Source organism: Pseudochaenichthys georgianus, chromosome 10 (assembly GCF_902827115.2).
Source record: "Pseudochaenichthys georgianus chromosome 10, fPseGeo1.2, whole genome shotgun sequence".
Lineage (NCBI taxonomy): Eukaryota > Metazoa > Chordata > Actinopteri > Perciformes > Channichthyidae > Pseudochaenichthys > Pseudochaenichthys georgianus.
The window spans coordinates 7,628,223-7,913,032 of NC_047512.1; the positions used below are offsets into that span (position 1 = coordinate 7,628,223).

At 41.6% G+C, this 284,810-nt stretch overlaps 4 protein-coding genes and 2 long non-coding RNA genes across 12 annotated transcripts; 4 read left to right on the forward strand and 2 right to left on the reverse strand.

Moving 5' to 3' along the window:
• The first annotated feature begins 53,242 nt into the window (after positions 1-53,242).
• Positions 53,243-54,515, forward strand: LOC117454311 (uncharacterized). 2 transcript variants are annotated; one of them, XR_004552969.2, is made up of 3 exons: positions 53,243-53,297; positions 53,441-53,593; positions 54,487-54,515. It is a non-coding gene; the product is annotated as an uncharacterized lncRNA (long non-coding RNA). The 2 variants fall into 2 exon arrangements; XR_011643887.1 differs by lacking the exon at positions 54,487-54,515 and adding an exon at positions 53,675-53,754.
• On the forward strand, positions 54,511-55,724 carry LOC117453323 (uncharacterized). Of its 2 annotated transcripts, none has more exons than XR_004552886.2 (4): positions 54,511-54,623; positions 55,133-55,236; positions 55,398-55,511; positions 55,675-55,724. It is a non-coding gene; the product is annotated as an uncharacterized lncRNA (long non-coding RNA). The 2 variants fall into 2 exon arrangements; XR_004552887.2 differs by having other exon boundaries at positions 55,133-55,232.
• Positions 55,725-62,964: 7,240 nt separating this feature from the next.
• On the forward strand, positions 62,965-78,474 carry LOC139434731 (uncharacterized). Its single transcript, XM_071204715.1, has 4 exons — positions 62,965-65,468; positions 72,986-73,175; positions 73,401-73,684; positions 75,077-78,474. The coding sequence occupies exons 1-4, from the start codon at positions 62,965-62,967 to the stop codon at positions 78,156-78,158; spliced, it is 6,060 nt and encodes a 2,019-aa protein (XP_071060816.1). The 3' UTR covers positions 78,159-78,474.
• Positions 78,475-100,737: 22,263 nt separating this feature from the next.
• Positions 100,738-104,483, reverse strand: LOC117454198 (transmembrane O-methyltransferase homolog). The gene is made up of 4 exons (XM_034093333.1): positions 104,249-104,483; positions 103,033-103,327; positions 102,025-102,221; positions 100,738-101,270 (listed from the first exon to the last, which is right to left on the reverse strand). The coding sequence occupies exons 2-4, from the start codon at positions 103,286-103,288 to the stop codon at positions 100,941-100,943; spliced, it is 783 nt and encodes a 260-aa protein (XP_033949224.1). The 5' UTR covers positions 103,289-103,327; positions 104,249-104,483; the 3' UTR covers positions 100,738-100,940.
• Positions 104,484-107,225: 2,742 nt separating this feature from the next.
• On the forward strand, positions 107,226-229,650 carry LOC117453711 (LIM and calponin homology domains-containing protein 1-like). 5 transcript variants are annotated; one of them, XM_034092645.1, is made up of 28 exons: positions 107,226-107,506; positions 164,257-164,327; positions 170,546-170,615; positions 178,721-178,827; positions 184,582-184,612; positions 190,395-190,505; positions 192,238-192,436; positions 197,960-198,218; positions 203,036-203,380; positions 204,553-204,588; positions 207,500-207,626; positions 208,350-208,507; positions 208,921-209,377; positions 212,357-212,659; positions 212,943-213,042; positions 213,144-213,244; positions 213,323-213,428; positions 215,350-215,424; positions 217,147-217,175; positions 220,187-220,300; positions 222,185-222,277; positions 222,934-223,098; positions 223,265-223,359; positions 224,426-224,587; positions 225,347-225,442; positions 226,579-226,687; positions 228,091-228,193; positions 228,951-229,650. In XM_034092645.1, exons 1-28 carry the CDS (start codon positions 107,405-107,407, stop codon positions 228,974-228,976), a joined length of 3,750 nt encoding a protein of 1,249 aa, XP_033948536.1. In that variant the 5' UTR covers positions 107,226-107,404; the 3' UTR covers positions 228,977-229,650. The 5 variants fall into 5 exon arrangements, with proteins under 5 accessions (XP_033948536.1, XP_033948539.1, XP_033948540.1 ...); XM_034092648.1 differs by lacking the exon at positions 225,347-225,442; XM_034092649.1 differs by lacking the exon at positions 220,187-220,300.
• Positions 229,651-232,277: 2,627 nt separating this feature from the next.
• phox2bb (paired like homeobox 2Bb) lies at positions 232,278-235,350 on the reverse strand. The gene is made up of 3 exons (XM_034093412.1): positions 235,110-235,350; positions 234,298-234,485; positions 232,278-233,891 (listed from the first exon to the last, which is right to left on the reverse strand). The coding sequence occupies exons 1-3, from the start codon at positions 235,348-235,350 to the stop codon at positions 233,463-233,465; spliced, it is 858 nt and encodes a 285-aa protein (XP_033949303.1). The 3' UTR covers positions 232,278-233,462.
• Positions 235,351-284,810: the final 49,460 nt, after the last annotated feature.

The window sequence follows — 284,810 nt, forward strand, 5'->3', positions numbered from 1 at the left end:
CAGAGGCCTGGCAGTGCATGAATGGGGTCAGTTAGATTTCAAACCTCTCCCGATGAAAAGAGCCCGGCTGCGGCTGCAGACACTGGAGCAGCTCCCCAAGCTCCACAAAGGCTAGCTTTCAAAAAAGAAAATAAGACGAGGGAAGGGTTAAAAGGTTTCTTTCTTTCTTTTACCTCATCTTCCATACAACTGGGGATAGAAGAGATGTTGGAGTGTGGGAGATGGACAGTGGGGAGACTTAAAGTGTGAATGCGAGAGAGAGAGAGGCACAAAGGGGAGAGAGACGATCGGCGAATAGCTGGAAAAGGGATTGAAAGGAAAGAAACGTGAGGATAGATGTGTTTTCGATGTGAGGTAGAGACTTAAGCTGCAGTGAGCAACCATGAGCACTCACTGGTGGACAGCATGGCAGCTTTAAAGGTGAGGTTACCTTCATGACATGCTGGGAGTCTGCTATGGTGGAGGAAAGCTCCTCCAACAGATATATCAGGTTGGGTAGACGTGTTTTCATTGAGGAATAGCATCTACTGTAACTAAGCCAACCTCAGGGATAAACAGTCCATGTAGCTGCTTCACAATACTGGAGAACTGGAAAACCGTGAACGTGAAACAGGGGAAATAAATGTTTGGTTTGCATCACCAACTGCGATACAGAGATTCAGTTAGAGGCTACGAGTACTGAGCGTTTCAGTTCGATGCAAGACACAGCTTTGTGTTGGGAGAGGACATCGTTTCAGGCTGGATCAAGTCTGCCCTAGGACACAGTGGAAACACAAGTACATTGTCTTTATTAAACCCACGTATTTTTAACGGAAAGCATGCTTTGAAGGCTGTGTTTTGTTGCCAGATTGTATGCTTTCTATTACACAATACACCTCAACAAAAAACAGACGTTTGCAGTGATGACATATGTGACCGCTTCATTTAACGTTAGTGAAACGGTAGCGTGGCAGCAGCTTTAAACATGCCACGGCTAATCACCTTAAAGGACTCGGTTCGTTTAAGAAAAAGATTTACGTGACTGTTAATCACTGTTCACTTTAAAGTAAGGGATAGGGTTACAGACATGCTGGTTCAGGAACATATGTTTGGTTTTGATTCAAGTAAGTATGGGATGTAGGACATGCTCTCAAGTTGCATGAGTCGTTTGTTTGACTCTTCCATTAACTTAAATCAATGTCTGCTTTTTATAATACCACACAAGACATCATACTTTCCTCCTGTCTTTATGACTTTGTTCCCTTGAAGGCTCTTAAACTTAAATATGGTTTGTAATAAGCTGCTTGTAAAAACAATCACCAAGCTGATGGACAATGTTACAGTAACGTGATAAATACATGTTTTTATTTATTTTCTGCCAATGATTCCAATCTGCTCGCATCGAGACCATTTAATATGTCTGGGCAATCACAGCATTCTTAAAGTGAGAGTATGTTTTTTGGTCTGGTTTTACACAGAAAAAGTCCTCAGTGCCTTGACATGATTTTATATTAAAGGTGGGGTAGGTAAGTTTGAGAAACCGGCTCGAGAAACACTTTGTTATATTCCATGGAATGCTCTTAACATCCCGATAGCAATGAATATATTAAATGCTTTGACAAAAAATACATTAAAAAAATATCATCTGTGGAAGCCGTGGCGCTGTAAAAAGCACGACCAATCATCTGAGCCGGCCCGGCTAAAGTAACTGGATGGCCTACCTGCCTGTCAGCCTTCCATCTGGGCACAAACTTATCTCGTGCCCTCATTGGTCATGTGCGCGTTCGTGTGTTGGGGGGGGGGCTCTGTGAGGAAGTGGCAGATTTGTTCCGGCTGTGTATTTTCAAATTCTAGCGCACTCGAGCTGGTTTCTCCAAAATTGCCGACCCCACCTTTAATGTGTTTATTCAAATGTGCCAAAAACCACAATCTTTTTATTAACTTTACACAAAAGGGACTTTACTGTAATCATAGTTCTGCACACTCGTGTCCACATACTCTGATCTTGGGATGTTTTTCATTACCGTATATGAGATGGACACAAATGTATTTACAATTTAAAAAAAATAGATACTTTAGTCAAAAGCTTGTTTCCATGTTTGGGTAGCGTTCTAGCTGTAAATGTTTCATCAAATCAGCTTGAAAAGGAAGTAGTTTTCCCATTTTATAAGGAAGAAGAAGAAGACAGTGAGAAAGAGAGGAGATACATGAGATGATGTGTGAGTGTCAGACTGAGGTAAAAAGAAAATGAAATTGTAAAGAGGGTATAACAATGAAGAGGAAGATGAGGAAGATCCAGAGAGACGAGAAGTGAGTCAAGTATCAGTGTGAGAGTCATTAGTACACGTGAGGGTAAGGAAACGAGTAGAGGGTCCTGAAAGAGAAAATAAGGGTCTAAAAGAGACGAGGAGATGGGAAGAGGGGAGATCTGGTAAAAGGAGCTGGGGAGACAGAAGGGGAAGATGACAATGGCGAGTGAAAGGAGAAGAGGGGGAGGGGGGAGAGAAGGGGTGACGACATGTAAAAGGGAAGAGGGAGGGAGACGAGCGAGGGGAGAGGCATGTCGGAGAGACCCTGCTGTAAAATGCCAGCTCGCACAAAAGAACAGGTGTTTAAGGTTTAAGGTTTCAGGCAGAGGGAGCTGACGGGATAACAGCCATGTTGACATTCTCCCCCGACAAAGAAGGGCCTGTTCATGTTGTTTTAAGGAAATATGCATAAAAGATTAAGGCATGATGAGCTGCACGACGATGACAGCTATGAAATGTTATTCGCTGCATATCTCGGGGTAGATCTTTATTACACTCTGACAAATCAAAAGTCTTCTTTTTTTTCATCTCAAAAGTGCAGTTTCTGGCGTGACATTAAGCCGTCTTTAAAAAGGTATTGCTTTCTCTTGAGGTGATAGTTGAATAATCTTGGTTCCAGAGGGAAATGCAATACCTTGAGAGGTACAGCCCCGGGCAGAACAAGTTACTGTTTTAAGTGTCACATGTTGACAGGGGAGAGGCCCGGCCTTCACAGCTCATTCATTGCGGCTCTTTGTCAAATGGTATTGTCCGGCATCCGTGAGCTCTTGCTTCGTCTGCTGACGTTTGCTCGTGGATTCCTTGCATAATAATAATGTTACAATAAGACAGTTACAGTAAGTGCTTCACTGGACGGGGCGATGGCATTGATTTTTAAGCGTTTAACACTCGGAAATGCAAACTCACCACTGCCTCCATTACTGAGGTGAAGGCCAAGCTCATCGATAACAGAATGCATCCATTCATCTTCATACGTATCTCTTCTGTAACGTCTTCACGTTTAGTCTTCTCCTTCCGGCCTTCGTGTTTGTCTCCGCGTGTTAGCAGTGAGCTGAGACGGATCTTAATGTCAGCGAGCGGAGAAAAGGCTAAGGCCGAGGAATATAAACTTTGAAATATGATTCACGTCATTCCAGGTAATGATATATGCCACGGTAAATCATTGCATATGTTAAGGGGACAGATAAGCCGGAAGTGCTACAATGCATCACAGTCAGATTCAATTTAATTGCCCTTTTCAAAACACGAAGAGATTCGAAATAAGATATGCAACAAAAACCAACCTGTCTCCACCATACTGGCACCTGGACACAGACAGATGACACAATACCGGTACCTTATAGTGACAATTGATAGTCATCTATATCACCGTGTTGCACCAGATCTGTTCAATGAGACAAGATGGTGAATAATGACTCTTAGGTTATTGGTTGTTGTTGTTTTGATATTATCTGATGTATGTTGTTTTGTAAAATAACTGACAGCTTGCACATTTGCACACAAAAAAAAGGTTTTCTACGGAAACACAAATCAAGATTAAATCAGCTTATATTGGAGTGATGGCCATTTGAAAACACAACATCAAGGCAGTTTTATTATATTATCTATTTACATATTCTTTTGTTTTTCTAGAACTGACTGCCATCCATTTTAGAGGTAGAATGACACATGACTCAAGTGTCCAACAATAGCTTTTTAAATGTATTGTCTACCGGTTTTCTCCATTTTGTATCCTTCATGTAATATAAAACAACATTGGGCAGAGAAGACATGTTATTTAAATGTCACTTTGAATACTTTTCTGATCTTGATACATTAAACTGTCAAATAAAGATACACACCACCCTGATTTCCTCACACATTTTCCTCCACCGATTACTGGAATAAAACGTTCTGAATATAAATGACACGTTATCATGGTCCATGTTTAAGAGAAGCTCTTTTCCTTGAAGCCTCCTCTCCGGTGTGAAACATGTCATTCCTCCATGAAAGCATTACATTTGTGCAGCTTGTCCGAGGCTGTCTTCAAGTGCATCTAATTCATTATTCTGTGTGTCAGTCATGCTGCTTTTTCATATTCATCAGGAATGTACTTCCTCTGTAGCAACAAAGCCTCTCACTGAAATCATAGCATACTCATGTCGATCCAACTACTTCCTTTAAGGGCTGACTAACCTCAGGTTCAATCTGCAGGGGCCAGAAAATATGCTGGTGTGAAAATGACTAGTCCTACAATATAATCAGTAATATCCATGTCTCTGTACTGGAGGTGGCTGATTGGTCTAGACCACGGGTGCCCACACTTTTTCAGCTTGGGAGCTACTTTTAAAATGACCAAGTCAAAGTGTGGTGAGGCCCTGTGTGTCGCGAGCGGGGGGGGGGGGGGGGGGCTACTGGACTGCGAGCACCGGAACCTCGAAGCGGCAGAGAAACTGTGGCGCGCTTGCACTTACAGTATTGTGTCGCATTTGCGCTTCAGATGGGGAGGTGAGGCACCCCTTATACCCTTTCTTTAGTCTAATTGTATACATTGGAAGGCTAACTAGGTAATCAGCTCGCCGGTGATTTGCAGCTGGTGCGGTGAACTGCGTGTTAGAAAATATGAGATTTCAGACTGGCTTACCTGTACGGCAGTCAAGTGGCAAATGCCATAATAAGGATGGATGATAGGCTAACTTTTGTTTCAATGCCATGCGATCTACCCACACTACCTTCGCGATCGACGTATTGGGCACCCCTGGTCTAGACCTAAGATAACTGTTGGAGTTACACTGAAGAAATTAAGAAAACCTGTATTCATGGATTGTGTATTGACCAGTTGTGTTCGAGACAAATGAGAAATATATCTGTGAGTCGTCTGCATAAAGATGGAAGGTAATGTTGTATTCATTACATAACAGTCCATGACCAATGCTCTTCAGTAATGGTGGCGTGGAACAAAGACAATGTACTCAAGCTGTACTTGGGTACAAATTTGAAGTTGTTGTACTTTACTTTATACTTCTACTACACATTTTGGATACCAATATTGTACTTATTTCTCCACTACATTTATCTGACATCTTTAATATTACTTTGCATATATAAAGTAATTCAAATAAGTTGCACTTTTACCAGCTTATATGATTTTGAAATGGCCCATTACGCACAATGAGTACCTTTTACTTTTGGTCCATTAAGTTTATTTGGAGGCCAAGCATTAAGTCCTTTTTGAATGAAGGAATTCTACTTTTGTCACAAACTTGGAAACACAAGGATAAGGACTCAAATGCATGACCCAGGAGACAGAGGTAAAGTTTGAGTAATATACTTGTATTCCAAAATAGGTATACAAAAAAAAATCGACACTCTTAAAGGTGCGGTAGGTAAGTTTCAGAAACCGGCTCGAGATACACTTTTTGTTATATTCCATGGAATGCTCTGAACATCCCGATAGCAATGAATATCTGAAGTGCTTTGACAAAAAATCCATAAAAAAAATTCATCTGTGGAAGCCGTGGTACTGTAAAAAGTACACTTCCATCTCGTGCACGCACAAATGTATCTCGTGCCGTCATTGGGCGTGCCCTCATTGGGCGTGCCGTCATTGGGCGTGCCGTCATTGGGTGTGCCGTCATTGGGCGTGCATTGCAGCAGTACTTCAATGACTCGCCAGCAACAGGCGGCCACTTTCACCAGTCTGCTGACGTCATGTGCGCGTTCATGTGTGTTGGAGGAGGTGCTCTGGAAGGAAGTCTGAAGGAAGGGGCGGATTCTTTTCGGCTGTGTACTTTCAAATTTGAGTGCACTCGAGCCGGTTTCTGAAACTTACCTACCCCAGCTTTAACGAGGTGACAAAAAAGGCTCAAAAAAGGCAAAAAGAAAATCGCTCACTAAGTGAGGAACAAAACGTACAAAGAATTTCAGGAGCATGAATCAGGCTTGAGACAAGATATGTAATCGCTGGTAAGCAGTCTACTGGCATGGAGACAGGACAAGCGTAGACGAGCATAGGCAGGGAACATGGACACGAAGAGACGACAGTTAGCATGGACATGAAAAGACGCCAAACAGACATGGAGCACAGGGGGAAGACAAGACTAAATACACAGAAGGGTAATCACAGGATAAGACACAGCTGGGCAGGGGAGGAGAGACACAAGGGCAACAGGTGAACACAATCAGACAATCAGACACACCAGGGAAACTAAAGACAGGGGGGCAAACACAGGAAGTAGGACCGGACAAGACACAAGGAGGAAAACATTTCAAAATAAAAGGTGGAAAATTAAAACAACATAAATCCAAAACCATGACAATGAGTTATTTTTTACAATTTAGTGCTGCTAGTTATACCTAAATAGGTCTCAGCACTTCTTCCACAACTATTCTCAAGGAAGACTTTGTGACTTGGTTTCATTTCCATTTGGGCTTGGACTCAAACTCTCTGGATGGGCTCTTATTTCTGACTTGGCTAAGGTGGGGAAGTCGTCCCAGTTACATCCAAAGGTGGTGCTGCGGGTTTTACCCCATGGACTTTATCCCTGCAGTCCTAACTTTCCACCATCATGCGGTCTGGCCTAGATACACATGAAATGAATCAGGCCCCGGGCTCTTATTTTGTACCATTCTCTTCCCTAACCATATTTCAGGCTTATTCTCACAAGGGCAAGAAATGTCCCTCCCAGGCACAAAGCAGCAAAGTTGTGTAGACGGAGGGTACCCAGCAGAGTCGTCTGTCAGGTGCGACAAATTAATGGCAAATGTACCCCGGCGCTGCTGCCAGCAGACAGGGTAGCAGCTGTTCCACCAGAGACTCGCTCTCGCTGCTGCACACATTAATGTGGCATGGAAACTTGTTTCAGGCATCACTGAAACGATGTTTACGAGCTCTGATTTCTCCTGAAAGGTGAAGCATGGACGGGGGGGGCAGAGACCAGCTGTCGGTGAAGCCCAAAGGATTTGAGTCAGCAAAGAGGCTCTGCTGTTAATGATTGCTCTCAAAGATGGCTTTCACACCACGGAGGGTGAAAATCCATGGTAACAACATGTGACTGCAAGTTAAAAATACCGTTTCTGAGGGATCAGACATCGCTTTGTGTGCTTTTGAGTGTAAGAAAGTGCATTATCGAGTTTTAGACTTAGAAATTCAGTTTTTTTGTTACAACCATGGTGGAAAGTAAAAAAGTACATTTACTCAAGTGTTGTTTTTCTTATGAGTATTTCTATGTACTGCTACTTTACACTTCTTTTTTTTTTTTTCTTTTTTTTTTTTATAAACTTTGTTTATTGATTTTCGTACACAAATTAAACAGAGATGACAGAGCAGTTGTGATTGACAGTGTCACATTACAGTTGTGCAGATCACATAACACAAGACAGACAAAAACAAACAAACAAAACAAACAGTCGGCTTGGTCACACAACAAAGCACAACCTCATTCTCTTAATGATGATAATAGTACAAATACATTTAAAATGCTTCACATATACATGACGTTTAAACTGATTCCAAATCCTTAAGGAGGTTTTAACAACTATATTTTTAGCATAGAGGGAAACCGGGCTGTTGATGGGGGAGTGTACAAGTGATGTCAGTGACACAGGCTTAGAGGAAAAAGACTCCATAGCCAGCCAAGCCGGGCGAGGATGAAGTGTATTGGACCTAAGCCAATACTGTAAGATTCTTAGGTTGGAAGCCCAATAGTAAAATCTAAAGTTTGGCAAGGCCATTCCTCCAAGAAGCTTTGGCCTTTGTAGAGAGTCTTTACGAAGTCTAGGTTTCTTTTTGTTCCAAATAAATCAATTTTCTGAAAAAACGCTTGAGGAAGAAAAATAGGTATACACTGAAACAGATAGGCACATTTAGGGAGAGTATTCATTTTTACTGAGTTGATCCTCGCGGCCAAATTTAAAGGGAGCAGTGACCAGCGTTCAAAGTCTTGTTGCATACGTTCTAAACAGGGTGTAAAATTGGCCTTAAAGAGACTTTTAAATGTGCTAGTAACTTGTATTCCAAGATATGTAAAGCTTTGCAGAGATACTTTAAATGGGAAGTTATGTAAAGGACATTTACGTGCGGTTGAGTTTAGAGGAAATAATTCACTTTTACCAAGATTAAGTTTATATCCTGATATGAAACCAAATGAGTCCAGCGTGGCAAGTGTAGCAGGGATTGAAACAGACAAGTTCGAGAGGTACATAAGAAGGTCGTCCGCATAAAGAGAGACTCTCTGTTCTGCGCCATTTCTGGTTATCCCAGTAATAAGGGGGTTAGAGCGAAGCGCAATGGCGAGGGGCTCAATCGCGAGGGCGAAAAGCAAAGGACTCAAAGGGCAACCCTGTCTGGTGGACCTATGAAGAGGGAAATATTCCGATTGATTGTTATTAGTTCTAACAGAGGCCTGAGGCGAGGAGTAAAGCAGTTTAATCCAGGTCGTAAACTTTTTCCCAAAGCCAAATTTGTCTAAGGAGTAGAAGAGATAGCCCCACTCCACCCGGTCAAAAGCCTTCTCTGCGTCCAGGGATATTAATGCTTCTGGAGCACTAGAAGAAGATGGGTTATAAATTGTATTAAACAACCGTCTTAAATTAAAAAAAGAGTGTCTATTTTTAATGAAACCTGTTTGATCAGGGGAGATAACAGAGGGAAGTGTCGACTCAAGGCGTAAAGCTAAGAGTTTAGACAGTAGTTTGAAGTCTACATTCAGCAAGCTTATAGGACGAAACGAGGCACAGGACAAAGGGTCCTTATTCTTTTTCAAAATAAGGGAAATCGAGGCCTGAGTGAGAGTCTGGGGTAATTTAAGAGATTCAAATGAGTCATTAAACATGTCAATTAAAATAGGAGCCAATTTATGTAAAAATGCCTTATAGAATTCAGCAGTGTAGCCGTCTGGTCCTGGACACTTGCCGCATTGCATGGACTTGGCTGCAGTAGCCAGTTCCTCAATAGTAATATTTCTTTCCAAATCGTCAACACAGTCAGGGTGAACGGTGGGTATATGGAGTGAGTTAAAGAAACTATCCAAGTGTGAAGAGTCGGATGTGTTTTCAGAAGTATACAACGATACGTAAAAATCTTTAAACTCATCATTGATTTTCTTAGGATCAATCGTCGAGCCTGAAGAGGTCCTAATCTGGGGAATTTGGTGAGACGACAATGTCTGTCGCAATTGATAGGCTAGCAATCTACTAGCCTTATCCCCATGTTCATAATAAGTATGTCTAGATTTCAGTAACATTTCTGTTGTGTGATCCGTAGCTAAGACCTCAAACTCAGTTTGTAAAGAGAGGCGCTCCTTGTATAAATCTGGAGAAGGAGAAGCAGAATAAATTGCGTCCAGCTGTGCAATACGTTTCGTTAAATTATTAAGTCTTTCCCTCCTCACTTTCCTCTCATAGCCGCTGTAAGAAATTATTTCACCTCTGATGTATGCCTTTAAGGTCTCCCACAACAGTGACGCGGACACATCAGGAGTTTTGTTTATACTAAGAAAGAGATCTATTTGTCCGGAAACAAATTCCACAAAGTCTTCATTTGAAAGCAAACGATTATGGACGGCCTAGACGGCTTACAATTTCGGGTCGATGATCGGTCCAGTTGAGGATCCAGCCAGCAGTTGAAATCCCCTCCCAAAATAAGGAAATGTGAGGATATATCTGGTAGAATGGAAAATAAATGTGTAAAAAACACATCATCATCCCAGTTTGGTCCATATACATTGACAAGAAGCACTGGAGTAGAATTAATTTTACCACTAACAATTAAGTACCTCCCGTTTTGGTCTGCCATCACATTTGAACACACAAAAGGAATTGACTTGTGCAATAAAATAGCTACTCCCCTAGATTTCCCCGTGAAAGAAGAGTGGTAGGTATGGCCAATCCAACTGGCCTTTAATCTGCTCTGATCAGAGACCCTAAGATGAGTTTCTTGTAGAAAAAGTATCTGTGCACCCAGGTGCTTGAGATGGTGCAAAACTTTGCTGCGCTTAACAGGATTGTTAAGGCCCCTACAGTTCCAGGTACAAAATTGAAGCCCCTCTCCATCTTGTTGTATTAATTTAGGTGAAACCATAGAAGCATCTTAAGAAGCAAAGAGTGAAGCATAATATAACATATTTAGCAGAATGAGGTATAACGAATAACAGCATTTCAACATGTACAATGTTGATAGACCAAGCCGACACGAAAAACACAAAAAAGAAACAACCAAAAAAAAAAAACACACAATATAGAACAACCCGTTGTGGTAAAAGAACCACGTTACTCCCTCCCACCTTGGCAGAAGTGCCTCCCCATGCGAGACACGCCGATCAAACCTTATAGGAATTGCTAAACGCTCCGTCGTAGCTACCATCCTAGGCTACTACTAACACAGCCTAAGCTACCCAAAGAGAAAGGTGACTGGGTAAAACAAGAGTAAACACGCACAAAATAAAACAGAACATTAGTACGTTCGTCACACGTTTAGACATGTTGTCAGTGACTAATTATCATGGAAAGCTACAATGACTTACTGGGAGATGCAGTCCAAGTTGTCATGAACAAAAAAAAGAAGTGTGACAAGGAGCCGGCTCTGCTCCGTCACACAGCATTTGGAGTGACTGCTTTCTTGAGTTTTGTATTGACAAAGTCATTTGCAGCTGTAGGATCTTCAAACCGATGTGTGTCTCCGCTCGGCAGCGTGATTCGGAGCACCGCTGGGTAGAGAAGTCCAAACTTAATGCCCGGACATGAGTGCAGCTGACGCTTGACAGTTCCAAAAGCAGCTCGTTTTTTAGCGACGGTGGAGGTGTAGTCAGCAAAGATAGAAATCCTCTTACCCTGACAGAGGAGGGGAGACAGTTCCCCGGCCCGACGTAGGATCTCATTGCGAATGTGAAAGTAATGAACTCTTACGACGAATGGTCGGGGTGCATCTCCCTCTCTGGGCCTGTCCCGCAGTGTACGATGAGCTCGATCTAGCAGGGGCTTTTCATCCAGGCGAAGTATTTCCTGAAGTAGTTTGGCGATAAACTCAGTAGGACGAGGTCCCTCCAATCCCTCCGATATGCCCACCAGCCGAATATTATTCATTCTGGATCTCCCCTCCAGGTCCTCGCACCGATCATCAGCATGTTTAGCCTGAGCCGTTAGCCTGCTAACTGTAGCTTCCAGCTCCGTTATCCGGCCGCTATGGTCAGTAGCAGCTCGTTCAAGCTCAAGCACAGTTTGCCCGTGTTGCTCGACTTTAGCTTGTAATGGTCCTATTGACTCTTTTAGTTATTTTCGGACAGAGGTAATCTCGGAGCGTAGGCTGGAAGATAAAGAGTCAATTTTGCCAAAAATGTCGGCTTTCAGGGAGTCCATCATACTTTGTAAAAGTTCGGCGTCGAGTGCGTTAGCTTCAGCCACCCCTCAAGTAGCGTTAGCCGGGTCAGGCAAAGGCGAGGTTTTGCTGCGGCCTCCTTTCTGTGCTTCGGATTTTTGGCGAGCAGAAGACATTTCGGTTGTTTTGGTTAACAAAAGTCACGTACGACGAATCCTTAGTTTATGTTCTATTTAATTTCAACAATAAAATACCAAAATTGTGCAGGATTTATGAAATTAAGTCACATTCTCAGGAGCAGCGGAGAAACACGTCTTACATCCTCAGTGCCCGTGACTCCTCCCCACTTTACACTTCTTATAATACTTTGTACTCTACATGTATTTGTACACTCACAGTCCACATAATAACTCATATATGCTGATATGGTTTAATTAAGTACTGTACTACTACTGTAATACACACTATCTACCTTTGGTCCACATTGACAAACTACAACACATAAAAACAGAATAACAAAATAACCAAAATAATAAAATACTCTGAAAAGGTCTATTCTGCTTTACGAGTACTTTCATTGTTGATATTTGAAGTACATTTAGCTGATAATACGTGTGTACTTTACTGATATGGGTCACTGTGCAGAAGGAGTACTTTGTAGTATTTTAAAGCTATCACTTTTGTACTTTTGCTTGAGTAGAATTTTAAAATCACAACTTTTACTTGAAATGTAAGTGGAGTACTTTGAGACCATAGTATTTGCACTGAAGTAAAGGATCTGATTGGTTGTAACTTTCTAAAACCCCTCATGGTGTCAGGGTTTTCCCCTCCCCACCCTGTGCTCTCTGACTTTCATTAATCTGACCACAGTTGACTCAGACAAACCGCGGAAACAGTGAGCGCTGTCGTCATAAGTTCACTGAGTTTGAAATCGTACCGGACGCCCGCCCCTTCCCCTGTCTCTGCGCCACTGCCACTGAAATGTGTTTGTCTGATTGCTCCTGAAAGCCTGCACTGACCTGAACACAACTTTCAAAATTATAAATAAGCCCCCCTTCCCCTCCCTCCACCCCCTGCTTTAATCCAGTGGAGGCATGATGGGAAAGTGGCCCCCTCGTTCACACATCCAATCAAAGTCTTTAGAAAGATCAAAGGTGTCTCTGGACACTAATGCAAATCTCTGAAGATTAACACCGGATGAAACCACTGTGGAATTCTCAGCAACTCCAAGTTAAACCCTGAAACCCACCGACGAGAAGAAGAGGAGTCAATAGTAGCCGTCCACTGATAAACTAAATACATGCTGTTTCATGTTTCAAAGCCACTTTTATTCTGCGGTCTCTTCCTGTCTGCACATCCTGAAACACTCCCTGAAACACTTCCTTGATATCAGCAGTGGTGTCAAACCCATGTAAAAGGAGTGGTACTGAATTGTAAATACTAGTACAAGTTAAAGTCCTCCATCAAAATCTTAGTTAAGTAAAATATGACTTACAGTAAAGTATACCAAAAGTAAAAGTACTAATTTATGCCTAATTCAAAATAATGTATATTAAATTACTGGATGAAAATGATTCATGCATTTATGCGTTTATCAGAATTGTTATTTACGTTTATACCCTATTGTGTTATGACTTTGTTTATGTGTGGTACTTTTATAAAACATCAGTCACCACCAAAGAAATCACCTTAACGTCGCTGTTGTCAATCCAATAGTTTGCAATGAATAATAAAGCACCACTGAGCATACATAATGAGCTGCTCCCAGTCAACATTGATTTTCAGGTGGCAGGAAATTAATGAAAATCCAATCTTAATTCATCTAAAGATACCTCTGACATTATAACAGCAACTAAACATCAATGATACTGTGTAACACTCACATAATACCAACAAACTGTGACCAGCAAGATCTAAAGTCACATGTTACTCATCAATCAATCAATCAACAACTTTATTAATCCCGCAAGGGGCAATTGGTTACGAGCAGCAGCTTATGTCATGTACACAGGCAGGAACATACAAGAAGAAAACACACAGATACACCCGGGAGCACAGATGTGGATAATTATAATAATACACTATACATAGTTCAAAGCATCACAATAATACATAAATAAATAAATAATCAAGTTAAAAGCACCGCACCGTTGTGACCAAAAGGGAGCTGAGCCAGAAGGCAAAGCTCTCTGTCTACCGGGCCATTTTCGTTCCTACCCTCACCTATGGTCATGAAGGATGGGTCATGACCGAAAGAACGAGATCGCGGATACAAGCGGCCGAGATGGGTTTTCTCCGCAGGGTGTCTGGCGTCTCCCTTAGGGATAAGGTGAGAAGTTCGGTCATCAGGGAGGGACTCGGAGTTGAGCCGCTCCTCCTTCGCGTCGAAAGGAGCCAGTTCAGGTGGTTCGGGCACCTAGTTAGGATGCCACCTGGGCGCCTCCCTAGGGAGGTGTTCCAGGCACGTCCAGCTGGGAAGAGACCAAGGGGTAGACCTAGGACCAGGTGGAGGGATTATATCTCTTCGCTGGCCTGGGAGCGCCTTGGGACCCCCCAGTCAGAGCTGGTTGATGTCGCCAGGGAAAAGAAAGTTTGGGGCTCTCTGCTGGAACTGCTACCCCCGCGACCCGACCACGGATACGCGGGAGAAGATGGATGGATGGAAGTTAAAAGCCTTTTCAAGAATTTAAAAGTTTGAGTGCAGAAGGGATGAAGGATTTAGAAAAGCGATTAGTCCTTTGAGCAGGCAGAGCATATCTTCGCCCTGATGGCAACAGACGAAAATCATGTGAGAGTACACGACCTGGAGAGTTCAGAATGCTCTCGGCTTTCCGCAGAATCTGTGGGTTACAGAAGGAATTTAAGTCTCTCTGTTTCACGCCGATGATCTTAGAGCAGGTTTTAACAATGCCGTTCAGGCTGTTCCTGTCTTTCAGTGTGAGGCTATGGAACCAGCAGATAAAAGAAAACAAATAAGGCTCTCAATGAATGCTTGGTAAAAACGACAAAGAATGAAAGGCCTGACAGAGAAAGAGTTCAGTTTGCGAAGAAGCTGCATTCTCTGTTGACCCCGCTTCACAACACACTCAGTATTCACATCAAATTTGAGGTGGTCATCGAAAATGGTGCCCAAGTATTTGTATGATGTGACAATTTCTACCTTGTCATTGTGTATGATGCACTCCTTAGGAACATCCTTGTGACTAAAATCAATGATCAATTCCTGGATTTTAGAGACATTTAAATCCAGAAAACTGTCGTCACACCAGGAAATAAAATCGGCACCCTCGTGGCCTGATTCTGAGCCGCTAAGGAGGGACAAGAGGGCGGGATCATCAGAGAATTTAACCAAGTAGAAAGACTCAGACAGAAAGATAATAATTGTCTAATTGTTTTCTGCTTACAAAGATGTTAAAGTATCTTTGACATTATGGGAAATATGATATTCCCTTTCTTACAGAGAGTTTGATCCAGATCTAAATCTGAAGCTACCGCTAGCAGGGTTAGTTCAGCACACTAACATATTGTTGTATGGATTACTATAAAGTAAATAAAAAAAGAAGAAGTTTGGCAATGTTGAGGTCTGTCATTGGCGGATTAAACAAATGGGATATCATTTGTTAGTTAGTGAGCTTTAGAGGAACTTGTAGTTTCATATTTACAGTGCAGTTAGTGTGGGGGAAACAGGACTACCTCATTCACACCATCGCAACTCCGGTTCGAGCTCCGTGCTAGAGCTTCCAGGTTCAGAACCAGTTCTTCGGTTTAGCTCTGGCTCTTTTCACACCGCCCAGAGTCGGACTGGTAATGCGTCGTTGTGTCATCGTTTGCGTCATGACGTAACCGTTTGCGTGCCTGCTTCATAAAGCCAAACCGCGCGGATGAAATCAGTTGCATTCATTTCTTATGGCTCTATCTGCAGCTTTTCTGGAGTCATTTCTGTGGTTTAGTTATATTCTTATAAAAAACTGTACTCGTGTCAATAAAGGTTTTTTAAAACACAACTGCTTCCGAGGTCGGTCTTATTTCTTAAGGTGGACTGAACATGAGTGTGGAGTAACGTTGTATCTTTCATTTAAATGAACTGTAACCTTCACCCAGGTATGAAACAGCTGTTCTCAAATGAACACGTGAAGTAAAGTTTAATATTTATAGTTTTATAGATTTATAATGAGTTATATGGAGAGGTGAATGCTCAGGTTCTCAGCAGGCGGATCCGGACCCAGACGCCGACCTCTACGGACCCGGACCTATAATCAATACATTAATTAGGGATTTCAATTTTGACGGGGCGATTCTATTTGAACCGCCGCTGACAGGGGGCGAAAGAGACGAGTGAGCGATACAGGGAGAGAAACACAGAAGAAGAGACGAGAGCGCGGCAGAGAGAAGCGGAGAGGAAAGTGAGTGAAGAGAATAATTAGCGATACAGGGAGAGAAGCGGAGAGGAGAGTGAACAGGCGTGTTAGCGGCAGACAGGGAGAGACAAATAATTACACATGGCGCTCTCCAAGAAGAGGAAAGTGGACGGTGAGAACAGAGCTTTGAACCCTGAGTGGACTCAGCACGTTCATCCTGCCCACTGGGAGCACAGAACCAGTGAGTCTCATTTGCTCAGAGACCGTGGCGCTCATTAAAAGTGCCAAAACGCCACTATGAGACTAAACACAAAGTGTTTGACCAAACATTCCCTCTCCAGTCAGAACTGAGGTCACAAAAACTAAATATGGTTCCAGGGCAGGCTAACCGAGGCTAACCAATGAGCAGCTGCATGTGTGTGTGAGAATGGCCCTGACACCATTTCAGCCCAGATTTCAAGCTCAATTCTCGCACTGAATTAAAGTGAGTGAGGGACTGCAATATAAGAGGGAAGGAAAGAGAAAACGGTTCAATTGTTACGATGTGTAAAGACTGATAGTGTTCTATAATCGTCTGAAACTGTTAAGTCATGATGTGAAACGGTTATCAAAGAAAAAGGGAAACTCAAGCTGCTGCTGCTGCTACACTTTATTTTATTCATCTAAAATTAAGCACTTTTAAGATGCACACATTTTCAAAACCTATTTTATTTATTCTCTCTATTTTATTTTATAAATGCAGCCCGAGAGGAACATTACACATATCCACAGCATTTACTGTATATCTGTTTAGTTCAATGTTAATTGACAATAAATATTGTTGTTTTTGAATTGTACTTTCTTTATTTGATTGGCAGTCAGTTGTTGATGACAAGCAGACGTTGATAAAGCTACAGCTACTTTAATATCACACTAATTCATAAAGCAAGTTAGACAATTTGAAGTTCCGGACCTTTGCATGGGGAGATTTTCTCTAACTGGACCTCGTTGAATTTGAGTTGAATACCCCTGCCGTAGACCTATGCCATGGGAAAGGAGACAGTGAGAGGATAAAATGATGAACTGTGTCGAAGGTTGAATAGCAAACTATTCCCTAACAGTTAGGGGTGTCAACTTTTGTATAGAGAAAATACATCCAGCAAATCAAACTAATAGTAATAGTGATACAAAGCATGGGGTGAATGTTGTTTCTCATTCTCCAGAAATAACTTTTCTATTTTAAAGCAGTATTTTATTCTCTGCTTTGGTCCCCTGCAGGTATTGCAATCCATACAAGCCACAGCAGAATGGAACATTTTTCAAGCAGCACTGAGCTGTAGTTATGAGCAAAAATGAACCTTTTACTGTCTGTTGTGAACCGGGTAAACCTGTCGAATGTCCCATTTGATCAGGAATCTACTTCATAGTATCAAAAACAAACCAGAGAGGTATCCGTATGAATGCTTACTAATGCATGATGACTGGTGCATTGAAGACACGTTGTATAGACCGGCAGCACTAGAGTTCAAACATGTTTGGAGAAACTGAGTCAAAACTCAAGAGGTTTTAAAGGTTTGTTGCATTAACATCAATACATTTCCAACTTATACTGTGAAAACAGTCATTGGATTGTATATCTCGACTGATCTATGTAAGATTCTCCATCTAAACTGTGCAGAGGTTTAAATGTGGCTGTGCACATGTGACACTCAGTCAAATGTGTGTGGCAGTGATTCCCCTGATCAGAACCATTTCCAAAAAGGGCCCCGGCGAGAGAGCAGTGCACTCAGTCATCCGTTAAGCGAACACCCAATGGCGGGTCTGAACCGGTGCTCCAGCTAAGTTACAAGTTGTGACAAGCTCAGATGGCTCCCTGACTCTCAGGCCATGGTATTTATTAAAGTCTATTCAGCTCTGTGTCTTGCAAAAATAAACAGAGTGCCAGGAAAGTGCTGACAGTGAGCATACTTTATCCAGGTTGGAAAAGAATGGGGGCTGAGCCTTATAGCCCCTAGGATACGAAACATGTGAGGGGGGGGAGAGGGGAGAGCTACTCACTCTGAGCCCTACTGGTCCGACAGACCTCCTGCTTTCCAGTTGACTTCAGGTGCAGTCATTTGCAGAGTGAAATGGATGTGTTGCTGGAGAGAGAGAGAGAGCGAGTGGGAATGTGGGAGGGGAGGCAGAGTGAAAGGGGAGAAAGATTACAAGATAGAAAGGAGAAAGAAAGAGCTGAAGAGCGCGGCCCTCTCCTGCCAGAGGGGGTAATGAGGAGAGGCGCTGCAGTTACCGAGCGCTTCATTGACATGCTAAATGTCAAAGGTGATGAAAAAAGCCCTTGTTAAGCCTGTAGCTCGCCTTTTTACGCGCAGCGGTGTAATGATGTGAGCTCTCGCATCAAACCTGACTGCTGGTGCCTGAGCATCGGCCACGACTCGGGGAAATCCAAGAGGGAATATAGAGGATCAAGAGGAGCGCTGAAAAACAAACAGATAGTCTCTTTCACTTTTAAGTTCAAGATGAAAGAGCCTTCAGATATTCACTTCATCAAACAAAGAAAAGTCGTGTTCTTGACGATAACCAAGTGTCACACAGGCATTACTGCTTTTAACTTACGAGCATAAGGACACATACAGTTCTTTATGTCCTTCTTAGCTGATACAAACCAAGTTGGATTTCTTTGGAGGCAAATGACCCCTTTACTGGTTTGACTTAATGCCCAAATGTTTTTGCATCTGGCTTTTCAATTCAGTTCTATTCGGTTGTCTTTCAGCTTATTTCGGCTTCACTGATTTGGTTCAGTCATCAACATTGATTTTGGCATCAACCCAATAACAAAATAAAAGAATGGCTGCTATACCGTTCTGCTTATTACCGAACAGCAGACAGACACATGTTTGCAAGTAGCTGCTGAACATAGTGGAGCACTTACAGCTAGATATTGTCCTCGGGAGCTGTGAGGACCAGCACAGAGCTTAAAACAGTAAATAGGGGACTTACAGTCATCCGGTCACAATCAACATGACTCTAAACAAATGCTAATGTTGCTCTGAGGCTGTTAGCAACTGAACGGTAATTTCCGTTTAGAAATAGCACATTTGGTAATACATTAAATGTGTGTTTAGAACCCAAAGTTGCTAACAGATCACTTTCTGTATAGAAGTTTAGAGGGAAAAGATCCTGGTTTGGGTTTTATATGTGAAACAAAAAAGTCAATATGTCAGGTGTCATTCTTCAAGATAGCATAATCGCACTTTACATTTAAAACAAATACATCTTTATCTAACCAAATGGGATTCCCAAAGTGATCCAAAAAAGCATGCTTAACGCTTTGGTTGCTGACTCAATATTGTGAATAATGCAAATATGTTGAATTGTTTTTACATAATGGTGTTAGCAGTAACAAGGTGCCCTATGTTCCATATAGAAATAACTCCAGGCATTGTTGTATTGTAAAGGTAGGTACTGTTAACACTGACTGTATGTCATTGTATTTGTGAAAAACTGGATGACTGCATCTCGCCTTGCATCCCCTCCTCCGTCCATTAAAGAGTTTCAGTACGGGTCAAACTACGCTTGTGGCTCCTGCTTGCGGCGAACACTTCTGCTGCATCGGTTGTTCACGCATGTGGGTCCTCACGCTTGGCATCCGGTGTGTTTGTGGCTGTGGTGAGCACCACACTCCTGTACGCATGTCTCCACTCACTTCACTGCCTGGGCTCTCTCCTCTGGCAGATTTACCCAGAACACATCTGCCTCGCCCTCCCCGACGGGGAATGGCAGCCAGCAAATGTGTCGCTTTGTCTGCAGAGCACCTCAAGCTTCAAATCCAAAACCAGAATCTCAATTAGGCTCCAATTGGAGTTTGGCCGCTGCTGCTGGTCTCATCCTGGAAATTATTAAATTGCCTTTGAGCTTAAATTAAATTGCTTTTGTGCACAACTGAAGAAATGTACCAGAAACATTGACTTGCTGATGATAAGATATTTGATTGGCTGCTGGGTTTGTGTGTCTGCTGAGAATTACAGGCTATACGCATGTTTTCACTACAGTCAGTACTGTTGGTATCAAATAATCCATTTTCACAACTTTAAACCTTTACATTACATTCAATTTAGCTGATTCTTTCATCGGAAGTTACCAACAATAAGTGCATTCAACCATGAAGAGTCTACGGTGACCGACAGATGCAAACGTGCTACAACAGCCCAAAACATATCCATTAGAAATAAAAAAACGCATTTTAAAACATTCACCAGAAATGCACTGCCTGAATGTAAGTGTTTTGTCAGTATATATACTGACAACGTAACGTAGCTAACGTAGCTAACCTAGCTAACCTAGTCATTTAACATATGTTAAATGACTAGGTTAGCTACGTTAGCTAACTAGCTTACAGCAGATCTGCAATCATATTTGAAGGACTCATGCGATCAAGTTGTTAAAATAAGACGATACAATTTACATTTTAGGTAAGTTTCCAGTGACAGTTGGCCAACTTTATAATCCCCAAACGTCAACAAGTGCTTCGGTCCGCGTGTGTGCATCACTTTTAAGTGTACCCGTTCCTGTTGTATTTTAAGCTTCTGGCAGCGTTTCTGTATTTGTCGCCTTTTGTGTTTGCAGTGTTTTGTTTATCCTGTGCATGTTTTTTTCAAGTTGATGAATATTTCTTCATCTGCATGTGTTTAAGAACATTTGTGTTTTTTTTTATTTGCATTGTTTTAGAAACTGCAGCACATTTCTCCTTATGAAAAATATGTTGAGCCAACTCGTCAGCCGCCATAAGAAACAAACTCCTGTAAGTACATTACCCTTCTAGCAACCCACTGTAAGTGCTACGTACACAATTGAGATATTTTTGCTATTATTATTATTATTGGCCAAGGTGCATTTGAAAAAGGTAGGTTTAGCTACTTATCAGCCAACTAAAAAGTGTCCAATTTAGCCAGATGTCCATTTGCCGATGTTACCGAGGAGAGGAGGAAGCTGCAGTGGAGGTCTCCACGGTGTGTAGGTGAAGCCGCCCTGAGGGGAGAGGATCTACACAGGGGGAAACCAGAATCATCGGAATTCAATTTCAAGATCAAGGGGTGATGACCCCACTTTTAGGGAAAGCCTCAGGAGAAGGGCTTACAGATTGGCTGCCCACGCCCGACTCCCACTCACACACACAAACACACTCACACACGTGCATGTACACATCATCCTGTGGTATCTGAGGAGGGTTAATCACTTCCTGAGACCTTGGGCTTGGGGGGCCAAGATGGTGCTCGAGCAATCAGACCACTTCTCTTCGTGTCGATCTATTTGTCTATCTTTCTCCCTTTTTTTTGCAAGCCTCAACTCCCATTTATCACAATGAGCAGTCTTTTACATTTACTGTGTTGTACTCATGAACTACGAGAAACTCCAGCCAAAAGATAACAGCAGTGGCTGAATAAGCAGAGTGCAGATAGGGAGTTAAATGACCCGGCTCAATGCTCCACTGTGTTCCTGCACTGTGTTGTCTTCTTTCACTCTCACTTTCCTCCCTCTCCCCAGTGGCCTCCTCCACTCAGCTTGTGAATACTGATGCAGGCTGTGTGGGCATGATGGGAAATGTCAATAGGAGAAAAAAGCGGCTGCTTGTGGAGGCCTCTGCAGAGCGCACTGTGAGCACTGCCCTCAAGAGGCTCAACACGACTCTGCAGAGCAGCGTCCACACACAGGAGCAAAGGTCAGAGTCAGACACTGAAGGACTTCCTTTTCTACGAGGTTCAAGTTGTTAGGGTAAGCTGGCTCTAAAGACCTGAGGGGTCAAAAACATTTCTTTGAGATGTAAATAAGGGCAAAGAGAAACATTGAATTGTAAAAAAAAAGAAAAAAGTGTAAGACTTACAAAAGGAAAAGTTGGCATCTGTAGTTACCTCCACCAAGTAGATTATAGTTTAGTTTTTTTGTCTGTTGATTTGCTGGGTTATGGAAAAATAACTACTGGCCTGATTTTTAGGAAACTTGATTAAAAGGGTGTAGCTCTGAGCCAAGGAAGAAATGTAGTGTTGGAGCAGATCAAACAAAATCTGATAAAATATTCTAAATATTGTTGTGTTGCATGCTGTCTGTCTTTGGTTGTCTTACATACTTCCATGTGCCTGGTACACATTTTTCAGTGTCAGTTATCTTATGTACCACTTGTATTGGTTTGGAAAAGCACAATATTTCCAATCCTTTAAAGAGTCCCTACTCTGCTCACTTTCAGGTTCATAATTGTATTTAGTGTCTCTACTGCGACATGTTTCCATGCTTTAATGCTCAAAATGCTCTTTATTTTTCTCATACTGCCTGTGCTACAGCAACTCTTTTCACCCTCTGTCTAAAACCAGAGTCTGCTCTGATTGGTTAGCTGGACGGCTCTGTTGTGATTGGTCTTAAGGGGCCTACACACCAAACTGACACCAAAGAACACGTCCCGACGGACCCCGACTGTTGCGTTGCCTCGCGTCTCCTGCGTCTTAGCCATGTGTCGCACTGGAACACACCGCAAAGACTTCAGCCGACAGCCAAGAAGCACGTACGAACTATGCATGCGTGAGTGGCAATAACTCTCCTTACCAGCAGGCGGCGGTAGTGTGTATTCGTCATTCAAAAGAGGCAACAACCAGAAGACAGACTGCGTGATAACCGAGAGAAGAAGAACAGACTGCCTGATACAAACAAACAACAAATAGCGTGCGTTCCATTTTCACTCTACAGCGAGAAGCTCAAGGGGCTTTCCCGAACCTGAGTCGAGAGCTGGAGTTCAATGAAATCTCACATTTGCCTTCCTAATAGTTTGTTTGGGTCCCTCACTTCCGTTTAGTTTCTCATGCACTGATTCGCTAAGCTAACAGCCAATCAGAGTGATTTCTTTGGCCGACGGTCTTTAGCCGACAGCTAACATGTTGAATCGGCGGCCGAAAAGACACGACGGGGCGGGACACACCAATCTGAGTAGGGCGACAGGACGCTCATCGACGGCCAGATATCTATCGACATCTATCGACGGCCGAAATTGGCTTGATGTGTAAGGACCTTGAGATGTCAATCCGCAATTTTAATGTTTACATTTTTTATTCCAAACAACTTGTATTTGTATCTTGCCCACAATCAAGTAACACTTAAAGTAAAAACGTAAATTGTACTACACTAAACATGGCTTTGTGAGAAGTATCACAGCGTAATCGAAAGTGAAAGGTCCCTCGCTGCTTGTTAATAATGTTCAAGGATGTTTGTGCTGGCCAGAAATACTTCATGTCAGCTCCTTTGTACGGTTTTCTTTCTTAAATGTCATATCACGCTTCCTTATCTGTAACGCAGCAGCATCCGTCATTTCTTTAAATTACTAAAAGTGTCAAAGGGTATTATTAATGTTTAACTGACAGAGACTTCTAGCAGCCCTGTGAATTATGACTCTTTGATTTAAGAACAAAGGTGGAACTATCTTGACTTTGTGATGAAGCCACAACATGTTTCAGTGAGATGGAGGCTGGTGCCGATGGGTGGCTTTAGAAACAATCCTGCCGTTAGCTTCTCATTTCCTGTCAACAGTCGCCCTTTGGTGTTTGTTTCTGTGCCTTAAAAGAAAATGAACTCTTTGCCGTTGTGGCGTCAGGTGGCACAAACATGTTGAGGTTCTCTAATAAACCTTGGGACTGTGAACATTTGGGAAAGTTTTACCAATTTGACTACCGTCTGCAATATTTGAGAGACAATGACTAACAATGTATATTTGGAAGTTAACAAGAAGTGGTTATAGTGCATCCTTTTTTATCGTTGTTTGCCTTCTTTATAGCCTTTTTGTCGCTTTTCCAGCAAATGGACCAAACTATCTTCATTAACATCAGAATGATCCATAACTGGGACCCAATAATGCGTATTATTCCAGATATAATATGAAAGGACACTCACAGTTACAGAGAGACAAAGAGAACTGTTATATCATCATGTTTGAAGTTAAAGTGTCTTTAGGCGTTTCCATGTGCATGTCTTTACATCCACTGCAGCAAACCATGACAACCAAGTCACTGTGCGACCACATTTTAGGCGTAATTGTAAACGAGGAACAACATCAGTTACAATCCCCTATATCCACGTCTAAAGAAAGTGCTCCGGCCAAACCACACACAAACACACTGCAGAACAGAGAATGGATTTCATTGTGAAATTCCAAACATGAGCCCATCAGCGGCCGCATGGACTCTGGAGCGATTGAAGCTCATTCATTCATAAATCTTGAAAGGGAAGCATGCACACAACATATGGAAGTGTTTTTCCTGAACCAGGTCCACATGGTAGCGTTATTATCCACGGCAGCATGACAGGCCCAGAGCCGGGAGAGGCGGGAGGCTCCGAGTTATTTCTTAGACCCCGGTATCTGATGGAGGGAGAAGAACTGCATCTCAAGAGCCCCTCCACATATGGAGGCAATTATATCAAATGGTGTTCTCCGGCAGTTCCCTCAGTGGAAAAGACATCACTGAAATTCCTATCCAAGTCTCTTTTCTTCATCCGCTGTCAGCACAGCGTCTTCGTGTACAAATCATTATTTCCTCCTCTGCAGCAGCTGATGATCAGAGGCACTTTAAAGGTCACCTATTATGCAAAATCCACTTGTTCATGTCTTTTATACATCTGTGGAAAGAGATTCTGAAATTTCAGGAAAAAAGATTTGCTCACTTTTTGTCCTGATCCATAAAAACCTGTCTGAAAATACACTGCCCACCTTATCACCTGAATCTCCCTCTAGAGCTCCATTGTGATTTTTTTAACACATCTACAAAGGGGCGTGGCCTGCAGCAGCTCATTAGCATTTCAATATACAGAGCTGAAATAGAGGGGTTTATGGCATGCTAAAATGATATGTTTGGTATTTCAGCCAAACACTTCTTTGACATGTATGGTATGTATGAGACCTTTAATGTATTGTTGAACAAGAGTATAATAGGGGACCTTTAAAGGCAACAAGCCTGTGTGGTGGAGTATATCTGACAGGTTTTGACTTTCAGAGACCTTTGTCTGTCACTGTGGAATTAATCATCACGCTGCTTCTATTTACAAGTTTATTATTCGTATCAAGCCTTGATGAGTTATCAGTTAATTCTCATTAGCCTAATCTTATTTTCATTGAACTGATAAACACTGAGAGGATTTTCTGGCAACATCTTTAGCAAGGGTTTGTTGTTGTGGTGTCTCGCTTTGATTTTAATTGAGAAATCACTCGTCAGTCACAAGCAGTCAAACTCTGATGTCTTTCTTCAAGGACAAGGAGAATCTCTTGTAGTTGCACAACACAGATTTGTGCAACAACATGCAGTTATAGTCCCATTTGGTTCATAAAAAGGCGGAAAACTACTTTTCTCTATATGTTGTTGAGGTTTTGGTGATGGCACGCTAGGGGTGGGCGATATTGAAAAATATATTATCACGATATTTTTCAAGCAGATAGACGATATATATCACGATATTTTTTCATGTCGGTTATTATGGTTATTTTTCAAGTTACTTAACAGTACAAGCACCTACAAGGTAACAGAAACTAAAACAAAAAGGAGTAACAGACCAAAATAGCATTTCAAGCTGGTTTTATTTCTGAAATGAATCCCTGAATGAACAATTCAACATTTGATATGGCTTCAAGGCACAGTTTCTCAGGATAACAATGAACTTTCTGAGGTAGCACTAGCAGTGAACATCAATAAACATGAAAAGGAGGGTAAAACATAACTAAGTAAAACATAAAACATCAATGGTCTTTTTTTTTCAATTTTTTATCACGATAGATACGATATCTCTGAAAAAGCATATCGTGGAGATCTAATATCATCACGATGATATATATCGTCATATCGCCCACCCCTATGGCACGCTTTTCTTTGTTTGTTCGGTCATGGTTGCTGTTGCTTCTCCTGTGTAAATACGCACTTACTGGTCTTAGTTTCAATTTGTGTGAAGCAAAGGATTTCCGCCCACTAGTAGCCTACAAGCGTACTAAAGTGTCTACAGCAAGTCATATGGATCAAAGTACTACATGTATATGTTTTTAGTTATGTAATATATGCTAGCTACTTGTAAATAAACAAATTATTCTGTTTACTGCCTACTTGGGAACAACATGATCACCTCCTACTGTCAGCAAATATATCATCCATGCAGTCCACAGTCTTCAAAGATGAAGAATAACTTGGTTGTTTGTCAAGTCTAACTGTTAATATACAGAGGAAGTCCTGCAGGTTTGTTCAAACAATCCAGAGTTAATCAGGAGAAAAAGCCACAGAGCCGCAAGGAAAACAATATTTTTCAATGCTGGCGTTTTGGCTTTAAAAAGGAAAATCAATCAATCAATCAATCAATCAATCAATCAATCAATCAATCAATCAATCAATCAATCAATCAATGCTTATTTATAGCCCAATATCACAAATGTTACATTTGTCTCAGTGGACTTCAGAGTTTGTACAGAATATCAGTATGACAATACGACACCCTCTGTCCTTAGACCCTCTGTCCTTAGACCCTCTGTCCTTAGACCCTCTGTCCTTAAAGCCTCTGTCCTTAAAGCCTCTGTCCTTAGACCCTCTGTCCTTAGAGCCTCTGTCCTCAGACCCTCACATCGTACAAGGAAACACTTCCAGAGCAAACCCACAGTTTAAAGGGAACATGGGAGAAACCTCAGCGAGAGCAACAGAGGAGGGATCCCTCTCCCAGGACGGACAGACGTGCAATAGATGCCGTGTGTAAATTGAAAAGATAATAGGTCGTCCAAATGTTTGGAAATGCATGTGTGTATAATAGGAAGATAAATCCAGGAGGATGTCAAAGATCCTGTGGGAGCCATCAGGGAAGTATGATGAGAGTCAGGCAGGACCGCAGAGACGGGTTCAGCCACGACTCGAAGTCCAGGACTCAGATCAGGACTCAGGATAGAGGATCCAGGACAACATCTTGTTGCTTCCAAGAAAATACCCCCCAAGTTCTCACCAATAAAACATTACTTGTGTCATTAATTTGTAAGAGTCTATGTTACATTAGTATAAAAAAACTACTTTTCCTGTTCTTACAGCAGCAAAAAGTCCTGAAAATGAATCAATAATTGTCTTCACTATACAGTAGTAGTGATGATTTGTCAACAGCGTGTATACATATACATAGTGTTATTAAAGCATGGCAACATGAGAGGCACAAAAAACCTAAACACGAGCATAATAGGCACCTTTATATTATATTACATAATGTACTAATGATTAATGACAGATTCAAGCCATATAGATAACCTTTACTTTGCGCCTATGTGTCTATATAGATAAATAGATACTCCATAAAGGTATACATGTACATTCATTATCTTTATGAATGCATTCGCTGTTTTGTAATTAACCTGTTAATTGCATACATGTGTTTTAAGTAGAAGCCTGGAGACATGGTCCTAAGAGGATTGGCTGCTGAAAGAAAGGATGCATTTCCTTTACTGCAGTTGTATTCTCCTCATGTGCACATGCATTTATATTATTTATCAAGTTCAGTAAAAAAAAAATAAGAACAATGGGTGAATAACTAATTTGAAGGAGACTGTGTTCTAACGTGGAGACTGTAACTGAGAGCCATCAGCGTGAGAGAGAAATACTGAATCAAAGGAGATGTGATAGAAAATAAAATGGAGTCATGACTTCATGACCCCCTTTCAAAGAGATGCAGGCAGAACATAATACATCTGATTGAAATGATAGAGGTGTTGGAGTCAAATCCATCAGTGAGCTTCCCCTTCATCCCACGGCTCACACTGTACTGTGCCCGGTTAACAGAGGGTTAGTGGAGGGTACATGACATTTGACAAACTTAGTATTACGATCTAATACATGTTTATGTTATATAAGTCATCTCTTTAATACAATGTGTACAACCAGTGTTTAAACGTGAGGTTTTTCACTCTATTACGCTCATAATATGCTGCCAGTTTACCATAATCTGTCTCCAGTGTATAACTCCATAGGGATGCTGATAATAACACTCCGTTGTCACCATCACTGTTCAATGTTTGTATGATATCCTACAAAAAGCTGTTTCTCATTGGTTGTGTCTTGTACAAATGTCAAGCGCACATGTCGAATATTAGTGTATTCATATTTGTAATTTTAAAATGTGTATTTAAAGTATGACAGGCAAAGCAACTAACAGCTAATATTTCCCTCTTAAATGTTGTGTGAAAGTATTAAAGTATGAACTAAGAAAGGTGCTTTAGTATATGTACATCCCACCATTGATAGTAACTACCTGCTATAATGCACGCTACAGTACTCTAAGTCATACAGTACACATTTATTGTGTATAAATCCTACAAAAACGAGTAAACTTTACACTGCAAATGAAGTAAGTGCTATCCGTTACTTCCTTTACTCTCTCACATACAGGTTTAGTACTAGTTGAATACATCTGATAGATGATGTGCAGAGAAGCGAAATAGACCTCAGGTAAGGACAGGAGGTATTTCAAGATTCATTTAAGGTTGTTTTGGGTGATAACTTTAATAATACACCCGGTTCCGTCTCTCTTCATGCTGTCGTGACCATTTTGAGCCGCACAAAGCCAGACAATCGCAGTTCCTCCGGACATTAATATTCACCAGAATCTGCTTCAAAGAAAATCCCTTTACAAATCCAGGAATGTATCTCCTGTGGATTTCAAGCTTTGACATTTCACCAATGTGGATGTCTCCATGGCTTAAGAGCTTGAAAAGTGCATCTTCAGCGCTTCATAGTATGTATTATTCCCCCTTATTTTCCAAGTGAAGTCTGTATGCGTTATATATAATTCATTTTGGTTCCCCAGATGAAGCAAGGTCAAATCTATTTGGATAGCATTTCAACAGCAACCAATATAAATATGCATTATTGAGGTGAGCTTTTCAGGATTGCACTATTGGTTTTTACTGAATGGACGTGTCAATCATGGCAACTAGAAAAGAGCACTATGCACTTTTTGCATAATGTGTGTAATATATTACCTCTTGCATTGAGCCACATGGGTTCAACAATTTCATATATTTGAAAAATCGTAACTGGATTTGTTGAAATATCCTTTTAACCCCCACTGCAGATTAGATACTGTGGCATGGATGATGGGTAAAAGGCTCTGGATTTAGTTTGCATGTGATTACAATTAAGAAATAATTGGATCTATGTTGACTCACGGGTCAACCATTTACTAAAATAAGAGGTATATTTACATTTTGGTCTTTGACTCCCAGCAGCCTCTCTGGGTGTTCCACCACACAGAAATGTGTTGACAATGTTTCCATCCAAAATCCTTTGTGTAAAAAAGAAAATCGAAAACAAAGGCAGTAAAAACCTCATCATTATATTAACCCTTTTCCTTTTTTTATTTATTTTATGAACGACCCAAGTCCATGGCCCACTTTAGCTACCCTTCAGGGCTAGTAAAAAAAAAAAGCACTCCCATCGATCACCGGGCACACGTGTCAAGGTTGCCCTAATAAAAACGAGGTGTAAATAATGTAGGGGGCAGATATGGCGCAAAGCAACATTTGCTGTGAGGAGATATCGGCTATAAAAACACCGGAGCACTGTTTGTCTCAATCTGAGCCACCTCATTTTCCCATTGCCACCACAACACCAGCATTTCAGCTACATCTACCAGCCAGATGTGTCCTAACTAGATTTTGTGTTGGCTTTTTGGGCAAAGCGGCTGCACTTGTGTGAGTTATTCTTCTCCCAAAATGTTTAGGTGACTGTATGTTTTTGTGCACAAAATAATGTGTTTTAATTAGTGCTGTCAAAATTATCGCGTTAACGGCGGTAATTAATTTTTTGAATTAATTGCGTTAAAATATTTAGCGCATTTAACGCATGTGCAGAATGGCCCGCCCCATACTTGCCACCAGTGGCAGCGCCAGGGTATGGCTGGGGTAGGCTGCACCCATACCAAGAAATGGCTTAGCCCCACCATGAAAAATGATGTTAAAGTAACGGAGCGTCCACACTACAGCTTCAAAAATAGCTTGGAGCTGGGCGTGTCTGGAGCTTGGGGATTTTATTCAAGCAACACGGCCAACAACCAATCACATGAATCTCCCGCCCCCGACATACAAAGCAAAAACCCCCGGGGATTGTATGGGAGCAATATATATATATACTCCCCAAACAGGCGAAAACCTACCAGTTTCACCCACTGTCTCTGCCACCTCCCTCCATGCCTGGTTCCTCCGGTTTGTATCCCGGTAGGTGAAGAGGGTCTGGTCATACAAAACCGGGTGATTTGCTACGGCGATAGTTAGTTTAGAAATGAACGGCGGGATATCTCTCCCAGCTTAGACGCGGTTTGATTGGCTACGGCTTCAGCTGTCAGATTTTGGGAAACGGGATTTGATTGGCTGGCGCTGGCTACTCCGGCGTCTCCGGCGTCAGAAGTTGAACATTGTTCAACTTCTGTCGCCGGAGACGCCTGAGACGGACCGCTCTGCTACCCACAATTCAGTTCGGCGAAAAAGCGCGGCTACGTGACGTCACCCCATTGAAAGTGAATGGGCAGATTGGAGCTTTCGACGCTGTAGTGTAGACGGGCCGTAAGCAAAATAAAGTCTGCCAACTCGCGCGGAGTAAATTGCACAGACAGCAGTTAGTAAGATTGATTTCAGTAGCCACGGTTTTGAAAACTTTTGTCACGTAGTGATCGTCTTCTCAATAGAACATCTTTGATAACGGCGTGGTGTTGTTGCAGGAAGTCCCGACTGAGAATACTCTTGCTGTCGTACAGGGCAGAGCCATATACTAGTAATAGTATGGCTCTGGTACAGGGGTGCACATAACTGGTACGCAGGTTATGTGCGTAATCTGAAATGCGTACCATCACTTGTGTCACAAAGCGCATTTGCGTACCGAGTACTTGTGAAGCTTTTCCAGAAGGCGGTTAGATCACCGGACGACAGAGTCGGTCTCCGTGTGCACAGACAGGGCTGCTGTTAACGTCGGTCTGTACAACGGAACTGTGCCAAAACTACGCCAACCGGCTGCGGAGGGAGACTCCCCCCATCACTGGAGAACTGCGCTAAAACAGCTGATCACAACGTTCACACTCTGTGGTCACGAAGTACTCCACTAGCCCCCCCTCTGTCGACTTTCCTGAAGTAGCCTACTCCCCCGTTGATAGAAATCAACACGTAATGAATTAAGACCCCACGGTTTGATGATTGATAGGTGTGTGGGCTGTCTTTCATTTTGACATGCAGAAAAATGTTATAATAAACATACATACTGTATGTTAAATGGATATATCCGCCTGCTTTCATTTATCTTTCCATTCCCACAACAATATACATAAATAAATGGCATATTTTGGACATAGTTCGAATGGTGATTAATCATGATTAATTCATTTTTAAGCTGTGATTAATTTGATTAAAAATTGTAATCGTTTGACAGCCCTAGTTTTAATTATAATAATACTGGTCGCATTGTAGCCCCTTGGTGCTGCTGCTTCTGCAATAACTTTCCATTCTTGCTATGGACTGCTGTCGCTCTGACACAGACTCTAACACTCGAACACTGCCATGGTGTTCGGGACTGTTCCTCCTCACTAGTCACAATGGCATCATCTAGAACAGCAACATGACTTGTTAATTCCACAAACTACTGTAGCACAATACTAAATAGCAACAACAACTGTAGAAAAGAAGAACCTAAACAATGGCACATGTGGTGTTAGCAAACAATAGCTCTAGCTAATGCTATCTGCCTTAGCTAGCTATGTAGCTCCATAAAAGCATGGGTTGTCGAACATAAATCTAAGGATAAAATACTTGTTTGTTAGAAGTGAGCTTTAGAATAGATAGGGACACGACGCTTTCAAGCAAATAACAGAGCGTTAGCAAAGACTTACCATGCAGGGACTCCAGTAACGCGGTTGCAGAGTCCAAGCCTCCCTCCCTCCCAACGTTGGCCGGTCTATGGCCATAAATAGCGTCCAACTGGTCGAACCACTTCCAGCTTTTCCTATCGGAACCACTCCGGCCGTTGTGGTCCTTCACGGCTCTATACTCACTCTTAAGCTTTTTCAGTTTTTCCCTACACTGCTGGAAAGTCCTTGAGAATCCGCGTTCGGACAACAGTGCAGAGACCTCCTGAAAAACTTTTAGGTTGCGAGTTGTGCCGTCGAGCTCCTGCTGGATTTTATCATCTGCAATCAGCTGGAGGAACGTCGCAACTTCGTCAATCGACCACGGTATGCTTTTCTTTGTCATTTTCTTAGGTTTACAAAAATGCTGCAAGCGTCCCTTAATATATGCGACACTAGGGATTAAGTCGCGCGAGAATTGTGACGATTTTCTCTGACCAATCAGCAGTCGTCACTAGTTTAGCATATTCCGCCCGGTTGTTGGCCCCGCTTGTTGGCCTCGATAGAACCACGATTTAGTCGGGCCAGAAAAATGGTGAAAAAGTAGCCTCGGGCCAAAACTAGGCCAAGTGGAAACGCAACCAAAAACGGGCCCCGCACGGCTCGGCGCGCTTAAAGCGAGCTACCCGCTGCAGTGGAAACGCGCCATTACATATGCGAATCTCGGCCGGGTAAACTCTTGTTTCTTGAGTTGAACCGGTTTTTGGCGGCGAGTTCATACGTGGAGACACACTAGCATTCAGGCACCAGATCCCAAACAACGCTGGAAACACATCTCCGTAGAAAAGGGGAATCTGAGGCAATACTTGAGATTATAGTGGGATTTATATCTATGCTAACATACTTTTTAGTATGAGTAATGTTTAGCATGTTTAAAAAAAAAATTTATTTTTATTTTTATTTATCCTTTATTTATCCAGGAATGTCCCATTGAGATACAAGATCTCTTCTTCCAGGGAGTCCTGACCAACACGGCACACAACAAGTTTCAACATAAAACAAAGGCATTAAACAAAAAAAATGTATGGTGTGTTAGCATTCCAATGTTTGATAATTAGCATTGACCACAGAGGGGAACATGTATAAACTCTCACTAGTTCTGCAAATGTGTAATAAGACATTTTGACACGATGATGGCAATGTCATCAAATCACCAGTCTGCAGGATTTATCTTCCAAAACCCTATATTTTTTCAAATCTATAACAACATGCCGCCCAATGCATCTTCAGATATGAGGTGCATATTAAGACCTGCTGGTGGCACGACATGAAACATTAATGGATAGTCAAAGTCTTCAGGATTTATTCTCACTGAACCGTTTTTCATTGAACTCACAGTGAAATAAAGCATTTATTTTCCATTAGATATTTTTATATTGCATCCTTTGGTAATAAAATGTAATAAACTCCAGGTATCCATTCCTGCATATTTTAGAAATAGTTCTAATCCTTCAGGTAATAAAGGAGTTCATATGAAATGCATTGATGTCAAAGGTCAAATCAGGTTTAAGCAAATGCATGTTCTTGTGATGAGGGATCAGCTGTGGTTTAACGATCTTCATCTGTAGCATCTTGAACATTTCTGAGTAAATGTTTCATTCTTTTGTGCAATTTTATTATTATTTCGCGACATTGATCCAAGCAGCTAAGCAATAACATGGATCCCTGAGGCATTGCACCTCTGCAGAGCACAGGGCCTCTGCAACCTTTGACACAAATACTGCGTGACCTCATAAGTCAGTGAAAATCACCAACACTCAGGACATGCCTGTTACTTTCCGTCTCATTGTTTCTAACCAGTGAAGCTGGTGGGTGGGACGTTGTGATATGCAGAGGAGCTGCTTTGATATATGTCTCTCTGTCAAAATTCATACTCGTCAGAATGCTGTCTGCGGCGCGCTGCATGAGTGTTTTCACCCCGCACAATGGAGATGTCACACTGGGACATGTGGAAATCTACAGCCCCATTCTCCGCCCCTGGGGCCCCTGGAGAACACAGGAAGAAACCCCTCGCTGACAAAAAAAACAATACCTCGCCTTCCCCTCGACCACTGTGAAGTGCACTCGAGTGGGTGCCTACTGTATGTGATGATAATGAGGGCAGGAAGGAAGGCAATGACTTTGTAAGTGACTAGGGACTGATATACGAGGGCCCGGTTAATTGGTGCCTTTTACGAGGTGATGCATATCGTGTTGCTCTGTAGCTGGAGGTCTGGCTCCGTTCCAGTCGTCCCCCGTTTAAATTATGTATTTATGACTGAAAGCAATTTCCTTGATTAAATATTTATGATAGTAACTTTAGTTACTTAGTTCATGCACACAGGAGTCTGCAGTGTCCAGTTCCTGTGGGGTTTATGGTTCACAGTTAAGGGCATAAAGACGGCATTAATCACAGTGTGATGGCCAAGTAATTAAATCCATGTATAATTCTATTAATTCAAGAGTTAAATACCGTACTGGGATTTCCACCCCATTTAGAAGATGCTGTGTCAACCATTAAAGTAAGAATGCACCGATTGATTTTATTTTTTATTTATCAGTATTCTACAAATTAATACATTAAGAAATTACATGACAAATTATTTTTTGCTCAAAAACAACTTGGTTTTCCTTTTAGATAAATCAAAAAAAATCTTGGTAACAATGTCCAATGTGTAGGATTATCGTTTGGCTTCTCGTGTTTCTTCATCCAACTTTTCAAAACATAAAAAAGATGTTGCCATATCTCAGCGATTATCTTTATACAACAGAGTGCAATGCTCCTTCTTACCATTAGGAGTGAAGGCTCAACTTAAGACCTAAGTAGTACACTCGAACACTTACTGAAATACTTGAGAAGCAATGATGAAATACGCTCGAGTCACGATCAAGAGTTTCTTCTTTTAGTCAGAAATAAATCTATAGTGTATTTTACAATTATGAAGATACCCAGGGGGTCCGCGGGGTCTTAAAAAGTATTAAAAGTTGATAAATCAATTTAGCGAAAATGAAGGCTATTAAAAAATATTAAAGGGCATTTTCCAAGGTATTACATTTTGTATCTTGTTTGCAATAAGTATATGAATGGTCCAAAGAGGTTGTGTTCTACAGTCTGCCTGAATGTAATCATGGCGTAAGTGTGTCGTGTGATTCTCTGTAGTTTATTGATGGCATCCCGTTGGGTTTGACGTCATCTGAACAGGACATCGCGCGCTCACTGCTTGATAGTGTGTGAAGGTCCGTTTACGCCGGTTTTTAAACAACATCGTTATGGGGAAATGCAAGTTTGCATCTCTTGGGAACAATGCCTAAATCAAATACTACTTTCTAATGGTTTCTGTTTTCTAATAAACCTTGCATTGGGTTGGTCACACAATTCATTCTCTTGTGCTTTGTTGTATCTGAATTATGATAAGGAGTTATCACAAGCTGTTTAGTTGTGCTATCAATCAATCAATGTTTATTTATACAGCCCTATATCACAAATGTTACATTTGTCTCAGTGGTCTTCACAGTGTGTACAGAATATCAGTATGACAATACGACACCCTCTGTCCTTAGACCCTCTGTCCTTAGACCCTCTGTCCTTAGACCCTCTGTCCTTAGACCCTCACATCGTACAAGGAAACACTTCCGGAGAAAACCCACAGTTTAAAGGGAACATGGGAGAAACCTCAGGGAGAGCAGCAGAGGAGGGATCCCTCTCCCAGGACGGACAGACGTGCAATAGATGCCGTGTGTAAATTGAAAAGATAATACATTTGCAACATAGGTAGTCCAAATGTTTGGAAATGCATGTGTGTATAATAGGAAGATGAATCCACGAGGATATCCATCCAGGACCGATGATCCAGGACCACAGCCACGACTCGCGATCCAGGGCTCGCGATCCAGGACACAGGACCGCAGGATCATCCATGACTCCGGATCCCAGCGTATATAGACACCAAAAAGAAAGACATGTGGGGAAGCTGGGTTAATCGGAACATGAGAGGACACAGGTACAGACAGAGAGCAGGAAGAAGTAAGATGTCCCCCGACGACAAACTAAGCCAATAATCATCTTACAATCAATACTGTATAGTAAATGTGAGGTAAAGTGTGTCACCAATGTAACCGGTTAGAACTCCAAGTGGCGATGAGGTCTTAAAATGTATTACATTTGACTTCAGGATTCCTGCATATACCATACTCTCTTATTCAGTAAGTAAGCTGAGCTGAAACCAAAAATTGCTGACCAACTATATGCATTCAATGGATTGTCGATCAAATTAGCAAATTGGGCAACACCATTAACTGATTCCTGCTGATCTGATTGGACAATATATTTGGGAATCTGCATGTCAGCACCCAACAGAGGAAGCCTTGACTTCTCTCCGGCCCACCATTTTTTGGTGCCATGTTGCATCTTCTTAATGTAATGTGTTTAATCACAACCAGCTCATGTTTGATTACCTAGCATGTTCATCTTGCCACAGCTTTATGACATGAAATCCTCTCAAAGTGCGCTGCTTTCTCATTGTTTGACAAACAAGACAACATTGATATAATAATGTGTAAGTCAGTGTCGGCAGCAGCACAGTTACCTTTGGTGTAGAGGTCATGAATCCTGTAATATGGTGCTGTCAATCTTCATCTAATGTCCTGACAGGTCCCCTGCCGTGCACACCGAAGGTACAGAGTGTAATCAACACAAATACAAAAATGCCTGACATCCTTTTCTTGCCAGGAATCACAGAGCAAACTGAACCGGCTTTACAGAAACAGCCTCTCTATACGTTCATGCCAGAGAAAACACACATGGAACAAAATTCAAAGCATCACCTGGAGTAGCCGCTCTCTATCATCATTTAGGCGGTGAAGCAGCAGGATGAGTTGCAGCCAACACGATCTGTATGATGCCTTTGAGTGTTTCTGAATCTGCAGCTTTATACAGGGCCAACGAAAACTCCCGCTAACAGCCGGTAGATTGTGCCTTGACCTGGCGGAGGATATAACATGCACATTCATAACAGCCCGTACCTGACTGCAGACAAGAAGCTCTTTCACCTCGATGCTTGTTTCCTCCACCAGAAACTCCCTCTGCAGCTTTCGTCTGATGAAGGTCAACTTTAAGAGGAACGTGGAAAGTCACTTCGTTTATGTAGATTTTAATTTTACAACACTCAAATGTGTATTGATGTTGAATGAAAAACACATCAATCAATTTGGTCATTTTGACAATCTGAAGGGATACTTTAGAAGTTTAACTCTAGTTTCACCTTACACCACAGTCATCAGTCTTATTGGGAACATATGTACAGATTAGCAAAATGAAAGTATACTTAAATATGCACTTTAAAGACAGAGTACAGTCCACTAAACAACAACTAACAACAGTTGTTGACAGTGTTATGTCTGGCCCGCTGAATTTACTCTCTTTGTGTTGTTCACCATCTGCTCATAATGCTTTGATCACCAGTTAGTTTTGTTTTGTCTCCGTCTATCGCTCAGCAGATAGCATGGAGACGCTTATTTTTTACTCATTTTAATGGCTGAGAATAATACTGATGGCAATACAGAGTGAACAAAAACAGTATATCTCTACTAGAAAGGCTCCAAGGGCAGTGGTGCATTCATTGGCTGCTCGTATAATCTGATTTCCTGAGTCGGAAAGTCTTCCTTTCGACTTCGGCGTGTCCATGACCTTGGACACATGAAGACCCTAAAACAGAACCACTGTATTCCTCAGAGTGCTGAACATGAGGACATCTGTTTCCTGGTTGCTTTTCCAACTTGAGGAGGTTAATATTGCCAGTTGAGAACCCATTTATCCAAATAATGCAGCATGTAACTTGCAAGGTTAAAGAAAGTGTCGTTGTGTCCTTGGGCAAGACCTGAACTTGCTCCTGTGGGTATTGTCCACAGTGACCATTGCATATATCAAAAATGTGTGTAATGTGTAGTGTATCTGTAAAGCGCTTTGAGCACTGGAAAAAGCGCTATAATAAAAATGTAAAATAATAAATGTAAGGAATTATTAAAGTGAAATGTAAACTGTGTATTGAAGATTGAACTTATTGTCATTACGTAGTACAGGTTCTATGTATCGAAACGGTTTCTCCGCATTCGACCCATCGTAGTGGGTACATATATATAGTGTATAGTACACTTCGGTAGCACTTGGTCTTGCCGGGACTTGAACTGGTGACCTTCCAGTTGCCAAGCCAAGTCCCTATGGGCTTCGCCACCACCGCCCATATCCCTAACATACAGTAGTCTTTTGATGCAATGTGAATATAAAATTGATTGAAGCAGGTTAAGGAAATTGTTTTTACTTTGAAAAGCTCACAAAACTAACTCAGCTCAAACTAATCCAGTCCTACTGTAGACTGTAACATCAAATGACTTCAATGGTAAACTGTCCGCGTAGCAACAGCAAATATATCCTGTGATAGACAAAAAAGTGCAAAATAAACAGATCCAAAACCAGACTCATGTGAAATCAATGGTTCCCATCAAGACATCATTACAAATGAATTTGTTTTCTGAATGAACGTAAACAAGTGGGTTTTAAAAGCCCTCACAGACTCACAGTGCCTGGTCTGATGGAGCCCAGCAGAGATGTTGTAAAGAGTTCTGAGTTCAGGAGAGCAGCTGCTGCGGGAAACAAATTCTATCAACACTTCCCTGGCAACCTCGGAGGTTTACCCAATATGAGCGAGAATATTTTACAAATCTCTGCTGCCGCTGCTGGAAAGATCACATTAAGATATAAAGATCTCTCTCTCTCTTATGAGTGCATGCTGGGAAGTATTGAAAGCCTGTCAACAGGGAGCTAGCGAGAGGGAAACAAGAGGGACGTGAAAGCGGCATCGATTCATAAATCACTGTATTGAATACGTTGTGTTGTTGATCTGGTCTCTAACAGAAGCTACAAAAACGAGATAAGCTAGGGCTGTATGATTGAAAAAGGAACTAGTTGTGAATCGTTTGTCTTTCTGTATGTCGCAATATGATACACATGGATTGAAAAATAATTTTAAATCATAATTCTCATTATCATTGAATAATGTATCAAAAGAAACATGATGAGACTTTTTAAAATGGCTCTGTATCAAACGTCTCTTCTTAAACGGACCCTATTATGCTTTTTGGGGTTTTCCCTCTCCTGTAGTGTGTTATAGGTTTTTGAGCATGTCAATGTTCTGCAAACCACTCGGAACAGACTGGGCTCTGGTTTCAGACAGAGGGTGACAAGAGATGAATATGTCACAGTAGAAGCATAAAATACAAAATGTGAACCTGAAAATGAACATAACACGACCCCTTTAAGTCTGTAGAATACAATTGATAGGCTGCAACATCTCTGTAAACTTCATTCAAAATTTGATTTACACAGATTTACCCTTTAACAACTATTCTGCTACCTGCGCTTTAAGAATTGCCAAGCCAATATCGCATTTTGATAACGTTGTGGGTAATTGTGGAGCCCTATTCTATACTCAAATAGCCCAGCCTGCAGCAGCATACAAATCACCATGCGAAGGTAAACACAAGTTCACGACTTTGCTTTTACAAAGCACTGTAAGACATCTTTGTGAGGGGGAACTCTGCAACAACAGCGCCGTCAATCACAGGCTCAGTGTTTGACTGCAGTCCGCTGGTGGGCTTTGCCACCTCGTAGCAGGGAGGCTTCGGGGGGGGAACCGGCCCCTGCATGCACTCCAAAGACATCGGTGTCGAGCAGGCGCCAGCTGGTCGTGACTACTGTAATCTCTGCCATTGATTAAAAGGGTTCCCAAGTCTGAGAGGTCCCGTCCTCCTGATGGAGCCGGACCACAGCGGAGAACAGATGGATGCACACGCCCCGGGTTTCTGCTCTCTGATGGGCTGACGGGGTGAAAGAGCCCCAGAGAGATACTGCCTGCTGGGAGGGTCTATAGGACAGAGGGGGTTTCTAAAGACAGAGGCTGGATGGGTAGTGTGAATAGAGGTTTAGAGAAATACTCACAAAGCATAAGAACGAGCAGAGAGCGACTGCTGGGTGCCGCCTTTCTGCAGAGCCATTAACACATATTTCAAATACCTCTGAATGCCTTGACTTGTATTGACAGATGACGAGCAAAGATAACACGGAAACATAACCGCTGTCTAATTGTGTTTTCAATTCCAACAAGAAATATCTAAGTCTAAAAATATAAATTGTTACTTAGACCAATGGTTCCTTACCTGTGGGTCATAAGGCAAGGTACGTTTATTTATACAGCACATTTCAGCACAAGGCAATTCAAAGTGCTTTACACAAATGAAAGACCTTAAGAGCATTAAGAAACATATTATGAAATGGCATTTAAAAACACTCATTTAAAAGATAATAAAACATGAATAACAAAAGGTACATGAATAAAAGTCTGAAATATTTAGCTCTGATTCATCATTGATCACTTTTTAGCAGAAATAGTTTTCTATGACCTCCCTTTCTTTCTACTTTCTTGTTTAACTTATCCTTTAGTTGTTTCAAGTGTTTCACGCTAAACGAACCCCCCTTTGGAAAATTATAATCTGACCACCGTTTAGTTTTGGCCGAAACTATTCCTCTTTTTTAAAATGCACATTAGTTAAAGGTGGGGTAGGTAATTCACTTCAGAAACACTTTTTGTTGTATTCCATGGAATGCTCTCAACATCCCGATAGCAATGAATACATTAAATGCTTTGACAATAAATACAAAAATATCATCTGTGGAAGCCGTGGCGCTGTAAAAAGCACGACCAATCATCTGAGCCGGCCCGGCTAAAGTAACTGGATAACCTACCTGCCTGTCAGCCTTCCATCTCGTACACAGACTTATCTCGTGCCCTCATTGGTCATGTGTGCGTTCGTGTGTGTTGGAGGAGGGGCTCTGTGAGGAAGTCTGAAGGAAGGGGCAGATTTTTTTCGGCTGCGTACTTTCAAATTCTAGCGCACTCGAGCTGGTTTCTCCATTCTTACCTACCCTACCTTTAAGTGTATCTTTCTGGGACGTTCTAGGATAAGGGAAACCAAAGCGATTTGTGATGAAGAGAACGGAAAGGACATTTCAGCGGGAAAAATATATTTATATATGATCAGTTTTTGATAGGAAAGATCATGCTTTTATTTTCTTTTAGTTTCAGCATTTATTAAATGATAAGGAAGTTTAACTTCACTAAATACAAGGCAATATACAAATGCTGACCATGGGGTCACAATTACACAATATTGGAAATGTCTTACTTATGGCGCATTTCCACTGCAGCGGGTAGCCCCGTTTAAGCATCCTTAATCGTCCTCAAGCGGCCAGGCCAGTTTTTGGTGACCTTTCCATATAACGTAGCACCGGCTAGCGGGTACTTTTTCCCTCTTTTTACGGCCCCATAAAATCGTGGTTCCATCAGGCCAGGGCTGAACTAGTGACGTCAACACTCTCGACTGCTGATTGGTCAGAGAGAATCGTCACAAGATCGCGCGCGAGATCTCCCTAGCGTCGCTTATATATCTAGAAGCAAGCGAAGCTTGCAGCATTTTTATACACAGCATTTTTGTAAACGGAGGAGCTACAATAGCTGTAATAACTGCAGTTTGCCTCCCTGTCAGAATGACAAAGGTCCTCAGTGAAGCTCAAGCCCATGTCTCACTACATTGTAAGTACAACTTATTAAAAAGATCTGTTCAAAGCAACTAATGTCGTCTTAGTGTTATTGCATGATGTTAAAATGGTTTGCCATGAATTTAGTGATGGATTGTAAACATTTGAAATGTAGCATTTAAGTGTTTCTAATAAATCAGACACTGATGGTGCAGCGCTGTACTGTACCTCTTTATAGGCTTTCCCCCCCTAACAAATAGATGTTGCGCTGATCAGGGGGTATTTGGCTGAATATTTGTTTCAAAGGGGGTACATTATTGAAAAAAGAGAGAACCACTGATTTAGAGGATGTCTTTAATTCAAAAAGAAAGTCTTCAAATTGGTAAAGTATTATGATTTAGACACATGTATAATATGTTTTCATCTTCTCTTGGACATTTGAGTGGTAGTGAGATTCAGGTATGTACATTTTGCTCAAAAACCTCTCGACAGCTGTACATTTCTGATAAACAATCTCGCCCTGAAAGTACGTTTATAGACGACTAACTTGTAAATGCAATTACACTTAGAAAGTAACATAATACCACCTGGACTATGTTTTAAATAGCATAATGTGCACATGTTCTAATTAGTGTGTAGAGTATCCAGCAGGCAATACATTACATAAATCACCACAGATTTGGTTTTCCTTCAATATTCCATTTTGCAATATGAAATGCGCACTTAGCAACTACAGCATGCTTTTAATCAAACACAATATGTCTCTCAACTTAAACTAAATGCAGGTTTTACGACAGGCACCAGTCTGCAGTGTCAAAGTCTACACCCATCATTCACACTGACCTCCTCCATGATAAGAACATCACACTGGAAAATAGTGTTCCCACGTCTTAAGGTAACAGCAAAAGAGATTAGTGTATTAAAGGTAGGACAGGCATAAAGACAATTATTTCAACTCCAACACACATTATATCTTCCTAGTAAATACCAACCAAATGATCAGAGCTCCAGCACTTAACAGTAAACCTTGGCTGTAGAGGCAACCAAATTGTAAAAGTCATGACACTTCTGTAATCTACGCCCTCTGTCATATCCCAACAACAGACAGAAGATTAACACTCAGAGAATGTTTAACAGCCCCTCACACTCATTGCATACCCTTGAGCTATTATGGACTGTCATGTATAAAGTCATGCACATTATAAAGTCATATTTCCACAGCAGAGAGGGGTAAGCTATTACGAGCTGAAATCCAACATAAACGTCTTGTGAAAAGTGAATATGTCACCATGAATAATAGAGTAATAATAACGCAGCTGTATGATTTGACTTGAGGATGAGGCTGACATGTGTATCATTTAACAGCGTCTGAAATGGGAGCAGGAAGGGTTTAAATACAGAACAAGTTGAGCTGAGGGTGTAAAAATTAAATGTTGAGGCATCTTTATTGATCACAACAACCCCATCAAAGCAGATACATCGTCATTTCTTACCAGGAGCTGTAAAATATTACTTATTGCCTCCTTAAAAAAAACTGCGCCTCGACTCAGAGTATGGTTTGATGTCCTCATTTTCACAGATATGGCACTCAACAGCCTTACCATTCCTTCTGCAGAGCACACTGGTGAGAGCCAATACATCACACCAGCCCGCTGACTTGAAATTCGAGTGATGGCGAGGGCTGATGTGTGCTCGGGGGGCAGTTTTTCCTCAGGGCTTACCTGAGCTGTCAAAGGCAGTGGACGACAGGCTTGTCCATCCAACAGCCTCTCGCTCTAATAACTGCAAGTCCCATCTCAGAGAAAGCCCGCCGCGTGACTGATCAATGTCGACAGGTAGTTTCAAGGCCGCTGCTCATATTGCCCAGAACAGGGAGCAGCACATTTTCCCGAGGGCTCAGCTGCATCTGCCTGGTACATTATATAATGAACTTTATTTGTGTAGCAAATAAAAAAAAAAGGGAGAGATATGAGTAGAAAACACAGATGCATGCACTTTCTCTGGATACATTAATGCAGAACCAATATAGTAACACTGCCACAGCACTTTTGAAAATCATAAAACCAAACTGCGATTTCAGCTTGAAGTTACTGTTATTTAACGACATATTTAACGACAGCAGATACATATTTAGTTATAGCTCGGGTTGTATTTGCTATCTAAAGAAGCTCATGAACTGAAACCTGACGAGAGTAAAACACCAAACAGCCTGAGATAAGATAATCTCTCCTGATTCCTACTTCGCTTTTTTTTACAAAATGATTGAAAGGCACTCCAACAGCCAACGTCACTCCCGTCTCAACAGGCAGCTCGTCATACAGTCGGGAGAAAAACACCCGCCGTTGGCCAACTACAGTTTCCATGGAGACCGCAGCCCTCTTCTCCCTCCAGAGAAAGCGTAAACAGAGAGTGAACATGAGGCGATTCATATAAATTGTTTCCTAATCCTGTTATTTCTCATTTCCATGCTGAAATGGATATTGGATTACAAGTGTGCTGGGAATGGAGGGGAGGAAAGGTTGAGAAAAGAAAAAGAGAGGGACGTATTCATGGTTGGTAATTTCAGTGGAGGGCACAGCATGGTGCAGGGTGGACTGTGATCAGCTGCTGATTTACTGTGACATATTTACAGGGAGCAATCACACGTAGTTTAGTGACTATATTAATCTTAGAAAACCGACCATAACTGTTAGGTAACCTCCATTAATACCTTTTTAATCGTGTCGTTTTTATTTCAGCATCGTCAGTTTTTTTGTTTCTAACAAATCTACAAGAATAGAGGCTGTACTGAGCTAAAGCCATAATGTTAGCATGCTAACCTGCTAACAGTCACAATAGTACATTTCTGGTATATTGATTACCATATTGTCTGCCTTGTTTTAGCATTTTAGCCTGCTAACATGTGCTAGTTAGCAAGTACAGGTGAGCCTGATGGGAAGGTTGCTATAGATTTTCAGGAATTTGGACTTCAACTCAACCATTAAACAAACGATTGACCTCATGGGGGCGTTAGAAGACAAATCAATGGAGTCTAAATACCAGAGATATTTCAGCAGCTGTCAGAGTCGAGTGCTGTACTGAACTAAATTGGGGATGTCAGGATGCTAACAATGACAATGCTTACATGTAGGGATATTGCATTTTCACCAGCTTATCTTATAAGCATGCTAACATTTGCTAGTTAGCAAGTGCAGGTTAGTCTGATGGGAACATTGTTGTAGTTTCGCAGGCATTTGGATATAATGAATGACGATGATGAAAAGATGTGAAATTTGACCTCCTGGTAGTGTTTAAAGTAATAGTCGGTGAAGTTATGGAATTCAGTACACTTCATCTACTCTCAACCACAAATGTGTGTACCAAATTTCACGACAAAATGTCCAATAGTTGTTGCGGTATTTTAGTCTGGACAAAGTTGGTATTGTCATCTGTACACTTTGGTCAAACATGTGGAAGTATCTTCATCAAAGCACTTGAACTTTTGAAGTCATGGCAACCCTTTCTTCCCTCAGTGACCTCTTCTTTGTGCTGTTGGCTACTGTCACATCAATCACCTTAGTTTGCAGGAGGTTGAGGATGAGATATGGACACTCCCTTTTCTGTCAGGCAAGCTTGACCTGATTTGTACCGCTGTAATCTCGAACTCTTTTGTGCCGCTTTTGATGACACTTTATCTACAGCCCCCTTTTTTCTGAACTGTAACACAAGACGGAGAGGTTAGCCGCTTCACGGCTCCTGCGTTTGCTGGTCTGCTGAATTTCAAAAGGAAGAGCTATATTTGCACTCCAGAAGCGTAATGTCCCCAGGTCAGGGCTCTACATCATGTCCAGATATGAAAAGCCTGTCAGTAGGGGAAGGGGCCCGTGAAATAAACACCTCTTGACCACTGGCCCCCATTGAATTCATCACAATTCTGCAAAGGCTTATTCTGCCATCAGAGGAAAAATACTCACGGTATCAATTAACCTGTTAAGCCCCGAGCCTGTTTTTCAGGCTCGAAAATGACATTCCCAGAACAAATGACCATATCTTCCCTTCTAAAAGGGTTAAATTAATAATCTTTTTTCTCAAAGCAAGGTTACACCTGTGAGTTGGATGTAGAAGTGTCAGAATCAATATAGATGTTTTTATTTTAAAGTAAATTCAGATTGAACACAGTAAAAAACAAAAAAATGATTGTGTCTGTCCAAAAGAAAAAATTACTTATAGTGAAAATCACCCTTCAATGATGGGATGGTAGACAAAAAGCTTTAGGAATCCAAACTACAACATATAATAAGTACCCTGTATCAAGATTTATGCAAAACAAGTGAAATGTGACCTTTTTAGAAAAAAATGAGGGTTGTCATTTGGGTGGATTTGACCTATCTCTGCTCGATTTTGCTGATTGACATCTCTGTCTAACCGTTAGAGCCAATGGAATCGAGGGGAACTCCCACATACTCCTCATTTGGTAATGTGTGTGTGTGTGAGACTGACGCATAGCCAAAACCGGAAGCTGCGATAACTCTGGTGGCTACCATTAGCAGCTAACTTTTACTCTCCGATGTTTACATAAAAATGGAATTATGGATTATAAATCAAAAAAGTTATTCCACAGAAACATTATCAACCTATGGATTAACCGATTCAGGCGCGTTCTTTCTCGTTTTAATGCCATTGAGCAAGTATTTTGATCAGATTGACAGCTACAGTGAGACGATCTCCCGTAAAAGCTACGTAAAGGTACGTGTTGTGATGTCTGTGTTTGCTTTGTCGGGAATTCGGATCACTCAGTGATGATACTATACCTAAATAATCTGTGGAACCTCAGCTTTAATCGGATATCTTGTATGTGCTACGATAAGTAATAAGGGTATCTTTTATCTTGAGTTATGTGCCAAAGTGCGTTAGCATTTTTCGCTCAGGGGTCATTTAGATGCTTCTTATGAGACTTGTGTTTTGTTTTGGTAAAAATGGTTTGTATCGTCAGTTAGCTGAGATTATTCCCGTTAATCTGGTATAACATTAATAGGTTCTTAAATATTAAGATGCCCTGAGACACAGTGTCGTGAAAAAAAAAAAAAAAGTACCCGCCGAGGGGGACATTGGGGCTTAACAGTTAAAGGTCCCATGTCATGCTTTTCCGGTTATTACCCATCCCCTTGTGTTATGAAGGTTGTTCTGCATGTAAACGGTCTGCAGAGTCACAAACCCTCAAGGTACACCCAGTAGCGAGTAAAACTCTAACACAGAAAATACCTGTCTATTAGGGGTGTAACGGTTCACAAACATTTCGGTTCGGTACGTACCTCGGTTTTTAGGTCACGGTTCGGTTCGGTACGTTTTCGGTACTGCAGAAAAAATGATCACAAAACATAACATATTTTTTTTAAATTATTATTAAACTGTGAATAATGTATTCACTCAAATAAATACAAAATAAAATAAACATTAAGGTGCAGCATTTCGATGAACTGAAATAATCTGTATTTGAACTTTACTGTACTAGTACTCACAAAACATAAACTATTAGTTTTGGGTTTTTAATTATTATTAAACTATGAATATTCACTCAAATAAATATAAAATATAACATAAACATTAAGGTGCAGCTTTTCGATTAACTGAAATAATCTGTATTTGAACTGTACTAGCACCTAAGCAGCCAGTTTGACATAATGACTTGCTTGTCATTGTATTTTCATGTTGTTTAAAGAAAGATGAACTTGTCCACATTGCTTGCCGAAAGGGCAGATCTGCTGGCACTAGCAATGTCTCCTGCTGTGGAGAACACCCTCTCTAGGGACAGAGGTAGCAGATACAGCCAGGTAGCGCTTTGCTAACATGGCAACATAAGGATATTTGCCGTTTGTAATAGCTTTGGCTCGGTCTGAAGTTTTTGCGAGTGGTGGAGGCTACATGCTAGTGGGAGTTGGGTTTGCACTTCAGTCTTTTGGTACCGGTGATATTCACGTTCGGGTGATGCCTTTTCAAATGAGTGTGCAAGTTTGATGTATTGCCAGCCGCGTAACCAATGTTAGTTGAACAATGCCGACAAACAGCTTTGTTTCGGTCCACCTGTCTTTGTCCGTCATCCTTGTTCGTAACTGCGAAACCAAAATGTTCCCAAACCGGACACTTCAATGATGCTGGAGGATTTTCGAGCTCAACTTTATCTGCGTTCACCATTTCGACAGTTCCTCAAATTACTGACAACATTTGAAGGCATCCCTGTGACCAGCTCGTCCAATGAAATGACTTGCTCGCTCTATGACGCGTTGATCACAATGGGAGCAAATTACTCACACCTGAGAATGCTTCCAAGAAGTTGTTCACGTTCTCATTTTTTTACGTTTAACGTTATATGCGTTCGGTACACTTCGGTACACATGTGTACCGAACCGAAGGGCCCGTACCGAATAATTTCGGTACGGGTACGTGTACCGTTACACCCCTACTGTCTATGCTACCACATAGAACGCCTCGTTGGAGATTTCTCTTTTTCTTCCTGGGTACAGTGACGTGCCCTTACCCAAATGGACCCATTGGCCCAAATGGACCAATCCGTGGAGCTCCTCACACACAAACTCTCTCTCTAGTGGAGCCTCGCAGATGTGGGTGCTGCAGCCCCCTCAGCACCCACCCCCTTCCCGCGTCCATTCGCGATGTCTCGCTGTCTCGCAGACCCCACGCAGCAAGCAGGAAATGAACCCAGCTCACACTGTCCGCTCCTCACAGCAGCGAGCCGCGCAACGTCCCGCCAAACGGCACCCAGACCCCACGCAGCATTCTCATCTGTTTGTCCTTACTGGTGTCATTTTCTGGTTGCTAACGCCATGGTAACACATAATCACTGATGTTCCGCTGTAACGTGGTAGACTCATCAGAACAGAGTGGGCGAGCTGACCAATCAGAGCACAGTGGACTCACAGGGAGGGGGGGGGGGGGGGCAGGAGCTCCAACAGAGGACAGAGAGTGAATACACACACTAGATGCTGTATGAGAAACCAATGTGAGCTTGTAAAATTGCACAATATAAATCTATTCTAGTCGACCTCAACAATGGAATTATGATTAGTAGAAATGGCCATGACATGGGACCTTTAATAGAAAAACTAAATCTGGAGCCGCATCCTCCTGATGCTAAAGCTAATTTCCAAAGTGCTGGGCTAAGCTTGTTTTTCTGCTTATGCAGGCAGAGAAATGATGCCGTCTACGTGCTACAGTACCATTCATCATGCTTTGCACTCGAGTTCAGAACGGGGGTCTTCCTGCTGGGAGAAAGCAGAGGTTGCATTGGTGGTTCATGGTGTGCATTCACATAACACAGAAAGCCACTACAGCCCAGTGAACTAGAAACTATATTACCACTCCCACCGCATGCTCAGGTTTCCATTTGTTCCCTGATTTACTGTTGGTGCGGATTAAGCCTGTTAATCCTCGCCATTACATAATCTTGTTTGTGTTGAGAGTAATGTGTCTGAGTTGGTGAAGTGAATCCAATCTTTCCTGCTTCTGCAGAATAAAAAAAACAGCAGTGATGGATTTTACAAATCCAATTAGTAGTTTCTGCCTGGCTCACACTGCTGATTGTGAGAGCTCGCTATTGTATATTAATGCCACAAAGTAATTAGTGAAGTGAAGAGAGTCCATTACAATCATCATTGTTATCATCTAATCAGGGATATTGCTTATAGAGGAAAAGGGCTAACTGTTCCTGAAGGACGTGGATCATTATGAGTCAGGTTGTCCTTTATACTTTCAACAAGATCCACCGCTGAGGAAATTAAGTATCAAACTGAAATGTTAAATCTTATGACTACTTGGTGAAGAAATAGTTACCACAATGCTGGATTCATTTTATTTATTTTTTGCAGAGACATGTAGCTTTAGTAGTATTATATGATAGTTGATAGTAGAAACCTGCTTTTGTTTCTTACTGCCTGTCAAGGACCTTTTGTTTTGGAAATTACTCCACATGTTAAGGGGTAAAATCAGCTGTCATTATTGTGAACAATGGGCAAACAATTGTCTGGCTCTAGTGCCAGAAAGTTAAATTGAAAAGTATATATTTGAAATGGTGTACAGTCAACACTGCTCCGATGCTACAGTCAAAACGTCCTCTACAATTCAAGTGCCTCCTCACAAAGGTCTAGTATTAGCATCACATTAGCGATAAGATTAGCAGGAGGAATGCAGAGAAATGAAATGCAGCTTGCTCACACAACTCCTCCTTCAGTCTGTTTACACTTTTTTCTCTCCCCCCGTTCACTCCATCCACTCACAGTTAAATCCCAGTGCTCGTATCATTGATTTAGGGTTATAACATTAGTGGCTGCAGAGTGGAAGAGGTCTGGGATTAACAGGGCCAGAGATACGAGTGCAGCAGCAGTCATTTGTGTCACTCTATTCAATAGCTCCTGCAGAGGGGTGCTACAGCGTGTGGATCCTTTGGGATTTCATTACACAAAGACAAATGGAAGAGCGAGGTAACAGTGGAATGTTTGGGAGTAGGAGGGCAGGTTAGGGTTGGGCAGGCAATTAGCCTAATCAATGGTGGCATGTCTCAAGTGCCATGTAAGCATGCAATGAGGCGACCGAGTGAGAGGAGGTGAACCACTGAGGATATAGCCCATTTGTTATCTCCTGAATTCGCAAACAGTGGCAATGTATTAGAGCAGGAAATGCGGAAAATTATATTTTTGTCCACAATTGACCGCGAGGGAGAAAATACAAACACAATTGTCTCTTTTTTTTCTTCAGTTACAGATCATCTCTAGCATGGGGACAGACATACAGATGAGAGCTGACAGTGTGGAGGAACCACACTGTCCTTACCTCTCTTTTCTTTCACTCATCTGGATTTTCAGATTAAAGGGGTGCAGCCTCGCTGTGTGTGTGCTCATAAGGAGGTTTTAGAAATATGAAAATCGCTCCCACAAAAGTCTAACTTGGCATTCAAAGGAATTCAAACATTGAATTACTAATCGTAATTGAAGTAATGTAGTTAAACTAAATGGCTGGCAGAGCAAAGTGGAAACATTTCTACTTTTAGATTTTAAACATGTGGCGCACAGTCAAAACAACAGTTTTATAGAGGTATTTTATTTTGTATAAACACTATTACATGCAGGCATGTAAAAGACCAACACTTCCAATGCAAAGGATGTGTCTGATTTACCATTTATCAGCGCTAAAGAAACGACATAAAGGACAGAGTGAAGGCTTTGGAGAGAAAACATTTCTATATGGTTATACAAATTCACAGTCCACGGCTTGCTGGGCTCTCCTCCATTGCCTTGCCAAATTACATATCAGCCACATGCATGAGGAAACACAGCCAGGGGTCCTGTGAGCAAATCAAGTGCATATCAAACCGCTCAGGGTCCAATGACTGACTTCCAATCACTTCCTTTGTGTTCGCTGTGCAGCATGTGTAGCTCTCAGCTGTTCGCTCTCTCTGGAATTAAAATGTTGATTTCCTTGTTTCCACCACATGTTCTTTGATAACACAAAGACCAGACCGATAGTGTGCATTATGGAGAGGAAAAGCTGTTGTGATGGAGCGATGGCTGAAAACACATCTCACTGTGGTACATCTGAGCGCAGCTTTTGAAGTCATAAGTCTACTTATGCTTCCCGTTGGACCCGAGCTTCAAGAGCTTGTTTTAATTGCTCCCAGAGAAAGAGGTGAATGGTTAAGGGGTAACAGATTATATGTAAAGGGGGATTACAGTAATCTGAATACAAAATATTGGCAGCTGTTATTTGTTAGGGACTGTAACAAATTCTTTCTTTTCATCATCCTTCATGAGCTGTTTCAAGTAGATTTGCTTTGGGATCTGCAGGGAAATAATTCCAAGAAACACCATCAGATTATATCACGAGTTTATTTTCAGGGATTCAAAAGGATTCAAAGGCTTTATTCGTCATATGGACAAAAGATACAGTGTAGTTGTTGACAATGACAATCTTAAGTCTCAGGCTTCTCCAACAATGCAACATACAATAGTGCAATCGAGTCAGACCCAGGTGCCCCTCAACAAAAACACATCCTTCACTGTCCTGGCTCCAACATGATAGCTCCCCATTGATATCAGCGCAGTAGAGGGTCGACATATCTTCCGTTGCAGATTGAAAACCCGCCTGTTTGGCTTGTACCTTGGTCATTGCACTTATTGTAAGTCACTTTGGATACAGATATCAGCCAGATTGAATGTAAGAAATGTAAAAATATATACGTATAAAATACAATAAGCCTAAAACATACTGTGTCCCGTAGTGATATATAAACATGTGGCATGGACATGTGTACAAATGAACAGTGTATTGGAAGTAAGTTGAACACCCTTAACTTTAACCTTAAGAAGAACGCATGTTAAAATAACAAGTGGGAAATAAGTATTTTTTGTGTTTCTCCTATTATCCTACGATCAGTGGCGACTGGTCATTAGGGGCAGGTGGGGCACAGCCCCACCTAGTGTCAGCAGAAAGTATTAAAATAATGATTACAACAAAATGCAAAAAATAAATTAAAAAATATATAAAATATATGTTAAGATCATGTTTAATCATCTGATTTGTCTGTACATTGCTGTTTTAGTCTGTGCTCTTCTAATTAGTGTCTACAGTGTGTGCCTATTGAGCTGTTTAGAGCCATGTGGGACAAAACCCGATCCTGCCCCTCCCTCTGACTGTCTAAGTGAACGGTGACTGCAAAAACTACACTGCGCATGCTCAGAGTATTTTCCTATGTAATGTGTGTGGCAAAAAATAATGACCATAGGGGCAAAGTGCTGCCATCCCCACCATACGTCATCTCACATAATTCAGAGCTGATTGGCTGTAAGCAGAGCCCTAGAGAGATAAGAGTTACGACACTCCCATAGACCTCCGTTGTAAAAAATGGCGGCGCCTACTTCCGGGGTATGGACATCGAAATAGTTCAACATATTGTCATTTGGGCGTTGGACCTCATTCACTTACATTGCGTCGCGTCGATTAGTTCCAGAGGTAAGTTGCTGAAATATCGAACTCTTTTGAATTGTCAACTGTCTATATTGTATCAGAGGCCCTTTATGATGCTTATACTGGTCTTCATTTGTATATGCACAGCGTAATTATCTATATTTTATCTTGGTTGTCACAACCAATTTTGCTAGCATTGCCTGCTAGTTAGCTAGCGCGACTTCGTCAGCTTTGATTTGAAGGTAAGATTTCAGTAATGAATCGCTAGCAGCTTATATATCAATGATGCTGGGTAACTAACAAGCAGGATTTAGATTGATTATGTGTTTTTATTGTTATTTTGGTTTTTATCTGCTGAACCTGACCGTGTCAGCCATCCTTACTCGGCTTTTTCTGTATGATATGACTTAACTGCTAGCACTAGTAGAAATGAGGTGGCGTTTGTGATAAATATTTCATTGCATTTTGGGATATACTAACATTTCATTATGTGACATGTTGACTGTACTTAGTTTTTTTTTGTACTGTTCCGTGTTAACTCATCTGTACTGTACAACTAGCCTAGCTCTACTTTTTAATGCTTGATGGCATGCTAGGATAGATTCCTTTGTGTTGTAATATACACACTAGTTTAATGATTGTTCTTCAAAGGTATTATTCAGTCTTAAACAAATGATAGCCTACTGAATAGGCTACTCTACAGCAGTGAATGAAGGATGAGCCTAAAACATGGTCATGCATCCAAAATGTTTATTTTTAACAAAATAAACACTGTAAAAAAAATAATTAGCACTTTTTTTGTATTCAGCCTCATATGGCTGCTGCTGCTGGCGGAGGCTGCTGCTGCTGAAGGAAGAGGAGGCTGGAGGCTGCTGACGGAGGGCCGGGAATGGAGATGCCAAGTACATCGCCTAGATGTTATGACCTTCGGTGCAGAGGTCTGTTGGGTCTTCTTTGCCTTCTTACTCTGACTCTTGCTGCCAAGATACCCTTTATGTTTATCCTTCCTCTCAGCCCTGATGCACTCTCATGCAATCCTTAATCTCAGCCTGATGTATGTTGAGAGGATTTTTTTCTTCAGGTCATGGCATGAGGGCAGGTTGCTGTCCAGCAACATGGCTTCTTGTTCCAGCTGTGACACTGCATTTGAGGACTCCATGAGGGAATCGCTCGTCCTCACACGGAACAGCTGCTCCACGTTCTGAACAAGGGTGAAAACCTCATCTGATGGACGGTAAAGTGCACCCCTTTTAAATTCTTTTAATACCAGCAGACCAGCTCTCTCATTTTCACCATCACTGACATTTTTCACTAGGGCACACTGGCATTTGTCACAAAGTGAGAAGCTGATGACCCTTTTCGCGATGTATCCTGCAAGGTGGTATAGCACACAGGACTCGGTGTTAGTGATGTCAGGTGGTGTTGTCAGGTCTCCTAGCTGCTCCACTCTCAGAACGTCAGGAGGACTGCAGCTGCTGTTCTGCGTGTCCAGGAAGTCTGCCAAGTGGTCTGATCCATCCTCCACGTAACTGCGAGTATGCACTGGCGATAGGGACTGGCCCACGGTGAGTGGTAAGCCACAACCTGTTTCCACCGCGTAGTAGCACCAGCCAGCATGAAAATAAGGCATGAGTGGCCTGGCCTTTGTGGCCAGGTAGAGTTGTGTTCCCAAACAGCCTCCCTGTTCCCAGGTGCAGCTCCACGCTAGGGGTGATGGACATCTCATCCAAGGTGAGCACACATTTCTTCTCTATCTCACTCATGCCATCTGCCTTCAGCCTCAGCATATCAAACACCTCCCCCAACACTCCTGGCTCCAGTTTGACGTGCTGCATCCTCCTCTGAATGGTCCTGATGTCAGGCAGAGGCATATTCATGGCTTGGAGGGTTTTATATCCTGTAGTGCCACAACAGAACCTTAGTTGTTTTGCTTTTTTCACGGTGTCTTTCCCCCACCGTATCCCACCTTTTTTTGATTGCCCAAGTGCTCTAATTTGGTCTGTGTTGAAGATTCTTTGAAACTTTAGATTAATCAAATTGTGTTTTTGTTTTTAATGCCGAATGAATCCTCTTCTGGTTTACCAGAGCCCTCTCGGCTCTCTTTCTTAGTCATCTCTCCCTTCTCAGTTGCCTCATTAGATCCTCCACGTGAGCCCTGTCACAACTGGCCCTTGGCAGTCTGGTCCCTGGAGCACCTGACCCTGGCAAACTGGCCTCTTCATAGCTGACCCCTGACTGACTGGCTCCTGGCACACTGATCTCTGGTAAGGTGGCCTCTTGATTGTCGGCCCCTGACATACTGGCCCCTGGCAGTCTGCTGACACCGGTCTCACTCTCTCTGTCTGTTATGTCCCTTTCATTCCCTTGGAACTCCACCTCAATATCTCCCTGAATCTCTGTAACAATAACAAGGCAATTGCTATGTGTATGCTGCCTTTACATGTGCACCTATTGTCATTTAAGGGTACACTATACTCCTATAGTGACATTCATCTAAGTTCGTCTATTGGCAATGTTACAGTATGAAGAAATCTGTAGATTATGTACATGTGGTATATGAGTCTTCAGAGAATCCCTGAACCCTGGTATTTTTGAAGCTGTATAATCTGAAAGTTGCATTAGGAGTGTAGTCTATGCTTGAATTATATAACATGGGAAACATTGTTAGCTTCATATATCATACCAATGTTTGATGTGCAGTAATAGGTGTGGTCATTATTCCTGACAGCTGGAGGCATACTCCTTGACGTGAATTTTCTCCTTTTCGGTTTAGGCCGATGTATAAATACTGTTGGAACAGCATCTGGCCTCAACCTCAAATTTCCTCCTGATTTGTTGCCAATATATTGGTCGTCTTCAAAGTGTACCTGTGGGTAGGTAGGTTTGATCAGTTTCCACTGCACACTTCAAATGTCATTGAAGAGTCATAATTCTCTACACTTGGAAATATGATGCCCTTTAAAATGTTAATAAGTCATGTCACCTCTGTGAACATTACTTACATGACAGAGTTTTCTGCTGTTGTTGTCCTCTTTCAGACACAGGTTTTGTCTGTTGACCATTGCCATCCATCTCTTCCTTCGCTCTACGTCCTTAGGGAAGCCATACATCCGGAACCCCTTCTCGGATCGATTAGAGCACCCAAATGCTATGTATGACAACTGATCTATTAAAATGCAATATAAACGAAAGTGCCATAATATTTATTGTGCAAACATTTTAACATGAATATTGCTATGTCCTCTGTTCAGTCTGCTCCCAACTGTATTCTCTCCCATTATTCACCACTGTTCCTATTCTTGCTCTGCTTCTTAGGGCCCAGGAAACAGATGAAGAGGATGTCCCTTTCACAAAGAACCTTCTTGTTTTTTTCAAAATGATTAGGCCCCTGGATGCCCTAGAGTTCTGTATTGCTTTTTTGTAAATAGTTGTTTGTAAATATTTGTAAAACAATTGCTTTATTGTCTCGTCGCTGGATCACCTCCCCCTGGCAAAGTGGCCTCGTCATTTTAATTGTTATTGTTGACAAACCTGTTTTTGTTGCTTTGTTGAACCATGGTTCAACAGGAGCTTCTGTAAATAGTTTTGTAAATAGTTTGAATATTTATCATAGTAATCATTTTCAGTCTCCCACTCTCTCAATTTAATTTATCGTTTCTTTGCCCCACCATATATGTTGTTGTCCAAGGGCACTAATTTGGTCTGTGTTGAAGATTGTTTTACACTTTAGATTAATCAAAAGTGTGTTTTTTGGCTGAATTAATCTTTTTCTGTTGAACCCTAACCCTCTTTGTTCTCATTCATTTGACTTTGTTTTGTTCTAACACACATCACTTTTTCCATACACTGTTCTTAATACTTGTTCACACATTTGTTCGTCCCTTTTACTTTGTTCTTCCTGTTGTTCTTGTTCAAACACATATATCAATTGTTCATCCACTGTTGTGGTAAAATGATATTCATAGTCTTAACATGATCATGCTGTGTTTACCTCCAAAAATGTAAAACGTATCTAAGTAATAGGCTACCAAGCTTTCCGTTGTCACCCTGCCTCTCCAAATGCAATACTGTCAATAAAAAGTATGCAATTACAGCTGAAAAAGTACTTGGGTGTGTGTTTTTTATATATATATATATATTTACCATTCAATAACGCAATCGCTGCGGTCTGTCTGTCCCATATAAGAACATTACAGCGCAACTATACTACGGACGTGACTGCCCTGACAGTGACAGCAACATAGCCTGCTTGTGCTACCACACTTTCCCCTCAAAATATCGTTAAATAACGAAACTTGTAAATATTGCCAATCCATACAAAGTGTAACCACATCATGTAAATATGAAAGCAATCTTTAAAAAATAACAGCGTTGGTTTAATCTATGACTATTTTGACCATGTTTGTGCTGTTTTTGCCATAGAGAAGCATTGCCACCGAAGTGCGTTTTGAACTATCCCGGCATACATAAACCACGTGACCGGCTGGCGGCGACATCAAAGAGTGTCGTAACTCTTATCTCTCTATGGCTCTGGCTGTAAGTACGTGTGCCGCGAAAAGTGTGCTGTGTGAAGAGGAGACGAGAGAGAGCTGCAGTGAGGCGTCCTAAAACCAGGAAGTAAGCTGCGCATGGCTTCCCTCGACCTAAAAGCAACGAGATTTCTCCATAGGATTTTAGAAAACAGCTCAAAATAAGATCTGTGGGAAACGTAGCTGTTAGATAAATGTACGTTTTGTTCAGCCGGATAATATCCACATGTCTACCCTACTTTTATCATTTTCGAATCAAAAATCTATTGATTAGATTAGATTTATGATAGACTTTTGAAACTACAAGAAGATAAGGAGGACTTTTACAAAAAAGTAATAGAGATTTTTGTCCAGAAGGATAGGCAAATGGACTTAATCTTCAAGCAATTTTATTGAAAATGGGATCTTACTAAGAGAGAACAATTCAATATTTAAATGATAAAATTACATTTTTTTGGGTATCCTTCTGTTGAACTGTCTGTTTAAAAGTAATTGAAGCATCAGACAAAAAAAGCTTTTGAAAATAATATTATATTTTGATTTAATATATTTGTAAACCTGAAGAGTCAGTGCCAGTGCCTCACCAGCCATGAACCTCTCTGCAGAAGCTTATATATAGACATCTGAGTTTTTTGTGCCCCACCACTTTTGTACATATAGAAACGCCACTGCCTACGATAATGTTATGATTGGCTGTGAATACGAAATATGAAGGACAGACCATCTATTTCTATTTTTTTATTTATTTTTTAGAAAGGGGCAGGTAATATAAGATTATTTTCTTCTCCCTGCTCCTTTTCGGTCAATGGTGTGTTGACAGAGACATGTTTCCTTGACAATTATTATGAAGTTGTGCATACCATGAACGGAACAAAAACAAATGAAATGTTTCTACAAGTATCTAATGCGCAGGCAGCTGGAAAAACAACATGCGTTAAAGAGAAACTATCAAACTATCCTCACAAGTCACCTTTTTCCTCATTTTTGACCAGAAACATACAGTTATACACTTATACAGCTAAATTAATGTAAACAAAAAAGCCTGGCTGAACAAACACTATTATGTCCTGGAGTTTTTGTGTGCTTATTGAACACTTGAAACAAATCGATGCTACAATCAAAACATCAGCAGTGGTAAAATAATCCACCATTAAGAGGTTTTATGGAAATGCAAAGAGCAGCAGGCATATCATCAATCGGTAAACACATGCACTCCCTATGGGGAGTCATTAGGGACATCTGAAGCAAATTCCCTCACTTACGTCAAGCGTGCTGAAACACAATAGACTTTAAATCCTGTTTTTGAACGGCTGACTTGACATGGCGCGGCTTATTGCCATTGTGTTGACACAAATTTACTTCAACAATAGAGCGGAGGGGAGATCAAATGTGGCCCTTGACTAATCATTCGTTATCCTGCTGGTTTAATGACCTGTGTAACGTGACATTACGACCACGAATATAGCCGGCGAGGAGTCGTCTTAATCTCATTTCTCAGTCGCACACAAGCCAACGGGCGGCTGGTGTCGAGGAAATGTGTGATTGCACTTCCAGCAGAATAAAATATAATACTGCCTTCCAGTTTACAGCCTGCATCAATTGTGTTTTTAATTAAGATAAGGGAAATTATTGTTTACACACACTGAACACATGCAAATGTAGAACTTCACCAACTTGACAACACATGCGCAGCATCGAGAAAACATTCACCAACTTGAAGAAACATGCGCAGAGTTTAGAACCAAAATAAATCCAATGATTTATTATTATTATTATTATTATTAAATGCACTGCATAAACACAATGCTGCAAACACAAAACGCTTCAAATAAAAAACTGCTGCAAGAAGCTTGAAACTGAACCATTTCAAGCTTTATTCCTTCTGATATTGATGCAGATCTGCTGGGTTAGGGTTAGGGCTAGCTAACAGCTAACCTAGTCATTTCAAATATACCAGTACTGACAAAACACTTACAATTATGGAAACAGAGTAACTTTGCGACAGTTGGCCAATTTGAATATCCAGCCGTCACTTTTTAGAGTCCCTGTTACCGTAATGTTTTGATGCTGCGTGTGTGTTGTGAAGTTGGCGAGGACCTTTCTTCATTTGTATGTGTTTTGGAATATCTGTGTTTTTTTCATTTGCATCGTTTTTGAAAGTGCAGCGCGTTTCTTCTGATTTCAGTGTTTTGGGCCGGCCGGTTTTCAATCTGCAACAGAATGCGCTCTTTTCACATCGTTCTTTTATTGCGCTATTCAGAGCGATGAGGTGCAATATTTCCCTTAACTTTTACATGAATCTATCCGGGTGCACACAAAGCCAGAAGCTGGGTGAATAAATTACAGAGAATGCTCATAATGTAATTGCCGATTGGTAGGGAATAATGTAATTATGAAAAATGTCTCCACTTCCTAATGAAATGTTTCTTTCCAACGAGGAATCTCATTATGAGACAAATAAAAGCGTGACTGGACAGTTGCATCTTGTTAGTGCCTCCGCAACATGCGAAGTACCTAGATGTTAATTGGATAATCAATCTTTTCTAAATTGCAGTGGTCTCAGGCCCTGGTGTGGTGCTTTATCAATGTCACTGTGTCAGCAGCTCCCTGTCCTCACCTCCTCCCTTCAGTAAGCCCAAAGTTCAGGGCGTTACAGTGCAGGAAGTATCTGTTTGGATCTCTAAGCCTCGCAAAGGGAAGAAAAAGAAAAGATGGAAGGATACAAATAGACGGCTGCAGCTGTCCAGGTGATTTATACATCTTTACAGGGGGAATAATCCTGATACCTGCAGTCTCTGACCCTCAGACAAGCTTTTACAAGTTATCTTGTCACGGTTCCTGGGAGACTTTAATCCCGCCTTCTGTAGCCTGAACTCTAATGGCAGATGTTTATGGAAGGAGGCCGGTACCCCCCCCCCCCCACACACACACACACACACTTTACAGGCCTGATGGAATTCAGTTGGCAGGGGCTAACGACATATGGAAAGCCCATTAGAGACTGCATTAGAAACAACCTTTTAAGACCTGTGTCTGTGCCATATTTCATCACTTTGGACACAACGGGCTCGATTTGTTTGGACACGGCTCGAGTCTGAATGGATTAGGATGTCCATTGATGTCTGAATTTGGGAGAACTGACAAATGGTCTGTCCAGAGCTGAAAAGCAAAAGAGAAACTAGTATTGAATACAGTACGGTACACCAAAAATGTTGAGGTACTTTACCTGAATATTGTCATTTAATGCTTTTACTCTTGACATTTTGGAATCCAATATTGTACTTATTTGACAGCTTTAGTTACTAGTTACTAGTTACTTTACAGATTCAGATGATTTGAAAATATAAATCAACTAAAGAATAGTATATAATTATAGGTTAAGATCTTTCTGTGGGTCCGCCGCTAATTTCACGTCATATCGGCAGCAAATCTGGATCAGCTCCGTTGTAGCCCCGTTTTTAGAGATTTGGGTACGGAGGAAAAGAGAAAGGGTTTTATTTTCTGACGCTGCGTGAGTTCCCCGACGCACCGGGGACACATATTTATGTGTAAAAGACATCAAAAAGTGCATTTGTAAGGTCCCATTTAAAACTTGACTAAAAACAAAGAGAGACAGAAAAAACAAGAATCTACAAAAGGCAAGAATCATACATAAACATTTGGAAAATCTACAATAAAAACATGTACAAATATTTCAAAGTTTGAAAACTTGAAAAAATTATAAAATAAGATGAATTGTAGGAAACAATAATCATGCAATGTCCAAACGTTTGCAGTATAAAGTATTACGAATGTGTGTAAAGTACAGAGATAACAGACTGAAAGATAACACAGTGAGTCAGATATGGAGGCTTTACATTAATGTAGCATGTAGTGTAGTGAGGTTGAATAAAAACGAGTGACGGTGGAAGTCCTTATTGATGAGGAAGGGTATGTTCTCCTCTCTCAGTTTGTAGTCCTGAGTATGCAGGCTCAGGGACTGTGTTATATAAATGTTTGTGTATACAGTGTTATTTATTGATGTTGCATCGCAGTCCCAGAAACACTCTCTCATTCTGCCCTGCATACTGATGCAAGTTAAAACGATGATAAACTTGATTCGATTGAAATTGAAATTCTCCCAAAAAGTCTGTTCTACTTCATCAGGACTTTTTCTCAACATAAATCGACTGACCTCCTCAGAAGTGAAACTGTTACTGTTCAGATTGAATAAAACATGTTTGAATTATTAGATTTCTAAAAAAAACGTGAAGCAAAAAAAACGAACAAAGAATCTGCATTCCTCTGTTAGCACAAATCAAATTACCACTGCATGTGTTTCACTTTTGGACTCCTATACAGAGGCTCATTTGCATCTGCAGGCCCAACACAAATGTCAAACTGCACTCTCTGGCTCATTAATAATAACATGGAACATCTAGATCTCAAAGCTTGTGTGGCATTTTTGACAATTAACGGACTGACTGTTGTAATTTCCAATGCTGCCCTTAGGGGTCCAATATGCATATGATAAATATTTAAATGACACTGCAGTCAACAATCAGCCTGTGAGAGCCCGATTCAGGCAGCACTCTTTAGCTCGCGTCAGTCACGATGAATCTTTAACTGAATCTGCTTCTCCGTAGCCGAGCAGGATTCATGAATGTGTAGATGTTCTCTCATCAGCATATTCCTCCTCTGTAACTCATGCAAGATAACTAAAATGTAATTCAATTGCAGCTTTGGTTTTATTTCGAAAGTCTAACTGCACCCAATTGCAATTTATTTAATCTTTATTCATCTATGTGAAGTATTTTTAACATCATGCTTTCTTTAAAAGCCCCCTGAGCAAAGCATTTCCCATCCAGTTTGAAAATTAAAGAGGCCCTATTATGCTTTTGGAGTTTTCTCTTTCCTGTAGTGTGCATGTAAATGGTCTGCAGAGGCTAAAATCCCAAAGTCCACGACAGAGGGAACTGAAACGCCTCCATTGGACCCCTTTGTTTACTTTTGAACATAATGACATCACTATCTAAGGCTGGAGCCACACGAGGACGGTAACGCAAACGGACCGCAATCGTTATCAAAAAAGTCAAGCGTGTCCGTTCACACGAGAAAGCGCTGGAGACGCTGTAGTGCATATGCCAGGCCTGTAAGTGGCGCTGTACTCCTGTCACAAAAGCAGTGAAGAAGACTTCCCGCGCATGGTTGCCATGGTTGCCATGGTTGCCCTTCTGTTCTGTGGACGCTCTGGCTCTTTTTCTCCCTCCCCGAGGCAAGTGCTGTAAATCTCTCCGGTAGTCCATCAGCAGATGAAAAACACCCACCTCTCCGCCTCTTCCAAGGGACGAGGGGACCGTGCGGCAGAGTTTTCGCTGACATTTTTTTCCGCCGGTCAACATGTCCGTTAAAGTTTAAATCTTCCGGACAAAATTAGAAAAGTGCCGGTCAGAGGTCTTCTTTGTTATTTATTGAGCTTTCAAACAAATTGATAACGACTCTATATAAGAATATAAGACTAAAAAACGGAGCCTCTCTCTTCCTCCCCCTCTTCTGACAGCCCAGCAGCTGATCTCTGAGCAGGAGACGTGGGGAGAGGGAGGCGGGGCTATTATGTATCGGCGTGAGTGAGGACGCTGGCGTGTTTGTCGCCGCTTCACTTCGTAGCCAAAAATCGTGTTTTCTCTGCTGTTTTTTTTCGCGTGTTTCTGTGTTCTAACAACCACAAATCCACTGCAAATAGTCTGCTAAAAGCTATCATAACTGTCTGGATCTATCAACTGTGTACCTATTACACTTACACATTCTCCAACGATCAGCTGTCACTGCTAGCTGACGATCGGCTGTCACTGCTAGCCGCCGTTCAGCCGCTAGCTTCTGCGTAGCTAGCTACCAGCCATCCTCTTCAACCTGGGATCTCAGGAGCTTCATTTCCCTCTCCACATCCCCAGTCTGTCCCCTCAACTCAGCTGCTACCCAGTTTCTTGTTAGCATTTCATTGCTAGCCACTGCCGGCTTCTCAATATAGCTGCCGCCTAGCCCCTGCTTAGCAGCTCGTAGCTAGCCGCTGCTCCTCTGTGCCGCTGTGCCTGCTGACATGGCTCTCTGGAAATATTCCGCTCTGCAAATGTGGAATCTTGTCTGCCACAACACTCCTAACTGCCTCACCACAATTCGATCATTTGGACTCCTTCGCCGTCCCCGCTATGTGCATAGGGCTGCACGTCGCAAGTTTGTCAACTCTGACCATGACATCCCCACCACACAGACAGACAGGCGGTCCGTCGCACTTCGCCGACGTCATCAGAGCACACCCTACGTGCATAGCTGTAATCTGAGACCTCTCAGCTGTATCGACGTCATCATCCCATTCATCCCCTGTGCCTCAACAACTACAAACAACAATGCAACATTCATGCTGCAGAATGTTCGATCACTGAACAAAAAAGCACCTCTGATCAATGACATTATAACTGATCATAAACTTCATTTCCTCTGCTTAACCGAAACATGGCAAACTGGACAGGACTTCCTATTACTCAACCAAGCCACACCTCCTGGCTATGTCTACCTTCAAAAGCCCCGCTCCACTGGTCGGGGCGGTGGGCTGGCTGTAATATACAGGGCAGACATCTCGATCAAAGAGCTTCCTGTACCCAACACCACCTCACTTGAATGTCTTGCCTTCACTCTATCTGGATCTGCACAGCTCCAGGCTGTTCTTATATATCGCCCCCCCAAAGGCTCAGCCTCTGCCATCTTCCTGTCTGAACTATCTGAGCTACTCACCTCAATCTGCTCCATGTCCCAATCTACGCTCCTTCTTGGAGACTTTAACATTCATGTGGACTCACCCAGTTGCACATTTGCCTCTGACTTCCTGGCACTTCTGGACTGCTTCAATTTTGAACAGCATGTCCATGATCCCACCCATGCCAAAGGCCACACCCTGGATTTGGTATGTACCTCTGGCACAACTGCATCCCACCTGCAGTGCCTCAACCTGGCTGTCTCCGACCATCATGCCATCCTGTTCACTGTGCCTATCGCCCTCCCCAGACAGCTTGTACTGCGGACAATCACCTACAGGAGCCTAAAATCAGTGAGCGCACCAGCCATAACCAGCCTCATAGCTAGCCACCTGGCCTCCGATCCCCCTGACACCTCGGTTGACGGACTGGTAGCCCAGTACAACACTGCTCTTTCCCTGAGTCTCGACTCACTTGCCCCCCTCATTACTCGCACTGTCTCCTTCACCCACTCAGCCCCCTGGTTCACCACCAGTCTCCGTGCCATGAAAGCCTCTGGCCGCCAACTGGAGCGGCTCCACAAAAAATCTGGCCTCACTGTCCATCTGGAGGCGTATAGAGAACATGTAAAATCCTACAAGGACGCCCTCTCAAAAGCTAAGGCACAATACTACTCCTCACTCATCGGTGACCAGCAACACCACCCCCGTATGCTCTTCTCCACCATAAACCGCCTACTCCGCCCAATTGACCCTCCCAACCCAGCAGACGCCCCCGAGCTTTGCACCAGGTTCCTTGACTTCTTTGAGGACAAAGTCAACTCCATCCACCAGGAACTCCAGGCCTCTGCCCCATCCCATCCACATGCCACACCACCTCCAGTCACTGTTCGTTCAACTCAACACCTGCCTCAATGTTGTCTCTCCTCCTTTGCACCAGTGGATGCCACACAGGTTACCAAACTTGTCTCAAAAGCTAAGGCTACAACCTGCTCCCTCGACCCCATGCCCTCTGCTCTGGTCAAAACTTGCCTACCCATTCTCTGCCCCACCATTGTTAAAATCATCAACTCCTCCCTGGAATCAGGCAAGGTTCCCGCCGTCCTCAAGATAGCAGCTGTCACCCCCATCATCAAAAAACCTGGTCTGGACCCCGAGGACCCCAGCAACTTCCGGCCGATCTCCAACCTTCCTTTTCTTAGCAAGATCATGGAAAGAGCAGTTGCTGCCCAGCTCCACCATCATATGTCCGACCATGAGCTCTATGAACCCTTCCAATCAGGCTTCAGATCCAACCACAGCACAGAGACGGCCCTTATTATCATAGCTGCCGATTCAGGCCTCGTCAGCATCCTCATCCTCCTGGACATCTCCGCCGCATTCGACACAGTCTCCCACACTATCCTACTCAACCGCCTATCCGTCTACCTTGGCCTCTCTGGTACAGCCCTCTCCTGGTTCCATTCCTACCTCTCCAACAGGCAACAGTTTGTGACCATCGGAAAATCCAGCTCTCCCCCAGCCCCTGTGAACCAGGGTGTGCCGCAAGGTTCAGTGCTCGGCCCCCTTCTATTCAACATCTACATGCTCCCCCTCAGTACCAATCCATCATCCCAGCTACCCCCACTGTCACTTGTCAACTGCCTCAGCGACATCCAAGCCTGGATGTCAAAAAATCTACTTAAACTTAACAATAACAAAACAGAGCTCATGGTCGTGGCCCCAAAAACACTGCTCCGGAAGGTTGGAGATCTGCTCCTCACCATCGATGGCGGCTCCATCCACCCTTCCCCTGAGGTTCGCAGCCTGGGCGTCACTCTGGACTCTAGCCTCACCTTCAACTCCCACATCAGGTCTACCGTCAAAACTGCTTTCTTTCACCTACGAAACATCTCCAGACTCCGGCCCTCTCTCCCCGACCCCGTTGCAGAAACATTAATTCATACCTTCATCTCCTCTCGTCTGGACTACTGCAATGGAGTTCTGTTCGGGGTCACCAGCAAAGCCCTGGACAGGCTCCAGTACGTCCAGAACTCTGCAGCCAGGCTCCTCACCCACACTAAACCCTGGCAACACATCACCCCCACCCTCATCCACCTTCACTGGCTCCCGGTCAAGTCACGCATCCAGTACAAACTCCTCCTGCTAACCTACAAATCTCTCCACTCCCTAGCCCCTCCATACATCTCTGACCTCCTCCAGCCCTACACCCCCTCTCGTCACCTGCGGTCCTCTGACAAAGGGCTGCTCTCCATCCAGCGCTCCAAGCTAAAAACATTTGGCAACAGAGCCTTCAGTGTCGCAGCCCCCACCCTCTGGAATTCTCTGCCCTCTGCAATCAGGAATGCAGACACTCTGGACACCTTTAAAAAACACCTCAAACATCATCTGTTCACTCAGGACTTCGGCCTCACTTATTTCCTGCTATTGCTCTGTATGTCTATTATTACCTTTTGTTTTGTTACTTCTCACTGTAAAGCGTCCTTGGGTTTCGTGAAAGGCGCTATATAAATTTAAATTATTATTATTATTATTTCATCGTTATCAGGAAATTATCGTATAGGCGTAAACACGGAGCCGTTTGCCCCCGCAGAGCGTTTAGTCTACCTTATATATAAGGCTATTCTTGGCGCTCTTGCCCTTATCTAAGGATGTACATAAACAGAAAATGCACAGGATCTTATCGGCTTCGCTCCGAGAACTGTTTCCTTTTAACCGAACCAAAGGTCCGTACTGAACTGGGGGAAAGGGCGTTCAGTTACGCTGCCCCTCAAGCTTGGAACCTGCTTCAAACTGAGCTGAAACTCAGAGAGCTGGTCTCATTAGAAACACTCGAAGCAACTTTAACTGACCTTGAAGCAGGCCGCTGTGTCTGTAAATGCTTTGGCTAAACTTGGTGTATGACTGTGTTGTGATTGTGTGTTTTTTAATTGTCTGTAACTGTAAAACTGTCTGTAACTGTGCTGTTACCATTCTTGGGCCAGGACTCTCTTGAACAAGAGATGTTTAATCTCAATGAGACCTGTCCTGGTTAAATAAAGGTCAAATAAAATCTGATAGAGAACTCGAGCAGATACGACCGTTATCGCCCTCGTGTGGCCGGGGCCTAACACTCAAGCTTGCCTATAGCGCTCCAACCATAGGCTCCAACATATTGTTTGTGAAGGGGCGGGACATCTCTAAGTGGTGGACCAATCACAACAGAGCCGTCCAGCTAACCAATCAGAGCAGACGGGGCTCTGGTTTCAGACAGAGGGTGAAAAGAGGCGCTGCAGCACAGGCAGTATGAGAAAAAGAAAGAGATCTTGAACATTAAAGCATGGAGACAGGTCACAGTAGAGGCACAGCATACAAATACGAACTTGAAAATTAGAAGTATTGGGCCCCTTTAAACTAACAGTCTCCCACAGTGCATGTTATATATGACTATAGTTGTACACGATAATGTGCCCATCATCTAGCAGCAAATGTAAAAAGTCTTCTTTATTGCATTCCTCAATTGTAAATTATTCTTTATGACATTGGTATTGTATTTATTTATTTATTTGTGTTTATCGTGTAATTATGTTGCACCCGATTTACTACTGTGATGACTATTTGCCGTGCAGATCAGTAAATGTTTGTTTTAAGTTAGTATTTGCACTCTGCAATGGAAATGAAACGGCTGCTGCCCAAAATGTTAGCAGAGGGCAATTGGAACTCAAACTGCCTGCAAATCCTGTCACATGTTATTATCAGTAAAGTGCGTGCTCAAGTTGCACTAACTGTAACAAAAGGAGAGAAAAACAACCATTTACAGTGCAGTTTATTCTGCCTACAATTAGTGTTTTGGGACTGTACACCGAAATGTACCTTGTTGCAAATATAAGGAATATTCAACGACTTATTTTGGTTGGGAATACTGCTTGTCCTTATTGCAGCCCCTCTTTCAAAAATGAAGTTGTGGGTTTCTTGATGTGAATCTTGCCTGGTGCTACTTTGAATAAACAACAGAATGCCTTTCCCTCAACAAGAACCAACAGAGCGCTTAAGTAGTGATGTGTATGCAAGCATGTGTGTGTTTATCCCTGGATCCCAGCGGAGCTATTCCTGCAGGTTGCTGCTGCAAATCAGACTTAGTCAACCTGCCTGTAGAACAACAGCTTGAATGTAAGACACTGCGGTCTCTTTGTCTCAAATTAAACATCGAGACAGCATTATATATCCGAGTCTAAAGAACAACACTGCCTCTGGGTTACACTTTCTTTTACAATACCTTCACCACTTAGCGTCGGTACGCACTATAGAAACGCTTTGTAATGCACTGATAGGCAGTTGTTAATGTATATAAGGACATGTGTTCTCTGCTGATGTATGCATCTGGATTCAACCATAGCTGCCCCTGAGGCAGAGCTATAGCTGGTGCTATATATCCTTAAAAACACCATTTATTTATTATTTAAAGCAAATGTAAAAGATAACTTGGATAAACAGTTGAATGAATACTTAATGTCACACTCAATTTGTTGTTTGATGTCTTTTGATTAATTATTTACACATCTAGTGTGCACTCACTCAACATGTTTCCATCTCTTGCAGCTGGGAATCACTTTTACAGAAAGTGAAGTTGGACAATACATTTGTGTACAACGTCAGCGTTTATAATATTCATCATGTACACTTGTTCATATTCTCGATGAAAGTGTGCATTCAAATCAATGACGGCACTTATTCCCTGATGGTTTTGCAAATGTTTCTTAGGCAAGCAAACACACCTGGTTATTTAGAGATGTTTGATATTGATATTCCACTTAATAGAGCTGAGGTGAATGGACTAAATACATAGTTGTTATTAAGTGTTATCGGCGAAGAAATGACTCTGTTGACAGGAATTTTAAAGTTTAAGAAGGGTTAGAGAAGAGAGGTCAGTGTTTAGTTGCTGAAGTACATAATGTAGGTATTTATGTCAGAAGTTAGTGGAGAAAATTCTTACTGAAACTCCACCTTGAGAAAACATGTTAACACGTGTTAAACATGCACATTGTGTCCACATCTCTGAAGAAAGAAGTGAATATTTGTGTTCTCATGGTTTATACCAGGGGTCGGCAACAGGCGGGCCGCGGTCCGGACCCAGGCGCCAACCTATACGGACCCGGACCTACAATCAATACATTAATAAGGGATTTCAATTTTTTTTCACTTACATGCAGACGTTGATAAAGCTACAGCTACTTCAATATATATCACACTCATTCATAAGGCAAGTTAGACATTTTGAAGTTCCGGACCTTTGCATGGGGAGATTTTCTCTAACTGGACCTCGTCGAATTTTAGTTGAAGACCCCTATGACCTACTTCTACTGAGATACAATGAATGTCCAAAGGCCACAGAGCTTGTAGCACGATCAGCTTCCATACAGCCTGGTTAATTATCAGCTGAATTTACATCAACAGTATCTCAATGGATTTGTGTCCTCCCTGCTTGTTCTTCGTACCGCTTATTTGACTCTGATAAATGAAAATCAACCAAACTTTGGAGCAATTTCACCACAGTGCAACCGTATTCCCCAAATGTTACACCATCTGTTTGTGTCGCTCCCTGATCAGATCACCTGGCTGTCAACAAACTGAGCAGATATCTTGTTTCCTCTGCTGCAGTACAGCGAGGGCTGAGTGCAGCTTGTTATCGGTGGCAAGACAGCTTCAATCTATCCGAACTGTGTGCCTGTACCGCTGCCTGATGAAAAAAACATGACGATATTGCTTAGGAAATACGAAGGCTCATCCTCCCCTGGGTTAATGCGGTGTAGATACTATCCGTGTTTCCCTCGCCATCAATGCAACCCTCATTGTTTACCAAGAGAGCAGAACACAAAGCACAGTATGAGACAGTGTACCCGTTCAAAAGATGGGTGAGGAAGTCAGTACCAACTGTGCAGTGAATGCCAGTATCTACGGTCTGCATATTGAGAGGCACCAAGGGCATCAACAAGAGCGTGTTGTGTGCTTTGCCATGCTGTGAGCTGCCTTTCAACGCATTTCCAAGGGCAGCGTTGGAAAATGCGCTATAGGGGCCCGGAGATAGAAAACAATATTCTCAATAGGCCATCAGCTCATGTTCTGTCGTGGCGATGCAGAGAGAAAGAGAGGGAGGGAATGAAACTGCGTGACCTTTAAGATTCACAGAGGCGAGGCGCTCCCCTCGGGGCTCTCGGGATCCGTACGGCCTAAGGGCTCATGCAATTCCAGTGTAGTTTAACCATGTCAAGGGACGCCCTGAGTGCACGCTTTCTGGTACTACCCGTACTGAACTACTTTTCCGTCACAAACAGTGCACCCCCGAAGGTGTTTTTGTTTTTGCCCTGCAGTCTCGAGTCACTGTATTTGGATGCGAGGCATAAGCTGCACCAGGTAACATTTCAGTGTGATGTCTATCAGAGGTGTTATTCTGGTGTACACGATTCAAACACAAACAAGCACTTCCATCGATGTCACGTCATCCGCCCTGCCTCGTCCTCTCGAGACGGAGGCGTTGGTAAACATGAGCTTTCACTGTGTTGTGTTACATGATCTAAAGATTGTTAGGATGCTATTTTTTGGGGGGGGAAAGGCTTTTTGTAGTATGTGCGGCCAATGACCGGAAGCTGTACAGCTTTCCAGCCCACAATGAGACAATCCTCCTGAATGAGCGATGTTTACATTCGCTAACAAGGGACCTCTTGAAGTCGAGCACTCTCCTCTTCCAGAAGCAAAGCAATTGTTGTGCTTCTACAAATCTGGTGTGGGAAGACGTCGCTGTCTGCAGAGAGTCTACAACCGTACGTTATAGTGATCTTTTCTAACCTTAACTAAGGGGTTTTTGTTGTCATTGCATTCCTAAGCTAGTTGTGTAGCTTTGAGGATCTGCTGAAGAGAACAGAGCAGCTCCTCTGCCCTCACAGTGTGGGCAGGAGTACAGATCTACGGCAAACTACACACACATCACATAACGTTTAAAGACATTATTGGTCTTTGAAGTTTTTACTGGAAGCTGTAGATAGACTGACAAAATCTGTGTTGACAACAAACGTGATGAAACAGAGAAGAAAACAAACCATAAACAATAGTTAGACAAAATAAGTTGTATACAAGACTTAAAGTGGAGTAACAAGGAAACTGGGTTAGGGTTCGTAAAAGCATTTTATTTTAAGCGCCACATTAGAGAATGTGTACAGCCGACTGGAGAAAGAGATCTGAACGCTTTTTTTTAGATTGTTCCACTTTTTTGTTTGTGATCTAAGTTGTTATAAAAACAACATGGGTACTAGCGCAGTTGGCAAAAGCAACATTCTTGTCCCACAAAATATAGCGCCAGCAAGTTGTCAAAACATTTCCTGTCAAACAGATTTAGTAAAAGTAACAGATTGAGAAAAAGGGAGTTTAACCCACACTCTAAGGAAGAGTTTAGCATCTAGATCTCAGTTATGTTAACGTCATGTGAAGGGAACAATAATATAGATGACTTCTTTCTAGCAATGTTAGCTCGCTAAGCATGTCTCCATCTGATTGGACTCAACAACACTAACAAACAATAGGGTTAAATAGCATTGCCATTGATGCTGCCTGCTTGGTCCACAAGCAACTACGTGCAATCAGATTAGCTTCATTGCTCCTGTTAGCATTGCTTAGACATTTCTTAAAGTGTATTTATTGTTATCAGACAATGATACTACAGATTATTCAATTATTATTTAAATATTTCGTTTAGTTATTGCATTCATTTGTATAGTACTGTATCATGTCTGTATCATCTTTTGTTTCATTTGTATTTTCTTTGGTTTTACACGCTCGAAAAAAATTAATAAACTAAACTAACTAAACTAAACTAAACTAAATTAACTATTAGCAATACATTAGCCCCAGAGCTATTTAGCAGTCATTTACACAGTTTGGTTGATAAGTCAGTCACTAGTTGGCAAACAGTGCTTTTATGACACGAAGAAGCTTCAGACATTCACCAGTGGGGTATTTCAATGTATTTTATATCGTAGATTAAAACCAGAGGTGGTCAAATGTTAACACATTTTTCGGGTTTTAGGACTCATTCCTGCCATACTCTATTATGGGGGGGGGGGGTAGATAAAAGACGGCTGTTTGTTTTGTTTTAGATTTGACAATATGGTATGGAACTGTGACAGTAAAGGTTGCTATAGAAACAGAAAGTTCAGCTCAATGCTCAAACATCAATATTACAAGTGCTGGGTGGTGTTTTATTTTAGAGACAGCCTTTTAACTCTTGTATTAAATGGCTCAGAGTCAATGTGCTGACAGCCATCTGAGAGCTTAAAAAACATCTAATTCAATATTTCTACCGAAGCTTAAAATATGCAACCCTTGACTGACACGATGATGGATAGCATTAAGCAGAAATACCAGTGATTTCTGAATAACCGCGTCAATCAGTCATGTTGTAACTCAGCACCGTTGTTCTTCCCTTCAGAAAAAGCTGTTAGCTGCCATTCATTCTTGCAAAACTATGAAAAACAACTTCCACACGGTGAGGTGATTCATCACAGGAAACATCAAGCTGTAATTCAGTTTGATCAAGATCTCGCTTTTTGTTTTTATTCTATTATAAGTTATAACTGAGTTGAGTGTTTTCATGTGACTGCTGCATGCTATTGTTCACTTGCTGTCAATCATGAGCAGCATGCCTCATAAAGATTGAACTTTTCTCCAGGAAATCACCCCTCAGACAGAAACACGTGGTCTAATAAATCAAACCAAATGAACATGCTCAACTGTTACCATTTGAACATAGGGAGTATACCAAATAGAAAACAGAGACATGGATTCAGCTGCATGTGTGTATTGAGGTTTTGAGGAGAGCTGTTTTTGTCTCTGAAAACCATTGGATGTGACTGATTTGATTCCAGCCTGACCACATGTGCTGTATGAATGATAGATATCTGAAACTATTGCTTTTTAACAGAGGTGGATCCAAAGATGATCTATTACATTAGTTTAATGTAACGGAAAAAAAAGATCATCTCCAGCCTCAACGACTACCGTCCGGTAGCACTCACACCGCTCATCATGAAGTGTTTCGAGAGGCTGGTCCTGCAGCACATCAACACCATTCTCCCACCCGCCTTCGACCCAAATCAGTTTGCGTATAGAGAGGTCTACAGAGGATGCCATCGCCACTGTCCTTCACAGTGCACTGTCCCACCTTGAACACCAGGGGAGCTATGTGAGGATGCCCTTTGTTGATTACAGTTCTGCCTTTAATACAGTCATCCCGGGAAGATTGGTTTCCAAGCTATCTGACCTAGGATTTCCCCCAAACATCTGCCAATGGATTAAGGACTTCCTAACTAACAGTGAGAATAGGCCCTCACCTCTCCTCCAGCCTCACACTCAGCACCGGTTCACCACAAGGCTGTGTGCTGAGCCCCATGCTCGACTCCCTGTACACCTATGACTGTGCCCCCACTCACCCCACCAACACCATCGTCAAGTTGGCGGACGACACAACCGTGGTTGGACTGATCACAAGAGGAGAGGAGTCAGCCTACAGGGATGACATCCAGAGACTGGCAGTGTGGTGTTCAGATAATAACCTTGTTCTGAACTCCATAAAAACAAAAGAACTCAGACTTCAGGAAAAACAGCACAACACCAGATCCACTGTACATCAACGGCAACTGTGTGGAAAGGGTTCCCGCCTTCAGGTTCCTCAGCACACACATTGCTGAAGATCTATCCTGGTCTATCAACACCACAACATCTGTGAAAAAGGCCCAGCAGCGACTCCACTTCCTCAGGACAAACAACCTGGAGGAGAAGCTTCTGGTGTCTTTCTAGCGCTGCTCCATAGAGAGTGTGCTGGCATATTGCCTAACCAGTGGTGTGCCAGCTGCTCAGAAAAGGACAGGAAAGCCCTTCAGAGGGTCATAAACACAGCCCAGAGGGTCATCGGCTGCTCACTGCCTTCTCTGGAGGAACTCTTCAGCCAACGTTGCCTCAACAGAGCAGGCAAAATCATTGCAGACGCTTCACACCCTGGACACTTCCTGTTTGCTCTTCTGCCCTCCGGTAGACGCTACAGGTCAATTCAATCGAGGACAAACCGACTGAAAAACAGTTTCTACCCCAGAGCCATACGAGAACTGAACACAGTTACAACTGCACTACTTTTTAATAGTTGTATTAACTTATTAACTGGTCGACATCAGAGATGCAAAATATCATCCCTGTGTTTTTTATATTGTAAACTGTATTTAAATAATGTGCGGGCATGTATGCATGTTGGTATGGATGTGTGAGCATATGTTTGTGTGTATATGTTTATATAGATATATATTTATTCGTGTTATGTGGAAATGCACTGCGAGGATTGCTTTTTTAAATTTCGTTGTACCTGGTGCGATGACAATAAAGGAATTCTATTCTAATTCTATTAATAGGGTAGACATATCACAGTTTTTATTATATCCATCGTATGAAGTGCTGACAATAACACTTGTAAAAAGCAATGTTGATAATAACAAGATAGGCAGAATTATTGGCACTAGATGCAGTTAATTCATGTATTTTCTTTCTGATGAATTGCATATATTGTTTCACAGTAATTCATCATATTATAATATATATATATTTTTTTTTAAATTGTAATCTTTTAATTGGATCCTAGTTTTGTACATAATTTTTTCTATATTTGCTATTTCTGTACTACTTAATTCCTCTTACTCTGTTAATGTATACTACTGTATGCAGTATGCACCATTATACACTGAGGCAAAATCCTTCATCTCTAAACATACTTTGCATAAAACATGATTCTGATTTTAAACACATCGCAGCACAGTCAAGACCAAAGTTAGCCAATACCAGGCCTGTCATATTTAAAGTCAATAATATCTATTATGAATCTTTTGAAAGCAGCCATGTGGGAAACCACAGCACATGGATGAAACAGCAGATCAGATTATTTGAAAAGCATTACAATCGTCCAATGGCCAGATTATTGATCATGCACCCAAGTCAGGGCGTCATAAGCACTTTGAGCACTATATAAATGACATGTATTATTATTATCATTCCCCTATATGCATAAACTGGCATTTTCTCTATAATCTGTACCCTGTGTCCTTTTTTGTCCTTTTGTAGTCAACGTCCTGTTGTTTGTCTTGTCTTACCCCGGCTGATACTTCACTAAATCCACTGTTTTAATTTGTAAGGTAAAATTGTAAATGTAAATTGTAAATCTGTAACCCTGTAAGGTGTCCTTGGGTGTTTTGAAAGGCGCCCCCCAAAATAAATAAATAAACAATGTGGGCTTCGTAAATAATTGGACAGCCTTCTGGGGAAAACCTGGTCTGATTAAGAGAGACGGCATTCACCCTACTTTGAAAGGTGCAGATCTCATTTCGGCAAACATTTCAGGGCTTTGTGGACGTAATCCATGACAAACTGGAGTTGAGACCAGGAGGCAGAGTCGCAGTCTTACACGCTTCTCTGCGCTCTCTCCTAGGCAGTCACCCATAGGAATCCCGAACCCAATAAAATACCCAATATTAGCGGTGTGTGTGTCTGCCCAAGGACAATTTAAGGTAAAACCTAATAGAGGTGTTATACATAATAACCTAATAAAAGTAAATGTAACAACTACTACAGTGCAACAAAACAGGAAGATTAAATGTGGTCTCTTAAACATAAGATCTCTAGCATCTAAAGCAATATTGGTAAATGATTTAATATCAGATTATAATATTGATATATGCTGTCTCACTGAAACTTGGTTGAGACATGAAGAATATGTCAGCATAAATGAGGCCACTCCACCCAGCCATGTCAACACTCATATTGCTCGAGGCACGGGCCGAGGAGGTGGAGTTGCAGCAATCTTTGACTCAAGTTTACTTATCAATACTAAACCAAAATGTAATTATACCTCTTTTGAAAGCCTCGTTTTTAGTCTTACGCATCCGACCTGGAAAACTTTGCAGCCAATCTTATTTGTTACAGTGTATCGTGCACCAGGTCCTTATTCAGAATTCTTATCAGAATTCTCTGAGTTTTTATCAACTTTGGTTCTTAAAACAGACAAAGTAATTATCGTAGGTGACTTTAATATTCATGTTGACGATGATAAAAATAGCCTTACTGTTGCATTTAACTCTATATTAGATTCTGTTGGTTTCTGTCAGAGTGTAAATAAACCAACCCACTGTTATAATCACACTCTCGACCTTGTTCTGACTTATGGTATTGAAATTGAGCAACTATTAGTCGAACCGCATAATCCTGCTTTATCCGACCATTTCTTAGTAACTTTTGAAGTACTGTTACTAGACTACAAAGCATTAGTCAAAAGCTCTTGCAGCAGAAACCTATCTGTTAGTGCTATAGCCACATTTAAGGAAGAGATTCAACCAATACTTAACTCGATAGCATGTCTGCATGTAGGGGAGGAAACTTATACAAAATGTACACCACCCCAAATTGATCATGTTGTTGATAGTGCTATAGATGCGCTGCGAATAAAATTAGACTCTGTTGCTCCTTTGAAAAAGAAGAAAATAAAACAACATAGATTAGCTCCATGGCATAATGCCGAAACCCGCAAAATAAAGCAAAAGTCTAGACAACTTGAAAGGATATGGCGTTCCACTAAACTTGAAGAATCTCGTTTAATTTGGCATATTACTCTCAATGAATATAAGAAAGCACTGCGTAAAGCGAGAGCAGCCTACTACTCTTCATTAATAGATGAGAATAAGAATAATGCAAGATTTCTTTTCAGCACTGTAGCCAGGCTGACAGAGAGCCACAGCTCGATTGAGCCTTCTATTCCCATAGCACTCAGTAGTAATGATTTTATGTGCTTTTTTAACGATAAAATTGTTACTCTTAGAAACAAAATTAATGACCTCTTGCCTTCGACCAGTATAGTGTTATCATCAGCTCCCGGAATCGTAAGTTCTAATATTACACTAGATAGTAAACTAGAATGCTTTTCAGCCATTAACCTTGAACAATTACATTCAATGATTCTCTCTTCTAAACCATCAATGTGCATGTTAGACCCAATTCCAACTAAGCTGTTGAAGGAAGTTTTTCCATTAATTAGCACTTCTTTATTAAATATTATGAATATGTCTTTATTATCAGGCTATGTTCCCCAATCATTCAAAGTAGCAGTGATAAAACCGCTTCTTAAAAAGCACAACCTCGATCCAGAGGTTTTAGCCAACTATAGACCTATTTCTAATCTTCCGTTCCTCTCAAAAATTCTTGAGAAAGCGGTCGCAAAACAGTTGTGTGATTACTTAAAAAACAATGATTTATTTGAAGATTTTCAGTCTGGCTTTAGAACACATCATAGCACAGAGACAGCTCTGGTTAAAGTCACAAATGATATTCTAATAGCCTCAGACAAGGGACTTGTCTCTATTCTTGTTTTGCTCGATCTTAGTGCTGCATTTGATACTATCGACCATGATATCCTATTGCAAAGACTAGAGCACTTAGTTGGCATACAGGGAACTGCTTTAGGCTGGTTTAGGTCCTATCTATCTGAACGCTCTCAGTTTATACGTGTTAACGATGAATCTTCCACGCAAACCAAAGTTAGCCATGGAGTGCCACAGGGCTCAGTGCTCGGACCTATTTTGTTCACATTATATATGCTTCCGTTAGGCAATATTATAAGGAATCATTCTGTAAACTTTCATTGTTATGCGGATGATACTCAACTATATCTATCAATCAAGCCTGATGAAATTAATCATCTAAATAAAATTCAAGACTGCCTTAAGGACTTAAAAACGTGGATGACCTTAAACTTTTTGATGTTAAACACGACCAAAACTGAAGTTATTGTACTTGGCCCGAAGAATCTACGAAACAAATTATCTAAAGACATACTAACTATGGATGGCATTAATTTGGCCTCCAGTGAGACTGTAAGGAATCTTGGTGTTATATTTGATCAGGATTTATCCTTTAACGCCCACATAAAATCAATTTCAAGGACCGCCTACTTCCATCTACGTAACATTGCAAAAATCAGGCATATCTTGCCTCAAAACGATGCAGAGAAACTAGTCCATGCATTTGTTACTTCTAGGCTGGATTATTGTAACTCTTTATTATCAGGGAGTACCAAGAAGTCAATCAAGTCGCTTCAGCTGATTCAAAATGCTGCGGCTCGTGTACTAACCAGAGTTAGGAAAAGGGACCACATTACTCCTGTTCTGGCTGCCTTACACTGGCTCCCTATAGAACACAGGATAGAATTTAAAATTCTTCTTCTCGCCTACAAAGCCCTTAATGGGCAGGCGCCATCTTACCTTAAAGAACTCATTATACCCTACTGTCCTACTAGGGCATTGCGTTCCAAGAATGCAGGGTTGTTGGTTGTTCCTAGAATCTTTAAAAGTACAATGGGAGCCAGAGCCTTTTCTTATCAAGCTCCACATTTGTGGAATCAGCTTCCAGTTTGTGTTCGGGCGGCAGACACCCTATCCGTTTTTAAGAGTGCGCTTAAGACCTTCCTTTTTGATAAAGCTTATAGTTAGGGCTGATTAGATTCAGCCCCTAGTTTTGCTGATATAGGCTTAGTTTGTCGGGGGACATCTTACTTCTTCCTTCTCTCTGTCTATACCCGTGTACACTCATGTTCCGATTAACCCAGCTTCCCCAAATGTCTTTCTTTTTGGTGTCTATATACGCTGGGATCCGGAGTCATGGATGATCCTGCGGTCCTGTGTCCTGGATCGCGAGCGCTGGATCTTGAGTCGTGGCTGTGGTCCTGGATCATAGGTCCTGGATGGATATCCTCGTGGATTCATCTTCCTATTATACACACATGCATTTCCAAACATTTGGACTACCTATGTTGCAAATGTATTATCTTTTCAATTTACACACGGCATCTATTGCACGTCTGTCCGTCCTGGGAGAGGGATCCCTCCTCTGTTGCTCTCCCTGAGGTTTCTCCCATTTTTCCCTTTAAACTGGGTTTTCTTTGGAAGTTTTTCCTTGTACGATGTGAGGGTCTAAGGACAGAGGGTGTCGTATTGTCATACTGATATTCTGTACACACTGTGAAGACCACTGAGACAAATGTAACATTTGTGATATTGGGCTATATAAATAAACATTGATTGATTGATTGATTGATTGATTGATTGATTGATTGATTGATTGATTGATTGATTGATTGATTGATTGATTGAATAAATGTATTATTATTATAAAAGCGTATCTGGTGGCCCAATTCTAACCTGAACTCAGGGCTGAAATGCATAGTTGAAAGTGTGACATTTGACTTGATGTCATGCTCTAAATGTGTACTCAAATAACTGTGTGACCCTACACTCACAACACAACTCACCTTGGCTTCTTTCCATGTACGCGACACACTGCAAGGTCACCCTTAACTCAGCATTGGATATCTGGAAGTAATTATAAGCTGCACATCTAGCGGGGACTACACCGTGGAGACAAAGCGGTCCAACAGGGTGGTCAACATTATTAACGCTGCCCCCACATCTCATCATTATCCCAGTGCCAATCGGAAGCTCAATAAAATGCAAATCAAAAATCACTGCTGCTCTCTCTTTGGGAGATTTATACATTAAAGTGCAGCAATAAAAGGAATCCGCTGAGGCTTAAGGTCAAGTTGAAGGAGCGTAGACTAATGGAATAAAGAATGAGCAAGATGGCTGATTAAATTAGCTCTGTAAGCACTGTCCTGTTTGGTATCAGGAGTTTTAATCTGCTTACAGGCTGTGTGTTGCTGGTGATTTACACACGGAAAAAACATATATGTATCACTTACTGAGCCATGCTCATCTTTCACTGTTAGGGAGGGGATTTCTTGATGTTCTTATACAGTATGAGGCACAACAGGGGGGCACACATGCAGCATTTAGGAGGCAATCCGTTTCTAGAAAGCTATTTTCCACATATCTGAATTTTGGCATTCAAAGTGCTTAACAAATAGCAGAGATTACATTTAAATACATTTAAAGGGCCTTATGTTATTTGGGGTTGTCCCTTTCCTGGAATAGGTTTTTAATATGTTAATGGTCTCCAAAGGATAACATCTCTCCAGAGGGAGTTTCTCTCACACCGTCTGAAACGCCTCCCTTGGACTCCTTTGTTTACTTATGTAACAGACTTAACATCACTACGTAACACTCACGCTTCTATTGGCTAGCGCTCCCACACATTGGACGGGATAGGCTAAGTGGCAGGACATCACAACAGAGCCGGCCAGCTAACCAATCAGAGCAGACTGGCCTCTGGTTTCAGACAGAGGGTGAAAAGAGGTGATGCAGCACAGGCAGTATGAGAGAAGTAAAGAGCTGTTTGAACATTAAAGCATGGAGACATGTCCCAGTAGAAGCATAAGACACTAACGCAGCGTCCACACGGCGGGGTGCGTTGAAGCTTGCCGGCGGGCGTGTCTGAAGCTCGACCAACAACCAATCACATGAATCTCCCGCCCCGGACACACAAGCACGCGGTTTGATTGGCTAGAGCTTGTACTGGCATATGATTTGATTGGCTGGCACTTCCGTCGAAGCTTCAAAAGTAGAACATTGCTCAACTTTTGAAGCGAGCAACGCGAAGCGACGGAACCACAATGCAGTTCGGCAAAGCGTGACGTCACCCCGTTCAAAGTGGACGGGCAGAAGCGTTTCAACGCACGCCGCCGTGTGGACGGGCCGTTATATGAACCTAAAATTGAGCAGAAATTGTCCCCTTTAAGGATGTAGCATTGTTGGAGGAGCCTGGGAGTTTAGCTTCTCTTTGCTAAAATGAAACTGTTGTTAATGTGCACACGACAATAAGGCCTTTGAATCTTAGTAGGGAAATAGTTTTCTTATATCACTAATCTCAATTTGTTTTCAAACTGCATCTTTGATTCACTTCAGTGTTGAAACTGTACACACATTAGCATACCTCCCACCCCAACCAATCCCCCATTCACTCCCCACCAAATGCTGGCCTTTGACGAGCCATGCTTTCTTACTTTCACATTGAATCCAATTCATTATTGCGGCCCCCCCCCCCCCGCACACTCAGCTGTCAGGGGAGACAAAAGCTCTGCCAAATATGGATGCGTTTTTGTTCCCTCGGATTTGTGCTGCCCTCCCCTGGGGATACTGCTCCACCCTCCCCTCACCCCAATCTCCCCCAACACATACACTCACCCTCACCCCCTCCCCCCCGTTCAGGAGGGGTGAAGAAATACCTGGGGCTCTTCATTGTGTCACCTCTTGCATGGGGGGGAAATGGCATTCAGAGAGGATGAAACCGAATGCAGTCGCTGCAGAGCGCGTATTCTTGTGAGGCTCATGTTAATTGAATGTAGAAAAGTGTCTGAACTCAAAGGGAAGTTGAGATGTGAAGGAAGAACTGTTGATTAATGAATATGAGATGCGATGAAGCTCGGAGCAGCTCCATTATGATGGGGGAGTGCTTTTTGTTTTTGTTTATCTGAATGCTCTACTAATTCTTTGTGTGAGGGCGTTGATAGAGACAATACAAAACACACACACACACACACACACACACACACACACACACACACACACAAACACACTGTATTTGCTTATCGTCTCGTTATGTAGAATTATTTTGTACTCAAAGCTATTTTTTTGCATGTTAATTTGATTTCAAACTGCCTCCAATAAAATGCAATTGTATATTTAATATGTGTTGTTTGTTGAGGAAACACATTTGATAAAGGAACTGTATCCATTGTCTACTTCCTGTGAAGACAAGAAGAACAAGTGTTCATCGTAACCTTTACCTTATCCACTAATGTCTCCTCATTATTAACACCTATAGGAATTGATTGCACCAACTATCCCGTTACAAGCCAATAACCCTGCTCTCTGCTCGATGTAGAGTAAACCACAGGTTCTATTGTACAAGGAAAAGAAAACGAGGGAACAAGTCAGTGATTTCAGACACAGCCCATTCAGCTTCCTCTGATAAAGCGCTCACTTTGTAGAAAAAGAGGCCATATCCGACACCACAGTTGCATCTCGATATAGAGTGATATTGTCTCAAAGAATGAACATGAGAAACTCTTCCATTAGCACTTTGTGATTTCAGACGTGCCTGGCACTTCTCAAATGCACGTGATAAATGAAGACAAAATACTTGTTCACGAATACATTTAACAAAGTATCAGCTACATCCCTTCCGTCTTCATGAAACCACACAGAACCTATCAAAGAAACTCTGTCCGTCACAGCGTTTTAGTTCTTGTAGTTCGTAGCTTTCTGTGGCTGCAGTGCTACCAATTACCCAGCCTGACTGATAGGTGGTGGCGTGGAGGGCTTAGGCACACACCGGGTCACTGATGCTACGTCTCAATTAACCACACAGCTACACATGGGGTCGGCCGCGGCCCTTATCTCGTATTTATGGAATAACACAGAGACACACACAGCGAGCTGTCAAGAGGCGAGACCCGCCAGGTCAGCTGTATGTTTGCAGCTGCCGCACGGGGACACTAACCCGATGCAGGAGAAGTTGAAATGGAAAACAGTGAGACGGCTTTACAGCTGGGGTTCGGCTTCTTTGCTTGTTAGGTGTCTTTATTTAGGAAGAAACCACACCTACAGATGCGTTTCTTTGGTCCAAACTATCAATGACGAAGACATTAACTTTACTTTTTGGTATTGAGTTTGTTTCGTTTTTGAGTGCACAATTGGAAATAACAAAGACTTTACATTTCATAAGAATATTGTCATGTTTTTCATATAGTATTACCCACTGTGCTATATGTTAAAGGTGGGGTATGTAATTTATTTCAGAAACGTCCCGATAGCAATGAATACATTAAATGCTTTGACAATAAATACATAAAAAAATATCATCTATGGAAGCCGTGGCGCTGTAAAAAGCACGACCAATCATCTGAGCCAGCTAAAGTAACTGGATGGCCTACCTGCCTGTCAGCCTTCCATCTGTGCACAAACTTATCTCGTGCCCTCATTGGTCATGTGCGCGTTCGTGTGTGTTGGAGGAGGGGCTCTGTAAGGAAGTGGCAGATTTTTTCCCGTTGTGTATTTTCAAATTCTAGCGCACTCGAGCTGGTTTCTCCAACATTACCAACCCCACCTTTAAGTGAAATGTACTTATTTGCTTTCTGATTGAGATTAAGATAAGACGATAATATCAGTTTCCTGTCTGTTGAATATGAAGCTGGAGCAGAAGATGTTTAGCTTAGCTTAGCATAAAGAGCGTATAGGTCAGGAGGAGGTGACAGCTAGCATGGGAAAACATTAGGGATTAAAAAACCTGTCCAAAATGTTTAGAAATCAGCACTTCTAAAGCTCACTTATCGGTTGTTTCATCCAAGAAAAAAAGGGTTATCCTAAATTACACAAATGTAGAATAATTGGAATAAGCATCTTCTTTAAGCATCTTCCCATTCAGGTGTCAGTAACTCTTCCAGCATGCATTGGGATTCAGTCCATCACAAGGCTCATATTATAATATTATAATGACTTAATCCATTTTATATTTGGGGAATTGTTGCTCATCCACATTGTTTCTAAAGTGTATTGCACTAAACAAAAGACATTATCACTGTACCGCACAAACACATTTTGTAGTAAACAACAGATGTTACCTCCAACATAAAAAATAATACCACTATTTCTCCTCTGAATAATCTCCCTCAGGAGCCCAGACATAATGAGCTTCAGCTGATTCAAAATTGTAATCCATGTGCTAATGGCCATGGCATTTTGGTCTCGCTTCATTATGGAGATGTACTGCAGACAGAGGGGCTTTCAAATCACTTTTTATGACAAGTGAAACGCAATCAAAGCTTGCATTAAGAGGTGACTCTTAAGGCTTTGTGGGATCCAATTTGCATATCTAGTCCAAGAACTAACAGCGCAAAACACACAGCATGCATGCAGATTGGTCTAATTATAAGAGCCCCTGTTTTTCTGAATGTCCACAGATTATTATGGTGTCTGCATTTGACAAGAATAGCTACATAACGTATGATAATGCGCAGCAACGCGAATAATATGGAAAACAAGGTCGAGCCCCGTGTTCCACTGGTGGCGACAGGATAGGCAGTGTGATTCCAAAAGGCTTTGTGAATACTTAACGAGCTGCTGTGCAACGAGCACTTGATTGGATTCCCATAGCTGCTCTCTAACACTCACAATCTCTTTCAGGAGGAAAACATTATGTTAAAAGGTGAATCTGTACATCTGGAAAAGCTATTCTTCGCACATGGCAAAGCGTTTGTAACCCACATTATGTCAAGACGGGGCTGAATATGGTGTCAAATGTAAATGTTACCATCCGAAGTGACACAGAGGAACATATCTTTTGCATTCAGTCCATTGAGGTGAACTCGCCGCAGCAACACGGAAATATGAGCACATTTCCCCCATTTTGGCTTCCAATACATTTCAGGATTCCTTTCAAAATCCTTTTATTTGCTTTTAAATCCCAAAATGGCCTGACCCCACCATATCTTTCTGAGCTGCTACACCCTTACACACCCAACCGCCCTCTCAGGTCAGCGGATCAGCTGCTCCTGAACATGCCCAGAACCAAGTCAAAGCTCAGAGGGGGCCGTTGCTTCTCTGTAGCGGCTCCCACACTGTGGCACGATCTGCCCCTGCACATCAGACAGGCCTCCACACGGCCTGCTTTTAAATCGCTTCTTAAAACCCACCTCTTCTCCTTAAAGGTGGGGTAGGTAGGTTTGAGAAACCGGCTCGAGATCGCTAGAATTTGAAAATACACAACCGGAGAAAATCTGCCACTTCCTTATAGAGCCCCGCCTCCAACACACACGAACGATTGGTTGTACTTTTTACAGTATTACGGCTTCTACAGATGACATTTTTGTATGGATTTTTTGTCAAAGCACTTCAGATATTCATTGCTATCGGGATGTTAAGAGCATTCCATGGAATATAACAAAAAGTGTATCTCGAGCCGGTTTCTGAAACTTACCCACCCCACCTTTAAGATAAGATGGACTTTTATTCATCCCTCGTGGGGAAATTGTTTCTCTGCATTTGACCCATCCTAGTGTTAGGAGCAGTGTGCTGCCATTTTGAACGGCGCCCGGGGAGCAGTGTGGGGAACGGTGCCTTGCTCAGGGACACCTCGGTAGCACTTGATCTTGCCGGGACTTGAACTGGTGACCTTCCAGTTGCCAAGTCCCTATCGACTTCGCCACCACCGCCCACAACTTAGAGTATTAACATATTTTAGAGTGTTGCTTGTATTGCTTTTAAATTGTCTATTGTTTTTACTTGTACTTGTTTTATGGTGTAAAACCACGAAGCTGTGCTGTGTGATGTTTTGTTTTGTTTATTTGACGGTACAGCACTTTGCTCTGGAGGTTTAAAGTGCTCTATAAATAAAGCTGTATTGTATTGTAACTTGCTCAAATTGAATAGCAGTTTTACCTTAGTTTAGGTGATAATATGATTTTTTTTTTAAACAAGAAAAGACAGGTTGAATTTCAAGGCTTAATGTTTCAAATCTATTTTGCTGGAAAACTAATTCAATGAGAGTGACGACAGCTACAGTATCCAACACAGCAGTAACAATGAGAAGAAATATAAAACCCCTAAGGAGACCCTATTATGCTTTTTTGGGGGTTTTTCCCTTTCCGGTACTTTTTGTGCATCTAATCGAAATGGTCAAAGGCTAAAATCCAAAGTTCCCTCCAGACGGAGTTTCTAGAGGCATAAAATACGAATGTGAAACCTACAAATGATCATAATACGGCCCCTTAAAAGCTCAAAGGAATGCAGAGATATGTGATGGATTTCTGTGGCTTCATCTCTATTAGCAACTCATTGTGGTCGTGTTTATATAAGAATGTTGATTGGCTTCTTTGTGTTGATATTCTTCTCATATCTTCCCCTCGTGCTGCCCTGCGGCTTCACTGTTAATGACACGGTTCCTATAGTTGAAATAAAAACTAAATAAGGATCAGGAGAAAGTCAAGGTTTTGGTTGTAATAAAACGGCTTCCTTTGCCAACATTGAGCCTGTACTCACACATTTTAAAATGTCAAGTAACCATTCGCACTTTCCAAACAAAGAAATCCAAAGTGCTTTGCGACAACACAACCAGAAAGCATTTGTACGAAATGTGTCAATGGCTTTCAGAGCACAATGCAATGGGTATGGGTATAGATATGTCTCATAATTATTTGTGTGAACATAAAAATAATTTGTGTGTAAATATGTGATTTGTAAATGTAAAACAACATCCACAAATGCATTTAAAAGATTTGCAAACTCACAAATACATTTGCAAGTGTAAAACGGATCTGCAAATACGCTAAATATGTTCACAAATAAAAAAAAGATCTGTGAATATCTCTTTAACATTTACAACTTTCGATCAGGCATTTGTGAATCCATTTTGTATTTGTGGACCAAAAATGCGCTCGCGGATCTCAACTCTCTGTTCACGGATCTCAAATCTCTGTTCGCGGATCGTCTTTTTACACACACGGAATTTTGAGACATATTTTCCGCCGGTCTCGGCTAAAATCTACTCACTCGGTTATTTTCGGAAACCACGTGATGGCCCGCTGATGACTACATTTCCGCATGATTTCAAAGTAAGAGCATGATGGTTTGTTTAATGCTCTGTTTTTGTATTATAATGAACAGCGGAACGTTAGATGCATTCTTCATCACCATCACCCTCATCATCATGTTATAGTGATACAGTTAGTTTGTGTTATTGGTTCAATACAGCATATCTCGAGCACCTTCGTTGATGTTGAAGTGCAGGCGATACGCCACTTCCGGGTCCCGGGGGGGAGCAGCTGGCAGCGAAGCAGCCCAGATAAAACTCTTTCTTCATTGTTTGTTGTGTATTCAGTCAAGCGGGTCAAAGTTACAAAGCACTTCACATCTTATTAATCGGCCTAATTTTACTTTACCAGTGCAGTAATAAAGTAATCTGTAGAAAAGCACCGTATTTAGGTCAGCCTTCATAGTAACGCTACATTACATGTTATAATATTCATCGTGTCCTTTCTACTGATATATTCCTGTCTATTGCTTTCATTTGTATTTAATGTTATTGTGTTTATACTTGTTTCCACACATTTCACAAGTTGGGATGAATGAAGTATCTATCTATATCTGTCTGTCTGTCTATCTATCTGTCTGTCTGTCTGTCTGTCTGTCTATCTGTCTGCCTATACCTACCTACCTACCTACTAGTTGTTTTGTTTGGAAAGGTTTAGTCATTGTATTGCTCTTTACCAGCACCTGCAGAGTACAGGACTTTACATTGTAAATATTATATCAATACATTGGTTTCTAGCATATATCATTTGCAAGTGTTTAAAACAAATGTGGGATACTGATTTCATAAAAAGAAAGACATTCATGATTGTCATATTTTATTATGTAGGATACAGGACTGGAATTATTCTTACTATTTACTCCACTTCATTTATGCAACAACTTTATTTAATTTTATGATTAGATTGTTTTGCTTGTATCATCCTTTGCAAATACATAGTCACACTGCTGGGAACAGGGCTGTTTCTCTGAGAAACGTAGATGATCACTTATGAGAATATAATGCATTTGTGTATATTAAACTAGCCAACAGTATACAAAGCACTACAAACGTTTTGTCAATATTAACCATAAACATTTACATTAGTGAAATGACACATCAATCAATGTTTATTTTTATTTTATTTTTCACATACACAGCCTTCATAGTAAGGCTACATTAAATGTTATAAGTGGCGTATCGCCTGCACTTCAACATCAACGAAAGTGCTCGAGATATGCTGTATTGAACCAATAACACAAACTAACTGTATCACTATAACATGATGATGAGGGTGATGAAGAATGCATCTAACGTTCCGCTGTTCATTATAATACAAAAACAGAGCATTAAACAAACCATCATGCTCTTACTTTGAAATCATGCGGAAATGTAGTCATCAGCTGGCCATCACGTGGTTTCCGAAAATAACCGAGTGACACGAGTAGATTTTAGCCGAGACCGGCGGAAAATATGTCTCAAAATTCCGTGTGTAAAAAGACGATCCGTGAACAGAGAGTTGAGATCCGCGAGCGCATTTTTGGCCCACAAATACAAAATGGATTCACAAATGCCTGATCGAAAGTTGTAAATGTTAAAGAGATATTCACAGATCTTTTTTTTTATTTGTGAAAATATTTAGCGTATTTGCAGATCCGTTTTACACTTGCAAATGTATTTGTGAGTTTGAAAATCTTTTAAATGCATTTGTGGATGTTGTTTTACATTTACAAATCACATATTTACACACAAATTATTTTTATGTTCACACAAATAATTATGAGACATATCTATGCCCATAAATGGCTTTCAATTCAGTATACCAGTTATTATACTATGGTGAGTTTGACTATGTGGTCGTGAATGAGGGTTTTATTCTGAAGGCTTGACATGTACCCTTCAATGAGAAAGCTCACCTTATTAAGTGAAGAAAAGATACAAGGATAAACTGCAAATCCACCTTGGGAGCCGTTTTGTAATCCACAAAAACATAATCTTCTGGTAACACATTTGAAAACCATGCACAACATTTCACAAAGGATGACTTTTAGTTCCTAATTTGGCATTTATATAACAGCACATGTTTTTTCAGCAGGGTATAAGTGCATTGATTCATTAAAGCTTTTTTTTCAGATCTACTTTATTAAAGAGGAACCTTGGATACTGCAGCAGAGTGACCTTCTACCTCCTGCAGCACAGGCGAGAGGGGAAATAGTAGAAAAGATATTCGGTTTTAAACTGGCCTTGACAGGTCTGTGTTTTCAAAAGGGAGAAAAAGCACTTGGCTGATGAAATGCTTCAAGAGAGAAAAGAACAGAGCGTGTGGTGCTTTCTTTCATTCAAATCCATGTTTTACAAAAAGGGATTTATGGTAAGGACAACATATGAAAGAAAAATGTCACCCATGTTCCCCTTATCCTGACGAGCCAACAAAGTGAAATGCTCTCTTTTTACAGTTGCGCTCCCTCAAATCATATAAGTGCTATCAAGGATTTGTTTCGTACCTCGGCTTTCTTTGTTGCTATGAAGTGTGCCACAGTGCCGTTACACCCGCGGTGATATACAGACCTGACAGGAAAATCACCCAAATCAGGTCAGTTTTGCACTCAAGGCAAATGGACAGCTCTGGCCTAGACAGATTTAATCAGCAGCTGATTTACAACTTCTAACCACTTAATGTTTCTGTGCCACGTTAACATCATAAACTCATTTGTTTTCCAATCAAAGAACTACAAGTGGAAAAAAGGGAACATTTTGGATTGAAGGTTTTTTTTATTCTCTGCTCTCAACACGCTCAGAGGATAATGGCCATGAAATGGGGGAGAGAGTGGTAGTAAAAAGAAATCTAATATTATCGTAGTGCGACTTGGCGTAAAGCACAGCATTATGGGTGCATGGTATATGCACCTGTATGCTGACATGTGATAACCAGCAGTTACTTGTGCTTGAAAAGCCTTAAACTGCACAATTATCCAACAGCAGCCAATTTGGCAGGATAATATTCACAAAACAATTTGTTTGCATGCTCTCTTTGTTATTGGACACCGTGAACTAAAAAGAACAAATTCAACATTTTTAAACACACATTTTTAAATCAGAGAACATGTTGTAAAGGCCAGCAGGTGCCATCAAAGCTGTAGAAAAAAGCTACTAAATGGACCGTGTGGGGAGATTGTTTTTAAGGTCAATAATGAACTTTAAACGTCAGCTTTTCCGCCGACATGCACAAAAAGTACTTAAAATGGAAATGTGAATATTTCCAGTTCCATGACCACGAAGCAAATACCGTCTCTTGATGTAAAGTGATATGATTAAAAGCTCCAGAACAGCTTCTGAAACGAACTTGTGATCAGACCTTTTTTTGCAACAACATATTTATTTCATGATGTCCACTTACAGTAATGTTTGGTTATTTTTAACTGCTTATTTTCTTTCTTGAGCAAGAGTTTGATGAGAAGGATGATACTAAGCTCAGTAAATATACAGTTAAAGCCAGTTAGATTAGTTTAGCATTAAGCATATAAATTAAATTAAATTAAATTAAATTAAGCATATAAATTGGAACAGCAAGTTATCTTCCTGGTTCTGTCCAAAGGTAACAAAAATACACGTACCCTAACTAAAGTGTAAGTATGACAATTAAAGAGTTAACACAGAGTTACTGTACATACTGATGATGTGTTTCTTTCTGGAACTTTCCAAAAATGGGGCGAAGCCTGCGAGCGAGTTCAGGCAGTCAACTCGAGCACCAATGATGCATTAACACGTGACGCACTTCGTCCCTCTTACAACCAACCAATCACATTCTCCTAAACATGCCGCTCTATTTAAGCTGCCAGGTCTTCCTGCCTCTGCCTCGCTACGCTGCAGCTGCCACTGCGGTGTCCGCGTGCTATTGCTACGTTCATGTTCCTGCTGCTGTGTTTCATGTTGCTGCTGTTCGCCTGCCCCACCACCACCCCAGCTTCCACCTGTAGGCTCGGGGGATAGTTATCTAATAATCACTCAATGTTCTTTGTAAATCTGTGGAGTGATGAGGCCAGAGCCTAGACGCCAAACTCAAACTATATGCTGCTATAATAAACAAATTAAGAAACACGTGAGTTGTCTGACTGAACTGCAGATACTCATCACTGCCATGGAAGAAATTGTCATGACATTGCTTCACGTGAAATATATATTTTTATTTTATACAAATGTCCTTGTCCCAATTCATCAAATGTTTTGAAGATCAAACAAACAATATATAATATATCAATTACTTACTTTTTATAATTTGTTCTTATGTATTGCCCAATCATACCAGATATTATCACTTTGATAGTGGGCTGTAGAGATGCAGTTTGTGTTGCCTTTGTACAGTGCCACTGTTTACAGGCTTTATTTTAAACTGCCAAAAAAGGATATTTGATATAGCCTAGCTTATATCAAGCGAGCAGATTTAAGGTGTCTAATAAGGTTCTTATATAAATCCATTACACCTATTTTCAAAGTTTCGATTTCCCAACTCGGAGCCAAATAAATATCCTGCGTCCACCTTAATGAATTGATATATCTTGAGTTTACAAAATGTGTATTTAAACAATGCTTTGTGATGACAGGGGAAGTTTTTATTGGATGATCTTGACAAATCATCATACATGGTACAAAAACATCTTCACTAGTGTCATCATCAGGACCCTCTATCTATAATAATTAACTAATGGTCACAATTCACAGAGACATACTTAATGCCTCCGATCTGTTATACTATACAGATCCAACATTGGCAGACACACACACACACACACACACACATACACACACACACACACACACACACACACACACACACACACACACACACACACACACACACACACACACACCTGGACTCACATCAGCGACAAAGAAAACAGCCACTTAATGAAAGGAACATCCTCCAGGTCTGCAAGCTGCTCCATTGTTTGAGATTTGATCAGCTGTGACCCAAACCCACTCTGTGTCCTAATGAAAAGTTCATTCGGCCGACAAGCAATGTTGCCTCCTTTTCTCATGTGGGCTTATAAAATGAGAGTCAACACGGGGGGATTGAGGAACACTTGTCCTCCACTCTCAAACGAGATGAAAGGGACCAGGGCAATGCATCAGATTAGACATTCACAGCGGCCATTAGGGGCAGGGGAGTCTCCACTGAAATCAAACAAAATACCACGGCACGGACAGTGGGAAAAAACCAGCGAGGACCCTGGAAGTGAGTTCATGCCATTAGGGATTCTCAGAGACGGCCTCAATTCAAATGTGCTGGTCAGAAATGAAAAAAAATACAATTTACATTTCAAATAATGCTTTGGTTACTAACTATTATACAATACGGTCAAAGATCACATGATGCTTATTCTGCTGCGAGGCTTAATATATCCATGGCTACTTCAGCAGCAATAGACTCGTGGGAAATAAACTCAGTGGCTTCATAACCGCCTCCTCTCCACCCATGGCGCTTTGTTGGAATTACTCTCCATCTGGAAGTAAGCTCATTATGGGATGTTCTTGTAGGGGCAGCATGGAGCATATGTAGGGTATGAGGGGATGTATTAAATGTGGTAAATATTTGATCAACTGCTTTAAAGGGGCTCGCTTTCTGGGCATTCCCTTTCCGTGTCTTATATAGATTTGTGTGCATGTCAATAATCCGCAAAGGTTCAAATCCCTGTGTTCCCTTCAGAGGTCGTTTCTCTCACACACTCCCCCCCCCCCCCTGCCTGAAACACCTCCATTGGACTCCTTTGTTTACTTACATAGCATTGTGACATCACCATGTAACACTCAGGCAGGTTTCTATTGGGTAGAGCTCCAACACATTGTACGGGGGCGGGACATCTCTTAGCGGTTGACCAATCACAACAGAGCCGTCCAGCTAACCGATCAAAGGCTCTGGTTTCAGACAGAGGGTGAAAAGAGGTGCTGCAGCACAGGCAGTATGAGAGAAATAAAGAGCTTTTTGAACATTAAAGTGTAGAGACATGCACAAAATACAAATTTGAAACTCAAAATAAGCATAATACGGCCGCTTTAGCTTGATCTGGCACTCTTGAAGCTTTTACGTCCCGCCTAAAAACCCACCTATTTTCCCTCGCTTACCAGTCAGTCTGAGCTATGTCATACCTATTTGTATGCTTTCACTGTCTGTCCATAGCCTTTATGTGCCTTGTATTTATTCTTATGTGTGCTTTTTTTATCTATTCGTGTAATATTATATTTTATTATAATGTTATGTTCATTGTGAAGCACTTTGGCAAACCCTCTGTTTTTAAACTGTGCTATATAAATAAAGTGGATTGGATTTAGCCTGTGCTTGTAGTAGACTCAAAAGCCATTTAAGTACAACAATGCTTTGATGTAGTATATTAATAGGGCATCAATGTCAAATCTGTTTGTGAACAGATCCAGGCTTTAACATCACCCTACAATATAACAACCCTGACCGTTTTACCCATTATCTTGTTTGAAATACCTTAGAAAATGCACCAAGGTCTCCACATGTGTTCCATGTGTCCTCTTGATTGCACAATATCCGTTTTTATTAAAGAATCTACAATATCTCTCTGAGATTACTGACTTGATGGATCTACTGTATGTGTGATGGAGAATGTGCACTGTGCATTTCAATCAAACAATCCTTTGTTCTGCTCACCTGTGAGAACTTTTAGTGGCTGGCTATTCATTCCTCACTTCCCTTGTAATTTATAGATCAATGAATTCACATTTCTCCATCCCCCCTTTGTGTGCTTTGTGCTGAAATCGATGCACCCTCCGTGGGCTGTTGAATGGTTGATGATGCAGAAACACAATTGATCCATTCATAAAACAGTCAAGTCCAATCGATACTGAACAGGAGAACGAACATTTGGCTACATTCACACACACACACACACACACACACACACACACACACACACACACACACGTGTGCACGCACGCGCACACACACACACACACACACACACACACACACACACACACACACACACACACACACATACCATGTATACATCACTTCAGGGGACATTACATTACACATGCCTAACCCTGACCCTAACCCTTACCCTAACCCTAACGAAGTCTTCACCCTAAAATTAATGATCCCCCTTATGGGGACCTCCTATTTGTCCCCATAAGGGAGGTGAGTCCCCACACGTGACTATGTAAACAGATTTAGGTCCCCACAAGTATAGTAATGCTAGACCACACACACACACACACACACACACACACACACACACACACACACACACACACACACACACACACACACACACAAACACACACACACACACACACACACACACACACAATCTATTTTTGAATCTGTGGGCCTTGAATAATACATAAAAGGTCAAGGATAATAAGATGTCCTGTCGATGTACGTTTATTGAAGTAATTGCAGTTGTTCCATCTCTTCACGGAGACTGCTCCCCCTCCACCTCCCTCATCAACCCTCCATCTGTCCTGTGCCTCCATCTTTCTCTCCCTTGTAGGGTACAGAGGCTGAGCTCAATCCTTATATGCCAGGCTAACAACTGTTCCTACAATATTCAAACACCTGCAGCCAATTACTTTAAGGAATTTGGAAAGACATCATAAAGTATGAAACTAAAAGTATACATTTCCCCTTTGTGCCGTAAAAGCTGAAGTTGTAGCTGTTCGAGACGCTCAGAGCGAATTTGAGTCCAACCGTGTCTCTCAATTTGTTTTGTATGCAAATTAACAGCCGCTAAAAGTCGCTTTGCAATCTGTCTGAGAACACATTTGTCTCTGTATTTTGTCTATCAATTAGCAAGATGCTAATGCCCTTGAGCTGCATTAGCTAGCTAGCTTCAAGCTCACGTCCTAAAGAGCGTACTATCACTGTTCAGCTTATAGTGGCAAAACACGCTCAATATTTTAGTCATGTTTGCAAAGGCTGCATGATGCTAAGAGTATTAAGGTGGGATTTTCTTTCTTTTATCTGACAATTGTTAGAAAGGAAATGTGGTTTGGGGGGGGAGAAGAAATGCAACAGAGGTCCCTACTTGCAAACGAGCCAAGTGCTTTGCTCGGTTACATTATGAAATTATGTTGTCTGATTATGCAAATGTAAGGCAATTAGCAAAGTGTTGAGCAAGGTGATGTATAGCAAGCAAACTATCAAGCAGTCAAGCTTATTAGATCAGCTAGGTATGTCGCTAGCTTTCTTCTTAGAAGTCTTCTGCGCTTGAACAGATACTAAACCAATACAAATCATTTAGCATTGTAAATGTATTTTTGGAAAAAGTTTAATGGATTAGAAATAGTTCTGCAAGTGTCAATGTCAATAGATAAATACATTAGCAGTAATGAAGACTTAATACTGTTATGATGGGACATGTTAAATAAGCTGTAAACTGCACCACAAGATGCATTTGTGTTTCTAACTAAATTCTCACCATTTCATGTCATACTAAAAATGTCTGAGGACAGTTGTAGTGCTTGCCCAATCTTCCCTCGGCACCTCGTAAGTTCTCTTAATGTCTGAAGTATGAGACATGGACAGCATATCTTGCTCTCTCCCTGAAAATGAAATCTGAAGCGCAGGAGGTCTCTTCAACCTGCCGCAGAGAAAGTACATTCTGAGAGGCTTCAGCCCTCTTAAGACACCGCACAGTGGGAGGTCCATTTTCTCTCAATCTTCCCTCTCTCCACAGGGTGTGTGTATGGGTATGTGTGAGTGCATATGTGTGTGTGTTGAAGCAGGTTGAAGTCTGGATCAGAGGAGGGTGGTAAAGTCACTTCACATTGTCAGGTCCTCCCAGAGATTAAAAAGAAAACTTTTTCATTTATTTCAATAGACATGAAACAGAATAGTGTGCAAGAAAGAAACACGGCTTTTGAATTTAATCTCGGCTTGGTTGAAACTTGATCCATCAAGAAATGATTGTTACTTATAAAAACTAGAAGTGCCAAGACCTCCGCCAAGGCCCTTTTCTCACAAGTGAAACATAGGTTGTTTGTCTGCCTCCTGATTCAGATCTGATTGGTTGGCTCATGTTCCAAAGTAGGTAGTAGGTACTTAGATATAGAAATACTGTTAATGCACAGGCCAGACATAAACACAGATACATGCATATTTTCTCTTTTATGTAAAACTATAACATCTAAAAAATGTACTGTAGATAGTCTAAAAATGAGGCTGCATCCTCACATCTAAAATAGTTGAGAGGACGTGTTGAGAAAACAGATTTTAGTGTCAGCGGTTAAATGTGAGACATCTTTACACATCCCTGAAGTGAACATTATTACATGTGCTCTGTACTGTGTGTGTGTGTGTGTGTGTGTGTGTGTGTGTGTGTGTGTGTGTGTGTGTGTGTGTGTGCGTGTGCGTGTGCGTGTGCGTGTGCGTGCGCGTGTGCGTGTGCGTGTGTGTGTGTGTGTGTGTGTGTGTGTGTGTGTGTGTGTGTGTGTGTGTGTGTGTGTGTGTGTGTGTGTGTGTGTGTGGAAGGGGTGTCAGACTATCACAGGGTACCAAATATACAAGTCCCTCAGTGCCATCAAGTGTCTCTTTTGACTCTGCCCACTCTGCTGATGAACCAGGGGCTGAAGGGGAGACTTTGTTGCTTCACTGCCTGAGTGGAAACATGGCTTGAATTTAAAAAGATTGTACTGTAACCAACATCCATCTCATCCAACACATGATCACGACTGATAGTCAATTGCTGTGCTGCAGGAGTGTGGGCCAATTCAGTTACAACACAATACAAAAGTGTAGAATGAGGAATTGTACCTCATACAGATTGACATGCTGTGACAGGAGCTCCTCACAGATAGCATTTGTTTCCACTGCTCATACAACTAATCTTTTTGTGGTTGAAGATGATCAAACTGTCCTTCCCATTATATGTCCATGTGAATTCTGGGTATTTTCTGGGTTAAGTGTCATAATAAAGTATATTCCCTGAAGACTGTCCTTTAGCTGACGTTGTCCACTCCACTCAGTCTAATGGAACGTATGAGTGTAATTGGGTTATTCTCTCAGCCTACAATTGAACTGTTTTGCTTCAGTCTCCCCGCTCTCATCGCCATCCTAATAAGGCCAATTAGTCTCAATGTACTCACAGGAGGCAGGCAACAAATGAACAAGCGTTTATTCAAAGTAAATCACAGCATTGCTGCAGGTGATTTCCACCCACATAACATATTGCCAGGTGCACTATCTATCAAGTTGATGTTTTACTACTAAATACTTAAACACTGCGTTAAATATCTCAAACAACTTTAAAAGGTCAAAAACGTGCAGACTTCCAGCATCTTACAAGCACACCGTATAAAAAAACACTTCGGCCGTTTGCACTTAAGGCTGCGTTTGGGCACTGTCACCTGTCGTGAATAATTAACCAACGCACGTAACAAAAGAAGAATAGCAAACAGAAACATAGCCTTAGCATACTCCAAGTATCTCAAGAGGTATAGGTTGACTCAATCGCTCATCTCTCATGAAACAATTTGTATAACAAGACAGCCAGGGGCAAGTCAGATAGCATGCTAATTTCAGTATAGATATCTTTGCAACTTTAAGTGTCACGTCATTGAGGGTCAGGGGCGGACTGAGACTAAAAATCAGCCCGGGACTCTCGACCGGCCCACTTCGGTACCTCTACCGCTAGTAAATTGTCAACGGGCGGGGGCATGCTAGTGACTTATCCGACCGGCCCACATCGTCCGACCGGCCCACTTCAGTACCGGGATTCGCCCCGAACGTCCCGATGTCCTGTCCGCCACTGTTGACGGTATAACATGTACGTATATGAGTAGCATAACAATTTCTGCGTAACTTTGACGCTCACAGCCAATGTAGATGTTTATATCCGTTCCTAGCAGTGCCATATGGGGCATCGGGGTATGAAGGCTGACCGTTGTGCAGGGAGCCCAAGGGCAGTGGAGTGTTGCTCCTTTCCAGAGTTTGATTTATAATTGAAAGCTGTGTTTACATCAGCTCTCCAGCGTCCGTAGCACAGAGAGCAGTTCAAAGCCTGATGAAGTGGGATCCCCGAAATTGAACCCATTAAAGAAGGAATTTTTGGGGGAAATTGGAGAAAGGGGCGAAGGTTGGGGTGGTCATAGAGCTTGTTGTTTACATTTGATTGTAAATCATTGTGTACACTGCTCTAAAGGAGGGCAAGGAAATGTTAAATCACGTCTGACAGCTGAGAGACTGACCACGTCCTGCTCTGGTGTGTTGGCGAGCTTTGGCTAGTGAAAGCTGGCGGTCTACTTTGTGTAATTACAATAACATACTTGCTGTTTGGGGACATTCTGTGTGCAGTGAGAAAGTATTGTAATTCTGGTATTGTCTCTAAATGCCTGACAGGATCAAAGAGTCATCTCTAAGTGTATTTGCTGTAAGGAAATACAGACAAATATGTAAAATAAAACAACATGATAAACAGCATGACACATGCTCCCGCTTTTCTTTTCACTTGTGCAAATTAGACTGTGATGTACACCATATTGTTTTTCTTTGATAACTGGAATATCAAATGCATAATTAAAAAAACTAGAACACTGATTCAGAAACTTTAATATCTACAAAGTCATCATCGTGCCAACACACATTGCAAACCTGCTGTTAGTGGATAAAAAGAAATGCACCGACAGTAACACCCACCCTGTATGTTGCTATTTCCTCAGTGAAATGCTCCAGATTGCTAATTAGCGATAATAACATTCAGTAGTTTGACTTTCATGAGTGGGCGTCACCTTTTTCCAAATGGCACGTGTCTAAAGTTAGAATGGAAGTTGCATCTTGATACTGATTCTGAAACTAGCTTTGCTTACAAATCAGTTGGAGGGTTATGCTTCTGCAGTTCTCTAAACAGGAGTATTACCAGTAGTAATGGAAAGTAACAAAGTACATTTACTCAATTATTTGACAGAAGTATTTTTCAGTATTCCATTTAATGCTTCTTTATCTTTATTATTCTACTTCTACTACTACAGTATATGTTTTTTGTAACCATTACTAGTCACTTTCCACACATAATAACACATGATATGCTGATATGGTATAATGCAATACTGTCTACTACTGCTAAGGGGGCGGTGGTGGCGAAGTCCATAGGGACTTGGCTTGGCAACTGGAAGGTCACCAGTTCAAGTCCCGGCAAGACCAAGTGCTACCGAGGTGTCCCTGAGCAAGGCACCGTTCCCTACACTGCTCCCCGGGCGCCATTCAAAATGGCAGCACATTGCTCCTAACACTAGGATGGGTCAAATGCAGAGAAAAAATTTCCCCACGGGGATTAATAAAGTATATCAAAAAAAAAAAAATAATAATAATCTAATAAGTATCTACATTTGGTCCAAATTGACCAACTGCAATACTAATATGCTCTTACAAGTATAAAAACAGGATACTATTATAATAATAAAATACTGTGATAAAGGTCCATTCTGCATAATGAGTACTTTCACTGTTGACATTTGAAGTACATTGATACTACTTTGAGTACTTTTACTTTGAGTATATTTTGATGCGAATACTTCCCTTCACTATAATTTTAAGGACTTTTACTTGTAGTGGAGTATAAGACCATAATATTTGTACTTAAAGGTCACCTATCATGCTATTTTTAGGCAATAGCATAGGTCTCAAATATACAAAAAACATGGCTATGAAGTGTTTTGCTCAAAATACCAAACAGATCATCCATTCTAGCCATGCCTCATATCCCTCCATTTCACTTCCTGTTTCAAAAGTGCTGATTTTGGGATAAATGATCTAAATAATAAAAAAGAGGAGGGGGCTGAGCTCACGCGGGACCCGGCAGCTACTGTCTAAACTAAATGCTGCCGTGATGAAATGCCATATCATGGGTTATCAAGGATTCTCTCTGAAACAGTCTGGAGCTCAAAGGCTTTCTCTCTTTCCGGTTATACCACAAGGTGAGTTCCTTTTTACTTCCTGCTTCTTCACACACATGCTCTCCAGTACAGGTTAGCTCTGAGTGTTAGCGATGCTAATGTGAACACAGACCATATTTCGTCCAAAACAGTTGGGCATTTTGCATGATAGGTCCCCTTTAAGTAAAGGATATGAGTACTTCCTAGACAACAATCCAATGCTTCCCTGTATAAATTGATAAATGTATGGGGTCATAAAGTATTCATGCAACTTATCAATTTCTTTCCGTCTCCATGACCTGTTTTGCTTTATAGAGATGTTTACAGTGAACAGTTAAACTAGATGGATTTACAAAGTTCTTAGCCCTGGTTATGTACTGCATAAACTCCATATCTAATGTATAGCATCTGATCACTTACACCACTTTCCCCCCACGTCTCTTTTTAACTGCAGTCAAGCTCTCTTTAACTTTTCATAGTTTTACATTCATCCTGCTGTTGTGTAACAATAAAGACTTCAAGTCTAGACCCACTCCTAGGCTCCTGGAAATATCGCATTTAATTAAATTGCATTTTCACAGCAATATTATTTATTTAAACGCTGCACTAAATTGTCTCTAAACCATGTAATGGCTTTCCAGCTGCTATAAGAGCCTCAGCAGTGCCATTAGAGGCGATATCAGGAAACTGGAGTTGTGCCCAAAGGATAACAGTGATTCTCCTCATTTAGTGGATGCTGAGACTCTGAGTCCAAGACATTATGGCCAGTTTGTGCAAGAATGCTGATGTGTGTCTAACGAGAAAGGAAAGGGTTAGGGACTCAGAGCAATCTCCCCGAGAAAGATTATTTTTGATTGTAAACACTGACATTGGGGACTGGGAGTACAAATCACATCATGCACAAGAAGGAGTGTGCATCAAAACAATCAGAACGCAAGCTGTTAATTTCCTGTTTGCATCAACACATAAATGTTTACTGGTTTTAACCGAGCTGTCCTTGAATGCAGGAATATTCAAGTTCCTAAAAAGGTTGACATTTCCCTTTACGGGATTTTCTATCAAACCCAATTCAAAGCCTCAGCTTGTATTGTTTTAAAAAGCAGAGAGCGCCATCCAGTGGTTACCAAGTGATCTACATCTAGTGGTGTTTTTCTTTGTTTCTTTTGTTGTGAGCAAAAGGGATGGGGCAAGCCCTTTGTGAATGTGCTGATATGATCGTGTTTTGTATCACCTGAAATAATAAGAGATCTGTAATATAATACTTTCCTTTTCTGCTTTAAATATGTCAAAAATCGAATGTCATTTATAATAATAATAATAGATTTAATTTGTTAGCGCTTTTACAGGCTCAAAGACGCTTTACAGATATAGTAAAGAGAAAATAAAATAAAGGAACAACAAATAAATATATAGTTAAAGTTAAAGTCAAATAATACAAAAACAATCTGTGGTGGTGCAGCAGGTCTGTGAGGTAGGGGGGGGGGGGGCCTGATTGTTGAGGGCTTTGTGAGTAATGAGTCTTTGACGGACGGGGAGCCAGTGGAGGTTCTGGAGGACGGGAGTGATGTGGTCTCGGGAGCGGGTGTGGGTGAGGAGGCGGGCAGCAGAGTTCTGGATATGTTGGAGCACGAATACTGTAAACATACAAATATTGTAATACACATCATATAAATAAAGCATTTTTAATTGTCAACCAACGAAAAACAACAACAGTTTGACAAATTCTAGAAAGTAGTTCATGTTTGTTCCTTTGATTATTTGACCGTATGCATTTTATGGTAATATAATGAAGTTTAACACTGTTGGTTGATCTAGTCCACACACACCAAAAGCCCTCACTTCCATATGTACATGTTGTATCACCTATCTAACCCTGTGCTCCCCTTCTGGCAGAAGATCTCCGTCACACCCTGGCGCTCTGATTTGATGCAGTAGCAGTCGGGCCTCGCTCCGATGTGATCCAGGATTTCTCTAAGATCTCTTTGCTTCCTGCGGATCAGGAGGACGGAGCAGCCGGAGGGGCGGAGGAGCTCCTCTCTCTCCAGAGACAGCAGGTCAGGGAGGTACTGCTGGGGGTCGTGGTCCATCAGCACCAGACTGAAGCCCTCACGGCTCCCTTCATCAAGATCAATGAGCAAAGAAGGCAACGTGTGTATGGCCTCAGCTGAGCTAGAAGTCAACACCTGGAACTGCAAAGAGAACAGGAAGATGGGTTAGCATCTCTCCTTTAAATGTTCTGTTAAGAGTAGCAAGTTTGTCACTTGACCTCTTTATTTATCCTTTATTTGATCAGGAGTAGAAGACTCATTGAGATTCAAAACACTCTTTTCAAGACAGACAGCAAAACAAATAAAACACACACAAAAAGACAAATCTAAACGAAAAACAAATTAGATATGAAAGACCTGCAGCTGTACCTGCTTCAAAGTGATTAAGAATCCCTTTCAGTGTGTCCCTTGAATAGGACAAGCTTTTGAATATGTATAGATTTGCAACGGATTCGAAAGAGAGGGAGAGACTTGGAAGGAGTAGAGTAAGTCCTGGGATGCAGACCAAGGATAGTATTGTATATAAGAATAGTCCAATGGTTAAATCCGGGTCACAAGGCAGACCATCCAGGCAGATAATACAGAGAGCATGTAGGGCTTTGATATTACTAATACATCTCAGTGCATCATGGAAGAGCGTATGCAGGGTTTGTAGGCATTGTGAAGATGCATGCATGTTTATCTCATTGGAAAAGTCCAGCACAGACATGATTACAGAATACATTCAAGCAAAAGCAATTACTTGTTTCTAAAATAAAACCCATTTGTAACAGTATTTCAGTCGTTGCTGAGTGTGAGGCTTAAACGAGAAAAAAGTCATCAACTGTGTTTCCAAAGCACTTGTATTATGTGATAAATGTGATAAATGGAAGAAGCGGATCCACCCTGTGTGTACCTGGGAGTGTTTGAAGCCAGACACCAGAATGATTTCCTCCCCCAGCTCTGCAGTGAGGGGGTCCAGCTCCACTGTGATCAGTCTGCCAGCAGGGGGCAGCAGACGCAGCAGGCGCACAGAGCTGTACCCACAGTGCATCCCCAGCTCCAACACCAGGGGGGGGCGGACCCTCTGCACCACCTCCTCCAACACCCCACCTGACAGAGAGGACAAGCTTCACGATGACTTCAGGAGCCACAGGTCCCCATTAGAGACACTCACTGCAATATACAATAAAAATACATCAAATATAAAATACGTGTGGTCAAAAACACGTATTTTTACTGCACATATTTAAAATTGTATTCCATTCGATTTCGATGTAAATACTTTTTTTTTATGTTATTATAGTGTTCTTAAAATTATTCGCTCTCCGTGTTTTTTTTTACTTTTATGTATGCACCACGACACCAAGTCAAATTCCTCGTACGTGTCAACCTGGTAATAAACCCGTTTCTGATTCGGATTGCTAAAGCCAAACGTATTCTAAATACAGCACACATTCAAACTGATATTGATTTGGGTGGGGCTTCTTTTAGGTGCCCTAAGTATGTTACCCCTTTCCACAGCTGTACTTGTTTTGCTCCTGTGCCATAGCATCTGTCTGCTTCTCGAAACTGGTCGATGCTTACTGTCATCTACTTAAGAGAATGCACTGATTATGGATAAGACTTCACACAACCACATTTAAAAACATCTGAACTATCCATTTGAGTGGTGTATTATAATGTGAAAAACGTATGACATAGATATTGAAATAGATGTAGGGTGATATAGAAAACAAATAAGGTGAGACAATCAAGTAAATCACAGAATTCCAAGTGTTACAGTTCACTTTGAAAGTTACAGAGACTGAAGTGTTTTTAAAGTAATGATCTGTTCGATTTTAATAGAAATTGTCTGCACTGATTTATAAAGACATTGCCTTGTAATGCACTGCCACATAAAGTAATTATTTAGCATACTGACTCATGTGTGGGCTGATGCAGAGTGAGGGGTGTGTGTCGGCGTAGAGGTCATAGGTCTGCAGGACGCTGTCAGCTTGGCCATGGGTGCATCTGGAGAAGACGAAGGCGTGGGTGCTCTTCACAGACACTCTCCCTCTCAGCAGCCTCAGAGCCCAGGCAAGGGCTCGGTGGCACAGCGCGGAAACTTTGACTCGAAAACGCCTGGACACCATGAAGATGGCGGGAAGCAGCGGGGCGGAGACAACCAGGAGCCACATTTTTAAAACTCAGGAGGAGACGGAAGGAAGCGCTGAAACCTGAAAGGAGATCAGCGGAAATCAACTCAGGAATGAGACTGAAGTGTCACATAGTTGTTGGAATTGCTATTTTTGGCTTAACGTTTTTGGTTCAATCACACCTCTTGTTATTTGTGCAAATGACCAGATCAAGAGTTCAAAGTTCACAAGAATTACAGATGTTGTAGAAATGTGCCCATTTACTTTGAATCTATTTAACGTTTCTACTTTATTGTTTTAGATCGCCTGTAGTCAATTATTTGTATTTGTGATGTTTCAAGTCGTTTTGCACCCAGGTTGTTTTGTTGTTTAGCTTCCCTTTATAGTCTTTTTATGTCTATTAATCGTCTTGAATCTTTGTTCTAATCTTGAGTCATTTGTAGTTGTTTTGTGTCCTTTTCAGTCTTATTTTGCAGTATCAGAAATGTTTGTTTGCCACTACATTTATTTTCTGTAATAATCTAAAATATTTTGTGAGGATGTGCGATGGGCAAAAAGCTTTCAAAAATTGGCGTTAAATATAATATTATTTTTTTGTTATAATTATTGGTTATTGATAACAAGTAAACAATAAAATAAAATCTAAAAAAGACAGAGCTCTGGCGCCCTCTGCAGACACTTCATGGTAATACATATAGCTATACAGTAGAATTCATAAGAGAGAGACATATTTAACTTCTTATCAAATACTGCAGGAAATGCTTTCACTGAATACATCTGCTGTTTATTAATAAGGAAGTAATGTCCTTGATTTATGAGCATCCTCTTCTAGAAATAAAAAACGACTGAATAAGAGGTATTTAACATTGTAAGAAAGTGGACACTGTAGTTCTAGTCACTTTTTAAAACAAAGAAATGTAACCTTTTTAGATTAATATTGAAGGAATTATTTAAACAGAAGTAATTAATGAGTAATATGTGCAGAAGAGGTGTACTACTTGCCAAGCTGCCCTTTGCCCGTCCAGATTTAAGAGTGTGTCCTGTCAAACACAGATGGTGTGTGACTCCTGGAAGTCAAGAGGGTGAGCAGCATAAAGGAAACAGCCGGCGGACTGAAAAACAAACCATGATTTCCTTTAAAGACAGATATTTTGGGAAAAAGACTGAATGAAAGAAAAACACTGAACTGTTTCTGGTATCCAGGAAATCAAAGCCTGAGGAAAGAGAAGTGGCGACTGAACACACACCTTCTTTACAACTGAACACACACACACACATTGCCTGAAGCTCCTCCTCCCTGTGTTCAGTAGTGCTGCATTATTCCACCAGAGGTCAGCAGAGATATTTACACAGAGCCTGTGGACAACTTTTGGCATGCTGCAGTTTCCAGAACAGTCTATGTGATTGTCATTTCACCGAGGATACAGTTTCCTAAACTAATAGCGTTGCTTTTTTCTATAGTGTTTTAAAATGGTGAAAGCATGCATGTGACTTTTCATTTTGAGATATAATAATAATAATAATAATAATAATAATGGTGTAGTTTGTTTTTCTAAATCATTTCATTGACCAAAGTGGGCTTATATTACACTTTAAGACTGAGTTAGAAATGTCATTAAAATACTTCTGGAGCGAAAGAGTTGGTTTTAATCCAAAGTTATTATACATTCACGTGGTTGTACACTCCAGTTAACACACATGATTATGTTTACAGGTCGGAAGCGGAAGAGATATCAAATTTAAATACAAGATGAAAGCTAATCAAACAATGTTTATGCGGGTTTGTTCTTGTTTTTGGTCAAATAGAGGATCCCTTTTATCTCCCAAAATAGCCTTAACAATAGCCCTGGCAACAAAAACAAAAAATCTAGCTGACTGAGGAATTTGTATTTGAATTGATAATTAAAACACATTATGGATTTTCTAATTCAACACAAAGTTTATATTAGGGCCTTCCGTATTATATGTCATTAGGCTTATTCATATTTTGGTATAAACCTGGTCGAGGTGAATTTAGTTTACCTGACTGTAAATTGCAAAAGGTAGTTAGTTCAATTACAGTTATATTGATTTTTTTCTTTTAGCTATGTTCCAGAATCAAACTGATGCAAGTGCTATGAGAGCAAACATACAGACATTTTCTAAAACAGTATAATTTAGTTGGAGAGATCAGAGTTGGCTCTTTGTTTTGAGTGTTTTTGCACTAAATCAGTGAACTCTCTGCTCTCTCGGTTGCCCCACATAGTGAAAGTGTGTGTGAGATCCCCTGTGTGTTGCTGCCCTCATTGGCTGCACTGCTCTGTGTATTTTTGTCCATTGGAGCGGATCATACTGCGGCGTGCAAGTAGTCCTGTCAGTCCAGCTGCGTCAAGTCAGCGAGAAACAACTACACTATACCGGAAGCAACGCGGCTTTGTTACCAACATAAGAGCCTTAACTAATGGCAGGTGGATTTCAAAAATAATAATACATCCATGAGACCAATGGGTGGTTGAAAGCTAAAAGGAAAAAAAGGTGTAATTTTTGGTAATTTGATCTGGTTAAGCAAACACAATACATAAATATAAATGTATTTCATAATGTATTTGCACCATTCAATGTTATTGCAAATTATTCTTGATTAATAAAGGTTTTTAAAAAATGGGTAGGAAGCTATATCACAATCAGAAAGGCATCAGCATTTAACGCTGTTTAATAATGACATTAGTTCTGAATAGTAAAAAAACATGACAGGAACACTTTGAGAAACACCCCCATTTAGAGACATTTCCAAATAAATTCCCTACACATCTGTCCAATAATAACATAAATATAAGGCTACACATTTTCAATACATATACAACATACAATTAATCACGTTTCTTGCTGTTTTGTTCTGCAAAAAAAGCATTTTGGACGTGTCAATCCCTACCATTGATGTGACGTTACCGCCAAAATAAAGACAGAAGATTCATTTCCGGTTGCCGTTGGAGTTGAGCTCGAGACGTGCAACTGGAAACACAGTTTAAATTGTGAAGCGGTTTAAATAGTATTTCCCTTCTTTGGATTAATGAATCTGAGGAACCTTGAAATGTCTTCAAAACAGCGGTAAATTAAGTGTTGTCTGGGAGAATAAAAACGGAAGTTAACATTACCTTGTCATATGTTTACATTATACATCTATAGATCTATAGTCTATACCAGCGCCATATAGACTGCGCTGGTCTATATGGTCTATACCAGGGTTTTCGAATTTCCAACCCCTCAATTTTTCCTTACCAGGCTTGTTTAGTACGTTGTCAAGGCTAATTTAACTTAATATTCTCTATGGCACATTATCCGAGTTCATGTACAGGAGCTAAACTGTAACATTGGTTAAGCTAATCAAGAAACTAACTATCTAGCTAGCTTACCTCAGTTGTTAGCTAACATTACGTTAACACATGTGAACGTGACAAAAGCAACTTCATTCGGAAAAAGTACAGTTGCCATGTTTGCTCAATACCAATTGGAATCCATTTCAGAGTAAGACATTTCTCGTTTTTAGCTTTAACAGGACAGAATAGCGCATGGAGAATATCTTATAGCTTTTGAAAACAGTAGTTTGACAGGACATTTGATATTTTAAATGGGCAGAAGCGAGATAAACAAATATATCTATTGTTGTTGCTTGGTTTAATAAAAAGTATTTATGTTGTATTTGAAGGCCGACAATTGTTCAGTATGTTCCTCGGCTAAAGCTTTTGTTTTGAAACAGTTTTTAGCTAGCTTTACGGCAATACATGTGTACCTGACAAACCACAAACTGAACAATTGCTCGTCTAAACTACAGTTACCGGTTGTTTAATAGCAATTTGAGTCCATTTAATACTTTAAAAACATTATTTGTGCTTTCCTCGGCTAAAACATTTATTTTGAAGGGTCACACCGGAAGCCCTGTGATTGACTGTGTGTGACTTGACGCTGGTTTTCTACTCAAAGACTCCACCAGGAGCGACACTGGAGAGCAGCAACTGGTCCGCTCGCCTCGCCGGTGCTGCTGCTGCTGCAACACCTACAACAGACTGAGGACAACCTGCTGACCAACCCAAAAGTCTGGTGGAATAACGCTGCATTGAGCTGCCTTCACACATTTGTAAAGGCTTTACTGTATACTTTGAGAGAAGAGCTTCCTCGCCAATGGCAAGTCCGGTTGCAGACATAGGACAGTCTCATCAGCATCCCCCTGTCAGCGAGGCAGCAGCAGACTCCGCGTTTCAGGAGGCGCAGACATGGATAGAGGTGAGTGACAAAACAGTCCAAATACTGTGTTAACTCCTCAGGACTTTGATTCCTTTTTCGCACAGGTGTTTTGTTGTCATTGTGTGGCCTTGGTTACTGGTTAGCAGCATGTATTTGCAGCGCCTTCTCCTTTAAACCGCAGTTTGATTTGATTGCTTCGTCACCTGTTGAAAGGTTACTCAAACTGCAATTATTTGACTCAGACTCTGCCGAAATCTTTCCAACAACATTCTTTAAGTTCTTCTGGGGGGTTTACTTTGTGGCTGTTGTCATTGTTTGTCAATATGTGGATTTTATTGGTATTTTCTGATCTTCTGCTATATTGAATTCCTATAATTACTTGAGTCTAAAACCCAATACTGAGTGAACATTATAACCCTTCAAAATAAAAAGTTACTTTCTTAATGTGTAATGATATAGCCCAAATACAAACATAACTAAAGAGTATATTGCACCTAGTTGTGCTGGACTCTCCTAATGTAGCAGCAGGCTCTCAGTTGTTTTTGGCCAGGGCCATTGTACAGTAGCTGTGACTGCTGTGGGGCTTGTTGCGTGTTTGGCTGCAAACAATGAATGCATCATGTGGAATGTATTTTTGCCTCATCGCGAGCCTGGTGAACAATAATCACACAATCAAGGTTTTGTTCTGGGAGAATTTCAATCACGACACTTGCCTGCCCTCATTGCATTTGACGTCATCCTGCAGTGAGCTGTGCTCTTGTCAGCCTTCAAACCCTGACGGCCGGCTGATTATCTACTGCATGTTGTTGTAATGCTGTCACAGCTCTGCAGGTTTACATAAAGGCTTACAAATTTGATCTCGAGCACACCGTTGCATAAAGTGAGTGATTTAATGTAGCAGGGGCGTTGGTAGGGATTATGGGGACTCGGCAAAGAGAAGAGGCCCCCCATACTCTTCAACAATTACATGTAACTGATAAATGTCATGGTGAGCGATAGCCTTAGTGATAACCTAAGAGTGTTGCTCATCTGATCGCAAGTTCTCAGCTCTAATGTTGCGTTTCCACCCCATGGTACAGATCTACTCTACTTCATTAGACTAACATTTAGTTAACATTGGCTTAATCTTTCACTGCAGATTGCATTACTCGAAGGCCTAATGCTAGTCATAGACTACAATGTGATGACTCATGAAATAATGCTGCCTACTGTCTTTGTGTGCCAACAGCTGTACTTTTATCCTGCAGGTATCAGTATTTCTTATGTTTTGGATTTTTGAGTACCTTTACTAATTTCACAGTAATTTTGTTTTATTTATGAAGGCTTGGCTAAGCCATATTGTTGAATCCTTGCATGTTTATTTCATCTTTATTGTCATCAGCAGCCACACTGCATCTGTATTGTCTCAACTGTTCCACCAATCTTTAGTGCTATATTCATTGCATTTCTCAATGCTGCCTCTAGGCTGACGGTAACAACTGTTTTTTGTATATTCTCAAGAGTGTCGAGAGCATGTTAATATACACATGTCTCATTTGAGAAATAGTGTTTTTGAGGGGGTTTTCAACTCTTGGTATCTTACATACCACCTGATATGTTTTCATGTGTAGCTCGCTATTACAATACCGTGTTTAAACAGATTCAAGTGTATCACATCTTAAAGCAGTAATGAAGATGACGGAGCTTCTTTAAATGTGTCAGGCACCATCACAGGCCTATTTAGCAGCACCAAACTCTTTGGAGGACTTTATCAAGTCTTTAAAAAGCCACTACTGACCCAGAATCTCTGAGGCAGGTCAGGAATGAAGGCTATAAAGGCGGGAGTGAACTGATACAACCACTCCTGTGTGTTGTTGTTGTTCTATCACCCTTACCCCGAAGGGCCTGATTTCATTACCCATACACACCTGGTGACGGTCCTCCAGTCACCTCAGGCAACCAGAAACAGGTCTCTGAATCCTGACTGAATAGACCAACACAAAGCCCCAGTCAGCATCCCATAGGCCTGGGTTTGATTTACTATATACAACTAGTGGTGCACGATAATTATCGGCCCGATATTAGGAATTATGACGTCATCCCGATAAACCCGATAAAAGTATTAATAGCCCCGATAATATACAATATATTTTTTGTGCAAAAAAAAAAGAAAAACCTACTGCGGTGTGGGTGGATTGGAATGAGGGGCGCTTGTTTTTCACTCGGCTCCTCCCGTTTTGCCAGTACTGTGGTATTAGTGGTTTAGGAAGAGGGGAGTTTTTCACAAATCCAGCGCTCCCTAACTCATGCCTGGCTGTGACGTAAATGGTGTGCGGCCGTGAAGCCAGGACAGCAAACAAACATGTCGTCGGTAGTATGGGACTATTTCAAAGTTTCAGAGTTGGATAGTTCGCTTGCTATTTGTATTAACAGATGCAGACGTTCCACGAGGAGGGAAAAAGGCAACGAGCTATAATACTTCCAACCTGATCAGTCACCTGAAACATCGCCATCGCTACGATGGTGTGTTAAAAGCGTACGAAGACGCCTGCGCTGCTAAACTAGCGGCGAATCCAAAGCCAGCTGCAAAGGCACCGGGGCTTTTACCTATCGACGAGGCTTTTGAAAAAGGCAAGAACTTTATTTGGGAAAATAGATATGGTCACTTTGAAGAGTCAAAACTGTTCTTGGCTTTGTTTTGTTCATAGTAGTAATGCTCATGTAATTTGCTCACTACTAGTCTTTTTTTTACCACCAGGTGTGCAAAAACTACAGGTACATTTAATATATATTATATTATTATCGGTATCGGTCTTGAGAAGCGGGAAGGTATCGGTTTCAAAAAACCAATATTGTGCATCCCTATATACAACTGCTGTGTCATATATGATGTCAGGACTTCAGGCTAGATGTTATAACAACGGCCCCCTGTTTGTCTCTAGACAGCGTCCTCAGAGGACTTATGTGCCCTGTGTTGTTCACTTTGTCATTCTTACATCTTTGGTTGTTAGCAGAACATTCACTTCCTTTGTCTGTTCTAGTCCTCTCTCTTACATTTTGGGTTTGTACTCTGAGCTGTTTTTATTCATTGCAATTGCAATATTGACGTCTTGATTGCAAAGCCATCTCAATCTTCTGACATTCCAAACGTTTGCCATTTCAAACAATGGCCCGACCATGTTAAATATATAAAAAGGCAATCATAACATCGACATGTCTCACAAAGGCATGTTTAATTACTTTGGTGTGTCGTTCTTGGCCCTATTCACAACAAATGGGTTTGGTATAATTTTCGTTGGAGCCCCTACTGGTTTGTTTTGGCAGGTGAGAATATTTGTAACCACACAGAAGCCCTTAAGACTTCTGTTGAAAGCCTGATTCAACTTCATCTTCTGGGGCCTCATTTATAAAGGGATATACTCCGGAAGGATTCCCCGATCATTTCTTACAGTTTCTCATCAGGGGGGGGGAGGGTCTCCTGTCCCCGGTACAAACACACTGCCTGAGGAAGGCTATGTGTATTTATTTTGTCATGAACCTTTTTCGGACCACTTATTTATCTATTTTGGTGACGATCCGACCTCCATGCTGCTACTGTGGTTCAAACAGCATCCACCAAACAATATGATTTATCTCGACCTCCCCAAAATAACCAAAATCTGAGACGGTGTGAGAAGTCTTTTTTAGCTGTTCTGTCGTCATTTCCTGCGATCTTCTTCATAAAGTCAGTCAGAATGAATGAATGGGCGTTTCTTTGACTATTTATAGGCAAATATGGGCGTTACGTGAAGCCCGCAAAAGCTGCACCGCATTTCGAGGCGATTGTGATTTATAAAGGGAAACCGGCGTAGGAAGTGTTGTACGCACTTTCCTCGCTGGTACGCAATGTTCGGTGAATCGGAAAATGTCGGAACATTTCTGTACCTATTTTTGGATTTCTACTACGTAAGCAACCTTCCCACGTGAATCCTACGCACGGCGTTATAAACGAGGCCCCTGGTGTTTTCTTACCATAGTTGCATCCTGAAACTGATAGTTATTGTGGGATTGTGTCCAAAAGGTTGCTGCAGCATCACAACATTATCCTGAACTGTCAAACCTGCATCATGTGTTATATTCCTTATTTAGTTATGGGACAAAATTAACTTTTCTGGCAACTGTAAAGCAGGATATTGACATTTCCTCACAAAGCAATTATATGTGTTTATATTTCATTCACAATGTGGTTTGCACCAGCGTTTCCGCCAGGGGGGCGTCTTGCCGTCATTTGACGCCCTTATTCAGCTTGGAACGCCCAAAACTCGAGCCGTCCAAAAAAAAAAAAAAATTCGAAAGAAGATCGAGTTTTTATAGCTTGAAAAGGAAAAAGGACAAGAACATCCCACTGTTGGAGTGGCAAAGGAGTCTGGTGGGATTATTTTCGCCGCCAGCAAAGCGTGTTCCTGTGATGGAAAGTGTCCTGCCGGCGAGCCTTGACGGGAGGGGGGGGGGCGCGCTAGTAGAGCACGCGCGTGAACTGCGAGCCTCGCAGCAGCGATACTGAGGCTCCGTGGGAAACTGTGGTAACATTAGGAGCCGAAAGAGCCGGCTCTTCTTAGTGAGCCGAGCCAAATGATCCGGCTCACTAAAAAGAGCCGGAATTCCCATCCCTAATACGTAAAAATATAGTATCTATAAAGGGACGTCTCAATTCAAAATTCAAGTCACGTGACACAACGTTTATGTCATATAGCCAAAGGGTGTTTGCATGAACTGGAACCCAATAACCCAGCTCACATCTCAGTGGTTTGAAGCATGTCTTTCCATTGAATGCCAGTTGAGTGAAGGACTACTACTTTGTTGTTGGCACATTTGCATCAAAGGGTAAATATGAGAGAATAACTTGAGTTGTGTAATTCCAGCCCTCATTATTATGATAAGAAGTATAAACATGAAGATTTTGCATTGGAACAAAAGGACAAAGTTTAAGCGATGTAACCGAAAACTTTGAAGTTTGGCAATTAATGGGTAATAAGATATCTTGCCCAGTTTTTAACAAGAGAGTAACTCACTGAATTATGTCATGGTGGTTTCCTAGTAGACACAATCATACTGAATAAAAGCAGACGGTGTTGAATAATGTCAGTAGAGCTGCGTTGCCAGAGAGCTATCTTGTACAGCTTGGAAAACACTTCATGATTTCAAACCTGCTTATAGCTGAGACTGTGCCATGACAGCAGAACCAACATTGCTGTTCGTACAAAAAAGCATCTTTGACAGCCTAAAGCCATTGATAGGATGTGCAAGAATAAGTCTGTTTGGGTCTAACGTTTTTACAATTTGAGTGCAACAAAAATCTGTGTTTCTGGTCAGTGTTCTTTGCATACATCTTCATGCCAAACGTGGTTCCTGTATTTATTTGATTGAATGCAGAAAAAGGCTGTTCACATTAGGGCTGCACGATTTTGGGAAAAAAAATCGAATTGCGATTTTTCTGACAAATATTGGGATTGCGATTCGAATTGCGATATTTGTTTTTAAGCGACCCAACGGAAGTTTATTGTAAAATGCGGCCATAACTCCGGCTAGGAAGGTCATATGAACGTGCTCCCGTCTCTAGCACCCCCGCAGCCCGAGCTACGAGTGAAAAAACTAAACTTACATGAAACTTCCGTTGGGTTGCTTTAAAGTCGAGCTTCAGTTTAAGATTCACCCTGTAATAGAAACACGTGATGGAGCATTGCTAACCTTACTCAGAAACCATCTAAAGCTCCATTGGAAGCCATTTGGAAAGGGCAGGCACATTAGGGCTGCACGATTTTGGGAAAAAATCTAATTGAAGACACATTCAGAAGCACATGGCAGGTGATTGGATCAATCTGTCTATCACCTTCTATCATGGGCTACTTCTGATTGATTAACAATGGCTGGTACATGTGGAGCACAGCACTTCTGATTGGTGTGGATGACTGAGACACCAGAAAAAAGAAAAAAAAATAGAAAAAAAATTGTAAAAAATAAATAATTTTTTTTTTTTAATCGCAGGTTTTGCGATTTGATAATCGCATCATTTCAAATCGCGATTTCGATTTTAAATCGATTAATCGTTCAGCCCTAGTTCACATGGTTGCTTGGCGATGGCTGTCATTGTCTTGTTAATGCTTGATAAACCTGCATCATGTGTCAATCATTTGTAATGTGAATAATTCTTCTTTCGTCAATATGTCTTTTTTCCAGATCTTGTCTCAACTTGTTCAGAATCTCTTCTCTATTAGCTCTGTATTGTCTGGGTTTCTCTTCATCATAGAACCCCCACCTCCTGTCCAAGTCATGGCATGTTTAGGGGGCTGTGAATGATAAGAAGTTCCATTGTGACATGCCTGGAAGGGAAAGAGATATCATCTACATGTCAATGGAGAGTATCATTTCAATGATATCATTGTACTGAACAGTCGAATCACCAGACTGGTCCATGTTATTAGATTCTCTTCAGAGTAGACAAATGTGACTCAAGCTTTCAAAATGTATACAAAGCTTTTATGTTTTTGGTATTAGTGCAGAATTGTAAGGTGTTTGGTAAAAGTCAACGCGTGGTGATCTGTTCGTGAAAATCTTAAATGAATCATAACAAATTCCCAAAGCCATATGTGCCTGCCTGTGCACTGCGTCAATACTAGCAGTTAACCAATAGACGCACTGCTTAGCAAACAGGTTTAAATCAATCACCGTGCAAGTGCAGTACTGACAGTTTAGACCGACATAATCCAACTGGAGTGAGATCCATGATATGAAGTTAAAGTGGCAGGCGATACTAGACTTGATAAAAGCTCCTATGACCTACTGTATGTTTGTCACGGAAATTAAAAGTTAGGGTGCCAGGAAACAATGAACTAAGCCGGCAAATTGGGAAAACAGGGTTACGGTATCCAAGAAGAAAAGTGATGATGATTCTGACGCATTGTAAGAATATGACATCTGGTGTAAGCAAATCCATAAACAGCCATTTTTCCGTCAAAATGTCTTCGACTGATGTGCTGAATAAGAGGATTAGCTTCACCAGCACTGTACATTTTACTCTTTTGAACCTGCCCTGCTAAAGGCTAGCTGGACGCCATGATAAGAACAGAACTTGAAATATCCAATGCAGTTCATCTTTCTGCTTTTGGCCCCAGGCAGCTCGAGCAGGCCGGCGCCGTGTGCTCAGAAAGAGCTGAATTCATCTATGATGTCATTCCCAGTTTAGGGGCGATTGTCATTCTTTCCAACACGATGGACTGATAAATGTTAAGTGCTGAGCTGTCTTGTCAGTTACCATCAAAGTACATGAGATGCACTGCTGTGACTCCGAGCCACTGAGGAGTGTAATTTTAGAAGTGTCTGTCAGAGGAGGCTTGAGGGTAGATTGAGGATGTCCCCTTCATCACTCACCTTAGTGCTCCGATGAACTGGAAGTCCGTGGTCTAACGGGCCCGCTCACTTTTACGCTTGAATGACTTGCTTACAGTACACCGTTTAGTGTATTATTCCAGGGTAAGAAGTCAGTTGAAACACGATGTATTTGAACTGAGTCTGTCCCTTGGTTTCTCTCTCATTCAGAGTAAGGCTGCTCGATTATGGCAAAAATTAGAGATCCCCCGATCGCCAATTTCGGGGCCGATCGCCGGGATCAGTATCGGCCGATACCGATCGCCGATCCGATCGAGTGGGCGGGGCCTAAATGGAAGATTTCAACATCACTTTAAATCTTCCATTTAAAGTGATGTGTAAAACTCAGTTAATGCTCATTCACTGGAGCTTCCACAAACAACAATCAACTTAATTAGTACATTCAAATGAAGTACATTATTCAAGTTTACATTCACTTTGGATAATAACACGGGAGAAATGAGCAGAAGCGCTCTCTTTACCTCTCTCTCTCCCCCCTCTCTCCCTCTCCTGACAGCCTGTCAGTATCTCATGCAGCTCACTGATCCAGTAATGAGTGACCCGACAGTGAAGAATAAATATATTTATAACTAGTTTAGCTTGTTCCAGAGGTAGATCAAATAGCTAAGTGTGTTAGGTCTAACTCTTGTGTCTTTCGCTCCGCTTACCGGTCCGGCGGGCGGAGCTGCAGGAGTTCTGCTTCACACACCGCTATTTTACTGTCTTTTTCGGACACCTTAAAATAATGCCAGACCGGTGAAGCCATTTTGGCGAGCTTGTTTTGCCGCACACAGAGAAAAGTGGCATGTATTTTACGTCATGCGATCGGTAGAGAGTGAGTATCGGCCGATCTCGATCGGTGATCTATCGATCGGAGCATCCCTAGCAAAAATCATAATCACGATTATTTTGGTCAATAATTAATATCACGATTATTAAAAACGATTATCCATTTACTTTGAAAACATCAATTTATTGAGAAAAACAACAATGAACAATGTTTTTAACAGTTGATTACCCTGAACTTTAAGTATAATTCAACTGAAAAACCAATAAAAAAATAAATAATAATAACCATTTGTTTTTTTTAATGAAAAATAACAATCGTTTTATTTAGATTGCGTTGTTTTCATAATTGTTGCAAGCCAAAATACGATTAATTGCACAGCCCTAATTCAGAGCTGAAGTTATCTGCTCTCATTGTCTTCTAAGTACAAGTCAAATTAATGCAATTTGGACTACGGGAAAATAAGTCCCAGTTAAGCTAATTTCATATGCAGAGTCAATTGTTTGTCTTTTATGGATCCATCAGCGGACAGTGAGGCTACCAAGATTACATTCTCAGCTGTGAAAAATACCACTAATCCCAAGCAATCCGTGTTGAATAAGCTTTATTTTCTTAGTTATGGCTGTTGGACATGTGTTTGTCGCCTATATTAAATCATCCATGGGACTATTGATTGAACATAACCATCTAAGTGCACTACAAAATTGGACGCTGTAATTTCTTACAAATTGATTGGAGCTCCTTATTTGCCAGTACAAATCAGATCCACGCAGCTTTAGTCACTCACACAAATGACAAATCCCTGAAAGTAAGATGCTAATCACTAATGCTGTGGTTATGATCTCCTTAATCTCAGCACAAGCCGTCTGTCCTCTCCCGGTGAAGCAGGGAGAGGCATTAGTGAGTTTGATGTTTCAGAGCAGCAAACCATGTCATTATTACACCTATGCCTATTATTGCAGCCACTTAATACCAATATCTTTCCAAATTATACCTTATCATGTATATCAGCGTGATGAGAGGCATCTCATGTGTTAGATATGAATGCATTCAAGTCTGATTTGGATAGTTTTTAAATACATATTCCATGACATACTTGGGATATCCACTTACTAAGACCATGATGTCAACAAATGGCTTCTACTTTGTCCAGATGGGTCTTTATGAACACATGCATGTTTGGGGTGAGGGATGATCGTGTGGTGGATTACCAGAGTAGATGGCAGATAAGCCCCCCTCCCTCCCTCCCTCTTTTCTATGTTCGCATTTCTGTACATTTGTTTTCATGCTATCACTGAGGCAACATGAAGTGAAGGAGTTCAAGTATCTCGGGGTCTTGTTCTCGAGTGAGGGAACAATGGAGCGTGAGATGAATCGGAGCAGCGGGAGCGGTACTGCAGTCGCTTTACCGCACCGTTGTGAGGAAAAGGGAGCTGAGCCAGAAAGCAAAGCTCTCTGTCTACCGGGCCATTTTCGTTCCTACCCTCACCTATGGTCATGAAGGATGGGTCATGACCGAAAGAACGAGATCGCGGATACAAGCGGCCGAGGTGGGTTTTCTCCGCAGGGTGGCTGGTGTCTCCCTTAGGGATAAGGTGAGAAGTTCGGTCATCAGGGAGGGACTCGGAGTTGAGCCGCTCCTCCTTCGCGTCGAAAGGAGCCAGTTGAGGTGGTTCGGGCACCTAGTTAGGATGCCACCTGGGCGCCTCCCTAGGGAGGTGTTCCAGGCACGTCCAGCTGGGAAGAGACCAAGGGGTAGACCTAGGACCAGGCGGAGGGATTATATCTCTTCGCTGGCCTGGGAGCGCCTTGGGATCCCCCAGTCAGAGCTGGTTGATGTCGCCAGGGAAAAGGAAGTTTGGGGCTCTCTGCTGGAACTGCTACCCCCGAGACCCGACCACGGATAAGCGGGAGAAGATGGATGGATGGAACATGAATACACTTTAGGTTATTTAATGATTCTTGAAATCCAGTGTCAGTGTCTTGACAAACAATGACCACAGTTGCTTTTATGTTTCATATTTTCTGTAGCTGATATTGAAGGAAAACATCGCTGATCACCAGCCATCCTGTTTTTCTGTGTCCTTCCTGGTGGTTTTGTGTAACGCCCTTTCTCTCAAGGAGCTTTCAAATAAAGCAGTGCATTAGTTGGCTGCTGTTCACTTCCAATAACAGCAAAGTGGATATCTGAAGGCTTTAGTAGACTAGCACAAGAATTTTATTATCTAGTAAAATCAGCAGGTTCTTCATTTCACGAGCAAATAATGCAAATAAACTAAGCTCCTAGGTAGGAGCACTTAGGTTGATGACAACTTATCACAAACACTATTCTCACAACGTGTTTGTTCTTACTCAGTGTAAACTTTACATTTCAAAATGGCTTTTTATTTCTTTTAAGGGTAAGTGTAAGGGTTGCCTAAGGTAAGCCTTTATTTAAACGTGTTTAAAGGCTTAAGAATAGGTTTAAGACCTACTCACAAACTGGCATAGCGTGGACGATTCTGGCGTCACATTCGTTGAGTTTGCAAAGAAGGCTATAAAACGTTGCCATAACAAATATTAAATAATTGCGTTAGTGCCTGATGTAGATATCCATCTTGTTCAGCTATCAGATTTCTGTGTTCATTCATTGGAAAAAGCATAGGAGCTTTTAAGGTGTAGAGAGCAAGGCGGACTGGCTCTCAAGCTGCAGTGCGACACACACACACACACACACACACACACACACACACACACACACACACACACACACCCTGAGCAGCAGAGAGAAGGAGGTACAAGCAGCTGTGTGCCAGGACCGCACAGCAATCCTTCCTCTACAGGGAAGCTGTTAACAATTGTTAATACTTGACACGTGCCAGTGCATATACTGTTCACTCTGAAAAGAAACATAACTGACGGCTGTTGAAAGCATAACACTGAGAGGACATGGAGGTTAGGCATTTTGAAGTATATTTCAAGCATGAAGAGAATGCCTTTATCCAAAATGACCAGTAGAATAGGCTGAAGTTTGCAATTTGATTTTTTGTTCATGTAACTACTGTCAGCAAAACACCCTTGTGTGTAAAGAGTTTGGCACAAGGATTAAACTTAAGAAACTCAAACGAAGTCCTTGTTTAATGATTAATTATCAAGAGGGAATATGAAAGCTAATGAGCCGGTGAAACATTCCTTCTGTTGGTTTCTGTTCTAACCACAGCTGTTTCAATTAAGACATTGACATTTTTAAAGAAGAGTCCCTCTTAAAGTAAAATATATCATGTTAACTTCCTGCTATTTGATGTGCTACTTCATCACGAAAGCCATAGCATGTCCAAAAAGCCCTGGAATTTGTTCAGTTATTATTATTCCTTTTGATGTTACAATCAAATTAAGCTTTTTAAGTCTAACATGAAGGATCTACTCTCCATTTTCATTAGGCAGCAGTCAGAAAGCAAAGATGACCTTGAACCAGACTCTCAGAACTCTGTAGAAAGGTTCTCTATCTTGTCCTCTTTAAATCATATCGCCACCCCCACACTGTAATGGTTAAAATACTTCACTTCCTCCAAACTGATGTTCTCATCTCACCATTTCAAAGCTTTCAGTCACAAGCGTGTTCTCTCTAATCTTTACCCATAATTACAGGCCGAATCTCCGCTCTCATGTAATCTGCCATCACTCTATTGATTGCCCTTATTCATTGCAGCCAATGTGGGTCACTTTGCATGTGTCCCATTCAACTCAGATGTATGGATTGTTTTTGTGGTTCTCAGCGATAAGTTACAGGCTCCACTACTTTTACCAGTTAGTAAAATGTCTGCAAATGTGTAAGACTCTTCCTCAGTCCCTCCAGCAAATATTGTTCAGTCAATAGTGTGCTGCAGCTTATTAGGTTGCTGACGTGTGTAGATCTATAGTGTTGGCTGTGTAAAAAGAGTGTAAACAATATACTTCACAATAGGGCTGTACCCGAATATCCAAATATTCGTTCGTTGGAGTACTATTCGGGTATCAATTTCGTTATTCGTTTTTTTCTTCTTTTTTTTCCTTTACATTTTTTTTTTTAATTTATTGAACACAACAACACACGTCACCAAGATGGCCATCACTATTGTCTTGCCAAACAATGGATTGACTACCCTCACTATCATCACAATGAAACACGTCCAGAAGAATGTCATGCAAAGCTGCCTTCGATTCTCCCTGAACTGCCTGATCTTTTTAATGTTCAATGTTAACCATTTGTGCAGATAGCATGAAGTAGAAAAGATCGCCGATGCTAATGTAGCGTTAGCCTGTCTCCCCGGGGGCATCCGGGCTTAAACGGTGTATTATAGAATGATCACACCGGTGTGACAGTACTCTTCAAAGGGTTCACGAAATATGACTACTACTCTTACTGTTTAACATTTTGGGTTACTTAATGTTACTTCATGTTAAGGCTAATACAAATGACAAGGCTAAGGCTGTAATGCTAACTAACGTGCTCACTTACGCGACTCTGGGATTTGTAGTCTTTCTAGTTGCGTATTTTTCATAGTCTTATATTTCAACAGTTTTACGACAAACTGACTTTTTTGACATGGAAATGATTTTTTAAGATTGACAAACATCATATGTGTAATTCGTGGCACAATTCAAACGGGATCGAAAGATACGTTTTCTCTCCCCATTGACTTCAATACATAATTTTTCCGAAATAAGGTCCCATGGTTCGGAAGTAGATGGGCGGGACTTCACCTCTCTATATATAGATATGACTTTTCTCTGTTAATCTCCGTCACATTGTTTCCATAGCAACAACAACTTCCTGTCAACAGCGTCTCCTTCAATATAAAAGCATGTCCATACAAAATAGGAAGCCAAGCCAAATTACACTTAAGACATATACAACTGCAACGAAAGTAACAAACACAATGCAATATCCTTTTCAATTTCAAAGAACACAAATTGGGTTGTATACATTAACAAATAACTATTAAACAACAATACTGTAGAATAACAAAATGAATGCCGTGAATACACGGAAATACACGTGTTGAAGCAGTTCGCTGCTGATTACTACCGAATATCCGGAGCCCGAAAAATGGTGTTCGGGACAGCCCTACTTCACAACATATTCCTCACACTTCTGCCTGTATCTTTTGGAGCTGCTCTTAGCTGGCATATACTGTTTGATGGATAGGACAGAAACTGAAGTTTGTCCATCATCCAGGGGACGTTTCTAATTGGGTCATGCAGGCTGATCTGGTTTCCTAGTTTTCTGAGATGCGGCACAGGGGAGCTGGACTTATTCTGACTGTCGAGGGAGCTAGTGCAACCTGCACAGTTTGGCAGCGCGACTGATATCCACACATGCATTATGTGACACTGTGTCTTTAAAAAAAGCTTCTCTGCCTTTTTCTCCCTGCCTTCTATCCTGCTGTCTCTCTACAAGAAATGTTTCTAGTGCCATAGATATATGAATGGCAATGCTGGTCCGTCTCGTAAAAAAGTATTTCCCATAAAACTGCATTTTCCCTTATGTTTTGAGGGTAAACATATTTGATCCCACCCAGACTACATTCCTATATGTGGTTAACCTTGTGAACCATAAACGGTTACTGTAAACACTTAGTGGATTTTCACATGAGAATAGCTGGTCTTGAGCTCGAGTCGTTGCTGTAGCTGCTAGCATTAGGGCCAGCTGCTAGTCTTGAGGAGTTTTTGTTTTAATCCATTGACAAATACACTTGAAACACACTGCACAGCTATGGTACTGCTGACTTCAGACCTGCTGCTGATAACCAGATGACTCAGGTCCTGGAGGCTTTTAGAACTGAGTGGGATGCCTTTCATTGTCTCACACACACACACACACACACACACACACACACACACACACACACACACACACACACACACACACACACTTGCAGAGCTCCCCAGCTGGTCGCCCCCCACCAACAATGCACCCTGTCACCACTCTCTGGATAATGACACAATCGGCCCTCAGCTGACTGGCATTTGTCTGGACGGGCCTGCATGATGCAGCATTGCTGTCACTTTATTTCTCTCATGAGGGGTATTTCTGTACAGCTATACCTTCAATAGGATTTATGACAATTCAGTTGAGGTCAACAAATCGATCTTCAGAAATGTTACTACTACTACAGGGCTCAACGCTAACTTTTAAAAGTGGTTGCCTGGCTGGCAACCAGGCATCAGCTTTTGGTTGCCAAAGCTGAAAATACGGTTGCCATTTTCAGTTACCATCCATCCATCCATCTTCTCCCGCTTATCCGTGGTCGGGTCGCGGGGGTAGCAGTTCCAGCATTTTCAGTCACCTTATATTTTAAATAATTAAGATACTATACAGTTATACATCAACTTAACGATGAACATGTGATACAAAATAATGTTCAAATGCTTTACAATAAGTATTTAACACAATTATTTGAAACTCAAGTGGTAGTAAACTTGTCCACCCTCAATTGCTGGTATACAAAATACTAGGGATGCACGATATTGGTTTTGGAAGTATTATACAGTAGCTCGTTGCCTTTTTCCCTCCTCGTGGAACTTCTGCATTGCATTTGTTAATACAAATAGCAAGTGAACTATCTAACTCTGAAACTTTGAAATAGTCCCATACTACCGACGACATGTTTGTTTACTGTCCTGGCTTCACGGCCGCACACCATTTACGTCACAGCCAGGCGTGAGTTAGGGAGCGCTGGATTTGTGAAGAACTCCCCTCTTCCTAAACCGCTAATACCATAGTACTGGCAAAACGGGAGGCGCCGAGTGAAAAACAAGCGCCCCTCATCCCAATCCACCCACATGTATGTTTTTCTTTTTTTTTACCCAAAAAATATATTGTATATTATCGGGGCTATTAATACTTTTATCGGGTTTATCGGGATGACGTCACTCATAATTCCTAATATCGGACCGATAAATATCGGACCGATAATTATCGGGCCGATAATTATCGTGCACCACTACAAAATACCAGTAGTGCAGCTGGTGTCATGTTCTTCACAGATCCCTCACAAATGAATTGAGCAAGTCACTAGTTTCTTGGTCATCCGTTGTCTCCCTTTCAAATGTGGGTTTTCTTGACCTTTGTGCTGACCCCCACCATAGATCCATTGGCCCTTCTGCATTGAAGTCTTGGATTGGCCAGACTAATACATTTTCACAGTTAAGAATTAGATATTAATTATTAATGCTGTAAATTACCTTTAATATGTCTAACTATATTTAAAATGTGTTACCTTTTTATAGAAGTGATTTTTCCTATGGTAAAGTTTCGTATTGCACTTTTTATTTTGGTAGTAATAAGATCGGGACTCTTATTTTGAAGGAACTTTTACCGGAAGCGAATGGACCACAGAGCAGAATGTACATATATATTTCGCCTCCCAAGACTTTACCCATATCCTCTTTGCTTTTCGTTGGGTTTACCTTGGGCTTTATCATCACTTTGAACATTCGTTTGAGATGTTGACGGGTTGGCCAAACCTTTTACCCCACAGTCAAACAACTTAATTTGCTTCGCCATTTTTTGTAAAACAAACACACGGCGCACCACGCACGCGAGTAAACGTGCATCGCTTTCTGGCTCCGTAATCACACCAATGCACGTGCAACTTAAGTATCAGGTTCCGACTGGTCACAACAATAATTGAATTTCACAAATAATTAACATTTATCTAGTTTGGGGTGCACATTATGCCGTTTGCTGTCCTTATTTCTTTATGTTAAAAACTGGTTGCCACTGATGGCAACCAAAGGCCAAGACTTCTTGGTGGTGGACATTTTTTCTGAATGGTTGCCAATGGCCTGGCAACCGTTACTGTCGAGCCCTGTTGTACTACTACTACTACTACTACTACTACTACTACTACTACTACTACTACTGAAGGCCTTCCATTAATACGTAATTTAGGGAGTACAAAATTGTTCAGGTATTTGGCTCTTTGGGCTGCAATAAACGGACATCAACATGTTTATATCACAATGGTGTGAATCTATTTACTATATTTTGTTATTTTCTGAAGCTTTTCTTTCAGTTTTTTACTCATTTAAAACCTTTTATGAGCAATAGGGGAGGTTCCTTCTCCCTGTGTTTCCACTCCTGACTCTTTTGTAATAGTATTCAGCTAAAACCATTAGCCATTATCATGACAATAAGCGTCTGCTTTTTATATTTTCTCACGTTTTTCATGCTTGCTCCGTGCCGCACTTGTATTTGTTTATATTTTGCACAACATTGGAATGAAGATAACATCACACTTGATATATTAGTTAGCTCTTGGGACTGATATGTCAACTGCAGAACCTATATTGCCTTGGAAGAAGGAATACGGCTTGAACATGTTTAGCTATCAGGACCTAAATGTGGATTCTCACCAATCAGTTTGTTTATTGGAAAACACTATAATAGAGATTTTCAATGTAATTCCCCGAAAGAGTGAACCTCAAATTAAACTCTAGGTGGTCCTGTCACCAGTTGCATGTTTTTAATATGTACAGTTATCAACTTGTCAAGATGTCGCCACATCACACAGGGTTTAAACCACATCCCTGTAAATGTACGTTCAGCAGATGTTAAGTAGTAAACCTGTCTTTTGATTTATTCTGACAGCGCCTGTTGCACCTACACTCTCTGCATGAACTCGTGTAAAATATAGGGAAGCTAAGACATTACATGACATACTCAATACTGTGGGCAATCCCCACAGGAGCATTTCGGGGTGAATTGTCTCGCCCAGGGACACAACGACATGCTGACTGCAGTGGGGTTTGAACCTGTGCTCCTTTGATCCGAACACCAACGCACTATTCCACTGCGCCACACGCCTCCCAAGCAAGGATGATGGGCCCTCCTTTCCTGCCTTGATTACTTACTCTTTTCTTGAGCATGGAAATTGGAAATGGCTGGTTAACTTTTTTTGCCAACGACATTACCAGCTGTACTTGGTGTGAAAGAAGAATTGTATGGGACAACAAGCCTTAGGCACAGTATGATTATTTGTTTTGATACTAGTCGCAGCAATAACAAGGAGGACAGAAGAATAATTGGGTAATCAGTAATGAAACCACCATGACTGAATCCATAGCTCCACCTGCTGTCCAACTCTAACCTCATTGACTGAACATCTGAAGCAATTGTGGGATTTACATTCATTCTAATGTTGACATAACACTTTTAAAAAGATTAAAACACAACCAAAAATATACAAGAAAAACATCTTATTACAAAAGAGGATCAAAATACATTTGTAGCGACGGTCAAACTTCTCTCCGTCACTTTGCTTTGCATGGTCCACAGGTGAAACTGACTTTGATCTTACAGTAACCATTAAAGTTAAGCGATAACCTATTGGGGTGTTATCGCTTAACAAGACGGTAGCAAAACTGAGACGGAAAACTTCAAAACAAAAGTTTTATGATAGCTGTTATGATCACCCTTGAGTATGAAGGTAGATATGGTGCAAAATGCGAGAGCTTGTAAAACCTGATGTGAGCACGTGCAGAAAATAAATCTGAGCTTGTGTGCATACATTTACACTTGTATAAAATATCCATGTATCTGCGAACCAAATTTGAAGTCACAGAAAGAAAAAAGTGCAAAAAAGTTTTGTAGCTCGTAGAAAAAAATGAACTTAGTATAAAATGTTCACTTGCAGAAAAATATATATTTTTAAAATATATTTTCCATTACAACTGCAACTTGGTTATTACAACCTCTCAAATCAGTAATTACAACTTCACGAATCTGCTCTGGCAGTATAAATCCACGAATTTGCGGCCTTGACTTTTGCTACACTTCTTGCGATGAATGTGTCGCTAAAGTAATTTTCACCTGTAGATGTGGGGGAGGGGGGGGGGTTGGAGCGAAGGGGCGGAGCTATCAGAACGACGAGGCGCAAACTCGGGCCAGTCACACACAAGTCACAGCCATAGTCAGGTTGAACCGGGCCCTTACTTTGACCATCCGTTCGCTGTTATCGATCATTGTGGAGAGCAGGCAGACGTTTTGTTTTGTATTATAGCAGCTATCGGATGGAATCAATACATGGGCTGCACAGGTTGCCATGTCCGACTATCACTCTGGAGAAAAGTATAAGGTTGGAGAAGTAGTTATTTAATTTAATCTGGCTTCGTATGATTAAAAGCAACACGATCATCGACCCGACGCAGTCCCCCATTGTTGTTGTTGTTGTGAACGCCGTCGTTCTGATAGCTCCGTCCCTTCGCTCAAACCCCCCTCCCCCAACATCTACAGGTGAAAATTACTTTAGTGACACATTCATCGCAAGAAGTGTAGCAAAAGTCAAGGCCGCAGATTTATACTGCCACAGAGCAGATTTGTGAAGTTGTAATGACTGATTTGAGAGGTTGTAATAACCAAGTTGCAGTTGTAATGGAAAATATATTTAAAAAATATATATTTTTCTGCAAGTGAACATTTCATCACTAAGTTTATTTTTTTTTTCTACAAGCTACAACAATTTTTTTTTTCTATGACTTCAAATTTGGTTCACAGATACGTGGATATTTTATACAAGTGTAAATGTATGCACACAAGCTCAGATTTTTTTCTGCAAGTGCTCACATCAGGTTTTACAAACTCTCGCATTTTGCACCATATCTACCTTCATACTTGAGGACACAAAGAAAATGTGTCCGCCTGTTAGAATTGACCAACTATTGTGTTATCTTGCACATTTGAATGTGCGTTTGTGGCAGACGTATAGAGAATGGGAAAGAACCAAAGAATACATTCATTAAAAATCTTTATTGTAACCACTTTTTACCCTTTTTATAAACTTTAAAAAATAATGCTACCCTTCTGTCAGCTTTGGCAACCCAAATCTGTTGGCTGGTTACAAGTCTGGCAACCAGATTTAACTTTCAGTTGTGAATTGTTTGTAGCTCAGTGGCTGCAGCCCGGCACTGCCAAGGCCAGGGTGAAGGGTTCAGATTTCCACTGGGCCACACCATGCTGGAAAGACAAGCAGTCGCTGTAGTGAGGGGATAAAGCTTCCTCTAAGTGACATATGTTTGACTTGTACAGTAAAAGCCCTGTTCTCTCTGACGGCAGCAGGTCTGCGTCTGTGTAGCGGCAGCAGCAGGCCGAAGGTCAACAGCCAGCATCAGGTCGGGACCACCATGCAAATCGGGGAGTCTAGTTGTCAATTCTTGGTAACAATTTAATTGTGATTGGCATTTAGCAATTCTCATTAGAGCACTATCCCAAGACACATTTTTTTTAAACGGTGATAATGTACCAACTTGTACGCCTAACATGCTGTCTAAAAGGACATTTTATTTATTTCGTTCTTGTTGCTGTTTCCTACCTTGAGTTGATTACATGGACTTTAAGATGGCCTACTAGTGACCATGCTTAACCAACAATATCTTGATCTATTGTAGTGGCCATTAAACAGTAAGTCCAGTGCTTGATCCAAACACTAGCAGTTAATTTATTGCAAGTTTCTTTACTTAAGAGTGTCAACTAAACCTACGATGGAATGGCTTATCTTACACTACTGGTCTCCTGAGTGCTGTTATCCCCATCATCGGTAGCAGGGGATAAACTCTAATCCTGAACTAATCTAGCCAGCTGCACCTCTTTTTGGGGCAAGTATCTCTTGGGTGGCCAGAGTCCAACTTTGACACCATCAGTAAATGTACCAGTCATTGTTAACCAATCAGAAGTGGCCCATGATAGTAGGTGATAGACAGATTGATCCAATCACCTGCCAAGTATTTTGGAAATACTTTTCCAAATGGCTTCCAATGGGGCTTTCCTAGATGCTTTGGTGAAACCAACCATCTGAGTCAGGTTAGTAATGCTCCATCACCTGTTTCTATTACAGGGTGAGTCTTAAACTGAAGCTTGACTTTAAAGCAACCCAACTCATGTAAGTTTAGTTATTTCACTCGTAGCTCGGGCTGCGGCGGTGCTAGAGACGGGAGCACGTTGATACGACCTTCCGAGCCGGAGATATGGCCGCATTTTACTATAAACTTCCGTTGGGTCGCTTAAAAACAAATCTCGCAAATCCAATCGCAATATCTGTCAAATCGCAATTACATTATTTCCCCAAATCGTGCAGCCCTAGTCCTTATGTGGCAGAACACAGCGAAATGTAGCATTAGCATGACAAGCTTGGCTACCTGTGAGACCTAATGAAATGGATGGAGGTGAAACCTGTAAACTCATTCATCTGTGGTACATCTTTTTCTCACTTGAACATGCCCATCTGATATTCTCTCTATAGTGTTGCTATCGCTGTTCCCATCTGTGCTGAAAGCATGAAGTCATGACCCATCGTTGGGGGTTGTTGAAAGGCTTTCTAGGAATTCACTAATCTTGAGTTGAAGTGAACAAGATGAGAGAGCACAGAAACAACACCAAGAATGCAATAGACATCACATATTGATACTGTAAGGATATCAATAGATTTTTTCTTTCTTTAAACTGTATCCGCTCTTGTAGAAAGTGTCTGTTGTTATGATTACGTTTACCACATAGATCAAAGTGGTCGTCAAAATGATTAAATCAAACGTTGAATTAAGTATTGTTTGTTGTATGTAGACCAACACATTCAGACTTTGTTCATTTTCCCATTGTGCACTAACTTGGCAATAGACTGGTAATGATCATCTCAGTGATATAATCAGTTATTCAAACAGCCACTAAGCAACTTGTGCAATGTGAGCAAAGCTTCAGTCAATGAACCCTCCAACATTTTAGCCGTACTAGATGTTGCGAAACTATTCAGACTTTGCTAAATAACTTAAGTAGATTCTCTTTTCCAAAGCTAATTCCAACAATAATGTTAATCCTTAGAGCCTGACTTGATCAGTCATCAGTCCATCTCAGATTTCTCACAGTATTTGTAAGTGTACAGGCGTATAGGCATCATGAGAAATATGACTAAGTGCTACTATGTAAAGGAGTGTGGGCTATTGGTTAACATCATCTTTCAATGCAAAGCAGACCTTAATCTTAGAAATAAATTCCTCTGCAAATCTGCTAAGAAGCTTGCTTACATTTCAACGCATTTTAACATTTTCAGGGTTTAGCTTCCAATCCCACAGTGCTATGTTCTTTGGTCATTATTTTTTGTTATATTACCATTTGATTTATGTCATCGATAAACAATCTGGCAGACACTTTTCAACTTTCATAATCTTTGTGCAGCTCACCTCTTTCTCAGTTAACATATTAAAATCTCTGAATTCCTTAACTAGTTGGTTGATTGATTGCAAATATGTTTTGATGCAATCCTAGTTTAAATAATCCAATTCTGAACCGGAATTATCTCAACATTACATCACAGAATTTGCCAATATAGAAAAACATTTGGTGGATAGAGAAAATGTTAGTGACATGGTTAACAACAACACAATCACCTCTACTGTAATTTCTGAAGAATTTCCACTTCAAAGTCTGGTTGGAAGATACTATATTAGTCCTGGAATTCTTTCTTAAAATCCCAAACCCCTGGGGAGAGGCACAATAGTCGGATTTCTGTGCATTTGTGGTCAGGAAAGCCTGGCTCCATACTTCCTTTTCCTAATGGGAGCTCAGTGATAACTTGGACTGACGGATGCTCATGTTCCCAGGGGGGGACAGAGGGGCTTAGCCTTGGGAAACTGTCAAGGAACAGGGATTCCTTTTTAAGGTCCACTTAAATATTAAATCATTTGAATCCTTAATATGGGATGGAGGGTGCATTTCCAAGCTTTACAGGACAAGTGATCATGTCAGACAAAAGCTATAATGACTTTAGTGTCCTCCAGTGACGGCATTCATCCAAGAGATCCACTTGCAATAATAACACACTTTAAACTGGCTAACTCATCCTATTGCGTTATGGTATTGATTCACTATTCCAAATAAAGTGGTTGTACGGTTACAGCTCACTCATTTGTCTTTAATTTAGTAATAAGGCTTACCATAGGCGCTTTCACACCGGAGTACTTTTCCCAGTATTGTTCCGATAGTTCTTGAAATGTTGTGTTCACACACAAAAAATCCGGAACTAGAACTTAGTTCATGAGAACCTTTTCACCCCCTTTTTAGTCCCTACTGGAGAGCAGGTACTTTCATGGGATAAAAAGGTTCCCATTTCTGATTGGCTGAGCGGATTGCAAACCGCGGCGCTTAAAACTCGGAACATTTTTGTGAAGCCGCCATTTTATTTGCTGGCATTAGCATTATTAGCATTAGCATTAGCCCAGCGCACCAACGGAGAGAGACTAACTTATGGCAACACATAAGAAAACATGGGAGCGGTGGAGATGATGAGGAGGTGTCGGCGTTCTGGCGATTTACTCGGAAGGCTTCAGTAGAAGCTGCTGGGAGCTTCGACTGAAGCCAGTCCCCAACTCCGGGGACTTCTGGCCGGGGACTTTGGGTGGCAGTATACGCCGTGAAGTTGTTTGCGCCCTTCCAGTAAACAAACTTCTCCAAAGCAGAAGAAGAAGTGACGTCAGCAGCTTCATTTGCCTAATCCTCCCTCAATATACCAATGATAATGTCTCATTGTGTACTTTTGGAATGCTAGGAAAATGTTTGTTGAAGATGTATTGGAAATCAAGTTGTAATGGAATCAGTGTTAATTAGTGATGTTATGTTCGCGAACGATCCGATTCTTTTGAATGTCTCTTTTAGTAAGAACGAAGGGAACCGAGTCGTACTTGATGAGAGCCGTTCTTTTCATCGCTGGTTCACTACCTGCCATAAATCCACTCGCCTTTACGTGAACAGTGAAAAAGCTTGATTTTGTTCCCCAAGCGTATTCCGTGAAGACCCTCCCCTACTCTGATTGGTTAGGTTTAGGAACGAGGAGTGAGATGTTGTGGGTTAGGGTTAGCCAATCAGAGGCAGAGTAGGAGTGGGTCTTAACCAAATACGCATGAGAGAGAGAAGTCATAACAAGTGGTACAGGTAAACAACAGGTTTTTCGGTGAAGAAATGAGCCAAGCGCGATATTGCAGCAGCATTTGGATGGACTTCAACAAAAACATAGGCAACGATAAAGCACAGTGCAACATTTATAAAGCCAAACTATCATTTAAAGCAGGGTCAACAAATAATCTCCACCGCCCAAAAAAAACGGCTCTCGGAAAGGAACGGAGCTATAAGATCCGGCTCCTTTCAAAGAGCAGTAATTCCCATCGCTAGTGTTGCATCTCAAGATGTTACAGCATGATTACACGACAGGCCCGAGAGTGTCCAACACCTGTGGACAGAGCTTTGTAATGAGGAGAGAGAGGAGGTCGAGGACAGAGCTTTGTAATGAGGAGAGAGAGGAGGTCGAGGACAGAGCTTTGTAATGAGGAGAGAGAGGAGGTCGAGGACAGAGCTTTGTAATGAGGAGAGGGAGGAGGTCGACGACAGAGCTTTGTAATGAGGAGAGAGAGGAGGTCGAGGACAGAGCTTTGTAATGAGGAGAGAGAGGAGGTCGAGGACAGAGCTTTGTAATGAGGAGAGAGAGGAGGTCGAGGACAGAGCTTTGTAATGAGGAGAGAGAGGAGGTCGAGGACAGAGCTTTGTAATGAGGAGAGAGAGGAGGTCGAGGACAGAGCTTTGTAATGAGGAGAGAGAGGAGGTCGAGGACAGAGCTTTGTAATGAGGAGAGAGAGAGGAAGTCGAGGACAGAGCTTTGTAATGAGGAGAGAGAGGAGGTCGAGGACAGAGCTTTGTAATGAGGAGAGAGAGAGGAGGTCGAGGACAGAGCTTTGTAATGAGGAGAGAGAGGAGGTCGAGGACAGAGCTTTGTAATGAGGAGAGAGAGAGGAGGTCGAGGATAGAGCTTTGTAATGAGGAGAGAGAGGAGGTCATGTCTGAACGTGTTCCTTACCAAGCATCTTATCAAACTGAAAGTTCAGAAACGTTGTTTGTTTTGGCTTGCATACAGTCCTCTCTGATGAATCCTTGTCTTATCATCCTTCTTGTATTGACTCAAATATAATATCCGTTGCCGGGATACTGTGCTGAGCGTTGAGCACGGTGCACTTCACACGCACACTGTGCCAAATGTTATTGCTCACCGCCAAGAAAAATCATACTTCACTAATTTCAATGAGCTTGGAGCTACAGCTGTGTTTCCATGGGACGTGATATTAACTGGGACATCCTGCGATTTAATATAATCGCAGCAATTGTCCATGATGCTAATCTGGTACCTGCAGTAATTGGTTGAAGACAGAAGTCTGGTGAGAGTACTAATCATGATACTAGTCCCAAACTCAACTGAAACTAAAAAGTAACATAAATCAGTGCAATCAATTGCTGTTACACTAATTAAAACAGCTAATTACACGGAGAACTAATTATATAGTTCTACACACAAAAAACACGTTTAAATTAGCTCTTTATGTGGACTTTAAAATTGCTCTTCTTAAAACATTATTGATCCAACACAGGTGTCGAAATGTCAATCCCAGCAGGTCAAGACCGGGGCGTCGGTCTGTCTGTCTGTCTGTCTGTCGGTCTGTCTGTCTGTCTGTCTGTCTGTCTGTCTGTAGGTCTGTCTGTCTGTTGGTCTGTCTGTCTGTAGGTCTGTCTGTAGGTCTGTAGTTCTATCTGTCTGTCTGTCTGTCTGTCTGTCTGTCTGTCTGTAGGTCTGTCTGTCTGTCGGTCTGTCTGTAGGTCTGTAGTTCTATCTGTCTGTCTGTCTGTCTGTCTGTAGGTCTGTCTGTCTGTCTGTCTGTAGGTCTGTCTGTCTGTCGGTCTGTCTGTAGGTCTGTAGTTCTATCTGTCTGTCTGTCTGTAGGTCTGTCTGTCTGTCTGTAGGTCTGTCTGTCTGTCTGTCTGTCTGTAGTTCTTATCTGTCGGTCTGTAGGTCTGTCTGTCTGTCCTGATGACTGTAGCTGCATCTGTTGCCGCTGGCTGGATGTTGCCCTCGGCCTCATGGAAACTGTAGCAGGCAGGATATTAGGGACTAGTGGAGGCCCCTGGAAAAGCCCCGCTGCTAAGGCAGCTTAGCTCGGAGAGCTGGTGTCAACACGGGGGCTCTTTGTTTCTGATCTTGCTCAGCTGTGGGGGGTTGTCACAGAAATCCTGGTTGGTATGGGTTATGCTATGGTAAGGTATTTCTCAGGGCTACATTGGTTGGTTATTGTGTTAAACCGGAAACCACCGCAGTTTGGATGTTTTTGATCTACGTTGACATACCCAGGGGCATTATCTTCTAAAATACCCACTGTCATACTACCTATTCATGACAGTAGATATTCATCGTGGGCCACTGTGATAAATGTAATCCTTACATTTACACTTCCTGTGTCCCATTTCACTAAAATGAAATTGTGCATGAGATGAGCTGGGTTAGTAGAGTGGGGATTTGTAACCTCACACTCAGAGTAATGGCTCAAACTAAAGAGGTGGCATTTGTGCCACTGAGGGAAGTTCAGCAGACCCTGGAGTGTGCACTGAGCATGTGTGTGTGTGTCTGTGCACACACACATCTCTTCAAGCCAGTGTGAGGCGACACAATGAAACCCCTGTGTGTCCCTGTCCCACCATACTTGTCTCCAGGTCCTCTAAAGGGACATTGTTGGTGAGATCAGACAGTTTCCTTCACCACAGTCCTTCCTTCGCAGCCTTTGGCCTGGTGGCAGTCAGCACTGCATAGAAAGCTGAGGGTTTCCAAACTGCATAGACCCAAACCATGGCATGTACACAATCATCTACATCTATCACACTGACATTGTAACTATTCAGTAATAATTAATTATTTAATACATTTTCCAAAAACCTTACTGTAATTTATTTCCTAGTGTAATCAAACTGACGTGTTTGTGGCTGCATCATTCAACCCCCCTTCCATCCTACTCGTACACACTTGCATGCAGAGATGGTAGATGACTACTTGGCAGACAAGTCACAACTGTCAGCATCACCTTGAAGCTGAAACAGGACAAAGTAATCAACTTCAGCCCGCCACTCATTCTGCACTTTTCACATTTGGCCATATTCAGTTGCCTTTCTCTTTCCTCGGCACAAATCACCCTCAGAGGTGTGTGCAAATATCGATACCTTTGAGTAACACTTCATTTAGTTCTGATTCACTGTATTTTTCCACAAAAAGACAGTGAATCAGATGGACACAAATAATGATATTTTATTTTTCAGCGAGGCACTGTCATAAATGCAAAGGCAGACCCACCTGCTCTGATGGCATACACAAATAAATATATTACACAGCCTTTTATTAACGTGGCACTGGCACCTTTCTCACAAAATCACAATGTATTAAACCCAAACCCCTGCATCATGTCAGGTATCGTATTGCCAGATTCTTTCAAATACATGGCCCTAGTTCCCTTCCCTCTATTATTTGAAACAACAGCCAGACCATCCAAATGCTAAATACTCCTTCATTTCCCCTCACGTGGGCTCTAGGCCCGCCAAACCGGGAAGAGAACGGGGTAGAAAAACATGGGAGAGAATGGGGGTGGAAGTGAGTAGCTCCAATAGGGGCCAGTCGTGGGGTTAATCCACAACCCAAACATTGTTCCATCATCTAATCAGCCTGGAAATGGGACGGACTGGCTGGAATACTAACATTTAGCTTAGGGCTAGGCCATTTTAGTCGCAGGAAATTTGGCTTGTATAATCAGAGCAGCTTATCAAGAGTGGAGGGGAACGGGGGGCATATAGGAGGGAACAGGGCGTCTGAATTCAGACCGTTTAAGCTCTTAGCAAAACAAGCAAGCTGTCTCCTCTGCTTGAATACCAGGTGAATTATTTGAATGCAAAGAGCGTTATACTCATACTATGAAGGCTAGCTTTTGTTAAGACAGAAACTACATTTCATTTAGAGCTTTTGGAGGTTTTCTGCACTACTTTGGTGCTTCTGGCAGTCCAACCTGTCCTTCTTCACTGAATGTAACAGCCCGGGGCAAGCCTTTGTGTAGATGGCACAGTCTGGCATGTGAACGGCTGCAGTGAGGGAGTGTGTGGCACATTGCTAAGCTGTTTTAGACTCATTGAGTCAATGACATAATGTGAAAGACACTGTTGTAAAGAAAACTTCTTATGCTGTGGGTTCAGTTGATCCAACTATTTGACAACAGCTAGAGGGATTATACATGTTTTATAAAAGTGGCAGTTGATCAAATGTTATCGTCGTTAATCGAGTGATAAAGTTTTATAGCTTGCCGCATGTTGTGAAAGTAAGACTCCCCTTTTTACAAATTGATTTGATCTCTGAATGTCTGAAGGAAAAGTCTTTAAAGTTAACTGCTTGATATTTCAAGACGGGTACTTCTCTTTAAACTTTGATAAATCACCTTTTAAAATATATGAAGCCTATATGCATCACTTACTACAGATGTGTCCCCTATTGTCCTTAGTTTTATTAAATACTTTAATCTGTAGAGCCATTACTTTCCCACCTGCACATTTATGTCCTAGCTTTTTCTTTAACGTTGAATACTGCATCTGTATTTTCCTATAAAGAGAGGATGATACAAATATACGTTTAGACATGAAACGGCTATGCTTAATTTGTGAGACATTCGAGAGTCAACTTCCTTGTTTAATTTTGAGCTTCCTCAAATGATGAGTTTGTGAACATTCGACTTTTGATCTTTCATGTGAAAGGAAGCAGACAGAAAGAACCAAACCTCAAAATCTAATGAAGGTCAGAAGCTGTTGTGAACTCCATTGAGAACCACTGAAACTTTGGTGGCTAAAATCAACATGTCACACACGATTTTATACATTGCATTTTTTTCTGTAGAATTAAAGCAATAATCTTCTTAGATTTTCCTACAGACATTCAGCTTTTTTCCTTTTGTGCTAATATTTTTAACCCCATTCGTAATTGTTTACTGTTAATGTGTAGGGATGAGTACCGAGCCCCGGTATTAAAGGGGCCCCGGGGCTGAATTGTTAAAGACCAATTATTAAAGACCGTGGTACCGTTAGACATTATCAGTCTTTTTATCGGTACTGGATCAAAAAGATATGTCATGTGTATTATTGCTAAATAAACATTATATTGCAGTCTTAGTGCAACTCCCTTTCTAACATTCAAAAAGACGAAAACAAATGAAATGAAAATTTCGATCTTTCCAATCCAGACGAGAGATATCTCTCTCTCTCCCGTCTGTGTGCGAGGGGGAAGGGCAGTTTACACACACGCAGCTGCTACATGCATGCGACACACACACACACACACACACACTAGGGGTGTAACGGTACACGTACACGTACCCGTACCGAAATTATTCGGTACGGGCCCTTCGGTTCGGTACACATGTGTACCGAAGTGTACCGAACGAATATAACGTTAAACGTAAAAAATTGAGAACGTGAACAACTTCTTGGAAGTAATCTCAGGTGCTGCGTCGCAGCATTCAGAGTAATTTGCTCCCATTGTGTTCAACGCGTCATAGAGCGAGCAAGTCATTTCATTGGACGAGCTGGTCAGAGGGATGCGTTCAAATGTAGTCAGTGATTTGAGGAACTGTCGAAATGGCGAACGCAGATAAAGTTGAGCTCGAAAATCCCCCAGCATCATTGAAGTCTCCGGTTTGGGAACATTTTGGTTTCGCAGTTACGTATAAGGATGACGGACAAAGACAGGTGGACCGAACCAAAGCTGTTTGTCAGCATTGTACAATTGGTTACGCGTCTGGCAATACATCAAGCTTGCACACTCATTTGAAAAGGCATCACCTGAACGTGAATATCACCGGTACCAAAAGACTGAAGTGCAAACCCAACTCCCACTAGCATGTAAGCCTCCACCACTCGCAAAAACATCAGACCGAGCCAAAGCTATTACAAACGGCAAATATCCTTATGTTGCCGTGTTAGCAAAGCGCTACCTGGCTGTATCTGCTACCTCTGTCCCTAGCGAGAGGGTGTTCTCTACAGCAGGAGACGTTGCTAGTGCCAGCAGATCTGCCCTTTCGGCAAGCAATGTGGACAAGTACATTTTTCTTTAAAAAAACATGAAAATACAATGACAAGCAAGTCCTAATGTCAAACTGGCTGCTTAGGTAGTACAGTTCAAATACAGATGATTTCAGTTAATCGAAAAGCTGCACCTTAATGTTTATTTTATTATATTTTATATTTATTTGAGTGAATATTCACAGTTTAATAATAATTAAAAACCCAAAACTAATAGTTTGTTTTGTGAGTACTAGTACAGTAAAGTTAAAATACAGATTATTTCAGTTCATCGAAATGCTGCACCTTAATGTTTGTTTTATTATATTTTGTATTTATTTGAGTGAATACATTATTCACAGTTTAATAATAATTAAAAAAAAATATGTTATGTTTTGTGATAATTTTCTGCTGTACCGAAAACGTACCGAACCGAACCGTGACCTAAAAACCGAGGTACGTACCGAACCGAAATGTTTGTGAACCGTTACACCCCTAACACACACACACACACACACACACACACACACACACACACACACAACACACACACACACACACACACACACACACACACACACACACACACACACACACACACACACACACACACACACACACACACACACACGGCGGAGATGGCAGAGAGATCTAAGCGCTCCGAGGTGTGGTTAAATGTTACCCGTCTCGATGTGGACAATGCTCATTACCAAAAGCGCAATAAGAGTTTAGCATGTCAGGGCGGTAGCACGAGTAATTTGTCTAAACATTTAGCAAAAGTGCTCCACATTCAGACGGAGGAATGCACCGGGTTCGACTGTCTTTCGAGTAGCTCTGTAGCCCCATCCACGAGTAACGTTTCCACGTCAGGTGTTATGTATGCTAGCAGCCACACACGGAGTTAACTCAATTATACAAACATGGGTTAATGATGGGAGGTAACTGAGTTATTTATTTTGATAAAGTTTCAGCTATTCTGTTTACAATTCCGTCATCAGATTATTTAATATATATAGAATTTGTATTGATTGGGATAAACCCCTTGAGATGCACCATCTCGTTTTCAAGGGGGTCCCGACAACAGCAACAACTTACAGACATACATAAACAAAAATACAAAATGCAAAACATGACACACAAGACAAACCACATACAGTATGTTAAGTAAAATTCAAGCAATGCATACAATCATTACAATTTGAGACAGTCAAGCAAATCAGTTTCATCAATATCAGTTTCATTAATAACAAGTACAGACCAGTTGAAAGTGAGATGATAATGCATGTTTAAACATACCCAATGATGCAAGAGATCTAATAGCAGCAGATAAAGTATTCCAGTCTGACGCTCTTCTGCCAATTTTTTTGCGGAGGGGACAGAGAAATAAATCTGAACAGAATGTCTAACTTGATGATTTGGTGAGTAAGGTACAAAATACTGCTTTAAATAAGAGGGATAGTTAAGATAAATGCATTTAAATATCAGCTGAAGCCAATGCATGTGTCTTCTTACATTTTAAAGAAGGCCATTTAAGTTGGTTATACATTGTGCAGTGATGTGTACGAAAAGGACAACCAAGAACAAATCTGCATAGTCTATTGTAGGCTATGTTGAGTGGAGCAAGATCTGATTTATGTGCATTTTGGTAGACAACATCACAATAGTCCATAATCGGAAGAATAAGTTGAGAAGCAATTCTCTTTCGGACACTGAGCGTAAAACAATTGCGAGAGCGGTGTAAAACACCGATTCCTTAATTGACTTTTTGTATTGCATGCTTTATATGTAGTTTAAATGAAAGTTCAGAGTAGCCATACACCAAGATATTTAAAGCTATCAACTTTATGCAGAGAAGTGCCATCCTTACATGTTATTACTACATTAGGTTTGGATTTGAGCTTCTGCCTGGTACCAAAGACCATGGTATAAGATTTTGTTTTGTTAAGCAGTAGTTTATTGTGTGATAGCCAGTCCTGTAAGATATTAAAATCCGATTGAAGAGAGATCTGAATTTGTGAAAAATCTGATTTGGATGTATATATAACAGTGTCATCAGCATAAAGGTGAGTACAACAATTAATGAGACAAGAAGATAAATCATTTATGTAAATAGAGAACAGAAGTGGGCCCAGAGTTGATCCTTGGGGTACACCCTTTTGTTGGACTAACAGGTCAGACTGTTTTCCATTAACAACCACACATTGCTTTCTACTGTGAAGGTACGAGTTAAACCATAACACTGTATTATTAGAAAGGCCAATGCCGTGAAGTTTATCCAAGAGCAGATATCGATCAACGAAATCAAAGGCTTTTGTCAAGTCAATAAAAATGGCACCTGTGAGTTCACCATCATCTGCAGCAGAGTACAAGTCATTCGTACATTTAAGTAGGGCAGTTGTTGTGGAGTGATTAGGCCTGAAACCAGATTGAACCGGAGATAAAATATTATAAGTAATGAGATAATGTGACAGTTGATTATAAATTATTTTCTCCAAAACTTTGGAAATTGAGCAGATTATAGAGATTGGTCTATAATTATTTGTATCAAGTAAATCACCACCTTTATGCAGTGGAATGATGCGTGCACATTTCCAAATAGTCGGCAACTCACAGGTGGACAAAGACGGGTTGAACAAATCAGCAAGTGGGTACATGAGAATATGGGACGCCAGTTTTATGAACCTGTTTTCTATACCATCGAGTCCTGCACTGCCATCCACTTTTTTAATTCTGTGATAGCATTATGAACTTCGTGTGGTAGAATTTTCTTAAAAGAAAAAGAACTGTTGCAGTATGAGTTACTATTAGAAATACCAGTCGTCAAATAGGAGTCAGATAGTAGTGTGGAACATACATTAGCGAAATGCTGATTAAATATTTGGGCAATGGATAATGGGTCATGAATTATTATATCAGCAGTTCTTATTTTATTAATAGAATGTTTACCTGATTTATTTAAAATAGATTTAATTTTAGTCCAAAATTGCTTGGGATTCTCAAAGTCCGATGTGAGAGATTCTTTATAGTACCGTAGTTGGATTTAGCATTTCGGGTTTTGGTTTTACTCAGATTTCGGAGATGCCTGTATACTTCCCAATCGGCTATAGTTCTTGAATGACGATATATCGACCATGCTTTATCCCTTTCCCTAAAGAGACTGATGAGTTCAAAATTGATCCAAGGGAGATGTTGACCTTTGACCTTAACCGTTCTCACAGGTGCATGTTTGTTCATGACATCAGTGAGCTCTTTATGCAGAAAATCCCAAGCATCTTGTACAAAAGGTATTAGTTGAAATCTGTCCCAATTAAGGGCAACAACATCATTAATAAATAAATCAACATTCAATTTTTTATATTGTCTGATTTTGACTAGTTTTGGAGGTAGTTTAATTAATTTGATTTTCCATACGCAATAAATGAATGATCGCTGAAGCAATCCGACATGACACCAGCTTTTAAGGCTGCGGCCACACTAGGACGAAAACGGTCGTTTGCGTTACTGTTTAGTGTCATATAGACCGTTCGGCCACACGAGGACGACCGAATACGGCACTAAACGACTGAGGAAACGATAACGGGTCCCAAGGTGGATAGAACGGCATACGCAACGCTCTGGGGGATCCAATGGCTCCGTGTGTACCCTATACAATCATTTTCTGATAATGATGAGGCAATAGCCCCGCCTCTCCCCACCTCTGCTGCTCACCCCCGCGTCAAAGTAAACTGCACACTGAATTCAGATTATTTATCTTTCTCTCGATATGGACCTAAACGCGAGTGAAGTCTAATCTGACAGGACGGAGACACGCAGCTCTGCTCACCTGCAGCTCCTCCCGCTGCAGCAAAACACACACTTCAAGTCAGATCATCACCCTTAGCTATTTTAATTACCTCTCAAACTACCTAAACTAGTTATAAATATGTTTATTTTTACTGTCGGCCGGGTCACTCATTACTGGATCAGCTGCTGCATGAGACAGACACTGACGCTGTCCGAAGAGAGGGAGGAAAAAGAGAGGCTCCGTGTATTTTATTATTATATTATATAGAGTCGTTATTCATTTGTTTTAAAGCTCAATAAATAACAAAGAAGACCTTTGACCGGCATTTTTATAATTTTGTCCGGAAGATTTAAACTTTAATACACGTTGACTGGCGAAAAACTCTGCCCGGTTCCCTCGGCCCCCACCACGGAGAATAAACAGAAGGGCAACCATGACAACCATGCTTCTTCGCTGCTTTTGTGGAGGAAGTTACAGCGCCACATACAGGCTCCTGCATATGTACTGCAGCTTCTCCAGCGGTTGGAGCTAAACGGAGCGGTCTCGTGTGGACAGACACTATCCGGATTAGGGTTGCCAGAAACTGACCATGATCAAAATCGATTATTCGGCAGCCCTGGCGAATAATAATCGATTATTCGACCGACCCCCCCCTCCCCCCGCGGGAGAGGAAAAAAAAAAAAAAAAGGAATTCCGTTGCTTTATTTTTTTTAATTTTTTTTATTTATCCTTTATTTGTCGGTGTGTAGCGTGCTGCAGCAGCAGTCTGCTCTGCACGCAGGCTTCCTCCAAGTTTACAGTAAAACAAACTGGTGGTGTGACCAATGACCATTTACAATTATTAATACTATTACTATTATTAGCATATATATATATATATATGTATATATACTTTGGTTGAAACTAAGCCAGAAAAAAAAAAAAAACATAAATAATAAAAATATATATATAAAATTAAAAACGATTTTTAAAAATAATATTCGATTATGGAGACTGTAGCGAATATTCGAATAATCGAATAATCGCTGGCATCCCTAATCCGGATAACTATTGCGTGTGGACGGAAGCTTTTTTGCGTTTGCGTTAATCCTATGCGTTTAGCCGTTTTCGTCCTCGTGTGGCCGCAGCCTAAGATTCTGTCAGGGTGTGACACCAGTATCCAGTCAAGCAGAGATTGGGTTCTAAGAGTGATACGAGTTGGCTCATTAATTAGCTGTTTAACATTTAGACTACTGAAACGTTTTTTCTCTCCATCAGATGATTTATCCAACCAATTTTTGTTGAAATCACCAAGCAAGATTATTTCATTTCCAAAGGAAATGGAGTTGATAGTGTCACTTATATGGTTAAAAGACTCTGCAGGTGAAGAAGCCTATAGATGCTACCAATAGTTAAGCATTTATTTTCATGAAAAATCATTTTAAGAAAAATGCATTCAAAATGTAGAGGCTCTATAGAAGTAGCAATTAGCTCAGTCACAAGGTCAGAGGAGACATAAATAGCCACACCTCCACCCCTGCTGCATCTATCGGATCTGTAAAGCAAATAATTTGTGATTTGTAGTTCACTATCGGAAATGCTACTATTAAGCCAAGTTTCAGAGAGTGTGATGATTTTAGGTTTATGTAGAACAACCCATATCCGAAGTAAATCAATTTTTGGCAATAGGCTCCTGATATTCAAATGAATGATTTGTATATCCTTTAATTCATCCAGTCTGGAAATAATAGCAAATAATGTTCCTGTCACTTGTTACGCATAGGCCTACATGCGATTCATGATTGTAAAGATTGCTAGATTCAACCATTAATGTAAAACAGACATACAAAACATTCAAACACAAAAAGAAAAATACAGAAAAACACAAAACAACCTTTAAGAAGGCCCAGCAGCCCTGGACACCAAATCCCAGAGCATTACCATGAATAAACTTAAACATAATAAATAATTACACAGAGCTCAGTCTGCATTACGAAGAGGATAAAGAAGTCATAGCTCAAAGAAATTCATCCGAACGAACACATACATTATTTAACAATAACAGCCACTCGGGGCAGTATTGCAATAGTAGTAGTGGGCTCTAACGTGCCAAAGAAGAAGAAGTGACGTCAACGTCACTGTAAAATGTAAACAAACAACACAACTGAAAGAGCCAGGCGGGTGCCCACCTGTTATAATAAACACAAAAGAGAGTGTCAACAACATCTCAGCAGTCATGACACGTCACGTGAACAGATCTCTGTTTTTAGAGAAGATGAGAAAAATAAAGAACAAGAGAAGAGAAGAGAGAAAACCGAGGAGAAAGTCACTTAGCTGCACCATCGAAGTGGATCAACATGCTACCATTAGCAGCAGCCTCATCTCTAGGAATGTTCGTCACCCAGGAGAGTTTGAGGTAGACATGAAGACTGCCTCCGCGTCTTTGTGGGTAGAGAAGCGTTGTTGTGTGCCATCAACAACAACGCAGAGGGTGCACGGGTAGAGGAGAAAGTACTTCAAGTTGAGTTCACGGATCTTGCGTTTGACTGGATCGAAGCTCCGGCGTCTTCTGGTAAGCTCGGGACTGAAATCGGGATAAATGCTGATGTGTTTCCCGTTGTAGTCCAGAGACTTTTTCTCCCTGGCAAGACGAAGGATTTTCACTTTGTCCTGGAAGTTCAGCAGCTCGGGCTGGCACGGGAGTTTTGCCTGGCAGTCGGTGAGCGGTGTTCCCTCTCAATGATCGGCAGGGTAGGGAAGGCATCTGGCCCCAGGAGCTGCGGGATGAGCCGAGACATGAAGCCGATAATGTCACTGCCTTCAGCGGACTCCTGGATTCCTACGAAGCGAAGGTTAGAACGTCGGCTCCGGTTCTCCAAGTCATCAACTTTAGATATTAGGAAGGAGTTGTCTTTCTCAATCTGCTTGACTCGAGCGACACACCCGTGTACATTGTCCTCATTAGCCCCGACACGCTGCTCTAACAAATTGACCTGGTCTCCCAGACTAGACAGGGAATTGTGTATCCTGCTCAAGCTACTTTGAATGGGATCCATTTTTGAGTCAATGTGAGTCAGCATGTCTGTCTTGATTTGCTGAATCGCGTCCCACAAAGTTTGCAGAGACATGTTTCCCTCCATAGTTGAAAATGCAAAAAATACAATAATCCAGAGACAGTAGTGAGCCACTTAGCTATGTTATTCAAATGATCATGGGTTCAGATCATGTGGATCAATGATATGAGCATTAAAGAGCTAATTTAACAGCAACAAACAGACGAGCTTGAGATGCGCTTACTCACGCTGCGACCATCTTGGATTTGTGACCAAAGGCAGGAGGAGGATTTGTTAAAACACTGTTTCTTTTTAATTTAAATAAAAAGCAATGTTCATTTTGTTTACAATTTGTTTTATCTCAAGAGTACCGTTTAAGCACCGGATCGATAAGCGGTATCGATAAAAGTAGTAGTACCGTTAAAACCTTAACGATATTAATGTGGTAGTAATTTGTTTAAATGCTCCTTACTGTAAGAATATAGTTTGCTGGCAAGATGGCAAAAGTTGAATTTGTATTACATGTGTCCTTGTCTTTCCAGCATCCGTGACATATACAAAGCTGTTTTATGCAAAGTTGACCCTGCTGTAGTGCAGGGTCTTTTCCGACCGCACTTCTCGCATAGTTTCTAATTGACATCATGGGTTTGATTGTCATGACAACCGCTGACACTGTGTGTTTAGGGTTTGATTGATGGTGGAAAGAGTAAGAATGCATCTTCACAAGGATGGTTTAAAAGTGATTCACAACATACTTGGATGACATGTATCAATGGCAAATTAGCAGAAGCTTGTTCATTACGTCTACGATCCCTGACTAAGACGCACACAGAGAAAGGATTGAAGAAAGCAGCCCCTGCAGCTCTGAACTTTGACCTCCTGGTGTCTGATTGAAGCATTGTTAATATTGATGGCTCACATTCCTCCCATTTCACTTAAAGTGTTTTTCTTCTTTCAGATTTGTTGCTTTATGACTGGAAAAATACCTGAATATAATGTAATCGTGATATGACACTAGATGCCCTCTTAGATTTGGAGGGAGCTGTAGCTCAGTGGGTTGGTGCATTGATCTTTGGATCAGGGGAGCACAGGTTCAATCCCCACTGCAGTCAGCATGTCGTTGTGTCCCTGGGCGAGACACTTCACCGCAAATTGCTCCTGTGGGGATTGTCCACAGTATCGAGTGAATGTAACTGACTTTGGGTAGAAGCCTCTAACAAGTGACATGCAATGGATGTCTTTTATATTGTAAAATGGCATGTGTGTTTGTTGTAAAAGTGATCTAATTCTGTATTATTTCTTAATATTTAGGGAACACACCAACAGTCAAACCTACAAAATCGTCATAGCATTGATATCTATAAGTAATTGGTCAAATATTTTTGTCATTTCATATTTTGTCGATGTGAGATGAAAGCTTAACTGGAAAACCTTTTGCACAAAGGGTGTAACTTGTCTTCTGGAATTACTGTCACAGAGTGTTTAGCTGAATATGACAGCTTCTGCGTGTGTGTGTGTTTAGCTTTCTGCTCAGTCTACAGTGCACATTTCCTTGTAACCATGAGCAGGTGTAGGGTTGCAAAATTCCGGGAATTTTCAAAGATGGAAACTTTCCATGGGAATAAACGGGAATTAACTGGGAATTTTCAAAATTGAAGGTTGGCTCTTCGTAGGGAACTTAAATATATAATTATATTTTAGCATCATCTATCTGACTAAAACAAACGGATGCCATTCAAGTACACTTGAATATCCATGCCATTCCTCCATCACATGCACATAGCACACTGCTTATGCATGGCTACTGAGACCACACCCCCTACAGGCAATGTGCATGCCTCCATCACATGCACAGATGATTTCTTAATATTTAACTCAACATTCATGTTTTTGTTCTTCAAAGAAACAAATGATTGTTCAATAATAATTAAAACTTGTTCTGTTCTACTTACTAGACCCTTCAGAAAAACGCGGGCAACAATCCTTGATTATGCGATTAAACATGTGGGGTTTTTATGTGATTTTATGCGGTGAAATTGCGGGAAGTTGCTAAATATGCTCAAAAAAAAAATTAAATATTGGGCTGTCTTATTTATTCTCCCCTTTTACTATTCAATTAAACGCATTCAATGTTTATTTATTGTAAAAGCAATTGTGCTATTTTAATCACACTCTCTCTCGCACGCGCACACACACACACACACACACACACACACTTCTCCGCCTCATTCTGTTTTCATTTACTTGTTCGTTATCTGACCAGCTTCAATCTTGTAGGCTTCTCACCTCGTTTCTTGTAGCCCTCGAAAGGGTTTTGGAGGTCGATGCCTCGGTGGACGCGAGTTGTTTGGCTTTCTTGTCCGCAGCAGCAGAAAGCATTTTCGAATGTTTGAATGAATCAAAGTGGGTCGTCACCATGGATTTTCTCTTATGCTCCAACACAGTTGCATATAGTTCGTAGTGCAGAATAGTTTCCCCCCACTTCCGTGCAAGACATCGGGGAACTGCTTTGCCGGTCTTTAGCAGAAATGTTCGTCGGTAAATGAGATGGATTCGATTTTTTCTTCTTGGGCCCTTTCTCATTTCTCTAACTCCCCTCCTCGACTCCTATCCTCGATACTTAGTCCCGGGGCCCAGTCCCGGGCCTAACCCCGAGAGAGGAGAGGAAGCAGCAGGCGGTTAGAGAAATGAGAACTCCTCTCCTCTGAGCGGTCATTTTAAAGAGACGTCCATTAATGATGACAGGAGGCACAGCAGCCCTCTGTCTGATGGACAGATGTGTTCATGATGACTTATATATTTACTTTGATTCATTCACAGTGCGGTGTAATGAGACAATAACAGGCTACAGATGCGGGGACACACATACACACACACACACACACACACACACACACATATATGCATATATTTATATAAATATATACAATTTCAGAATCAAACGGAGCACTCTCATAATAACGTAACGCTATCAGAGACTGGATATACCCCCCCCCCCCCCCCCTCTCTCTGGTCGCTACAATGAGGGAAATAAATTACAGGCCAAAAGTTGTATTTACAAGTATTAAAAGTAAGCAGAGGACACCAAACCAACTGAGACCTGTCTGTCCGCTGCATCTACACACATACCTACACACTGTACCACACACACCTACACCACACACACGCACATACAGTTCCTAAAACAGGCTACAACCGTTGTGTATTTTATTATGTGAAGCACTAAATGGTTTTAGAAAAATATCGACTCTTTGTTTGTAGATATCTACTAAACTAAAGCAAATAAAGAGAGTAGGCCTGTTCTACTGAGTGATATATATTATACACACTGCTCTGCCTTCTGCACGGACCTCACAGCTGTTCTCTCTGTAAACATCGGGTCGCGATAAAAGCAGTTAATAAAATAATATCCAGGAGATGCATGCAGAGCTGTCATTGGCTGAGATAAGTCCGGCCGTGCGTCACGACTCTTTGAAACATCTCTGTTCCCGGAAATGCATCCACGAAGGAGCCGTGGAGGACCGTGGAGGACCCATCAGTGTATCCTTGGTTAGAGCTCCTCCAGAGAGCCTCCTCGACGCTCGATCCTCGAAGTGCATTTAGAGAAATGAGATGTCCTTCAACATGGCGTGCTAAAATTCATTTCCGGGTCACTACCGGAGGACCGAGGAGTCGAGGAGGCGGATTTGATGAAATGAGAAAGGGCCTTGGTGTTTTCTCTCTCGTGTGAGTTCCACACGTTCACTCTACGGTAGAGCTGTGCAATTAATCGTATTTTAATTGCGATTATGGCTTGCGACGATTATGAAAATAGCATAATTGACAAAATACGATTATTTAGCTGGGTGCGCTTTCGCCCCTCCGTAAAAGCCCACTCGGCCACGTGGGAGTGACATGTGTTGTGAGTGTTCAGCGCGAGCGAAGATGTCAGAACAAGAGCAGCAACTCGTTAAAAAGAAGGGTAAAACAATTTCCACTATTTGCAAGTACTTTGTCATTACATTTCACATCGCTAAAGATATGTGCCCAGTTAGCACTGTTAGCAACCAGGCATAGGCGGCGCGTGAGGCTCAGGTTTGAGAAGGCTAAATCACTTTTTTTTACCCGACGCTGCCCGCCTCCGGCGTCTATAGAAAAGAGATCAACTCAGTGAAAGCACCGCCTGCTGAAAAATCAGAGCTCAGTGTGCGGAGTTTAAATCTATCAAGTCATATTACAGGATAAAGGAAATACAGTTTAAACTGCTGTATGCAGAGAAGACGCCGACGTGTCGCACTTATCGTTCATATCACATTCAATCAGATCATCGATCATATAATATCATAGCCTATATTATCTCCTTATCTGAGTCAGCTGAGCCGTATCTGGCCGTGCAACACTCACAGTGTCACATACTGTATGCAGAAGTATTATTTTAAGCAACACATTTGGTTGACGAAACACTCAACTCAAATGTAATTAAAGTCAGATCCACTCGTGTCTTAGATGGGGCAGTGATATCATAAAACTGTTACGCTTTCAAACACTCGGTAGTTTATTTTTATTTATTTTTTTCACATGTGGATGCATAGCAGTGCTAATGTCGAAGACACAAACATTATACATTATATTTTTATTTTACCAGGATGCAGTGACACAAATATTTGGGAAGGCTTAGCCTTCCCTAGCCTACAGCACCCGCCGCCCCTGGGCTTTAAGCAACTTGTCAACACGTTGGACAAGCGTTACGCGATGCCATCTCGGTATTATTTCAGCAGGTCTGCGCTGCCTGCAGTATATGACAAATGCCGTGGGGAAGTTGAGAGAGATGTGGCTTCAGCTGACTACTTTGCTACCACAACATACCTATGGTCTAGCCGAGGGGTGCCCAACCAGTCGATCGCGAGATGTGTCTAAAAATAGAACAACAATATTCTGTTTTATCGTTAATGTCCTGTAACATAATCTTCCTGTGCCAGAATAATGGCCTTGAACGCATCAAAGCTTTGTGATTGGCCGGCGTCACCCCATGTGTCGGGGCGTGGCTGAGGGTCTTCAGTACAGGTGGCTTGTCACCTGCCTGCGCTCATCTCTGAAACCAGACCATGTCAACAGGCTGGTGTTTCTGGCAAAACATCTTTAAGAGATGACATTAGCAGCCCTACCAGCATTTGCCATGGTGGCCTAAACATTTTTATTTGGTCTTAAATTGTAGTTCAACATTTATTTCCTGTTACTTCTGGACCATGACGGTTGGCCAGCCTTCAACGTTTAACTGAGTGGAATATGTTGAATATGTTTTACCAAAATGTTGGCTATATGTTAAGGAGTTGTCAGTAGGTTGTGACAGTGCACTGCAACATATTTGATTTAATTTATTTTTGGTCTAATTTATTTGTATTTATCATATTAATAATATATGTTTAGTATGGTTTTGGAAGTGCGCTCCAACATATTTGTTGATCTTGTTTATTGGTAAAATATTATTTGTTTTAAAGTTCAATAAATGGTCAATGAATAATCGTCAAAATAATCGTGATATCAATTATTGACCCAAATAATCGTGATTATGATTTTTGCCATAATCGCACAGCCCTACTCTACGGTGTTGTTTACCTTCTGTGATGCGCGAGGTGATGACGTTGCGTCATCATCACTACACGTCAAGACGGGTTCACCTTTCTTTTTTTTTTTCTCAACTTTGTGTGGAAAAATGCGGGGATTACGCGGCCTTTTCGGAAATATGCGGCCTTTTAAAAAATCTGCGCCATTTTGCTGATTATGCGGTAAATTCTGTGATCGCAGAATCGCGTTTTTCTGGAGGGTCTAACTTACAAATACATCTGTTGAAATATCATGTTTTTTAATGGTATCATTTTGCATGGATGTTTTCTTATGACAAAACAACATGTTTATATTTATGCTTGGATATGATACAATTCCCATAATTCTCATAATTCCCATGGAAATGTACCGGACATGTTCCGCCCCTTTGCAACCCTAAGCAGCTGACGCACTGTTTTGCTTGCAGCAGTGCATGTTTATCAGCAGGGGTCGATAAGAACAAGTGGTTGGTATGAATCTGCTCATACAAACTAATCGTGGTCCTGATCCAGTGTTGTGACGGTATCACTTATTCAAGAACAGAACATCGAAGATATCAGCAATGTGCAATATTCTTGAAAAACACTATGTGATACACAGCTGTCACCTTTAAGGCTGCCGGGCCTCATGTGGTGTTTTGGCTTTGAGAACTGTTAAAGGTAGGGTGGGTAAGAATGGAGAAACCAGCTCGAGTGCGCTAGAATTTGAAAATACACAACCGGAAAAAATCTGCCCCTTCCTTCAGACTTCCTTACAGAGCCCCTTCTCCAACACACACGAACGCGCACATGACCAATGAGGGTACGAGATAAGTGTGTGCAGGCAGGTAGGCCGTCCAGTTACTTTAGCCGGGCCGGCTCAGATGATTGGTCGTGCTTTTTACAGCGCCACAGCTTCCACAGATGATATTTTATTATGTATTTATTGTCAATGCATTTAATGTATTCATTGCTATCGGGATGTTAAGAGCATTCCATGGAATATAACAAGTGTTTCTGAAGTGAATTACCTACCCCACCTTTAGCTGAATAGGACAAATCATAATTGTCCGGCCCTCGCTTTGTATATACTGTACATTTGGAAAGATGCTGGCATCATTGAGATTGCAACACAGGTCTGTCAGCATGACACACCCCTGCGTTGCATAAAGGTTAGTGTTGTGACAACACATCAAGTCTTCATTACACTGTCAAAAGATGAATCACGGACCCAATAAGTGTTTGCAGAGATGTTTGTTTACTTCAAAGTTTGTATTTTCTAATGAACTATTTAGGTGTTTTCCATCCTCTTTCCATAGTTTAATTTTTAGAATTGTCCACATTGGCTCTCAGTTTGTGCAAAAATAGTGCCACATTGTCATCCATTAAATAAAGGTCTATCACGTCGAATTGAAGTAATGGGAATTCAGCCACATATGGAGCAAAGTTCTGGGTGGTCTCCAGATTCCCAGCGTGAACACAAACAGCAGACGGACACTCATTCAGAGCTCATCAAATGACAGACAGTGGGCGGCTCTCCAGAGACGAAGGTGTGACTTCGAAAGCAGCCTCGCTCTGGGGAAACAGCAGACCGACCAGCAGTCCCTGGAGTGCTGTTATTTCACAGCTTCTCATTAAGCATGTAACTAACCATGATTTATTTGTATTATTCCATATGTTTGTGTCATTACAGTGAGTTCTTTGCATATTTGAGTTATATTTAAATGTATTTTTGACTGCTACTGTTCCGCAGAACGTAATTATATTTTTGTTAAACTAAACGGTAAGACGCCTCAATGTTATCTCATAGGCAAACTTGATTGACAATAAGCTTTAATAATAATCAAATATGATGAAATACTAAAATGTAAAATACCTCTTTTTGCATAAACTTGGTCTTATGTCAAAATATGTTTGGGTATTTAGAATTTAGTGTATTTTTCTACATTCCCTGTATAGGATGTTCAATGTTAGTAAAACTGTCCTGTAACCTGGGGTCCATGGGTTTAATCCCAACACTTCCATCTATGTATCACTAACTTGGTCATATTAAAGCTAAAGTTTAACCAGCTTTCGGTGTGTGTCAGCTAACGGCTACGGTCTAACACGCAAATATAACGTAGCTTCTGACCAGATGAAAGCAGTGCATCTTGCTGAGTAGGAGCAACTCATGAGTAATCAGGGGTCGTGTAAGGTTTCCCACGCCAGATGACTATCACAGGACCCTCCATGTGCATGGGAACAGTTGTGCTTTTCCGAGTTGAAAATGAGAAAGCCACAATAGAAAAGTGTCCGTTTGTTTGTGTTTTAGATAACGGGAAATAGGGGGAGACAAAGAGCCGAGCTGTATCTCTTGACTTCAGTAAACTGTTGTAAACCGTGTTCACAGTATGAACTCAAACAGTCATTTGATAGCGTTCACTTATGTTCTACAAGCAACATTAGATTTTATAGTCCCATGAATTTCTTTTAAATGCATCTGGCTCAGAGGGATTGTTCTCCCATCTTGAACAGCACATTTATTTATGCCCTCCTTTCCTTTTATTGTGCTCTCCATGACTACCAATCAACATCATTCATTGCTGCTGCCTGCTGCGTGTGGTTGGCACATGTGAATAGTACACTTGTGATTATCCAAACACAAAGATCTTGCATAACATTCTGTCCCACGCATCATTTCATGAGAAAATGATGGGATAGTTTTGTTGCTGAATGCTTTTTAAATTAGTGTTTGGTCATTTAATCTTCAGAGGTCATAAATCATGTTCTTCCTGGTGGTCTTTTGATATTTAGCTATTATTTGTAGTCTATGAAACGTGGTCTCTCACAACAGATTGAGCCTGTCATCCTATCAGTCTGTTAAACATTCCCCTCAGAACGTGCGGTCAGACTCTGGAATTGGGCTGCTGCGGTCCACTGCAGATTCCTCTGTATAATACCAAGCCAATTATACTGTATTACCTCTCATTACCTGCGATGATCCCTGGTTCATAAAGCTCTTTTGTTCATTGTCTCTGGCCTGTGCAGCGGCTCCAGCTCAGCCCAAGTGGTTTCCAACTTCCGCTGCTTCTATTGAGCGGTCCGTCTCATCTCCCGCCAAAAAGAAACAAAGTGGTCAACCTCCTGTAAACACAAACTGACATCAAATGTCTATGCTGATGTGTTTATAGACCATGAATCTTTGACTAGCGATATTTGTATTAACTGATAGTCCTCCTACATTTTGCTCTGTGAATGTGCTTCCCTGTCTCCCACCATAAAGTATACTGGAGCGTATCTCCTGGCGTCAGTGTCTCAGCATCAGTCTGACATGATGGTGAGATCTGGGACTGATTGTGCTCATTTAGCAGTGATCTGCCACGCAGGCTTCAGAAGCAGGATCCAACATTAGCCCACATCTTCTAAAACCTCTGCTAATGCAGGAAACCACACGATGCGTGCAGCAATTAGTCATCAAGGGAAAAATACACATTTAGTTTTCCAGCCTTACATTTCCCCCAGATCCCTAAAGCAGCTCAGTGTGCTCTCTGAAAGGGAGTTGGTTTGTAATGTCATCTAGTAGAGATGTCCCGATACGATCACGTGGTCGGGGATCGGAGCCGATCACGTGATTTTCAAAAGATCGGAATCAGGAGAAAAAAATCGGGGATCGGGATTTTTTTTTTTTTTTTTATAAAATATTTTTTTTTTTATTTAATGTTACAAAACAAAAATAACCATGTTCACCTCTTAAAGTCATCCTGAGGACTTAGTTTTGGTTTAAAATTACACAACATCATGTATGTGTTGCTTCTTTTGGGCTTGTTTTCAGACCTGGTTGCTTATTTCTCTGAAATCTGGCAACAGAGTGGGCGCAGTGTCTATAGTAGCAGCAAGCTAACGAGAGGCTACGTCCAGCTGGTGACTCGGGAGTCGGGACGGAGAAAATGTCAGGAGTTTGGAAGTATTATAAAATTGAAAGCGAAGGCAGTGTAACAGCCAGATGCAATGTTTGCAAGAAGGAGGTTCCGTGTGGTGGAAAGAACAGAGCTACGTTCAACACGACCAATCTAATACGCTACCTGAGAAACAAACACCAACAACAACACGGCGAGTACACAGCGGCCACTCAGGTAACGGCACTGAAACAACCGACACTTTCAGAGACTTTTAAAAGGAAAGAGAAACTGCCCCAGAACAGTGAAAAGGCCAACACAATAACAGCCAAGATAGCTGAATTCATCGCGTTGGATGACCAGCCGTTATCTGTTACCTTTTTTTTCTCTTAATGCATTGCATAAAGATCGGATTGGGAAAAATCGGTATCGGCAGATTCTCAAAATCAACTAATCGGAATCGGATCGGGAGCAAAAACAGGTGATCGGGACATCCCTATCATCTAGTACTGTATGTCATTGTTGTACAGCGTATACCTTGTGGCATATACTTATTGATATGTGATGTCTTTGTCATATTCTGTAGATATATGTAGACATATTTTATTTCATTTTTATCCTTTCAGAGATTATTAGATTTTCTTTAGACACCTGGTTTTCAAACAACTAATGAATATTAGTCTGTGGAATAACTGTAATGATGCACTGAAATATTGTACAAGTCTATCTAAACTGAAAGTATTATTTAAGAGCCAAATCATTAATGGTTATGAACAGGACCTGTACAATCCCATTTGATGTTTCTTGTGATTGTTTTGTAAAAAAAATAAAAATAACCAGACAAACATGTCGCTGATGACGATGACCTAATATTTTATTTCTAAGGAACATGTATGCTGGAGGGGGTGGGACCAGAAAAGTTTGTTTTTTTAAGCTTCTTCTTGCCCCTATTGAACATGACGGAGACTATTTGAGAATTATTTTTTTATTATTTTATTTTTTTGTACTTTGTTATTATTATGAGTGAGAAAAAAAAGAATATATATTATTATTATTATTATTATTATTATTATTGTTGAATGTTTTGTTTCCGACATGTTCAATAAATTGACTAAAAAATAAATATTTGTGTCCGTCAAAAGTTTAGTCTACTAAATGATGAACAATGCTCATCATCACCCAAATATCCTACATTTTCAGAAATATGAATTAGACGATAGCAGCAAACCTTTACAATTAAGAAGTGGTTCCCAAATCATTTTCTGTTGGTTTTCCTGATTAACGAACTGATTACCAACTCAATGTTTCTGCCCGAAAGTTATGTTGCCATGGACCGTGGGCCTGTTGTTTAAGATGAACTCTCTCAAACTCTCTCCTACTCAATGTAGGAAAGTTCAAGTAGACTTCATTTGCGCTCAAACTTTTGTAGTATTCATCCAGTGTTTCCCATACATTAAATATCGTCCGCCACAAATGGATCTCATAAAATAATTAATAATAAGTCTTTTTTTAAATGTTGGTGGTCTAATGGATAGTGAGGTGGGCTGATGATCGGAAGGCTGCGAGTTAAAATCCCGCCTGGAACACCACCACTAGTGTGTCCTTGAATAAGGCACTTAGCCCTCAGCTACTCCAGGGAGAATGTCCCTGTAATCGATCATTGTAAGTCGCTTTGGAATAAGGCGTCTGCTAAAGGCCTAAATTGTAAATTATATTTTTGGGAGAATAAACCCCACAGATCCTCAACTCCGGTGTGTCTCACTCATTAACAACGCAACACAGAGCAACACGAACGTTGTCTACAGTAGCCATGAATTTGCATGTATTTTCTTATTTGAGGGGGGGGTGGATGCGTGTGCCACCCGAAAAGGTTAAGGGGCCTTTGGCTTTTCTTGCCGGGGGAGGGGTGCGGTGCCCCCACAAATAGAATCAAATTCTGTGGGAAACACTGTCATCTATTATTTTAATTGTGTTGAAGTACTATCTCACATCAGCCCCTTCACTCCCAACTCTCCCTCAGTCTGACGGACGACATGCCAGCACACTGAGCACAGAGCAGACAGTCCATAGTCACAATACTGGATCCCTGCGGTGGTTTCAGTGGTGGCATCTTATAAATAAGTCTGAGCGGTTGATCGTTGGCAGATAACACGCCAGACCTTTGGCTGAACTTGTTGAAACTCCATTAGTTTAGAGGACCCCCAGCCAGAGGCCAATAAAAACTCAGATGTTCCCAATTTTAATTCTGCTTGGAAAAAATCCTGTTCCTTTTTAAAAGCCAATGACAAGATCTAAATCTTTTTTATTGATGATAAAAACTTGGCGGTTGACTAAGAGTGTCTGTTCCAGGGCGGTGTTTTGTCTTGTCATGAAACTGTTGAATTAGTTTCTTCAATACTGAAAAAGTTGAATGGTTTCATTGTTCAGTCTAGAGACTACACAAATCATTCATCAGCAGCATTGTTTGTTTCTATTCCCCTAACTCGGGTCATAAAAGGTTGTATTACTAAATTACCATGGTGCACACTGTGGTTTTGTACTGTTGTTTGGAACCAGAAGCATTTACAGAATAAGCACTCTTGCCAAATTGAATTAACAAGATGATTGGCTGAAGGCCAGAATACGTGTTTACACGGGTTCTTGAACCCTGAGTTGGATTCAGTCAGGATTATGCAACACACTTAACAACATGTAAAGTAGAATGCTTTGACTACAAAGCAGGCGTGTGGCTTGGGAGCACATGTGTCTGTTTATGTTTACCAGCCATAGAGCTAGCAGCTGTCAAGTGTTTAACAGGCGGACATCACTCGCCCCGGGGTCTTAAAGTAGCTAGTCTTTTACTTCCTGAAGTCACAGAAACCAAGCTGTCTCAGACCTTGAATTATTGGTCGTTAATTTAGGACAGGTAGCCTTTCCCCCTAGGGCCCCTGAGACGACTGCTACAATGCAATATATCTGTTTTCATTGGATGGCCCCCAGGGTGGACGGATTGAAGTAAACTAGTTAAAATGGCAAGATGTGAGAGTCATGGACTTGATCACTGTTTGATGGAAAACTCTTGATGTGTGTGTTGCTTTGAGGAAAATTGCCTGACCAAATTTTCATTATTCTTCATCTGTTAAATTCTAATTTTCCTCGTGGTTTTATTTCACTAAATTGCCTTGACATTATTTGACTGTAGAGGAGTCTGCTCTCATCACATTGATGTTTTATCCCTCAGAACATGAAAGCAATGTCTCCCGGGAGTGTTCACGTTAAAACCTCTTTGGGTTTTATATTGTATATGTCATCAAAGCAAAAAAATAGCTTCACCCACTACTGCTTTCTCAGGGAAACCTGATTTGGCAAAAGCTAAATGTACTTCTATAAAGTTCATTCATGCCTTTTCTAAACAAATGTAGACTGCTGTAGACATCCTGTGTTTTTGGATATCAAAGTGATGGTGATGGCCACTACAGAAATACTTCAGTCTGGATATGAAGTGTTTCCAAAGGGAAGGAAGTGAAAAGAGGGATAAAAAGCAAATCAGCATTGTGTGATTGTTTGTGGAACAATGCGGGCGACGTTCCACCGAAAACAACAAAGGTGACACATTCCTCTCTTTAATTGAGTCCCCTCACATGACCCTGCGTGGTTTGAGTTCAGATCTAGACGTTTCCAGCATTTTCAGGATGCATCTTTCCATTCACGTGTTTGTGTCCAACTGTAATGACATTGCAGTGTATTGTCTGTTTCAGCATGCATGTGTGCTCTGCAATTCACTTGGCCAGTGTTCTGCTTTAAAGGTCCCTATTATACTGTTTTTCATCAATATATTAAAGGTCTCGGATATATACAGAACATGTCTCTGAAGTATTTTTCTGAAACACCAAACACATCATTGCAGCATTACCCATAATCCCCTCTGTTTCAGCCCTGTTTCCAAAGTGCTGATTCTCTGTCTGTTACTTTAGATAAAAATAAGGAGCCCCTCCCCACGCCCCTCTGAGAGACATTTGGTTACAAAGAACTCAATGATGCTCTAGGAGGAGATTCAGGTGATAAGGTGGGGGGGGGGGGGTTACCTTGTTGCTGATTGGCTAATGGTTACACAAGACAACACATCGTGATGACATCATAAAGTGGCCAAAATCTGATCAGCTCATTTTCAGTTTTTATAGAAATGGATCAAAAAGAGAGAGAATCTTTGTTCCTGAAACTTTCAGAGTCTCTTCACACAGAGGGGACACATGTTGATGAAGAAGAGACATGAAGAAGAGGGGACACATGTTGATGTAGAAGAGACATGAGGAAGAGGGGACACATGTTTATGTAGAAGAGACATGAAGAAGAGGGGACACATGTTGATGTAGAAGAGACATGAAGAAGAGGGGACACATGTTGATGTAGAGGAGACATGAAGAAGAGGGGACACATGTTGATGTAGAAGAGACATGAAGAAGAGGGGACACATGTTGATGTAGAAGAGACATGAAGAAGAGGGGACACATGTTGATGTAGAGGAGACATGAAGAAGAGGGGGACACATGTTGATGTAGAGGAGACATGAAGAAGAGGGGACACATGTTGATGTAGAAGAGACATGAAGAAGAGGGGACACATGTTGATGTAGAAGAGACATGAAGAAGAGGGGACACATGTTGATGTAGAGGAGACATGAAGAAGAGGGGACACATGTTGATGTAGAGGAGACATGAAGAAGAGGGGACACATGTTGATGTAGAAGAGACATGAAGAAGAGGGGACACATGTTGATGTAGAGGAGACATGAAGAAGAGGGGACACATGTTGATGTAGAAGAGACATGAAGAAGAGGGGACACATGTTGATGTAGAAGAGACATGAAGAAGAGGGGACACATGTTGATGCATAAGATACATGAAAAAGTGGATTTTGCATAATAGATGACCTTTAAGAAATATATATTTACTTATTGTCGCCACCTAGTTTTGCATTATATTGATAGAATTAGTGTTAGATGTAGATGGAATTGTTGCTTGAAGTAGAAACAATTCAAATAAGCTTTCCAGCTCTTAATCTAATTTTGAAACCTGAACAGGCATCTTCTCCTGCAACTTAGATTGTTGAAAAAGCAGTATGTTTTTTTTAAACACCTTTACTGCTGCTCGGTAGACAAAATAATGCTATAGAAATGCAGTCAATTTACCAATGTCAACTTCCATCCCTAGATGTAACCTCAACAAATCCTCTAGGAGGTGATTGTGTGAGTTAGGACGGTAATACTCTCCATCTGCCTCTTGATGTTGAGGTACCAGTGAGTAATAGTTCCGACTCGTATGGTGGTTACAGTATGTGTTCCCCTTTCACGCAGCATTTGCTAATAAAATACATTTTGATTCTCTATTACATAATAATAATAATAGCTTTGATTTATATAGCGCCTTTCAAGGGACCCAAGGTCGCTTACATGGTGCCTAATTGTCTCAAACGAAGGCCTCCGGTCAGTCAGGATGTTCAGGTGCACTTCAGCTCACTTGCGCCACCAATGGGAGCCGCAGATTAACATGATCCAAGGTCCTTAGCAGCTGTGCGGTCACTGCCAAACTGCACATCAAGATAATGCGAGAAAAGTCATCCCTGTCATTCCCTTGTCATAGCTAGAAGAGTAATATGTCATCTATGTTAATGTGCATGCACCCCAAAGGACAGACTATTAATTGACCTAACCATAAACCTATCCAGCTGGCGGTTCTGGTCCACCAGTGGCCCATAAAATAAAAATATTTGGGGATTTATTGAATATGGAAAAAACGTTTTAATACACATGCGGCTTTTATGCATCACGTCATTTATTTTGCTTGTTTTCATATTTGAAATTGAACAACACCATCTGTATCCTAATTTTTCCCAGATTTCGTTGTCTTTAAAAATGGTGATAGTTATACTGTGTCTGACCTTACTTGTTGTCCTGCACTTGGCTGCACTCTGTCCTCAAAGTATGAAGGTGGTGTCACTGTAATCTCTGTGTCAAGGGAGTGTGACACTTTAATCTTCCCGTGTACACTCATCTGCAAGGTCAGTGAACAGCTGACCTAGTTATCGGAGAGGCTGTTCAACCCCTGCAGCAACCAGCCCGCATCATTCCTTTTTAGTTAGTAACCCAAAACCAGGTGTGTATTGTTTGGCAAGAGACTGTTCAAAACAGTACAAGGTCATCCATCTGTAGAAGTAAGGACATTAACATTCATGTGAGACATTTATTGAGTGGCTCGTAAATTAAGGTCATCTTCTTGGCTGCAGATATTTTAAGCTTCAGATATAAAAGTATGTTGGCCATTTTATTTTTAGCAAAATCGGAATGTGAACAAAACCAGGGAACACTACTCTGTAATAACTCTGGGATTGCTTTGCATTCACAGTGAAGGCCTGGAAATGTTATTGACTACTCTACAATCATGTTATTATGACTTAAGATCTTAAGTAGAAAAATCTAAAATATCGATACAGAATGAGCTTTTTAATCTACGAACTTTTACGTGGCAGATCTTCAAGGAAGAGCAGGTCCATTAACTGTTTTCATAGAACATGGGTTTAGTGCAGGTGCTAGTGAATACTAGGGCTGTACCCGAATATCCGAATATTCGTTCGTTGAAGTACTATTCAGTTTCAATTTCGTTATTCGTTTTTTAAATTGAATTTATTGAAATCTCCAATATCAACGTAAGAGCTTGTCCGGGGAGGGCTAACACTTAACCATAAACGTTATCGTTTACTTTCTCCGTCTTTATATGTAGATATTACTTTTTTCCGTTAATCTCCGTCACGTTGTTTTCAAAGCTACAAGAACTTCCTGTCAACAGCGCTACCTCTCCTTCAAAATAAAAGCATGTCCATAAATCGGAAGCCAAGCCAAATTACACTTAAGACATATACAACTGCAACGAAAGTAACAAACACAATGCGATATCCTTTTCAATTTCAAAGAACCCAAATTGGGTTAATAACTATAAAACGACAATACTGGAGAATAACAAAATGAATGCTGTGAATACACCAAAATATGCGCGTTGAAGCGGTTCGCTGCTGATTACTACGCCCCCGCCCCGCGTGGGCCGAATATTCGCTGCCGATTACTACCGAATATCCGGAGCCCGAAAAATGGTATTCGGGACAGCCCTAGTGAATACATTTATTTATTTACATTTTCCGCACTCTCGCGGGAATATCTCCGCATGGAGCAAGCTTAAGTTTTGATTGCATGATTTAGCCAGGGCGCAACACCTTCGTCACACATGTTGCCACTTGTTTGTACCATTTTCAGGCGATTTGTAATCTGTTCTAGAAAAAAAAAGTGTTTTTTAGGATTTCGAGAAGCATATAAAACAAACAATGGATAAAAGTCTACAGTAAGTGGAGAAACGCTGCGCTACTGGATTGTCAACGGGGGGAGCCTCGCTGCGGGGAAATTCTACAGATGGCCAGTCCGCCCCTGAAAAATGTAATGTATTACATTTTTTATTTTTTTTATTTTGTAATCATCTTGCGACCCTCACTCGGGCTCGCGACCCCACTTTGGGAACCCCTGGTTGAAACTTATTGGCCTCACACTCAGACCGCACACATCACTTTGATACTGTCCACCCACGAAGCAAACCATTTCCTGCTGGTGTACAGTAGAAGGGAAAAGCAGCGATGAATACCTAAATGGCAGCATAAAGGGAACATATTTACCTCTCTCTTTTCTCTGTTTTTCTATCTTTATGTGCTTTCTTTCTGTCTAAGTCCCGAGTACCAAACACGACATATCTCTGTGCCCCCCCAGCACCCCCCAGCAGCAGAAATGAGGCCTACTGTCGACCTCCTTGCTTACACACAGCAGTCCATTCCTTTTGTAACGGCTCCAGGCTTCACAACGGGCCAAGAAGCTGACAGAAACAAAACACACAGCTGACCCAGACACTCTACATCTACACACTTTTTCTTCCACAGCTGTGCAAATACATGTAAAATAATCTTTCAGGAAATGTAATAATTGTTTTGGCTTCCAACCCAGCAGACAAAAGCCCCCCTCCCTTTTTCTATGACCAAACCTGTGACACTCTAAGAAGAAATGGATTGTAATGGCACGTTTCCATTGCAGGGCCTCGCACGGCTTAGTACGGTATAGTTAGGCCTTGGTAGGCCAGGCTCACTTCATGTTGCGTTTCCATAACAGTTTAGGAACTGGGGTAGTAACTATAGTAACGCAGTGTAGGCGGAGCCGTGACGTCATCTTCAATGCGAACCACAAAACCAACATCAGCCGTTAGCTGTTAGCACTCAGAGCTCACAGCTCCTCATATCTGTTCAGAAACTAGACAAAAGTTAAGCAAGTACAAACCACAGACTGTCTGTGTCATGGCTAATACAGTCGCTGGTTTATTTATGTCTATATAGGCCGTTGTTGTGAGTGTGGACAAGCATATACAACGTTAGCTTAGCGGATCTCCATTCAGAAAACACGCATTTTACATCACATTGCATTTAGCTGACGCTTTTATCCAAAGCGACTTACAATAAGTGCATTCGACCAGGAAGATACAAACTTTAAGACAACGGAATCATATAAGTACTTCAGGGCTAAAACATTTCAACTGCTACTCAACTGGCTTTAGATAAGCCAGTCCTTTATTAGTACTATCGCTCGAAGTGGAGTCGAAAGAGATGAGTTTTCAGTCTGCGTCGGAAGATGTGCAAGCTATCTGCTGTCCTGATGGGGGGCTCATTCCACCGGGGCACGATGGCGGTAATTAAAGTTTCAAAGTCTCAAAAATGCTGCAACTACTGTCACAAACTGGATGAATGTGAAGTATTTTGTTAAAGGAGGATGAAAGCGTAATTAAGGAGCACTATTGGAGTGTCTTTGATGGTTATTGGACTCGGGGTTAATTCATTTGGATGCCCGCTGTATGAAGAAATTAAACAATTCACAAAGGGATTAAACTGTTTAAAACACATGCTCAAAGTAAGCCGGATTTTGCCGATGTGTTTTATGTGGATTCAAAAGGCGTAAATAATCTACAAAATGGAACCGGCATGGACAATTATTATCCAGACAAGTTTGGTTTGGACACTTTACGGGCAGAAGAAACATTTCTATTAAAGAAACAAATATACATTTCTGTTTTTGTATGCCTTTTATTAGCTACTAACTTGAATTTTTATTAAAATTAATTAATCCATTTTTAAAGCGACAATCATGTATTGCGTTACAATTATATGTAAATTTAAAAAATATATATATTTGGCTTCAAATCATCTGAAGCCTGGCACACCCCGCGATATTTGGCGCGCCCCCCAGGTTGGGAACCACTGTTTTGAGGGGCCAGAAAAAGTGTGAAAAAGTACCCGTTAACCAAAACTACCCCTAGTGGAAACGCAACAAAAAACGGTCCGGCTTTGGCACGGCACACTTAAACCGTGCTACGCGCTGCAGTGGAAATACGCCATAAGTAGGCCTGGTCCTAAAAGTCCTGCAACAACCACTATTCTTGATTGGGACAGTTATATCTCTGTTGCACTTGTGATTTTTTTTTTGCATTTTCATGTGAGGCATTCACAGGGTTGGGAGGGTTACTTTGTAAATGTAATCAGTTACTGATTACTGAATACATGGCTCTGAAAGTAATCCGAATACAGTTACAGTTACGTGTCTTAAAAAAGTAATCAGATTACTTTTAGATTACTTTTGGATTACTTTCTTTTTCCATCACAGATAGATGGGTATGTTTTGGTGAACAGGAGACACAAAAAGCAAAAGGAAACTGAACGTGTTTTTACTGTTTTAATGGCTTATCAAGAGCACGACTGAAACATAACATCTGAAACGATGTAACAACATAAACTTTTTGGGAATGCAGCTTGGGACGTGAGGAGTGAGGGACACGGCTTAGAACGGGCGTGTCGCCTTCTGCAGGACATGAATTAAAATGTCGAACTCAGACTTTATTTTAAGGACATTTCGACCAGGGGTTTAGAGCTATATTTGTTTAAGCACCGGATTGGCAAAACAGGAGAGTGTGTGCACCAATCTGCCTTGATCTATGAATTCATGTCCGTGACTCTCACAGTATCTGCTGCCCACAGCTGTTTTATAGAAGGAACACCTCCTTCACTTCATGACATCTCTGCAGCGCCAGGAGGCAGCGGGAGGGTTCGCTGTGTTTACCTTCAGAATCATTAGAAAGGCTAAAGAGCGGTGTGGCTGATGTGTTTTAACCACACACACCTCTACAAACACACACACGATTTAAACGCATACTTTTGTTCCTCCATGTTTCGTTGTTATTATTTCACTGAGCGGACCCGAGCATTTTTTTATCCATCTGCGGCGGTAATAGGTTTTGTGCGCTGTGATGATTCGACTGTACCTTTAGTAATGAATATTAAATGGTGAGAGGAAATCTTTCTTTAAGTAATCCAAAATGTATTCATTTCAGGTTTACGAAAGTAACTGTAATCAGATTACTCGTTTTTTCAAATGTAACCCGAGCTGAATACAGTTACTTGATTTTTGTATTCTGATGACGTAACGCCGTTACATGTATTCCGGTACAACCCAACCCTGGGCATACACAATGAATAAGATGCCCTATTCGCTCACATACATAAAGGTGAAAGGTCAACATTTCAGCAGAAATGTATTTATTTAATTTTGAATTGTGAATTTTGAATGTCCATGTTTGTACTAGTGTTTTCCTTCTTAAAATGTTTTTTAAATATTTTTGAGATTTGGTTGAGCAGGGTATACTTGTACTTTTACTAGTCCTTTATTAGAGATGTGTCTGTTGTTTGTTTTTAGTGTCAGGATGGAACCCTTGTATTTTTCTCTGCAAACAGAATCTACCTACGGGTACAAATAAATAACCTGAACCTGAAGCTCATATGCAGAAAACGGCAATTTGGGTTCAATTTATTTCCAACATGTTGCTGTGACAGACCATTACACATGTTTGGGACCTGTTCAGATTCTCCACCATGTGTTTGTGTGCAAGTAAATGTTGTGCAACAAACAAGAAGCCTGCACTTGAGTTGCTATATTCGTCCACGGAAGCACACATGCCTGAAAATGTACTGTACGTCATGCAAATACATGCAAACAGGCAGCCTCACAGGATCTGAGTAACTATTGGCCATTAAATCCCCCTGTCACAACACATTAGCCCGCCACGGCCATTTGGTCAGGATGATTGCGGCTTATGTCAAGCTTGTTAGTGTTTAGTGCTGTTAACTAGAGAGGGACTTGATATACGGCTACGGCTCTTTGTGGACCATTCTCTGGATTTATCGTGAGGGAAACACGTGAAAGGAGTGTTCTATAAAGGTTGTTGGGCTTGTTTCTTGGTTTCTAAGTAGAGCGCTTGTGTTTAGACTTTAGAGTCAGACACTGACTTGTTTTTTAATGGTGTGTGTTTGGTTGTTTTTGTTATATTTTGCCAACTCACTCCGTTCTTCTCTCTTTCTAGGCTGTGACAGGAAGATGTTTTGGTGACAAGGACTTCAGAGGCGGTTTGGAGAATGGGATACTGCTGTGCGAGTAAGTTCTCACTATATCTTATTTGTTTGTATCTGACTGTCTTTAGCAATTAGGCTTCTGTACTAGCTGTCTCTTTTGCTTTTATCTTTGGTAATCATATTCTGGAAAGTTCGTTTTTGACACTTTCTGAGCGACGTATCGGCTTCTCAAATAATGTCTTTGTTTTTATTTACTTTTCATGGGTTAGAGATGATTGATTGTGTTCAAAGGTAAATTAAAATGGGTGACACCTTCATTAAAGCTCCAGTCTTGAGAGTGCAAAGGTCATAATCACAATGCTCTCTAGCAGGTCAAGTCACTGGCATTCTTGAATATATCTTTAAACTAAGTTAATAGTTATATCATTTGTATAGGATTGTGCTCGGCCTTTCTCTGCATTGGTAGGAAAAAAGCCCTAATAGTTAATCAAATGCAATATCTACGAATAACCAAACGCCCTCACTTGTTTCACTATGGTCCGGTGATCAGAGAGCCTGATACCCTTTACATGTTCCTCACATGAGACACGGTGAACTCTTTTCTGCTCATTATAAGGCGAGGTGCTAAAATGAGACTGAAAACACACACAGACACTTCCTCCACATTCCTATCTGACAAGTTCAGTTACACAACGCTGATGCTACACCCTGTTTGTTGTGAATACAGATGTCATATCCAATTTAAAAGTTTCCCCACTGGTTTTGGAATTTCTGGAACAAAGTCTTCACTTCTTGTGATTCACACATTATAAAATGATAACAGAATCTCATGCAGATAATGAATGAATCGCTATGTTTAGAACATTAATTGGCATCTTACTTGATAACTAATGAATCATTATTATTATTATGACTTTGTTGTTTCCAGTCTTCCAATTTAAGATCTGCTATTTGCTTCTGTTTGATATGATTGCAAATGCAGTATCTTTGGGTTTTATACTGTTGTTATTTAAAGTGGACCTATTATGCTATATTGGAGAAATATATTGTCGGGCCATACCATTACAAAACATGTCGGTGAAGTTTTTTGCTTAACATACCAAACCGATCAGCCATTGTAGCCTCATACTGCTCATACCCCTCTTTTGCAGCCCTATTAGACAAACGCAGATTTTGGGGTCCTTAGCTTGAAAAAAAGAGGAGGCGGAGCTAATGCCTGATCAGAAAGTTATATTCTGCTGTGATAAAACGCCATCCTGTTCTAAACCACATCAAGGTTCATTTCTGAAACATTATGGAGCTCAAATGCTTTTTCTCTTGCGGGTTTATCACAAGGTGAGTTCCTTTTTTTATTTCCTGCTTTTTAAACACATGTGCTCTCCAGTACAGGTTAGCTCTGAGTGTTAGCGAGGCTTGCTAATGTAAACAAAGACGAGATTATGTCCAAAACACGTTGTTTCTGATAGCAACTTTCTGTGGGTCGCCGCTGATTTGACGTCATGTCGGCAGCAAATCTGTATCCGCTCGTTGTACCCCGTTTTTAAAAGATTTGGGTACGGAGGAAAAGAGAGAGGGTTTTATTTTCTGACGCTGCGTGAGTTCCCCGACGCACCGGGGACACATATTTATGTATAAAAGACATCAACAAGTGCATTTTGCATGATAGGTCCCCTTTAATCATCAGCGTTTCCCCTACCATTGTTTTGGAGGGGCGCTGCGCCCTGCCAACGGAGCCCCCTCTGAAATTCAAGGTGTTTTTTATTTTAAATATATATATATAGCACCAAATTGCAACTAATCTATATCTACTGTCACTTTTCACATTGAACATGTGCTCTTTTATTAAGGCGAGACACGGCAGGCAAAAACATCGTTTTTCATGCACTGGTACATTTTGAGATGTTGTGCTATTTTGATGTTTTCTTTCAGGCTTTTGGAAGGAAAACGTACAAAATACACATTTAAGTGTTTATTTTACTATAGTCTGTCTATTTGCGTCGGTATATTTCTCCTAAATTCATCAAAAGTTAGCATTCTAACGTAACATAAAGTACAGCGACCGCTGTTTGCACCATGTCATCAGAGATATCGTTGGAAAGCTCCGTCTCTCCTGCACAATCTCATCGGATCCAAATATGGTCATTTCCTTTGTATCAGCAACCAATCGTGAAAGAAACTAAATCTTTCGTCACACGTGGTGTGCTAAAAGACTTCCTGGTTAGCTTACCGCTAGAAATTGAAATCTCAAAATGGCAAAAGAACGGCAAAAAAAACGTTCACAGAGAAGACTACAACAATTTTCACTTGCACAAAGCAAGATTATACAAAAAACAAATGACCCCGAACATGAAATACCTTCACGGAGTGCGTCGAGGCGCAAGCTGTCATCCAGAGAACAGGAGGGTTTAGCTAGCGCCTCACTGCAATCTTTAAAGGTCGTTTTCAAAAAATTTGTTTTTTCTCCTACTCCGAGTCCGAAATGTCCACTTCAGTTGCACGTAGAGACACCAAACCTTCCTGTTATATTCTTATCAATATTATGAGGGCTTTTACAGAAGGGTTTGTTCATATATCATTCATAGCCTGAATTATATAACATTTTATACCTAAAAACATGGCGAAAATTGATATTTTAGGGCTGTTGACAGTATTTTCTGATTTATCAATCAATCAATCAATCAATGTTTATTTATATAGCCCAATATCACAAATGTTACATTTGTCTCAGTGGTCTTCACAGTGTGTACAGAATATCAGTATGACAATACGACACCCTCTGTCCTTAGACCCTCACATCGTACAAGGAAAAACTTCCAAAGAAAACCCAGTTTAAAGGGAAAAATGGGAGAAACCTCAGGGAGAGCAACAGAGGAGGGATCCCTCTCCCAGGACGGACAGACGTGCAATAGATGCCGTGTGTAAATTGAAAAGATAATACATTTGCAACATAGGTAGTCCAAATGTTTGGAAATGCATGTGTGTATAATAGGAAGATGAATCCACGAGGATATCCATCCAGGACCTATGATCCAGGACCACAGCCACGACTCAAGATCCAGCGCTCGCGATCCAGGACACAGGACCGCAGGATCATCCATGACTCCGGATCCCAGCGTATATAGACACCAAAAAGAAAGACATTTGGGGAAGCTGGGTTAATCGGAACATGAGTGTACACGGGTATAGACAGAGAGAAGGAAGAAGTAAGATGTCCCCCGACAAACTAAGCCTATATCAGCAAAACTAGGGGCTGAATCTAATCAGCCCTAACTATAAGCTTTATCAAAAAGGAAGGTCTTAAGTGCACTCTTAAAAACGGATAGGGTGTCTGCCGCCCGAACACAAACTGGAAGCTGATTCCACAAATGTGGAGCTTGATAAGAAAGGCTCTGGCTCCCATTGTACTTTTAAAGATTCTAGGAACAACCAACAACCCTGCATTCTTGGAACGCAATGCCCTAGTAGGACAGTAGGGTATAATGAGTTCTTTAAGGTAAGATGGCGCCTGCCCATTAAGGGCTTTGTAGGCGAGAAGAAGAATTTTAAATTCTATCCTGTGTTCTATAGGGAGCCAGTGTAAGGCAGCCAGAACAGGAGTAATGTGGTCCCTTTTCCTAACTCTGGTTAGTACACGAGCCGCAGCATTTTGAATCAGCTGAAGCGACTTGATTGACTTCTTGGTACTCCCTGATAATAAAGAGTTACAATAATCCATCCTAGAAGTAACAAATGCATGGACTAGTTTCTCTGCATCGTTTTGAGGCAAGATATGCCTGATTTTTGCAATGTTACGTAGATGGAAGTAGGCGGTCCTTGAAATTGATTTTATGTGGGCGTTAAAGGATAAATCCTGATCAAATATAACTCCAAGATTCCTTACAGTCTCACTGGAGGCCAAATTAATGCCATCCATAGTTAGTATGTCTTTAGATAATTTGTTTCGTAGATTCTTCGGGCCAAGTACAATAACTTCAGTTTATGGAGTGATAAAAAGAGATATTCAAAATCAAAATCCCTTCTGTAAAAGCCTTAGATGCTAATATGACTACAAAATGAAACAAGAATTTTGAACCTGGCTTTATCCAAAGTTCAGATTTTGGTTCCTGAAATGTGTTAAAATATGCGCCTATTTAATGAGACAATGGCTCATTTGCATATTTAAACATGCTATTTCAGAAAACTTGTAATACAAGAAAAAAAAAATTACCCTATTCTCCTGGGGTGTCTCGCCTTAAATAAACAAAATGCTTTCATTTTAAGTTGTGAGTTTAGTGTTTTTCGACCCTAAGAAACACTGATGCATTAATCAATAACAATAATCCACAGCTCCTCTCTCTGCTCCAGAGGATTTAAAATATATATATCCCCATGCCCCCCCCCCCCCGCTCAGGCAGCTCCCCCCCAAAGCAGTAAACCTAGGGGAAACACTGATCATCATCCTTACATCCGCTTCTCGCAACGCTGCACAAGCAATTAGCCAACTAATGCATGTAAATGGTTTCCGTCCAGCGGTGGAGAGAGGTTTGTTTTGTATCTCACTGCTTCCAAAAGTGAAGTTCTTTACAACCTCGTTATCTTTCCGATAACCAAGGCGTCAGGAAATGTCTTTGTCCCTGACATACAAAAAGAGGATGTATTTATGTCGCCTGTACTATGTTTGTTTCGATTGTGTCTGTTTTTAAAAACAGGAAACACTCGTACAACAACACTTACAACTGGGACAGTCTTGAGTGGACACAAATGGGCCACACTCCCAAAAAGAGAATCTGGATTCATGTTTTGAAAAAGTCAATCTCAGGGGCAATAAACAAAGTCATCTGTACTGATGCTCCATGGCCATAGAGCAGGGGGGTCAAACTCAAATACACAGTGGGCCAAAATGAAAACATGGGTACTAGTCGAGGGCCGGACTGGTTCAATGTTTATTGCAGAACTTATTGAAATGAACTTATTGCACATATTAAACCTGGAACTAACAAAGCTTAAATGATTGCCTATAAAAACAACATTAAATGATCAGTTGCATTCATTTCTTATGGCTCTATCTGCAGCTTTTCCAGAGTCATTTCCTATCACATTTTTCCACAGGCCAACAACAGCTTCAAAACAACTATTTCCCTCAAAGAACAAACCAAACATGCCCTGTTGTCGTGAGAGAAAGTGCAGAAGGAAACATCCATTGAACTCAGGTTGCTGCTCTGATGCTAGTTCAGATACTTGGCGTCTCATCTCGGGTGCAAGGTCATCAATGTTTGGGCTCAGGCTCTGAGCGGAGGAGACCCTCAGGATGGAGTGAAGGTGTGCGTGCAATATACCGGCGGGCCAGATCTAATAGTAATTAGAAATTATCCTGCGTGCCAAAATGAAATCCACCACGGGCCCGATTTGGCCCCCGGGCCTTGAGTTTGACACACGTACAATAGAGGGTGAAATCCTCTATGGAGGCTAAATATAAAAGAATAAAGCAGACTGCAACATTATTCTGATAATGTCTTTCAAGAGTTGAAATATTGTCTCCACTGTTCGCATTGCCCACTCTCCCCACCTACACATAGTGTATGCGGCACTGAGAACACCCTTCTCTCTGGGTTGTTGGAAGTTATTCTGGGAAGCATGCAGTACAGCAGGAAGTCTGAGAGAAAGAGAGTTTACTAAAAGGTAAATTACAGCAGTTCATCACACAGTACCTGCTGGAATGCCATCAACATCACAGGGCCGCCGCCGGTGTCTAATACTGTAAGATTATCCCAGAGTGGGTTTTTAGTTTACAGTGCAGAATAATTACAGTGATGAAAACACACACAAAAGAGAGAAACTGGAGAGGGAGAGGGAGCGAAGAGGGGGGAACTGTGGCTGGTTCCTGACTGACATGCTGTCCAAGGCTGTAGAAATATACTGGAACAAAACTGTCTTGCAGTGAGATGTGACAGCAGAAGGACAAACCTCTTCCCGTGTTCCCAAGAGTCCTGGAACTATTTAACAGCTCCCAGCGGGGGAAGGAGACGCACCGATTCTCCACCGTGATTTAGTATCTCGGTCGTTATTAACCTTGGGCCAACGCCACCATGGGACCCTCAGAAAATGTTTCTCTCTCCCCCTTTTGTTCCCCCTCTTTACTCTAAAGACAAACACACAGCTTCACACACTCTATCTCTTTGACCTGCAGTTATTTCCTTCTGTATGAACTGGGTTTGAACTTTGCAGAGTTTCATTTCAAATATTACAAAGAAAAACAAATTGTTTTGTTTTTATTATTAAATGCAGCTTGTGATGTTTTCTTCCCTGTGTGTCTTCTGTTAGGTTGCTGAGCTCCATCAAACCCGGCCTGGTAAAGAAAATTAACAGACTTCCAACACCCATAGCTGGCCTGGTGAGTCCTCTTTCCTCCTGCAGCCTCACAACAACACTTCAGAGAGTACAATGATCTTTTTGGAAAATCATTTCTCTACATTTCTTTACTTTTCTTTTTCTGTTCACGTTGGTATATTTGCCTTAACCCATGGATGAAAAACGTTATGTATTTACATTTCAAATGGGCTGTCGTATGAGTGTGCTTCTCTCCAAAGCAATGAGGCGACCTAAACATTAACAACCCTGTCAAACACCTTTTTAAGTACATCAACATAGTTTGCCAGATTATTTCTCTACTTTTTAGCGATACATATCCATCCAAACTGGACCTTTAGTGAGTGCCAAGGAGGTGAGAAAGAAAGTAGTACTACACACATACACTGACAATAATCATGTGACATTATACAGTAGCAAGTGTGTTATGGGGGTTTGATTACAGATGGATGCAGTTCAAAGATCTCAGTTTCAGTCGTCACTAGGGTTGGATACCGAAATCCAGTTCCAGCTCTCTCTCTCTCTCTCTCTCTCTCTCTCTCTCTCTCTCTACACAACCTTTCTTATGTTCTTTCTCTAACACGTAGAATGTTATTAAGCGTTTTATCTCCTATGTTGTTAATATTGACGGCCATTTCCTTTATGAAGTGAACCCTCCCTGTCTGTGTCCTCACGCTGTCCTCACGCTGTCCTCACGCTGTCCTCACATCCCGGACTGTGAGACGGACTCGAAGGAGCACAGGGATGTCAGTATTGTTTATGAAGCAGGGTATAGAAAGTACATTATTGAAATGAAAATACTATTGATGTACTTTTACAAACGGTGAGTAGCTGGGCAGCTGCAGCATGTGTGTTGCAGGATGTGTTGGACACAGACTCTGTCTCACAGGCAGCAGGTTGCAGTGTAACATCAGAGGAGACTGGGCCAGTTGTACATGCTCAAACTGCACCACTTACAACTAACTAAACCATGCAGAGATTATTTTAATATAATTGTATTCAATAACCGATACAAAATGAAACAGTTAAGTGATTTGTAAATAGGAATACAGATATGACTTAATGTTTTCATAAATATATTTTTCTCCCAGTGAAATTGGCATGGGACTTATTTTTACCCTCTCAAAGAACCGGAATCGAAAAGCAGAACTGGAATAGTTCGAAAAATCCAAACGATACCCAACCCTAGTCGTCGCAGTAGACGTGTCCATCAGCAGCCGTGTGTGACACAGTTACATTCACAGTAGACTGTGTGACAATATCAGTTCCTGTCCTTTCATTGACTACATATTTTTATATTAGCAGGAAGAAATCCCTTCAAGGTCATCACACCTCAACTGAATAATGTTATTCAATAATTATTATATGAATGATTATATGAATTATTCAAGGTTAAGGTATTCATTTATATTGTATGTTAACGTATATTAAGATGTAAAAAAAAAAAAAAGTAAAAACTAAAGAGAGAAGGGGTCGGATTAAATAAGTGTAAACTTCTTCCGACCCCTTTTCGGACGTGTAATTAGCTAAAGTGTTGTTGTTTATTGTTATCAGACAATGATACTACAGATTATTCAATTATTATTTAAATATTTCGTTTAGTTATTGCATTCATTTGTATAGTACTGTATCATGTCTGTATCATCTTTTGTTTCATTTGTATTTTCTTTGGTTTTACACCCTTGAAAAAAATAAATTAATAAATAAATGTACGTTGTAGTCAGCAGTTTAAATAAAAAATGTATGTTTGCCCCCTGCTTTGAATTTCAGTAGACCTGAACACTGATACATTTAAACCAGAGTACAGTGCAATACACTGCAGCCCTTTCATGACACCTTAAGACCTTGATCTGGATGAAGTGACCTTTATGAACCAGGACCGGCACGTAAACAGAGACACACTGAAAGTCTATCGCTTAGTTCTTGTTAACTTACAGTAGCTCGCTGTTGTATTCCTGACTGCTGTCTTAAAGGCCGTTCGTGGAAAACATTGGGGGTATTTTGTTGGAAAGACCAGGTTACGGTACAAAAATGAAAGACCAATAATTAAAATGTTCAAACCCGTTAAGATTTCTTTCCTCTAAAATGTACATTTTCAAATATTTTCCAAGCAAATATGTATTGCTCATCCCGGATCCAATCTTAAATCACAACATGACAACAACATTGCTTAAGAAACAATATTAGATTTTGGCTTGGGACAAAATTAATAGTATGGACGATGAGACATTATTATGTATTTCATTACTGACCTTATCGGTGTGATTTAAACATATTCAACGACACTGACAGGTTGATTTGTCTCCGTCATGACAATCATAAAGTCAAAGTTGCATTTATGAGCTGTTGAGTCCCTATACACATTAGTGAGACACAAAGCAGGCTACAACATGGCGATGGTAACGAGTGTAAGGGGAGCCGGTAATCATTCAGATCACAGCAGGACACACGAGAACAGGAAGTCTGATTTGGGCTAAAACAGCTTTTCTAATCACACGGCGTCACTAATGGCTGCCAATCAGCCGTCTCTGGCTTTTTACAAGTGGCGATAATTACACCGACATTCTTTACAAGCCTTTTTCCCACTTTACAATCATTGCTAGAATAACACTTGATTATCCTGTTAGGGCTTACACTCTGGCGCTTCTGTGCTCACTCCCCGTGGTAGTGTTTGTCATCCTTGCATAACACATAAATGTGAAGTTCCTGTTGCACCTTGTTTTTGGTTGAGCTTTCTTTTTGCTTTCTTTCCCTCATCTGCCAACACCCTGCAGTCGTGCATGTACTTTATCACACATTCCTCTATATGTAGCCTGATGGCGAGTTATCAGTTAATCTGTGCTGCTGACAGCCACATGTTAAAGGGTTTGTAATGACTTTCAAAGATATATCAGGGTGCAGTGCCTCTTTTCTATAAGTCAACAAGTAACTGTAAAAACGATTAACTTCCTCGGGTTGTTAAATGGAGTGTTTAGCTGCCTAATTTCAATGAGATGAATCAAGGCTGTGGAAAACAAATGTGAAGATTTGATTTGCATTAGCAGTTTCTCTTCCAAAGTAAATAATAATAACATCAAGCATGTGGATACAGTAACGCTACATTTGTTTGTAATTCAATCTATAGAGAGGCGAAGTCCCTCCCTCTCCGGGGGACCTCCATGGGACCTTATTTTGGAAAAAGTATGTATTGAAGTCAATGGGGAGAGAAAGATTATCTTTCAATCCCGTTTGAATTGTGCCACGAATTGCACATATGATGTTTGTCAATTTCAAAGAGAATTTTGCAAGTCTTTGATTTGTAGTCTTTCTAGTTGCGTATTTTCCATAGTCTTATATTTCAACAGTTTTACGACAAACTGTGACTTTTTTTACATGGAAATTATTTTGTAAGATTGACAAACATCATGTGTTTAATTCGTGGCACAATTCAAACGGGATCGAAAGATACGTTTTCTCTCTCCATTGACTTCAATACATAATTTTTCCGAAATACGGTCCCATGGGTCGGAAGTAGATGGGCGGGACTTCGCCTCTCTATTGGACGAACACACACTTTCGAATGTTCCATTATGGAAAGTATCAATATGTTTCCAGAGTATGAATGCGGCTTTGATTCATTGTTGTTGTTGTGCTGGTGGATGCTTTTGCTGAAAACAACTAAACCTATTAGCCATAGGTGAGGCGCTGCAGTTTCAGGATGGATAAACATTGCATGGCCATTGGTAACTGGCCCATAGGGGCGGATGCATCATTCCCTGAACACAACATGTTTACAGTAGCCGTTTGAGGACAACATACTATAAGAAAAAGAAAAATCACACCTACTGGTTTGCAGTCTGTACAATAAAGCCTGTATACTCTGAACGTTGCATACTTTGACCTCTTGGCTTCCTGCGGCTTTGCAGGTATTTTTCCTCATGGCTGTGATTAAAGAGGCGAGAAACACATAAACAAGGCGTCTGCTGTTATCTGGACCATCGTAATAAAACACAGGCGACTCCCCCTTCCTCTTCCTGTTTGGGGGCTAATGGGAAAATGAGTCTCTGAGGAGCTCTGGCTGTTTTGTAATTAGAGCGGCGACCTCAGTGGTTTGGCAGCTCGGCCCTGTGTGTCTCAGTGTTGGTCTGAACAGGTTGGTTGTTGCGTTCTGGGTCCCCGGACGTCTCCGGGTCCACTGGTATGCTCATGTTTTACGGTGTGTAAACAGACGAGCAGTGGATAATGCCCTGCATGTTAAATGGTAGCAATGTTAGAAGAATGTGTTATTGCGTCAACGTTAGGGCAACAGTGACGTACACGGAGAACAACATGACTTCAGAGCGATATGTAAAACCTCCAGCTTGGGGGATTTTCATATTCATTTGAAGGATTGTATGCATTGTTAGTATTTCTGAGATAATTGAACTGCCCTTGGTGGAGTGAGAGATTTCAAAGTCCTGACAGTTGTGCATTTTTAGGAAATCTTATGCATCGAATAGTTAGAAGAATTTACTATGAAAATTAAACTATTTTGATTCGAATGAAACCACATCAGTGTGTAAGCATTATCCTAATATTGCATTTTCAAGACAATATTAGGAGTTTTATAAAAGTCACCTCTGTTGAAAGTACATTTTAAATAAAGACCCATTACTTAATACATCATTATTTATGTGTTTAAGATTGTGACTGCAACGTCTACCGAGCAGGAAATGCTCGCAATAAAAACAACTTGTTTCTCAAACTAAACTTATATTTAGCCTTCTTGCCCGACACTTGATGTTGCATCTAATCAGACATCAACACAGATACTGATTGATAATTACAAATAGCTTATATTGGCTGATGCATTGCGACAGCACATGAGACAGCAGGTGTTTTATATTAATACTGAAGACCATAAATAACACAGCGCAGTGCAGCATGCTGGCTTCACCTTGCTCTTAATTCTGGTTGTTATCCTTGGGAGGGAGAGAAAGGAATCAGGAACATACTGTCTCTTACTGACACCTAAGTGGCTCGGGCAGCTTTTCTCTGGATTCTGTCCAGGTCCAAAATCAAGGTTTGGGCACTGATCCTCTCCCTGAGAAACCTTGGTGGTCTAATCCTGGTAGTGAGATATAGATTACACGAGAGCTGTGTTCAAGGAAACCCAAGCTCTTTTGTCGGTATGTTACAGACACACGATACTAACCATCTTCCGGAATTTTCGGACTATAAGGCGCACCTGAATATAAGCCGCAGCAGCTCAATGGAATGATGTGTACATATATAAGCCGCACTGGACTATAAGCCGCAGGTGTTTTAATGTTTGATTACCATAATGTACGGGTTCGTGCACAGAGGGGATAGTCGGGAAAGAGATGGCTGTTTGAGGAAGCTCCCATTTAGTAACATTTCAACAAACAAGTTGCATATTTGCACAACGTATTCAAGTGTTACCATTTAGTGCAATAGTAGCTACAGAACATGTACTGTGCTGTGTAAACTGTACTGTATCACATAGCGTTTCAGACACACACACTTTTCAACTTTCAAACTTAAACGGTGCGCACGTACCGGCAGTGATCTACAGCAGTGGTCGTAATGTCCGTCTGTCTCGCTCTCGTTCTGTCTCTCGTTCTGTCTCTCGGTTCCACTTTTACTTTGGCGCGCTACCTGTCTCACTCTTTTCTGGCCTCCAGCTTTTCCTGCTGGAGCCCGCCGCTTAAAGGTGGCGGGCGCGGACCGGCCATAGAGCCCATAGTGTTAAAGGTGGTGGACGGTAACCTGTAAAATCCATAGATTTAGGAGGTCCCCTAGTGGCCGTTAGCTGTACAAATCCATAGATTAGCCGCACCGTTATATAAACCGCAGGGTCGAAAAATGGGGCAAAAAGGCGCGGCTTATAGTCCGAAAATTACGGGTAGTTATAAGGGTACTTGGAATATGTGGCCCTCGTTTCTACTGCTTACTCCAAATTACCTTATTTTGTAAACCAAGCATATATTAAGATGTGGTTCTAAATGCTGTGGTGACTTTTTTTTCTGTTTTTCTTAAACTCTTCTACATAGTTGGTATTTCCAAATTGTGTATATCCTTTGCCCAAATGTATTTTGACTACATTTTTTTACACAAGTGCTTTGTGCCAAAGTACATCCTTATGCAAACACATTCAGCTGTCAGTCATGTCTTTGCAGTAAACGCCCAGCTTCCTGTGGCACTGACCTGCAAGTCACCTCACAGCCATGGTCATCTTTTGACACATGCACTCCAAAGACACACTTAACTATTCGCCATTAAGCAAGGTGCTTCGAAATTAGCCTGTTTCGTTTTTTCCATTTGTATTTAAGATTTAAACCAAGTGAGACCAAATGGTTTAAATGTTAGTGGTAAAGTTGCTTTGTGAGAGCTGAGATTCGTATCAATGCCAGCTGATCCACATCTCGCCCCTGGCTAGACTTTTCAAGTGCTCCCTTGTTGTTTAACACTCTTAGAAATATGGTTTCCTTGCTGCTTCCTTATCAAACAGCTCCTGAGGGCCTGGGTCTGTTAACCTCCACACAAAGAGTCCCTGTGACATAACACCCCCACCCTAAGGGGTCTCTTATTGTTCCACAGGTCGTAACTTATTTCTGAAATATTATTAAATGGATATGAATTGGATGCAACAACACTGAAAGCCCTTTATTTTTAAGTCTGCTGTGTGTGTGTCCTCCCTGGGTTAACACTGTCAAAAGAAGAGATAGCTGCGTCTTTTTTCTTCAGGAAGTTGTTGTGTGTGACTGCGAGTGTGTGTGGGTGGGGTTCCCTCACCAGGAGCACAGAGATGGTGCTGTCCTAACAACACAGGAAGCTGCAGGGTGGGTTAGTTCAGAGGGTGTTCTGATACAAATGAGAAACGATCGTGAGAACAAGTTTTCCCAAGTGTGTTTGTAGCCAACTAGCCATGCATGTTTTCAGCGTGTGCAAACATAGTTGATTGTGTCTGAGCACACACAATGATGCACAGTCATAACAGCATTTAGCGTGGAGGTGTATGTGGTAGTGAGTGCATTGTATTTGTGTTTTGGTGTGTGAGAAAGAAAGCTATGAGTGGGTGCTTGGGACAATCAGGGTGGAGAGGAAATGGTGACACCCTGAGGGAGGGGAGCGGGGGATAGATAGAGAGAGAAGGGCTTTGGCCCTCTGCAGGAAAGAGAGGCATAGAAACAAAGAGAGAGAGAACCTGGGAACAGGAGAGGAGAGCTCGGCTCAGGTTGCATCCAACAAAGAGTTAGTCTGAGAGCAGAGGGGAGAGAGGAGGACAGCTGAGAAGATGGGGGGAGAGTGAAAGGTAAGGAAGAAGAGAGGGAAGGAATCAGCGAGGGACAGCAGGTGAAGGAGGGAAGATAGAAAAAGGACGCCACTTGGAGGAGGCAGAAAGTGAAAAGGGAAAATTGGAGTAATCTGAAAGGACCAAATCCGTCCACAAAACCGTCTGGTGTCACGTTTCTGTCGAGCAGGTATCCTTATGTTCATGTTGTGTAATCGTGTGTGTTTGTGGTGTGTGTGTTTGTGGTGTGTGTGTTGGCATGCTTGTACGCAGGGGGACACGGATGAGTTCAAATCAGTCAAATATCATTCTTGTCATCTCTTGTAAATACAGTTGTTCTTCACTTCGGCTGTGTGCTCGTGTGTCTGTGCGTGTTCGCTGGTCAGAGACCTCGAGAGAGCGGTTTCGAATAGAGACACTTAATGAGTGGTGAAACAGAAGCTCTGCAGTGCTTCTGTCTTTGTGGGGACGCTTTTCCATTTCACAACTAAAGACTGAGGACGCTTTTTAAATAATAGGACAGATTGTTCATCTGGTCTGTTAAGAGTTAAGACCTGGTTTAAAATGTAAGGGTAGCATCGGGTTTATTTCATGGATAAAGTGAGTATTGGGGAAGTCAAAAGTCCACGCTTAATGAACGTGGCCTCATAAAGCGATATCGTGATGATTCCAGAAGTGTGTTTTCTCATATAACTATGATCTTAAGTGAATCCGAGAGGGAGAGTGTGAGTCACTGGTGTGTTTGAGTCGAGACCTTGTGCAGACCGGACCTCCTTTTGCCAGCAGTGTATTTATCGTGTGTGTGTGTGTGTGTGTGTGTGTGTGTGTGTGTGTGTGTGTGTGTGTGTTCTGTGCAGGACAACCTGAGCGGGTTTCTTCGAGGCTGTGAGGAGTTGGGACTGAAAGGCTCCCAGCTGTTTGACCCTGGAGACCTGCAGGACACGTCAACACGCCCCACTGCCAAGTAAGTCTTTCAGCTGCTGAATGAACTTGTGTCAGCAGGTGTGTGTTTGCGGGTTGGGGTGTGTTTTATCATGTTCCTAAACATCATCAAATCAAAAATATCCAACACACACACACACACACACACACACACACACACACACACACACACACACCAAGTGTTTAAATCATATAAAGTGGATTTATTTGTGTTGTGCGTCTTTGATGTAAGGAGTCCATTATGCAATTGTCGAATACCTTTTAGTACAGCAAAACAAAGTACAGGGCATAAGACGGCTAAGTGTTTGTGACAAGACGCAAGGGGTTTTAGGAACATGTGGCCTTATTTTAATTTAGTGCTGTGATTAAAACATACAACTGATGATTTAACCATAATAAATCCAAGCAAACGGCAATACAAGACAGATTTGTAGTTATCAAAATGCTTATGACAACCACTTTACTGAGTATAAACTAGATGTAATCTCATCTCAAGGACGGTATATCAACATGTGGACGTTGAAGGAAGGCTTGTATTTCACTAAGTGGAAGGACTGAGTGTTAATTATGCACACATTCAGTGAGGGCTCGTCTGTATCACTGTGTGTGTGTGTGTGTATGTGTGTGTGTCACTCCCTGTCTGTCATTCTCTAAATCAGACAATCACCCAGTTCACTGCCAACATAAACAACTCGCTGAGAGTCAATGGAAGTTTGTTTCGCCTGTCAGTGGAGCAACAATACCATATCTGTCAGACACAAGTGGTCCCTGTCCAAACACAACACTCACTCACTCTGTGAACCATGACGACTCTGTTGCTTGGTAACACAGACCGAAAGAGCATGCCGTTCTTAAATATACAGTGTGTGTTTGTGTGGGTGTGTCAGTGTGTCCCCAGTGGGAGTCAGGTGATTGACACCAACCAAAGCTATAACATGTGTTTAGTCAATTTCCAATGAATCTAAACTAATATGCAATTTGTTAGAATACATTTGCAAATGACATTGTCTATCCTAAAATATGTTGACCGCAGTCACTCCGGATCATTCCCTGTTCTTCAATATGAGGAACAGGGCGAGACGTATTTACAGTTGCATATTGAACTCTGAATAGTGCAAAATCAATCCGACTGACGCGCAAAGACGCTATCCAATGTCCAACCAGTCAACGCGGGGGACGGATTTATGTCTAGTTCAAGAAACACTGATGCTTATATCTTTGTTTATATGTTTGGCACACCAGAGAAGGGGAGATGCTTCTTCGTGCTACAGTAAGTGCAAGGACATTGATTAAGGCGATAATGTCAAAAAAGTGTCTCGTAATCAGAAACATGTAGAATCATTTGTTGGATGTTGTAAGCAAGCGAACTACAGCTGCTACCACACTCAGGAATAATACCACCACTTGAGACCAAGGCACGGCCTGTAGCGCCTATACAAGTAATTATATGATTTGATATCATTTTGCGTGAACAGATGATACAGTTTGTAAGGTCTCTTACTCCGTCAAAGAGTAGTTTGAACTTGTGTGAAATTGACAGGCCCGATGTGATCGGTACAAATGGATAATACAACAATACAAAAACAAGAAGCAAAGCTTAATCTTAGCTTAAATGAAAAAAAAAAAAAAGCTTAAAACTCCTTATATCCGTTAGCGTAGCTCGCTAGCACCAGAAGCTAACAACAACGATCTCCGGTACCGGTGCGCTCTCTCTCTCGCGCACGCACACAAAATGGCTCGTTCCACACACACACAGAGAGCCGAGCTTTAATGAAACACAGAGACCCGAACGTAATAGTACTGTATCATATTATTTTCGAATCAATAATTTTTCAAAATATGATTTCTTTTTTTCTCCCTTTTTTTAATAACTATTTTTCCTCCTGGTCTCTTGCGCCCCCCCTGTCATGCCTCTGCACCCCCCACTTTGAGAACCACTGGCTTAAATGGATCGTCTCTCTCTCTCTCTTAAAGGATAGTTTACAAACTGAACCAATATTCACTCACTCTAAAGATATCATCAGGAACATTTGGGTAGTCTATAGTTAGTACAGAGTCATTGTTTTACAGGTCCTAAGCTGTTTCCAGTTGTTATGTAACCCTCTGTCGTACAGGATGCTATTTTCCTGCAGCTTGTACACATGACAGGAAGCAGCTACGGTGCTTCTCACCCTGAGTTTCTGGACAGGTGTTTACTCATCTAGGAAACGGCGTTTGACAGCGTGGCGTAAAAACGGACAGGTTATGATACACTATGAGCTCAGGCCTGAAATATCTCCTCTTCCTCCGTGTGAAGCAGATCGATTTCCAAGATAAGTGACCTTTTGCCAGGCATTCCACGATAGGAGAGGAGAGAGAAGCTGTGTTTCCATTCAGCTGTCCAACCGATGTTACGCAATCTTTTGAAATACTACGGGGGAAAAAAATATATTCTGTCAGTTTGGTAGAAAAAATCAGGCGAATCAATTAGGAATTCACGAAAACACGCTCTCCAGGATTTCATTCATCTTCAGCAAAATATAAATCTTCTTTCTTCATAAAAATCTCTCCATTTATTGTGTAAAAGTGTTATCAATTATTGCAATCTTTTCAAAATGTACACAGTTTCCTTGTTTAATTGTCATATTTTCCTGTTTAGACCATTAACTCACATCAAATATCAAATACTTATAGTTTTTAAGATGAGTTCATTAAAACAGATTTAGAAAATAATCCATATGTTTTCGATGTTATCTCCAAAAGATTTGTCAATCTTAAAAAATCATTTCCATGTCAAAAAAGTCACAGTTTGTCGTAAAACTGTTGAAATATAAGACTATGAAAAATACGCAACTAGAAAGACTACAAATCCCAGAATCCCGCATGCTAGCATTTTCACCTCATTTAAAGGTGGGGTAGGTAAGTTTGAGAAACCGGCTCGAGATACACTTTTTGTTATATTCCATGCTATGCTCTAAACATCCCGATAGCAATGAATACATTAAATGCTTTGACAATAAATACATTAAAAAAATATCATCTGTGGAAGCCGTGGCGCTGTAAAAAGCACGACCAATCATCTGAGCCGGCCCGGCTAAAGTAACTGGATGGCCTACCTGCCTGTCAGCCTTCCATCTGGGCACACACTTATCTCGTGCCCTCATTGGTCATGTGCGTGTTCGTGTGTGTTGGAGGAGGGGCTCTGTAAGGAAGTGGCAGATTTCTTCCGGCTGTGTATTTTCAAATTCTAGCGCACTCGAGCTGGTTTCTCCAACATTACCTACCCCACCTTTAATACGCCTCATTCTGAAAGAAAGAAGTGAAATGTGGAACGGGACGGGACGGCCTGCTTGGTGTTGGTGCGAGATGGGAGATGTTTGAGCGGTTTCACACAAAAAAAGTGTTACTTCACATTTTTACGACACATTTTTATTTTGTTTGACTTGCAAAATTATCTTTTAAATTGACAAACATCATATGTGTAATTCGTGGCACAATTCAAACGGGATCGAAAGATAACCTTTCTCTCTCCATTGACTTCAATACATAACTTTTCCGAAATAAGGTCCCATGGAGCTCCCCCGGAAGGGGAGGGACCTCGCCTCTCCATTGTGCTGATAACAAAGTGGTTTTGAAACTGTACATCTTAGACATTTTATTATTCTGTTATAAATCACACCGTTGGAATGAAATCATGGAAACTGACTCGGAGACAAAGAGAGAGACAGAAAAAAGGAAAGAGTATAATACGATGATCTAATACCTCGTGGAATCTGTCCTTCAGGTTTCTTTCTCCAAGGCAACGCAGAGCGAAGCAACCTGTCTCTGTGTTCGTTTAGTCGGCTGACAGAACGAGTTTACAGATCCTTCCCTCCAGCTACTTCCACCTTGCTCCCCTCCACCTCTTTCAACCCTCTCTCTCTCAGGTCATGGAAAACCCATGCAACTGCAATTTAGGTGTCACTTATGTGTTGAGAGATGTAAGCGCTGTGACCCTCAGGCCTTGGAAACTAGTTATCAGCAGTGTCATAATGTACCGTACTTTTCGGACTATAACGCGCACCTGCATATAAGCCGCAGCAGCGAAATTGTCCGTCTGTCTTGCTCTCGTTCTGTCTCTCGGTTCCACTTTTACTTTGGCGCGCTACCTGTCTCACTCTTTTCCGGCCTCCAGCTTTTCCTGCTGGAGCCCGCCGCTTAGAGGTGGCGGGCGCGGACCGGTCATAGAGCCCATAGAGTTAAAGGTGGTTAATTTTACCTGTAAAATCCATAGATTTAGGAGGTTCCCTAGTGGCCGTTAGCTGTACAAAAAAAATGGGGAAAAAAGTCGCGGCTTATAGTCCGAAAAGTACGGTACTATGAATTCAAAACCTAGGCAAAAAAACACTTGCTCATTATTTTCTCCTTTGTATGAATGCGTCTTACATTTCACGGTTGCTGCTGCTGTTGTGTCTTTTGTCCGACAACAATATTATGCAATCACGTAACGAAATCGGCTTTATAGCTAAAGATCTGTTTTGTTTTTCATACCGGGCCATACAGGTTCCAAATGAGGAGATGCACGACATCCTTCTTTTACTTTGTATCCTCATAAGATCATTTATTTTCAAAGATATGTGTGTATGTTAACTAGGATCCCCTGAAGCTACAAAGCAATATACACAGTGTCGTCTACACAGAGAAGGGTGTTATGGGTAATCGTATACGTAGCTCTTAAATCTTGATCAATGGTGTCATGTGCACTAACGGTCAAACAAGTTCATTGGTCAATTCAGCTCTGTTCGGAGGCGTGTTACTTACTGCTTACTTAAGTACAAAAGGTAACATGTTTACTCTAAAATATGATTTATTGTCCCATCAATATTCCATTCAAACAACCCTTCACCCATACATAGCAATAAGCTCCACAGAAAGGATGTTTCCTATACAAGTTGCTCTACTATTCAAGCAATTCGACATATCCGAAAAAATGATTTGTTGGCTAATGAGGGAATCGTTAAAACCAACATATTTTCCATCTGACCAAATCCTGCAAAAAGCTGCAACTAGCACCAGGAAGAGAAACAATTCCCCCCCCTAGGAATGTATTTTTCTCCTGTAAAAGGGACATTGGCCTGGGCTTAGTAAGCACAGAATGTAATTTACTTTATTTTGTGTGTTGTAACAGTTTCAATGTCTGACTATATATCTCTAGATAGAAGTCTGTTTCCACGACACTAGTGTGTATCAGGGTCTGTTTTACAACTGCTTCATTCCTCTTCCCATTTATAGCTTCAAGTGGTCATCCACATCTTTTCATGTTGGCAGCATCCACAGCGCTAAGTGTCCACTGCTGTGGTGTTTCTGCTCTGCAACTCCCAGAGTTCACTTGGCGGTCAAAACATGTGGCCGCCACTCTGACATCCATCTCCCCAGACGTACCGTTGCAGAATAATTTGTCTTTTGGAATGATGGCCACTGCTGCAAAGTGTTCGATCTAAGGGAGCCCTTGCCTTCTTACAGTATACACCGTTAGCTGAAGTCAAAACGGCAGCCAGTGACTAATACTGCTGGAAATGTCAAATAAATACGGCACCAAACAACAAGCTGGATCCAGGGATGCAAGTGTGGAGTCTGGCAGTGTGGGTTCACTGCAGATTCCTCCATGCTGTTTATTCAATGGTTTTGCTACTGTTTGCACATTGTGTGGGAGTTTGGTTGCTTTAAAAGCTGTGTGCTGTTATATTTATGCAAGATATTTCAGTAAATATTCAAAGTTGCTCTCGTGTCTCACTCCGTCTCTTTCTCTATCTCCCAGGGGAAGTGACTGCAGCCGAAAACTGAAGAATGTAAGTGATTCTTCTGCATTATAGCGGGATCCTTTGTTTGTGTGCTTTGGTTGTAAACTGTTATTATGGTCCAGTGTTTCTGTTTGTGCTGCGGTTGTCACTCTGCTTTTATCATTTCCAGTTATGCTCACTTTACAGTCAACTCCATGTAGTATTGTATCTTTCCACTTAAGTATGACCTGCTCTTAGTTGCTAGTCTGACTTAACCGTATAAAGCTTTTCTACTTGTATCTGTTCTTTCTGTTTTACTTTACTTTCCATCTATTCTAACTTTTAGTTGGTTGTCCATCCTTTTGATCTTTGTCTATCATTTCCGTTTGTTCTTACTCTACGTACTCCAGAACTTCAGATGTACCCATTATTTACTTTATTGTGTGTCTTTAAAGGTGGGGTAGGTAATTTTGGAGAAACCGGCTCGAGATCGCTAGAATTTGAAAATACCCAACCGGAGAAAATCTCCCACTTCCTTATAGAGCCCCTCCTCCAACACACACGAACGCGCACATGACCAATGAGGGCACGAGATAAGTTTGTGCCCCGATGGAAGGCTGACAGGCAGGTAGGCCATCCAATCCGTTTAGCCGGCCACGGATTGGTTGTACTTTTTACAGTATTACGGCTTCTACAGGTGAAATTTTTTTATAGATTTGTTGTCAAAGCACTTAAGATATTCATTGCTATCGGGATGTTAAGAGCATTCCATGGAATATAACAAAAAGTGTATCTCGAGCCGGTTTCTGAAACGTACCTACCTACCCCACCTTTAAATATTTTAAAACGGCTTTCTTTTTTGTGAATTGGATCCAGGTTAGTTATTTTTCTCTCTCTTTAATGTACACTGAACAAAAATATAAACGCAACACTTGTTTTTGCTCCCATTTTTCATGAGATGAACTCAAAGATCTAAAACATTTTCTATTTACACAAAATAACCATTTCTCTCAAATATTGTTCACAAATCTGAAAAGATCTGTGATAGTGAGCACTTCTCCTTTGCCGAGATAATCCATCCCACCTCACAGGTGTGGCATATCAAGATGCTGATTAGACAGCATGATTATTGCACAGGTGTGCCTTAGGCTGGCCACAATAAAAGGCCACTCTGAAACGTGCAGTTTTGCTTTATTGGGGGGGTCTGAGGGGGTCCGAAAACCAGTCAGTATCTGGTGTGGCCACCATTTGCCTCACGCAGTGCAACACATCTCCTTGGCATAGAGTTGATCAGGTTGTTGATTGTGGCCTGTGGAATGTTGGTCCACTCCTCTTCAATGGCTGCCAAGTTGCTGGATATTGGCAGGAACTGGAACACGCTGTCGTATACGCCGATCCAGAGCATCCCAAACATGCTCAATGGGTGACATGTCCGGTGAGTATGCTGGCCCTGCAAGAACTGGGATGTTTTCAGCCTCCAGGAATTGTGTACAGATCCTTGCAACATGGGGCCGTGCATTATCATGCTGCAACATGAGGGGATGGTCGTGGATGAATGGCACAACAATGGGCCTCAGGATCTCGTCACGGTATCTCTGTGTGTCACAATGCCATCAATAAAATGCACCTGTGTTCGTCGTCCATAACATACGCCTGCCCATACCATAACCCCACCACCACCATGGGCCACTCGATTCACAACATTGACATCAGAAAACCGCTCACCCACACGACGCCACACACGCCGTCTGCCATCTGCCCTGAACAGTGAAAACCGGGATTCATCCGTGAAGAGAACACCTCTCCAACGTGCCAGACGCCATCGAATGTGAGCATTTGCCCACTCAAGTCAGTTACGACGACGAACCGGAGTCAGGTCGAGACCCCGATGAGGACGACGAGCATGCAGATGAGCTTCCCTGAGATGGTTTCTGACAGTTTGTGCAGAAATTATTTGGTTATGCAAACCGATGTTGCAGCAGCTGTCCGAGTGGCTGGTCTCAGACGATCTTGGAGGTGAACATGCTGGATGTGGAGGTCCTGGGCTGGTGTGGTTACACGTGGTCTGCGGTTGTGAGGCCGGTTGGATGTACTGCCAAATTCTCTGAAACGCCTTTGGAGACGGCTTATGGTAGAGAAATGAACATTCAATTCACGGGCAACAGCTCTGGTGGACATTCCTGCTGTCAGCATGCCAATTGCACGCTCCCTCAAAACTTGCGACATCTGTGGCATTGTGCTGTGTGACAAAACTGAACATTTTAGAGTGGCCTTTTATTGTGGCCAGCCTAAGGCACACCTGTGCAATAATCATGCTGTCTAATCAGCATCTTGATATGCCACACCTGTGAGGTGGGATGGATTATCTCGGCAAAGGAGAAGTGCTCACTATCACAGATTGTTGAACAATATTTGAGAGAAATGGTTATGTTGTGTTTATAGAAAATATTTTAGATCTTTGAGTTCATCTCATGAAAAATGGGAGCAAAAACAAAAGTGTTGCGTTTATATTTATGTGCAGTGTATCTTTCTCTCTGTTGTTCCATCTTCCTTCTAATCATCACTTGTTATGCTCCAAGTGTTTTTATGTTCAAATGTAGTTCAACACAATCTTGTCCCTTCTCATAATGCTGCTTTAAGTAGAACACATATACTTCTAGCCCTGCCCACTCTGCAGTCTAAGCCCTTTTCTCCCCCCCCCCCCCCCCGATGCTGTTGTGCACTGTACAGAGCCGGCCTGCTAGCTCATTTAGCTGACGACACACTGGGACTCTCAGCCACATTAGCAGCGATAGCAAACGGCCCACAAACTCCCAGCAGCTGCAGGCTTCAGCCACGACCCGCTCACACACTATGGATCTCACACTGAGGACATAGCAGCTGGCACTGCAGCACGTCACGTATTGAGAGGTGAAGGACCTGCATTCAGAACAATATGCTGATTTAGCGATGAAGGTGTTGTTTAGCAGATTGGACGAAGTAAAAATAGGGCATTTGCATGGATGCGTGAAATATTGCTGAAGTCACAAGATGGCTGTGTAGAAGTGCAGGTGTGAGCAAGAAAGTGCTGGTAGTGCATGTGTTTGATGTCTAGTTTGGAGTATGTATGGATGTACACAGGTCTGTGGATCGCAGCATGCATGCACTTGTGTTTTTGTGTTTACATTGAAGTTGAAATCAAATCAAGTTTTATTTATATAGCACGATTTTTGGTCGAGCCAAAGTGCTGTACATATAATAAAAATAGCCTACAGTAGAGACACTTTACAGCAAATACAACAGCACAGATTGTTCAGAATATCAGGATGAGAAAAACTACACCCTCTGTCCTTAGACCCTCTGTCCTAGACCCTCTGTCCTTAGACCCTCTGTCCTTAGACCCTCACATCGTACAAGGAAACACTTCCAGAGAAAACCCACAGTTTAAAGGGAACATGGGAGAAACCTCAGGGAGAGCAACAGAGGAGGGATCCCTCTCCCAGGACGGACAGACGTGCAATAGATGCCGTGTGGAAATCGAAGAGATAATACATTTTGCAGCATATAGACCGAATGTTAGGAAATGCTTGCGTCTGTAAAGAAGATGAATCCACGAGGATGTCAGGATGCATCACCAATGCGTGTGTGCACATGAAACAAAGAGGGTATTGTTGTTTTTCTGACAAAACCTCTTTGACAGGTTTTTCCACATCTGCCAGGTGAGACTGTTGCTGAAAGTGAGGAGTGTGATGTGTGCATGACCTCACTGTCAGGCCCTATTCACAATTGTCTATCATTCAAACTCCCCTGACGTGTTCTCTTTGAACGATTGTATCCTAGTGCTTGTATCCAAGTGTTGGTTTCGGTACAGTTGTTTGTTTTAGGTTACGTGTTGCTTGTTTAAATCATGCAGGGCGGTGGTGGCATATTTCCGTTCAGTTTATGCTATTGGGATCATCGTGGATCCATTTGAAGCATGCTGGTCTGTGGCTGAAATACCTCTGGAGCCGACCTACTTTTACGGGAGCTGGCACAGATATTGTCATTATACTCGTGGTGACAAAGATGCAATAAAATAAGAGAGAGAGAGAGAAGGTGAAGTGTTGCTTGAGCACAGTTCTTGTAGATGAGTGGTGTTCTTCTACTGTGTGGTAGCGAGATCAAATACGATGTAATTCATATAAGCAGAATGCGATGTAGTTGGAAATGGTTTTGGTCCGATTCCCTGTGATCTGGTGTCCCTGATTTTGAAGTGATAAAACATTCAACCTCTCCCTCCTGCATCTTAGGGGTGGTTCAATACCACTTTGACATGACATCAGCCTTGAGTGTCTGCCTGTACTGATCCCTCTGCTCTCTTAAGCTGTTAATTATGCACTTGTTTTGATGCTCTTTGCTCAAACAAGCTCCCGCGCCACTAAACAAAGACATGCGAATACAGAGGCTTAGAGCTTTACAATATATATTTTATCGTTATTGCGATGACAACATATGTAATAAACGCATCGTGAAAGACCGCAATACACTCCACAATCAGCAGTCATTTCTCTATAGCCTCATGCCTACTAGTACTTCTTCCAAGACTGCTTGAATGGCGGCGGAGAGGTTTTACATTGACAGTGTGCCATGCTGAGTTCCCCTATCAAAGCAATCCCTGTGGAGTGCCGGTTGACATGGACACAGTAAATCTAGCTGGGTGCTAAAGGTGCAGCGCTGTGTGATCTCCCTGTGGGCACAGCGAATCTGTACATTCTGCATTAAGTGTTTCAGCTGACTCCAGAGAGTGTTACACGGAATGCAGCCAGGTTCACATTTAGCATTACTTTAGCTTACAAGAAAGAGTCAGAGCAAAGGAAGCCTCCTTCAGATCTGAGTTTACAGGGTTTCTGTGTTGGAAGGTGGTGAGATTGACCTGGAAGCTAACATGCAAATATGAATCACTGGGACTCGTGGAGGAGATGTGCCTGGGACTCGCTTCAGTGTCAGAACGATGGCTCAGTCTTGTCATGTTAGTGCAGGTTAGCTAACATGTAACATCTTTGCAATGAAATGGATTAAAATGACCAGACAACCTGCATTGTTACATATTTTTGTAGTTTAGTCAATTTATTGAACATGTCAGAAACAAAAAAATATAACAATAATATATATATATATTCTCTTTTTTTCACTCAGATTAATAATTATAACAAAGTACCAAAAAAACAAATAATAACAAACCAAAACAATTAAAAAAATAATAATAATTTTCAGATAGTCTCTGTTCATGTTCAACATATGACATTAAGAAGACTGGAACACATGTTACATGTTGGCCTAAATGGCTAGAGCACGGACTGAACGTCCACTTGATTGTTTTACACAATATATTTTAAAAATAACCACATTTTATGCAATTCAATTTATTTTGTGGCACTCATTGGTTTGGATTGGAACAGCTATCTCAACCAACTCGCTATATTCACTTTAAATAACTCCATTGCATCATTATGAAGACTTGAGCCTGCACTGAGGAACTTGAATTCAAGTTTGTCCTCAGCATCACTGGATCATGGGCTTAAACATGTCTATCTCTCTTTCTTTCTTTCTTTCTTTCTTTCAGTCTTTATTTCGAACAGATTAAAAAATAACAAATGTGAAAAACAGAATACCGTATTGTTATAATACAGTATTTATCCACATTCATGGTAATAATTTGTATATTCAACAAAAAAAAAAAAAATGTCTTCATATTAATAATAATAATATCTCTCTCTTTCATGCATAAGATAACATCTGACGGGTCATGATTTCAGTAGCATAGAATGCTTTGCACATTGTTTTCTTCACAGAGTATCTCACTATGATATCGGCATGTTTTTGTTCTTTGCAGGTTCTGATCACCATCTACTGGTTGGGTCGTGCTGCCAACGGCTGTACCTCCTACAACGGTCCCACGCTGGACCTGAAAGAGTTTGACGGCCTGCTGTCACAGATGCGAAAGGTTTGCTCAGTCATGTTTAGTTATTTTTAGCCTCAACAATATCCTGAACATCTGAACATAAACTACAGGTATCATTCAGTCACTCGTTGCTGCTGGGGGTGGATTAAAAATCTCCTAGCAACTGTAGCTGGTATAAGTAAAGAGAGGCTGTGCTGCAGAGATTCACAGACCTAATGTCCCGACCAATCGCACACATTACACCGGACAACTCCTTTTGGGGTGCATTAAATTAAATGATGTGTGTTTTCTAAATGGAAAATATATTTCTAAGAAATCATCTCGGGGAGTTTAAAACACCCCCCACCCATGGTCTCTGTCATGGCTCTTGTGTGAGTTATCTCAATCTGCGTCCACTCCTTTACTGACCCAAAGGGACAAAGCACAACGCACATACGGACACACTACGACACCCGCTCATAACCATGATGTCACCCCCGTACCATTTGTTTCCACAATATGACGCTTGCTGTTAAAACTGAGACATCTCTGCCAACTCAGCAGAATCACTTCCCCAGATGTTGCTCCTGACCAAAACACAGCCACGTTTCTATGAAACCCAAAAGAGATTAATAATAAAATCAAGGAAAACTCATCAGGTTCACACATTATAAACTGAATGCGTTCTTTTTTCTTATACTCATGCCATGGAAACTAGAGCTTTATTTAAAAAAGAAAATGATTATTGTAATGCAAGAAGCAGGTGCATTGTGGAACCAGCTGCACTTTTCTCTGCTCTATTTATTCAAGTGGTTATCTGCTTTTTTAAATGAATTTGAGTAAACAAACCTTTTAAGCTTTAATAGCATTATTTAGGTTAGAATAGAGGATGAAACCCTCGTTAATGGTCTCACATTCAGAGCACACACAGTGACATGTGTTCTCTGCTTTTAACCCATCATAGTACCAGGAGTCTAGTACTAGGAGCAGTGGGCAGCTATTGCACAGCGCCCGGGGAGCAATGGGAGTGAGGGGGGGGGGTGTCCGGTGCCTTGCTCAAGGGCACCACGGCAGAGCAGGAGGTGAACTGGGACCTCTCCAAGTAGCAGTCCACACTCCATAGTTTAGGTCTGGTCGGGGACTTGAACCGGCAACCCTACAGCTCCCAGTCCAATCCCCTACCGACTGAGCCACTGCCGGACAGGTTATAGGCATATGCAACAATTTGCATAAAGATGGGCTATTGATGGGCTAATGAACCTTGATCAGTGTTTTCTATGCAGCTTTACTGGACAATGGCATTGCTACATGAAAGAAAGTTGAATGTCTGTTTAAGAGATAAGTGAGACAACATGCTGGGTCAGCACAGCTGAGCTGAAAACATAACATGGAGTCTGAAAGAGGTTTGGGAGTTGCATAACCAACGTTCCAGGGTTCAGGAACAGGAAGTCTTTTGGTAGACAGGAAAGACCTTTCCCCAGCTTTCATTAGCTGCATTAGACATGTTTCAAGTGTAGACAGACAAAGGGAGAGGTCACTGAGGTGGAGAGAGAGTGATAGAGAGAGATCTCACCAGAACAAAAACAAAGTTGATCTAGGACTTAGTGATATGAGATATTTGGGACACAAACTAATTCTTCAGATGTTGTTTGAGCAGGTGAAAACTCAAATGTCCTCCCACAGCAGAAGTTACTCAATGTACTTTGCAAAAAATGTTGTTTACCTTTATTTCTATTAATGTTTTGTCAGCTAATTTGTGCATTTGTATGACATGGGCATGTTTCTAAATGTTCAGGAGGCGGAGGAGGCAGAGAGCCCGATACGCAGCATCCGGGACAGCGGCTACATCGACTGCTGGGACTCTGAGCGCAGCGACTCCCTCTCCCCGCCCCGCCACGGCCGCGAGGACTCCTTCGACAGTCTGGACTCCTTCGGCTCACGCTCACGACAGACCCCGTCGCCGGATGTCCTGGTCCCCCGCGGCAGCAGCGATGGTAGGGGAAAAAAAGGGTTCATTCCCATTTTGCCCCTTTCCCATTTCGCCCCATGCCCCATTCCACCCTCTTCCTGTTTCGCCCCTTATTCCCATTTTGCCCCTTTCCCATTTTGCCCCTTTCCCATTTCGCCCCATGCCCCATTCCGCTCCCTTCCTGTTTCGCCCCTTATTCCCATTTTGCCCCTTTCCCATTCCGCCCCCTTCCTGTTTTGCCCCCTTCCTGTTTTGCCCCCTTCCTGTTTCGCCCCTTATTCCCATTTTGCCCCTTTCCCATTTCACCCCTGCCCCATTCCGCCCCCTTCCTTTTTTTGCCCCCTTCCTGTTTCGCCCCTTATTCCCATTTTGTCCTTTTCCCATTTTTCCCCCTTCCCATTTCGCCCCTGCCCCTTTCGTCCCTTTCCCATTTTGCCCCCTCCTGTTTCGCCCCTTATTCCCATTTCGCCCCTTTCCCAATTCGCCCCTGCCCTGTTCCGCCCCCTTCCTGTTTCATCCCTTATTCCCATTTCGCCCCCTTCCCATTTTGCCCCTTATTCCCATTTCGTCCCTTTCCCATTTTGCCCCCTTCCTGTTCCGCCCCCTTCCTGTTTCGCCCCTTATTCCCATTTCGCCCCCTTCCCATTTTGCCCCTTTCCCATTTCGCCCCCTTCCTGTTTCGCCCCTTATTCCCATTTCGCCCATTTCACCCTCTTCTCATTTCGCCCCTTATTCCCATGTTGTCCTTTTCCCATCTCGCCCTGAAATGGAAGGGGCGAAATTGGAATAATTTAGGGGCAAATTGGAAAGGGCCGAAACGGGAAGACACCAAAAAAAGTCTACTCTAAATACCTTTTCCACTCTTCATATTCACACAGCGCACTTGTTTGAAATGATGGTGAACGTTAGTCTAGAAAGACCACCCTTCCTAAATAGTTGTAACTTAGATCAAAAACCATTGTGAAGCGTTAGCCACCACACATCTCCTGTGGAAGGAATCTGATTCAGTGCTGGCTGCTTGGTTTGGGTGAATGGTTGTGTTCTGATATAGCATATCGATAAATGAGGTGCATTGTCCTTGCAGTGGTGTTGTAATAAAGCATGTTGTTTTCCTCGCAGGACGACACCCAGTGCCAGTCAAAGGCTAGTTGAGATAATAAAGGGAATGATCTCAGTGCAAAGCCTGCTTGGAAGCTAAGCTATGGCCATTGTTTCATTCAGCTATATGTCCTGTGAAAGGGAGGACATTTAGTACAAGAGCTGCTGCTTTTTATTTTTATGTTGTCAATTCATCCAGAAAAAGCGACACCATGAATCTTCATTTTTGTCTCTGTGCGTCAGTATCAGTTTCCCAATCACACATATCTAATGTCAATCTGCGATGGGGGAAACCTGCATGGGCCTCGCTGCTGTGACATCTGTTTTGCTTTCAAACACATCTCAGTTGTGTAATGTTAACACTGGCTCCACCGACATGACAGGTGACGCAAAACAGAAGACATTTAATCAAATTGCCCTCAGGGAAACACTTTTCACTTCAACATTTTAAGTAGTTGTGAAAATAAAAGTGGCGAGAGGTTTGTGTCCTTGAGACGAATGGATTTAATGTGCTTTAAGTTTAGTTTGAGCATCAAATACAGTACTGTTAAAACTGAACAATACATTTGGGAGTGTTGATAAGAGGAGCTGGTCTTCAGATGCTTTTAGTTTTGTTTACTTTAAGAAGCGAACTGCCCACCCGCACCTGTACTTTTCTTCCATTGAAAAGTAACTGTGTGTGTGCGCGAATGCGAATGAATGCCTCCGCCATGGTGCGTGTCCAGCCGTGCAGCCTCATAGTGTTTATGACACGAGTGAGAGGAAGAGGTGAATCATGCTAGTATAATAGTGAGGCAAAGAAATGTGTTTTCAGGATCTAGTGCTCTTTTTTTGATCCGACACTTCGCTGACACATTCAATATAGGGATAGTTCCTCATCTTGGAAATATGCTGCCTTATTACACCTATTTATCTTGGCTGTTCGAGGCTGTGGGGACATTGCTTTAAATGACAGATGTCTGCCTCAATGCATTGTCCATAAGGATAGGATATCTGCATCCAGGTGCACATTGTTACACAGTGTCTGTAGAAGTGTGTGTTGCTTCTATAACGATATTGGCTTATCTAATTAAATGCATTCACAATTGCAGCCTCTCAATTTCCCATAATAAGTTGAGCCAAGACGGGCAGGAACTGCCAACAGCCGGCAATTAGTATTGTGCTGAAATCAAAAATGGAGTCAAAAATAGATTTTGGCTGCATTTAAAATGCCAAGACGACCATATGCCGTCATAGAAAGCTTTTCATTGCGACGCTTTATTTGAATTTGACCCTTTTTAAATTTTAATGACGGCCTATAACATTTTACAGAAGTCGTCACAAAGCTTAATGTACGTTTCATCTCTGAACTGTGGGAAAGCACAGAGTGAGGCAGAGCTTCCTGTCAGACTGTTTTTGTTTGGAGGGAAGCTCCAAAGTCTTAGTGTCTGTCACGAGCAGTCTAACTAAAAACCTTCTGGAAGTCGAAGTGTGCCTCTCTCGTGTTGTTATACGTCCGTGATCTGTAATTCAGAAAATTAGAGATATAAAGGGCTGGCAAGGCTTACCTAAAATAACTGAATGACAGCGTATGTTTAAGTGACTTCCGAAATGCTTTGAACACCACAGACATTCCTTCAGGCTTTTTCATATCTGCTGTCAGAAGGTCTTTGTGGTACGATATGGGAATAGGTTATGGAGAGGTTAGTATGTCAAGATCCATATTGTCAGACCCATGCTGTTATTGAGGGGTTTCATACGATCAGATCAGAGCCAGGAGGCACACACTGGAGAAGTGAGAACGGGACAACAATCATCCCATCCCAGGGTGCTCCAAGTGCTCCAGAACAAGAGCGTCCATTTATGAACGTGCACACAAACTCAACTTTTTTCCTGCTCTGACCTTTTTCAGACGAAGCCCTTTCACTATTCAGCTCTGTAAAGTCACTTCACTCGGACAGTAGTTAGGGGACAAGGAGAAGAGTTTAATTCGAACACTGAAAGAGATTCCATATTGCAGATGCTCTTTAGTTACAGTCGATGGATACAGCGTCGGTGGGCCAGACACTTTTTGCTTCTGGTGCTGCTGTAGTACAACCTGTCCTCCTCTTGTACACTTGTTGGAGGGCAACACCCATCACTAGTAAAAGACCGCTTGAAACAATAAAAATGTTATGCTTTTCAGGGTTGTCCTGCCCACATTCTGAAAATGTTCTCACACTACTGCCCTCACATCACACGCCTTGGGACTCACAGCCAACGATAAGATTAATTCACAGCAAGGTTTAAAATGCGCATGCACCGAATAACAATTAACATTTAAATATTGTTTCTTGAAGCTCAACGTGAATTCGACAATTCCTCTGTTGGGCTTTTTCTTGCTTTCATTTTCAATTTTTCTTCTTTACAAATATTATTATTACAAATATTATAAGGTGTCTGTTAAAGGTAGGGTAGGTAAGAATGGAGAAACCAGATCGAGTGCGCGAGAATTTGAAAGTACACAACCGGAAAAAATCTGCCCCTTCCTTCAGACTTCCTCACAGAGCCCCGCCTCCAACACACGAACGCGCACATGACCAATGAGGGCACGAGATAAGTTTGTGCCCAGATGGAAGGCTGACAGGCAGGTAGGCCAACCAGTTACTTTAGCCGGGCCGGCTCAGGTGATTGGTCGTGCTTTTTACAGCGCCACGGCTTCCACTGATGACATTTTGTTATGTATTTATTGTCAAAGCATTTCATGTATTCATTGCTATCGGGACGTTAAGAGCATTCCATGGAATATAACACGTGTTTCTGAAGTGAATGACCTACCCCACCTTTAGGGGAATAGAACATTGAATATGGTTTCCAATCCAAATGTTATAGACTTGAATCCTTTTTTGGCTGGGAAACATGTAGAGCAGGGATAAAAGATTGATTACCATCAGAGCTTAAGAAATCTGAGTATTTGGATACAATATTCTAAATGTAACCGGCTAGAGAACCAATTTCTTTGTTGACTCAGTATCATCCGTCCAAGATCACTCACTATTTTTAAAGTCTTTTATACTTTTGCTGTACATTCTGCCGGGAAAAATCTATGTCGCATAATGGGAGGAATTTGAAAAAGCGTGAATGCTTGCGCAGAGAAATTGTCGTCGTTTAAGATGTTAAGAGTATCACTATCACTCCTCCTCTTTTGTTACAGCCTTCTAGTCACTGCAGTGGATATGGAAGTGGACTCTGTGGCTTTTACACTTCCTGTAGTATTACTGCATGTTGATGTCAATAGGTTTCTGTGAGTCTCTGGTACCGTACTGACCCATGAAAACCTTCCCTCAAGCTTCAGTGTTACCAGATGTGCAGAGAAAGCAGATCACTCCCTACAGACATGTGTTGTTCCTTAAGGACGGATTGACTTGGATGGTAGAGTCACTCATGTTTCCAATTGATGGGCTAAGAGTCATGATTGAGCCGCTTATTGTTGAAAGTGCAGATACCCCAAGGCCTCTTTTGGACCTTGATCTGTCAATCTTTTAGAACCACATAAAAATGAATAAGTCTATGGATAGAAAGGGAGCTTTTTACAAGTGTAAAATGTCACGTTTGTTTCCACCGAGAGCTGCAGCTGCATCCACATGTATCTCTTCAGAACTCAGGGAAGATTTTACGGTTTGGATCTGCTATAAATTGTGGGTTGATGCATGGAAAATGTATATATAGAAATTCAGGAGTTTGCATGCATCCAAAGAGAGGGGGATTCCAGTAGCACATGTGCCGAGCATCTTGGAGAGGAATTTAGAGCGAGATTGGGTAAGCAAGGCTGCAGGTATACTTGTAGTTTTTGAAATGGGGTTAACATTTGTGAAAACGCCCTAATGACGTATTCCCATGTATGCTGTTGGCATGTCTATGGGATGTGTCCTCATTACTCGTTGCTGTCTGTACTCAGAGGATGAACATCTGCAGAGGGGTAGGGAAAGTCCTTGAGCGGTGCACTTGTGCAGCTCCAGGTGTTGCCGCTGATATGAAAAGCCCTAACGATATGTTTCAAATGGGATGCGGACAGACAAGTGGAATTCTTCCCAACTGTAGGCTAGAAGGTTGTGAGCAGGAGCTGCACATTATACATTTGGTGATGATTTATTATTATGTTACTTGCTTTGTTTCATAAAAGTCAATCCGCTTGGGGTGATTTATGTTCAGCCGCTGGAATGCACTGCATATAATAACCCTGGAACAGCACTTTAATGTTGTGCACGCCTTAATATGATGTAGTTAACGGCTTGGGGATAAATAAAGCAATATTAATATTCAGAGATTAGAAATCGCAATCAAATTATTGATTTGTCCCCGTCTCTTTTCTTTATTTACAATTGACACATTTTATTATTCAGAAAGTGAATAGATCATATCAGAGAGACACTTTACATGTATATGCTTCATCAGGAGTGCAGATATATTTCCTCCCATCTCCCCACCACAGGCCGCGGCAGCGACTCAGAGTCCGACGGCCCCCCCCACAGGAAGATGCCAGACGTGCGTAAGGACGACATGTCGACACGGCGGACGTCCATCAGCGAGCCGCGCACCGCCATGCCCTTCAACCAGTACCTGCCCAACAAGAGCAACCAGAGCGGATACGTGCCAACGCCCCTCCGCAAGAAGAAGAACGACAAAGAGGACGGGGCGCGCAAGAGCTGGAGTACTGCGACCTCACCTGTAGGGGGAGACAGACCGTTCAGGTGAGTCTAACTGCTGCAGTGATTGGAAGTGTACATAAATAGTCATTTATTTGGGTTACTTTAGATATTTAAATACAAGTCAAGTTTAATAAAGTGAGTATATACACCAAGTGTATTTTTTTATCTGATGGATAAAGTATTCTTGGCATTTCTGCTATAAGAATTCTTTTGACATAAGGGCCTTGTTATTTAAAGAGTGGTGCAGAGCATTTTACATTAGGTGTGTTCCTGGATGCTGCAGTTGGAGATCAAGGGCAGTGTAAGTGCATAATGAACTGATCAGTTGGTGACGGGTCCAACCATTACCTTGTTATAGCTTGAAATTGATTTGCTGCAGATAACAAATGTTTTAATTAAAAGTGTTCACAAATGTTCTGGTAGAGAATTCCACACATTTCTGCCTGCAGCTGAAAATGCAGTTTCAAGCAGACGATGCTTCCTTCATGTTTTGTGAGTTCACATTAGCGTGAGAAATTCTAACAAGAAATTGAATATGGTCCAAAGTTGACCATGAAGTTATTTATTTTAGAATGTGGGACATTTGTCTTTACAGTATTGATATAACTGATCACAAAGAAAGAATGTAGATGTTGGGGGGAAAAGCACGTTTATTATTTACGAAGTCTAATACCCACTAACATCTTTTTGAGTGTTGTTTATTGATATTGCAAGAGAACGTCTCATATGGGAGTGGCTAATGGAGGCCAGATGTGCTTTTTCATTGGCTCCGATTGAAGTGAAAGTGTGAAATCTACTACATAAAAAAGTAGATTACAATCTGACGGTCTTATTGGTATGCATTGGTTGGCATGTGTAGAGTGCTGGGATTTCATTTATATTCTTCTAATCATTTGTTGCCAGTGGCTCTCACTGTACAAGTGTCACATTTCTGCTGGTTTAGTGTATCAGTGAATGCGCTTTGATCTGTTTCAGTATCAGTGTGTTTGGTGTTAGTGGTCTGTGTGTCGTGGTAGAGAGTGTCAGATTGTGACTCAGTCGTTTTTGAAGGAAAACATTTGGAGGTTTGGGTTTGTGTGTGTGTGTGTGTGTGTGTGTGTGTGTGTGTGTGTGTGTGTGTGTGTGTGTGTGTGTGTGTGTGTGTGTGTGTGTGTGTGTGTGTGTGTGTGTGTGTGTGTGTGTGTGTGTGTGTGTGTGTGTGTGTGTGTGTGTGTGTGTGTGTGTGTGTGTGTGTGTGTGTGTGTGTGTGTGTGTGTGTGTGTGTGTGTGTGTGTGTGTGTGTGTGTGTGTGTGTGTGTGTGTGTGTGTGTGTGTGTGTGTGTGTGTGTGTGTGTGTGTGTGTGTGTGTGTGTGTGTGTGTGTGTGTGTGTGTGTGTGTGTGTGTGTGTGTGTGAACGGGTGATGTAACAGTCCAAATGAAGCCCCTAGTTTAGAGGACAGACCTGAAGAGTCCCCCTGCCCGACCCTTGACCCCCAGATACAGATTCAGAAGGTGAAGCAGACTAAAAAGGACGAGGATGAAGGGGAGCAGACTGCTTCCACCCCTCGTGTTGTGATCCATGTGAGGAGGAGCAGTGAGCCTCTGCCCTATAAGTATGATAAACTCACGCAGCGTCAGAAAATAAACCCCTCTCTCTTTTCCTCCGTACCCAAATCTCTAAAAACGGGGCTACAACGGAGCTGATCCAGATTTGCGTCCGATATGACGTAATATCTGAAATGTGGACCCACGGCCCAATCAGAAACGTTGCTATCAGAAACAATGCCCGGCTGTTTTGGACGTAATATGGTCGGTGTTTACATTAGCATCGCTAACACTCAGAGCTAACCTGTACTGGAGAGCATGTGTGTGAAGAAGCAGGAAGTAAAAAGGAACTCACCTTGTGGTATAACCGGCAAGAGAGAAAGCCTTTGAGCTCCAAACTGTTTCAGATACTTGATAATCCATGATATGGCGTTTCATCACGGCAGCATTTAGTTTAGACGGTAGCTGCCGGGTCCCGCGTGAACTCAGACCCCTCCTCTTTAAAGCTTTATACCCAAATCATCACTTTTGAAACAGGAAGTGAAATAGAGGGATATGAGGCATGGCTAGAATGGGTGATCTGTTTGGTATTTTGAGCAAAACACTTCATAGACATGTTTTTTATATATTTGTATACAGTAAAAAGTAAACAAATCTGACTATAAGCTGTTTTTTTTTTTCTTCGGAGTTGGAGGAGATGAAAACGGAGCAAAAAGAAAAGTGGATATTGGATTAACATTACTGTTGTTCTGTGTGTAGAATAGAATATACAGTTGCAAGAAAAAGTAAGTGAACCCTTTGGAATGACCTGGATTTCTGCATAAGTTGGTCATACAATGTGTTCTGATCTTCGTCTAAGTCACAACAATAGACAAACACAGTCTGCTTAAACTAATACCACACAAACAATGATATGTTTTCATGTTTTTATTGAACACACCATGTACACATTCACAGTGCAGGGTGGAAAAAGTATGTGAACCCCGAGGCTAAAGACTTCTCCAAGAGCTACTTGGAGTCAGGAGTCAGCCAGCCTGGAGTCCAATCAATGAGACGAGATTGGAGGTGTTGGTTAAAGCTGCCCTGCCCTATAAAAAATACACACCAGTTTTGAATTTGCTATTCTTAAGAAGCATTGCCAGATGTGAACCATGCCTCGCACAGAAGAGCTCTCAGAAGACCTACGATTAAGAATGGTTGACTTGCATAAAGCTGGAAAGGGTTCCAAAAGTATCTCTAAAGCCTTGATGGTCATCAGTCCACGGTGAGACAAGTTGTCTATGAATGGAGAAAGTTCAGCACTGTTGCTACTCTCCCTAGGAGTGGCCGTCCTGTAAAGATGACTGCAAGAGCACAGCGCAGAATGCTCAATGAGGTGAAGAAGAGTCCTAGAGTGTCAGCTAGAGACTTAAAGAAATCTCTGGCACATGCTAACATCTCTGTTGACGAATCTACGATACGTAAAACACTGAACAAGAATGGAGTTCCTGGGAGGACACCACGGAGGAAGCCACTGCTGTCCAGAGAAAACATTGCTGCACGTTTGAAGTTTGCAAAAGAGCACCTGGATGTTCCACAGCACTACCGGCAACATGTTCTGTGGACAGATGAAACCAAAGCTGAGTTGTTTGGAAGGAACGCTATGTGTGGAGAATCCAAAGGTTCACAGGTTTTTCTTGCAACTGTACATCTGAGACCTATGCTATTGCCTACAAATAGCAATCAGTGACTACGAGCATAACACAACAACATGAACTATCACCAGTCATGTTGCATTGTGGGTAATGTAGGAGCCAGGTTCAGACCAGGAAGAGGTATGCGTGGTATAGGAATATTTAAACGATTTCTCTGGTGCTTCTGCATCGTGTTTCAATACGACTGCAATGCTGAATATGTGAGGAATAATTTAAAAGAATGCAGTCAGCAGGCGACTCTCTTATTGCAGCTGTGCTTTTGTTTTAGTGACGGATCAGCTCACCTGTACTTTAGGCACATGTAGCCACACAGGTGATTTCAGCTTTGTGTGCAAGTCGGGAGACACACACCTGCATCCTCACACAGTGAAGGTGAACGGAATGTGTTCAACTGAAAACACTAAAGGGACCTCATCAGCAGCTCTTCTGTCCAAACACAATGCCCTCAGTTAATTGGGGTGATCTGCATGCCTCGCGACGAACAGTTTGTATCACGATTGTTTCTTTGGTACAAAATAGTTTCACATTCACAGCTTGTGTTTTCATCCAGCACTTATCATCTTTGGCTCTACCGTTACCGGACCGACATAACAGAGAGTCAGCACGAGTTTAACATCTGAAACAAAGCAGTTGAGGCTATTATGAGCTGCGAATATACAAGTATGCTATATGTCCCTGTGCTGACGGCAACTAAGATGCATGACTACAATGTTGCTGTCTTGCAGTTTAGGTCTGTTGTGTTTTGTTTTTTTAATCCCTTTTTTTTTAATGCCCTTTCCGCTGTTATTTCCTGGTCCAGCAGTTTCATTCTCCGTCCTGTTGGACAGTCGTTAGCCTCACTTCCCCAGTTGTTCCAGCTTTTCCTGGCAGGGATGATACGGCATTGATTTGGTTGTCAGCGAATCAGGGGAGTGAAATGAATGCTCAAAGGAAATCTGACATGTGTTTATCTGCAATCCAAGGAAAAAGGGGGGTTTCTGGATGTTTCAAAGGGCTTTGATATTGGCTTCTTTAGTTGGTAACAGCTCGTATTTTGTAGCTCGAAGAAAACTGACGCTGGAATGTATGTGTTTCAGTGTTGCCAGGAGGTTATATAACATCAACATATTTGTTTTGGTAGACGTCTATCAACGGTGAAAAAACACATGAGTAAGACTTCACACACCTTCAAATATAAACTCAGCAGGTTAACACAAACAGGTACTTTATGGTGTTCACACACACACACACACACACACACTCTCACAGGGAACATGCTACCCTCCCTCAGGATGTAAGGAAATTAGGCTTTCTTCCTTCCCTGACCCTGAGCAGGCTGGGGCTGAAGCTTGGCCTTTTCATAGCCTTTCTCCCCCTGCCATGCATGCTGGGAATTTATAGTCCAATAATAAGCCTCTCAGAAAGTGGCTGTTCATCACGGGATGACAGAAAAACAGTGTTGAGAGAATTATACGTTGGCTTTTTGACTCCAATTTGTTTGTCTGCTGAGAAGGGATTTGTGAGCATGCTATGCTATTGTCTCAGATTTATGTCTTTTAGAAAACCCCTCCATTTGAGCTCCTCCAGAGGAATGCTGTCTGGTGATGATATAGGATGACAACCAGGCAGCAGTGCATTTTAGTTTGCTTTGCTTTCTGCAGTACTCCAGCTCGCTCGTGCTCGGAGGAATTCTTCCACCATTCGACGACTCCGGTGGCTAAATCTGCCGCAGTGAGCCCCGTCGCCTCGGGGAAGCATCCACCTGTGAGCGAGCCGGAGGAAGCGGCTGTGGGGACGGGAGCCGCCGGTGTCCCGTTGGCCGAAGATGCAGAGAAACAGGTCGGCCAAACGCTCACCTCTCCCAACACCACGAATCCCCCGCACTTCCTTCCTGTGCCCGCTGCCATGGTAACAACCGATACAGGCCGGCGGAAGGGACGGGCGCTGAGCGAAAGTGGCGACCCAAAAGAAGGAAGCACTTTGTCGGAGAGCGGTCTTCCTGCAACGTGAGCCCCGTCCAGCAACTACACTACATTTCAATCATCTCCACTGAGTTGAACTTAAACTACTATATGCAACTTTCAAATCAAAAGGTCTTGTATTCAAATGACTGTTTTGAATACTCAATCTTAGCATGCGACCTCGACTGCACTGCTCCTTTCTGGATGACTACGGAAAGATTGCATGACTTTCTTTCAAATGCAAACTTCTAAAAAGCAACTGTTATTGTACAGAGAATGCATGGAAACTGTGAGCAATTCGGATTTTATTCTAATTGCATTGCTTATTTTTGGTTATTAAGGAATTTGGAGAGAAACATTTGAGAATGTTATTTTTCATGAATCTTTCTGGAGTCCCAAGAAGGAGTTCGAAACGGACTCAATTTGATCCAAAAATGATTTGGCCGTTCCTGAATGCTTAAATGTATTTCAATCAATTCCATAAATATCCCTCAAATACCATCTGTAAAGCAAACCCCACTTTATCACAGGCTTTCATCTTCCTACAAAACATATGGCGAGTGATCATTTTACTGCAACAAACCAAATGGCAGATAGCCATCTTAGAAGTATCTGGCCCTGATTTAGCAAAGCTTCTATTAATTTAGTCTCCTCGTTCTCTTGTGGCGAGAAACCACAGGTCACGCTTACTCTCACACCCCTCCAACATCACAGAGGCAGCTACATAAATAAAGCATGTGTGAAGACCTTTAGCGGTCGCAGCCCAACATACCGGTGGTAGTCACAGGCGGAGGATGTGCGCTGTCTGATGGAGGTTGCTTTTAGTTTTTAAAAGCTACGTGTCAGCTGCATTAGAGATCATTGCCATATGCATCTGTCTTATGCTAGCAGTGTGTTGGTATGCAGGGATGTGTCTGCTGCTCTGGCTGCGTTATGGTTAACACTGCCCCCTTGTGCCTGGTTTAAGGATCAGAGTTAAACCTGACACACCTCAGTGCTTGGTCACAAAACCAGAAGGGGCACTTTTTTGAAACATTTCTGAACAATTCTGTATGAAATCTGTCATAACTAACTCATTGTCAGTGCGATCACAGATATGTAACTCACTAGCGATTACATATCCCATCACTGTGTCTGATATCCACATGAGTGAATGCTGATTGTCTCTTTTGAGTGTACTTGTACTCATTTGTGATTGTGTTCTCTGCCTTCTGTAGATTCAGCCGCACACACAGTGTGTCAGAGGACCCACAGTAAGTTGTCCCGTTAGCACTCAGACACTCGGCTGTCTGGCCCAGCCCTGCTACGCACTGCAAAGCAAAGCCCGCTCAATAATCATTCTGTCGCCTATCGAGTGTTGCAATGTCCTTTATGCAAGTGGAAACAATCTGCCAAAAGTTTCTCAAAGCCAGTGAATGTTTTTCTGGTGGGGTGGTTTTAGTATCATTAAAGGTGACATTCGTGCAAATTCTTTATATTTTTATATTCAACCATCTTTTAAATGTAGAATTTCATTTCAAACCTTTATGTATACAGATAAATCCCATTGAGATCATTGATCTCTTTTCCAAGGGAGACCTGCTCAAGTAGTTCCACATGAAACATAAGAACATAAATAGAACATCAAAAGGACATCATCCAGCATCATTTACATAATTATTCACATAAACAGGTACCAATAGCTTCTGATTGAGTAGCATCCAACCGAGCTATAAAAACATTTAGTGGCACCAGATTGCTCAGTTTCCATTTAATTTGCAGACTGTTCCAAGACAGAGGAGCTGCGCATCTAAAAGCTGTCTTCCCTAAGACAGTCCTAGCAGTTGGCACATTTAATAAAACCACTGCATTCAATCTCAGGCATTAGCCACTTACAATTCTCCGTGAGATCAGGGAGCAGATATAAGATGGAAGTTTCCCTAACATGGCTTTGTATATAAAAATTTACCAGTGATTTACGAGATTGTAGTGCACTGCCACAGAAGTGTATCTTGCCAGGGTAGGAAATCCTCTTAAAATGGCCCTCATGTGATACTTCAATTCTCTACTGAATGTCATTAAGAAGTGCTTTCATTTATCTTAGCAGCTCAGCCAATAAGAGGCTCCAGTATATGATCAATGTATCTATACAACCCCACTGAAGAGTGAAATAACTAGACTGAAATACTTCTAGGCAAAGACTGTAATGTATACATGGAGGTGAAAATGGCAGTAAGTGCAGTCAGCCAGGGCTTACTGTATGTATCATAACATTAGTTAGGAGATGATCTGATTTGACTCGGGATAACTTTTTTTCTAATTGTCTTTACACGGAAAACAAAAGTCCTCAAATTAAGCAGATTTTTCCTTCTTGTAAGTCAAATAATAAGTTAAAAGACTCTATTATCGTGTCAAACAATGTCCATTTACCATAAACTTGATCTGAAATATCAAGAAATGTAGTTTTTACTAAATGTAGTCACATGTCTTTCCTGCTGGCAACAACCATGTCCTCTCGGATGTATTCAAAGCGCCTGCTGTAGTGTGTGTAGAGAGGACTACTAAACTGTGCTGCTCCGACATCATTAGTGCTTCTGCCAGCTGCATGTAACGCAATCATTTCAACCGCCCTCCTGACACCCTCTCCCTTACAGGATGAATTATCATGTGATCTCATTTGCTAATGTAAAAAGTGCAGCTTTTCATGTGGCAGAAGTGGTTCATAACATGGTGAGAACACAATTGTTTGTTTAAAAGTTTTTGATTGACGTCCCATTGAGCAAAACTTTCAAAAAACAAGTAACATGTCAGTCGTCTATTTGATTGAAAACACTTCTGCTCACAAGTTGGCCATCACAATCAAAAAAGGCTGCACTTTACTGTCTTCTCTGTAATCTAGAAATGAATGCTCTAACATTACTGACTGCACAAATATATAAAATCAGTGTGAACTGTCTGTGACACTTCTTTGAAGACCGTATGGTTGTTGCATCTCATACACTCACATCAGAATGCTACTTACAAACTACCTGCAGCTGATATGTTCTCACTAATTGATCTAATCTAATGTATTGAATGTCCTGTGGAACAAATGTTTGAGCGTGAAATGAAACGACGTGGGAATATTCAAAGGAACGAACTAAAGGAAAATGACTTGAGAGAATTGTGAATGTTGTGTTATTTCTAAGATATCAATTATGCCTTGGGTGAGCATGAGGACAGGACTTTAAATGCTTCTTAAAAAGACACATCTTGTTTTGTTATCTGTACAGAGCCATTGGTTCTTTTCCTTATAATGATAGAATGGTTACACATATGTATGGTGGATCATGATACAATACTACTACAACATAACCAATTGTTTGCCATTGCTTAGTCTTGGAAAAGGCAAAGGCAACATAGAAGTCCCGCCCATCTACTTCCAAACCATGGGACCTTATTTCGGAAAAATTATGCATTGAAGTCAATGGGGAGAGAAAACGTATCTTTCCATCCCGTTTGAATTGTGCCATGAATTACACATATGATGTTTGTCAATCTTAAAACATAATTTCCATGTCAAAAAAATCACAGTTTGTGGTAAAACTGTTGAAATATAAGACTATGGTGGAAAAGACTACAAATCCCAGAGTCCCGGTCCCGCATGCTGGCTCTTACGGAACCGGCTCACTCCCCTTGTGTGTATGTACAGCTCTCAACGTGCCCAGACTTGGAGTGATTTTCACCTCGTTTAATACTTTCCGCCTCATTCTGAAAGAAAGAAGTGAAATGTTCCAACGTGACGGCCGTCTGGGTGTGTGGTGCGAGGCGGGAGATGTAGTTCATTGAGCGGTTTCACAAAAAAAAAAGTGTTACTTCAGTTTTACGACACATTTTTATTTTTTTGACTTGCAAAGTTATCTTTTAAATTGACAAACATCATATGTGTAATTTGTGGCACAATTCAAACGGAATCGGAAGATAATCTTTCTCTCGCCATTGACTTCAATACATAATTTTTTAGAAATAAGGTCCCATGGAGCTCCCCCCGGAAAGGGAGGGACTTCGCCTCTCTCTAGTACAATGCACCCAAGGACATTTAGAGAACTACTATCTACAGTAAATACAAAAAAAACGATTGTACTCTGGTCAACGCATGATTTTTAAAATCCCTGTTCTCTGTCTGTGTCCCCCTCCTCTCCTCAGGAGTGTGAGTATGATTGACATGCGAGATGAGGAGGAGGCCATGTTGCAGCCCCACAGTCAGGTGCGTCATGAACTGATGCTCAACCAGTACAACGAGATGAAGGAAGAAGACGACCACTGGCAGGATGTGAGTGGCTCAGATTAGGACTACAATTGTCTCAAATGCACAGTTTGATTTTATTGCACCCTTTGTGTCAGTAGTTTATCAGACAGACCTACAGACGGACGGACAGACAGACAGACAGACAGACAGACAGAAGGAAGGACAGACAGACAGACAGACAGAAGGAAGGACAGACAGACAGACAGACGGAAGGACATACAGAAGGAAGGAAGGACAGACCTACAGACAGACGGACAGACAGAAGGAAGGATAGACAGACAGACAGACAGACGGACGGACGGACGGACAGAAGGAAGGACAGACCTACAGACAGAAGGAAGGACAGATGGACAGACAGAAGGAAGGAAAGACAGACCTACAGACGGACAGACAGACAGAAGGAAGGACAGACCGACAGACAGACAGACAGACAGACAGACCTACAGACGGACGGACGGACAGACAGAAGGAAGGACAGACCTACAGACAGACAGACAGACAGACAGACAGACCTACAGACGGACGGACGGACGGACAGACAGAAGGAAGGACAGACCTACAGACAGACAGACAGTTGGTTTTCTGCCTGCAGGCCAAAAGCATGAACTTGTTTTGCTGTGCCCCAGTTAAGCAACTTTAATCAGTTGTCTAGGTCCACAGCGGTGCTTCAGGTCTCAGAACTGCTGCTGAGCACTCTTGCCTTGCTTCACTTGGAACTGAAACACTTCTGATCTGTTTGTGTGTCAGGACCTGGCCCGATGGAAAAATCGGAGGAGGAGTATCTCCCAGGACCTGATCAAGAAGGAGGAGGAACGCAAGATGATGGAGCAGTTGATGTCGGGAGAAATCTGTACCTCCCATAGGAGGAAAAGCATCAAGACATACAGAGAGATAGTGCAGGACAAGTATGTGGCATACACATAAAAAGGACGATTCATCTGTGTTCAGCTCAGACAACAAAGCTGTATGTAACAAAGTAGTGTAATGGAAAACTGGGTCTTTCTCAAAGATCATTTAATCTACTTTTTAAATACTATAAGTGGGCACAAAGGTGACGGTGTCTCCTCATGGGGTTCAATTAAGGAGAACAAATGAAATGGATGGTATAGATGGTGCAAATATAGTTTGAGTTGAATTAGTTGAAATGTCAACTGGCAACAGAGAGTAGTAAAAGCTTTTCTGCATTAAAATCCACATTTCCAAGAATGGGGACGTATTACTTTTACGAGTACATCAGCGTACATATTGTGCATATAATATAAATCAAATCGGGTCATGTCAGTTTTCATCCTACTTAAACTCCCTTCCTATCCAACAGGGAGCGTCGTGAGCTTGAGCTGCGGGAAGCGTACAGGAGAGCCAGAACTCCAGAGGAGGCGTCGGCCATACTCCAACATTACGCCCAGCGCTTCTCCATCAGTGAATCCGTCATGGAGCGCCTACAGTTGCCAAATATCCTGGACCGCAGTATATCTGCTGATCCCTCTTTACCCATCTCCCTCTCCCCGATGACCCCTGACCCCTTTGACGTTGACCCCCACGGGCCCCTGAGGTATCTTCGACAGCAGTCGGCCCCGGCTCCTAAGTTCACGTCTACACTGGAGGCGCGGGTGGAGGAGTTTCCCAAGGAGCCCTCTCACCAGCGGCCTCAGATCCGCTCCCGCTCGTCTGAGCCGCCGTCCAACAGAACCCTGTCGCCCAAACCGGTGCCTTTGCTGACGCCCAAGCCTTACTTCCAGCCCCGACCCTCAGCGGGGGGACCATGGCCCAGCAAGGTGAGACCGACTCAGAATAAATCATGACTACCTCCACAGATTACTGCCCTACAATAAAAACATTTGCTGATGTAAATATGCTTTAAAGCATCCTCAAAATGTGGGTTGTTGCTTTTTCAAGTGTTTGATGGTCGCAGTGAAATCGACCCACTACTCCTGCAGTAGTACTTATTTACTTAAATATTGTTCTTATTCATTTAAATGTCTCTTCATACAAACATGCAATGATTTAGTTATGATTAGTTTAACAAAAACTAGCAGAAATGTAGTAAATGAAATTCCAAAATGCTCCAAACCACGTTACAAAACAATAAAAGCATGACCTTAACATATACTAATTTATTATTCTGTACATACAGTTTTTTGGTGAGAAGTTTATGAGGTCATAATTCCCTATCCAATATCCATTTGAAATTCCTGTGAAAAACATCTCTTTTAACTATAGCTATATAGCTATAGTTAATAATATATAATATAATAGCTATATTTATTGAAGTTTCTTAAAGTAGTGGTTCCCAACCTGGGGGGCGCCAAAGATCGCAGGGGGGGCGCCAGGCCTCAGATGATTTGAGGCCAAATATCATATTTAGATTTTTTTTTTTACCTATAATTGTAACGCAATACATGATTGTCACTAAAAGCCTTGTCTCTACATTAAAATAAAATATAAAAAATAGTTGATTAATTCATTTTAATAAAAATTCAAGTTAGTAGCTAATAAAGGCATAAAAAGACAGAAATGTATAATTATGTCTTTAATAGAAATGTTTCTTCTGCCCATAAAGTGTCCAAACCGGGCTTTTCTGGATAAGCGCATTTTTAAAACATAGTCATTGTCCATGCCGGTTTCAGTTGGATTATTTGTCACAGTTGCTCCAATCAGATCGGTCTCCTCCATTTTGTAGATTATTTACGACTTTTGAATCCACATAAACACATCGGCAAAATCCGGTTTACTTCGAGCATGTGTTTTAAACAGCTTAATCCCTTTGTGAATTGTTTCCACTTCCGCATCGTCCTTTAATTTCTTCATACAGCGAGAATCCAAATTAATTAATCCTGAGTCCAATAACCATCACTCCAATAGTGCTCCTTAATTACGCTTTCATCCTCCTTTAACACAATACTTCACATTCATCCAGTTTGTGACAGTAGCATTTTTGAGACTTTTAAACATTAATTAACGTTGTTGCGTCGTCGGGGCAACTTCCAACAGGAGTCATTTGGGGGGGCTCTTGGGAAAAAAAAGTGGGAACCCCTATCTTAAAGCATTCATCAAAAGGAACATCCGGACACAGATAATGAGTTTATTTGATCACAAATATATTTTCTATAATTACCAGGACAACCTTAGTCTCAAGCCCTGACTGTACTACCGGGTCAAAAGTAAGAACCATAACATTTAAGAATTTTGGAATTTGTACTCGATTACGATTTTGGCTTGCAACGATTACGAAAACAACGTAATCGAAATAAAACGATTATTATTTTTATAAAAAAATGTTTTTATTTATTCTTATTGGTTTTTCAGTTGAATTATACTTAAAGTTCAGGGTAATCAACTGTTAAAAACATAATGTTAAAAAAAATGTTTCCAATAAATGGATGTTTTCAAAGTAAATGGATATCGTTTTTAATAATCGTGATATCAATTATTGACCAAAGTAATCGTGATTATGATTTTTGCTATAATCGCACAGCCCTACTTTGTACTAAGGTATTGGTTCTTGTGACATCCCTAACCACAACAGTGCTCCAGTGGGTATGTTTGAGGTCCTGACCACTTTACATGGAGTAACTTCACACTCCTCACAGGCTGGAGGGCAAACCCCCCCCCCCTCATGGCAGACACACTGAATGCCACCGGGCGGCCATGGTGAAACGGCTGGGAAAACACAAGACTTCCCCTCAGAGAAGAAGCATGTAATGTTTCAATTTAGCTCAGAGTGCTCTCGACAGGATCCATTTCCTTTTCTTCTGCAAATATTTCCTAATGGGAATATTGAAAATGAGATCTTGTGTTTTGGCGTGGCGGGGAGGGAGAGGCAGATTATTACCAGACTACATTGAGCACAGCGCTTTTCTGGAATGTCTTGTCAGGAGTCTGAGCAGAGCCCGGCTTCAATGGAGCCCTCTGTTTCCTATTGACTTAAGAAGTTGACAAGTAGGGCCCTCTCAATGTGAAGTGGGCTCCCAGCGGACAAAGAGGGCCCACACAGGCTGCTCGGAGAGGGATGAGAAGGTGGAAGCGGGGGGGGTGGGGGGGACTGAGAGCCTGCATTCACTCAACTGCACCGCTGTGTCTTAAGTTACCGCTCACTAGGAGCTCCTCGCACATACATTACTGCCTCTTTGTCTCTGCGGCAGCACGGTGTTGTGAGCTGGATGAATAGCTAATAACGGACGGAGATGAGAGCCTGATAATGAACACAAATGAGGGCACTGGGTTTATTTTAATTTCTTTGTTCGTCATCAATTCATCTAGTTTAGCTTTGAACGGAGTGTGAGCTACAGCAGCCTGGTTGTAGCGGTCAATGTTTCCTACAGATGTTTCATATCTAGAAACTAAATGTTCCTACGTTTTATTGCAAGTAAGGACCGGAAAATACTTACATATAGACCTTTTTATATCTTATACAGATCAAAATGTGATCATTTACACTTATTATGTATTAAAAAGTGTTCCAAAATGAAACAACATTGCAACAATATCCATTTGACCAGAATATTTAACGACTCATTCCCACATCTTGGATTGGACATTTATTAGAATAAGTGAGCAAATACAAAATGTTTCACAGGACTGGTGTATGTGAAATAACACCGATTTGAAATGTATTATTAAATAGATTTTTGTAAATAGAGTCCAGGTCAAGGTATTGTCTGGACATTTCTTAGATCAGCTGTTATAATTTGAGCATATCCGTGAACTCTGCAGTGCAGTTATAAAATATTAAAAACCTGTTCTCTGTTATTTAGGCTGATGCTTTGCTCCGGGTTAACGGCGACGTAGGACGTGATGACGTTTGCACCACTCCTGAGAGGCAAGGAAGGGAATCTCCTCCTCAGTACCAGGCGTCTCCCTCCATCACGAGCAGCAGCACTGTAGATGTTCCCTCGTCAGCAGCCTCACAAACACACACCTCGACCAGAGGGGGAAGCCCAGTGGCGACGAACGCCAGGGAGGAACAAAGTGGCACAGAACCGGCTTCTAAGGATGCACAAGAACAGAAAGTCATTGAGAATTTGACGCAACCAAGCCGGCCCACATCACTCCCATCGGTCAGGATTTTTCTTATAGACGATGACATAAATCTGAACACATTATGATCAGTGGGCTATAAAGACCCGATAATGAACCTGCTGCTCTCCTGGCTCGTACTGCACTCATTCCCTTTTGCTTCTTACAGAAATCATTTGAAACGTAGTTTTGACTTAAACACAGTCTTCCAACACTAGCCTCTGCTGATGAGCCTCTTGATCTCAGGCTAGTTTGTGATACTCTCTACTTGAACTCGGGATGGATATATAATGAATCTTTGAAATCCTCTGTGACCCTTAACAGGAGCTGCAGAAGCCAGAAGAAAGCTTTGAGAAGACAGGAAGTCAGGCTGCTGCAGAGGAGGAGAAGTCAAATGCTGCAGCTCAACAAGCGCCTCCCACAGGTCTGAACAGCATGTTGCTACACTGACCCCTTGTGGTTTCTCCAGTGTCTACTTTCCTCGGTTTTTTATGATAACATCAGTGATAAAATATGTGTTTTCAGAAGCCAAACAAGAACAACAAACTGAACCATCTGGCCAAAACGTCTCCAACCTCGTCCCGTCAGGAGTCAGCACAAAGCATAGTCAGCCAATTATTTTACAGGTGAGGCTGCTAACCAAAAATAATACAAACGACCAATCAACCAGCCATTCAACGTATACTCTTTGACTCTCCCTGCAGACGATTGTGCCAAGTTCCCTGGAGGCGTCACAGAGAAGGGGAAACGTACCGAGCCTAGCCGCACCTGAGTCATTTGAATATCACCCGCCGAGGGAAACTGCAGCAGGTCAGTGAACGCTTCTCATTCCAACAGAGCCAGCAGCTTCTTTTCCCATGCATCTCCTGAGTTTGATTAGCATATCCTCCTTGCTGGCTTATTTCCTCTTTTGCTTTAGAGCCTATGCTGGCGCATTTCTACTACAGCGCGGTTTAAGCGTGCCATGCCCGGCCCCTTTTTAGTTGCGTTTCCACTAGGGGTAGTTCCGGCTAGCGGGTACTTTTTCACAGTTTTTCTGGCTCTCCAAAATCGAGGTTCTTTGATGGCCAACAACCGGGCTGAGTATGCTAAACTAGTGAGAGAATCGCTGGCAACTACAACCAAATGAACATATTTGACCGTGATTTAATTGTAATACACGTTTCAAAATGATGCCGAAGTAACAACATACTGATACCGGTTAGTAAAAACCATGAATTAATGCTTTGACAATTCTGCAGACAGACGGCAGGCGAAAAACCTTTTAAAATGCGTGTTTTCTAAATGGAGCTTGGCTAAGCTAACATTATATATGCTCCGACCGTCCACACTCACAACAACGGCCTACAGACATAAATAAAGCAGCGACTGTATTCGCCATGACACAGGCGGTCTGTGGTTTGTACTTGTTTAACTTGTGTCTAGTTTCTGAACAGATATGAGGAGCTGTGAGCTCTGAGGGCTAACAGCTAACGGCTGATGTTGGCTTTGTGTTTCGCATTGAAGATGACGTCACGGCTCCGCCTACACTGCGTTACTATAGTTACTGCCCCAGCTACTAAACTGTAATGGAAACGCAGCATAAAGTGAGCCTGGCCTACCAAGGCCTAACTATACCGTACTAAGCCGTGCGAGGCCCTGCAGTGGAAATGCGCCAAGACTCTTTCTATTATCATGTATCCAATTATATTTAAATCAAGAGTAAAGGTTTTTTTATATTTCTGTGTTCAACCTGCATAAACTCCTGTGTAAACAGACTAAGACCTTTGATTGGCTCTAAATTCCCCTATTCGTTTTTCTCAATGTAGACTGGCACACAACCTTATTTCAGAATCAGAATACCTTCATTAGTCCCACGGAGGGGACATTTGCGTAGTTACAGCAGGGAAAAGAGCCACAGACAGCTTAATGTTACATATGTTAAATATATGACATGCATTCAAAAAAAGTACTAAGTTATGATATAATAAAAAATAAAATAAGAAATAAAAAAGTTACATTTAAAAAAAATACACATCCTGTAACAGTTCTTAGGATTTACCAGCCAGGTATATATTACACAGGTATTAACGACATCTATATATATTGCACATCTAGCACATATTGCACATTGGTATTTAGGTGGTTGGTATTTAACAGTAGCAAGTTACAGCAGCCTATCGCTGAAGGAGCTGCACAGTGAGGACAGGGTGTCCTGGAGGGGGTGGGACACATTGTCCAGCAGGGAGGACAGCTTGCCTGCCATTTGACCCGAGATCAAACAAAAACAAACTATAAAGAGGTTATCTATTGCTTTTTAGATAGCGATTGTTGTTATTGGTTGTTTATTCTGACGTTAAATGTATTTTTTCAATTAAAACATCATCCCCATTGAAGCCTTTATATTATCTCCTATTTTGATCATATCAAATCAAAGGATAAAAGATATTGACAAAATACTATTTCTAATTAATTGTAATGTGAGAAAGGGTGATCTGGCAGACCTTTTCCCTTCCTGTTTCATTCAATAAATATAAAATTAGAAAATATTATTCTTATTCTCTTTAATTTAAAGCTCCTCCCAACTGCTGCTTACATTCTAGCTAGCAAATTGGTAAAAGCTTTCCCAAATATCTCTGATGTCCATACCAACTCCTGGTTTTGACATCTGTCTATCCTTCATCACTCCCCTCTTCTCCTCCCTTCCTTTCCTCCCTTCCTTTCACCCACACATTTTTGTATATCGCTATAGAGTTTGCAAACAGTGTCAGGTCTTCGCTGACAACCAGCAACCCTAAGTTACGCTGGGACTTCTTCGTTCCACCAGGTAAACTTTACATTCATCGGTGGAGCTCATGTTTCCGCCCCACAGGGTTTCCCTGCCGTTTCTTCAAGGGCTAGACAAAGCCCTCCAGTCCCATCTCTTATTGTTCACTCATTTCCAGTCTGTGGATGATCAGTGATGTGCTCTTCCACTCATGTGTTTTAAAGAATATGGTGTACAAGTTCTTATTTATTATTGTGTTGTCATGTTTTAAGTGTGTCATCATGTTGAATAAAATTAAACAGGTGACCTTCAATTAGTAAGAATCATCATGGGTGACCTACCTATTTTTGGTTTGCCTCATTGTGCTTGGCATGACTATGTTTTCCACCAAAAGCCACATAAGGTCTACCTGTATAACTAGCTGATCCCATTCAAACATAAAGACCAGATACATACAGACGTGTAGAGATGTATTTCTTCATCTACTTATGGGCTCAGGGCCGTTTCTTCCTATAGGCGTACTGTGCGGATGCATAGGGCCACCGCGGCCACTAGGGGGCCCCCAAGCTGAAAGTTCAGGTTCAGCCTCAATATATTTGGGGAGAATTACAATTAGCCGTCTTTATAGAGAGGCGAAGTCCCGCCCATCTACTTCCGACCCATGGGACCTTATTTCGGAAATATATATAATATATATTTGAAATATAAGACGATGTAAAATACGCAATTAGAAAGACTACAAATCCCAGAATCCCGGTCCTGCATGCTGGCTCTTACGAAACCGACTAACTCCCCTTGTGTGTATGTGCAGCTCTCAACGTGCCCAGACTTGTAGTGATTTTCACCTCTTTTAATACTTTTCGCCTCATTCTGAAAGAAAGAAGTGAAATGTGCCAACGTGACGGCCGTCTTGGTGTGTGATGCGGGAGATGTAGTTCATTGAGCGGTTTTACGACATGGAATTTATTTTTTAAGATCGACAAACATCATATGTGTAATTTGTGGCACAATTCAAACGGGATCGAAATATAATCTTTCTCTCCCCATTGACTTCAATACATCCTTTTCCCGAAATAAGGTCCCATGGAGCTCCCCCGGAAAGGGAGGGACTTCGCCTCTCTATTTGTAGACAGCCAAGCCCCCCTCCTGTGTTCGGTGAAGCATTATATGCTTTCAAATCAAATGTAGGATATAAACACAACTAAACTGCAATGATAGCAAAGCTGTGGCTTGTGTTTTTGGGGTAATGAAGTCCAAATCATCGTTGGGCTGTCAGCCAATGAGTGACGTCTGAGGAAGATGAAAAATGTAAATTATACATTGTTGAGAAAATGCTGCATTTATAGACGTAGAGGAGCCTTATTGTTTACCTTTTTAATATCATTTTTTGTAAGTTTCAATTGCTTGGTTTTCGTGAAATTAGCCTGTTTTCCTCTTAAAGTGGAACAGATTGATGCATCTCCACAGATCATCTTAAAAGCTTCGGAATCCCCCCATTATAGTTGAAAAAAACTGTAAAAACTAGGGCCCCCAAACAGCATCTTGCATAGGGCCCCCAAAGAGCTAGAAACGGCCCTGTATGGGCTAGATTAAGATGCAATGTGTTGCTCTTGGTGGACTGCTCTCTTTATGTATTTTCTCTCTTTAGCATCTTAACTCCCTGGCATGTTGTCATTCACCTAAGTATTTGACGCATCTAAAGGCATCAAGTGATCCCCTGTTTCAAGACTTAATTTATGAAATGTATTCTAAATAATGTTCCCTGTCGCACTTTCTTTACAGAAGACATGGAGAAGGATCTGCGTGGAAATGTGAGTGAAAACCATCACCTGGCCGCATTATATTTTGGGGTCAGACTGAAAGAAACCTTTTACTGCTTCTCATCTGGCTTATCTCATCAACCCTTGTGTTGTGTTCGGGTGACCCGTTTCAAGTTAAAATTATATAATAACTACGCTCTAGTTCTTTTTATCGGAGCAAGGCTTCATGATATCCTCCACAACAGCTATATAAACACTACAAAACAGATTTGGACAATTTTAGCCACGTCTGAAGGTCTCTAAAAAAAAAAAAAAGGTATAATTTGGTGTTCGGGTTTGGGGAGACCCAGCAGAATTGTTGTGGGTGACTCTGGGTCAAATTTGGCACAATCAAGATTCATCTTTGACTTTAGACACCCCTCCCCCGCCCCTCCCCCACTGTAACAATAATTTGTTGCAACATGCACCTGGTCTCCCCTCCCTCTGCCCCCCTCCCCCCACGGGAACTCCACCTTTCTCAAAGAATATGTACACCAACTAGTGTTGCACGGTGTACCGATACTTGAAAGGTACCGCGATACCCTGCCGTTAAAAACGGTACGATTCCTCCATTTCATTAGTATCGGTACTTTAAGAATGACGGGGAAAAGTACTCCCGTGAAAAAGCGGCGTTTTAATAATAGCCGTGTGTGTTCAGCGCTCTGTTTCCACTCCCTGCACTGCAGCCGTGCCTGCAGTCCCGCTCCTCTCAAGCACGCTCTAAGTCCCTCCCCTCTCTCGTGCACGCGGCCACGCGCTAGCTGCCAGAGAATGTGAGAAAACGAGAAGCATGGCTGCAAGTGGGAGTGCAACTGCCGCTGCGCCTCGGCTTGTTGACAAAAAAGACGCCAGAAGTCTGTGAACGGGCCGTTCAGGTGTTCAGAGCAGAGCTCCCTGTCGGAGCGCAGAGCGTGATGTGCACTGAAAAGTGTTTCTGTCGCAATATTATCGTTGAGCAAACTTAACTAGCAAACTAGCATCACTATCTGCTAACGTTAGCTTTAGCCTTCGTTTTCTATTAGTTTTTGTCATAGGCTATAAACGGAGGTGGTATAAGTATATATCTTGTACTTGAGTAAAAATAGAAGTACCCGGGTCTTGTACTTGAGTTAAAGTAGAAGTACCAGAATGTAGGAACAATCCTGCAATCAAAATGTTCCCAAATAAAAGTACAAAAGTATTATCATCAAAATATAGTTAAAGTAGCGACAGTAAAAGTAGAAGTACTCAGGTCTTGTACTAGAAGCACCAGAGTGTAGGAATACTCTGTTACAGTAAAAGTACTGCATTCAAAATGTTCCTCAAGTAAAAGTATTAAAGTAGCGACAGTAAAAGTAGTCATTGTTTGATTGGTCCATTTCAGAATAATATATATGATATGTTTTATAATGATTGATCATGAAAGTGTTCTCAAAGCTGGTGAAGGTGCAGCTAGTTTGAATGCCTTTGTATACTGCAGGGTAGCTGGTGGATTTACTCCAGGTGGAACTACAGTCTTATTTAACACTTGGTTATATTTCACATCATTCATCCAGATCTGTGAAGTAACTAAAGGGATTAATACATGTAGTGGAGTAAAAGTACACCATTTACCTCTGAACTGTAGTGGATTAGAAGTACAAAGTAGCAAAAGAAACATTGAAATACTTAAATAAAGTACAAGTATCTCAAAATTGTACCCAAGTAGTACTTGAGTTTATGGACTTAGTTACTTTACACCAGTGGCTATAAAGATAGAAAGACTAAGCCTTGCACAGAGGCATGAAAATACATTTTCAAAATGCTCAACAGTGCTGCCAAAATGTTAAACTCACTGCTACACAATTAAAATAAATGCTTTTATATATATTTATATTAGATGTGACTCTTTGGCGTTTCTGTTATTATTACCTGCTGCTTTAGTTGTTCTGGCTGCTAAAATCATCTGTTATTCCTAATTGTAAAGCCGATATTCCGTGGGGTCGGGGGCTCGGATCCTTGTCACCTTTTTCATACCTGATGAGTTTGCATCCCTGATAATATTTAAGTCTGTTTCCCTTTTTTTAAGAAAAGTATCGAAAAAGAATCGGAATCGCAATTCTTGACTTGGTATCGGTATCGAAACCAAAATGTTGGTATCGTGACAACACTAACACCAACACTTGAACCTGAACACACACATGCACGTGTGCAATATGTGGTGTAATGTGTTTTGGGGCCATAACATTACATTACAACAGGATTGTACGGTTATTAATGCATTATAAGTTAGTCATGATATGATTTTTTTTTGTGTTTTGGACTGAGATAAATCATGGGTCAAAATTTACCCGCGAACACCATGAACGGTAACAGCTTTCGAACACAACACAAGGGTTAATACAGTAGTGTAGTTCAACTGAGTAAATGTACACAGAGTGAAAGGAAATTCTGAAAACATTACATACATCTGAAGGTGAGATTAATAAAAAAAATCTTATAGAAAAGGTATTCTAAGTATTAACATAAAGTAAACCAAGGAATATATACTGTAAAAGAAGACTCCCTGCCACTTAGCTCTTCATACAAATGTGAGATCAGGCGTTAGTTTTAAGTGCAGTTTTCTGAACACTGTCATATTGCAAAGCTCGTCCACATATCCCAGGGCACTCAGAGCTGTTGGTGTAGCATGCCAGATGAGGATGCTGTAGAAAACGGCCGAGACTGCTTCTGTTTTCATTTGAGCTCACCTCTCTCTTTCTCTGTCTTCTCTCTCCTTTAGTAGGAATCCTTTGGCTAGCATTGGAGTAGTGCTGTTGTGGTAGACAAACTATTTCTGTCTCCTCCCTTCCCTTCTTCTTTTCCTGTGGTGGATGTGTGTGCACATTGGTGACCATCTGTGTGTTTATCTGTGTGTGTGTGCCATATCTATCTGATGGTCTCTCGTTGGCTTCCTGCTTGGGTGAGTGTGTTTGGTTGTGTGTGAATGGTGGTTGGTTGTGATTGTGTGCATGAATACGTGTGGTGTGTGTATTTTTGCATGTGTGTGTGTTGGGGTCTATCAGGTGTCAGGGCCGGGGTTGCCCCAGGCCAGGCCGGGGGACCGCTGGTCTTGGGACCCGGATGAGGAGCGAAAGCGTCAGGAAAGGTGGCAGCAAGAGCAGGAGCGCATGCTGCAGGTACACAGTGGAGCTGAGAGCACAGCATGGAGCATGAGTCCGCCAGGTCAGGGGGTGCCGTGGAACATAGAGCGTAAAACAAGGCACTGTGAGGGATAAGTGCAAAGCAGACTTTTAGTTATGAATATCCAATGTGTGCAACTGAGTGAACAAACTATTTCTAAAACTCTCAGCCTCTAAGAAAAAAGATAATCACAAATAGAGTTGTTTTGAATTGTTGTCTTCACAGCATGAATAGCTTTATCAGTCAATAATATATCATTTGCTTTGTAGCACCCAGCAGCTGCTCCTTACATTAGGCTCTGACATGTTGCTAACTCATAAAAGGATAATGTTTTGACACAATATTTAATGTATCTCTGTTAAATAAAATATACGGCAGCAAATAGTTTTCTGGTATAGATTATAATAGACACTCCAGTATATTAACTGGCTTCTAATTCAGAATGCATCGTCTCAATGGACACACCACTCACTCTCGGTCTCGGTTAAGGATGTCTGCATATTGTTTTTAGCATGCGAGGCAGATTTGATGCATGAGTCAATGCATAAGCCAGTCATAATCGCCCATTAAGTATTGATTGGGTAATTAATGGATGTTGACAACTTTTGCTAAAACAGTTACACAGTTACTTCTAAAACGTTTTCAATGTATAGCCCTGTTTTAAGCCTATATTTGGCCACTTACTGGGACACTTCACTGCATTCTTTACATCGTGCAGTGGCACTTGGAGCTGCTGTGTGGCAGCCAGCTCATCTCAGAATCAGACGGATGGATCACATGTCACTGCTACTTGCAAAGCTTGCCTTCATGTTTGTTTTTATATTAAGCTTACCCTTCTGTTGAGGCACACCCCAACCATTGCAATGCACACATTGACCACTAGAGGGCAGTTTTGTGCAGCGGAGGAACCTCTGCTCAGCTCACTGTCTCCATCTCACACACGCACATACACACACACACACACACACACACACACACACACACAGATGATAACTCTGTCCAAGGTTGCTGCTGTTGCTGCTGCCCAAATCACCCTCTCTCTCCTCAGCCAATCAGAGCTGCATCTCAGGTCCACAGAGTTTAACCTTTTAAAGGACTCATTAGAATCTATGATGGACTGTACTCATCTGCGGTATCATCTTTGTCATTAAATAACCGAGTACAGATTTCTCGTTTGCCTGTTTGACTGTTTGAGATGAGATGGATGAATGTGGTGCATTGATGAGCTTGTCCCCCCCCCCCCCCCCCGGTTGATTCTGTGTCGTCTCTGTGCATCGATCTTTATCTGTCATCTGTCTAGCTGTCATATTTGCTTTTTCTCAAAATCTTTAATATTGAAATGTTTGCCTTCTTTTGGGGCTCCTACTCAAGTCTAAAAAGAGTACTTTGTGGTTGTCTGGACTACTCTTTAATGTCAGTGATTGTTATATTAATGTACATGAAGGAACAACTGTAATCATATTGAAGCTTTTGAGACAAATTGTGTAGGAACCTCTGCATGCTCTACTTTTCCTCCGCAGTGCCTGCTTCTGGTCTTTTGTGTTTGCTTTGTATTCCTGACACACAGATATCAGATCTGAGCACGTGATTAGCTATAACAGAGGAGAAGCTAACCAATGCATTCATGTCTCTTAAGACAAGGCTTATATTAAAAGTATATTCTGAGGGGATCTTAAATGAACATGTTATATAGTCTAGTCCCTTCTTGGTTTAAAGTAAACAGAATGCACTAGGAGAGACAATTATTCAAACCCTTTTGATTCCAGATATTTCAGCTCGTGAAACATATTTTCCTGCCAAAATATCCTCCTGCGGACCGTTCAGTCTTTGTTGAGGCTGTGTGCAGTATATATGTAATGTGTCTGTTGCCATGGTAACAGGAAAAGTACCGGCGTGAGCAGGAGAAGCTGAAGGAGGAGTGGGAGAAAGCCCAGAGGGAGGTGGCAGAGGAGGGGAGGAAGTACCACGAGGAGGTGTGTGTGTGTGTGTGTGTGTGTGTGTGTGTGTGTGTGTGTGTGTGTGTGTGTGTGTGTGTGTGTGTGTGTGTGTGTGTGTGTGTGTGTGTGTGTGTGTGTGTGTGTGTGTGTGTGTGTGTGTGTGTGTGTGTGTGTGTGTGTGTGTGTGTGTGTGTGTGTGTGTGTGTGTGTGTGTGTGTGTGTGTGTGTGTGTGTGTGTGTGTGTGTGTGTGTGTGTGTGATTGATGGCAAGATGTGTGTGAAATGTTCTATATTTTGTTGTGTTTTTATTTTAAGGAAAAGTATTTGCTGTCTCAAAAATGTATCCAATAATAGTATGGATGTTTATTTGATAACTCTTCCGCCTTTCCCATACTGTTATATATGAGTAATATATGTTATATTATATGTTGTTTTTAAAATGTCTAGTACAATGCTACACACCATTTGTTTTGTATGACAAATATGGCCAACATGTTCATGTGCGTTTACCCATCATGCATCATAAATGAATGATGGGTAAATGCACATGATATCTGTATTTTGTGTAGTTTTTATCTCGTTTCATTTTCATTTATCACTCAATCTTTTACTTTTGCTTTTGACTCTCAAGCTGCTGAAACAAGTATATATTCCCAGTGTGGGATGAATAAAGTTCTTATCTTATCACACAGGAGCGTAGGATACTGGAGGAGACGGTGGCGCCTCTGACTCCCCGCTCCTCCTCCCTGACCTCTCCAACCCGAGGGGAGATCTCCTCCAGCTCCGAGCCTCAGGACACCATCGTGCGCTCGCTGGCCGACTGGGAGCGCAAACAGGAACTGCTGGAGAGCCAGTTGGTGAATGGCTGATGAATGATGAGGGATAGTTTGGCAGAAGCATGCATTCATTCGGTGTAAAGTCAGGAGGCGGACAATAAGTTAGAAGAACTTGAGTCGACAGTGTTGTGTTTTTTTTGTATTGGTTTTTAACTGACTGTTCCCTGTTTGTGATTGGACAACACAGAGGGGGAGCACAGAAAGTGTTGAATGGAAACGGAGAGAAAACGACAGAACCAGTGACATCAGCACTGCTGACGACAGCATGAAAACAGCCAGGAGGTGAGCGACCTGTCCGCAAGTGGTAAATGTTGAATTATAGACATATAAGCTGACTAAGTAGCAACTAAAGACGAGGCCTCTGTGTCACCAGGTTAATTGCAATCATGTAAGAAACACGTATGTCCAATTAACATTTCATGTGATCAGTGACTTTTACTGTTTAGTGAAACTGGGGAACACCTATGCGTTTTCAATACATCAGCAGCACTTTGTCTTCATTTGATTGTTGTGTTTATGCAACTTTTTGTCAACCCTGCTTTCTTGTCAGGGTTCCATCAAGGGTGCTTCAAATATTCAAATCCCAGTGGGATCAGCGAAAAGGAAAGTTAAAGGGGACCTGTCATGCAAAATGCACTTTTTGATGTGTCCCCGGTGTGTCGGGGAACTCACGCAGCATCAGAAAATAAAACCCTCTCTCTTTTCCTCCGTACCCAAATCTCTAAAAACGGGGAACAACGGAGCTGATCCAGATTTGCGTCCGATATGACGTCATATCTGAAATGTGGACCCACGGCCCAATCAGAAACGTTGCTATCAGAAACAATGCCCGAATGTTTTGGACGTAATATGGTCGGTGTTTACATTAGCATCGCTAACACTCAGAGCTAACCTGTACTGGAGAGCATGTGTGTGAAGAAGCAGGAAGTAAAAAGGAACTCACCTTGTGGTATAACCGGCAAGAGAGAAAGCCTTTGAGCTCCAGACTGTTTCAGAGAGAATCCTTGATAATCCATGATATGGCGTTTCATCACGGCAGTATTTAGTTTAGACAGTAGCTGCCGGGTCCCGCATGAGCTCAGCCCCCTCCTCTTTTAATATATTTTTTTAAAGCTTTATACCCAAATCAGCACTTTTGAAACAGGAAGTGAAATGGAGGGATATGAGGCATGGCTAGAATGGGTGATCTGTTTGGTATTTTGAGCAAAACACTTCATAGACATGTTTTTTTATATATTTGTATATATCTGAGACCTGTGCTATTGCCTAAAAATAGCATGATAGGTGCACTTTAATAAAACAATAAAACACAGCATGTGACTCGTGTAAAAATGTTTGTGTTCCTCAGCTTGTTGAGTCAGAGCAGCAGTCAGGCAGACGCTCTCGGTCAGAGTCTGCAGAACGGCCAAAAACTTCCTGTGATGACGAACAAAACCTCGACTCCTGTGAAGAAACCAGAAGAGACTCCAGCAGACAGCAACCAGCTCAGCAAGGCTGCAGGAGACAGGAGGTGTGTGAGAGTATGAGAGAGGGGCCTTCGGTACAGGTTCTGCAACAAAAGCTGGAGTTCATAGTCTGATTTCTGATTTTTTTTTATTTGACATGCATTTATCTATTGTGTATTACGAGTTCAGAGGAAAAGCTATGTAATGATTATGCAGGGTTTAAGACACATAAGCACAGGTTACCACCTCAGTATGAACCTATTATTACGACACTATTATATCACTACACTATTATTACACCAACATGTTTTTAAGAAATATAAAGGTGGTGTAGTTGTTCCTGTATATCATGGCTGCTTTTGCGTTGATTGCATGAGTATTATTTTAGAAAACATCCATTTTAAGCATTGTTTTATAGCCTTGTGGAACTTTAGTTAGGGAACTTTTTTATGTAACAAAATTCATCTAAGTCTGAACCTGAGGTACCATACCACTGCTTATTTTAACCTAAGAGTAAACAATCACATTTAATCTTGACTTTAAATACATATGTCAAAAGCAACTCAGTGGCTCTGCAGGCACACCTTCAGTTCACCTGTTTGACCAGCAGGTGGCGTCTGGTACCACAGTCTTCCTCCACAGTCTTTGTGTTTTAAACAATCACACTACTCACAACACCACATCTTAAAGATTAAAGACGGCTGGGGTTTCGCCCAGACATCACTGAGTAGGTTTTGTTTGTCCAGCTTGTTGATTGGTCTCTGTCAGCCAATAGAGTCGCTGCGTCTGTGCTCATCATGTTGCATGTTGCTGTCCATTTCCAGGAGTGCTCCCATTGAAAATAACATGTGCCGCAGCTCATCAAAACCCCCCGCAGCATGCTCCCCACCTCCAGACACTCTGCCTCCAGCGCCCAACAGGTACTGCATCACAAACAGGAGAGGGGGCGGGGCTCATTTCTGCACCGTCATGTTCTGCTTTGTTGCCGGCATGTCTCCACCCGACATGTCACACTGCAGCAAAGATCCTTGAATGCGGTGGGAATTTCATTTTTAATTGTGGCTGTTATTTTGTAATTCAGTTCAACAACACACTGACAAGACTGCTACACACCTGGGCTCAACGCAGCCAACCGTATTTAATGTTGTCTTAAAGTTACATTATTTAATTTCATATTCTCTTCTGTACATATCATATTCTATTTACATGTACGTACACTTTTTGCACTACTTTTTATTTTGTGTTTATTTTATTATATATGTTGGATTGTTGGAGGAGCCATTTCTACACGGTGGCTTTTTGCATATGACAATATAACCTTTGAATTGAATCTTTCAACAGCATATTAACATATTAACTGTTTCTCTTATACCAGGGGGTCCGCGGGGTCTTAAAAAGTATTAGAAGTTGATAAATCAATTTAGCGAAAATTAAGGCTATTAAAAAATATTAAACGGCATTTTCCAAGGTATTACATTTTGTAGCTTGTTTTCAATAAGTATATAAATGGTCCAAAGACTAGCACTTTGAGTTTTGTTTACGCAAATGAAAAGTGCGCTTATAAATAAAATATATTATTATTATTAAAGAGGTTGTGTTCTACAGTCTGCCTGAATGTAGTCATGGCGTAGGTGTGTGGTGAGATTCTGTGGAGTTTATTGATGGCATCCCGTTGGGTTTGACGTCATCTGAACAGGACATCGCACGCTCACTGCTTGATAGCTCGAAGCTCCGTTTACGCCGGTTGTTAAGCAACATCGTTATGGGGAAATGCAAGTCTGCGTCCAAATGGTTGGAAGATAAGGAGGAAGGACAATGAATACTGTATATAGTCAATGTGAGGTAAAGTGTGTCGCCAAGGTAACCGGTTAAAACTCTAAGTGGCGATGAGGTCTTAAAATGTATGGAAAGGGTCTTAAAAAAGGTCTTAAAAGGTTTTACATTTGACTTCCTGCATATACCCTGCGTATATTCAGTCGGTACACAATTTAAAGTCCCTTCTCGTATATCATGTTTTCAGTCTCTCTCGTTGTTCTGTCTCTCTCTCTCTCTGCAGGTCTGTCAGTGGGAAGAAGCTGTGCTCCAGCTGTGGGCAGGCGTTAGGGAAGGGGGCGGCCATGATCATAGAGACCCTCAGTCTGTACTTCCACATCCAATGCTTTAAGGTCGGTGTCAGAACATTCACCGTGTATCCATTATCGATATGAATGTTGTGTAAGAAGACAGTATTCACATGGAGTAGGCGGAGCTTCGTAAATACGCCAGACTTCCCAAATATGTCGTTGTGCGTATGAGTTCCAGCTGTGATAGAAAAGTTCAAACACACTCAACCTTTGGAGAAACACGGCCCTATGTCGCGCGACGTTGGCCAATCACATGACCAGAGAGTCTGTGAGAGAGACCAGTAAACATCCTTGCCCTTTACTGTTGTCCAAAAACAACTTCAAAACAAACAACTCAAATGAAACATTGGAGCGATTCTGTTGGGAACTTGACAACGAATTTCCTGCATCAAGCTGGAAATTGGCCCGTACTGTACATGGCACTGCCTTTTCTTGTTCCTCTGCTGTGAAATTAATGACATTACGTTCAAGTGCGCTCGTAGGAGGCAAGATGTGCTCCAGTGGCAGGATGTAGTTAACAACCTCACTTAACTAAATGTGACATTTAAGAGACACTCCCACAGCCACACAGCCACACGGCTAATCACTGCATCGCCACACTCGAAAAAATGCTGCTCCAAAAACAAGTGAAACGATAAAGATCTGCCAATAGAACAAGTGAAGATGAGCTTTAAAGAGTTCTTGGAATAAGAAGGGATATTTAGATAAATCACATCTTGTAATTAGCTGGAGAACTCATGTTGAACTATATTTCACCAGAATCAGGACATGTTGTGTTACAATGCTACACATGCTCAAAGGTGTTCTGTTTTCTGATGTTGGTGATTTTCCAATAAATATGTGAAAAACAAGAGTCTGAGATACGACTCAAAATAAGATGTTTTGACTTAACAAGAAGATGCATTGTCTAAAAACAAGACCTGATATCTCGCTGCTGACGTTAGTATGTCTTATATCAGGAGTAGAGACACATTCTGACTAGATATTAGACACATATACTTGGCAAGATTTCGGGGTTTTGTAGTGCAGATTTTTCGTGAATGCCGCCTACAGCATAAAAGGGATGATAGTTTAGTATGTTATCATGAAGTCCGTGGAAAGAGACAAACCAACAATGCACTGGTCCAACTAACAAACTCAAGTATTGGGATTATATCCAAAGCTTAAGATCCTGTGCCATCGAGCTATTGTACAAAAACTATGTGATAAGCCAAAAAAACGAATCTACCTCTCAGTCTGGGCTGTTCCACTCAACACATGTAAATGTTTGCATATTTAAAATCTTACCAAAAGGGCAAGAAAGAATATTGAGAAACAGATTTTTGGTTTTGGTTCTTAATGTGAATTTCTTGACAAAAGCCTATAAAATAACGATAGCTATATCCTGTCCGTTTCACCTGAATATAACTCATTGTAATCATAGTGTCTGTCCCCGTCTCCTTCAGTGCGGGGTGTGTAAGGGACTGTTAGGAGACACGACCACGGGGACGGACGTCCGGATCAGAAACGGCCTCCTCAACTGCCACCCGTGCTACACCCGCTCCCGCTGTGAGTCCCTCCCCCTTATCTCTCCCCCAAACTGTCCTCCATCTCTCCCTTTTTACTCTCACCCCCTTTCATTCTGTCTCCATATTCCCTAAATACATTCAAAACAGGGATTTCCAAAAGCAGAAATATGAGCATAACCTCTCTGCACGACGCTCGTAAAGAGAGTTTAATCATGTTCTAATATTACAAAAAGAGTGAGGTGTTGTTGTTCCTTATTGTTTGCTAACGTCAGCCATATTTCATATTTTGCCTGATGAATAAATGCAGTTTCCAATAAGGTGATGGTGTAAATAGGGCGCTCATAAACCAGGTAGAAAGAGGTTTGTTGTGATTTATTGTTTTCAGAGTGGACCTGACACTGTTATGATAGAAAAAAGTGTACGACGTTTTCCAAATTCTTTATTGCAGCCCCGCTGTGAGGCTCATGAGACGAGCGTATTTTAATATAGCAATCCGACCCGGCGCAGCTTTAATAAAGAAGTGTCAGGCACGGTGAGGCTGGAAGGCTGGATGTGAAGCAGGGAGAGGACAGCGGTGACTTCCTGTCTTTCACCTTCTGGAAGACACCGCTCACGTGAACCTCCCCTCAGCAGCTGTTAGCATTTGGGGATCGGCACCACCCACAGAATCAAATCAGAAGTCCTTATCCCTTTCATGAGAGCTGCATGTCCTTGACCTTTTTTAAAAACCCTCCAAAACAATTGTGGTTAATAAAATAAATGACGAGGTCTCATCATTTTCTCTTTCCCTTTCCAAGCGGCCGGACAGCCAACCACGTTGTGACGCTCAACGGACAAACACACTCGGTTCACGGAAGAAACCCCATCTCTGTTTCCAAAGCAATTCTCTGCTAAATCATGTCCTTCACAGCATGTCGGGATCCTCTGCATCCTCTGCAGCTCCATTACCAATGAACACTCATCGTGGGGGGGGGGCAAACGGGGGACAGTCTTATCGTCTGAAAAATATATATATATCTTCTTGGTGTTTATGTCATCTGATATGCGAGAGCATTTGATTGGTCCACGCACCACCGCCTGTTTCATCATGCAGCGAGAGAGACTGCTCTGCGGCGGCGGCCATGTTGGAAAGCACAACACGACAAGATGCTTCAAACACAGCTCGATTATAAAGTGAACGTCTACGCTGTCAATAAGAACATATGGTGTTCAAGTCTTTTACTACCAATCATAATCATTTTTCCGAGTTGAAAAAAACATTAAATTCCATATGATGGAAATGCAGTATATCACATATTACTCATTATTATTTAGGAATTCATCATTTGGATAAAGACTCCCTTAATTGATAGGAAAACTGAATATGTGATCAGGCAGCTTAGTATGGATTTATTTCTTTATAACCAGACTGGATCTGAAAAATATCACACATTTTATGCCCTTTTTTATTTAATCTTTTTCGCAACAACAAGACATAACGGGGGGGGGGGGGGGGGGGGGGTACACAAGACATTACACAGGAGATGTCCTATTGACAGGGTCAGATAGGAGTGCTGCGGACAGTAATCCTCCTGTCTCGCCTCAACACCCCCCAGCAGAGAAGCGGCACGCTCCATGTGCAGCAGGTCCAGCCGTGAGTCCCTCGTGAAGCAGGCTGCTTTGCGTTCCTTCCAGTTTAGTAGGACGAGTCTGTTTGTGGCTAAACAGCCCGATGTGCCGAGCCGATCGGCAGTCCTTACAACATGGCCACCTGGCTTGAGACCCAGTAGACATGCAATGGGACATGTCGGGAAATGAACACTTAAAGATTCAGACATTAAGGATATTACTTCAAAGTGTGTGCCCTTTTTAAACGAGTACTTGATTGAAACAAAAGTCACACAGACACAGACAGACAGTAAAGGCCACTCTACACACATTGTCAGTAAGTCACCGTGTGTTGACCCTCAGTGTCTCTGTTCTGTTCCCCGGAACACAATTAGCTTCTGATATATAAACGCATATTACGGACGTAGGGCAACAGCTGACTCGCTGTGCTTTTGGGTCATAGCAGGTTGCTCCTCTGGAAGTCAGGACTTTAATGTGCCTTAGGAAAGCAAGGTGATGCAGGAGGGAAACACCAGCTGTATGGTGTTTCATTTCTCCTTAGTTTTATTTCTTTGGGGTGTCGGGAGGGATTATGGCCAAATGTGAACCCTTAAACTGCAAACCTCCCTCACATCTGCTTTACTTCAGTTCAAGTACTGCTTATTTTACATTAAAAACAACCGTAATTTCTAATCCCCCCCCCCCCCCCTCCTCTGTGATTCCTCAGTGTTGTCTATTTGGAAATATATATACTGCAGGAGAGACCTTTTGATTTTGAATGTTGTTTTATTCTAGAGAGATATAGACTTCTGTATGATATTGAGGTCATTTTGACATTTGCTCAGTGGTAGGATTCATTTAATACAATTGCAGAAACACAAAAATCAGCAGTACATGTTGCATCTTTAGAGGTAATATGAACACAAACCAGCACCTGTGCAATATTTGGTGATGAAAACTAAACATCTGCTGCCAGCTGGACATTTTAAGTCCATTGCTTTTTTTTTTTTTTTTTTTGGACTTGAGCTCGGTTAAATATTATGGATGTAAAAATAAATGCACGTTTTAAGCCTAAAACCAAATGATTTGCTGGATGAAAGCAAACTGAAGTGCGTCCTATAGCCTCGCTTCTCCTCCGGGTTCCTCTCTCTGATCTGCAGTATTTTAAGCTTCTGTTCCGGTTTGTATTTTATTTTTTATTCTCATTTAGTTAACGGAAACATCTGAGTCTCTTATAGCGGGATCTTTGAGACGGAGCTCATTCAGACAGGATAGTCTGGGAACGAAAACCTTCACGTCTGTTCTGTATTTATTGTAATATTCACCTGAACACTATCTGAAATATAGATCCATTTGATGTTTAAATGCGATTTATAGCATACTGTATGTTTATAAATAAAATGTTATAAATTAAAACTGTGCTTCTGTCTTTTATTGTTTCCAATTATCCAAACATTTTAATGCACCGCCTCAAAGATTTAACGTGGTTTAGATTCAATTGCGTCAAAGAAATGAAACGGGAAACCAGCCATTTTGTTTGCTAAATATTTTTAGAAAATACGTTTCCATACGTTTTTATTGCAGCGCTTGTTAATTGATTTGTGGCTGACGACAGATAGAATAGTATAAGCAGACGATTAATGAAAAATAAGGCTTTAAAAAGGACGTGAGATTAAAGTCTATTATTACAGTTTAAACAAATCCGTCAGTAATTTCTGATTACTTAATTCACCGATTTATCTTTACCTTAAAGCCAGATTCTGACGTGGTATAAAAGGCTTGTTGGGATAAGGTTGGGCTTTTGAATATGTGCTAAATCGAATAATGTGAATTTTTCAAGAATGTTGCCAAAACACTGCATCTGAGTTGTTTTTCATGGGTTCATCATTTCTGGTATTACCAACAATTGTTACCCCAAATGTACAAATACTGTACATTGTAATAGATGTGAAAGCCAGTATGCAGGACTGTCTTTAGAGGAGTGAGGCCTGACATGACAGTGTTGGATAATTTCTTGTTCAAGCAGATGTTACGCACAATCTGAACCTGTTATGCAACTTTTAAACTTCCACCTTCAAAGCCCATGTTCAGCTTTAAATATTGGTTTCTTAAATATTATTTAAATATGGCTGTTTTTTGTTTCCAATGTAGATGGCATGTTTCCGTATTTTCTCAAGTTGACTGCATTTACTCTGCCTCTTTGGAGCTTTTCTTCAAACTGTCGTATCTAAAAAAAAAAAACATTTAATTATGTATATTAGCATTTCAACTACATGTAATTATGTTACTCCAAATGCAAGTATTTTAACAATGTTTTAGGGGGGAAAGCTTATTTGTAATCGGTGCGTGCTGTCCGTGGTTCTGAAGAATGTCCGGTCTTCTTCCAACGACCACCACGTTGTATTTGAGTAATGATTAAAAAAAGCTTCTTTAAAGATGTTACGATGAAATAAGATATAAACCTGTAATAATATAATTTAATTACCTAAAAGAAAAACATGACAAAGCAACTTGGACTATTATTATTTTTTATCATCAACAACCATTTGAATGGTACACCTGGAAAACTATGTGCACATGTAGAAATATTTCCTTCTTAAATATAAGCATTCATTACCTACATATAAATAACTTTCAGATCCTGGACAAAACATGTTACATAATGCTCACAAAATGGAAGAGAACTCATTGTAAAATCAGACAAAGAGACAACATGCAAATGATATAGAAATAAATACAATGTTTGCATCCATTCCCTTTTTTTATACCCAAAATAAATTCTTCCGAGGGAATTTTGTAAAACATCAAAAAGACTTGTATGATCGATCTACGAGGGAGTATGGCCTATGGTTCAACTATAGGAGACAATAATACATATTAACACTTTACAGTTTGAGCCACAAAAACACTGCCGTAGAAAGACACACAAAACACACAGATTTCCTGTCAGAGGTGAACATTGCAGTAGTTTGTGCCTTTTTTTTCTCGAAGAAATAATTGTGTTTTATATCGATAATTTAAAGAAACTAAACTCTCAGCAGCCTTGGAAACAGAAAAGGCTGCAAAGTAACTGCATATTGTATCCTGCAGAGATCAGAGAAGCGAAATGCATCAGCGTCTCGTTGGGTTTTAGTTGTGTCAGACTGAGGATTTGTGTGAGAGCATCCTCAGTCATGGGCATTAAACGTCTCTTTACCAAACAAAGCAGCTGTTGAACTCTGACATGTAACGCGACTTAACGAGGCTCCCTTTTGCTCACTGATGGCACGCCGCGTTTCCAGTGCGCAGACGTCCGTGTTTGGCCAACAAAATGTTCATCTTAACAAATCACTTCATCCCGTTTTCAGACTTAAATGTGTCCTTTGTTTCCTAAAACAGCAGGAGCGTTTCGCATTTGGATGAGATGTATTTTACGCACGGAGAATCTCATCAGAAGTGTCATTTTGTTGATACTAGTACAGGATGTCCGTCTTTAGAAATTCACCCTAATCTCACGTGAAAGAAACAAAGACGGTGTTATTATCAGACAACATGAATTGTCAAGATGGATATTTTCACAGCAAAAGTGTCAACTGACCACACGAAACGGCGCAAGGCATAAAAATAAAATAACATAGTTGCCATCTTCTTTTTAACTGCTTTTTATTGTCCTTAAAGTCTGTCATGGGCAATATATTTTCAGTCTCCGGATGATGAGGATGAGGAAACGTTGTTCTGCCTCACTAGAACATGCTGGTCTTTACTAATGTAGCTTTGGCTCCGTTCTGTCTTTGCAAAGACGACAGTACGCTGGCGAACGGGCCGCCCAAAGAGTCCGGGATAGAGGTGATGGGGCCCGGGTTGGTGGCCCAGCCTTGGCTCGCTGCGGTCACCCCCATCCCGCCGGACATGGAGGTCTTCACCTGGTCCACCTGTCCGTTCCCGGTGGTGTTGACCTGTCCTCCGGTGGGGCTCGGTCCGCCGCAGTTGGAGCTGGTGATTGGGTTCGGGCCCGGTCCTCCTGTGCTATCGGGGTCGGTGGATTTGTTGTCTTTACAGTCTTCATCTCTGGAGTCGGACTTCTTCCCGGAGTTGGCCTTGGCAGCCGCTACGGCCGTCGCAGCTGCGCGCTCCATCTTGCGAAACTTGGCACGCCGGTTCTGGAACCAAACCTGGGAAATTAAGAAACGGTGCAAAACAAACGTTAAACCACAGGGAAGTGTTGAATGGTGACAAAAACATAGATCAATCAATACTAATCTAAACCTATTGATTATTGTTCGGGCTCAATTTTAGAATGTACACGAGCAGCAAGTCGCAAAGGCAACTCTAAATCAGTGCTAATGAAAAAAATGCTGATGTGTCCCTAAAGACAAACACCATATTTGTTTGTTGCATTAATGCACGAGTGTGTGTAAGATGGTGCTCGTGGCTGATCATGTCAAAGTATTAAAGCTTTAATTTCACTACAATCTTTCTAAAAATTAACATTTATTTTTGTTTTTGTCATTTGCATCATAAATCCATCCGTGCGTAATGGCAGCAGGTTGCTGTCTGTTGGGGAGCCGGTGTGTGTACCTGAACTCTGGCTTCAGTCAGGTCGATTTTCAGTGCCAGCTCCTCTCTGGTGTAGATGTCCGGGTAGTGAGTTTCCGCAAACACCCTCTCCAGCTCCTTCAGCTGCGCGCTGGTGAAGGTGGTCCGGATGCGCCTCTGCTTCCGCTTCTCGTTCAGCCCACCGTGATCCGTGAACAGCTTGTAGGGAACTGTAAACCAAATAAAAATGCCACGGTTAGATGTGCAGTGGTGTTATCAGTGCAGTGTGAGACATGTGGAGTGTTGTCATGTGGAAGTCAATTCGATATTTTGTCTAAAATCCGGTTATGTGTGCTTGGCTAAACTTATTGTATTATGCCTTTGATTACCTGTGAATTAGTTCTGAATTGATATCGCTGCTGACCCGTGATGCGGTTAATTGTGATGTTAAACTAATTGTTCCTCCACAGATTGAGGCTCAAGTTTGAAAAGTTGTCATAATGTTCCCATCCTCCCCGCGTGTTGCTACTGTAACTCCAATTCGGTGTCAATAATGAGCTTTAGTCTTTGGTTATCTAATTATTTGTCGAAGCTTTATGTCTCATCGCAAAGTAAATAAATTATGCCTATCATTTTGGCAGCTTAAGATAATTCTGTTGGCGGTTTTGGGTGTGACTGGGATACTATAACCCCGTAACCGAATTATCCCTTGCCTGCAATCGCTTCTAACGTGATAAATTCTTTCATTTGTGTAAGCAAATTTCGTTTGGTAAATACTAAACACATTTCCATTTTCAAATGCAATCAAGGCGTCCTATAATACACCGGGTTGAGGCTCCGGAGCCGCTGCTTACCTGCGGCGTACGGGCTGCTCTGGTGGTCCCGCAGCGTCCCCAGGCTGCACGAGCCCGGCGTGAGGGACGGGCAGCCGGAGGTGGCCCCGAAAGTGGTCCTGATGGGATTGTACTGAAACCCACTGGCTTGACTGCACGAGCTGAAGTCCGCATAGGCCGATGCCAAGCTCGTCGTGTCCATCCCGGCCATACATGACTCGTAGGCAGAGGAATTTAGGTAAGAATACTCCATTTTATACATTTGTGAAGGCTCGGTGGAGAAAGAAAGCTGCACTTCCGTGAAAAAAAAACACCGTCAAAGAAAAACTACCCCACAAAAAAGGGTTAGAAAGTATAAAAATGAGCACGCGCGGTCTGAGTTTGGGGGACTTGTTTGGGTTTAACTGGTTGTAAGGAGGCTGGACGGTGTAGATGTGCACTGCTCAGCGCCTGCTCCAAAACTGGCCTCCTTTATAGGAACCTAGCCCTGTTTTACGAAAAGCCCCCTAAGAGCCGCCTAGCCCGAGGTCTCTAGAGCATATAGTCCTCATAATAAACTTGGCTCTTTCCGCTTGGACAATAGCAAAGCGTTTGGTCTTATTGCTAGCGCTTTTTTACATGACAATAACTCATCAGTCTATTGGGCTGGCACTGGGGGCCCGGGCTGTCCAACCTCCCTATCATTGATCCCCTGCATCTCTAATTAGAATTTAATACCACGCCATTACGCACCCCTCCACCGCCACCGCCGCACCCCCTCCCACCCCACTCCTCTCCAACCACCATCTTGCCCTTTAATTCAATCACACCACTTGGAAATAATGAAAGTTGGGTGACGATTCTCCCTGATCCAATTTTCTCCAAGCTTTTAAGCCTTTTAAGCGACCGTATACCTTGGGCAGGATTTCACAGAGTATTCCCCCTCTGCCTCTGCTCCCTGCCCGTCTGCTCCACGCGTTTCTCTCTGTCTCTGTCTCTGCACTATAAGCTGCAACACATGCACAATTTAACAGGTATAACCACTGGTTCTTTGTTTAGTTTGCACGGCTTTCTGAGCTTTAAAATCTAGTTTTCTGCACAAATAAAAATATGCATCTAAGTTGAAATCACATTTCAACCGGGACTGTTTTGACAATGTTTTTGCACAATTTAACAATAATGATTCTGCTTTGTTTCAGGACACGGGTTGCAAGAAAACAACTGCAACAAGCAAATGTGCTTTGAAGCAAATCATCGCATGTTTCAGTTTTTGTTGTTATAGAAAAATATGAATTATTTTATGATTTTTTTTTTTCACACCATGCACTAATCTCGTCCATGACAACAGACTGTACCGGTTCCCCTTTTGTTTAATTTATCTCTGTTTTATCACATTACAATGCATTATGTTGTACACATATCGTTTTAGTTATTATTACAGACTTTTAAATCAGGCCTTTGCCATTTCTGGTTTTAAAATTGAAGGCAATAAATGAAAGTTAGAAATGATCCCGATCATATTAATTTACGCACAGTAATAAACGAATTTACCAGCTTCGGTTTAATAATGCCCTTTATGCCAAATACACCACACACTTCCAGCCCCTCCCTCTGCATCGCTGCATATCTCTGCTAAACTTCCGGGTGTGTTTTTATGATTCAAATGAGTTTGTAATTGTCTTTATTACTTTCATTATTTCGTTTATTTGGCAAATAACATCTTTCTAATGAAAGTAACGAACTGGCGAGGCAGTCCTCGGACCTCTTAGGCTCACAATATTGGCTGAGTGCTTAATTTGGTTTGTGTAATAAGGTGAGCCGCTTTGTATGGCGCTTACACACTCGTGTGTGTTTTCGTTTTTTTCTCATTGGACCGAGTTCAAGTCCTCGTTTGAAGCGGCGGGTTTTTTTCTCAACACAAAAACGCACAACAGGAATTATGGAGCAACAATTACATTTAGCAGATGAGGGTTTGATGTTTGAATTTGTTCACCACTGCTCCTGTTTCAGTGATTGATCTGTGAGCAGACTGAAAATCACTATAATAATCCTATAATAGTGAACGTGTAGTGATTTTATTTTATTACACGGACTAGCATCACCCCGGACACTGGGTTTAGTTGCCCATTGTCACAGGTTTTATTATATAGGATTATTATAGATTTTCTCAATTTTTCCTTTTTTTTTATTTGACTTTATTTTTCACAATATTGATTTTATTTCATCATCTAAATTAAAGAAGACTGGAAAGATATTAAAGATGTGGACTAGGAGAGAATAAAAAAGCTATTAACACAGGTTAATATCTGAGGTAACAAAAAGAAGGGTTAAAATGTGGTTTTATTCAATATCTGTATTCCATTTTAAATCTTAACTGTCTAAAATAAAATGTGTACACGTGTCAGTCCCTCCAAAATTATCAGAAACGATTTGCCTTTTTTTAATATTGTCACCACAAACATTTAAAAAACAAAACACTTTTATTTCAGATTTCAAAAAGAAAAGAAAAGGAGATTTAAGGATTACATTTGGCACCTTTTATAATTTGGTTCTGCTTCACCCTGCAAGGTGCAGCTCTTATAGTCTCTGTTAAAATAGCCCCGGTCGCATTCGCCATCAATTACTTTCCCCCACAATTGCTGACGTGTTGCAGTTGTTTCTCGCTTTTCTCCGTTGTCTTCTCAGAGATCAACCAGCGCCAGAAAAGAAACACGTTAATTCTTTCTTGACACAACCCGGTGCCTATTATGTTAATGTTTTATTTTTCTCCTTTCTTACACACGAGCTGGGACCCTAAAAGTTGTACCAAATGGTTAATTTGATTATTGAAACCAAAGAGCCAAATGGTGCACCGTCCTCCCTCCACGCGTCTGGCAGCGAGAAAAGCAACCATCTCTGGGAATTAATCTAATAACGCTCAAAGAAACGAGAAGTCTTTTCTGATATTTCGCCGAGACAAATACAATTACAGCTTTTAGCCGTCACTTTCTTTCACTGAAGCCGCTCTTTATTCCTGCTCTCCATAGTCCTCACACCATAGTCCACCAGCTATTGAAACGCCTTCTCTTTTATGGTTTCAACATCTTTTAATTCTTTCAGCTGGTCCTGGTGGGACGAGAGGCCACAGTTTGATGTTTGGATGTGAGAATATTAAATTGGAAAGAAGGCAATTGATGTTATTGTTATAGCTTTTAAGAAGTAAAACCTCCACACTTTTTGAGCGCCGTTTCCAAACAGCAGCCGTATGATTTACAGTAACATAATGATCCCTTAATGCAAGTAAAGCGGTGGTTAATTAGCAATTATGCGGCCAATAAAGGGCTCCAACCACAAGCCTTCACTTAAATAAATCAGCAAAATGCGATGTTTGCAAGACCCTAAATTCCCATGGCAAGTGGCGCACAATAGCCGGGATTTGGGAGCAACTCCTCTCCATTTAGTGCGCACTATCGTTGCTCAGCAATATAGGAATGCGGGTCGACAGGAGGGACAAAAAGAGGAACAAAATGCCATTGTCTCTGGATGGATTGGATGGATCCACTCCCCCGAAAAAAGCAAAGGAACAGAGGAGGATAAAGAGAGATGGGAGGGTCCCGCTGTCACATCGCACCTACAATGTCTCACTCCTCGGCCCGAGGAAACCCTATATCAAAACGCTTATTAATAAGGCCGCGTGTTGCAGGGGAGGGGCTCGAGAGCAGATACAAAATTCATTTTGGGGATGCTCTCGTGGCAATTTAGGATGATGTCTCAATTTGACAGCATGGATAAAAGGCGAGATGTCACCTGCGAAAAACAGAGATACAAGTGGCTCCACTGTTTCATCTCCACAATAATCACATCTCCTTGTTTTCCATTTGAGGTGGACGAATTACTCAGATCTTGTTCTTAACTCAAAGTAGAAATACCAAAGGATAGGAAACCCCTTTTACAAGTAATAGTCCTGCATTAAAAATGTTACTCAAGTAAAAGTACAAAATGATTGGCATCAAATTAAATACCAAAATTAAAAGTACTCATTCTGTCCCATTTCAGAATAATATATATATATATAATGTTTTTGATATAATTATTGACGCATCAATGTGTTTATCAAGCTGAAGATGGTGGAACTTAATTGTGAATTTAATCCAGGTGTATATAAAGCCGTATTTTGATCATAATTGTTTATCATTAATCTAATCTATTTGCTAAAGGTACTAGTGGAGTAAAAGTAAACGATTGACCTCTGAACTATAGTGGAGTAGAAGTACAACGTAGCATAACAGGGTAATACTTAAGCACAATTTAGAAAATATACTTACACCACTGCAAACCCGTTATAATATGTCGTAATAAATCATAATCTCCCTTATATTATATTGTTCCTTTAAGCTGCATTGATTGTAAGATCTGAAGCTGCACATCAGAAAACACGTGGACATTAAAAGAGGGGAGTAAAAAAAGAAGTCAAACATGAGTCGGTGCGTAAAAAGCGCATCGCCTTTCCAAACGCACAGATGGAAAGTGACATCTGGAGAAGAGACAAAATTGAATTATAAGCTGGTGTCTTCTCTCTGTGTGTCTGCACAAAAACCTGCAGCACAAAAGACTCAGTGTGTCAGACTGCAGGCTCGTGTTGTTATTGTTATTTTGACGTGTTTCTTATGCTTCTTTATTCTGTCTTTGGTGCAGATCTGAGTGTGCACCTCTATTGTGGTCAAATGCATGGATTTAAAGAAGGTATACACCCCCCTCTTACTTGATGCAGCTGTATACATCTTCATAGCTTATTATACATTCTAAAATAATTATATTCGGGCTCAATTAAGTGGAGGAAAAGTAGATTTATAACCAAAATAGACGTTTTATTTTGCCATAAATACAGATTTATGATTATTTATAAGGAACAAGGTCAATATGTTTTTCTCATGTATTCAGGCTCTTGTTTGTGGTGTTGTTTATCTTCCATAACTGTGTTCCAGATGCAGCTATACTCTTTGTCATTGGACGTCTTTGGTGGGTGAACATTTTGAAGGCAGTATATGATAATAGTCAGGGGTCTCGAGGAACCTACGTCTCCATGAATGCCCGGTTAGTAACCCTATTTATAAATAATATACATTCGAAAATAATGTTATAGGCTATTTGAAGTCAATTGTGTTGAAATAAAGTGGGGGGAAAGCAGATGGTTAACCCCTATCGACCTTTTATTTAGCCTTATATGGAAATAGTATGATTATTTTCAGAGTCTGCAGTAAAAAAGGAAAATATGTGTTGCTCATGGATACTGTTTCTGGTTTGTATCTCACATTAACTGCTCTGGTTGTTTCCAGATGCTGCTCCTCTCCTCGTGGCCTCTCCGGACCTCTGAGGCTTTATCTCCGCTTCCCAAGTGACCATCCAGTGGATTAACATAAAAATCTTATTCCGGGGGATGAGATTAGGAAACATATTACCCTCAAACGCGGCCTTGGCACGAGCGAGAGCCAGGCAAGGAATCAATTACTAAATTACTCCAACCTCTAAGTCGACATTAACGCAGAGAAATGCCATCGACCGCTTCTGAAATAAGATTTCGCAAAGATGTGATCATTAAATCTCTTGCCAGTGTTCAAGAATTTGATTCATAAAATCGTCTGAAATGAGATGGAATTAAATTCTTATCGGAGCGCTTGTCATCGTTTCAGCCCGCGCTGCTTAACGCTGGTCAATGGCCTTCATGAGATGTTCTCTGTAAATAAACTTAGTAATTGAATCCTGCTCTCCACGACACATTGTTTGCTTGTTATTCATTTAATGCAGCAGACGGATGGGGCGAGCAGGAGTTTGGATATCACTGCTTTAAATGTTTAAATATCCAAAACAACGTTGCGTTTTTAGTAAGAAGCGATGGTGGAAAGTAACTAAGTACATTTACTCAAGTACAATGTTGAGGTACGTATGTTACTTTGTACTTCACAATAATGCAGAGGTTAGTGTTGTACTTTAACTTCACTATACATTTATGTAACTTTGCAGATATAGATTAACGATATGAAATAAGATCAACAGACTTTAGTTACATCTTGATTAATACATTACATTAATTTAGCAGTAAATTACGTCATTAAAACTAGCTGCACCTTTACCAGCTTTGATAACACTTTAATCCATCAATAATTATAATCAAGACATATATTATTCCGAAACGGGCCAGTCTGCATAGGCTACTTGTACTTTAAGTATATTTAGATGATAATACGTTTGTACTTTTACTTGGGTAACATTTTGAATACGGACTCTTACTTGTAAGAGTAATCCTACACTCTTAGGTATTTCTTATTTTACCACAAGAACTGAGTACTTCTCCCACCAGTAACAAGAGGGTTGGAGGGGGGCGGTATCTCAAACATCATCTGTCAATTTTTCGCTTTTTTTGCCTCCCGCAATTCACCCCCCAGTGGGGTCAAGGCATATTTTATTTAGCATATAGTCTACTGGCATTGCCCCCTCCCCACCCCCACATTAGCAATTGACAATTATTAGCCCCAGCCTCATAAATCAGCTGCGTGACCCGTTATTATTGTTGAATTGAATAGCTGTTGGGGAAGTGAGGGTCAGTGTCATTAACTTCCCCCCCACACACACACCCCCCTCGGGCCCCCTGAAGGCATTTGGCCCTCTATACAAGGACCTGCTGGCTAATAATGCCGTGTGGTCGGCCCTAAAAGCTTAATCACACATGCATTAAGCGGCAGACAGCGGCCCTTTGTGCGCACGTAGCTTTACTGGAATTAAGCGATTAATGGTCATCTGAGCGGCAGGCGACAAGGCGGCGCATCGAGAATGATGGAGTGGTTTTTAATGTCAAAAAAAAAAGAAGTGGAAGAGAGACTTGGCTGTAGCAGTGAAAGGAGGGAGGGAGCAATTACAGTAGGCCATGTCCCCAATCCATCATAAAACGTCAAGGTCATTGTGAATTATATTGATTATTATACATTGTAATGCTTATTATTACACCCCCTGCCTCCACATTATGATATGCAAAAGATACCACATGTAAACACCTGCTATCAATTTCTAAAGCTGCTAATTTGTCTCGCCTCCTGCCTCTCATCTCTTATTCTTTTCAAGTGTTGTGACTGAACACTGGGTTGTACATTATAGACTTTGTGTTGTGCCCCCCAGCCTCCATCTGCATAAACCATCACAGCTCATATGAATTATTATTTCCATATATTCAAAAGAGTCCCAACAACAGGCTGAAATATTCATAGCATGCACACAACAGGAGACTCTGCCCAATATTGTTTCAGAACATAATCATTAATCAACACTTGAACAAATCCATAATTAAGGCATTAGGTGTTTTATGAATAATTTGATGATGTAACACAACTTGTGGGGAGGGCAAGAATCTCTTTAAATCAGCTTAAAAATACCTTAAAGGGGACCTATCGTGCAAAATGCACGTTTGTATGTCTTTTATACATAAGTATGTGTCCCAGGGAACTCACGCAGCGTCAGAAAATAAAAACCTTTCTCTTTCCCTCTGTACCCAAATCTTTTCAAAACGAGGGACAACGAGAGGATACAGATTTGCTGCCGATATGACGTAATATCGGACAGACCCACAGAGAGTTGCTATCAGAAACAATGCCTGACGTGTTTTGGACGTCTTTGTTTACATTAGCAAGCCTCGCTAACACTCAGAGCTAACCTGTACTGTAGAGCACATGTGTTTTTAAAAAGCAGGAAATAAGAAAAGGAACTCACCTTGTGATAAACCTGCAAGAGAAAAAGAATTTGAGCTCCATACTGTTTCAGAAATAATCCTTGATGTGGTTTAGAACAGGATGGCGTTTTATCACAGCAGAATTTAACTTTATCTCCAGTAGAATTCTGATCAGGCATTAGCTCTGCCTCCTCCTTCTTCTTTTTTTTTTAAAGCTAAGGACCCAGAATCCGCGTTTCTCTAACAGGGCTGGAATAGAGGGATATGAGGCACGGCTACAATGGGTGATCTGTTTGGTATTTTAAGCAAAAAACTTCACAGACATGTTTTGTATAGGTATGGCCCTACAATATATGTTCCCAATATAGCATGATAGGTCCACTTTAAATATTATTTTGTATCCCCAACACACGGTATTAGCTACCAAAGCAGATGTTTTCAGGACAGACGTGCACCTGTTAGAGTGGGACAGCTTACAGGTGATTTCCATTACACTTATAGAGGAACAAGGCAAGTTTATTTTTATTTTTAACATTTATTAGAACAAGTTCCTTGACGGTGAGTCTCACACAACATGGTACATATACAATATCATACTTTTATATACAAATATATATATATAATATAATCAAAAAGTACAATATATAATAGCATTTATCAACAGAGCACAAGAAATAAAAAAGATATAGAGTCCAATTCGAGGTTTACGATATATTCACTTTGCCAAATACGTTACAATAGGTGACTATTTATCTAAATACAATTCCATCTTGTGTTGTAGTTTCGCTGTTACATTTTCCACAACTTTAAGTCTTTGTGTCCATTGGTCCAAAGTAGGGGGGTGAGGTTTAAGCCAGTTTATAGTAGTCATTGTATGGGCTATTAAAACCAGAGCTCTAAGCATATATGTCTTTTCCAATTCCCCTTGAAAGTACATTCTCTAAAATCAACCTTTGTGGTTCATGTAATACGTTTAACTCCAAGACCTCTTTAATTTCCCTCATTACAAAGGCAAGTTTATTTGTATATATTCAGCTGCAAATATGCTTGGACCGCAAAATAATGGCAACAATGGATTATTGTAGTATCAGGTCTACTTAATAACATCTGACCGCTACAAATGTCTAATTTTCAAGATGGCGTCCTAGATGGCCGAAAATCCCTTAAAAAAAACAACTCGTTCATAATGTATTCTAGACAAGTAATTTTGTTGTCTAAATGTATGTTTTGGGCGCCTAGAAATCCATTGGTCTCAATAATATGATTACGTAATTTTTTGTATCCAATATTTTTCTTCGCCAGTTCCTTATTACTCCCTGTTATTCATCCCATTCAAGCCATTTTGGTATATATAATAGTATATTTCAACAACAGGGCAATATAAGTTATTTACAACAAACACTAAACACAATAATAGTGCAACAGTAACACACAATGTCCACATACAATGACCGTCATTAGAGATGGGGACGTCATCCCGAATTGGCTCCATTCATACATCATAGACCTGTTGGGTTTATACGCCACACATAACTCAGAGTCCTATCATTCAATCCATCGTCAATGTTCAGGTCAGCATCCTTTAATATGTATTGTTAACCCCTAAATCCTTCATATCAGGAGGAACGTAATCCACATTTAGGGCTTACATTTATTCCACTAAGCACTCATTTAAGTTGTTTGCTCTTTAATAATGCAATGAACATTTAAAGAGGGTTTGAATACATGAAAGATCGCCTGCAGGACAGTTTGGTTCCATGTAATCGGCACAGCATTAAATCAACCCTTATTCCAGTTTCTTTGAGATAAAACGTTTCGAGACTCATTGACTTGTTGGTCGTCATTTTTATTTGTTCAGACTTTTCGTCTTTTGCAAAGCACAGAAATACTGTACCTAATCAGGAAGATGATATCGTGGATATTCAGGCTTGGAACGAACAAACTTCTGAGTGTAAGAGAAGTAGAAAGTCTTTCCACCTTGTGACGACCAGTGAGGTTTTTTACTTTGCTTTGATGGCTTGTTAGTCTTTTGATGGCTTGTTGCTCTCAGTGTAGACTTAAAGTACCATTATCTCTCTTTTAAAGGAATACTTTACCCACAAAAGAATCATTTGTATATAAGTAACTCATCCAGTGTTACCATGAATATTTGAAGAAAACCTAAATCCTTGATAAATTAAAAGTAAACAGCAAAATGATATTGAAACACCCTTTCAAACACTCTCACCAAGTCCCATTTACCCAGCATTCTCACTGAATGATACTATTTAAAACACCTCACACTCTCAGTGTTCTCCAATCACCTTGGAGCTGTGTAAATAAAACAAAGTTCGTTCAAACATTTTGGGTCATTTGCGAGTGAAATATTCCTCTAAGTACTCAAGAGCTGCCAATAATAATTAAGAGCAGGTGGCAGATTTGATACCACCTAGTTTTTGTATTCCCTGTTTATTTATCAAAGCGAACCACATCCATCTTTGCACACAAACATCATCATCTCCCTCTCACTAACAGAACATTTAAATTAGTAAACTGTGTTGGCCGAGAGGAAGTCGACTTCCTTGAATTTCATGTACACTTTGTCATTTTTGCTCTTCTTCAGGAAAGCCATCCATATTGATGGCAGCGAGTGATTTATATTGCCATGACCACCGTCCAATGGCAGCGCCTGTTGATCAATCAAAGCTAATTTGATTGGATGCGATCCGTAAAGAACAGCCAGATGGGAGCCATCGCAGTCGTCTGTCCACTGCAGCTCTGATTCACTTCCTGTTCCCAGAAGGCCTCTGAAGGATGGCGCCGCCCCATAGAGCTGCACCACATAGATTCGCTATTTCTCCAGAAATCAATACTTGTGGTGTAGTGGATGGGCTGGTACACAAAATGTGAGTCCGAATGTTTTATAATGCTGTCAGAGGAAAGTGTTAGTGGGCTGCAGCACACACTGCTTAGAGAACAGATATGTTGCTCGTTAGAGCACATGAAGAAAAGATAACGTTATTACCGTCTGTGATGTTTTTATATTGTCAACAAATCCCCTGCATTGACCAAAACAGACCAGGATGAGCACAAGTACTTCTGTGCTTCCAATATTGCAAGAGCAATCTTATGCATTGTGAAGAAATGTTCTGCAGAATATTTGCTAGATTCATCTTTTGATCCTTTGGTCTACAAAATGTCCAAAATAGTAGAACACGTCCAGCTTCTCAAAGTTTGGTGATGTCTTTGGATGTCAAGAACCACCGAATATTCAGTTTAATATAAATATGAAACAGAGAAAAGCTGTAAATATATTTGAGATGCTGAAATCAACATGTTCTGCCAGTTTTGCATGAAAGAATAAAAACAATATTTTATGTTGGTCAAATTATCGATAAGTATTTATCGCTGTAGTGGTAATCTAAATCCAATTCCTCTCTGCCATAGGTGTCCACTTTTGTCCCTTTCTTACAAATAATATTCTCAGAGCCAGAGATAAACTCATATATTGAGAAAATAAACCATTGTTGGTTTTGTTTTTTTGATTTGGATTTGCTTTACCTTTCCCAACAGCTGGTTTCACAGATCACAGGAGAATTCATCTTGTCAGAATGCATGTAATGCGCTAAGTGCATCTCCACTAGTGGTGCTGTGCTTTGAGATAAATGCTAACAACATTAGCTCACAATGACAATGCTAACAGTCTGATGTCTAACACTCTCATCTCAGTTTAGCATGTTAGCTAACATGTGCTAATCATCAGTCGGCCATCAACACAACCTGATGATGGCGTTCACTGTAAAGTCAGCCATTACGATTCATCGTGTGACAAAAACAAATGTCTTTACCACATTTTCAATACAATCCATCCAATTGTTGGCGATGCATTTTACTCAAAACCACACTTGCCATCCTTAAGGTGACACGAGATGAAGATTCTGAAGGACTTATTGTCATGGGGTCCATTAAGGTCTGTCTAACAATACACCCAATAGTTAAATGCAACCCGGCTATAATGGTTCAAATCTTTGATAGTCATCTTGGTTTTCTGCGGCTCTATCTCTTCTGTTTCTATGCCGTGTTCCTTCCCTCCTCTGCCTCCCCTGTTGAAGCTTGACGTGACAAATAGCTGGATCTGCACTTTTCTGTAGCAAAACCAACATGCCCCTCATCATCGCTGGGTGCAAATTTGATCAGAACACACCCAGAATCCCCCGGCTGCCTGATGATGAATTGGCGTATTAGGAACGATGTTTATGCATCAGGCCGGCACTCTCCGGCAAATGACAGTAAATTGCTTCTCAGACAAATCTGGTCTGGGATTCCTGTGACTGCGGATGAATTGAACCGCTCCTGGAGCCGAGAGAGCGGATGACTTTCTGTAATCTGCTTCGGTATTTCTCTGTGAAATGAGTCCTTTTCAGCTCATTTATTTGATGAAAATCAATGCTTATGACGGTGGTGAACTGTTTTTAAGTTATAGTTACTCAAGTACGGTGATTAAGTGCACATTTTCAGAATTGTTTTCGTATTTTATTACTTTACAAAATTCTATTTTTACACTCAAAACATAGAGGAACTAGTGGAATATGCTGTTTTGGTGTAGATTAAACTGGCCAAGATATTTAAGTACTCCTGAAACATTGATGTCAGAAAACTTATTGGAAATAGTTTTGATGTTATTTTTAATGTTAAAACATTGTTTGACTTCTCAAGCGTGGAGATTTGCTTATTTTACTTTTGATTATTTGAATTTATTCTTTAACAATTTACTTTATTTTCTGCGATATGTATTTAAAATGTAAATCCTTGAAGTACATGGTTTTCAACATAGCTACCATCTTTAACGCAGGACATTTACTAGTATTAGTACTTTTGGTTAAGAACAGGACCTGAATACCTTCTCCACCACTGTTTACTTCTAGACTTAGCACTTAAGCGAAAAAATAAATGATTGCTTAGAGGAATTTCACAAAAGCTACATTCATTTACAAATAACTTAAAGTATATTTAGCTTTTAAACTCTGTCAATTGTCCCGTTGAGCGATTGAGCTTGTGAAGTTTGGGATGTTCATAGATTTCCTAAGAATTAACCTCAGTGCCCGCCGGTCTCGCTGAGCCTGGTTCAGGTCCAGATTGAAGCCACAGAATGAAAACCAATAGCCCTGGGCTGATGGAGACGGAGGGAACCGCGAGAGGAGCAATAAAGCTAATGTGATCACAGAAAATGGCTTTCTGAATGGAGGTGGGATGAAAGCCTGAGATCTGGGTCTGCAGGCCGGCCAGAGGTGACAGCATGATGAAGTTTCTGCTGGGTTTCCTGAGAGGAGAGGCAAAGTGGCCCGAAACCACCAGCACTCACGTGTTGGATGTGAAATTGATAGGCAATAAGTGTTCATAGTATGGGCCTCTTTATACATGAAACCTCAGAGTTAATTACGATATAACACAAGAAGAAGAATATTAGTAGTAATTGTAGTTTAAGCAAATACAGTGGTGCAGTGATGACGTATTGTTGTAAGCAGACACAGAAGTTAGCATGGCAAAGGTTTCCTCGGCAAAAAAACAATAGGTATTTTTGATTTGATTTCCGACTATTGCAGAAAATAAGAACTGTAGCAAACACACTTTTATCATCTCCACATACTAACCCCGCTTTTATGAGTTTTGAAGCGTAAATGCAATGTCTAGCAGTAAATAGGTAATCTAACTATCAGGGTTGCATGACTTCACGTCACCACTGCTAAGCTAAAGGTGGCTAATGTTTTGGCGTGATGACGTTTAGTCGTCTCATTTACTCACTTGTTAGAAACCACTGTTCTAAAGAGGCCCTATTATGCTTTTGGAGGGTTTTCCTGTAGTGTGTGTGTGTGTGTGTGTGTGTGTGTGTGTGTGTGTGTGTGTGTGTGTGTGTGTGTGTGTGTGTGTGTGTGTGTGTGTGTGTGTGTGTGTGTGTGTGTGTGTGTGTGTGTGTGTGTGTGTGTGTGTGTGTGTGTGTGTGTGTGTGTGTGTGTGTGTGTGTGTGTGTGTGTGTGTGTGTGTGTGTGTGTGTGTGTGTGTGTGTGTGTGTGTGTGTGTGTGTGTGTGTGTGTGTGTGTGTGTGTGTGTGTGTGTGTGTGTGTGTGTGTGTGTGTGTGTGTGTGTGTGTGTGTGTGTGTGTGTGTGTGTGTGTGAAGCTTCTCTCCCAAAACAACCCCCCCCCCCAACTGAAATGCCTCCATTTGAATCCTTTTTTATTTAGTGTCGGGTGGTAACGCGTTACGAAAGTTACAATAATGTATTACTTTTTGCTGTAACGAAGTAATGTAACTAATACAAATTGGATAATATCCTACCTGGTTCAAATTCTCAGTAACGCAATTACAACACATTTTAACCCGAAATTAAATGGTGTTTTGATTTTTAAGAATTCACTAACATCGCGAGACATTCCGACACCGGAGAAAAATTGTGCGAGTAGATTAGCAAGCCTGGTGTTTACCCTTCAGGCTCAGGGTGTTCTTTTCCCCATAAGGACATTATCCCGCTTGTTACACGGCCATATACTAAACACATTACAGAGCCCATTCCGTGTCCTGTTAGTGTTTACTTCCTGTCTGCCTTCTTCTGGTGATTTATCTGACGTCCAGCGCTCCGTCTTTTAACCTCTTTTCCTTTCTCTTTCTTGATCCTCCTTAGCCACCTTCATTATAGTCCTTGGCAGTGGTCTGTACTGCTGTATTAACAACGTGTCACATGTTAAGAATTTACAATCAGAATCGAGTATTCAACTAACCCGTGTAATAACAGTTGTTAGTAGCCTTAAGGGCCTACACAGTTGTTATGCTAAACCACATCGCCTTCACTGGATGTATAATGAGCTGCACTACATTTCAGCATTTAAAATACCTAGCCATTCTTTTGAGGTTATTTTGGTAAAGTAACTCAAAAGTCATATAAAAGTAGTGTAACTCATTACATATCAGAGACAGTAATATTGAAATGTAATTTATTACTTAAAAAAGACTATGTACTGTACTGTATTACATTTTGGAAGTAACTTGCCAACCACTGGACAGCAACACTTGCGGCTCCATTGGCTAGCGCTCAAACACATTCTACATGATAACCTAAGGGGCGGGACATCTCTCAACAGAGCTGGCCAGCTAACCAATCAGAGAAGACTGGGCTCTGGTTTCAGACAGAGGGTGAAAAGAGGTGCTTCAGCAATATAAAGAGCTTTTTGAACATTAAAGCATGCAGACATGTCACAGTAGAGACAATAAATACACATTTGAATATGAAAATGAGCAGAATAGGGCCCCTTTAAAACAAATAGAAGCTTCGTACATTCACAAGTGGGGAATTTACAGACATATTTTATGTTGCAGAACAGAATTTGAAAATGTCTTCACCTTGTGTAAACCACAGACCATTGACTTTGAGACGATGGAACCGGAAGTGCAAACATGCTAACTCATTCCCGGGTCTTATTTATTCTGTCAAACAATCTTTTTTAAATACCTTTTTTCTCCAATGTAATAACAGTTTATCTTAAAGGTCACCTATTGTGCAAATCATGTCTTTTCTACATCAACATGTGTCCCCTCTAAGTTTCAGGAAAAAAGATTCTCTCTCTTTTTGTCCTGATCCATTTCTATAACAACCCGTCTGAAAATGAGCTGATCAGATTTTGGCCACTTTATTATGTCATAACCAGGGCTGCACATAACTGGTGCGCAGGTGCGCATGCGCACCTATGCCAAAAAAAGAGCACCGGGTCATTTGAAAAAAGGTGCATTTGCGTACCAAAATTGAGGGAGAGAGAGAAGAGAGGAGAGAGAGAGAAAGATATTTGCGAGTTGCATATGAACTCAGGGCCGGACCGTGCACTGGCGTTATAGATGTTCGCCTAGGGCGCCAGATCTGGGAGGCGCTGCGCTGACAGCTCTGGGAGGGAAAAAAACATTTTTGACCGTTGGTGCTGATCCTAATGTTCGGCCTTGATGTAACAATATTCATAATTAAGTAAATGTAACACCCTTTTCACCCCGGTTACACGTTTCATTTGCCCTGTACGATGGATGGGCGCTGTAAGTGATGAAAATGGGGGATGTTGGCTTATCTGGCAACCGCAGCTCACAGCCAAAGGGCGAGGGAGAGAGGGAGAGAGGGAGGGCGCACCGCCCGGTTCCGGCGCTGTTGTTAGCATCTGGTGCTAGCTGCTCTAACGGATATAAGAAGAAGATGTTTCTCCAATGATGTGGAGGGAGAGTCCTCTCCAGTCAGACTGAGAGGCTGATAACTACAGCTCAGTGAGGTAAGGACTCAGAGTGTTTAGATAGTTCACTTTAGTCTAAGTTCAAACGGTTTGGTCACAATTCATGTAAACACATATTTCCAAGGCACTCCTTTATAATTATTGGGATAAACAGGTTTGAAATCATTCCAATGTATACTATAGGACAGTAACCACAAATATCGTTTTAAACTGGATATAAAACAAAAAAAAGCATAAATAAATGTTAAGGTAAAATAAGATATGAATGAACAACAAATAAAATAAGTTACATTCATTTGTTATTGGCTATGGTAGGTTATTGGTTATGTTCACATACTTATTTGATTACATCCACTTGTCTAAGATGACAACAGAGACTTTCGACCCAAACCCAGCTGTTGACTTGTGGATGCAGCTAATCGCAGACCCAACCAGAGAGGAAGAAGTAGGCCTATCATCAGCTACCATGTCTGACAGCGAGGAAGACAGTGAGGAGAACAGTCAGGAGGGAAGTGATGACCGCTTGTAGCTTGTGTTCACCTCTGCATGTGTGTTCTGTGTTCACCTCGTGTGTTCTGTGTTCACCTCTGCATGTGTGTTATGTGTTCACATCTGTGTGTTCTGTGTTCACATCTGTGTGTTCAGTGCCGTGTGTCTGGCACATAAAGTCAAGACCCCGTCAAAAGTTACGGTTTATTTCATTTTAAGGATGAGCACCAAGCAACATCTCCAGGTGCTCCTTTGAGAACCAGGGCAAAAAAGGTATGTGCACCCCTGGTCATAACGATGTTTTGGCTTGAGTAACCATTAGCCAATCACCAACCAAGGTAACCCCCCCCCCCCCCCCCCCCCCCACCTTATCACCTGAATCTCCTCCTAGAGCACCATTGTGTTCTTTGTAACCAAATCTCTCTCAGAGGGGCGTGGGGAGTGGCTCCTTATTTTCATCTAAAGTAACAGACAGAGAATCAGCACTTTGGAAACAGGGCTGAAACAGAGGGGATTATGGGTAATGCTGCAATGATCTGTTTGGTGTTTGGAGCCAAACCTATATATATATATATATATTTCTTTATACCTATAAAAAATGCATCCTTACTTAAATTGACCAACTCAATACTTGTGCATCAATCATATATACAAATTATATATAACAACATAGAACTGTATATATGTAGTTGGAAACATCACAGAGAACCAAGATATACATATTCTGTCAAGTGGTTTCATAAATGATGAAGGAGCTAAGTATCGCTGGTGTTCTATTTTATTTGGTTGTCTAGCCCCTCATGCTATAATCATGTGTATTTTCTCCATTCCTGTTCATGTGTCTTCTCGCAATTATCACTGGCCCCATGTATCTCGTAATCGATATAACCTGCTCTCGTCTATCCCACGTGCTCCACTGAGATCCAACATCTACTTTCAGGCGGCCTGTGGAACTGCCAGTCAGCTGTTCCTAAGGCTGACTTCATCTCTGGCTACGCCTCCCTGCAGTCTCTGGATTTCCTTGCTCTCACTGAGACGTGGATTACTCCATCCAACACATCCACCCCAGCAGCTCTCTCCACAGCATATTCCTTCTCCCATACACCCAGACCCACTGGCAGAGGAGGTGGCACTGGTCTCCTGCTCTCTCCCAAATGGAGCTTTTCCCTCTTCAAGCTACCTAACTTCACTCCTTCCACCTTTGAATTCCATGCCGTCACAGTAACCCATCCTATACAATTAACCATTGTTGTTCTCTACCGTCCACCAGGCGTCTTGGGGGACTTCTTGGAGGAATTGGATCATCTCCTCTCACACATCCCTGAAACTGGCCCTCCCGCTGTACTTCTCGGAGACTTCAACCTCCAGACGGGGAAGATAGCTGAACTAACATCTCTTTTAACCGCCTTTGCTTTCTCACTGTCTCCATCCCCACCAACTCATAAAGCTGGCAATGTCCTTGATCTCATATTCTCAAGGAACTGCGCTACTTCTAACCTCTCTGTAAACCCGCTCCACACATCCGATCACTTCTTCATTTCATTCTCTCTACCCCTTTCCAAACATAACAAACTAATCTCTTCGCATCCTGCACCTGTCCGCCGTAACCTCCGTTCTCTCTCCCCCTCTACCTTTGCCTCATCGGTGCTCTCAGCCCTCCCTTCCTCTGACTCTCTGGACTCTCTCTGTCCTCTCACATCTCGGCAGGCTTGTCAGTCCCCTCCTGCTCCCTGGCTAAATGACGCACTGCGTGCTAATAGAACCGTCCTTCGGGCAGCAGAGCGGAAACGGTGGAAATCCAAACACCGCGACGACCTCCTAACCTATCAGGCTCTCCTCTCCTCTTTCTCTGCTTCGATCTCTCAGGCAAAAAGCACTTTCTTTCAAGATAAGATCCAATCTTCCTATTCCAATCCCAACAAATATTCTCCTCCCTCCTGGACCCCCCCAAAGCCCCTCCCCCCTTCTGTCAAGCGACTTTGTTAACCACTTTGAAAAAAAGGTTGATGATATTCGCTCTTCTTTTTCTGACTCACCTTTACTCACCGCTGGGTCACCAGACCCTCCTTCCACCCGCACACTAACCTCCTTTTCCCCTCTCTCGCCAAGTGAGGTTCTTACCCTCATTACCTCTGCCCGCCCCACCACCTGTCCTCTGGACCCTATCCCTTCAAACCTCCTTCAGACTATCGCTCCTGATATTCTACCGTTTCTCACCCATTTCATCAACACTTCTCTAACTTCTGGTCACTTTCCAAACAGTCTCAAGGGTCGGAGTCCGACCCTTGTCAATTAACTACAGGGGTCCCTCAGGGCTCTGTTCTTGGTCCCCTCCTCTTCTTCTTGTACACAAACTCGCTCGGATCTGTCATTAGCCCGCATGGTTTTTCATACCACTGACGACACCCAATTAATTCTGTCCTTCCCCCGCTCAGAGACCCAGGTCGTCGCACGCATCTCTGCTTGTCTAGCAGACATCTCTCAGTGGATGTCTGCTCATCACCTCAAGCTCAACCTTGACAAAACTGAACTGCTTTTCCTTCCGGGAAAAGATTGTCCCACTCTTGACCTGACAATCAACATCGGCACCTCTGTTGTTTCCCCGACTCAGACTGTAAGGAATCTGGGTGTGATCCTGGATAACAACCTGTCCTTCACTGCAAACATCGCTGCTACAACCCGCTGCTGCAGATACACGCTTTACAACATCAGGAGGATACGTCCCCAGCTGACTCAGAAAGCCACGCAGGTTCTGGTCCAGGCTCTCGTCATCTCACGCCTAGACTACTGCAACTCCCTCCTGGCTGGTCTACCTGCATGTGCCATCCGACCTGCAGCTCATCCAGAATGTAGCGGCTCGTCTGGTCTTCAACCTTCCTAAATGTTCCCACACCACGCCGCTCCTCCGCTCCCTCCACTGGCTTCCGGTAACTGCTAGAATCCACTTCAAGACACTGGTACTTGCTTACCATGCTGCGAATGGATCTGGCCCTTCCTACATCTAGGACATAGTTAAACTGTACACCCCAGCTCGCTGCACCCTCGCTGCGAGGGGGACCCAAGTTCCCATCAGCAAAAACATGTGGGTTTGCTATCCTGGCTCCAAAATGGTGGAATGAGCTCCCCATTGACATCAGGACAGCAGATAGCTTACACACCTTCCGGCACTGACTGAAAACTCATCTCTTTCGACTCCACTTCGAGCGATAGAATTACTAACAAAGCACTTATATACTAATAAAGGACTGGCTTACCTAAAGCCAGTTGAGTAGCACTTGAAATGTGTTTGCTCTATGAAACCTGATGTACTTATATGATTCTGTTTTCTTCAAGTTTGTATTTTGTTGGTCGAACGCACTTATTGTAAGTCGCTTTGGATAAAAGCGTCAGCTAAATGTAATGTAATGTAATGTATGTCAACAGCCCAAACTGAATATGTGAGGTATTGTCTGCATAACAGCACACCTTGGATGCTTCAAAACCAAAACAATAAACTGATATGGCAATCATCTCCATCATGTTCGTATCTAAATGGTATCTGCAGTGTTTATTAGCACGTAGCAGCCTGAGGCAACGATCTTGTTTAGCTTCTATTCAAAAGCAATCACAAAATGCCCACCAGTTTGCACCCAGCGTTCGTCCGCCCTCTCCTTCCCCACGCTGTGTTTGCAGGTTTGCATCTGAATCAGGGGGCTGGGGGGGGGGGCAGTCCGCTCGGCCACGTGGACCAGATTGATGTCATTGTCTCGGCACACTGACCTTTGCTGTAATACCCACGGCAGACATCACAAACTCTCACATCAATTTAGTCCAATTGGATGTGGCATGTCTTGGCTAACTCAATTTGTGGAGAAATGCACCTGTCTCTGCCTTCTCTCCCTATAGATTTACTCAAGGGGAGGGGGAGGTACTGCAGGGAAGAGAAAGGGGAGAGTGAGGGGAGGGTTCAGGAGTGAAGTTGGCTGCTGATGCACCCCCCCCCCCCTCACCCCCAAAAAACACTCACCCATATGCATATAAACACCATACACCAACTTCCCCTCTTCCTCTCAGCTCTTTTCCCCTCGGCCATACTTTGCAGATGTAGCTCTTCTGTGTGTGTGTGTGTGTGTGTGTGTGTGTGTGTGTGTGTGTGTGTGTGTGTGTGTGTGTGTGTGTGTGTGTGTGTGTGTGTGTGTGTGTGTGTGTGTGTGTGTGTGTGTGTGTGTGTGTGTGTGTGTGTGTGTGTGTGTGTGTGTGTGTGTGTGTGTGTGTGTGTGTGTGTGTGTGTGTGTGTGTGTGTGTGTGTGTGTGTGTGTGTGTGTGTGTCAAGGTCTGGGCAGAGCGTCTGGGAGGAGCAGAAGGAGAGCCATTAGCCCGGCAGTAATCAAATTAGAGCTACGTTAAAGGGGGATGTGGATTTAAACAGCCAACAGAGAGAAGAAGAGGAAAAGTTGGAGGTGTTATTAAGGTTGTTCATTACTCGTGTGTGTGTGTGTGTGTGTGTGTGTGTGTGTGTGTGTGTGTGTGTGTGTGTGTGTGTGTGTGTGTGTGTGTGTGTGTGTGTGTGTGTGTGTGTGTGTGTGTGTGTGTGTTTAACTTTAGAGCATATGCTAAAGATGTGCAAGGTCACTTTTGCATTCAGCTTTTGTGTGTGGGATTCATGCAGCTGACCAGGATGTATGCATGGCAGCCTGTTGTACGGCCTACACGTGTTCTTAAGTGTGTGTGTGTGTGTGTGTGTGTGTGTGTGTGTGTGTGTGTGTGTGTGTGTGTGTGTGTGTGTGTGTGTGTGTGTGTGTGTGTGTGTGTGTGTGTGTGTGTGTGTGTGTGTGTGTGTGTGTGTGTGTGTGTGTGTGTGTGTGTGTGTGTGTGTGTGTGTGTGTGTGTGTGTGTGTGTGTGTTTTATACATAGCAGGTGAGCTGTCAGAGATGAATAATACGTGTTGGGATCTGAGCATTAGGTAATGAGTGGCATGCTGCTGTGAGGTGATGCATAAGCACTGATGCTTTGTACTTGTAAACACACACACACACACACACACACACACACACACACACACACACACACACACACACACACACACACCCACATTTACTATTCCTGTGAGGGCCTCCATTCATTCTGTTATAAACACAAATCTTAACAAAAACCAAGCCCTAATTTAAAGCTCTCTTAACATTAAAACCAAGTCTGTTTATCTCGTTGGCGCCTTCAAGCCTCCTTTAGCTAATATCTGTAGTTCAGTGGAAGGGCTCTTAACAGCCTCGTGTCCAGAAGCATAACCCCAACCTGCCCTCATCACATGTTGTACAAAGATATTAGCTCGCTGGTCAACATAGAGGACATTTAGCAGTCAAATATATTTTCTTACCAGTTGGTAAAGACCTAACCAGAGTTTCTGCTGGAGGTGTAAATTGTTTTCTAAAGTCCTTTATTGCATTATTCTGCATAAAGCCAATGCTCATAGAAGTATCGTTTATGGACCATAATGCTGTGCAGAAGGGCGTGCGTCCCTATCACAGCCCATATTATGAAGAACCTTAAACAGGTGTGTTGTTGCTAAATCCTAACCATATCGCTTACTTTCCTTTATTTATCAACATCCTTCCATAACCTGAACAATGACGGAGTAACCATGCATAGATGTTGATGTCTAAAACATGAAAACAAGAATAAGTTAACATAAACATGGTTGAATGAACTGGGATTATTGCAGAATTGTCCAATGTCACTGTTTTTACTTCGAAATAGCATTGGTTCGCCTTAAAAGCTACTCATTAAGGCCACAATATCCTCTTGGCACAAGTGTCCAAAGTTGAAATATCACAACTTTATTCCTAAACTAAAGTCTTTTTCTATTTTATTTTATTTACCTGTACTATTGTATCTGATTTATTGTGTTGCACGGTTGGAGGAGCCTGTGACCTAAGATTTTCATTGTCATAACTTCACTGTAGCTACTGTATGCACACATGACCATACAAGCCTTGAAACATGAAACTAAATGTAAGCCATAACACATTTTTGAAATGTAATGTTGTTGATCCTTTCCATTCTTTTGTTTTATGAAGGCACTGGTCCTTATAAGACACAAGAAATACATTTATTTTATCATAAAGATCCTTAACCTGCAGGTAAATTATGTATTCATGTGCCCAATGTTCATTCCAGTAAAAACATTGCGTAAGAAAGCCTCGCATGCATGAGTGAACACACACACACACACACACACACACACACACACACACACACACACACACACACACACACACACACACACACACACACACACACACACACACACACACACACACACACACACACACACACAATGTATACATCACTTCAGGGGACATTACATTGACTTACATGCATTTCCTGGAGGCTTATCCTAACCTTAACCAAGTCTTCACCCTACAATGAATGATTCCCCTCATTGGGACCTCCCTTATGTGGTCTGTAAACAGATGTAGGTCCCCACACGGATAGTAATGCTAGGACACACACACACACACACACCCACACACAGAGCGGATGTTGTGATAACATTTGCAGGCTGTATGGATCTCCCCTGCAGTGGTATTGACAGGCGAGTCAATAAGGCAGCAGGGTAAAGACAAAGCTAACCGTGCTATTCACTTAGCATTGACGTTAGAGGAATATCCTGCACGGGGAAAAGAGCACACGTCACAATACCAAAATGCTTTATACGCATGCTAAAATGTCAGTGATATTCATGTGATGAGTGTCCGAACATTTAGCATCTCAACAATCTGTACACCAAACCAAAATTATTATTATTATTATCTTATGCCTTACTTTAAAAACAATGTTATGATATCCTTAGAGGAAAACACTGTCTGCATAAAAAACAAACATGAAAAACATATATTCATTTTACACTTTCACTAAAATACACATCTTCAGCACTCAAAATTCATATATTATCCAAATGTTAACCCCCTTAAAATAACAGTTTGTTTACATGATGTTGTCAATAACAAAAACAGGATGTACAGTAAATGCTAGAAGTATAGTCTTGTAAGAAGATCCTACTTGTTAGCACCAAATAAGCGCTTGTGACTTTGATATGTTTGCTACGTTTCTATCAAATAAAAACATATATAACTATATTTAAAATGAACCTTGTACAGTCTAAAACAAAAATGTCAACATTAATACATTGCACTGATAAAAGTCAGATTGCTAATGGGCCAGTAGTGTGAAATGTTATTGCACTCATTCAGGATATTCTTGAAGCTCTTACAGAACGTAATGAGAATGTGGTAACACTGCAATTATAAATATATTCAATATATATACATATGAAAATATCCATAGATACTTCTCAAACCACTAACTAAACCTCTGTGTCATCTCCTGTCAACCCCCGCCACTGAATGCAGCAAGTTCATTCGCTGCTTTGGAGGATGTCCAAGGGCATTCTGGGAAATGTAGGAAATTACTAATTGAGCTATTGAAGCAAGCTCAGGAAAAAAGGCTACAACACTGAATCCATTACTAAAAAGAAACATATTGAAAACGACAGATTTATAATATCTGACAGTTTCACCTGAACAGGTCTCACACACACACACACACACACACACACACACACACACGCTTGTGCACGATACACACACACACACACACACACACACACACACAGAGACAGTCACATAATTACACATCCAAACATGTTTTTTTCCCCTCTTGTTCGCAGCCAAAGGTCCAGTCAGTGACCCCTTACAACCCGGCTGCACAGATTGACCCCCGCTGCCCCCCCCCCCCATGCTGAGCACACAGTCCTGCAGCCCCTGACCCCGCGCTGTCCCCCATTATAGAGCAGTCAGAAAGCTTTTAGGGGCTCCGGTAACGCTGAAAGATTGATGGTGTAAAATGGGGCGGGGGAGGGGGGGGAGAGCAGGTGGTTAAGAAGAGAATGTTCTGCTTAATGGGTTTCCAGGAATGTAATTCAATAATTATGAAAAGTGACCCAGGAGAGCTGCTGGATGGATGGAGGCTGCGGAGGAGAGAGGAGGCCGACCTTCAGCACATGCTTGAGCATCCTCATCATCACCCATCTTCAGCCTCATCTCCGTCATCATCATCGGCCTCATCCTGATCATCATCACCCATCTTCATCATCACCCATCCTCATCTTCATCATCAGCCTCATCTTCATCTTTGCCTAGAGGCCCAAACAGGTACCAGATTTCCTGAATTGGAAACGAACAGATGGAGGTAAGATACCAAACTTCCCAGCACACCTTTAAAAAGGTAGACGTGTTTGTATGTTTTTTCACATGTGTATTTCCAATCATCAGTTTTCTGCGCATTTACATTTTTGTTTAAACATTTGGACAAAAGTTTTGGCGGGACACATCTAATCACCAAGCTAGCAGGAGATGCTAACATTAGCAGCTAATAGATAAACAGACTATTTTATCCAGTCTCTTGATCTTGGTTTAAGAAAGGTTTAACAAAAAATACACACAACCCCCAAACTCTTTGGAAAAGGAGAACTTGAGAGCAGGGCCGTCCCTCCCTACAGGCCGATCGTGCAGACTGCATGGGGCCTCACCTTGCGGAGGGGGCCTCACCTTGCGGAGGGGGCCTCACCTGAGCCGAAAATGCGGCGCGCTTATGCGGCACAATTAGTGTGGCGCGGCAGAGTTTCTCCGCTGCGAGGCTCCACTAGCCCCCCGTCCCCCGACGACGACGCTCACGAAACAGAGGGTCTCATGATATAACTTTGCGTGGGGCCTCATGTTGGCCAGGGACGGCCCTGCTTGAGAGGCTCACCATGACTGGCGATCAATGTTCAGTAGGGGTCTGGCAAATTGTCAGGGATTTTCTTTTCTCGCATTTGTAATCAACATAAATGTATTTAAAGAAACAACTTTTAGGAAGACTAAAAAACTATTTGTCTGCATTCAATGCGAGCTATGAAAGCTCGGCCAAAATACATTGCATCAATGTCTGAGCTTAGTTCAATCTCATATATTTAAATGTGTAGACTAACTAACTAACTAACTAACTTCTTCTAACTATGAAGCTGATTTCTCTTTCTTAAGCTATGACTGATGTCCAACTGTTTTTACACAAGAACAGAATGTTTTGAGCAATAGATCCGCCTGTCAAATCTGATTCAAAGCAAAGTAAAAGCAGAGCGCCTCGTGCAGCCTCAGGTAATTGTGTTTTATGTACATTTCAATTATTATTGTGCATCCCTGGCTGCACTGCTGCTTTTTTAAATCACATTTCAGGATGCATTTCTGTCGCTGTCCATGTTTACTGTATGAGTTTACTGATTTAATTAAAGCTATTGCTTTGCCTCAAACTCTGTGTCATCAATATTTTGCAGGCCAGATCCAAAACTCTGCGGACCTGCTGCATCGCTTCAAAGTCTGGAAGTATTATTCCAGTTATTCTGATGTTACCAGAATAATTTATTATACAATAACAATAATTAATCCTTAAGGTGTTTTGTCATGCAAAGTTGTCAGAAAACCCTATTTGTAGCCACTTAAAGAGGCCCTTATGCTCAATTTCCGGTGTATATCAGTATGTAGTGTCTCTACTTTAAAGAGTCCTCTCCTGCTGATGTTCAGGTGTATATCAGTATGTAGTGTCTCTACTTTAAAGAGTCCTCTCCTGCTGATGTTCAGGTGTATATCAGTGTGTAGTGTCTCTACTTTAAAGAGTCCTCTCCTGCTGATGTGCAGGTGTATATCAGTATGAAGTGTCTCTACTTTAAAGAGTCCTCTCCTGCTGATGTTCAGGTGTATATCAGTATGTAGTGTCTCTACTTTAAAGAGTCCTCTCCTGCTGATGTGCAGGTGTATATCAGTATGTAGTGTCTCTACTTTAAAGAGTCCTCTCCTGCTGATGTGCAGGTGGATATCAGTATGTAGTGTCTCTACTTTAAAGAGTCCTCTCCTGCTGATGTGCAGGTGTATATCAGTATGTAGTGTCTCTACTTTAAAGAGTCATCTCCTGCTGATGTTCAGGTATATATCAGTATGTAGTGTCTCTACTTTAAAGAGTCCTCTCCTGATGATGTGCAGGTGTATATCAGTATGTAGTGTCTCTACTTTAAAGAGTCCTCTCCTGCTGATGTTCAGGTGTATATCAGTATGTAGTGTCTCTACTTTAAAGAGTCCTCTCCTGCTGATGTGCAGGTGTATATCAGTGTGTAGTGTCTCTACTTTAAAGAGTCCTCTCCTGCTGATGTTCAGGTGTATATCAGTATGTAGTGTCTCTACTTTAAAGAGTCCTCTCCTGCTGATGTTCAGGTGTATATCAGTATGTAGTGTCTCTACTTTAAAGAGTCCTCTCCTGCTGATGTGCAGGTGTATATCAGTATGTAGTGTCTCTACTTTAAAGAGTCCTCTCCTGCTGATGTTCAGGTGTATATCAGTATGTAGTGTCTCTACTTTAAAGAGTCCTCTCCTGCTGATGTTCAGGTGTATATATGTATGTAGTGTCTCTACTTTAAAGAGTCCTCTCCTGCTGATGTGCAGGTGTATATCAGTATGTAGTGTCTCTACTGTAAAGAGTCCTCTCCTGCTGATGTGCAGGTGTATATCAGTATATAGTGTCTCTACTTTAAAGAGTCCTCTCCTGCTGATGTTCAGGTGTATATCAGTATGTAGTGTCTCTACTTTAAAGAGTCCTCTCCTGCTGATGTGCAGGTGTATATCAGTATGTAGTGTCTCTACTTTAAAGAGTCCTCTCCTGCTGATGTTCAGGTGTATATCAGTATGTAGTGTCTCTACTTTAAAGAGTCCTCTCCTGCTGATGTTCAGGTGTATATCTGTATGTAGTGTCTCTACTTTAAAGAGTCCTCTCCTGCTGATGTTCAGGTGTATATCAGTATGTAGTGTCTCTACTTTAAAGAGTCCTCTCCTGCTGATGTGCAGGTGTATATCAGTATGTAGTGTCTCTACTTTAAAGAGTCCTCTCCTGCTGATGTTCAGGTGTATATCAGTGTGTAGTGTCTCTACTTTAAAGAGTCCTCTCCTGCTGATGTTCAGGTGTATATCAGTATGTAGTGTCTCTACTTTAAAGAGTCCTCTCCTGCTGATGTGCAGGTGTATATCAGTATGTAGTGTCTCTACTTTAAAGAGTCCTCTCCTGCTGATGTGCAGGTGGATATCAGTATGTAGTGTCTCTACTTTAAAGAGTCCTCTCCTGCTGATGTGCAGGTGTATATCAGTATGTAGTGTCTCTACTTTAAAGAGTCATCTCCTGCTGATGTTCAGGTATATATCAGTATGTAGTGTCTCTACTTTAAAGAGTCCTCTCCTGATGATGTGCAGGTGTATATCAGTATGTAGTGTCTCTACTTTAAAGAGCCCTCTCCTGCTGATGTTCAGGTGTATATCAGTATGTAGTGTCTCTACTTTAAAGAGTCCTCTCCTGCTGATGTGCAGGTGTATATCAGTGTGTAGTGGCTCTACTTTAAAGAGTCCTCTCCTGCTGATGTTCAGGTGTATATCAGTATGTAGTGTCTCTACTTTAAAGAGTCCTCTCCTGCTGATGTTCAGGTGTATATCAGTATGTAGTGTCTCTACTTTAAAGAGTCCTCTCCTGCTGATGTGCAGGTGTATATCAGTAAGTAGTGTCTCTACTTTAAAGAGTCCTCTCCTGCTGATGTTCAGGTGTATATCAGTATGTAGTGTCTCTACTTTAAAGAGTCCTCTCCTGCTGATGTTCAGGTGTATATATGTATGTAGTGTCTCTACTTTAAAGAGTCCTCTCCTGCTGATGTGCAGGTGTATATCAGTATGTAGTGTCTCTACTGTAAAGAGTCCTCTCCTGCTGATGTGCAGGTGTATATCAGTATATAGTGTCTCTACTTTAAAGAGTCCTCTCCTGCTGATGTTCAGGTGTATATCAGTATGTAGTGTCTCTACTTTAAAGAGTCCTCTCCTGCTGATGTGCAGGTGTATATCAGTATGTAGTGTCTCTACTTTAAAGAGTCCTCTCCTGCTGATGTTCAGGTGTATATCAGTATGTAGTGTCTCTACTTTAAAGAGTCCTCTCCTGCTGATGTTCAGGTGTATATCTGTATGTAGTGTCTCTACTTTAAAGAGTCCTCTCCTGCTGATGTTCAGGTGTATATCAGTATGTAGTGTCTCTACTTTAAAGAGTCCTCTCCTGCTGATGTTCAGGTGTATATCAGTATGTAGTGTCTCTACTTTAAAGAGTCCTCTCCTGCTGATGTTCAGGTGTATATCAGTATGTAGTGTCTCTACTTTAAAGAGTCCTCTCCTGCTGATGTGCAGGTGTATATCAGTATGTAGTGTCTCTACTTTAAAGAGTCCTCTCCTGCTGATGTGCAGGTGGATATCAGTATGTAGTGTCTCTACTTAAAGAGTCCTCTCCTGCTGATGTGCAGGTGTATATCAGTATGTAGTGTCTCTACTTTAAAGAGTCATCTCCTGCTGATGTTCAGGTATATATCAGTATGTAGTGTCTCTACTTTAAAGAGTCCTCTCCTGATGATGTGCAGGTGTATATCAGTATGTAGTGTCTCTACTTTAAAGAGTCCTCTCCTGCTGATGTTCAGGTGTATATCAGTATGTAGTGTCTCTACTTTAAAGAGTCCTCTCCTGCTGATGTGCAGGTGTATATCAGTGTGTAGTGTCTCTACTTTAAAGAGTCCTCTCCTGCTGATGTTCAGGTGTATATCAGTATGTAGTGTCTCTACTTTAAAGAGTCCTCTCCTGCTGATGTTCAGGTGTATATCAGTATGTAGTGTCTCTACTTTAAAGAGTCCTCTCCTGCTGATGTGCAGGTGTATATCAGTATGTAGTGTCTCTACTTTAAAGAGTCCTCTCCTGCTGATGTGCAGGTGTATATCAGTATGTAGTGTCTCTACTTTAAAGAGTCCTCTCCTGCTGATGTTCAGGTGTATATCAGTATGTAGTGTCTCTACTTTAAAGAGTCCTCTCCTGCTGATGTTCAGGTGTATATCAGTATGTAGTGTCTCTACTTTAAAGAGTCCTCTCCTGCTGATGTGCAGGTGGATATCAGTATGTAGTGTCTCTACTTTAAAGAGTCCTCTCCTGCTGATGTGCAGGTGTATATCAGTATGTAGTGTCTCTACTTTAAAGAGTCCTCTCCTGCTGATGTTCAGGTGTATATCAGTATGTAGTGTCTCTACTTTAAAGAGTTCTCTCCTGCTGATGTTCAGGTGTATATCAGTGTGTAGTGTCTCTACTTTAAAGAGTCCTCTCCTGCTGATGTTCAGGTGTATATCAGTATGTAGTGTCTCTACTTTAAAGAGTCCCTCTCCTGCTGATGTGCAGGTGTATATCAGTATGTAGTGTCTCTACTTTAAAGAGTCCTCTCCTGCTGATGTTCAGGTGTATATCAGTATGTAGTGTCTCTACTTTAAAGAGTCCTCTCCTGCTGATGTTCAGGTGTATATCAGTATGTAGTGTCTCTACTTTAAAGAGTCCTCTCCTGCTGATGTGCAGGTGTATATCAGTATGTAGTGTCTCTACTTTAAAGAGTCCTCTCCTGCTGATGTGCAGGTGATATCAGTATGTAGTGTCTCTACTTTAAAGAGTCCTCTCCTGCTGATGTGCAGGTGTATATCAGTATGTAGTGTCTCTAATTTAAAGAGTCATCTCCTGCTGATGTTCAGGTATATATCAGTATGTAGTGTCTCTACTTTAAAGAGTCCTCTCCTGATGATGTGCAGGTGTATATCAGTATGTAGTGTCTCTACTTTAAAGAGTCCTCTCCTGCTGATGTTCAGGTGTATATCAGTATGTAGTGTCTCTACTTTAAAGAGTCCTCTCCTGCTGATGTTCAGGTGTATATCAGTATGTAGTGTCTCTACTTTAAAGAGTCCTCTCCTGCTGATGTTCAGGTGTATATATGTATGTAGTGTCTCTACTTTAAAGAGTCCTCTCCTGCTGATGTGCAGGTGTATATCAGTATGTAGTGTCTCTACTTTAAAGAGTCCTCTCCTGCTGATGTTCAGGTGTATATCAGTATGTAGTGTCTCTACTTTAAAGAGTCCTCTCCTGCTGATGTTCAGGTGTATATCAGTATGTAGTGTCCTCTACTTTAAAGAGTCCTCTCCTGCTGATGTTCAGGTGTATATCAGTATGTAGTGTCTCTACTTTAAAGAGTCCTCTCCTGCTGATGTGCAGGTGTATATCAGTATGTAGTGTCTCTACTTTAAAGAGTCCTCTCCTGCTGATGTGCAGGTGGATATCAGTATGTAGTGTCTCTACTTTAAAGAGTCCTCTCCTGCTGATGTGCAGGTGTATATCAGTATGTAGTGTCTCTACTTTAAAGAGTCATCTCCTGCTGATGTTCAGGTATATATCAGTATGTAGTGTCTCTACTTTAAAGAGTCCTCTCCTGATGATGTGCAGGTGTATATCAGTATGTAGTGTCTCTACTTTAAAGAGTCCTCTCCTGCTGATGTTCAGGTGTATATATGTATGTAGTGTCTCTACTTTAAAGAGTCCTCTCCTGCTGATGTGCAGGTGTATATCAGTATGTAGTGTCTCTACTTTAAAGAGTCCTCTCCTGCTGATGTTCAGGTGTATATCAGTATGTAGTGTCTCTACTTTAAAGAGTACTCTCCTGCTGATGTTCAGGTGTATATCAGTATGTAGTGTCTCTACTTTAAAGAGTCCTCTCCTGCTGATGTGCAGGTGGATATCAGTATGTAGTGTCTCTACTTTAAAGAGTCCTCTCCTGCTGATGTGCAGGTGTATATCAGTATGTAGTGTCTCTACTTTAAAGAGTCCTCTCCTGCTGATGTTCAGGTGTATATCAGTATGTAGTGTCTCTACTTTAAAGAGTTCTCTCCTGCTGATGTTCAGGTGTATATCAGTGTGTAGTGTCTCTACTTTAAAGAGTCCTCTCCTGCTGATGTTCAGGTGTATATCAGTATGTAGTGTCTCTACTTTAAAGAGTCCTCTCCTGCTGATGTGCAGGTGTATATCAGTATGTAGTGTCTCTACTTTAAAGAGTCCTCTCCTGCTGATGTTCAGGTGTATATCAGTATGTAGTGTCTCTACTTTAAAGAGTCCTCTCCTGCTGATGTTCAGGTGTATATCAGTATGTAGTGTCTCTACTTTAAAGAGTCCTCTCCTGCTGATGTTCAGGTGTATATCAGTATGTAGTGTCTCTACTTTAAAGAGTGCTCTCCTGCTGATGTTCAGGTGTATATCAGTATGTAGTGTCTCTACTTTAAAGAGTCCTCTCCTGCTGATGTTCAGGTGTATATCAGTATGTAGTGTCTCTACTTTAAAGAGTCCTCTCCTGCTGATGTTCAGGTGTATATCAGTATGTAGTGTCTCTACTTTAAAGAGTCCTCTCCTGCTGATGTTCAGGTGTATATCAGTATGTAGTGTCTCTACTTTAAAGAGTGCTCTCCTGCTGATGTTCAGGTGTATATCAGTATGTAGTGTCTCTACTTTAAAGAGTCCTCTCCTGCTGATGTTCAGGTGTATATCAGGATGTAGTGTCTCTACTTTAAAGAGTCCTCTCCTGCTGATGTGCAGGTGTATATCAGGATGTAGTGTCTCTACTTTAAAGAGTCCTCTCCTGCTGATGTGCAGGTGTATATCAGGATGTAGTGTCTCTACTTTAAAGAGTCCTCTCCTGCTGGTGTTCAGGTGTATATCAGGATGTAGTGTCTCTACTTTAAAGAGTCCTCTCCTGCTGGTGTTCAGGTGTATATCAGTATGTAGTGTCTCTCCTGTGACATGTCTCCATCCTTTAATGTTTCATGTTTTATTTTTCTCACACTGCCTGTGCTGCAGCACCTTTTTTCACCCTCTGTCTGAACCAGAGCCAGTCTGCTCTGATAGGTTAGCTGGCCGGCTCTGTTGTGATTGGTCAACCACTTGAGATGTCCCGCCCCTCAGCCTATAACGTACGATGTGTTGGAGCGCTAGCCAATTGAAGCTCAAGTGTTACATAGTGATGTAACTACGGGAGTAAACAAAGGAGTCGAATGGAGGCGTCTCTGGGGAACTTTGGGATTGTACCCTTTGCAGACCATTTACATGCACTAAAACCTATACACCACACTACAGGAAGCGAACACCCCACCTGCTTGTCTCTCCTATGAAGTTGAATATATGACAACACAAAATGTGGATGTTTTCCACTACGTTCTGACCCTCTATAGACCAAACGCTTCATTAGAAAATAACCAGCTAATTATTCTAATCATTAGTTGCACCTGCTGCTGATTGCAATATCGTTTTGTTTTTGTTGTTCTTTTGTTTACATGAAGTCGATATGGGAAGTTATGGGAAAAACGTGTTCCTACGTTTTTTTTGCTTTCTGAGATTTACAGATCTAAACATTCTTTCGCCAGATTACTGACTCGGTCCAAAAGAACATGCCACATCACTCCGATCCTTTCTGCCCTGGCTCCCTGTCCATCTCAGAACCCAGTTCAAAGTACTGGTCTTCACATATAGAGCCGTCCATGGCCAAGCCTACATCAATGACCTGATCCACCCGCACATCACTACCCGGGCCCTGAGGTCCTCTGAGCTAGGCCTCCTAAGCGTGCCCCGAACCAGGCTAAAGGGTGCCCGTGCCTTTGAGGCGGTGGCCCCAAGGCTTTGGAACAAACCCCCCCCAGATAATAAAAACCTCGGCCTCAATAGAGATTTTTAAGGGGCCGTTAAAGCCCCACCTCTTCCGACAGGCCTTTGGGTCGTCCGAGGAGGTGAGTACTTTTGGTGTTCTGTCGTATGTTTTATCCTATGTATTACCTGCTGCTGTTTTATGCCTTTTATTCTACATGTTATAGTTGTACTGTGAATTGTGTCCTGTGTACTGTACTGTAAAGCACTTTGTACATCCGTGTTGAGAAGGGTGCTATATAAATAAAGTGTTACTTACTTACTTACTAGGCTCCAAAAATATAACATTATTGCATTGTTTCAGCAGGATGAAACGGTATTTATACACACTGCACACTGCCTTAGTTTACTTACTAGATTTATCAGGTGCACAATAAAGTACCTTCCCTGCAGGAGTAGTATTTTGATGCGATTTACAAACCGTAGTATATACATCTGACCCCGGTTTGTCAATAAATCCTGCTTCCAGTTGGTGAAAGTCTTTCCATCAACTCTTCCTCATTTTTCATCCATTTCCTCCTCCTCCTCGCTGTCTCTACCCAGGGTCTACTTTTGTGGCTTCTTACTTGCTCTCCAAGATGTATTGATAATTTCCTACAAAAATAGGATTTCAGTTTATTCTACAGAGCAAAAAATCTAATAGCAGAGTCCTCAATTCGATTGTGTTTTACCGGAGCGAAGAACAATAAACAGGGAGGAGCGTTTCCATCCAGACGGTCACCACGAGATTATTGTTCAAAGAGATCTGATACGATTACAGGAAGCAATAGATGATAATTACATCAGAACATGACTTTTCCTCAGCGAACACTTATATTCATCTGGGTTATGCATCGGCCCAAAACTGAAATGTGGCAACGCATGAGATGGCATGCTGCTGGAGACTGGGGGGGGGGGCAGTCATCACTGGGTCACAGGACGGTGTTTGGTGAATGCGTTATATAACTATAAATAACACTGTTGTATTATATATCGTATCTTAAAGCTGAATAATCCACATTCTAAGCATCTGTTATTTATTTGTCCATTTTAAGGAAATACAGCTGAAATATTTGTTGATTTTTTTATATAATCTTTAAGTTAACTAATTTAGCTTTGGGACTTATCGGTTTGATTAAAACTGAAGAATTATGCTTAATTACACATATACTCATGCTGTATTTAAAAAGACAGTTAACATGGTTATAAAAGGTTTTGGTTATGGCTTATGAGTTTAACAAAAAGGGGATTAAAGTTAAACAAATATACAAATAATAATACGTTAAGAAAACAATCTTCAAATCTTCACATTAACCAATAATCAATCAACTATGTTTGGTTGCAGTTCAGATTGTATCGCAGTAACATGACCTGAAATAACCTTGAAACACAAATACAATTATGTGTATTTTTTGCCATTTCTTTGACCATATACATTTTAGGTATGTTTACATACATCTTACACAAATCTTACATAAAGGCCACATTTTATGAACATGCCTTAATCTGTTGCTTTCTAGTGTTGTGTATAAAAGGCAGTCAACGTGAGAACAGTAACCCGATTATACAACGCAAAATCGTCGCACAGTACTTGAGTAAATGTGCTTTTTTGTTAAAACCACCGCTTGATTAAAAAAAGCTTTGCGTACAAAAGTATTGGATATTACCGACACACTAATACATTTAATGCAGTCACAAAATCATATGTTTAACAAAACTATATTGTATTTAAGCTTACTTAATCTCCCTCTGTATGAAAACTCAAAAATGAACAAATTGTACTTACTGTAACATCCATTGAAAATAAAGCATGATACAAATAGAGAATACACACAAATACATTAGAGGATGTTATGAGCATCTGCCATAAACGATAGAAGGATAATAAATAAGAAACACAGCACATCAAATCCATAACCATGGATAGTTCACTATAATCACAAGTGAGTGAGAGGAAAGTGACGTTGTGATTAAAACTGCTCGTTGCTGTTTGAAGAATAAAGTGTGATGTCAGATAATCTCTGATCCTGCAGGAGGGGATCTGCTGTGTTCGGACACCTCCCTCAGTGAAGCCGGCCTCACAAATCTGTGTAGAGAAAACAAGCAAAACAAACATAATTGGAGTAATGACTCTCGCAGTTTGCCAGGGTCGGCAGTTTGGTGAGGGCCCGGCGCTGAAAGATGGCCCCCTTTTACGAGCCAGACAATGACAAAGGAAAGATAAAAAAACTGGACAAATTTGATGGAACCTGAATATATTGGGAATATATCTCTCTATGGTGTGTGTGGTGTGTGTGTTGGTGTGTGTGTGTGTGTGTGTGTGTGTGTGTGTGGTGTGTGTGTGTGTGTGTGTGTGTGTGTGTGTGGTGTGTGTGTGTGTGTGTGTGTGTGATGTGTGTGTGTGTGTGTGGTGTGGGTGTGTGTGTGTGTGTGTTGATGTGTGTGTGGTGTTTTGTGGTTTGTGTGTGTGTTGTGGTGTGTGTGTGTGTGTGTGTTGTGTTGTGTGTGTGTGTGTGTGTGTGTTGTGTGTTGGGTGTGTGCAGCATGCGGGTGGGGGGCAGAAGGGTTAAGTAGGATAGAAGGCACCCATACTTCAGATTGGCAGCAACTGCCGCAAGGATAATCTAATCAGGGGATGCAATTCAATTAGCCGAGGGGTCTCTGGGGCCGCGCAGCAGCAGCCGCGCAGCAGGCAGCCGGTGGCAGCGCAGCCTCGGAGGCTCTCCCACCCGACACCCGACGCTACACTCTGCAGGGCCGCAGAGCATGGGTGCAGATGAAATTTGAAATATGAAATCTCCAATAATTTATGGAAGTTGGTCAGGACCACAGAGCCAAGCTGCCGCTGGCCGAAGAGTGGAGAAGAGAGGGATGAGAGAGAGGGATGAGGGAGGGGAGGAGAGGAGGGAGGAGAGAGGGGGTGTTATTTTTCTGTGGAGTTAAGGGTCTTACTGCTGCTGTGACATTGTACAGGCTGGTGTGATGGTGCTGCTGGTGGAAAATGTTATTGCCATTTGTTGTTTTTCATATTCATTGTTTATATATTTCTGTACCTTTTGAGGCCTTTAAAATCCAAGCGTTAAAAACAGACGAGTATTATTCAGAGAAGCACCATTTTTTCACCTTTCACTATGTCTCGGTTTTTAGTTTGAGAATAGGATAATCTAATATGCTGAAAAGCAGGATCCTTACGTTTATTTATTTGAATCTAAAGGCATCACTGATGTTGTATCCCCTGGCCCTATACTTCTAAATATATATGTTGGTTTATTATGAGCCTAAATTAGGTTGCAGGTTTGTTAGGTAGCTTAACCTAGCGATATCTACATCGAGAGAATCAGGAGTAATTCGACTTTTCTCAAATACAATTCAACACATTTCAACATTTAGTTTGAACTTATGTTTTGTGATAAGACTATGGCTGTTAAAAACAAGAACAAATTCACTTATTCTTGGAAATGGTTCAAAAACAGTAAGTTTGCAAATAACCCTTTTTATGGAAGCAGGTCAAAATATTCTCACTGTTCATGGCAATTTTCCATCTCTTTGTAAATATTTTTAATACAAAAAATGGATAAAATGACTCGGTGATATGGATATTTTTGCTGTGTTCAAAACATGTCCTTTGTGATTTTTTAAATGTATACATCAGCAATGTTATGAGATAAAAACGGCACACCTTTATGAGCAGGACTTCCTCCTCTGTCCCAGATCTGTGTCACCACCAGGAAGAGAGGAGCTGCTGAGAGCTGGAGTTGTGGGGGAGGCAGGGGTGGGGGTAGAAGATGGAGGGAGAAACAAAGCAGGAGAGAGAGAAGCTCTTAGACAGATTATTGCCTCATTAGAAGCTGCCTTGCACCGTGCCATTATGTCCAGGAGGAATCCTTTTTCATTTGCACAAATTTGCCTGGAATTTTTCTTATTTAGCCTGGCCTCCATTATCAGAGCTGGAAATCAGATTAGCGTATGATTATTCTCCGCTCGACTGCCAACGTTTCCCCATGCGCACGGTGCCGGTGGCTTGGATCTGAGCTGCCCTCTCGCTAACCTCTGCCCACCGACAATGCACACAACAAGCAAATGTGAAACAATTCAGCGCTGGTAATGGGCTCGGATTAGATTTGTTCTTCCTGCACATAAACACGTGTTTACCGTGTCACTCCGAGAGAGGACATCCACCATAGATACCCTCTGGAAGAATACATGTTGACGTTAATATTATTATAATGGTACATTTTGTATTAATAATATCTGACATGATTCTATTCATTAAAACAGTAGGAAAAAGTAGTGATGACAAATAAACATATTTACTTAACAAAATACAACATAGGAAAATTCCACTGGTTTGGTTCCCTAAATTTGGTGAATGTGTTGTATAAAGACGTCATGTTTTAAACAATAATAAAAAGATTACAGATCTCTCAGCACAGCTACGTTCGCAGGTGTTAGTTTAACACAACAGAGTGTCAGACCGAACTGTCAGTGGTCCAGTTGCATTGTGGGTAATGTAGGCACCATTTTGATAAGGAATAAGAACACGAGGGGAAATAATCACTCTAGCTCTGCCGTATCGATGTTAATCACAGATCCATAATAATAGGTAATATAATATATGTATATATAATATAATAGGATAGGTGTCCATAAGAAAATATAAATGATGAATTCACAGATTGTTACTTAACTGCACATCTTGTTTGCTACATACAAATATGTATGTATGTATACACACCGTACTAGGACACTATTAGAAAGTATTACACTGTAGCATATTACAACTATTAACTTGGGTGTGTTCTATTTAGACTTACTATCAAAGTGTATTTCCATGTTATACTTCAAATAGTTCTACTACACTACATGTTATGTTTAAATACTTCTGACTTATACTTGTATTGGGGTTATTTGAAGATCATACTATGTGTATTTGTACTTGAGTCAATGCTCAGAGTATTTCTTCCACTGCTGATGATAATACTTATTTACTTTGGTAGGATTTTGAATGGTGTACTTCAGCTTGTAAGGAAGTATTTTTACATTGTTTTACAGTACTCTTACTTAAAGGTTTTGAGTACTTCTACCCCTGGGGAGAATACCTCTCGGTGTCACCATGAGTATCAGACGCTTCTTGAAGTACGGCGGGGGGAACAGGTGGAAGGGGTTCCCATTGCTAAATAATCACTCCAATTAAGCAATTAAAATCCGAAGCAGAATGCAGTTATGGAAACCCCGTGAATAAACCCCCCGGCTCTAATCACAAATCAATAAAGACACGTTTGACTGTAACGCTTTCATTAACCTATTGCTTTTGAACTGCTCACACAGATTTTGTGTGGCTTTAATTGGCTGTAAAGCAATAAGGTGTAATGTGTTATTAGTTACGCACCTTTACTTTCATTAGTAAATAGCCGTTGATTGTAATCATGGAAAGGCTGTTAAACTCAATCAGAAGTCAAAGGTAAGCAGGGAGGAGAGCAACGTGTGGCTTGGTGATGCACCTGAACATGTGTGAACATCATTCTTTGTAGTTCTGTTCAAGTGTTTTTGTTTATTATTTACTATTAGATTTACAGGCCAATATGTCGAGTAACCAGAAGGTAGTTTCCATGTGTCTTATTTCAATTTGTTGAGTGTTTTTCAGCTCTCCTGTCTCTTGTCATTACAGGTCTGTCAAAAACACCCTGATACTTATCATTTGATCAAGGAGTATCCTGATGCTGGAGGTATGGTGGGTATCATAAATGCAAATACTGAATATTAAGTTTTAATCGTTCAACAATCAATCTTCCACCTTAAAAAAACTGCAATTGTAATATCATGTCGGCAGTTTTTAAAACGTATTCAGATATGTTGAATTTAGACTTGGACGTAGAGCAGATTTTAGTTTCTATATCTCGTCTGCTGAGAGTCTTGAATGTCTAAAGACTGGGTTGAACCTTTCAAGCAGAAACCTGATCAGTTTTAAACTGGAAGGTTTCTTAATTTATATCTAAGCCTGCAGGTTTTTACTTTAGCTCGTAATGCTTTTTATTTCATGGATTATTTGTATCATTCTGATTGAATCCATGAATGTGTACTAGTGAGTACATCTGTTCAGTCAGCCACTAAAACATGTCTTAAATGTGCTATAAATATAATCCACAAAATTGTCAATATGTAGATCTGAACAACTTTCTAGACCTTCTTTGACTTGGAATACAAATGACTTGAGAGAAGACGAATTAATCGCAGCTGACTCGAGCCATCTCCCAAAAACCTTTATAATGGAGCTGCTATTCGGGAGGCTGTGGCGCAGTGGGTTGTGCGTTGGTGTTCGGGTCAGGGGAGCACAGGTTCAAACCCCACTGCAGTCAGCATGTCGTTGTGTCCCTGAGACACTTCACCCCAAATTGCCCACAGTGTTGAGTATGTAAGTCGCTTTGGATAAAAGCGTCTAACATGCATGTGTAATGGAGCTACATATGTGTAATGAATAAATGGAAGAGCAGTATCTTGAAAGCAGGAAGCAGGAAATAAAAGGAACAATGAGCGTTTAATTTGTGGAACATTTCGTAGATTTATTTTCATTTCAGACATTAAAATGCAAATTGATATTGCTTCATTACACAAGGCATTACTAAGGAAAAACATCTTACATTTTTTAAACGTCTTCAAAACTAAATGTAATTCTAATAAACAAAACCCTTCAGACTTTAGTGCATCTGGGTCCCTTGTTTGAATACTGTTCAATACCAAGCTTGGCAGTGACTTTGGACATAAACAGAGACTTAACACTGAGTCTTGGATTCATCTCAAATGGCTGGAGACTCAAACGGACTTTGTCCCCAAAAGGCTGCATATTTCCTTAATCGATGGATAAAAGCCGGAAGTAAACAACAACAACAGGTATTTTGTGGAAACATTTGTAGATTTATTTTCATTAATGACATTAAAAATACAATGGAATTCGACCAAAATACACGAATCATTGCTACAAAAATTTGAATGTTTAAAAGCTCATTCAAATCTAAAAAACATCAACAATTCTGACTTTCAGATTCTTGATTCTTGTTGTTTAAAGTTGATGCTTGAAGTCAGTGCACCATCTGCCGGGTCACAAAGTGAATTAAGTGCGTTAAAACGTCTCCTCCGTGCTCTGGGTGAACCCTGCAGAGCAGAGACCGCCACGAGGCCATCAGTCTCAGACCCTCGTCCTGCCAACTCCAGCCAGGAGGGTCTGCAGGACACCGTGTCTCCACGCTGGAGTCGCTGAAAGCCGGCTTGGTCGGAGCAGGTTTCTGCCTAATTGTGCTTTTCAGAGCCGCTGTGCGCCGGGGCTTTCAACAGGCTGCCTGCGGTCAGTGGACGCTGCAGCGGAGGAATCCAACATCGCAGGCTCTCATTGATCCGACGCAGCAAAGGTCACCACAGTTATGTGTTTGTGTGAGTGACGACCACAGAGCAGCAGAAGCACAGAGGTCAGCTCATGTGTGGGCAACTTTGTGCTCAATTCAGTTGCCAGTTTGTTAGATACACTTAGCTTAACTTACGCAAATGGTAGATTTGAATCAAAACCTCTTTCGAGTATGTCAAATATTTCACTTCAAAACTTCAACATGTGATAAGAGGAGATGTTGCTTTCAAAACAAGAACAAATACACTTCTTATTGGAAGCAGCATATTCTCACTGGTCTTGTGAATGTTCCACTTCATTTGAAAGGAGAATGAGTCCTCTAAGGTTTAATTATGGACACAAATGACTTGGTTATATAAATATGTAATATTTTAAATAAGGTCATACAGCAAAGGTCACCACAGTTCTGCGTCTGCAGTGAGCGACGGCCAGCAGAGCCGCGGGAACAGAGAGGTCAGTCAAAGTGGTCAACTTTTATTTTGTCCTCAATGCAGTGGCCAGATTGTAAGATGCACCTAAAGCTTGACGCAGGCAAATTGTTTAACATAGATTTGAATAAAAACCTCTAGAGTATTTGAAGTATCTCACTTTGCTCCAAACACACACCGGTCAGTTTGATGCGGTCCACGTGTATTCTGTCCGGTGATCATTTCTACTGTGTGTGAAAAACAGGCTCCAGATCTCATTTCCAGTGTTGTTCATCCGCTTCCCTTTTTTTCCTCCATTACGCATCCTGAGACTGGATGATCCATCTCCCCCTCTCTCTCCCCCCCCCCCCCCCCCCCCTGCAGCACTCCACCAGCCAAACCCCTGCTATTTTCACCCCCACACACATCCGTCGCTGCACTTATCCAGCCTCAGACGGCTGCTGGCTCGATAGCTAAACGGATTATCCAACAACAGAGCACCTCTCCTTCTGCCTCCCTCCCTCCCTCCCTCTCCTCCTCCCTCCCTCTCCATGCACTCCTCTCTCGGAGGGGCCCTATTGAGCGGGGGCCCAGGCTCTCCACTAGCCAGGCTCTTTATTGAGGCGTCTATGGGGCTTTATGCTGCCAGCGCTCGGCCTTGCCCTCGCCATCATCAATCATCCTCGGCTCCAGGGCTGCTATCACTGCTCCGACAGGCCGGCCAATCACAGCCCTGCAGGAAGCTCTATAGGAGATGGGGAGAGAAGCAGAAAGAGAGAGAAATCACTCTGTTTCTGATGTGTGATTGACATCTTGTACCTTCTGGGTGCAAAAACACTGGTATACAAACCAAGACTGGCCTGCGAGGAAGTAGATTTGATCATGAAGTGAGAGTCTGAGTCATGAAAGCATATAACCACGTTAAAATAATCATTACAGAAGGCAGCAATAACAGGGCCTTTTTATGGAAGATCTATAGTAATCTTATAAGTGAGAATTTTAGATGAGGGGTTCAGTGTATAAATATTGCTGCCAAACTATGAATCCCCTGAGAAATCAAGTGATATTCTGACAGATGAAACCTGATAATGTCACCGTAAACTCACTCAAATTTCTATATTTTAAAGAAAACTAGGAAGAGGTGGATTTCTATGTTTAAGCTCACTTTTCACTTTTTCCTCAAGCCCGAACAGTATGTCGAATTTCTACTCAAGTCTTAACCTAATTTTACTTTTTCTCTTATTTTTTTTTCTTTTCTGTAGCCTCATCTCTCTGCAGCCCTGAGCTCTCGTTCTGCTCCAGGAGGAATAAACCCAATCTGATTATAGACCTATTTTACAGCAGACGCCGGGGCGCAATAAAGGGAGAGAGAGCACGGAAACGGGACTCGGCCCATCAATTAGATCTCTATTAGCAGCCAATGCAGACCTCACCTCAGGAAACGCCGGGGCCCTGAAATTAAACAATTCTTCAAGCTCGACAAGCCAGTCAACTCTGCTCTATGTTCCAGAGAGGAGGCGGAAGGAGGGAGAGGACAGTGTCTTCAGCTACTATCCTACCTGGCTGTCTTAAAGTCATAACGAATAATGAACAACCATAGGGCTGAAAAGACACAGGATGCTTTTAAAGAAGAAACATGAGTTAAGCCTATAAAATAAGGTCAAACACAGACTATGAATCTTTATTGTGCATAGGGCCCTAACCAGATGTAATACAGTAATAGTATAGTGACATTACACTTGGTTTCCTGTCCTTTTACTTCCGTCCAGTCATTAATCTCCAACTGCTGACCTGCTGACCTGAGGCGGGACAAAATGTCAATATTGGATCATTAGCCTCAGCAGTAAGGCCATTTAGACGGGACACCTTGAGAGGCGCCGTTAATTCCTAATTGCTTTTTTCAGGAAATTAAAAGTTTTCCTTTGCAGTTTTCTAATTTCATCCCAGCTCCGCTCCAACGAGAGCTGCCGCTGAGATGCCGGATAATTGGGTTTTAGTCAATAGGATGTGATATTTCCATGTTAACAGGGGTTTTATCGGTGGGAAAACGTGCAGTAAAGGGATACAGGATCAGCAATATACATCATATATATATTCTATATATTTATTGGTCCTTATGTGGTTTTCTACACCCAGTAAAATGGTAAGAAAGAAAGACTATTTTACTGGCATGATACATCTAACAGCAGTCAGTTAGAGGTATTATTCATCCTATTGCTCTATATTTCTTATATTTATTTCAGAAACAGGCAAAAAACACACATTATTCTGCAAAATATGGCCAATAAATGTGGATTCTAACATAATGTTAGACATATCCAGTCAATTTAAGGTTAATTGCTTATATATCCCGCATATTCTCAAAGCTTTGGGAAAATGCAGTTGCTTTTACAGCCCAATGTTTCTGCTCGATTCATTTCTGGCATCATCTGAGACAAGTCCTCTCTCCTTAACAATCTTCCTCTGTTTCCAGACTGCGGCACGTATTTCTCTATTTGCTCAATCAAAGGATGGCCATTTATCATCGAGAAGGACAGCTTCGCATTTTCTACCTTGCCCGCTCGGTTCCAGCAGCAAATTCTGCATTTTTATGGAAAGCTGCAGTCATTTTGATTGATGAAATCCAAAGATGTCCAAAACAATCCGGGGGATCCCCAACTGTGGCGCACCGGCGGGGTTCCTCCAGTGTTGTCATTGTTAAACACAGAGAAAGGAGCGCGTCCGGAGAACACCAGGGGAAAAATCACGATTTCACTTCAAAAGGGCCAAAAAGCAGCGTTTCTTTACAGGCAGTGGGAAAGTGCAGGGAAACCTTTTCCACTTGCAGACCAAAACAATACTTGCTTGGCTTTTTGCATTCAGCTATATAGGCTAATAGAAGCAGGCCAGAATAGTGAATTGATTATTTTACTGTGAGGGTTGGTGTTATTTGTGTTCTCGCTGAATGGCTGGTGCAACACATCCCCCTGCATTCATCCAATGTGCGCATATAGCCTCATTGTGTGTCATGTAGCAGCGAGAAGTAAAATAACTATTCCTTGAAAACCCATCTCAGAGCAGGGGCAGCTTTTATTTACCCACGCTTGTCTTGTTTGCAGTGATTCATAATGTCACACGAAATGTCACCTATCTGGCTTAATTGGCACCTTCTGTTATTAATACCAGGAGTGTGGCTCCCCTTTCACCCGCGGAAATAAGCCTATATTGCGTACTTAATACACCGTCACCCCAAAGGGAGATTCAATAAATCTCCCTTTAACGGCGTTTCCCCTCAAAACTCCTCGAGGCGAGTGCAGGCCGTGTCAGGATTGCGATTGTGCGCCAGTGTTTAGCAGCAGCTGCTCCCAGGACAGACAAGCCCTTGTCAATTAGGCGGTGACAAGCAGGTCCTGCAACCGCCTGCAGGCCTCCACCAGCCAGCAGTGTACAGTCCCCGCAATTAGTATCCATTTCTGTCCAGACCTCCTTGGAGCGCGCAGACAGAGCGCCGGGTAAATGGCCAAACATTGTCCAAATAACACCGAGCGCCTCAGAGACACCGCGTAATGGGTCTGTGTTAACCGAGAGGCGCTGTGGGCAAAGAAACACGTTTGAATTCAGGAAGAACAAGACTTAAAATCAGGATGGTGTCTGAAATAAACCCGAAAACATGCTGTGACGTCGTGAAAATAAACAATAAATAAGCAGCAATAGAGTGATTTATCAGGCAGTTCACGTTATACGTAAAACAGCATTTGCCAGGAATATATTTAATTTATCTTCTTATTGCGAATAAACACGAAGATATGTGGAGCATTATTAGCTTTACGTCCTGAGGCACATTGTGTGAAGGGCTTATGATGTGTAACTAATGGCTTTAATTAACGATTAACAAATCATGTGCTAATGCTCTATATCTCAGCTAATATTTAAAGGACACATTTTGGCTTGAAAGGTTGTGAAACCTCACTTTGCACGTTTCATTTGTTGTACCAAAACAAGGCACCTGAATAAGGGGGTTTCTACTTAAATGTGTGATTACCTCTTTACAGTTAAATCAGACAAATATAAGACCATTTTTGGGTTGCCAGGTTTTGGGAAAAAGAGTATATTTGTATTTTGGTCCAGATTTTCTGCTCTCCTTTTCTAGAATCAAGTGATCAAACTGTCAAAGATAAACTTAATACCTGCCAACAATTGTTGTTATTAATGTCTCTTAACTGATCTACACAGCACAGTAAACTATTTTATGACAAATAATAAAGCAAACATAGATCATGAACCCTGTATTATGAAGACACAGAAACAGCAGTCCAGAGGTGTTGGAGTCAAATTAAACTGGGTGGCTACTGAAACCAAACCAGTTGTGTTCGGTCCTATGAGAGAGTAAATAAATGTCAAGCCAACACTGTCACAACACTGACAGCCCATAGAGGGGTGGCTCACCAAGACCCCTTTGTAAATGGTGTCACTGCTAGCAGCTGGTGGTGGCATTCCCGGGCCTCGGACGCTGCCCTTTGGCCCCTGGGGGGCCGGACTCCGGACAGGGCGGCCCAGCCGTCTCCACAGCGCCATGATAGCTCGGGTCAGAGGGGCCACGTTTCCCGCAGGAGAAGCTGGGGCAAAGTGGTGGAACAAAACCCCCAGAGCTCACCAGGCCAGTGGGATCATTAGTATGAGCGTTTGTTTAACTAATTAGCAAGCTGGGCAGCAGAGGGAGGCTTGTATAGAGGACATGGACGTCATATATGGAAAAGGTATATGGGCATCCGTCAACTGCGTCAACACTGCATGAATGCAGACTGTGACAGCCGCGCAGAAATGACGTGAAGCTTGGGGGGCATCAATGAGCAGATAATTACCAAAATATGATGTCCTGACAACCAGTGGCCCAGAATAATATAACAATGCAGGGATTTGAAGCCCCTGCTTGAAAACAAAAGGGCGTTCTTTTCTGGAGGAATATTGTCCCGCAGGGTTCAAAGTACAGGATGGGGACAGGGCAGCGCACTGAAGTTCAAGAACAGTGCAAACAGCACATGCCAACAAAAGGAGCCACACAGCATTCAGCTGCGGTGGAGCAGGAGGAGTTGGGGGGGGGGGGTGAGGGTCCCGTGTTAAATATGGGAAAGTTTGGGGAACGAGGTCAACGGGTCAAGAAAAGTAAACAAGAGAGCAGTCTTGATGACAGAAGGAATTTAATATCAAAAATACATAAATCTTCAAGTGAGGGCAGGCACATAATGGGCACAAAGGAGGCGAGTGTTTGAGTCAACACAGATTGTTTTGTTGCAGATTAAATGGATCGGGCCAAGTTGTTAACATTTAACACAAAACGTTGGCACTAGAATAGAGGTTGAGCAGAATGGAGGGGGGTTTCTCGGGTGGAGCATGGCAGTCATGACACGGGGAGAGATGTGGCAGCGTTTGAAATTACGCAAAAATAATTTAAAAAAAGATATGAGCTGAAGTCTCCTATTAGTTCGCATTTTAAAATTGAAATAGGCTGTTGATCCTGTGTTCCCCACCTTTTATTGTGAACTTGAAGTCTTTCATGTTGTTGATGTTTACTCTTGCTTTCTAGCCATTTCTGCGCATTTCCGCACGACTTGTACGCCTTCTGTGACTGCTCATTGACGGATGATCTCACTTCATGTTGCTGAATCACAGTGTCAGTGCATGGATATCCTTCTTCTGATACAATGTCTAGATTAATCTTGCCATCCTGCAGCACATTTGTCTCCATCCTCCCCTGACTGCGGCTCACTGGACGCTGAGAACTCTGTCTGACCTTCGCCCTCAACCCCGCGAAGCCCTGCTAGTTCCCTGGCAGTCGCAAACAACTCTGAATTCCATAATTCTTCAAGAAAAGGCACTATTAGGGAAAATTCCTTCTTTTTTGACAATTTCTGCTGATGTGCAGGTGTATATCAGTTGTAGTGTCTCTACTTTAAAGAGTCCTCTCCTGCTGATGTTCAGGTGTATATCAGTATGTAGTGTCTCTACTTTAAAGAGTCCTCTCCTGCTGATGTTCAGGTGTATATCAGTATGTAGTGTCTCTACTTTAAAGAGTCCTCTCCTGCTGATGTGCAGGTGTATATCAGTATGTAGTGTCTCTACTTTAAAGAGTCCTCTCCTGCTGATGTTCAGGTGTATATCAGTATGTAGTGTCTCTACTTTAAAGAGTCCTCTCCTGCTGATGTTCAGGTGTATATAGTATGTAGTGTCTCTACTTTAAAGAGTCCTCTCCTGCTGATGTGCAGGTGTATATCAGTATGTAGTGTCTCTACTTTAAAGAGTCCTCTCCTGCTGATGTCAGGTGTATATCATAGTAGTGTCTCTACTTTAAAGAGTCATCTCCTGCTGATGTTCAGGTGTATATCAGTATGTAGTGTCTCTACTTTAAAGAGTCCTCTGCTGATGTTCAGGTGTATATCAGTATGTAGTGTCTCTACTTTAAAGAGTCCTCTCCTGCTGATGTGCAGGTGTATATCAGTATGTAGTGTCTCTACTTTAAAGAGTCCTCTCCTGCTGATGTGCAGTGTATATCAGTATGTAGTGTCTCTACTTTAAAGAGTCCTCTCCTGCTGATGTTCAGGTGTATATCAGTATGTAGTGTCTCTACTTTAAAGAGTTCTCTCCTGCTGATGTTCAGGTGTATATCAGTATGTAGTGTCTCTACTTTAAAGAGTCCTCTCCTGCTGATGTTCAGGTGTATATCAGTATGTAGTGTCTCTACTTTAAAGAGTCCTCTCCTGCTGATGTGCAGGTGTATATCAGTATGTAGTGTCTCTACTTTAAAGAGTCCTCTCCTGCTGATGTTCAGGTGTATATCAGTATGTAGTGTCTCTACTTTAAAGAGTCCTCTCCTGCTGATGTTCAGGTGTATATCAGTATGTAGTGTCTCTACTTTAAAGAGTCCTCTCCTGCTGATGTTCAGGTGTATATCAGTATGTAGTGTCTCTACTTTAAAGAGTCCTCTCCTGCTGATGTTCAGGTGTATCAGTATGTAGTGTCTCTACTTTAAAGAGTCCTCTCCTGCTGATGTTCAGGTGTATATCAGTATGTAGTGTCTCTACTTTAAAGAGTCCTCTCCTGCTGATGTTCAGGTGTATATCAGTATGTAGTGTCTCTACTTTAAAGAGTCCTCTCCTGCTGATGTTCAGGTGTATATCAGTATGTAGTGTCTCTACTTTAAAGTGCTCTCTCCTGCTGATGTTCAGGTGTATATCAGTATGTAGTGTCTCTACTTTAAAGAGTCCTCTCCTGCTGATGTTCAGGTGTATATCAGTATGTAGTGTCTCTACTTTAAAGAGTCCTCTCCTGCTGATGTTCAGGTGTATATCAGTATGTAGTGTCTCTACTTTAAAGAGTCCTCTCCTGCTGATGTTCAGGTGTAATCAGTATGTAGTGTCTCTACTTTAAAGAGTGCTCTCCTGCTGATGTTCAGGTGTATATCAGTATGTAGTGTCTCTACTTTAAAGAGTCCTCTCCTGCTGATGTTCAGGTGTATATCAGTATGTAGTGTCTCTACTTTAAAGAGTCCTCTCCTGCTGATGTTCAGGTGTATATCATGTAGTGTCTCTACTTTAAAGAGTCCTCTCCTGCTGATGTTCAGGTGTATATCAGTATGTAGTGTCTCTACTTTAAAGAGTCCTCTCCTGCTGTGTTCAGGTGTATATCAGGATGTAGTGTCTCTACTTTAAAGAGTCCTCTCCTGCTGGTGTTCAGGTGTATATCAGTATGTAGTGTCTCTCCTGTGACATGTCTCCATCCTTTAATGTTTCATGTTTTATTTTTCTCACACTGCCTGTGCTGCAGCACCTTTTTTCACCCTCTGTCTGAAACCAGAGCCCAGTCTGCTCTGATAGGTTAGCTGGCCGGCTCTGTTGTGATTGGTCAACCACTTGAGATGTCCCGCCCCTCAGCCTATAACGTACGATGTGTTGGAGCGCTAGCCAATTGAAGCTCAAGTGTTACATAGTGATGTAACTACGGGAGTAAACAAAGGAGTCGAATGGAGGCGTCTCTGGGGAACTTTGGGATTGTACCCTTTGCAGACCATTTACATGCACTAAAACCTATACACCACACTACAGGAAGCGAACACCCCACCTGCTTGTCTCTCCTATGAAGTTGAATATATGACAACACAAAATGTGGATGTTTTCCACTACGTTCTGACCCTCTATAGACCAAACGCTTCATTAGAAAATAACCAGCTAATTATTCTAATCATTAGTTGCACCTGCTGCTGATTGCAATATCGTTTTGTTTTTGTTGTTCTTTTGTTTACATGAAAGTCGATATGGGAAGTTATGGGAAAAACGTGTTCCTACGTTTTTTTTGCTTTCTGAGATTTACAGATCTAAACATTCTTTCGCCAGATTACTGACTCGGTCCAAAAGAACATGCCACATCACTCCGATCCTTTCTGCCCTGGCTCCCTGTCCATCTCAGAACCCAGTTCAAAGTACTGGTCTTCACATATAGAGCCGTCCATGGCCAAGCCTACATCAATGACCTGATCCACCCGCACATCACTACCCGGGCCCTGAGGTCCTCTGAGCTAGGCCTCCTAAGGTGCCCCGAACCAGGCTAAAGGGTGCCCGTGCCTTTGAGGCGGTGGCCCCAAGGCTTTGGAACAAACCCCCCCCCAGATAATAAAAACCTCGGCCTCAATAGAGATTTTTAAGGGGCCGTTAAAGCCCCACCTCTTCCGACAGGCCTTTGGGTCGTCCGAGGAGGTGAGTACTTTTGGTGTTCTGTCGTATGTTTTATCCTATGTATTACCTGCTGCTGTTTTATGCCTTTTATTCTACATGTTATAGTTGTACTGTGAATTGTGTCCTGTGTACTGTACTGTAAAGCACTTTGTACATCCGTGTTGAGAAGGGTGCTATATAAATAAAGTGTTACTTACTTACTTACT

Coding starts and splice junctions, on each gene's coding strand:
- LOC117453711 (XM_034092645.1), top strand. CDS start 107,405: ATGGCAAGTCCGGTTGCAGACATAGGACAGTCTCATCAGCATCCCCCT. Junction 192,437..197,959: donor CCCCCGCGGCAGCAGCGATG/GTAGGGGAAAAA, acceptor TCCCCACCACAG/GCCGCGGCAGCGACTCAGAG. Junction 223,360..224,425: donor AGCATGAAAACAGCCAGGAG/GTGAGCGACCTG, acceptor TGTGTTCCTCAG/CTTGTTGAGTCAGAGCAGCA.
- LOC139434731 (XM_071204715.1), top strand. CDS start 62,965: ATGGCTCTCTGGAAATATTCCGCTCTGCAAATGTGGAATCTTGTCTGC. Junction 65,469..72,985: donor ACCTTCAACTCCCACATCAG/GTCTACCGTCAA, acceptor CCTCTCCTCCAG/CCTCACACTCAGCACCGGTT. Junction 73,685..75,076: donor CCCTCCGGTAGACGCTACAG/GTCAATTCAATC, acceptor GAGGCAGAGTCG/CAGTCTTACACGCTTCTCTG.
- LOC117454198 (XM_034093333.1), bottom strand. CDS start 103,288: ATGTGGCTCCTGGTTGTCTCCGCCCCGCTGCTTCCCGCCATCTTCATG. Junction 102,222..103,032: donor CTGCATCAGCCCACACATGA/GTCAGTATGCTA, acceptor CCTCTCTGTCAG/GTGGGGTGTTGGAGGAGGTG. Junction 101,271..102,024: donor CTGGCTTCAAACACTCCCAG/GTACACACAGGG, acceptor TTCTCTTTGCAG/TTCCAGGTGTTGACTTCTAG.
- phox2bb (XM_034093412.1), bottom strand. CDS start 235,350: ATGTATAAAATGGAGTATTCTTACCTAAATTCCTCTGCCTACGAGTCA. Junction 234,486..235,109: donor GAGCAGCCCGTACGCCGCAG/GTAAGCAGCGGC, acceptor TTTGGTTTACAG/TTCCCTACAAGCTGTTCACG. Junction 233,892..234,297: donor TGACTGAAGCCAGAGTTCAG/GTACACACACCG, acceptor TTAATTTCCCAG/GTTTGGTTCCAGAACCGGCG.